Source organism: Xenopus laevis, chromosome 3S (assembly GCF_017654675.1).
Source record: "Xenopus laevis strain J_2021 chromosome 3S, Xenopus_laevis_v10.1, whole genome shotgun sequence".
In the NCBI taxonomy this organism is placed as follows: Eukaryota; Metazoa; Chordata; class Amphibia; order Anura; family Pipidae; genus Xenopus; species Xenopus laevis.
The window spans coordinates 119,693,006-119,955,346 of NC_054376.1; the positions used below are offsets into that span (position 1 = coordinate 119,693,006).

A 262,341-nucleotide genomic window follows, 5' to 3' on the forward strand; every position below is an offset into this window, starting at 1 on the left:
GGGAACTGAAACAAATTGTTATTTGAAATTTTGGAGGTGAATAAAGACCAAAAAAATACAGAACAACAATAACATTTTTTTTTAGTTTTCCAGTGGTTTGGGGAGTGTAAAGAAACTATGGAATTGAACATAATAATTATCCAATAATACATCTGCAGATCCTCGGTAGGTAAAATAATTTTTTTTTTTTAAAGGTAAGTTTTATTTCGTTTTTGAACACAAAACATACTCACAGAACAAACAGTCAAGCAGACCGGTTCATAAAGATTATACATAGGTACAAAAAAATGGCAGAATGTACAAGTCGACTACAAGCACAACAAAATAAGCATCGACATGAGACAATAATGGACTTTTGGGATAAGCGAACACCCGAGGGACCCAAGAGGGGATTCAGGAGGAGCGGAATCACCACTAGTATGACCCAGGCGGTCTGTGCAACTACCGTTCAGTCAGGAAGATTCGGATCTATGTCAGTCCACGAACCCCATGTTGTCAAATTTAGTAGGCGAGCCCCTAGATTCATAGGTAAGTTTGTAAAGGGGTAAGACATTATTAACTAGCTGCACCCACGCTCTAAGAGAGGGTGGTAAGTTGCCCATCCAGTGCATTGCAATGGTTTTTTTTGCGTAGAAAAGGAGGACACGAAAGGCAATTCTGGGGTATTTGGCCGGGACCAGTTCCTCTAAGACCCCCAATAGACAAACGGACGGGGTGACAACCCTCGGGAAGTCAAGGTTATCAGCTAGAAAGTGAACCACTCTCGTCCAAAAGTTGAAAATCAGTCGACATTCCCAGATTAGGTGGAAAAAGTCAGCGCCTGGTTGCTGACACCTCGGACAAATATCAAGGGGGATTCGGCCCATTTGCTTAAGACGTACTGGGGTTATATACACATGGTGTAAAATTTTATACTGAATCAATGATAAAATCATTTTTAGATTAATCTTGGGGGGGTTACTTGCCCTTGAATGTACAACATTATCCAAGTCACGAGGAATTAGATAAACATTTAGGGGCAAATTTATGTAAGGCCGAATATCGAGGGGCAATTAACCCTCAATATTCGACTGCCGAATTGAAATCCTTCGAATATCGAAGTCGAAGGATTTACCGCAATTCGTTTGATCGAATCGTTCGATTCGAAGGATTTTAATCCATCGATTGAACGATTTTTCTTCAAGCTAAAAAAGATAGCAAATCTTATGGGGACCTTCCCCATAGGCTTACATTGACTTCGGTAGCTTTTAGGTGGCGAAATAGGGGTTCGAAGTTTTTTTTAAAGAGACAGTACAGACTTCAAATGAGACAGTACAGACTTCAAATGGTCGAATAGTCGAACGATTTTTAGTTCGAATCGTTTGTTTCAAAGTCGTAGTCGAAGGTCGAAGTAGCCAATTCGATGGTCGAAGTAGCCAAAAAAAATTTGAAATTCTAAGTTTTTTTTCCTTTTTTTACTTCACTCGAGCTAAGTAAATGGGCCCCATAATAATAAAAACCATTTGAAAATGAGCTTAGATTGTAAGCTCCACTGGTACAGGGACTGGTGTGAATAATGTATAATCCTGCAAAGCATTGCAGGCATGTGTCAGCACTGTATAAATAACAGGATATTTGAAAAAGAATGAGTTAGTGTGATTTCTGGTTCAAAAATAAGAGAGTGCCATAAATACTGCAGAGGTGATAGAGTTATTATAATTAAGTTATATAAATAAAGAATAAACACCAACCACTCCAGACCGAAGGAAATAAAAGCAAAGAAAATGCCAACTGGTTCTTATACAGCTATTTTTACTTAAGAGCAATCTGTGGTTTGACAAAGGCCAGGAAGCCTAATTTAGCACTGAGAGTATATTATTATCTGCTCTAAACTGACAATTTAGTGCCTATGTTATTAGACAGTGACGCATCACTGCTGTATATACTTTATATTCTATACTTTTTTCTCAACACCTTTACATTTACAGGTATGGGACCTGTTATCCAGAATGCTCGGGACCTGGGGTTTTCTGGATAACGGATCTTTCCGTAATTTGGGTCTTCATGCCTTAAGTCTACTAGAAATTCATTTAAACATTAAATAAACCCAATAGGCTGGGTTTGCTTCCAATAAGGATTAATTATATCGTAGTTGGGATCAAGTACAGGTTGCTGTTTTATTATTACAGAAAAAAAGGAAATCATTTTTAAAAATTTGGATGAAATGGAGTCTATGGGAGACATTCCGTAATATATATGAAAAAGGTCCCTGTGTGGACCGAAACGTCACGTCTGCTTTACATGTGATTTTTTAATACACTTTTGATTATTCACAAAATACCTCGGTGTTGATGGTCATTTGTCTTCATATATATATATATAGATAGATAGATAGATAGATAGATAGATAGATAGATAGATAGATAGATAGATAGATGATAGATAGATAGATAGATAGATAGATAGATAGATAGATAGATAGATAGATAGATAGATAGATAGATAGATAGATAGATCATTAGATAGATTGATAGATAGATAGATAGATAGATAGATAGATAGATAGATAGATAGATAGATAGATAGATAGTTCATTATTATATTTGACATCTTTATGGTTATGCTGTATATTCTGCAGAAAATGTGGTTCTAAAAGAACTCTGCAGAGCACAGTACAATGTACCTGATAGCTTCAGTGCATTCACCTACTAACTTACCCCTATACAGTATGTAATAAAAGACACAATATTTGCCCAGGTGCAATAACCCATATCAACCAATGAGATGTTTGGGTCTGACTGGGCCAGGTGGACACTGGGAAAAAACTCAAACTGATCCCTGCTGGCACTCCCCCAGGCCGCTGATCTCAGGGGTAGGGCAGGTGGCAGGCAGCCAATGTAGAGGGGTGTGAGGACATTGTGGGGGGCCCTTGGCATGTGTGGGGGGCCTTTGGGACGGCGGCTTGGTGACCCTGCACCCACCAGTCTGACCCTACTTATACTGGTCATTATTTTCCTTTGCAAAGCACTAGAAAGGTCCCATCTAGAATATACTTTGCTGATTTGGTCTCCAGTGCTCAAATAAGCTATTAGTTGATTAGAACGAGTCCAAAGAAAGTATGGAAAGTCTCCATTATGAGGAAAGACCGGGCAAATTGGGGTTGCTAACACTGTAGAGGCAATTAAAGGAGATATGATAAAAATGTATAAGGGGATGCTTTATTTGCCAGTAGGTACTTGCAGCTGACTTGAGGGTATCCATTTGGAATAGAAGAAAGCAGGTTCCATCTTAACGTTTAGAAAATGTTTTTTACAGTGAGAGCTGTGAAGATGTGGAATTGTCTCCCTGAATCAGTGGTACAGGCTGATACATTAGATAGCTTTAAGAAGGGGTTGGATTGCTTTTTAGCAAGTGAGGGAATACAGGGTTACTGAAAATAGTCAGGAACTGAATTATCAAGCACATATAAGAAGAACAGCTCAACTAGGAACTTACAATGCTGATTCGTACAATAGGGCATTGAATTGTTGCCAGTCCATGGCATGGTGGCATCTCTCTCTGGAACATCATTTCAGGCCTGAAGATCAGGACAGCAGGATTGCAGAAGGAAGATACCACAACTATGTGTGTTGTGATATTGGAAACCTCAACCCCATCGAATGTAGCACTGACTAGCTCTCTGATTTCATTGCTTTGCATATATACAGTAGAGGTGATGGAAAGTGTTTTAAACTAATGACAGTTGTGGTAGAGTGACAGAGGAATTGGTTAAAAAGAGGTGTTTTTCCTTTGATTTCTCCCCAGAAGAAGAAATAGGCACCAGGAAGGGTGTTAATAAACAGAGAAGAGTTGCTCTGTTTATAGGCTGGTGGCCAGGTCCTGAAAGCTGGAGTATTGTGGAAAGAACAGGCAAGCCAGGTGCTCCGATTCAGTAGTCCAGCTCATGGCTACACAGCAGCGTGTTTATATAAACTATAGTAGTACTTATCTGTTATCTACTGTGTATCCTGTGCTTGAATGGCTGCCCCCATGGCTACACAGCAGCTTGTTTATATAAACTATAGTAGTACTTATCTGTTATCTACTGTTTATCCTGTGCTTGAATGGCTGCCCCCATGGCTACACAGCAGCTTGTTTATATAAACTATAGTAGTACTTATCTGTTATCTACTGTGTATCCTGTGCTTGAATGGCTGCCCCCATGGCTACACAGCAGCTTGTTTATATAAACTCTAGTAGTACTTATCTGTTATCTACTGTGTATCCTGTGCTTGAATGGCTGCCCCCATGGCTACACAGCGGCTTGTTTATATAAACTATAGTAGTACTTATCTGTTATCTACTGTGTATCCTGTGCTTGAATGGCTGCCCCCATGGCTACACAGCAGCGTGTTTATATAAACTCTAGTAGTACTTATCTGTTATCTACTGTGTATCCTGTGCTTGAATGGCTGCCCCCATGGCTACACAGCAGCTTGTTTATATAAACTATAGTAGTACTTATCTGTTATCTACTGTGTATCCTGTGCTTGAATGGCTGCCCCCATGGCTACACAGCAGCTTGTTTATATAAACTCTAGTAGTACTTATCTGTTATCTACTGTGTATCCTGTGCTTGAATGGCTGCCCCCATGGCTACACAGCGGCTTGTTTATATAAACTATAGTAGTACTTATCTGTTATCTACTGTGTATCCTGTGCTTGAATGGCTGCCCCCATGGCTACACAGCGGCTTGTTTATATAAACTATAGTAGTACTTATCTGTTATCTACTGTGTATCCTGTGCTTGAATGGCTGCCCCCATGGCTACACAGCAGCTTGTTTATATAAACTATAGTTGTCTTTCTAAAGCAAACACACCCGTTTTACCAGTGCAGGCCAACAGTACATTATATTTTCATTACATTAAAACATTTTAAAATTTTAAACATTTTAAAAAGTTAAATTTTTCGGCTTTACTTTTCCTTTAAGCAGTTCCATATTCACTGAATACAGCATTAGTGCTCATTACTTTCATATCAGTTGCACTGTATTCCGCAGTTGAGAACATGCCCTAAAGAGCAGCCAATAACATGAAAGAATGCATTCATTGTTAGAGTTGCCTTTGAACACACAATTAAGAAGATTGGCTGAGTTTGCAGAAGAGAAATAGAGATACGTTTATAATTTAAACACAGGTGAAACCATTCTCCTTTGCCCTGTATTATAAGAGGCTATACTAACAATCTGATTATACATGAACCACAGATTGTCTCTTAGATCTAAAGATAGGAACCTTAAAATAGCAACCGCACAGATCCACACACGCCTCAGGCAACGGAACAGATGTCGCTCTCAGGAAAAAAAAGATAAAATAAAGAAAGTTGAAATTAAATCTGGCTTGAAATAGATGCATAAAAAGGACGCAGATGAAGTTGTTCAGCCAACACCCCCCGCTCATACCTGACCATCTCCTACATGTTTTCCAGTTCTGTTTTTGCTCAAAGTGTATTCCAGGAGAAATGTTCCAAGGAAGGTTAGATGTTAGTTTTTTGCGTTGGCCTCCAACTTTTCATGGATGACCTGGCTGGAAGGAATCTGTATTCCCAGTTGGAACTAAATTTCCCACATTGCTGTGAAAGTAAGAATGTATGTGCAAAAGTACAGCACAAAGCTTTACTGTTAATACATGGCAAATAAATTGCTGGTGGGAATGGTGAGGAGATGGTAATCACATGAGAAACTTCAGATGCACATTGAGGCCAATCAAACTAGAGGGAGGGCACCCTGCAACTCCAGCACTTTCAGTACAACAGAATGCTGATCAATAGATAATGATTTATAGTTAAAGAAGGATAGGCAGCTCAATATAATCCTTGATAATGAGAATGTTTTATATATGGGGTATATTCACTAAAGTTGGCTCAAGTGTGACATAATTACCAAATGCATTTCAACCATTATCTATTTTTAGATATCACATAATTCATTATGCTCTTGTGCTAATATGATATCATTTTTATTATAAAATAATAATCACCACAAATAATAATAAAACATTAGTTATTTTCACCAGGGAGCAGTATCCCTGGTTTGTGCCTTGTATTGTTTCCTAAAACATTATTTCACATCTCTTTGAGCTTCAATATGGGAACCTTATTAAAGGGGTGGTTCACCTTTAAGTTAACTTGGGGAGGCCCATTTATCAATGGTCGAATTTCGAGTGCATGTGAATCTTTTTTACTCTAATACATTCGAATATATTTGAAATTCGAATGGGAGGTTATTTAAGAAAAAAATAACTTGAATGAATATTACCGACTTGAAAATTTAAATTGCATTCAATTCAAATTTGACTAAACTCGAATTGAGTTTTTTCTCCAAAAAAAATCGAATGTCAGGAAGGCTATTAACATCTTCAAATGCATTGACTTATACATGAACTCGGCAGGTGTTAGGTAGGTGGTGAATAGTCGAATTCGAATTGTTCAAAGGGTCAATATTTGATAAATCTCGACTTTCGAATTCAAATTTGAATCGAGTTTGGATTATTCTCAATTAGAATTTCACAGTTTTGACCAAAAATACAATTTCTAATTTACTATTCAATCCTTAATAAATTTGCTCTTAGTATATTGTTAAATGGCTCATTCTAAGCAACTTTTCAATTGGCCTTAATTTTTTTCTTTATTATAGTTTTTGCATTATTTGCCTTCTTCTTCTGACTCTTTCCAGCTTTCAAATAGGGGTCACTGACCCCATATAGGGGTCACTGACTGGGCCGCCAATACACCGGGAAAAAACCCGGTTGGCCCCGGCTCTTTTAGGCCCTGCCAGCCCAGATCTGCTCCCTGAAGTTCCTCTTCCTGCACTCCCTACCTGAAGTTCCTCTTCCTGCACTCCCTCCCTGAAGTTCCTCTTCCTGCACTCCCTCCCTGAACTTCCTCTTCCTGCACTCCCTCCCTGAACTTCCTCTTCCCGCACTCCTTCCCTGAACTTCCTATTCCGCCACTCCCTCCCTGAACTACCTCTTCCTGCACTCCTTCCCTGAACTTCCTCTTCCTGCACTCCTTCCCTGAACTTCCTCTTCCTGCACTCCCTCTCTGAACTTCCTCTTCCTGCACTCCCTCCCTGAACGTCCTCTTCCTGCAATCCCTCCCTGAACTTCCTCTTCCTGCACTCCCTCCCTGAACTTCCTCTTCCTGCACTCCCTCCCTGAACTTCCTCTTCCTGCACTCCTTCCCTGAACTTCCTCTTCCTGCACTCCCTCCCTGAACTTCCTCTTCCTGCACTCCTTCCCTGAACTTCCTCTTCCTGCACTCCCTCCCTGAACTTCATCTTCCTGCACTCCCTCCCTGAACTTCCTCTTCCTGCAATCCCTCCCTGAACTTCCTCTTCCTGCAATCCCTCCCTGAACTTCCTCTTCCTGCACTCCCTCCCTGAACTTCCTCTTCCTGCAATCCCTCCCTGAACTTCCTCTTCCTGCACTCCTTCCTTGAACACGGTCGCGCTGACGTGGCAAAGAGTTACGAGCGTGCGGGGGGGGGGGGAGTGCAGAGTGAGTCACATTAATAAAGACCTGTTTATAATGAGTTCCCTCAGCGAAGTGCAGATCTGATAGACATGCTTCCTGCCATCTGTCTCACATAATGAAAGCTCTATTGCAAGAACTCTGTGAGATCTGTGGCTTCTCCATGATTGCTAATGATATGATTTTCACTGGAAAATAAAAAAAGGAAATTCTCTTGCTGGCAACTGCTTGTGTTTTATGGAGGCAACGTCAGTAGATACATTCACTCAGTTGCTCAGTGCAGCCGCCCAATCCCAGTAACACTCATGTCCTTGCTTCGCCCTTCAGGCCAGATGCAGCATGTGCTGAACATCATGTGACTCAAAAATCACTAATTGCTCATTCTTATGTTATGAGAACTAGGAAATTAATCCATAACCGAGTCAGTAAATTAATCAGTCAATCGGCTTGTCTTGGGTTAGGCCGTGATAATTCTAAAGAGGTCTCTCTGGATTTCCTTCATCTTATTGTGTTGCCTGCACTCTCTGGTTGTTCTTTAACTCACTTCTATTTACTGTATATTTTAGGACACATTTTGGAAACAAAGAGACAATATGGAACAATATGTGTGTTCAGATGATTCAGCAGACAGACACGATTACTGACACGATTACAGACACGATTATTAAGAACAGGTCACAGTGTACTGGGGTTTTTCCTTCAACTTTGCCTGTAATATTATCACAGTTATTCACATAATATGTTTTTTTTTTTAATTTGACATATAATTAGTTCTCTACTTCTACTAATAGCATTAAATCATTTAAACATTTTAATACATAATTCAATGACATCGAAAGAACCAATTGACTGCTTTGCTTGCCCTCCCTAATTATCCAACGCAACTCTAGCTGCACTGTATATTCCCTTTACATGATCACCTTCCATGTTTTATGCACTTGCTACTTTATTGTACCCACCACCATTAAGTCTATTAGATTTTATTTGGTGCCCTTTGGTTTTTTTTAATAATTTCAGTCTCCTTAAATTACTTTAATATTTTGGTTAGTTTCATTATTTGTCTGTTGCAGTTCTGCTGAAAGTTACATCTGTATATGTATATCTAATATCACGTAACCCCCTTTATTTCTTAGTGTATAGCCTTCCTTCCTTCCAGAACATGTTTCTCTTTTGATAAATCATAACATCCCAAAGTATCCCCATTTTCATCCCTCAGTATAACATCTAATAATACCATGACTACAGCAGGATACCATGAAAATGTCAACCACTTGCTATATATGCAGGTATGTTATCCAGAATCCAGAATGGTATCCAGGGCTGGATTCCTCGGGCTGGCAACCCTAGGCCTCGCGGTCATATCACTCGCCCGCAACCCCCGCCGCTAGCACATGCAGGTCCTAGCGCCTGCACTACTCCCCTCTGCAGCGCACATGCATGTAAGCGCCAATGAACAGCGCAGTTGAACGGGAACGAACAGGTCCCCATATTGCGGCTGGGCGGCATGCCGCCCCTAATTTTTTGCCGCCCTAGGCCCGGGCCTTTGATGGTATCATGTTATCCAGAATGCTCAGGACTGGAGTTTTCCAGATTTTTCTGTAATGTGGCTCCACATACCTTAAGTCTACTAGAAAATCATGTAAACATTAAATAATCCCAATAGACTTTTTACTTCCAAAAAAAATTAATTATAGCTTAGATTGGATCAAGTACAAGGGACTGTTTTATTATTATTGTTTCATAAAAATTTGTATTATTTAGATAAAATGAAGTCTGTGGGAGATGGCCTTTCCATGATTTCCATGTTTTCTGGCATTTTATAGTGATATAGACAGATATTCATCATATTATAACCTGTATTTTATGGCCATTTATCAGAAAGGCTTTCTGTGCAAACCTACCAGGCATTCCTTTTATTGTTTCAAGATGGCTGACATGCAGGGAAGACCTCTAAGATTTATATATGGATACTGAAGGCTGGAAAACCTCAATACATGATGATAACCATACTAAATCTAGTTCTCAGAGAGCAGGAACATCCTCTAGGGGGAGTGCCAAGCCAACAAATCAACTGCTTTTATTTGTCATCTATGACGCACACTCTATCATGCTGCTGGTAAAGGATAAATGGAGCTTTGTGGGCGGTAATTGCCTTGAAGTAAATTAAGATGCCCTACTTAGGAAATAATCTTTGTATAAAGACTGTACCATTGACAACAATTACCCAGTTCCTGTCCCCAATAACACATAAGTCACCCAATATAGAGAATGTATCAAGTCTCTTTTTCCCATACCTGTTTCTTTCAAATCTACAATAAATAAATACATAAAAAGCTACTTTCCCAGATGAAGTAGTGATGTTGTAGTAGTCTGTAATGCTGGGCCTGAGGATCACAATATCTTATCTCTCTTTCTGCCTTTAATCATTTTTGTGTCACGTTCCATAGTTTGTGAATAAAGTGCAGACTGACACACACACTTCTTGCAAGAAATACCAGGCTCGCTATGTTAACAAATGGCTCTTTGAAAACAGAGAAGACACTGACATCGTTCATGAAAATGTATCTGCTGCAGCAGATGTCTATGCGTATATATATTTCGGCCATACCAAAAGGCAGCTGCAAGGGTCTGATGTACAGTGAATGTGAGGTCCAACCACAGACTCCCAGACATGCAAGGGCACTGGCAACGTAGTGATGCCAACGCAGTAAATGATGCTCATGGGTAATTAGCAAATTTGCAGGTCATTTACAATATGTATACTGGGCTGTCAGAGGCCAATAATCTGTATTAAGGGACATTTCCCATAAACTCTCCATCGTTATGTTGGCGCTATATAAATACATGTTAATAACCATTTTCTGGGTCAAAAATCCTCCCGTGGAACCTTTCAGGCACTAGTAAATGTCATGTTGCTCAGATACTTCTTTATTACATGTAAACGGGAATGTTCAGCTCATGTTCCTCCAACTAACACCAGTAACATCCCAGAAGTATCCATCATAGTTAACAATTCCACTATCTCCCCCTCTGCCCAGGCCCGGTGCCTTGGGGTTATCCTAGATTCTGCCCTGTCCTTCACTCCTCATATCCAGTAACTTATTAAATCATGTCACTTCCACCTAAGGAACATATCCAAAATACCATCATTTATCACCCAAGATGCTGCCAAAATTCTTATTCACTCTCTCATCATATCACATCTAGACTACTGTAACTCTCTTTTAATTGGCCTTCCGCTCCAGAGACTGTCTGTCAGTCCTCTGGTGCTGATGTCTGCCCTCGCGAGAGGTCGCGTCATTTTCGCGCATCGGCGCGTCCGCGTCGAGTTGGTCGCGCGCGCGCGCGGACGAAGGTTCGCGGGCGCGCGCCCGTTTTTGACGCATGCGCACAGCGCGTAAAAGGACGCCGAGGCCTGCAAATCACTGCGAAGTGATCTTGCCTTGACACTAAGCGTTCCTGAACTTTTGACTGTCTGATCCATTGGTTTCCTGAATATTTTGGCCTGTTTATCGACTCTTCTTTCGGATTCTCCCTCGGTACCGCAGATCCTGTTTCCTGACCTTGCCTGGCTTGACTACGTCCTCGTTTTACCCTATTCGGCTACTTCGACTCGGTTTCTACACAAGTGCTGCTGAACACCTACTACCGGCACCTCTGTTACTCTCTACCTGGACTTATTCCTGTCTCCATTCGGGCTCTGAGTTCCAGTAAGAGGCATAGGGGAGGCTATTAATTCGTCAGACCTACCACAGCGCCTGATAGTATCACTTCGCCAAGTATGGAGTCTGACGGTGATCAAGCCTCTAAGCCATTTGATGCCCTCGTGCAGCAAATCACTTCTCTCACCAAGGCGGTGCGAGACCTCCAAGGGGGTTATCAACAGATCCAGCTGCAGCTACAAGATCTTGCTTCTCCTGACAACCCTCCTCCAGCTCCCGCATCTCAAGCTCTACCTACCGCTTCTGCTCCTGCATTTTCTGAACCCAAGGTGGCGCTACCTGAAAAATTCGCTGGAGATAGAAAACTTTTCCGGGCTTTTTTCCATGGCTGCCGCCTGGTCTTCTCCTTAAAGCCACAGACCTATGCCTCCGAACAAGTCAAGGTGGGAGTGATTATTTCTCTACTGTCTGGGGAACCGCAAGCTTGGGCACATCGTCTCATGGAGAGTCAAAGTCCACTCCTGAATGACTCTAGTACTTTTTTCCAGGCATTGGGTCAAATCTATGATGACCCTAGACGTGACGTGTCTGCTGAAGCAGCTATTCGTTGTCTTCGTCAAGAAAGACGACCCGTGGAAGAGTACATCTCAGACTTCCGGAGGTACGCTGCAGACACGGAATGGAATGATAAAGCTTTAAGACATCAATTCCGTATTGGTCTCTCTGATGCCTTAAGAGACGAATTGTCTCGTGTAGCAATGCCTACTGATCTGGAAGGCCTTATTGATCTGGTGATTCAGATGGATCAACGCCTAAGAGAAAGACGTGCTGAAAGATCTTCTTCCTGGCTCCTTCCCAAGGCTCCTTTGCTCCCTCGTTTTTCTTCTTCTTCATCTGCTGTGGAATCGGGTGAGCCCATGCAAATTGGTCTTTTAAGATCGGCCATTTCACCTGAAGAAAGACTTCGTAGACGCCAATTAAATCTCTGTCTATACTGCGGTTTGTCTGGCCATTTCTTGAAGGATTGTCCCACTCGTCCTTCAGGTAAAACAAGACTGTCTTTTTTGTCCGTTAACACCTCATCTAGGGGAGTTTCACCATTAATTCTTCCCATTTCTCTACAGTGGCTCCAAGGAAGAATTAAAGCTTCTGCCATCATTGACTCTGGGGCTTGTGACTGTTTCCTTGACTCTGAGTTTGTTAAGAATCACGACATTCCCATTCGTCTTAAACAAGATCCCTTTTCTGTAAGAACAGCCGATGGGTCACCACTTTCTTCCGGGCCTGTGACACATGAGACGATTCCCCTGAATGTTTTGATTACTCCCTACTATTCAGAGTCTATTGTATTCAATGTCATTTTTTCTCCTTTGTTCCCCGTTATTTTTGGATTACCCTGGTTGAGACGTCACAATCCTTCAATAAATTGGTGCACTGGTGTTCTGCAATTTAACTCAAAGTTTGGTGTCACTCATTTAGCCACTAAGAGTTGTGAAAATACTTCCCTAGCCCTATATACACCCGGTGATGTTCGTCTAACGACAATACCTTCCTTTTTGCATGAATTCCTAGACGTTTTTGATGAGAAGGGGGCTGACAAGCTTCCCCCTCATCGGGTTTATGATTGCCCGATTGATCTTCTTCCCGGAGCGGCTATTCCCTTCGGACGTATCTACCCTCTTTCAGAACCTGAACTACTGGTATTAAAGAATTATATTGACGAGAATTTAAAGAAAGGATTCATCCGTCCGTCAACTTCGCCAGCTGGGGCTGGCATATTTTCGTAGAGAAGAAGGATCACTCTTTACGTCCATGCATTGACTATAGGCAGTTAAACCATATAACTGTCAAGAATCGTTATCCTCTTCCTCTTGTTCATGAACTATTTCAAAATCTTCGAGGTGCAAAGATATTCTCAAAGCTCGACCTACGAGGGGCCTACAATTTGGTGAGAATTCGGGAGGGCGATGAGTGGAAGACAGCCTTTAGATCTCGCTATGGGCATTTTGAATACCTTGTCATGCCGTTTGGTCTCTGCAATGCCCCCGCGACGTTTCAGCACTTCGTCAATGATATTTTTAGAGACATCCTCGATCAATTTGTTATTGTCTATTTGGATGACATACTTATTTTTTCTGCATCGTTAGAAGAGCATATTCAACATATGAAGAGGGTTTTCAACAGACTCCGGACCCCTGGTCTTTTTGCTAAATTGGAAAAGTGTGAATTTAATAAAACTTCCATCGAATTCTTAGGCTTCATCATCTCTGATCAAGGAATATGTATGGACAAGAAGAAGGTTGCGACGATTCTTGAGTGGCCAACGCCTGACAGTCGCAAAGCAGTTCAAAGATTTGTGGGTTTCGCCAATTTTTACAGAAAGTTTATTAAAGACTTTTCTAGAATCATTGCCCCCATTACAGATTTAACCAGCTCTTCTAGACATTTTTTCTGGACTCCTCAAGCTCAGTCTGCCTTTCAAAGATTGAAAGAATTATTTGTCTCGGCCCAGATTCTTAAACATGCAGATCCTGCTTTGCCTTTTGTCCTTGAAGTAGATGCTTCTGAAGTCGCGGTAGGGGCTATTCTTTCTCAAAGGTTTGGATCCCAAGGTTCTCTTTTTCCTGTAGCTTTTTTTTCCAAGAAACTTTCATCCTCTGAGAAGAATTATGATGTTTCCGATAGGGAACTCCTCGCAATTAAGGCTGCCTTTGAAGAGTGGAGACATTTGTTGGAAGGAGCTGCACATCCTGTTTTAATTTTCTCGGATCACAAGAATTTGGAATATTTGCGTACAGCCAAACGTCTCAAGCCTCGACAGGCGAGGTGGGCCTTATTCTTTTCTCGTTTCAATTTTCACATTACTTACAGACCAGGAGCCAAGAATGGCAAGGCTGATGCCCTTTCCCGTATGTTTTCCGAAGAAGGTGAATGCCCTGAACAGACCCATACCATCCTCTTACCACAAAACTTCCTTTTGTTACAGTCTGAACTTATGTCTAGAGTCAAAGAAGCTTCTTCTGCCTCTGATACCGCCCCGGATCTAGAACCAAAGGATGGTTTTCTCTTCTTCAAGAATAGAATTTTTGTTCCTGAGAAACTTCGTGTGGAGGTTCTTCAATTTGTTCATAATCATCCTTTGTCCGGGCATTTGGGAACAAAGAAAACCATTGACTTAGCTAAAAGACTTTTTTTTTGGCCAGGGATAAATAAGGATTGTAGGTTGTTTGTCCGTTCTTGTGAGACCTGTGCTCGTTTTAAATTCTCTCGTTCACGACCCATGGGACTTCTTCATCCTTTACCAGTCCCTGACAGGTTTTGGGGATCTATTTCAGTGGACTTTATTGTGGAATTACCTCCCTCACAGGGTTTTAATACAATTTTTGTTGTGGTTGACCGTTTATCCAAGATGGCGCACTTTATTCCCCTCACGGGTATTCCTTCTGCTGCCTCTACGGCTGAGGTCTTCATTAAAGAAATCATCAGACTACATGGAGTTCCTGATGAGATCGTGTCCGACAGGGGAGTTCAATTCACATCCAAATTCTGGAGAGCACTTTGTCAGTCCCTGAAGATTAAACTTCTTTTTTCCACAGCTTTTCACCCTGAAACTAACGGGCAAACAGAAAGAACAAATCAAACCCTTGAGCAGTATCTTCGTTGCTTTACTTCCTTCCTACAAGATGATTGGTATCAACTTCTTCCATTTGCTGAATTTTCATACAATAACTCTGTGCACTCTTCTACCAAGGAGACTCCTTTCTTTGCCAATTACGGCTTTCATCCTCAGGTATTACCCAACCTACCCAGAGAAGTAACAGTACCCTTACTACAAGACCGACTTGCCTTTTTGTCAAGTAATCTTCAAAAGATCCAGCAAGCTATGACTTTGTCACAGAGATCGTACAAGTTTTTTGCTGACAGAAAGAGAAGAGGAGGTCCAGAATTTAAGGTAGGGGATCAAGTATGGTTGTCCACTCAGCATGTTAAATTAGACTGCCCTTCCAAGAAGTTAGGACAGAAATTTCTTGGCCCATTTATCATCACTCAACAAATAAATAAAGTGGCTTTCAAGCTGAAGTTACCGGCATCCTTCAAGATCCATCCAGTATTTCATGTGTCTCTTTTCAAGCCAGTTGTCAAGAACACGTTTCCTGGTCGTTCTTCTTCTCCTCCAGTGCCAGTGTCTATCCAAGGGGTCGAGGAATTCGAAGTAGGTGCAATTCTGGATTCCAGGTACCACAGAGGTCAGTTACAATATCTTATACATTGGAAGGGGTATTCTCCTGAAGAGAGGTCTTGGGAACCAACAAACAATGTTCATGCTCCTCAGCTTATTAAGCTGTTTCACAAACGCTATCCTGCTAAGCCTGGGCCCGTCCTGAGGCCGCGCCTTGAGGGGGGGCAATGTCAGTCCTCTGGTGCTGATGTCTGCCCTCGCGAGAGGTCACGTCATTTTCGCGCATCGGCGCGTCCGCGTCGAGTTGGTCGCGCGCGCGCGCGGACGAAGGTTCGCGGGCGCGCGCCCGTTTTTGACGCATGCGCACAGCGCGTAAAAGGACGCCGAGGCCTGCAAATCACTGCGAAGTGATCTTGCCTTGACACTAAGCGTTCCTGAACTTTTGACTGTCTGATCCATTGGTTTCCTGAATATTTTGGCCTGTTTATCGACTCTTCTTTCGGATTCTCCCTCGGTACCGCAGATCCTGTTTCCTGACCTTGCCTGGCTTGACTACGTCCTCGTTTTACCCTATTCGGCTACTTCGACTCGGTTTCTACACAAGTGCTGCTGAACACCTACTACCGGCACCTCTGTTACTCTCTACCTGGACTTATTCCTGTCTCCATTCGGGCTCTGAGTTCCAGTAAGAGGCATAGGGGAGGCTATTAATTCGTCAGACCTACCACAGCGCCTGATACTGTCACCTCTCGAATCCATAATGAACACTGCTGCGAGGCTCATACACCTCAGCAACTGCTCCTCCTCTGCCTCGCCATTCTGTCAATCCCTGCACTGGCTTCTGTTACCTTTCAGAATCAAATTCAAATTAATGACACTGACATTCAAAGCACTTCATAACTCTGCCCCACCCTACATCTCTGAACTCATCTCTATATACTCACCCAACCGCTTACTATGCTCCTCTACTGACCTGCTACTCAACTCTTCTCTCATTACCTCCTCACATGCCCGCATTCAAGACTCTGGAATTCTTCCCACGGTCTGTCCGACTTTCTCCCAACCTTTCTGCTTTTAAAAAATCTCTTAAAACGCACTTCTTTAAAAAAGCCTACCCTCACTCTGTTTAACTATCAAATGCAACACCACATACAGTACCACATTTCTCACCCACTTAATTCAATCTTGCCCACTCCCACACCTTGTGTATTACTCCCTTCCCTTTAGAGTGTAAGCTCTTTTGTATAGGACCTTCCTCACCTTTTGTATCGTTATTGATTGTGATGTATGTAACTCCATATGTTCTATGTATATAATTCATGTGATTTAGTTGTATAAACACATTTACTTTACAGTGCTACACAATATGTTGGCGCTATATAAATACATGTTAATAATAATAATAATAATAATAATAATAATGTGCATAGGAAAACTGACTGGCAGTGACAATAGCTTAGCAATGATCTACCAGTCTGTGCTTGTTCTGTTCTGCTCATTGGGCTGCCTTCCAACGCCAGGCTGTAAATGGCTGAGATCACGCCTTTTCCAAGAAGCATGGCTACACAGGAACATTAGTTAAAGCAAATGACACAGCAATCCAAATATTCTCCTGGGTTTAGATATTTGCTCTTTTTTGGTCACAATATTGAACAGCTTGTGAGCATACATTTATATCACTTATCAATATCATTCAAGGACTGTTTACAGTTAAGGGGTTGTTCACCTTTGCAGTAACTTTTAGGGGTTATTTACCAAAGTCCATATTTATCTCAACATGTTCTGCCAAAAACTCCGATTACATCTGCACAGTTTTTTTCCGCTTATTTTTTATTAGGTTTTCCCATAAATGTGGTTTGCGGGAAAATTCGAATTTCACATATTTTTTTTCAGATTTTACAACGGATGATTTTGTATGTTTTTTCTCAGAAATCTTCAGGGTAATGTACAAAAGCCAGCGCACATCGAAAAATCATTGGGACTTCTCCCAATGACTTATATGTAACATTGACAAGTCTGAGATGCCGGATTTTCTGATTCAGACTTTTTCCATCCTCGGTATATAATAAATTCTGAAAAATTTGTCGGATTTTATACTAAAATATCACAAATTTTTGCATTCAGAGTTTAGTAAATAACCTCCTTAATATGTTTGTGAAGATTCCCATACATCCAGGTCATGGTATATCTGTAGAAATAAGTCATATCAACTGGACTTTCTGTATTTTTTTTCCTTGAAGAAAATAAAACACACATGCACAAGTTATTCTGAATTGAGAAAGCCTGGTGAGAAAGACTGGTGAAACGTCTTCAAGGAGAAATAAACACAGCAAGTCCAGTTGATATGACTTATTTCTACAGATAACCCCCTTAATACTATATGTAGAAAGTGATATTCTAAGGCAATTTGCCATTGGCCTTCATTTTTTATTATTTGTGTGTGTGTGTTTTTTTCTTTTTTAAATTATTTTGCTTTTTGTTGAGCAGCTGTCCAGTTTAACATTTCATCAGCTGTCTGGTTGCCATGGTCTGATTATCTTAGCAACCAGGCAGTGGTTTGAAAGAAAGACTGGAATATGAATTAAAGAGGACATGAATAAAAAGATACGTCATAAAAAAGTAACAATAAAATTGTAGCCTCACTGAGAAATAGTTTTTTTGTTTGGCTGCTGGGGTCAGTGACCCCCATTTGAAAGCAGAAAAGAGTCAGAAGAAGAAGGCAAATAATACAAAAACTGTTGCAGTTGGGCTCATGGACCTCTCCTATGCCTCAGCCTCTTCATCTATCTGGTTCCCTAATAAAGTGGGATATGACCTTTCAAGATTCTATTGTTTCTCCTGATCTTCATACTCCAGGTATGGGACCTATCATTCAGTATTAAAGCCAATAAGTTTATATTCTACCTTACCTAATGTCTTACAGTTTTATGGACTGTGACTCTATAAAGGGACAACATATACTTATAATCCACAGAAATAGGACATGTAATATTCTGCCTATTATTGTAATGACTAAAATCCATATTTTCTTATTATATAAGTATGACATACAAAAGTAGAAATTTTAAATGAAAAAAAAACAATAGGCAGAAGCATGATCAGTATTTATTGAATTCCTGAAATATATGCTAAATGTGTATAGCCCTTTAAATGCAGTATTTCTGTTGCTTTGGCTTTATTGCATCATGTTATAAGGACCTCAGATGAATCTGCAGCACCTTGTATCTAGAAGAATTTTAATTCTCTCTATTTAGACATTTTTCTATAAATTCCCTTTTTGTATTTGTACTTTAAACAAGTCCCGGCATGGGCATAAAAGCAGTCAAATAATTGTTCTAGCGTCCTGCTTTAACAGATAAAGGTGTTAGATTATCACACATTTGTCCATTCATTAGTCCCTTGCATTAAATTTGTGTAGGATTAGATGTCAGTAAATTCACACTTTACTGGGATATTATGTAATCTGTTAAACCCATGTGTAATACAGCATGTGATGCAGCTATTTATCTAAATATGTAGTATGGGCATGGGATCCGTTATCAGAAAACCTGTCATTCAGAAAGCTTTGAATTACAGAAAGACCATCTCCCATAGACTCATAAGGAAAGGACAAAACCTATTTACTTGGTACTCTTTAAAGAACCAGTAACATCAACATTTCTTTTTAAAAAATTCGTTAGTATACAACGAAAAAAAAACACAAAGACAAATTAAACGTTGAAATCGCTAAGTCTTTATTAAGAAATAACTTACCGAAACTCCGCTTGCGCTCCTCTTCAGAAAAGGCGATCCGGCGATCCATCGTGCGACGTTTGGTTTCTCCTCCCTGCCTTCCTTATAGGAGAAAGCCAGGGGGTCGTCTTTTCTGAAGAGGAGTTTTGGTAAGTTATGTCTTAAAGGGATACTGTCGTGGGAAAAAACATTTTTTTCAAAATGAATCAGTTAACAGTGCTGCTCCAGCAGAATTCTGCACTGAAATCCATTTTTCAAAAGAGCAAACAGATTTTTTTATATTCAATTTTGAAATCTGACATGGGGCTAGACATTTTGTCAATTTCCCAGCTGCCCCAAGTCATGTGACTTGTGCTCTGATAAACTTCAATCACTCTTTACTGCTGTACTGCAAGTTGGAGTGATATCACCCCATCCCTTTCCCCCCCAGCAGCCAAACAAAAGAACAATGGGAAGGTAACCAGATAACAGCTCCCTAACACAAGATAACAGCTGCCTGGTAGATCTAAGAATAACACTCAATAGTAAAAACCCATGTCTCACTGAGACACATTCAGTTACATTGAGAAGGAAAAACAGCAGCCTGCCAAAAAGCATTTCTCTCCTAAAGTGCAGGCACAAGTCACATGACCAGGGGCAGCTGGGAAATTGACAAAATGTCTAGCCCCATGTCAGACTTCAAAATTGAATATAAAAAAATCTGTTTGCTCTTTTGAGAAATGGATTTCAGTGCAGAATTCTGCTGGAGCAGCACTATTAACTGATTCATTTTGAATTATTTTTTTTCCCCCATGACAGTATCCCTTTAATAAAGACTTAGCAATTTCATAGTTTAATTTGTCTTTATGTTTTTTTTTCGTTGTATACTAACGAATTTAAAAAAAAATTGAAAGTTACTGGTCCTTTAAAGGAACACTAAAAAATAAAAAGTATAAAAATAAAAACTGGTTTCCACTGGTTACCAGGAAGTAACCAATCAGTGAGTTGTTAGATTAGTTATGACATGGGTCATAACTGTTGCTTTTGAATCTGAGCTGCATGCTAAGGATAAATTGCAAACTTTCTGCCAATATTTTGCACATTACAAATGTTTACATATTTATTGTGTATTCTAAGTGCCTTTTTGTGATATTCACTAGCAGGAGCCACTTTGTCTCACTATGTATTCGTATACTGCTGAGATGACAATAAAGTTCACTTTGACTTTGATGTCCCCTTCAAGTCGCAGACTAACTCAGAGTTAGAGAACTGAAAAGCAAGAAGTAGTGTTCTGGCTATTATGTTACACATCCAACTATATTAGAAATTTATTTTTATTTTGCAAAGCCTATTTATTTACCCCGTTTTTAGTTTTAGACTGAACTGTTCTATCAAAGCAGGTGCTTCTTTTTTAGTTAATGGTTTGGAGGCAAGTTCTAGTTGCATAAAAACCAGGTGTACTGCCAGAGTCTCATTTAGACTGCCAGTCTACATACGGGCTACCAAATGGGCAATCACAGTCCTTATTTAGCACCCCCTAGAACTTTTTTTGAACTTTATTTTACATTTGAATGGGGCTCACGGGTATAAGTAAGGTTGGGGATCCCTGCTTTAAAGTACTGAAAATATAATGCAGTGTTGCCCTGCACTGGTAAAACTGATCTGTTTGCTTCAGAAACTCTACTATAGTTCATATAAATAAGCTGCTGTGTAGTAATGGCGGAAATTGCAAAAAGTCCACATGGCACAGGTTAAATAGTAGATAACAGATAACACCATTATGTTCTACAGAGCTTATCTGCTGTGTAACCTGAGCCTTTTCTCCTTTGAATGGCTGCCCCCGTGGCTACACAGCAGCTTATTTATATAAACAATAGTAGTGTTTTTGAAGGAAACACAGCAGTTTTACTAGTGCAGGGCAACATTACATTATATTTGTATTACTTTAAAACACTTTTTTTGATGTTACTGTTCCTTTAATTGCTGTGATCCAAACATCAATCAGCATTTACACTCTCATTGAGCACATTTTGCAAACTTGGCAGTAATAGAATCATGTCGCCCATCCAAAGATGTTGCAGTTTCTTAGAAATATTTCCTGTGGGTTTTGCCCAATGCGACTATTGCTTTATTAATCTGGACAATTCAACCTCAAGGTCTCCTTCCCCATGTGAATCCTTTTTTTTTGCAATAGCTAGTATTAATTTTAGGTCTAGTTGCAGGATTGGATTGGCTTCTCAGGGGGGCCATGAATATATTGACCCCAATTTATTACGTGTCTTTATGTAAGGAAGAACAGATTTAGTTTCATGTTACTGAAGGTTGGGTTAGATCTTCTTCTCATCCTGTCTTTTTTGGAAGTTGCACATATTTCTTTCCAGTAGCTTTAGTCATTTTAATCAGGTATAAATATCTCATCAGAGGGAAGGATGAATAAACCAGATTATACAAGAAGCACAATAGCTTTATTAAATCTGATTCAGTGGGAAATAATAATAAATAATTCTTTTGATGCACTTGTTATTTCCCCATGAACCACCGTCTAGAGGTTTTTCACATATCCAGTTGTATGGTCGTTCATTATAAAAATGGCAAAAATGTTTCTGGATTGCTGTGCAAAGGCTCTTGGTTCTTGCAAACAATTGAGCATCCAAGGGAACCTGTGGTACCTCCATATGCCAAACCCAAAGGAGGGGACCTTGTGTCTGTGGTGGGAAGCAACAATGTAGAGGTATGGGATCTGTTATCCAGAAACCTATTATCCAGAAATCTCCGAATTACTCAAAGGCTGTCCCATAGACTCCATTTTATCCAATTAATACTGATTTATAAAAATAATTTAAAATAATTATTATTAAAATAATAACTTTTTCTCTGTAATAATAAAACAGTCGCTTGTACTTGATCCAAACTAAGATATAATTAATCCTTATTGGAAGCAAAACCAGCCTATTGGGTTTGTTTAATGTTTATTTGATTTTGTAATACGTATGAAGATCCAAATTACGGAAAGATCCATTATCTGGAAACCCCCAGGTCTTGGGCATTCTGGATAACAGGTCCCACATCTGTGCTTAACCTGTTGGAGATGCCTAGGCTTCAATTCACTTGCATTCATTTACTTTACCTTTACTTTCTCTAATATTAACTCCTGAATATATTTTATCTACTTGAGGCCACAATTGCTAGTCTTCCCTTCTATACAGATAGGACTGAGCCTTTCTTCTTGTGCAATGAGGATGGTCCTGTGTACATCGGTGAGACTCCTAATGGAGCAAAACATATCTATGGCAGTCTGAATGATGCTGAGTAACCCAAACCTGCGGACAACAGAAACGGAAATCCAAATAAGGAAAATTTTAATAATTACGGCTATGGAAATTTAGACGTCAAAACAGCCATTAAACTATATCAAAAATCTTACTTTTTTTCCAAGGTTTGATCAACAAATTAAAAAAAATTCTGAGAAATTTCTGAGAAAATTAAAGTATTTCATGGAAAAAAATAAAAACAAAGTTGAAAGAATTCAAATAAAATGTGAAAAAGTGTGTTCTGCAGGAAGAACGCATGGACAAAAAAATCTGAGGTTTCTTAAATCTGCCTCTCTGGTGTGGGGGAGGGCATAGAGAAACAGCTGGTTAGGGAGGTCGGAGCCTCATGGCTGAGAGAGGGTTTCCTAAGGGGCAGAGCCCTTGATTGGGGCAGCATGGCTGATCCCAAAGGCAGCCACAAGGTGTCACTGTGCACCAATATAAAAGGAGAATGCCATGTGCTCACAGCCATTACAGTTTTACAGTTTTGCTGTTGTCTTGCTGCTGAACCTTGTTTCAATGTGGAGATAGTGAATCCTATCTGGCAAAATGTAGGCTAAAAGGGAGTTCGATAGGAGTGCCCAGGCTGGGCAGGATCCTCCAGTGCCTGAAAGCTCAACCAAGAAGGTTTGGAGTTTGGATTTCCGGATTTTCATGTTCACACTATGGAGAGTGTTGAGAGCTGCAGTTCAGCAATGGATGTCGGGAGAGCTCATGCTATAGACAGTTTTGGGAGCAAATACCCGAAGGATTCAAACCGTGTTATGTGCTTGACTGGGAGAGTCTGGAGCCTATAAAGAGATCATCGCTGTGGATACCTGTCAGCTCTGTGTGAGACTACCCATCTGTGTGACTCGGTTGGAGTGAGCTCTTACCTGAGGGAAGTGGTAGGAAAGGATGAGGATCCAGCTATCTCCTGTTTGGAGAAACAGGCTCTTTTTGTGACTGCCAAGTGGGAGCAGCACTTTGACCAGTTGGGAAGAGTACTGGGGCAGGTAACGCTACCTAGGACATTGTACTTTTTGGGGAAAGGAAATTAAGACTCTTGTCTGCCGAAGGAGTTACGGGACTTTGCCTGGCAAGGAGGGCCAGGATCTTGGACTGTATATATTTCCCAGGGGATGGGTAATGAGAAATATAAATGTGTTTACTTGACCTTTAATGTTATATAAAGTTATTTGTTACACAGAATAAAGTGTGTAAGTGAATGTTTTTCCTAATGGGCCAACGACAGGTTTATTCCCAGATCCCATTAGGTGGAGGCACTGCCAGAGAGGAGTTTACCAGTACCTTTCACTTAGCAAAGGGGACTCAGGACCTTCAATGGTAAGAACTGGTGTGATGTATAACCTTTGGCACAGGGGGGTCGCCAAAAAGGGGTTACGCAGCTATAAAAATAAAAACATAATTTCTGTGTACTGCAGCCATAGGAAAAAAACTGCATTTCTAAATGAAATGAAAATATGAGATATTTATATTAGATCTTATTGTTTTGTTGCCTCTGGTTCTATTTTTTAAAACTTATTTTTGGCTTAGATTATTTTCCAACGTTTAGAATATGAAACTATTTGATATTTGATCAGTACAGCATATTTATTCACTCTAAGGAGGGCTGAAAATAAAATGAATTAAATGGAAGGGAATGAGAGAATTTTCAGTAGTACTTGTACATAAAGGCTAAATCATGTCACTGGGTCATCCTTATAAATAAGTTTTAGCATGTGTTGGTCCTGGAGGGAGCAGATGGGCTGCCAGATGTAAAATAGATTTCTTCAGTGTCTCCTGGAATGTGGCCACAGACTCAAAAGGAAAGAGAGAGTCTTAAAGAAGAAAAAATCTGCTGCTTTTCTAAAGCAAGGACATACTATACTGGCTGATGGATATATGTGTGTCTTCCTCTGAACAATCCTTACAATGGGACAAAGTACATTCTTCAGTCTTTTCTCATCAGCAGATTAACATTTAGAACTTGATTTTCACTCCCATCAATTCCCTATGGAGCAGGATTTCACTCATCTCTGTAGAAGTGTTGCCCATATAACGTCAAACCTGCAGCTTGCATCGTATAAATATAAGGTTCTCTTAAAAATGACACTTAGATGTGTTCTTTAGCAAAGGAAGAGCAAAGCTTTGCAAGTGAAGAAAACTTCAGCAATGGTCCTATATCTGGTTTCAGCTCATAACAGAACAGACACAGGTTTCTCTTGCTGCACTTTATTATTAATGAGTCCAGATTTATTCCCCTTCTTCCCCCCATGCAGCAGCCTTGGGGGTGTTTCATATCCCTCTGTACATCTCACTTATATTATCTTAAATTAATAAAGTAGACATTCCATGGCACAAATATTTGAAATAAATAACTATAGTGTATTATTCTTGTAACCCTAAAAAAAGTGCCTTTATTCAAACACAGAAAAGATCTTTCACAACTATTAGTTGAGGTCTGACTAAATGTCAGAACAACAAACACAGATATTATAGGCGAAAATCAATTACTAGAGGATTACTAGGAACGCCGACGTACGTTTCTCTGAATAGCTTTGTCAAGGCGAAAATCAATTTTCGCCTTGACAAAGCTATTCAGCGAAACGTACGTCGGCGTTCCTAGTAATCCTCTTGTGCTCAAATTGAATCTTTTTGCAAAATCGATCTACCAATAATAATCTGGCTGGGTTCTTTCAACGGAAGTGGGGGCAAGAAAGCTTTGGGTCAAATCCTCTCTTATCCTATACAACCTCTGTTAATCTTCCTTCTATTCTAAGGGGCCGACGGTTTGTGGCTTTTTAGGGTTATCTAGCCTCTTGTAAACATCTAGGGCAAGCTAAAATACCAAGGCCACAGCCCCGGTTACCCTGTCCTGCCTTATCTTTGTGGTGTCCCAGGCTCTAGAAAAAATCAGGCAGCTAGTTTACGGGACAACTCCACCATCTATTCTTTCCAATTTCTACCATCTAATTCTTTGGATTGTGACTGCATTTTTTAACCCACTACCATGTTTGGTCATTTTTTATAAAATTTTTTTAAACTAAATCAAAATCCTTTTTGGGTCTAATATTCTAAATTATTGCACTGCACTTTACTTAAATAATGAATTTTTCTATCTTTGGATGAATTTATAGCGGCACTGGCACTTTATAATCTTAGTATAATTCTTTAGGAACTATTGTTATTAAATAATTGTGGTACATTATTTTTTAGAATTTTTTTGGACAACTTTAGAATCATAACTATTGGTGGGGTTTCTTTTTCTTTCTCTCAAAATTGAGTGTATTATTCTTATCTTATTGCTATTCTTTAAGCTACACTCAGTGGAATGTCGGGAATTTTGTGTCAGAAGGGAAATGAAAATAAGGCCCAAGGACACTTGGTTCTCTATTCCAAGCACTTTATTATAATTCTGTTCATCTTTAAAGGAACAGTTTTGCTATTATTAAGCTGCTTTTAACACTTCCCAACTCTATCTATCTATCTATCTATCTATCTATTATCTATCTATCTATCTATCTATCTATCTATCTATCTATCTATCTATCTATCTATCTATCTATCTTTCTATTATCTATCTATCTATCTATCTATCTATCTATCTATCTATCTATCTATCTATCTATCTATCTATCTATCTATCTATCTATGCGGTTCTAGGGATGGCACAAGACAAACAACGTTGCCCTAGTGTGGGTCATTATTCATTGGACGCGAGTGCAATCATACCTCTTAAAGGAGAACTAAAGTCTAACTAAACAAGTAGCTAGAAATGTTGTACATTATGTTTTGAGCTTCTGTACCAGCCCAAGGCAACCACAGCCCTTTAGCAGTAAAGATCTGTGTCTCCAAAGATGCCCCAGTAGCTCCCCATCTTCTTTTCTGCTGATTCACTGCACATGCTCTGTGCTGCTGTCACTTACTGAGCTTAGGGACCCACTCACAATATACAGTACACATGGAATATAAATGTGATTAGTAAATAATTTAGATTACTGGCAATCTATATATTAAAAAACACTTTCCTCACAACAAGATGCTGACTGTACTAGTGTTTGCTTCCTTCACTAAAGCTAAAGTTCTCACCCTTGGGGGTTTATCAATATCTGGGCTGAAATATTGTCTCATTTTTACAGGTCACAATTCCTATTTGTAGTTTATTTGTTTTGGACGTGTGAAGTGGATAAGTTCTAGTTCCATATGTTAATCCAACTAGTGGAACGCTTACCTGTATCTCCGGTTTTTTCTTGTCCAATTCCTAATTGTGCACTGTTGTGTTAACCGTACCCTATTCTGTCTTGGTCTAGTTCTGTAACTTTCAAATTTAAACCCTTTTTCAGTGATCTAACACAGGTCATTAACAGTATATATAATGTGCCTTTCCAGCTTTCATTTGCATTTGGCCTGACGAAGGGGCCTGGGTGCTCCGAAATCTTGCAATTATTACTTATTGTAAGGACTCACCCTGGTGGTCTAATGGGCGGCGGGGTGCCCCGACGCATCTCAGCCGGGGACATCCGCCGCATGCTGCCTGCTCCCTTCAGCGCCGGTCTTCCTATGGTGCTTCCAGGTTTATGCGCCAGCGTGATGACATCATCGCGCAATGGCGCAAAATTCAAACTATTGTTTGGTTCAATTAGTTTGTTCCTGGTGCTATTCCTTAGGGATTCCTATTGATCCTCTGGTTATTGACCATTGCCTTGCCTGACTATTCTGAACTCTGTATCCTGACCCTTGCCTGCCTGTTTATTCTGACCTCTCCAAGCTGATCCTTGTCTGTCTGACTATTCTACGCTCTTCAATTCTGATTCCGGCCTGTCTGACTATTCTACCTCTGCTTGTGCTGGCCCGGTCTGCCTGTTCCAGGCTGTGTTGACTGGTCTGTCTTTCAAGTTGTGTTCTTCCATCCAGTATCCTTGGTGAGACGATCATGCCCCTTTGCTTGTCCAGAACCTTTAGCTTTGCTCCTTTCTTAGTAAGACCTGGCGGCATCCAATTAGCTGAGGGCTCCTCCCAAGAGAAAGGCGGCTGTTAAAGGCAGAAGCAAGAGCCGAGACCATGGAGCCTAGCATTGGTTCTGGATATAGGGTGCCGAATGTGACACTTATTCTGTTAGCCAATAAAAGGTATCACCAAACTTAACTTTTTCTGCATTGTCTTCTGGTAAAATTGACCATAGTGTTGTGATAAATGATACGGACCTCAGACTTTAATCTTCACTGGGGCACTTTATCTTCTGAAATCGCTGAGAAATAAAAACGTAATAACCATAGAGTGGGCCCACCTGAGAGAGAAGAGATCATGTAACACGTGCTCTGCAGGGGGTTGCAGCTGACAGAAGTGGATCTGGGTAAGATCAAGTAAGGTACAAGGTGCCAATTTCAAAAACTATAATACCTATAACTGATCCATCATATGGGCTATTCATGAAGATACACAGTAAACTGGATCATCTTTGCTCACCAGAGCAATCTCTTTTATTACGATCAAGGACAGGGGTTATTTTGCCATTTTGGATTACAAATATAAATGTAGGTGAAAGCATCATTTTTTCTGTAAGGAGATTAAATATTAAAGGGCACATTGTATAATCTGTGCTACATATCAATTACAGGGTTTCTTCCTCCAGGGGAAATCCCTTGTTTTAAACATAAACATATGATTATATCAATAAATAAATGTCATATACTGAGCGGTAATTTTTGTGGAAGAAAACGTTTTATTTAATTTTTTTTTGTTCAAAGAAAGGAAAGCAATATAAATATCAGAGTATAAAACTTGCATGTCGTACATTGACATTAGCCTATACGCATATAAGGGTGAAAGCATTTTTTTTCTCTATATATAAGTACAGTTTCAGTATTAGACACATTGAAAGAACAGGTGTATTTACTTTCATGTACATTTATATCACAAACCACACAGAAAAGATACAGGAGGAATTAAATTACCGCTGTCCACAAAATCTCTAAAGGGGGGGGGGTGAAAGTATCACATTACTATGTACAACACCAGCTCAGCTACAATGAATGGTCGTTAGAAATTAAATTGCAAAATGTATTCTACAGCTAAATGGCTTAAATGACATTCTTGGTACTAGCGTTAACAGCCGTGAAAAAGGTTATTAGTGCACTCATGTATTTACCCTTGTTCACCTTGCAGGTTGGGTGGCACAGGAAGCAGAAATGGGTGGTTTTGGGAATACTACCACGAAACAGGTTCATTGATTTGCAAGACATTGGTTTGGTGAATACGTCGCTTTCTTATCAGAGCATTTGAAAAAACCCGAACAAGAGGAATGGAATATTTAAATGTATAGAGTGACTATAGATGATATATTACAGCTCATTTATAATGTATATACATGTAGGGCAAAAAGCAGGCACAAGATAACATTTAATTTGATCACTGTGCACCCAGTGTTGGAATGGGCTGGTGGAACACCGGGAAAAATACCTGGTGGGCCCTGCCGACACAGACATGCTCCCCACTGAAAACTGACGTCCCCCCCTGGACCACCCCAATGGCGGCCACAGTGGTTAAGTATAAGGTACGCATGGGGTGGGGGCAGTTGAGTTGAGTTGCTATATATGCGACTGGGGCAGGGGACCTCTAAGGACAGTTCCAGCCCAATGCTGGGTGCACAAACCTCCTGGCAGATATATCTCTTACTGATGCGCACAATTCTTTGTGTTCCTGGCATACATGCTTGAACTGGCACAAGGGCATAGATCAATAGGCTGTGTGTAGATTATGCTGATGGGTTCAGTTTTTGACACCTGATAAATGAGCCTTAATATATTAGCTATAAAACCCTTCAACAGACCCCCATGATAAATAAATGTAACATGATACAGGTCTATGCAAGAGATGCTTTCAGACTTTCCACACATAAGGAGCACAAGCGCATTCCCAGCCTCCATAGACTTCCACCAAATAATGGCTGATGGTTGTGAGATTTAGGGAGACTGGACATGCACCAACATGCTTTCAGTGCAGCCAAACTGAATATAATATCTGTACAGAGCAGAGCTAATCGCAAATTCTGCAGGAACTTTAAATAACTTGCTTCAACCCCCTCCAAAGGTTGTCTCTGTCCTTGCACCCTGATTATATGTTATGCGGTTGAAAATATAAGACATTCGTCACCAAAATACAAAGAAAATAAACAGTGTTCAGACAAACAATACATATAAAAGGAAAAAAAAGATAGCCGGCATAGGAAGGAAATGTTTAAAGAAATACATTGACTTAAACAGGATTAGTCTAAATATCTATAATGTTTTTCTGTAGTGATAAAAGATTTATGTGTTTTTTTTCCAACAGATTTTCCCATCTTTATTTATTGATACACAGATCATCTATTTCATATTCTGCCAAGGTATGTATCCTTTTATAGTATCCGTGGCCAATCAGCAGCAGCAACATGTTTTGGCCAAACAATCTATTTTAGAAGCCATCATATTCATTTTGTTCTAGGTCTTTGCCCAACATCATGCCATAAGATGCTGTGCCATCCAGATCTCCTAATCTCTGGACATTTGATGACTTTACAACCACAAGCATATCTGACTGTGCCAAGTCGGCACATTTTGAAGAGTGAAAGTATTGTAGCTATTCATATAAAGCTGTGGGTTTCCATCATGACCAAGCACTTACTCAACGGTCAGATGATTCAAGATCAATAGGATGATTCATTTGCTTCTGCTGTGAGGCTAACCGCTCTCTGGAACTCTCAAACCTCCCAACCCACCTCTTCCCTCCCTCCCAGACCCTACTAATTATCTTCCAAGCCCTTTATATTTGACCTGCACTAAACAGGCTCACTCCTCTAACATTCCATACAAAGAATGAACGACCCCATGCTGATTATGCACATGCAGTTTAACTGGCTTCCCCTTCCCCTTCCCCTTTGGAAATAGTGGTGCTGAGTGACCATTACACATGCATGTATATGTGTACAAATAGAAATTATTCTGTTCATTACTCAGAGCAGAGGACAAAAAAAAAATATTACCCCAACAAAAATGTCTGTGCATAGCAGCTTTTGGTTCTATTCTCAGGCTCAGAGAGATATTTCTCCCTTGTGCCACTTTTAGGTAAGATCATAACTTTTTTCAAGTTACCGATTCCAATAAGCACTGAACAGGATTAGTGGCTTTATCTTTTCTACGTGTTTGTGTGAACGCCACTAATACGATGTGTGCCTGTCTCTCATTAAGATGGCAGCATTGCAAGTGCAAGTGTTCCATTTCCATTCAGTGCCCTGTGGTGTCCTAGAGACTTTCTAGAGAAATATTGCAGCATAAAAAAACATCCACAGTGTCTGAAAAAAATAATAATAATCATATGTCTCTATCTAAATATGAGCTCTGGACCTGCAATATTTCAGAAACTCCCTAATGAGCATAAATTATAAATTAACTATTTAGCCATAATTATATACACTGGAAAAGATTGCACAGCTATACACGTGGGAAGTTAAATTTATATAGAATGTAGTAAAAAGAGAATGTATTTAGCTAAGAAATAACTCCGCAAAATATAGATGTGACTGCAAAATATTGGCTACTATCGACAGGGCCCTTTACTCTTATAATTATCGACAGAACCATGAGTTTCTCCCACCGCTTGTTCTGAAAAATGACACATAAATTCCAATTATCATTCTTGTTTTCCAATTTCTCTCCACATTTCTCAAGGATTTAGGCTGGGGAAAGGTTCTCGGGGGGCTTCTGCCCTGTTGGTGTCAGCCAATCCATCTTTACTTCTTTTCCTTTTTGCCCGATTTCTTCTTGTTTCCTCCCGAAGGTGCAGCTGATTTCCCTTTCCCTGCAGCGTTTGTGAGTGTTGCTGTGGTTCCTGGAATGTAGATGTTCTGCCTGTAGTCGGGTAGATGTTGAAGGGTAAATTGGGGTCCATAGCGGGCGCTGAGTCCCATTGTTCCAGTCCCACCTCCAAGGGCTGAACTTCCTTCAGCAGCTTCTGTGAGGAAAACGAATGGAAATATTATTACAATGATGGTATAACAATGCATTGCAATGGTTACTTAATGACAGCCAGAGAGAAATGTATAGGTGCAAATTTTAAAGAAAACATAATATAATATGAAAAGTCATAATGTAACATTCACAAATACTTTTATAGAAGAATCCCACACACTGTAGAATATATTCATAGTGCTCAGTAGGATTTCTAGTTTACTAATAATTATGCAACTTTAACCCTGCAACTTCTGGGGTAATATAGTAAAAGGCTTAAAGTTTGCACTAGCATACCTCCCAACATTTTGGAAGTAAAAAGAGGGACAAAAAAATTTTTCCAGCACGTAGCGCAGCAATTTTTTTGACCACACCCCATCTGTGGCCACACCCCCCAATTACCATGTTCTTTTTACAAAATTTGGCAGGTTATGAAAGTTTGAAAATATTTCTCCTTGTCTAAACTGTGTTTTTGTGTCTCAAAATTGTTACAAAGTATCTTATTTGCACCTGTTAGCTGTTTTGGGCTCTCTGCTAAAAGCCAATTAAGTGAGAAACTTTGTTTCTTTTTCTAGCTGTTCAGTGCAGAGAAAAGAGGGACTTTCCAGTACAAATGAGGGACTGCGGGTTGAGCTGTCAAAAGAGGGACTGTCCCTCCGAAAAAGGGACAGTTGGGAGGTATGGCACTAGGCCTAGTAACTCATAGCAATATATACAGTATTGATGACCTGTTTGAGAACATCTATTGGTTGCTGGTAACTAGCCCAGGTGTGACTCTATTGCACTGTGCTTTAGACAGTGCCGTCCAAGATTTTATTATGCCAAGGACCAATTATCTCTTCCTTTACATGCGTGGGGACTGGATTATGCTTAAACTACTATGTCATACAATAAAGTGTGTTGTGATCTTGGACATAGTGAGGGATAATAAAAATCTCTTTAAAGGAGAAGGAAAGGCTAAAAGTAAGTAAGATTTATCAGAAAGGTCTATATGAATACACCAGTAATCCCTCAAAGTAGTGCTGCTCTGAGTCTTCTGTCAAAATAAACACAGCATTTCTTTCCTTCTATTGTGTACTCATGGGCTTCTGTATCAGACTTCCTGTTTTCATCTTAAACCTCCAGGGCTAGGGCTTGAGCATGCTCAGTTTGCTCCTCTCCCCTCCCTTCTTCCTCCTACCTCCTCCCCTCCCTGCTGTAATCTGAGCTTAGAGCTATGAGAAATTTAGGTAGGAAGTGATGTCACATCAAGCTAATATGGCAGCTGCTATCCTAAACCAACAGAGAGAGCTTCTACAGCTGTTTTCTCAGGTATGGTAAAGCATTGTACAGAATAAATGTAGCATTCTACCTTTCACTATTATGGTTAATCTATTGGCAGTAAACTGCCTCGGTAGCTTTCCTTCTCCTTTAAGAGTCAAATCTGGCACATAGGCCTCCAGTTACACATCCCTGTATTAAAGTGACTTTCAAGGAGTTTTTATTTTAATCCTTTGTGGTTTTTCAATGATTATCCCTTTTTTTGCAGTTCCAAGCTGTTTTCTGAGTGCTCGTTACCCAGTGCTTTGAGTGGCAGCCTCACAAATGAATTGTAGAGACTCTGAACAGAAAGGTAGGTCATAAAAAATGCATGAAATTCAATTGGCCTCTGGACTGATTTGCTTTGTGGTTACTGTGTTGAGTTGTCAAATAAATCAAAAAGAAAAAAAGGATTATAATGCCTTGTGGTATTTCATTCATTTACCCTGCAATCGAGTAACTGTTTTTAAATGCGCATCTTTTATTAATTTCTGTTCCTGTATACCCCAATCTAGATCACTGTAGCCTCCTATAGGAGTAAATGTCTCTGCCCTGTATTCTCAAAACCTCATTTTAGCTTCTGTGCACACAATGTGGCAGCTCCCTAATTTCCAGTTTGTGCATGCCTAGGCCAGGCTGACCTATTCCTTTCTTGTCCAATCAAATGCATGCAGGTGGTGTGCCACTCCAAAAGTGCTGCTGCTCTAGGACCAAGTCTTTGTGGCCTTTACACAAACCTTTTCCAGGCAGCTTTTAATCAAATTAATAAGTGGCTTGAATAATTTTTTTATTTCAGGTGTAAATAAAAAATTATATTGCAAATTATATAAATCCGTATTCTGAACACAAGATCAAAAATATATCTCCATCATGCCTTTTCTCTAACAATGTTTTTGGGGCATGTGAAAGGGGCAAAAACATCATCCTGGAAATCTGATATTCAGTAGCAAGCAGCATTGAAAAGAAGAGGCGCAGCGAGTGCAGTTTACAAGCTTTTACTCAAAACGGCTGATTGATTTTGTGATAAGGTTACAGTGATCTCTTCTTTCAATCCATTTCTTCACAAGGTTAGATTTTTGCACAGGGCAGGTAAATACAATTGCTGTCATTTAATTAAATTGTCAGAATCAACCTCATTATGTATGCACTCCCTCTTCATGTATTACTGTTTCATTCTTAGCTTCTTGGAAAGAAATGAGCTATAGCAAAACTTTAAACTATAGTTGTTTACTATCATAAAATAATTTAGCTACGTGTGAAGGGCTAAGGCTATGGACACAAATACGTTTTTAAAAAAGGCGACTGCTGCGTAAATACGCTAGTGGAAGTGCCACAGCCCTAACTTGAAACCGATACACAGCGGTCAGCTTTTTTAAAAACCGCGGAAAATGTATGTATGTCCATAGCCTACTTCTGTGTCTGTATAACTATGTCCATTGCTAATGTGTCTGTATAACTATATAATACACAAAAGCCATGAATATCCTGTAAATTATATCCTTATAAACGGTGAGATCTGATGTCATCAGTTATAAACGGTGAGTTCTGATGTCATTTCTGTCACATGACTTGCTGAAATGTGTGTATTATAATAAATAAAGTACCCCCAGTTGTAAAATATAAGGATATTAGAAGTAACCTCGGAGTTTCATGACCTGTATAAAAACACTCGGCCTTCTGCCTCGTATTTTTATATGGTCATGAAACTCCTCGGTAACTTATAATATCCTTATATTTTACAAGAAGGGGTACTTTATTCACTATATATTCATCTAATTATGACTGGCCATTACATAATGCCTGCACTCTCTTTGCCATTAGACCGTGCCCTTTCTATATTATTTTAAAGGACTATACCGTAGTAGGAGGTGATAAGGAAGATTATATCCTGCCAACTTGAGACAATGCCAGAATAAATCGGCAGGCACCAGAGGAAGGACCAGATGGGTCCGAAACATGTAGTGCGATAATAAAACTACACACTTGCAAAGACTCTCCAGACTTTCTTGTTATTTCATGTTACTGAGGTGGAGATGGCTACTCCATTGGTCTGTGGAAGAGTCTAACTTACTAAACCAATTGGCGGTTCACTGAGGAATAATTTCCAGTTTACAATGCCAGAATAAAGTAGCAAGCTGGCTCAGTAGCACCCAGCCAGGGGAAAAAAACAAGGCTGATGATTTACATCAGACCAATCAGAAAGGGAAAATAAAAAGTAAGGCTATAGTGGCCCTTGATATACAACATCCTGAGGTTATATATATATATATATAGTACATCAGTGGGACGTCATTACTGGTATTACTGCCCTCATTTTGTTCTGATTGTGCCAATTGCTCCAGATTTCTGTGAATGTTACACCACAAACACTTCACTTAAATAACAGATTTTCTCATTTGGCTTCGTCTTATGAGTGATAGGATAAAAACGGTTTCAGAAAACAACTTGTGCATTTACCATGATGAAAACTGACCATTTGCAGATGCCAAAATCATGGCTTGCAGTCTCTCCGTTTCAAACTGGTTGTTTGGCCACACTCCAGATTCCTCGGCTGGCTGAGCTCTAAAGAGACCAAATGATTTTTAGTAAAGCACAAAGCCAAGTGTCAGCGAAAAAAATGCAAACAGTTCACAAATCTTTGTCCTGAAATGTGAGACCAACAGGAAGGCCAAGAAATCCAAGAGTTATAGAGCCAGTCATGTATTTAAATACAAATTCCTGCTGAACTGTGTGTTTGTTTTCCTGTTACACAATAAGACTAACGTGGATAACTTACTTGGTGAAAAACATTCATTTTCTGCACAATTGCATATTTATATACAGTATACAGCAGATTCATTTCAGCAGACGTGCTAGAGTCAGTTCCACTGTTCCTTTGTTGATTGTGCAGCATATTATATAAGGCATGCAATATAGCAACATCTCCCATAAAAATATAGAGAATGGCTCTTTGCACTCCTGCAAAACTGTTTAATTACATAGTAGTAATTACATAGTTACATAGTTAAATTGGGTTGAAAAAAGACAAAGTCCATCAAGTCCAACCCCTCCAAATAAAAACCCAGCATCCATACACACACCCCTCCATACCCTCACATAAATTCTATATACCCATATCTATACTAACTATAGAGTTTAGTATCACAATAGCCTTTGATATCATGTCTGTCCAAGAAATCATCCAAGCCCCTTTCAAAGGCATTAACAGAATCATATGCCTATGAAGACCCCATCATTGCCTCTCTGCCTCCTCCCTAGGAGGAGGTTATTAACCAGTGTTGAGTCATAAGGCCAAATGGGGATCAATCTCAACCTGTGGAAAAGTGCAGGATGAAAACAGCCCAAGGCTGACATTAGCTTTCTTCTTTGCCTGTACCCGGAACCACTGCATCAGCCCGGGTGCAGACACATCTTGCAGGTTCAATTTCTGGATAACGTGTAAGTTTAGTATTGCAGTTGTTACAGTCAAATTGTATGATAACTTCACCATGAGACAGGGCTGGCGGGACACCGGAAAAAACCCGGTGGGCCCCCGGCTTTTGTGGGCCTCGCTGGCCCAGATCAGCACCCAGTAACTTCTTTGTGCCACAACCTGAGTAATCATTGAAGACGTTTCACTACTCATCCGAGCATCTTCTTCAGTTCAACAGACAAGTATGGGAAATCCTCGGCATATAAATTCTTCCACTCTTCCCATACCAGTCAGTTGAACTAAAGAAGCTGCTCGGATGAGTAGTGAAACGTCTTCAATAATTACTCAGCAAGTCCAGTTGTTTTAGGAAAGAGCCGACAGGCAGTGAAGGAGAAATCGCATTTAAGAACTACATTTATCCAACTGTCGGATAAATGTAGTTCTTACCTGTGATTTCTCCTTCACTTCCTGTATCTTCAGGACATACATATGACACGTCTCGTGCGTTTCATCGATTGGCGACGTGTCGGTTGGAGCTGCACCGTGGAGTTCCTCCCTTAGAATTACTTACATTAGATATACCTTGACCTGGATGAAAATCTTTATAGTTATTTCACCATCAGATGTTTTGCACTCCATCTATAACTTTTTGGCTTTACCACTGCCATCCCCAAGCTCAGTGTCTCTATTATATATTATAAAGAATGCACTCACCCGCTAGGTCCTGGTCTCTGAGCCTGTGAGATTCGCCAGTCTGCGTTAGGTTGCGCCTGCTGAGAAAAAACAGAATTGGGTGTTTGACGACTGTTCTTCACATTTTGGGAAACGTTACATTTATTCATAAAATATTTTCGCACTGCAAATATATTTCCAAAATGTCACGTTTTATCAGTTTATGAAAATATAAATCAGAAAAGGATTTCCATTCACTGTTTAACAGACAATTAGATTTTCATTGCAAATCTGAGGCTTTATGAATTGCTAGTGGCTCTTTAGGCTGAAAGCCCTTACAGTAATCCTTTTAAGCAAGACAATACAAACAGTATTCCATTGCACATTACAGCATATAAACAGCATTCATTACCTCCTCTTTGGCTGTAGCATTCCAACGTAAACCACAGTTAGTTCAGCCTAGTCACAAATACTTACTCTGAGTACCTTGTGTTAATGACCAGTAGCTAATAAAATGCACTGTAGATTCACTCTAGTGTCTTTAAACACTACTCTATTTAAAAAAAAATATATATATATTCCCTGGGCCTCCTTGACAAATATAATTCTATTGTATTTTCTCATCTATATTGGCAGTATAGTTATTGTGGTTTCATAGAAGCACATTGTTTTGTATCAATTCATTCAGTCTTGTGCACAAATTACCTACAACCTTTCCACCAAAAAAAAAGGTTTAATAAGCCACAGGACATTGTTTTTCTACTATACAGGTTTGGGATCCGTTATCCGGAAATCTGTTATCAAAAAGCTCCAGATTATGGAAAGGCCACCTTCCATAGACTCCATTATAATTAAATAATCTGAATTTTTAAAAATGATTTTGTTTTTCTCTGTAATAATAAAACAGTAGCTTGTAGTTGATCTCAACTAAGATATAATTAATCCTTATTGGAGGCAAAACCAGCCTATTGGATTTATTTAATGTTAAAATCATTTTTTAGTAGATTTAGGGGGTTATTTATCAAAGTTCAATTTTATCTCAACATTTTCTGCTACAAACTCTGATCAAATCTGCTCCGCTTTTTTACCCTTATTTATTTTTTCCCGAAAATTTGCTTTGCAGGATCAAAGATTTTTTTCAGATTTTTCCTAAATGCTTTTTTGCCTAAACCCTCTGAAATCTTCAGGGTATCGCACAAAACCCAGAGCACATCAAAAAATCACTGGGACTTCTCCCTTTGACTTATGCAACCTCGACAGGTCTGAGATGCTGGATTTTGCATCCTCTGGGTTTAATAAATTCTGAATTTATTCTTGATTTTTTAAAAGTCCAATTTTATAAAAAAAAATGCAGATTTTTTCAGGATTTTTGCATTCAGAGTTTGGTAAATAACCCCCTTGAAGTATGAAGATCCAAATTACGGGAAGATCCATTATCCGGAAAACCCCAGGTCCCAAGCATTCTGCACAACAGGTCCCGTACCTGTATTAGATAGTTTTATACTTGTTAACAAGTGCTACAATTGACTCCCACAGCAACATGTACTTTAAAGACTTTCCTAAAGCATTTCTATTAGTGAGTTTAGTGCTCTTGCTATTCAGAACAGCTGGCTGGGTCACAGGATCACTTTCCATTCTAAACCAGTTTTCTATTAATATACCAGCTTCAAAGGCCTCCAGTCTAGCCATACCATTCCCTGCACATGTCACACACTGTTGTTGAGAGAGACACACGGCCCAACAGGTTCATACAAATCATACGTCTCACTGTAAGGGAAGTTTTAGTTCTAGTTACAGTTATGTATCTATGTCTTCATCACCTTATATCTACATTATATTAGTGTTTTATTCACTACAACACATGCAGTTTATCATACCTTGCATAACAAATATTTTAACTTGTTCATTTGTTCCATGTGTGGCATTTTACAAAAATGTCTGTTATTTAATCTACCCAGGATTCTCTGTTTTACTGTTATTATTGTTCTCTTTTTTTGCTACAGACAGGCTGTAGTTGCAAAGTTCTCTGACTAGCACTTGCTTTTATATTTCCAGGCTGTTCTTCTACGATTGCTTGAAAATGATTACATGTGACAGCCTGCAGGCTTTTCGGAAATCCCATTAAGGAAAAGCTCTTTCCAGAACCAGCATCTCCTCTAACCCAGGAAAATGATGCACTTTACATTATTAAGAGATTCTCCGAACTGGATTGGTACAAATAACATTAAATTACATTATCAAGCAGGGGGGCATGGAGACAAGTAGGCTGTTTGCTTCTTTTTCTCTTTCAAAATGCAATTATCCAGTGGAATGTACAATGAGATGCAACATTTTAAAAGAAGCAAGAATCGCAGAAATCACAGAAACTAATGAACTCTCTGGAGGTAATGCCATAAAATTCACAATGTCTGCGTCATCCCTATTAACCAATATCAACCAATCAGTAAGTAGTGTTTAATGGTTACCTATTTTATAGCACATTTCTGATTGGCTGCTATGTGTTACTAGGCCTGGAGCAAATTTTCCATTTTATTATAGCAATAAAACATGTAATGCATGCATTTTTTTTTATTCTGTTGCATATTCCCTTATCTAACAGAGATTCATTAAAAGATTAAATTGAAAGCAGAAAAAGGCATGAACAGAATTAGAAATCATTGTAGTGTTGGCATGGAGGAACATAGAAAACCTTCATAATCTGTTGTGGGCCTTGCACCTTTTGTTTGCTAAATGTTTTGAAAAAACATAACCTTTGACTTGGGCAGACCACCCCAGTGTACTCTATATGGAGTAACATCTTATATACTTCTATGTATCTTAATGCTTCCTGTTCTATGCATGATTCACACCGTAATCTAGAATAGGGAAGCACTTCTGCACTGGTGCTTCTCCTTCTACACATTTTATGGCCTTATACATATACAGGATCAATAACATATCAGTCAAAATTACTGCCGGGCTCAAATCACATTAGTAATCATAATTTTATATGCATACTGACCTAGGATGGGGAAAAATGATCACAAATCTTGCCATGTGTGGAAAACGTTCAATAACAATACAGATTGGTGTCATGTGTATTTATTAAAACGGAATTCTAAAAACTGCACCCTTTTAGCACCTGTAAAATATTTGTAAGAGTTCTCGTATGACTCCACATAACCGACTGTCAGGTATTCCAACAACTCAGAGACAGCTACTGGCAACACACAAAGAAGACCAGTCCTATAGACTCGGAGCAGGCCAAGCTACAGGTAAAAGTCTCATTTTTGTGCTAATACAGTCAACATCAAACATTAGCTAAAATGATGTACAGAACCTTGCAGTCATTTCCCATCAGCAAACCAACACTATCATTCGTTTAGCAGTATCAACACCATTCCAAATCATTTAACATGTATCATCCCCTCAAATGCTCCTACCCCTCAAGCTGTATACAAAAAACAGTAATAAAAACACCATACATTGCTGCCTGATCTGTGCCACATGTCTATTCTGCGCCAATGGATAAAGCAAACATTTTACCAATCAAACTAAATTTATGGACGATGTATTTCTATTGATGAAAACATTTACTTTAGGAAGCTTGGTGTAACTATACACCTTTAACTACCAGAGAAAACCTCTAGTAATGCATTTTTTCATTTCAAAGAAGCAGAAGATTCTGCCTTACTTTTTTTTTTTGCCAAAATGCTACCAGTCAAAGTGTTCAATACACAGGAATGCCACTTGTTTAGTCAAAACGGCCTTTCCAGGTTTCAGAGTTCTTAAACCTGGCAAAAACATTGCTTATAAGACAATGACATTAGGCCAATCCCTGTCCGTTACAACATCAGTGGTGTAACTACTGGAGGTATGATCTCACCTAGGCCTGCACCTCCTTGGGGCCCACTGAAGTCACAATACGTGATATCACAGGTGACAGGGCAGAGGGAAATCATTAAGTGAGCTTGCTGACACTTACTTCTGTAGGGGGAAGTCCTATGGGGGCCCAGACTATGCCACTCGGTGTCATCACCACACTACAAAACTTCATCACCCCTGATGTCATGCATCTGTCCCCACCACCTTCCCTGCCCCCTAACCTCACTGAAATGTGGCAACCTTAAAAAAAAATTTTCAGGACCAGGAAATTATACTGCTTGAGAAATCCAGAATGTTTTGTTACCTCACCTGTAAAGTCTCTTTCCACCTATAACCTCCTGGTAAAGTATCCTTATTAACCAAGTCCTTCAGTTGAGGGAAATTCAATGATCTCATTATGTTTAGGGTTCCACTGTCAATATTCGGTGTACTGGCTAATTGGTAACACTGACTTTGTTGCCCTTCAGACGCCATAGATAATTCAAAATACTGTAAGGTTCCATTTTGGTCCAGCTGCATAGTTTTGTGAGTATGGCCCAAGTACTGATTTGACTGTGACTGGTGCAAACAGCAGCAGTCACAGTTAGCAAATGTGCTTCTCCTTCGAATGCATTTTGTGAGCAATATAAGAAAGGTAATAGCGGACACTACACTAACTGCAACTAGAGCGATCACTAAATACAGGGTCAGATCGTGCCTTTGTTTAGTGCTGTCAGTAATGGCTATATCATTGGAGAAAATGCTCTGCTTATTCACATGGTCTTCTAAGGAAATGTGTAATGTAGCTGTGGATGACTTGGGAGGGTTTCCATAGTCTTTAACTAAAATAAAGAGTTTTTGTAAGGTAGGATCTGTATATTGAATGTTTCGGGCTAACTTGATTTCTCCTGTGTGCGGAATTATTTCAAATAGGTTGAGACTAGAGACTTCAGTTAAATTGTAGGTGAGCCAGGCATTATACCCAGAATCCGCATCCACAGCTACGACCTTAGTTACTAAAGAACCAGCTGGCAGAGCTTTCGGGATTGGCTGTGGTGCTTGGAGATTCTGGGATATTTCCGGGAATAATATTATAGGGGAATTATCATTTTCATCCAAGATGTATAAGTGAATAGTAATATTTGAGGAAAGTCTTGGAGATCCAAAATCCTCAGCTGTCACAGTAAACTCCACATGTTGCACCTCTTCGCGATCAAAGGATTGTTGGGTGTAGATTTTTCCATTGTGTTTATCAATGTAAACAAAGGATGAAGTAGGGGAACCATCTACAAGTCTGTTATATATAGAATATTGAACGTGGGCATTTTCTCCTTCATCTTGATCTGAAGCAGAGACTGCATGGAGCAGAGCACCAGGCTTATTGTTTTCCTTTATATAAATACCTTCTGGAAGTTGCTCAAATGTCGGAGGGTTATCATTGGTGTCAGTGATTTTCAGATCAATTGTTGCCTCAGTTTGCAGTTGAGGGAATCCCATATCTCTGGCGGTCAGCTGAACTGTATATTGATCATCAAGCTCTCTGTCCAGTAATTGATTGGTAATTAAGGAATAATGGTTTTGAACAGATAAAATCTCAAATGGAAGACTGGGAGAAATATGTATGTTCACTTCTCCATTTTTACCAGAATCTTGGTCTTTAACACTGAAGAGTAATACCGTTGTTCCAATGGGGGTATCCTCTGGAACAGAACTGACAAAGGATGATAAAATAATTTCAGGAGCATTGTCATTCAAATCCTCAACATCCACTTGAACAATGCAATGTCCTTCCATTTCAGGTACCCCATGATCTCTGGCTATTACTGAAATTTCATAAGACGTTTTCTCTTCATAGTCAACCTTTCCTTGAACACGTATTTCACCTGTTTGTTGATTCAAACTTAATACATTTTCTGTGTTCTGATCTTCATAAAAATAACTGACCTCACCATTTGGACCTTCGTCTTTATCATCTGCGTGTAGCTGTATAACTAGGGTATTAAATGGTAAGTTTTCTTTTAAGCTAATTTTGTAAACGGCGCCATCAAATACAGGAGGATTGTCATTAAAGTCTAGAACAATGATAGATATCATGATAGTTCCAGATTTAGGTGGATTTCCACCATCGAAGGCGGTGAGAACTAACTGGTAGCCATCTTGTTCTTCTCTATCCAATGCTTTGTCTAGCACAAGCACGGGAAAAGGTTTATCATCTTTCCTGTTCTGTACAGCTAAGGAAAAATATTGATTGTCAGGTAATTTATATGCGCTAACTGTATTAGTTCCCACATCTGAGTCTTGAGCTCGTTCCAAGGGGAATCGGGAGCCAACAGCCGCGAGTTCTGTCATTCTTATGATACGCTCAGTGTTATGAAAATGTGGGGCGTTGTCATTGACATCTACAATCTTCACTTCCAGGCGAAACAACTCCAAAGGTTTCTCAATAATAATTTCCACTGGAAGCATGCAACTTGTACTGAATCCACACAGCTTTTCTCTGTCTATTCTGCTTTTCACCACAAGAGTGCCACTCTCCAGATTCAGGGCAAAGTATTCCATGGTTTTCTCTGATGTCAGACGTATTCCTCTTTCAGAAATATCCACCTTGTTTAATCCTAGATCCTGAACAACATTTCCTACAAAAGACCCAGGCTCTGATTCTTCAAGTACAGAATATCTCGGCTGAGCAGAGATGTAGCTCCAATTGAAAACAGCAAATAAAAATAATACTCTCCAACTCGACATGATCTTCGTCTATCAGGTCAAAATCTTGAATTTTGTATTAGAAAGTGGGTTCAGATAACAGTATATTCAGGCTTGTTTTTGTTTCACAGAATGAAACTGCACTCTTCTTACTAGTCTCCTCAATGGATCGGGTTTGCTTAACTGCTGTTATCTCAGGACATTTGCACACACACAGATTCCATTCCAAGATGTACTTAGTTACATGTGAGCATGGAGAGAGATACTGCTGCCATCTACTGACACTTTCAAAATTATCACACTTTACCCCTCTAGTGAAGCATACATTACTCTGGTGCTCACATATCAAGGTCTACATTTTCTATCTAAAAAAATGGAAACCTTATAAAACCTATTACGATTAGGTAACACGCAGTCAACCTAAAAAATAAGTAATTTCTAATTGATAAAATTAGTGAGTTTCAGACATATTAGTGAATACTGGTATTTCTATGTGTTCTAGGCAAAGCCAAAAATACGTGCAAGTTAATTTATGAATATTATAGCATTTAGGTTGTATATAGAGAGTTTGAATTTATGGGAAGTTGAAATATGTCCAGCATGCTTGCCTATTGCTTTTATGTCCTTATACCATCAACATTATAGAAGAGGAGAAAAGTCATTATTTTTTCATGATATATACATTTTCTTGAGCTTCATCTACTCTGGCCAACATGTATATATATTTAAGCATTTATATACATTGAATCTATTTTTTTCATAGCCAACATGTAACATGCTAGAAATTACTTTCACATCATAACATGCAAGGCTACTCAGCACTCAAACTACAAATTATAGATAATATAGATAACAGAGCAACCTACAATAAACTTCCCTACCCTTAAGGAAATAACCTGTACATACTCATAGACTGCAACCTGCTTGGCTGTTTATTAATTCAGGGTAGGGAAGTTAGGGAAGTTTACTGTAGGTTGTTCCGTTATATAAGGCCTTTCAATACAAGTCAATTATTTAGCTTTTTTTTATAAACAATATCAATAACAATTATGGTAAAATTTACTGAAACAATTGCAATGTTTAAAATGTAAAATCTTATTCTCTGTAATAATAAAACAGAAGCTTATACATGATGGTAACTAAGCTGCATAAATCCACATTGGTGCCAAAGCATCCTATTGTTTTATTTAATGTTTAAATCATTGGTGATCCAAATTATGGAGAAAAAAAACATTAGGTCCCAAGCATTCAGGTTCATAAATACTATATCTGTAAATTAGCATTTGGAGAAACCTGTACTTCATTTTCACACTTGCCCATAAAAAATTATTAATTATAAATCAATTTTAAACACCCTTTTCTAGTGTTGAACGCCTCATACAAATTTGAGTTTAGTTCACAGATGACCTTATAAGTAACTGATCCATAAATATGTAACCAGTATGCTCTGGCAATTATATATAAACGCATAGTACACCCATGTTCCTTTGTTTTTGTACAGTATTTTGAAGGAAGTCCTGCAGTTACCAATTATGAGTTTCACATGCAAATAGCTTTAAGAACAAAAATATTTTTTAATGGTTAGTATTTTCTTAAAGCTAATAGTGCAGTGCCTATGAGGAGATACATGTCCAAATATAAGAAGAAGCAAAAAAAAAATGTTCAATTATTTATTGAACATTATTTTTTAATTAATTATTATCACTCCACCAGGGGACACTGTTTCACATTGTTATCTAACTGTCTGTGCTAATGATGAGCAGATAATATAAGTCCTCATCTCTACCTTTACTGAACAATGATAGTGCAATAAAGTGCATTTGAACATTTTATTTCTATAATAATTAACATCAAGAGCCTTTAACAAGTTAAAAATGTTAGCCGAATGACACATCACATCATTATTTGTAAGCCATTTATAAACCAATGGCTAAGAGCAAAATTTACTTTTGGAAGGAAGTTCCACACAATTCAGTTTTGCTCCAGTCTCAATCTTAGTCATAATCTAAAAACTCCAGCAAGTCAGCCTTTGTATTGGATTGATCATCTCTGGTAGGAGACACTGCACACTAATTAATGTTCCACATTGAGACAGGTCTGACTGTCTAGATTGGAACATACATACAAGTGCAATAAAATACTTTTTGTTTGCTGTATTCTGCTTTGCATATGAGGCCTATAAATTACAAACACAAATATAACCTATACAAGAGGTAAAGAGGGCCCTGCTCAAAAAAGCTTACAATCTAAAATCAAGTTTAAGTGAAATGACTCTCAGTAACACATGATGAGACATTTCAGATGATGAAGAATTAATAATTGAATTTTTCCAATTCCTGAATCATCTGTGTCTGTAAGGTTTTCTGTTGAAATGACCTGAACAGGTTTTAAGAATGCAAATTAATTTCCGAATGAGTCAATTGCTCTACACACGTCATCAGAGTATGGAAGTGCCAATGTTCCAATGTTAAAGTTAGCTGGAAACCTTGGTCCTGCTAACACATGAAATGTCTTACAGTAACACCTGTAATTTACCCTTGGAATATAAGTAAACCAGTATTTACAGGAGACACATAGCATGATGATTCCTATAGATTTAACCTCTACTTATTCCTTATAGCCTTGGATACATACATCACTGGTGATGTTACCCCATAGCAAGCATTCAGTAATTAAATTTAAAGTTAGTGGAAAAAAACCAAAGATCTGATTGCTTGCAATGGGCAGCATTATTGGTATGCCTCCACGATAAATAAACATTATATTAGGGATGCACCGAATCCAGGATTCGGTTCGGGATTTGGCCAGGATACAGCCTTTTTCAGCAGGATTCGGATTTGGGCGAATCATACTGCCCGGCCGAACCGAATCTGAATCCTAATTAGCATATGCAAATTAGGGGTGAGGAGGGAAATTGGGTGACTTTTTGTCAGAAAACAAGGAAGTACTAAATGTTTACCCCTTCCCACCCCTAATTTGCATATGCAATTTAGGGTTCGGATTCGGATCGGTATTTGGCCGAATCTTTCGAGAAGGATTCGGTGGTTCGGCCGAATCCAAAAAAGTGGATTCGGTGCATCCCTACATTATATATGATCAAAATACAGTTTGGGCCACAGAAACAAATCTGGACTTTAAAACTGAAGTCCAAGTAAGATGAAAAAAGAAAAAAATAGAGAAATATAGTATATATACTACAATAACCTCACCTGTTTATTTCCATCAGCTGATAAAGAATCAATAATTGAATTATTTCCAATTCCTGAATCATCTGTGTCTATAAGGTTTTCTGTTGGAATGACCTGAACAGGTTTTAGAAATGCAAATTCATTTTCCATTGAGTCAGATGCTACACACACGTCGTTAGAGTATGGAAGTGTCAATGTTCCATTGTTAAATTCAGCTGGAAACCTTGGTCCTGCTTCTAAATATAACCGTGTTGATCCAAATGTTTTAGACTGTGATGATTTTCTGCATTTTGATATGATTGCAAACATAACAGTCAAAGTGAACAGAAATGAAATTAATGCCAAGGCGACTACCAAGTAAATATCTAAATTTGTCTCAGTATCGGAGTTTTGGAATTGATTCTTAATTTTAGGAATATCTTGCTGAAAATGGTCAGCAACAACAAGGTTCAAATTTATAGTAGAAGATCTTGGTGGGTTTCCATTGTCCTTCACCAAGACAATGACTTTGTGTTTAGTTGGCTCTTTCTCTTGGAAAACATACAAAGTCCTAATTTCTCCAGTGTGTCGACCAATGCTAAAGTAAGATGGTTCTGATGGTTGGAGAAATTGATATGATAGCCAGGCATTGTGTCCAGAATCAGCATCCACTGCAACCACTTTAGCTACCAGATCTCCTTTACTTGATGACTGAGGAACTATTTCAAAATGAGCGGAATCATCTACCCCAACAGAAGGGTATAGAATCTTGGGAGAATTATCATTGAGATCTGTAATACATATTTTAACGGTGGCAGTACTGTTTAAAGGTGGAGATCCATTGTCTTTAGCCATCACTTCAACATCAAATTCCCTCATTTGCTCATAGTCAAATGGTTGCTGTGCATAGAGAACTCCTGTCATAGAATTAATGGAAACATATGAAGATAGAGGGAAACCATCACTGTTTTTGTTAACAATAGAAAACATAACTTTAGCATTTTCATTTATATCAGGGTCAGAGGCTTGGACTTGGAATAATGAAGATCCTGTTGGATTATTTTCTGGAACATACACAACATATTTAGTTTGGTCAAATATGGGTGGATTGTCATTCACATCTAGTATCAGAAGCCTAATTGTTTTGGTGGTGGATAGTGGAGGGTATCCTTTGTCTGTAGCTTTAATAGTAATATTGTATTCATGCATTTCTTCTCTGTCCAAGGAAGTTGTAGTCAGCAGTTTGTAATAGTTGCTAGATGAAGATGTTAATTCAAAAGGCAGAGTACCAGTAATGTGGCAATACACATTTGCATTATCTCCAGAGTCTATATCTTGAATTTTTATTAATGCCACCACTGTGCCAGATGCAGAATCTTCAGGAATTGAGTCCAACACTGATGTTAGAATGATCTCAGGTGCATTGTCATTTGCATCTACAATTTGGATAACAACCTTAGCATGTGAAACCAAACCACCACCGTCAGCTGCTTCCACATTCATTGCATAGGCCTTTGTTAGCTCAAAATCAAGTTGTCCCCTGGTCCTAATTTCACCAGTCTGAGAATCAATAGTAAATGTTTGCTCAGCAATTTTAGAGATGTGGCTAAAAGAATAGGTAACCTGTCCATTTACACCTTCATCTTCATCAGTAGCATTCATACGAAAAACAAGAGTGTTCACTGGTGCGTTTTCAGTCAGACTCACTTGGTACAGTTCTTTAGAAAATATTGGGGCATTGTCATTGACATCAGTAACAAGAATTTTAATAATGGCTGTTCCAGTTTTAACAGGATTACCTCCATCTGAAGCTATTAGAATTAGTTCAAGATTTGATTGCCTTTCTCTATCTAAAGGCCTCTCTAATATTAATTCTGGAAATTTTCTGCCATCGCCACTTGTTTTCACGTTCAATTTAAAATATTCATTTTCACTGATTTTGTAAGTTTGGAGTGAATTCATGCCAATATCAGGATCCAGAGCGTTACCCAGATTAAAATGTGTTCCAGAGGGTGTCAATTCTAGGATTTCCAAACTCATAATATTTTTCGAAAAAAATGGGGAATTATCATTTATATCCTGAATCTCAACTTCTACATGAAAAACATTCAAAGGATTTTCAACCACTGCTTCAAGGCTTAGTGAACAGATAGGTGTCATTTCACAGATTGACTCTCTGTCTATTCTGTCTGCTACATACAGGTTACCATTGTCTAAATTCACAGTAAAATGATGCTCAGCAGTAACAGATGAAATGCGGAATTTTCTCTTTGTTATATCCTTTATATTTAATCCCAGATCTTTAGCAATATTTCCTACCAAGTAGCCTTTCTTTTCTTCTTCAGCAATTGAGTAGCGGAGCTGAGCAGTGATTGTCTTGCACAGACAACAGAATAAAAGGAAATACAGTACTTGCCATTTCACTGTCCATTCAGTCCTTTTTTCTTTGATTTTCTGGAAATCCATTACAAAGTCAAATCTTCCTAGATTGGGTGTCAGAATTAAATGATGAAACGCATCCACTGATGTTTGCAGCTTGTGATCATGAAGATCCAGTATGAAAATGAATGTGTTTTCCACAATCTGTATTGCCTGGTTGTTGGAAACTTACATGAATCTCCATCACTAGGTTTTTCCACCTTATTGGCCAATAGCGGCACACTGTGTCTCAACTAAGAACTGCAGGCTAATTGCTTGGATACATTCTGCTATATTAAAATTGTCTCAAAAAAAAAATCAAAACATTTCAAAGGTTATGCTCTTTCAAAAGTTCTAAAACAATTGTGCAAAGTATTCTGAATCCTCTTGGAGAATTGATTTTTTTACCCATCAAATATTATGCTCCTAAATGTAACATTGACCTGTATTTATAAAATATTGTAACCATACTGATTAATTCTCATTGTTGAGAAGAGTCTTTCTAACAAAAGAAGAGGTGCAGCTATCTACATTCTGTTGGAAAAAGGCATTGATAAGACAATTGGAGATTTGCACAATGTTTCAGTTGCACAAACATCTAGTTGTGGAGAGATTAGGTGGAAGTGCCGCCAACACAAGCAGCATACAATCAAAAAAGACATGGGTGGAGAGAAAATGGCATTGTTTAAAAGAAAAACTTTTTTAAATAAAATTCAATACACTGGAGTCAGTACAACTTGTTAGGTCAAACTGCCAATACCCCTCCATATGTTTTGCAAAGACTTCATTTAGCTGTGCATTTTATAGCTCAATGGGCTGTACACTATACCATGGAATATTCAGTAGCATATTTTTGTATAAACAGTCCATAATTTTGTATAGACAGTCAATGTCCACTATGATAACTGTAAGAGCAAACACATTCTATATAATTTCAATTCTGTAAAATAGACATAAACAGTGGATACTAGTAAGAGAAAATTGGACCAGATTCTGCAGTCCCCCAAAAAAACTAAAAGCACCAGATGTCAATCAGCTCAGAGTCTTTATGACTGAGTACTAATAGTTATAGAGAAATATGGTGAGGAAGACATGAACTCCATACAAATGTGATGGAGCAAAGGAGAGGTGCATCTAGTTGCATGCTCACAGAGTATATTTGGCTGCAAAACTGACAAGTCATATCAACAGAGATAGCAGAGAAGGGACATATGTTCACAAAATAATAATGTATAATTTGTTAAGGTGTCATAACCATAGAAATGTAAGATATAGAGTTAGTCAAACTTGATGCATAGTATAACAATTATAGATACATATGCAGACATATAGGAAATAATATATCTTGGAAGATAACATCCAAAAAGCTCAGAATTAAGGAAAAGTTATCTACTATAAAGTCCAATCTTAGCAAATAATCATATTTTTTGTATTGTTTCCTTTTTCCTTTGTAGTAATATAGCAGAACCTTGTACCACTAGCATAAATTCATACTGGTGGAAACACGGTACGGTCGGGTTCAAGTTCTGTTATTGACTTGACAAAATGCTACAAGTTCTAATCAAATAGTTGTATTAGTGTTCCATTACATGACTTACATGTAGAAACAATAATTTCCATTACAGTAACTGATGCAAAATTTAAGCAAATTTAGAAATAGATAAACTGGTAGATAAAGAGTTACTATCTCAAAGTTGCCATAATAAGTAAGATTTTTGCCACCGCCTGCCAACCCCTAGGAAGAACAAAAAAGAAAATTGCTCACCTGGTTATTCAAATCAGATGAATATGAATTGGTCACATACCGTATATACTCGAGTATAAGCCGACCCGAGTATAAGCCGAGGTACCTAATTTTACCTACGAAAACTGGGAAAACTTATTGACTCTAGTATAAGCCTAGACACAACTACAGCCCTGTCTCCCAGCAGCGCACATTCTGCCAAAGCGACCCCCCCAGCGATCAACCGGACTTCTTTGCAAAGTTGATGGTGACAGAGAATTGCCAAACGGATTAATGTGTGCATTGTCCCACTGTCCCACTACCATGTGCAGAGGGTGCTGTGTGATATTGCCATCACTGTTAATCTTTGTATAACCAACAGAGGGCGCTGTGTGATATTGCACTCACTGTTAATCTTTCATATAACCAACAGAGGGTGCTGTGTGATATTGCAGTCACTGTTATTCTTTCATATAACCAACAGATGGCGCTGTGTGATATTGCAGTCACTGTTATTCTTTCATATAACCAACAGAGGGTGCTGTGTGATATTGCAGTCACTGTTATTCTTTCATATAACCAACGGAGGGTGCTGTGTGATATTGCAGTCACTGTTATTCTTTCATATAACCAACAGATGGCGCTGTGTGATATTGCAGTCACTGTTATTCTTTCATATAACCAACAGAGGGTGCACTGTTATTCTTTCATATAACCAACAGAGGGTGCTGTGTGATATTGCAGTCACTGTTAATCTTTCATATAACCAACAGAGTGCGCACTGTTATTCTTTCATATAACCAACAGAGGGTGCTGTGTGATATTGCAGTCACTGTTATTCTTTCATATAACCAACAGATGGCGCTGTGTGATATTGCAGTCACTGTTATTCTTTCAGATAACCAACAGAGGGCGCACTGTTATTCTTTCATATAACCAACAGAGGGCATTGTGGGATATTGCAGTCTCTCCCCAAGTGAACTGTTGGTATAAGAATGATTAAAAGTGACTGCAATCTCAGCTACTCGGGTCGGGTACCGTTGACCCGAGTATAAGCCGAGGTAGACTTTTTCAGCACATTTTGGATGCTGAAAAACTCGGCTTATACTCGGGTATATACGATAATTATTTCCAATGCCTGAATCAAATGTGTCTACTAAGTTTTCTACTGGAACATTCTGAACTGGTTTCAGAAATGCAATTTTTTATTCAGTTGTGTCTACAGCTACACATACATCATAGGGGTATGGAAGAGTCTGTATTGCATTATTAAATTTACCTGGGAACCTTGCTGGTGACTGACAATATAAGCCTGCAGTTAAAGGCCCAGATGTTTGAGCATGGATACATTGTCTGCATTTTGATATGATGATAACCATGTGAATAAAAATGAAATGAAAGCCAATGCTACAAAAAGGTAACTATCTACATTTGAAGTATTGGAATTATGGAAGTCAGTTTTAATATCTTGAATGTCCTACTGAAAATAACAAGATTTAAATTTATAGTAGAAGATCGTGGAGGGTTTCCTTGGTCCTTCACCAAGACAATAACTTTGTGTCTTAGGGTCTCTTTCTCTTGAAAAACACAGAACATTCTGATTTCACCAGTTTGTTGGCCAATGTAAAGATGGTTCTGAACCATTTTAGCAATGAATTTCCCTTTAATTGCAGATCTTGGAACAATTTCAAATTGAGAGGAATCATCTGCCACATGAAAAGGGTACAGAATTTTAGGAGAATTATCATTTAGATCTGTAATGCATATTTTAACTGTGGTAATGCTACTTTAAGGTGGAGATACATTGTCCTTTGCCATTACTTGAAAGGTGAATTCCCTCATTTGTTCATAGTCAAATGGTCAGTCTGCATAAATAATGCCTGTGACTGAATTTAAGGATATAAAAGAAGATACGGGAACATCACTTGAATTTTATGAACAATAGAATATATAATGTTAGCATTGTTATGCAGATCAGGATCGGAGGCTTGTACATGGAATATGTAAGCTCCTGGAGGATTATTTTCTTGGATGTGAAAATCTATTTTCATAGGCCTTTGTTATCTCATAATCTAGTGTTCCCTTTGCCCTTATATCCAGGCTCAGATTTGTGGAGAGGACACAAAAGCCCGGGCCTAGGGTGGCAAGATTTAGGGGGCGACATGCCACCTAGTCGCATCCCTAAGAAGCAATGGGGACTCAAAGCTCCCCAGTGCTTGAGAGCGCTCTTGCGCCAAGCAACTCTAGGGCATACCTATATCTGACAAGGTAACATTACAAAAAATGGAGGCACCACTTACCACCAGTGCTGGTCGAATTTGTCCCTTTGCGGTTCGCAGGAAAATTTGTGAATTTCCTGTGAAATTCGCAGAACAAAGAAAAATTATCGAAACACAAATTTTGACACCTGTGTCAATTCATGTCAATGAATACTGTTGACGCGCGTCTGTTTTGACATGAGCAACTATTCTAGGGATGCACCAAATCCAGGATTTGGTTCGGGATTCGGCCAGGATTCGGCCTTTTTCAGCAGGATTCGGATTCGGTTTTATCCTTCTGCCCAACCGAATCTGAATCCTCATTTGCATATGCAAATTAGGGACGGGGAGAGAGATCGCGTGACTTTTTGTCAGAAAACAAGGAAGTAAAAAAATGTTTTTGATGGAGTTGCACAAATTTATTCGCCGCCGGCGAAACACGGAAATTTGCACCTGACAAATTTATTCACCCATCACTACTTACCACCTATTAAAGTTACCCTTTTAAATACATTTCAGTTCAATTGTTTTCTAATATAGCACCATAAGAAATTACGTTTTTAATTGCTTTGTGTTTTATGACCACTAAGATTAATTATTTTCTCATATTTCTCAGGAGCAGCTCAGTAAAAGGAAATCAAGTAAGGCATTATATTTGCTCTATAATGTCTTACATATAACATGGGCAGCTATGGGGGCTAAAGTGAAAGGCCAAGCAAGGCCAAACATCTTTTTTTAACCCAGGACACAGAAAAATAATGGGGATGATTAGTAAATGAGCACCATTTGCAAACACATCACTCAAGTTAAAGTACCTTACAAAGAATGTATATTCTTCTTGATATCCTGTCACTTAATTAAAAGTGATATATTGTGATCAGTAGCATCAGTACAGCCGTCAAATCAAAGCCAGAAACTATTCTGAAGTTGCAATCTTGTATAAGATGTTTGCACCATTTGGACATATTTTGTCATGAAATTGCTATAAACATAGCACAAACTGATACATTTATGGACAACCTGCACTGGGCATTGCTCCCAGTCTCCTTTACTAAAGAAGCCATTAAGCATGGGGCTAACATTTATTCATTAAGTACCAATATACTAAGCACGGCTCTGCAACAGAAGGTGTATACATCAAATATACTAAGTTAATACAAAAACTGCCATTTTCATGGAATCCACCTGTTGATGCCCAGACAGGGCATGCTTTTATGCACAGGTTTTGCAGATGGTCAGTGGAAGTTTTTTTTGACGAGCGTTCCCTAATAGTTAAAACATAACTTTTATTGAATTTAGTTAAAATGAAGAGACACAACATTGCAAAGATTAAAAAGATTAAAAAGAAGCTGGATGTAAGAACCAAACACATATAACACTATGAGTAAAGCCTATATAGGAACTCTCTAAACCAGGGATCCCCAACCTTTCGAACCCGTGAGCAACATTAAGAAGTAAAAGGAGTTGGGGAGCAATACAAGCATGAAAAATGTTCTTAGGGTGCCAAATAAGTGCTGTGATTGGCCACTTGGTAGTCCCTATGTGGATTGTCTACCTACATTGAGACTCTGTTTGGCAGTACATCTGGTTTTTATACAACTAAAACTTGCCTCCAGGCCTGAAATTCAAAAATAAGCACCTGCTCTGAGACCACTGGGTGCAACATCCAAGGGGCTGGAGAGCAACATGTTGCTCTCGAACTACTGGTTGGTGATCACTGCTCTAAACTAACATCTCACAATACTTAAAGCTTTCTAAGTAAAAAACAAAAGCAGGACACTTAAATACATCTCTGAACATTAATAAAAGCTGTTTTCATTAGTAAAGGAGTTGGGCTGAATTCAGGCAAAAAGATTCACCTTGCCCAAAAAGACCAGACTCCATTCTGCCTCCATGCCTACAACACCAGTTTTACATTGGCAATGACTGATCAGTCCCTAAAACTAAAAATTAAACTGAGAGGACATTTGCTGGAGGTGGTACCAGAAAATATGTTTCCTCTTTCGTTTACACTTATTCTTAACACCTCAACATGATTAGTTTTAATATAGGTATTTAGTTTAATACAGGTATTCAGTTAGTATCTATCTGTCTGTCTGTCTGTCTGTCTGTCTGTCTGTCTATCTGTCTATCTATCTAGGTCTGATGTAAATAGACACTAGTGTTCAAACATAGAACTGTCACACTTTAACATCTCTGTTATCAGAAAGTACAAAAGTACAAATGCTAAATAAAAAGCTTCAGTGAAAACCAGCAAAAAAAGTCCTGCTATGCCTGGAAGTGCTCTAGATAGATAGACAGATCTTTGAATTCAGCACCTGCTGCAGACCTCTGAGAGTGTCCACTGGCATGATCCAAAATCAATGTTTTAGATATGCTTATCCAATAAAGCACATCACAACCCATATTTGTACTGTACTTTACTGCCCACTATTGTTGCAACTTTCATTTAGACCACCTTTGGTTTACTTTGCTACAAGTAGATAGCAGTTCCCCAAACATTTCATCTCCTCCTTATTGATATAGTCAAGGTTTCTACCAATCAAAACTGATTTCACTCTTACCAGTAAATTGGCCTTTGCAAGGCTCATTGTGTTCTCACCTCTGTTTCATTTGATTACTAAAATATAGAACTGTGAAAACCCCACATGTCCTATATCTTGTGTTTAATGTACTGTAACTGCTCTAAATTTAAAGTGCTCTTGGGGAGACTGCTCTATCCAGTTGCTAGTTTTTTGTTGAATTTTCGACATCTTAAAATATTATATATAAGAAAATATTAATATAAGAAGAAAGAATAATATATTTCTCTTATATAATAATTGTTACATAAAACTTTAAATATGTAGGTACAAACACATTAAACACAGCAGATAGATTGTTATATATTGTGTGCACAATTAGGATATACCTCTTTCACAAGATAATTACAATTATTCCAGGTATTACACAAAAAAATCTAAAACTCACCTCCTTATTCATTTCGGCTGAAGAAGAATCAGTAACTGAATAATTTCCAATTCCTGAGTCATCTGTGTCTATGAGGTTTTCAACTGGAACTATCTGATCAGGTTTTACAAAAGCAAATTCTTTTTCTTTTGAGTCTAGTGTTACACATACATCATACGAGTATGGAAGAGTCAATGTTGCATTATAGTTAGTAGGGAATCTGGGTGCTCCTTGTGAGTAGAGACCAGCTGTTGCAGATCCAAATGTTTTTGAATGGTTTGGTTTTCTGCATTTTGATATGACTGCTAGCATTACAGTTAAAGTAAATAGAAAAGAAATAACTGCCAGAGCCACTACTAAGTACATATCTAAATTTAATAGGGAGTCTGAGTTCTGAAATTGGTTATTTATTTGGGGAATATCCTGTTGAACGTTTTCAGTGACAATAATGTTAAAATTTATAGTAGTAGATCGTGGGGGTGTCCCATTGTCCTTCACCAGGACAATGACTTTGTGTTTTCGGACCTCTGTCTCTTGAAAAACACGCAAAGTTCTGATTTCACCAGTATGTTGACTAATGGTAAAAACTGGTGGTTCTGAACCTTGCAGAAACTGGTATGATAGCCAGGCATTGTGTCCAGAATCAGCATCCACTGCAATCACTTTAGTAACTAGGTCTCCTTTATTTGAGGATTGAGGAACTATTTCAAACATAGCAGAATTATCTTCTCCAGTAGAAGGATATAGAATCTTAGGAGAATTATCATTTAAATCTGTAATGTATATTTTAACCTTGGTAGTGCTATTTAAAGATGGAGATCCATTGTCTTTAACCATTACTTGAATATCAATTTCTTTCAGTTGTTCATAATCAAATGAACACTGGGCATAAAGAACCCCAGTCATGGAATTAATGGATACACAGGAATACATAGGAAAATCAGCTGTATTTGTATTTATAATTGAATAAGTAATTTTAGCATTGTCATCCAGATCAGGATCGGAGGCTTGCACTTGGATTATTGAGGATCCTGATGGATTATTTTCTGGAATATACACAACATATCTATTTTGTTCAAAAGCTGGTGAGTTGTCATTCACATCTGATATCAAAAGTGTAAAAGTTTTAGTGGTTGATAGTGGAGGGGATCCTTTATCTGTGGCTTTAATAGTAATATTGTATCTGTCTATTTCCTCTTGGTCCAAGAAACTTGTAGTGAGCAGTCTGAAATAGTTGCTAGAAGATGACGTTATCCGAAAAGGTAGTGGTTGAACAATTTCACAGTAGATTTTGCCATTTTCTCCAAAGTCCATATCTCGAACATTAATCAGCGCAATTACTGTGCCAGGAGAAGAATCCTCTGGAATGGAGTTAGACACTGATGTAATAATGATCTCAGGTGCATTGTCATTTGCATCTACAATTTGGATAACCACCTTAGCATTAGAAAAAAGGCCACCCCCGTCCTGCGCTTCCACAATCATTTCATAGGCCTTTGTTGTCTCAAAATCTAGTTCACCTGTGGTCCTTATTTCACCAGTTTGAGAATCAATGGTAAATTTGTCCTGAGCAGCTTTTGTGATGTGGCTGAGAGAATATGCAATGTGTCCATTTATACCTTCATCTTCATCAGTTGCATCCAAGTCAACCACAAGAGTGTTTACTGGAGCACTTTCAATTAGGTTTACATGGTATAATTCTTTGGAGAAAAATGGGGAATTGTCATTGATATCACTTATAATGATTTGTATTACAGCTGATCCAGTTTTTACAGGGCTACCACCATCTAAAGCTGTTAAAATTATTTCAATGGATGATTGTTTTTCTCTATCTAAAGGTCTTTCCAAGACTAATTCTGGGATTTTCCGTCCATCACTGCTGGTTTTTATATTTAATTTAAAATACTCATTTTCATTAATTGTGTAGGTTTGCAGTGAATTAATACCGATGTCAGGATCCAGAGCATTACCCAGAACAAAGCGGGTTCCAGGTTGCGTCAATTCTGTTATTTCCAAATTCATAAGATTTTTCAAAAAACTTGGATAATTATCATTTATGTCCTTAATCTCAATTTCTACATTAAAAATATTCAGAGGGTTTTCAACCACTGCTTCTAGGCTCAGTGAGCAAATGGGTGTTATATCACAAACTGCCTCTCTGTCTATTCTATCGGATATATACAGGTTTCCATTCTCTAAATTCACATTAAATAAATGCTCTGCTGTAACAGAGGAAATGCGGAATTTTCTCTTTGCTAGATCCTGGATATTTAAGCCCAGATCTTTAGCAATATTTCCTACCAAGTAGCCTTTTTTTTCCTCTTCAGCAATTGAATAGTGAAGCTGAGCAGTAACTGCCATGTACAAACTAGAGAACAGAAGAATATGTACTACTTGCCATTTTACTGTCCATTTAGTCCATTTATCCTTAATTTTCAGGGAAACCATTGTCACCAAGTAGAAATCTTCTAGAGTGAGAGTGAAATGTTTTAAATCCACAAGAAGAGAAAAAATGAATGATGAAATAGGTCCAGTCAGGTTTGTAGCTTGTAACCATGAGGATCCAATATGAAAATGAATGTGTTTTCCACAATCTGTGCCTGGTGGAAACTTACATGAATCTCTATCGCTAGGTTTTTCCACCTTACTGGTCAACAGCGGCACACTGTGTCTCAACTAAGAACTGCAGGTTTCTGATTTTTACAATGTTTATCAAGTTGAGTTTTAAAAGTGACTATATAATTTGTTATTATAAACCCCCCAAGGCTGCACATTACATTTTGGAATTTGTTTTGTAACTGAGCCAAGAACATAGTGTAATTACTATGGGTCAATTGTTTACTTTAATTCATTACATTCCTATGGAAATCTTACTTGAATGTTATATTATCTGTATCAATTAGCATTTTTAAAGTGTGGAAACGGAAACTAGAGTACCCCTTTTAAATTGGGGCACTGACACTGGAAGCCAATAACCTATTGCTATGTGAGGCTTAAATGTTACTCTTTTCAGGCCTTCTCCTATTTATCTTCCATTTTCTCATTCAAACCACTGCCTGCTAAAACACCAAACTGGAGAGCTTCTGATGAAAACGCTAAATATGAAAAAAAAATACACAACCCCCCCCCCCACCCAAAGAACTACAAATTATCTTAGAATATCACAGACTATATAAACATTATTTTAAGGGGACCTTTCCCTTTTAAAGATGATTTTGACAGTGGCGATAAGATGAAAAGGAATGAAGAAAATTTAAAACAATATAAATTACTTTCATTACACACACATATGTACTGTATATTGTCATTTGTGACTTTACAAATATTCATTTGGTTTAGGTGTGGGGTATCAGTGTATAATGATGTTACAGTTAGATTTGGGTATTAGACTGAATCAGAATCATGTAACACATTTAAATGCAATGTCTCCAACTTAATGCCAACAAGGTATTATAAGGGACAAGATAAATTCTCTAATGCTTTATTTACCAGTAGGTCCTTCAAGCTGACTTGAGTATTCCAACATTCAGTTAAGAAGAAAGGAGATTCCATCTGGAAGGGTTTTTTTGCCTTCCTTTGAAACAAATATTGGTCAGGCAGGTTTCAAAACCTTTCAAAAAAGTTTGAAGTTGATGTACTGTGTCTTTTATCTCATCATATATTATGTTAATAAATCTGAGGTAAATGCAATGAATAAGTTTGGTGATTACTGGAATCAGCTACTACCCACAATGGTCTTAAGTGAGAAAGAAGGTGTCTGTCAGCCGACACAGTTAAATTGATTGTTAAGCAGGGGGACCAGGAAAGACCACAGCAATGGAAATGTTTGGTGAAAGGTATGAGCATAGAAACAGAACCAGATCCAATCACTCAGCAATTTTTCGGGTTTTGGAGCTGAGGAAAGTCAGAAGTGCTTTTCTATTAAGCACTCACTGAAAGGACGACAGCATCACATATCGATTAAGAGTCATGGAAATCAAAATGAAGCCAAAGATATGTATAAAAAGCAGGGCCAACTGGAATTCAAACATATCCAAAAGACCAGAGAAATTCAATTAAAAGAATATAATTTTATTTATCCAAAGTTAAAAATCTGCATCTCCATCTACCCTACGCGTTTCACGCCCATCCAGGGTGCCTAGTCATGAACCCATGACTAGTCAGGAACCCATGACTAAGCACCCTGGATGGGTGCAAAATGCGTAGGGTAGATGGAGATGCAGATTTTTAACTTTGTATTAATAAAATTATATTCTTTTAATTTAATTTCTCTGGTCCTGTGGATCCGTTTGAGTCGGCCCTGCTTTTTCTACATATCCTTTGCTGTACCGCTCCCTAAAGCTGGGGGTCTGGGGCTTATGCACCCGGACTACTTTCACTATTTGGTGAGTCATTTACATTTTATTTTGGAGCACCTTGTCTCTTCTTAAAAATTAAGCCAAGGCCATTCACAGAAATGGCAAAAAATTAGTTTCATAAGGTGAATGAAACTGATACTATTCAAGTCTATACATTAAGGGTGTTATTTACTAAACTCCGAATGCCAAAAACTTCAGTATCTCAGTATCTCAGACCTGCCAAGGTTGCATATAAATCAATGGGAGAAGTCCCAAAAATTTTTTGATCTGCGCTGGGTTTCGTGCAATAATCCGAAGTTTTCGGGGTTTTCAGGTGGAAATTCTGAAAGATTCATAAAATTCATATTTTTTTTATTTTATCCTGCAAACAAAATATCAGGAAAGTGTTTTAATAAATAAACCAAAAAAACCTGTGCAGATTTGGTCAGAGTTTTTTTCAGAAAATATTAAGATAAATTCAGACTTTGATAAATAACCCCCTAAATCTTAAACAAACTAGATGGTATTTGGAATTAAAGTATTGGGTAAGAAATGCAACATTTTAATGATCATAAAAATCCTGTGCATATTATGATTTTATAAAAGTAAGATATATTATAGTATGATATAAAACCTAAAAATGTTGCAGGTGGTTCATTGTTTAAGTATAAAATCTGTAAATTTGTAGTGAGGAAGATATAAAATTATGCAGGGCTTCATACACAATAGAAAACTCTCACCTGGTCATTAATATCAAATGATGAATCATTTAGAGACTTATGTCCAATTCCAGAATCATCTATGTCTATAAGGTTTTCAGTTGGGACATTCTGAACAGGTCTTAAAAAAGCAAATTCCTTTTCAGTTGAGTCAAGTGCCACGCACACATCATACCAGTATGGAAGAGTCAATGTTGCATTATGAAAGTTTGTTGGAAACGTGGGTCCTGCTTCAGAATATAATGCAGTGAGTAGAGACCCAAAAGTTTAAAAAATCTGAGAATGGGCTGATTTTCGGCATTTTGATATGATTGCCAGCATCACAGTCAAAGTGAATAGAAATGAAATCAGTTAATTGCAAGAGAAGACACTCTTAATACTAATTTTTTGCTTCAGTCGGTAGAGAGGTCTGATTCAATCAGTGCAATAGTAAATAACGAAAAAAGAAAAGAAAAAACCCCTCTTCTGACTAGTACTTCATTGGTTCACTTCTAATTTTTAAAATTCAAAATTCATCCACTTACTAGATATTTTAAATTGATTCTATGACTGTAGGATCTTAAAAATATAAATAGTGAGTAATTCAATTAGTGACAATTAATACTAATTAATTTCAAGTGCTTCTTCCGTGCTAATTAATTTGCTTATTACAGAAGGCAGGCCAAATCAATTAAATTCTGCCTTTCCCAAGTCACAGACTGTCTCTCTGCTGTCTCCTCCTGGATGTCACAGCGCCACCTGAAACTGAACCTTTCTAAAACAGAACTCATTATATTTCCTCCAAGATCTTCCCCTGTCCCTCAGATATCACTCACCGTAAACAACACCACCTTTCATTCCACCACACAGGCACGCTGCCTAGGAGTCATCTTAGACTCTCATCTGTCTTTTTCACCACACATTCAAACACTTGCAAAATCTTGCCGTATTCAACTGCGCAACATTGCTCGAATACGACCCTATCTCAGCTCAGAATCAACTAAAACACTGATTCAGTCTCTCATCATCTCCCGCCTTGATTACTGCAACTTACTCCTCACAGGTATTCCAACAAGTCACCTTTCACAACTCCAATCTATTCTAAACGCGGCCGCTAGACTCATTCATCTAGCTCGCCGCTCAACATCAGCTGCTCCCATATGTATGTCCCTTCACTGGCTCCCAATCTCTTCTAGAATCAAATTCAAATTACTTACACTCACATTCAAGGCCCTTAATAATGAAACCCCTCCCTATATTTCATCTCTAATCTCCAAATACTCTCCTTCACGAAACCTACGCTCTGCCTCTGATCTTCGCCTCGCTTCTCCTCTCATCACTTCTGCCCATTCTCGTCTACAAGACTTCTCTCGGCCTTCTGCTTTTCTCTGGAACTCTCTGCTACAAGCTGTCAGACTTTCTCCTTCTTTCCAAACTTTCAAGCGCTCCTTAAAGACCCATCTGTTTAAAGAGGCTTATTCGATGTACCTTAATTAATTATTGTATCAAAAATGACAAAATGTTTATATAATCCTAATGTCTCAATTGTACCCTAACCTTTTAGTTTGTAAACTCTAATCTCTAGGTCCTTCTAACCCTATTGTATTCTGTAATCCTTGTTTGTTATCCACCATTTATTCCCTGTTTGCTATAACTGCAGTAAAGCACTGCGTATCTTGACAGCGCTATATAAATAAATGATGATGATGATGATTAAATAACTCCTTTACAATTGATCCACTGCTCAAAGTGCATAAGTGTTATAAAATTATTAAATTAATTAGACTTGGCCGCTGTGCATAAAGCACCCCCATCGTGGAATTAATTGAAATATATGAAGATACAGGAAAACTATCTGTATTTGTATTAACAACTAAATAAGTTATTTTTGCATTATTGTCTAGATCTGGATCAGAGGCTTGCACTTGGAATACAGAAGAACCTGATCGATTGTTTTTTTTGAATATATACAATACAATGGCTTGGTCAAAAACTGGTGGATTGTCATTTACATCTAATAACACAAGTTCAATTGTTTTGGTGGTGGACAGTGGAGGGGATCCTGTATCTGAAGCCTTAATAGTAATATTATATTCATGCATTTCTTCTCTGTCCAAGGAACTTGTATTGAGAAGTTTGAAATAGTTGCTAGATGAGGAAATTATTTCAAAAGGCAAAGGATCTATAAGTTGACAGTAGACATAACTGTTTTCACCAGAGTCTTTATCTTGAATATGAATCAGTGCAATTAATGTGCCAGGTACCGAATCCTCAGGAATGGAGTTAGACACTGATGTCAGAATGATCTCTGGAGCGTTGTCATTTGAATCTACAATCTGAATAACCACTTTAGCATTGGAAAACAGGCCACCCCCATCCTGTGCTTCCACAATCAATTCATAGGCCTTTGTTATCTCAAAATCTAGTGTCCCTTTTGTCCTTATTTCACCTGTTTGAGAATCAATAGTGAATTTTTGCTGAGCAGCTTTTGTGATGCGGCTGAAGTAATATGTGATATGACCATTTACACCTTCATCTGCATCAGTGTCATTTATGTGAATAACAAGTGTGTTCACTGGTGCACTTTCAGGCAAGCGTACTTGGTACAGCTCTTTGGAAAATAATGGGGCATTGTTATTGATATCACTTATAACTATTTTAATCACTGATATACCTGTTCTAGCAAGGATACCACCATCTAAAGCCGTTAAAACAATTTGAAGAGCAGATTGTTTTTCTCTGTCTAAAGGTTTTTCTAAGACTAGTTCTGGGATCTTTCTTCCATCACTGCTGGTTTTCACATTTAATGCAAAATATTCATTTTTACTGATATTGTAAGCTTGCAGAGAATTCATTTCAATATCAGGATCCACCGCATCCAGGATGGGTCAGTTCTGTAATTTCCAAATTAATCTTATCTTTCAAAAATGTTGGAGAATTATCATTTATATCTTGAATTTCAATTTCTACATGAAAAATATTCAAATAGTAATTTCACAAACGGACTCTCTGCCTATTCTCTCTGATACATACAGGTTCCCATTCTTTAAATTCACATTAAAGAAATGCTCTGCAGTAACAGAGGAAATGTGGAAATTTCTCTTTGCTAGATCCTGAATACTTAAACCCAGATCCTTTGCAGTATTGCCTACCAAGAAGCCTTCCTTTGCCTCTTCAAAATTGAATAGTGAAGCTGAGCAGTGATCGCTTTGCACAAACAAGAGAACAGAAGAAAATATCCTACTTGCCATTTCAGTGGCCAATGGTCCTTTTTTAATTGATATTCTGAAAAATCATTGTCACCAGGTAGACTGAATATCTTTTAATCCACAGAAGGAAATCAAATAAAATTATGAAGCAGATCCATTCAGGTTCCCAGCTTGTGATCATGAGAATCCAATATGAAAATGAATATGTTTTACAGTGTCTGTACTGCCTAGCTGTTGAGAACTTGAATCTCCATGACTAGGGTTTACACCTTATTACTGTGTCTCACCTAAGAACTGAAAGTCTCCTAAAATGTTAATATTTCTATTTCTCATGTGAAATTCTAACTTAAATTAGTATTATAAACATGCATAATGCACATCTTTAATGTAACTCTCATTTTAACATTTTAATTTTTATGAATTGCTCAAAGGTTTAAACATTGCAACCAGATTTCCTTGAAAGCATTTTAGGCAAAATATATTTAAGAAACAGTTAAGAGTACTACAGTTTTTCATTTACAGACTGCACCCATGATATTCGGTTCAGTAGTTTACATATTTATTTGTAAGACTGACACACTAGTTTTGAATCACTAGCGATTTTTGATTTTTATTCAAGCAGTTTGTGGGTTGTGTTGAAATTTTGCACCTCACCAAATTCTACAATCCAACCCTTCAAGTCTAGTTTGCTGATCCTTGTTGATATATAGTAGTGGTTAAATGAATGAAAAAGCTAGATCTTTGCAGGTCTAGCTAAACTAAGTAAATACAATAAAGACAGATTTAAGGGAGCACTCATATTTCAGTCTCACCTATGTAATTATTATATTATATTGTATGATTATTTATTTATTAATAATTGCCAACAGCACTAAATGAAAGGATAACGTTATTACCCAGTATGTATTAGGTATTTCTGTAGTGCTAGGAATTACTTTTTTTATAGGTGGAAATATAAGCAGAGATAGCATATCAGCCCTTTCAACACTTATAAAATCACTTATTACAGAATGATCTTACTTAACAACTTTTTCATGTCTTTCCAGAATGCATAAGCCATCTGGTTGTAAGATGTCATTGACCGCTTCAACAAAAACCTCTGTAGAGATCCTCCTGTAAAAAGCCTCAGCTATTCATCTTTCAGTCTGACTTCAAGCAACCACTTGGACCATAGTAACTACAAAACCATTGAAATAAAAAAACAGAGAACTACAGGGCAAGAAACATTTCTACATAAACTTCCACCACTATTATATTGAACTAAAGTCACAAAACATTAGGCTTAGTTTTCAACTGTAATTTTAAAAATATGTATATATACAATATATATGTATTAAGTTATGTTTTAAGTGAAAAGTGAAATAGTATTGTGAAATATTATTGTGCAGCACAGATGCAGTCAAAATACTGTAAGTTCTGTAGATGTCAAGATAATGTTGTCCTGACCTAAGCCAGAAAGTTTTCACTTGAGTGGAGAGTTTTGAGAAAGGTAGAGTATGGTGATGGGCGAATTTATTCGGCAGGCGCGAATTCGCAACGAAGTTGCGCGATTCGCCACCAGCGAATAAATTTGCAAAACGCCCGCAAAAATTCGCCACCTTCAAAAAAAATGTTTTCGCCAAAAACGGGCGCCAGTGTCAAAAAAACTGTGCCGGCGTCAAAAACGGGCGCCGGCGTCAAAAACGGGCGCCGGCGTCAATAACAAGACGCTGGCGCTGTTTCGCAAATTTTTTGCCGTTTCGCGAATTTACCGAATTTTTCGGCTACACAAAACGGCGCAAATTCGCCCATCACTAGTAGAGTAGAGAAATACCACCAAAACACACATATTATGGGGAAAAGCATGGTATTCTGCCCTAAAGTGCCACTGTGGGGTCCAATTTCATTATTATAGAAGCCCCATCGACTCATGTTGCAAAAAATCATTAAAATGACAAAGACATATGATGTTCTGTGTAGGTAGAACAACACTGCACTTTGTTGTGGCTGATTTTTTGCTGGCAAATTTTCTCCGTGAATCCACTCCCATCTCTCTCTTTCTCTCTCTCTCTCTCTCTCTCTCTCTCTCTCTCTCTCTCTCTCTCTCTCTCTCTCTCTCTATGAGAATATTTTACATGTGCACACACAAGTATCTATTAGAAGAAGTTACATTTGTACATATTTTTGAAAGGACACTTACAAATACACACTCCTAAAATGTTAATAGCTTAGACAGTTTTAGGAAGTCGCTCTTAGCTAACCCTTAAATTAACTATTTGTTACAATTTTCTTAATGAAGCCATACAAATTGCAAAAATTATAAGTCATTTTGTACTTCATAATATCATTTATGTAATGTAAAATGTCATTTTTTTACCATTATTCCTGATTTCTTATAGTAGGTAAAATTATCTAAACTTAAATCATATTCCTCACTCCTAATATATGTTTGAGGAAGTACAGCATACTGACCAATATCTTCATGTTTCCTAGATAAAAACTGATATTTTTTTGACCATTATTTGTACTTATAAGAAGTCCAGACCTAATAAGATGGTTGGACTGATATGTCAATACATAGATAAAGCTTTTCTTTCTTTCTCTCTATCTATTTCTCTCTCTATCAATACATCAATAAAAGCAGAAAAATAAAGAAGTAAAGAAAGAAATTCAAAAGCAGAGATTGAAAAACAGTATTGAACCAGCATGTGGTTCTTCAACAATGTTGGCTTGAATTTTGAATTCTTAAATATGCTAAAGCATAGCTTATTAATACGATTCCTTATACATATTCAGTACAGCAATTATGATTTAAACACAAAGCAGGCCTATTGTTCGCAGCTTAATGACTAACACCCTGCATAACTCATGTTTAAAAGTCATCCTTCTGATGACCTTCATAGATATAACATAAGGACATTTAATACTATATGGAGTTTAGTTATGCTTTCTCTTATTATTTGTTGTACAAGCAATTTAATTACAAAATACAAGCCCTCACCTGGTTGCTCATATCAGATGAAAAGGAAGCATCCACGGAATTGTTTCCAACACCTGAATCATCTGTGTCTATGAGGTTTTCAGTTGGAACACTCTGAAATGGTTTCAGAAAAGCAAATTCTTTTTCTGTTGAGTCCAGAGCTACACATACGTCATAAGAGTAAGGCAGAGTCAAAGTTGCATTATTAAAGTTAACGGGAAGCCTGGGTCCTGCTTTAGAATATAATCCAGATCCGAATGATTTTGCATGGGCTGATTTTCTACATTTAGATATGATTACCAGCATTACAGTCAGAATAAACAAAAAAGATATCAAAACCAAAGATACTACTAAGTAAATATCTAAACTAGAATGAGAATCTGATTTTTGCACTTGATTATTTATTTTGGGAATGTCTTGCTGGAAATTTTCAGCAACAATAAGGTTTAAACTGATAGTAGAGGATCGTGGGGGTCTTCCATTATCCTTGACCAGGACAACAACTTTGTGCTTTACGGCCTCTTTATCTTGAAAGACATGCAGAGTTCTAATTTCACCAGTGTGTCGGCCAATCGAAAAGTAGGATGGTTCTGAACCTTGCAGAAACTGGTATGATAGCCAGGCATTATGTCCAGAATCAGCATCTACTGCAATCACCTTAGTAACTATATCCCCTATATTTGAAGATTGAGGAACTATTTCAAAGATAGCAGAATTATCTACTCCTGTTGAAGGGTATAAAATATTCGGAGAATTATCATTCAGATCTGTAATGCATACTGTAACAGTTGTAGTGCTATTTAAAGGTGGTGATCCATTGTCTTTAGCTGCTATTTGAATGTTGAATTCCCTCAACTGTTCATAATCAAATGGCCTTTGCGCATAAAGGACTCCCGTCATGGAATTAATGGAAATATATGAAGATACAGGAAAATTATCTGTATTTGTATTAACAATTGAATAAGTAATTTTTGCATTATCATCTAGATCTGGATCTGAGGCTTGCACTTGAAATACTGAAGAACCTGATGGATTATTTTCTGGAATATAAACAACATAATTGGTTTGGTCAAAAACGGGTGGATTGTCATTCACATCGGTTATAAGAAGCCTTATTGTTTTGCTAGTAGATAGTGGAGGGGACCCACTGTCTGTTGCCTTGATAGTGATTTTGTACTCTTGCATTTCTTCTCTGTCCAAGGTACTTGTAGTGAGCAGTCTGAAATATTTGTTCGATGAGGTAGTTATTTTAAAAGGTAGAGGATCTGTAATCTGACAGTGGATGTTCCCATAGTCTCCAGAGTCTATATCTCGTATGTTAATTAGTGCAATTACTGTGCCAGTTGAAGAATCCTCAGGAATGGAATTCATTATTGATTTCAGAATGATTTCAGGTGCATTGTCATTTGCATCTATAATTCTGATAACTACTTTAGCATGGGAAAAGAGGCCTCCACCATCTTGGGCTTCTACAATCATTTCATAAGCCTTTGTCATCTCAAAGTCTAACTCATCTTGTGTCTTTATTTCACCAGTTTGAGAATCAATACTAAATATTTGCTGTGCGGCTTTTGAGATGTGGCTAAAAGAATACACAATGTGGCTATTTTCACCTTCATCTTCATCAGTAGCCTTCATGCAAATCACAAGGGTGTTCACTGGTGCATTTTCCATCAGACTCACTTCGTACACCTCTTTAGAAAACACCGGTGGATTATCATTGATATCAGTAACAATGATTTTGATTATTGCTCTTCCTGTTTTTACAGGGTTACCTCCATCGAAAGCTGTTAAAATGATTTCAAACGTGGATTGCTTTTCTCGATCTAAAGGCTTTTCCAAGACTAATTCTGGATATTTTCTGCCATCTGTACTAGTTTTTTCACTAAGTATAAAATATTTATTATCACTGATTTTGTACATTTGCAGTGAGTTAATTCCAATGTCAGGATCTACAGCATTACCCAAAACAAAGCGGGTTCCGGTGTGGGTTAATTCTGTTAATTCAAAATTCACTGTATTTTTGGAAAAGTTTGGTGAATTATCATTTATATCCTTAATCTCAATTTCCACATTAAAAATATTTAAAGGATTTTCAACCACTACTTCAAGGCTCAGTGAACAAACTGGTGTCATCTCACAAAGTGACTCTCTGTCTATTCTATCTGATACATACATGTTTCCATTATCTAAATTCACATTAAACAAATTCTCTGCAGTAATAGAGGAAATGCGCAATTTTCTCTTTGCTAGATCCTGGATGTTTAAACCCAAATCCTTAGCAATATTTCCAACCAAGTAGCCTTTATTTTCTTCTTCAGAAATTGAATAGTGAAGCTGAGAGGTAATTGTATTGCACAAACTAGAGAATAAAATGAAATACACTACTTGCCATTTCATTGTCCATTTTGTATTTCCTTCCTTAATTTTCTGAAAAATCATTGCTATCAGTTAGATGTCTTCTAGATTGAGTAAAATCCTTTAAATCCACCAGAAGAGCACACAAAGGATGAAATAAATCCACAAAAGTTTTGCAGCTTGTGATCATGAGGATCCAGCATGAGAATGTTTTTTCCACAATCTGCGCTGTCTCGCTGTTGGGAAATTAAATGAATCTCCTTGGCTGGATTTTCCACCTTATTGGTCAACAGCGACACACTGTGTCTCAACTGAGAACTGCAAATCTATGATTTTACTTTTAATCAACTCAATAACCTATGTGAAAATGTATACAGTATTTACATTTTATATTCTAATGATGAAAATACAAGTTTTATAGGGTCAATTTAAAATCAGTTACAGTGAAAAATTGATACTTTTTTCTTCATTTCAGAATTATGTTTATGCATTCATATTTTTGACATTGACATGAAATAATGCTTAAAAGAGCTAAATATTTATATCACCCAAATGTCAAAGCATTAATGCCAATGCATTGATTGAATTTGGCACCAACAAGTTTTGACCACAAGTACATAACATAATAATGCACTAGATTTTTTTTATACATAACGAAATGGCTTGTTCTATTTGTTCTATTCATGGCTGTAGTTCTCAATACATGAGGTTGAATTTTACTAATTTTGGATTTTAGAATAACTACAAAGCAATATACAATACAGCACCAGTCTCGGAAGGTGGGTGTCACCCACACGGCCCCCATCCCATCTGCATGGACCCCACCATAATATCATCATAGCAAAATATCCTCCCCGTTCATACATAGATATTTACTTGGAGTGCATGGTATTATTGTGGAACCCAACCATTTTTAATTATTAGAAATGGAGCCTGTATAAGTTGTGCATTTAGCTTTGCATGATGTTACATGAAATGCTCAGTTTCCTGTTACAAAATGGTTATGTGATATATAATACACAATTAAAGCCTACTTCTTGCTTCAATTTGGTGATAAACATTAAGGGGACAGAACACATTTAAAAAATAGATTATTATTACTATGAATGCAGCTCAGTCTTTCAGTGAAATAAATAATTTGAAAAATGAGCAGTACCAGTTCTGCATAATAACTGTGAAAGTACACAGTGTGCTATATTATTATATCATATATAAGATCCATTATCCATGAGATCCATTAGCCAGAAACCCACTATCTAGAATTACGGAATGGCCATCTCCCATAGACTCCATTTTAATCAAATAATTAATTTTTTTGTTAAATTATTTCCTAATAAGAAAACAATATCTTGTACTGGATCATGACTAAAATAGATCTTTATATAATAAATCTTTATTGGAGGTAAAACAATACTATAGGGTTTAATTAATGATTTAATTATTTTTTAATAAGTTTAAGGGATGGAAATCCAAATTACAGAAAGATTCCTAATCTGGAAAACCCAGATCCTGAGCATTCTGGATAACAGATCCCATACCTGTTTATACCAGGCATCCTCTTGTCTAATAAATAAGGCTTTCTATGATTAATATATGAATGCCCTTGCTGCAGGCTAGCTATGTTAGATAGGCCATACTGAGTTATTTAGCCATGAAGCTTGGGCCTAAATGAGCAAATACAGTACAACAACCCAAAACATTTGGTGTAAAATGAAAAGCCTACTTATAAAGACACAGCATTAGTACTACAGTATATTCAACATTACCAATGAATATTCCAATATAAAGGCTCAGGGTATGCTGTTGATAAATGTGCAGAATTCATACACATCAATACATACTGTACCTATATGCTAATGGTCAAAACATAAGACTCAAACACTATTTTTACAGTAAATTCGAGACCCTGTAACACATTGAAGTACAAAGAACTGTTTTTATCATTTGTCCTTGAAGCATATGATATTTTTTCAGTGACTTCTAATCATAAATAAGCTTTCCAATGAGTCAGTCATTCTTCACTCAATTCCCTTACTCACATATATTTATTTCAGAACTTGGAAATGACTCACCTGCCCAATTCCAGCAGCAGGTACAGCTTCGTTCCCAGTTTCATTTCCAATTCCTGAATCATCAGCATCAATAAGACTTTCAACTGGGACATTGTGAGGAGGTTTTAGGAAAGCAAAGTCCCTTTCACTTGGATCCAAAGTTACACAAACATCATAAGAGTATGGAAATGGCAAAGTACCAGTATTAAATTTTGGAATAAATGTGTTATCCATTTGGGGGTAGGTGCTCATTGAGCTAAATGGTGTTAGTGACTTTGATTCTCTGCATTTAGATATGATGGCAAACATCACAGTCAACATGAAGAGGAAAGAAATCATGGCAATTGCAATAACCAGATAGATTTGCATGTTGGACTGAGAATCTATTTTCCTTGGCTGGTTACTAATTTCAGGAAGAACCTGTTGAAAATTATCAGAAACAACAAGAGTCAGTGTAACAGTGGCTGAGAGAGAGGGGGTCCCATTGTCTTTTACTATGACCACAACTTTGTGCCTCAAAACATCTCTTTCTTGGAAAACTCTGGATGTTCTAATCTCTCCTGTATATTGATCAATGGTAAAATGTGTTGTTTCCAAGTCTTGCACAAAATGATAAGAGAGCCAAGAATTGTGACCTGAGTCAGCATCTACTGCCACCACTTTAGTCACTAAAGAGCCTTGTTCAGAGGAGAAAGGAACCATCTCATATGCTGCAGGACCACCAACATCTGGTGATGGATAGAGAATTGTTGGTGAATTATCATTTTGATCAACAACACAAATTCTCACAATGGTGCTGCTGTTCAGAGATGGAGAACCGTTATCTTTTGCGATGATTTGGATTTCGAATTCTCTGTCCTGCTCATAATCAAATGGCCGCTGTGCATAAATAACTCCCGTTACAGGGTTAATGGAAATATAGGAGGTTGAAGAAAGCTCCTCTGTATGGCTGGTGATAATAGAATAGAGAACTTTTCCATTTTCTTCAGTGTCCTTATCTATTGCTTGGATACTGTATATTGAGGCCCCTGGTTGGTTATTTTCTGGTACATAGGCAATATATATGAATTTCTCAAATACAGGTGGATTGTCATTTATATCTAAAACATCCAATCTGATGGTTTTCTGTGAAGAAAGGGGAGGAGAACCTTTGTCTGTAGCTTGAACAGTAATATTATAATGTGAGCTTCTTTCCCTGTCCAAATTGCTTGTAGTAACAATTTTGTAAAAGTTTCCAGAGGATGACAATAATTTAAAAGGTACCACACCAATGATTTCACAGTCAACCTCTCCATTTTCTCCAGAGTCTAGATCATGCACCTCAATTAATGCTACCATAGTGCCAGTTGGAGAATCTTCAGAGATTGGGGTAGTTATCGAGGTGACTAATATTTCTGGGGCATTGTCATTTTCATCTATAATTTCTATCAAGACTTTAGTATGGGAAGCTAGGCTACCACCATCCTGAGCTTGTACAGAAATGTCATAATATTTTGATTCCTCAAAATCAACATTTCCCTTTGTTGTAATTTCTCCAGTTTTGGGATTTATAGCAAATATACGCAGCACACTTTTTGCAGAAGTGCCAAAAGAGTATGTGACTTGTGCATTGATCCCTTCATCTTTATCACTTGCATTAACATGAAGGACTGAAGAATGTATTGGGATGTTTTCATGTATATTCACTTTGTATATTTCTTGAGTGAATACAGGAAAGTTGTCATTGAAATCAGTAACAGTAATCTTGATTAGAGTTGTACCTGTTTGCACAGGATTTCCACCATCAGCAGCTGTTAATATCAGCTCATGGTTGCTTTGTGTTTCTCTATCTAAATTTGCCTCCAAAATAAGCTCTGGAAATGTTCTCCCATCAGAACTGGTTTTTAGCCCTAACACAAAATGCTTATTGTCAGTGAGTTTATAGGTCAAATATGAATTTATTCCCACATCCAGATCTTCTGCATTTTGCAAAACAAATCTTGCTCCGGGTGAGGTGTGCTCACTAATTTCTAATTCTACTGTTTCATAAACAAATTTTGGTGGATTATCATTTATATCCTTAATATCAATTCTAACAGGGAAAATACTTAGAGGATTCTCAATCACAGCATCAAATGTTAGAAAACATTCTTCTTTTCCCTCACACAAAGCCTCTCTGTCTATCCTTTCTGCAACATTTAAATTCCCATTTCCAAGATTTACACTGAAATATTTTTCTGAAAAGCGTGAAACAATCCTGAGTTTTCTAACTGCAGTTTCCTTAACATTCAGTCCAAGATCATTTGCTAAATTTCCTATCAACGAAGCTTTCTGCATTTCTTCCAAAATGGAATAATGAAGTTGACCAGAGACTGGGTGACAAAGGCAGGAGAGAAAAAATAAAAGCATTACTTGCCATCTGAATCCTTTGCGTGACTGTGTTTTCAGCATTTTCATCTCACCTATTCTTTATATGAGAAATATCCTCAGTGAAGCTTCTCGCTGTTTTTGTAATCCAAATAGAAATACACAAAAGAGGTAAAATCCACTTCCTATAAATCCATGAACATGTGTATCTCCTGTTTGAGAATCTAAAATGACTGTCCTAGCATATCTGCACAATGTCTTCTGTATGGTAGTACCAAAAGAGCTTCTGGGTTAGTAATATTAGTGAACAGCGGCGCTCTGAGGCACAAATGTGGAACTGCAGAGGGATATATATATATATATATATATATATATATATATATATATATATATATATATATATATATTTATATAGTAGAAATACCTAAACTACATGGTAATCCTGTCTGATATGAAATCAGTACTGCAATGTGTATTTTATTATAAGAGTAACAATAGCATTTGTTTTATTAGCAAATTCTTTGATTTAACACATTCTTTGCTATTTTTTAAACAAAAATGATTTTGTTAAGAACCCTTTAAAAATCCTAGCAATATTTACCAAGTACTAATGCATGGTAGCATTAGCGCCTAGGAAAAAGCAGTAGGCAATAGTGCCAAATATGCAAATGATCAATAAGCAGATGATTATTGCCCATAAAAGATTGACATAAGTAGAAAAATGAGTCTCCTGTTACTGTTGTAAAAGTGGGTACTGAGATGCTCTATTGCCACAAATGATGATGACAATATGTAGAATGCCACGTGCAGGTCACAATAAACAGCTATATCAGTTGTGCACTTGGCACTGAAGTAAAACAACGCCATCTCTACAAAGCAAATATTATATACTGTATGATACCCTTTCACATCATGAACAATTATACCTTTACATTTATTAGTTTGTAAACAGAACAAGGTTTGAATGTAAAACATAGAAAGAAGGATCACTGGCATAGACTGTAATGCAGACTCAGTAACTCTCAAATTTTTAACAGATAGGGGAATTAATAGCAACCAATAACCAGGGAGACTTTACTCATTTGCTAGTTGAAATGCTACATCTGAAAGGTTACTAGACTTGGAATAAACTTTGCATTTGTTGTTACATTACCCCCAACATAGGGGCAAATGTACTAACCTCCAAACATACGGCGGGAAGTTAAAGTTCAATAGACGTATATGTTACAGCTAATACATTACACTACACAAGCCCGGGATACCTTAATAAAATAAAATAAAGTTGTTATATTGACCTACACATGAGCCCTGTGTATAGTTTATGTGCAAGAGGTAACGTTCAGTAAAATCAGCATCTTAATGAATTTGCGTAGTTACATCCATTCGCCAAAGCACAACTTCGCCAGGCGTTAGGGAGCGAAGTCCCGCTAGAGTCTATCTCCTTCGCTAGCGAAGTTACGCGACCATTAGTAAATCGGCGAAGTACCAAAATGACGTCACACTGGCGAATTTTCGCCCGCGTTAGTCACTTTGCCCTTTAGTAAATTTGCCCCCTAGTGCCTTCGAAAACAATGCTTCATTCTAGACATAGACAGTATAAAAAACACAATTTTCCTTCTAAGTATCAGGGACAACAATTTCTGCACTTCATATAGGAGGATCACAATTGCCATTCCAACATGTAAACCTTATAGACTTCAGTTAGATTGTCAGTTATTAAAGGAAGCAGCAGGAATAAATTACACTTCTCAAGTTATTTAGAACCACAGAGAACATCTTGCACTGCAAGGAAGTTGGGACCCAACGTAGGTCTCACCCTAAATCATATAGATCTCACTTTTGTTAATCACACACATACATATATATCTGTACAGTATATCTAAATATATAAGTGTTTGAAGTCTTAGCAATCATATACAGTCCAGAAGGTAGATAAATTCAAAAGGTAGAGTAAAACGTGTTTCAGTTTACCAGGAATGATAAAAACAAGTAGAAAGTTCCATACAGACAATTGTTTCTAATTTTCTTTGTAGCCGTCTCTATAATATGATGATATAAGAAAAAGTAATAATTATGAAATTGCTTTCTATACTACTACATCCTTTTCATTTGCAATTATCTCTGTCTCAAACACATTCTCCCAACCTAGTGTAAAACTCTACTTCACATTTAAAGGAAATACAAGAATTAATATGTCCTTCTGTGATTAGTTATAGACACTAAAGAATATTTGTGGAATACTGCACATTTTCTGTATATCCTGACCATACACTGACCATTAACAATTTACAAAGTTTTGGATTGTTAGTTGACAAATACCTTTTGCAAGTTTCAAATTAGTTTAGTTACTTACCATTCTGCGCATGGAATCCAAACTTGTAGATGGATAAATACTATTTATAACTATAATTGAAAAATATTCCACCAATCTCCCAAACCCAATCCCCTTAATTTATCAATAAATCTCCTTGAAAAAAATCCATGCTGGAAAAAGTCACAACAAAATGTGTGAATCAATTCAATCATGCAATATTTTTAATTGTCTCGCCAAAAACGTGACTTTATCCAACTGTCATCTCGACAACTCTAATTTAACGGATTATCGAATGAAAACCAGTGTCAAACAGCCAGAAAGTATTGAGAATCCTGAAGGTATAAACCATGTTTTAACTGTTAAAGGCACCAAATGCCATTGACTTCTACATGATTTCAACAGGTTTAACCTGGAGTATTTTTGGATTCAGATTTTTAGCAGCTATAGAGCATAATAAATGCTCTCCTCTCAAAATCCCCTCTATAAATATACGTTTTCTCGTTTAAAAACTCAACCAGAAAAATTTGACCAAGAACAATACAAAGGAATTCGCCAAAGAGAATTCCACCTGATCAGTGGAAAACTAGCTCCAGGTTTCCATAACTGGAGCTGGAAGCTTTAATTTTCGAACACTAAAACAACCTAAATGGTAGTATGTCCTCCCCCCACAATTAAAATATCATGAATTTAAATTAACACAATCATCTCTTATTAAAGATAACAAAAAGTTGATGTAAGTAATGCTGGCAACAATTATTCTAAATAATAAATAGTAAATTATTTTACATCTAAAATTAACTTTTTGCTCTGTGGCATTCTAACTGGTGAATTCTTTTGCATCTGTAATACAAATTCGGTCAGCTATGTTTTATTTAAATTTTATTAAGGTTTTACAATCCATTCCCAGCTCTGGATAAATAAATGTCTTTTCAGGTCTGTTTTGATGTGAATTTGCCTGTAAGCTTTAGATTTGATTCAGAATTGAGCCAAAGCTTCTATGGAGGATTCACAATTCAGTCAATAATTATGGATATGACTGATCCAAAAAATACTGCCCAGCTGTTAACAAATAAAGAGATGTAAGATCAATTTATGTTGTTTTAGACAGAATTCAATCCATAAGAAATATGCATTCAGTCCTAGTTACATTATGACATATGTCATCTACTAACCCTTCCCACGTCACTTTATGGTACAGTTGGATAAAATGTTTCACACATCTACAAAACACGTAAAAAAATCAAGTTTAACTGAGTAGTTGATTGGGTGAAACAAGTACTAAATAAGCTCTATTTTTGTTTCTTTGCTTTTAAGAAAATATAAAGCCCTAGGAAAGTTATTAAGACCACAATTATTTAATATTGCAGCTCAAGAAGATTTTTGTAAAATTAAACAAATCCTATAAAACTAAAAACACACTAATGTTTTTCATAAACTGTCATAGAGAAGCAGCAAATTCAAGCCATTTGGGAAAATGTACAAAAAAGTCATAAACTGAAACAGTGACTCACCTCCACAATGTCCACACCATTTACAGCTCCTTGTGCACTCTCATTTCCAATACCTGAATCATTAGCATCAATTAAACAGCCCACTGGAACATTGTTAGGAGGTTTAAGAAAAGCAAAGTCTCTTTCACTTGGATCTAGTGTTACACAGACATCATAGGAGTATTGTAGAGGCAAAGTACCAGTATTAAACTGAGGAATAAATCTGTGATCAATTTGGGGGTATGTGGTCATTGAACTGATTGATGTTGGGGATTTTGATTCTCTGTATTTAGATATGACAGCAGACATTACAGTCAACATGAATAGAAAAGAGATCAATGCTATGGCGACTACTAAGTAAATTTGCATATTAGACTGAGAGTCTGATTTCATAGGCTGGTTACTAATTTCAGGAAGCACATGCTGAAAATTATCAGCAACTACAAGAGTCAGTGTAACAGTGGCTGAGAGAGAGGGTGTCCCATTGTCCTTTACTATCACCACAACTTTGTGCCTCAAAATGTCTCTTTCCTGAAAAACTCGAGATGTTCTGATTTCGCCTTTATATTGATCAATGGTAAAATGTGGTATGTCTGACTCCTGCAAAAAATGATAAGAGAGCCAAGCATTGTGACCTGAGTCACCATCCACTGCCACCACTTTAGTCACTAAAGAACCTTGTTCAGAGGAGAAAGGAACCATCTCATATGCTGCAGAACCTCCAACATCTGGTGATGGATACAGAACTGTCGGTGAATTATCATTTTGATCAACAACACATATTCTAACTGCTGCACTGCTATTCAGAGGGGGAGATCCATTGTCTTTTGCCATAATCTGAATTTCAAATTCTCTGTCCTGTTCATAATCAAATGATCGCTGTGCATAAATAACACCAGTTACTGGGTTAATGGAAATATAAGAGGTCGTCGTTAGCTCTTCTGTATTGCTGGTGATAATAGAATAGAATAGTTTTCCATTTTCTTCAGTGTCTTTATCCATTGCTTGGATACTGTATATTGAAGCTCCTGGTTGATTGTTTTCTGGTACAAAGGCAACATATGTGGATTTTTCAAACACAGGTGGATTGTCATTTATATCCAAAACATCCAACATGATGGTTTTCCTAAAAGAAAGTGGAGGAGAACCTTTGTCTGTAGCTTGAATTGTAATATTGTATTGTGGCCTTCTTTCTCTATCCAAGGTGCTTTTTGTAACAATTTTGTAGAAATTTCCAGATGTTGACAATAGTTTAAAAGGTACCACACCAATGATTTCACAGTCAACCTTCCCATTTTCTCCAGAGTCTAGATCATGGGCTTCAATTAATGCCACCACAGTGCCAGAAGGAGAATTCTCAGAGACTGGTGTATTTATTGAGGTAACAGATATCTCTGGTGAATTGTCATTTTCATCTGTTATTTCTACTAAGACTTTGGCATGGGTGACAAGGCCACCACTGTCTTCAGCTTGTACAGATATATCGTAATATTTTACTTCCTCAAAATCCACATTTCCCTTTGTTTTTATTTCTCCATTATTTGAATTAATAGTGAACATACGAAGCACATTAGCTGCAGTTGTACTAAAAGAATATGTGATTTGCGCATTGATACCTTCATCTTTATCACTTGCATTAACTTTAAGAATAGAAGAATTTATTGGGATGTTTTCATGTATATTTACTTTGTATACTTCCTGTGTGAATACAGGTAAATTGTCATTGAAATCAGTTACAGTGATCTTAATTAGAGTTGTACCTGTTTGCACAGGATTTCCACCATCAGATGCTGTTAATATCAGTTCATGATTACTTTGTGTTTCTCGATCTAAACTTGTCTCCAAAATCAGTTCAGGAAATGTTCTCCCATTCATTTTCTTTTTCTCCCCTAATACAAAATGCTTATTGGCACTGAGTTTATAGGTAACAATAGAATTTATTCCCACGTCCAGATCTTCTGCATTTTGTAAAAGAAATCTTGCTCCTGGTGATGTGTATTCACTAATTTCTAATTCAGTTTTCTCACGCACAAATCTTGGTGGATTATCATTTATGTCCTTAATGTCAACCCTAACATGGAAAATATTTAGAGGATTCTCAATCACAGCATCAAATGTAAGAAAACATTCTTCTGTTGCCTCACACAGAGCCTCTCTGTCTATCCTGTCTGCAACATTCAAATGCCCATTTCCAAGATTTATTCTAAAATATTTTTCTGAAACGCGTGAAACAATTCTGAGTTTTCGAGCTGCAATTTCCTTAACATTTAATTCAAGATCATTTGCTAAATTTCCTATCAATGAGCCTTTTTGCATTTCTTCAAAAACAGAATATTGCAGCTGAGCTGAAACTGAATGACAATGGTAGGTAAAGAGGAAAGAAAAGATTACTTGCCATCTGAATCCTTTGCATTTCTGTTTTTGCTGCATCTTAAGCTCTGCCTTTCTTTATATGAGAAATATGCCCAGTAAAGCTTCTTGCTTTATTTGTAATCCAGTTGGAAAAAAACACTGTAAAATCCACTACCTTATGAGACCAAGAGCAGATATATCCTCTGTATGAGAAGCCAATATGATTGTGATCCCTCCTTGCAAATCTGAACTATGTCTGCTTTCTGGCAGTACCAATGGATCTCCAAGATTTCTTAATATTAGTGAACAGCGGCGCTCTGAGGCACAAATGTGGAATTGCAGATAATATACACATTAGAAATACCTGAAATATAGGGCTAATATATCAAACATCGAATCCAGAAGTATTCATAGCAGATTTTTTTTTGTAACAAAACTGTTCAGACATTCAGGAATGTTTTTGAAGAAGTCACACAAATGACAAATATTTTCTTACCAAGTGATAAACTTCTTTGCTGCGCTAGAAAACATATTGGACAATGGTAAACAGGCCCCTAGATTATTTATCATAATTATGTTAACTACAAGGTACTGCAAATAACTTTTATGAAGCAGATTCATGTATTGGTTTATTAGAAAATGTTCGAGTGCTTTATATGGGTTGTTAGAGCTGAGCAGCAGTGCTGAGCACTAACACTCGACCGTCTCATTAAATCTAAACCTTAACATCAGCATAATGCAAACATTGCCAGAATAAAAGTTGATCGGATCCATATTATATAAATCCTTACCATTGAAAATTAATCTGCAACGAAGCTTTTTTTAAACATCTTATTGTGGAAATAACCTTTTTTTATTAATAAACTCTTTAAGATGCTACATTGTATTCCAACATTTAAGAAAAAAATAGGGATTATGTTGATAAATGCTTTATATAGATGGTACACTATAAGGCACAGGACAAAGGAAAGTTTTGGCTTTCATGAGTAAAGAATTGTAAATGCAATAAGTTGTGCATTTGTTATCACTGCTGCCCTGAAGAATCAGGGTATTGGGCTTAACTATGAACAAGGAAGTAGCTAGTATTTTCTTCTTATATCATGGTAGCTTGCATTCAAGTACAGTAATTTGGTTTCCTCACACATTTTAAAAACCTACAGGTTAAACTGCAGGTTTAATGGCTCCTAATGAAAGTGGCGATAATGTGTGTCAAAGCCATTTCTGCTGTTTTATTTAGGCCTGGGGTGTCCTTGTCCTACCAGGGCTGCCATCTTAGGGCCTTCCTCACCCAGCATAGTAACCGCATAGTAATTTATTTCAAAAACTGTCCCTGAATATTATTCTCAAAAAACACAAAGTAGTGCTACACACACACTCTCACCGCTCTTTGCAGCGTCGGGTGCCGTCTGTGACCCTGTCTGCCCAGGTCTGGTTCACGTACAAGAAAATACTTCAGCAGCACTCCGATTATGGTGAAAAAATTGGAACTTTATTCGTGCCTCAAGCTAAGCGACGTTTCGAGCCCTTCCAGCCCTTTATCAAGCCCTTTATTATTCTCATTTATGCAGAGTAGTCCAGAGGAGCTGCCATCTTAAGGCAGCCATCTGTGGGCCCTCTCCATCTTAGGGCCTTCCTCACCCCAGCAGCAAGATGCTCTGCATGGCAAAACCAATGTTATGCACCCAGTGTCCCGCCAGCCAAAGTCCAACCCTGGCCAGGCAAAACACCATTGTCTGCTGTGGCAAATTATCACAGGCCATAATGGCATAACCATACACATGTCACATCCAGGTAATAAGTAGCTACATGAGAGATGCACCTGACACTAATTCATGGCTGTTGTATTTGTAGCATACATACAAAATATGCTGTTTCTAACACATTGCAAATGGATAATTATATTCTGTCTGGTTTACTGTACATTATAAATACTTTAGGGCTTGCATTCAGTATAGTAAATGAGTGGCCCATGAGATAGAAATTCTACAAAAATTAGATATTTATATACGAGTATGGTAGAAGCAAAGTACCGGTATTAAACTGAGGAATAACCTATGATCAATTTGGGGAGTATATACTCAGTGCACTGATTGATGTTGGAGACAAGTAGTACATTGTAGTCACATTCCAGCCACACATTCCTCAACATATAGTAAAACCAACTAAGAAATTATTTTCTGCCATAGGAAATCAAGTTAAATGTAAGTTAAATATACATATAAACTATAACAGTCACTTTTCATCCAGCTTTAATGCTCTATATACAGGGGCGCTGCTGCCAAGACGTGAATTGAGAGACTCGACAGGTGGTAGCAGCCGCAATAGCAAACCGTAGTGGTAGCAAAATTCTGCTTTTAATTGCAATTACATTTTAAACAACATAACATGTTTAATGAATGTATGCTCAAAAAGGAATTAATATTTCATATTCTTTCATTGGGCAACATTTTATTTACATCCCTTTGAAGACAGTATTCCACTAAATTGCTTAAAGGAAAAGGTATGGTATGCGTACAAAAGCTAGCTTTTACATTTACACCACTGTTCCCAATAAAACCGCTTGTTTTTTCCTAATATATGCAGTCTTACTCTAGCTATTCGTTCCAAAATGCTACCCATTGCAGCCGCCATCTTTCTTCCCTCAGTGATTTTCCCATGTTCAGTTGCTTCATAGTTTGGCACAGTGCAGCTTATGTTGCAATGGAAGCCTTTGGCCTAGTCTCCCATTGGTGAGATTGTTTAGAAAGTGAGGTGGGTCACTGATGATGCACAAAATGGACAGAAGACCAGATGGGAGGGTGGTAAGGATTACCTTGGTATATGCATTTGTCAGCTCGGCAGCATACACTAACTGCTGACATGAAAGGAAGAGCAGCGCTGAAATATAGAACCTATATACGTTTGATGAACAGTCCATTGCAAAATATTTGTGTTTTATACTAAAGCTGATGCACTAACCAAAATAAGCAGAAACAGGGTCTCAGTATTCAAAAAGTATAGATTTTGTTCAACCACCAACAACATAAAATGTACTAGAAAAATCAGCTATTTAAACAATAAAATGAAGGAGATTTAAGATCCAGGGGTGCTGCATCAATGAGGCAGGTTAAAAAAAACTCACAGGCAGCAGCACAGAACAAGGTAACAGGGGTAGCAAAACTGCAGTTTCTGAAATTTTAAGAGCTAAATTTCCAGTTTTTTTAACTTGAAAATTGGCATTTCTAGGGCAAGAGACCGCAATTGGGCTCTCTGCTAGCTATGAGGGCTCAGATGGCTCCTTACAAAGAATGCTGCTATCAAGATCCACATTAAAGAAGGAAATTAACTGGAAACAAATACATATAAACTGCAGTCCCGGTTGCATTATCGCTTAAAGGAGAACTAAACTCCTGAATAAGAAAAGCCCCATTTACTACCCTAGATGGGCCCCCTCCCTGCTTCCTCCCCACATAGTACTTTTATTCCAAAAAGTGTCCCTGAATATTATACTCATTTATGCAGAGTAGTCCAGTGGAGCTCAGGAGCACCATCTCCTGCATCACTGGTCTTTTATTGATATTCTTCCTTCCCAATTTTAGGAACTTTTTGGCACATGTTCAGTTGTATGACTGGTCCAACTGCACATGCATCAACTACCTCCATGTCAGCGTTAACTTACAGAAGAAGACCAAAGATTCAGCTTACCTTCTCTGCATAAATAAGTGAACATGCTATTCAGGGACACTTTTTGGAATACTGTACTATGTGGGGAGGATCAGGGAGGGGTACTATCTACGGTGTAGATCTATGGAGTTTTTCTTAATGGGTGGGATTAGTTCTCCTTTAAGCCATCTGCATCCCTGATGTAACTGTGTAAAACACTTATAATACAAAGCTCCATGATATATGAAAAAGTATGTAAATGTCAAGGTATAGGAAAACTGACCTACAATGAAACATTTCTAATCGGTTGCCTTTAGCGTTGTCTTAAATAGTAAAAGGAGAAAAGTAGAGGAATCAAAAGAAAAAAGACAGAGAGAAACAATATATTTTTTGGTTTCCTTTCTTTAAAAGCGTGCATGGCACTATAGAAAAGGTGAATATTATGACTATTGTTGCAGCTCGAGTATTTTTACAAAATGGATGAAATCCTGAAAAATGCTTGATTTTCATAAACTCTCAAAGAAAGGATTTAAAAGCAAGTCATTTTAGCCAATTTAATAAAAATGTTATTTACTAAAACTAACTCACCTCCTCAATTGCTGCATCAGCTAAAGCTCCTTGTGCACTTTCATTTCCAATACCTGAATCATTGGCATCAATTAAACATCCCACTGGAACATTGTTGGGTGCTTTAAGAAAAGCAAAGTCTCTTTCACTTGGATCTAATGTGACACAGACATCATAGGAGTATGGTAGAGGCAAAGTACCAGTATTAAATTGAGAAAGAAATCTGTGATCAATTTGGGGGTATGTGCTCAGTGAATTGATTGATATTGGGGATTTTGATTCTTTGTATTTAGATATGACAGCAGACAGTACAGTCAACATAAAGAGAAAAGATATCAGTGCTATTGCGATTACTAAGTAAATTTGCATGTTAGACGGAGAATTTGATTTTGTAGATTTGTTGCTAATTTCAGGAAGCACAAGCTGAAAATTGTCACCAACTACAAGAGTCAGTGTAACAGTGGCTGACAGAGAGGGTGTCCCATTGTCCTTTACAATCACTACAACTCTGTGCCTTAAAATGTCTTTTTCTTGGAAAACTCGACATGTTCGGATCTCTCCTGTATATTGATCAATGATAAAATGTGATATTTCAGAATTGTGCAAAAAATTATAAGAGAGCCAAGCATTGTGACCTGAGTCAGCATCCACTGCCACCACTTTAGTCACTAAAGTCCCTTGTTCAGAGGAGAAAGGAACCATCTCATATACTGGAGAACCTCCAACATCTGGTGATGGGTAGAGAACTGTTGGTGAATTGTCATTCTGGTCAACAACACAAATTCTCACTGCTACACTGCTGTTTAGCGATGGAGATCCATTGTCTTTTGCCATAATTTGGATTTCAAATTCTCTGTCCTGCTCAAAATCAAATGATCGCTGTGCATAAATTACACCAGTTACTGGGTTAATGGAAATATAAGAGGTTGTTGGTAGCTCTTCTGAATTGCTGGTGATAATAGAATAGAAAAGTTTTCCATTTTTATCAGTGTCATTATCCTTTGCTTGGATACAGTATATTGAAGCTCCGGGTTGATTGTTTTCTGGTACATAGGCAACATATGTTGATTTTTCAAATTCAGGTGGATTGTCATTAACATCCAGAACTTCCAATCTGATGGTTTTCTGATAAGAAAGGGGAGGAGAACCTTTGTCTGTTGCTTGAATGGTAATATTATAATGTGAGCTTCTTTCTCTATCCAAGGTGCTTGTAGCAACAATTTTGTAGAAGTTTCCAGAGGATGACAATAATTTAAAAGGTACCACACCAATGATTTCACAGTCAACCTCCCCATTTTCTCCAGAGTCAAAATCATGGGCTTCAATTAATGCCACCACAGTGCCAGATGGAGAATCCTCAGAGACTGGGGTATTTATTGAGGTAACAGATATTTCTGGAGCATTGTCATTTTCATCTATAATTTCTATTAAGACTTTGGCATGGGCAGCAAGGCCTCCACTGTCTTCAGCTTGTACAGAAATATCATAATATTTTGCTTCCTCAAAATCCACATGACCTTTAGTTTTAATTTCTCCATTATTTGGATTAATGGTAAACATACGGAGAACATTAGATGCAGTTGTACTAAAAGAATATGTGATTTGTGCATGGATACCTTCATCACTGTCACTCGCATAAACATTAAGAACAGTAGAATTTATTGGGATGTTTTCATGTATATTTACTTTATATACTTCTTGTGTGAATACAGGTAAATTGTCATTGAAATCAGTAACAATAAACTTAATGAGAGTTGTACCTGTTTGCACAGGATTTCCTCCATCAGACGCTGTTAATATCAGCTCATGGGTGCTTTGTGTTTCTCGATCTAAACTTGTCTCCAAAATCAGTTCTGGAAATGTTCTTCCATTAGTGCTCCTTTTCTCCCCTAATACAAAATGCTTATTGGCACTGAGTTTATAGGTAACAATAGAATTTATTCCCACATCCAGATCTTCTGCATTTTGTAAAGGATATCTTGCTCCTGGTGATGTATGCTCGCTTATTTCAAATTCATTTTTTTCACGAACAAATCTTGGTGGATTATCATTTGTGTCCTTAATGTCAACTCTAACATGGAAAATATTTAGAGGATTCTCAATCACAGCATCAAATGTTAGAAAACATTCTTCTCTTGCCTCACACAGAGCCTCTCTGTCTATCCTGTCTGCAACATCTAAATTCCCATTTCCAAGATTTACTCTAAAATATTTTTCTGAAAAGCGTGACACAATTCTGAGTTTTCTAGCTGCAATTTCCTTAACATTTAATCCAAGATCATTTGCTACATTTCCTATCAATGAGCCTTTTTGCATTTCTTCAAAAATGGAATATTGCAGCTGAGCAGAGACTGAATGACAAAGGCATGAAAATAGGAATGAAAAGATTACTTGCCATCTGAATCCTTTGTTTTCCTGTGTTTGCTGCATATTTATCTCTGATATTCTTTATATGATAAATATGGCCAGTGACTCTTCTTGCTGCTTGTAATCCAGTTGGAAAAAAGACATGTAAAATTCACTTCCTTATGAGACCAAGAGCAGATATATCCTCTGTATGAGAAGCCAATATGATTGTGATCCCTCCTTGCAAATCTGAACTATGTCTGCTTTCTGGCAGTACCAATGGATCTCCAAGGTTTCTTAATATTAGTGAACAGCGGCGCTCTGAGGCACAAATGCGGAACTGCAGAAAATATATACTGTAGAAGTACTTAAAATATAGAGTTGATTTATCAAATATCAAAATTGGGTATTTGGAAGGATACTCAACAGGTATATATTTTTCCTTTTTAAGATCACTGCCCTTATAGTGTATATCTTACCAAGAGATAAACATCTATACAGTAAAGAATACTGGGCAATGATAAATAGGCCCCTATATTATTTGTTTTGACTATATGGCACTGTAGTCCTATATGGACTATAAGAAAAGTTTTTACAGAATTGTCACTTATTCAGCTGGCCAATGTGTCAGTTTCTCAGAAAGTGTTCCTCTGCTTTGAGCTATCAAACATTATTGCTACAGCTGAGTATCAGAGCTGATTACTAACACATCACCAAGTCATTAGTCCCTAAAAAATTTATATCAGTTATTGTAAAAACGTTCACAGTGCAAGTTAAGGGGGAAATTAAAGATTCACAAAAGAGAATCAACAACTGAAAACATCTGAAAAAGTACCCATCATTTCCACTGAAAATTACCACTGGTTTAGAATCTGCCACTGTTTCTTCACATTATGGGGCAGATTTATCAAGGGTCGAAGTAAATTCGAGGGAATTTTTGAATTAAAAAAAATTTGAAATTCAACGTAATTTTTTGGATATTTCGACCATGAAATAGGATACTACAACTTCGAATTCAATTTGAACTAAAATCGTTCGAATATTTGACCATTCGATAATCGAAGTACTGTCGAATCAAAGGATTTCAAAGTTTGATCAAACGATTTTAATTTGACTGCAAAACGGTCAAATTCGGTGAAAAAAGCTTTGACTTCGATATTCGAAGTCGAAGTAAAGCCACTCGATGGTAGAATTTTGAAGTATTTATCACAATCTGCCCCTATATGTTCAAGGTAACTTGTGTTTTGATAAATGGTTTATAAAGATGGTGCATTATAAGACAGTACAAAGGAAAGGTGAGTTAAGGACCTATTTCTTGGAACAAATGAGGAGCAATAAAATGGTGCATTTATTAGCATTGCTGCCTTACTTAATTGAGGAATTCGGTTTAACTGTGAGAATGGATATAAGAATAGGAAAAAAGGAAGAATAGAGGGAAGGAGAAAGGCAAGGAGAAGAATACCTAAGGTAGCAAAAAGTAGGAATCACAGCCTTGTAGAGGGTTTAAAAAGGGAGGGGGTTAGGAGTAGGCTTCTCCTAATCTCTCTGCAGAACTGAATGGCTGGCATGGAATGTAGCCTCTTCACACAAGTGGAGTTTTTTGCTGAAAGCATTCTAGGGTTGCCATTGTCATTATTAGTTTAACATTGTTTGTTAAGTAGTAGTGTTTATTAACACCATGAATGTGATGAACTGCTATGAAAAAAAGTTGGCCCGTTTATTTAAGTTTGAATTTTTGTGGAGTTCGAGGTTTTTGAAACCATGGCTAAACTCACAAACACAAACACTACGATTGTCATTGAATTGATTAAAAGATCCAAATAAAAAAAAGTATTAATGAAAAAAGGCAATGAACGTAGTGCTAAAAAAACTAATATCTTCTAGTTTTTTGGACAGTCATAATGAAAAAAATGAGAAAACTTCTAAGATTCTTTTTTGATGAAAAATAGTAGTCCCATTGACTACTATTGCACCTCGACAACTTTTACATGGTGAAGGTTGACATTAAAGGTTTTCATGAAATTTGTGGGGGAAAAAATCATTCCATTTTTACTAAATGGGCCCCTATTGTGTTTATCTTAAGTTTTGGGGCTGAGGTGTAGCAACAGGTAGCAAAAGGTGGTTAGAGACCACCAATGCCTGGACACTGCACTGGTCAAAGAAGTAGCTTGTATTTCCCTCTTGTGTGTACAATACTTTGGCATTCTCGCACACTTCAAAAACATTTAAGTAGGTTATTTGGCTCCTATGGAAATGACCATAATGTGTGTCAAAGCTATTTCTGCTATGACTTCATTATTTATGCAAACAATAAAATATGCACTGTTGCCACAAATGATATGTATATGTACTACACACAGTTAACAAAGATGCACCTGGCACAGTTTTAAGGCAGCAGTATCTGCAGCATACAACCAAAATCTCAAAAATATAGTCTCACTGGTTGCTATACAGTACTTTATAAACAATTTATGGTTTGCATTTATATTATTAAATCAGTGGACTATGCTATAGAATGTGAAATGCATTGCGGAAAATTACTAGAAAATATTTATTTATAATATTATTACACAGTAAGGCATAAACATGGCACCATTCTCTTCATTTAACTATTGTGCTAACAATACAGTAAAACCAAATGAGATGTGATCCCGGTCCATAAAAAATTGAATCTATATATCTAATATATAAGTAAAATATGTGTTTTCAAAACAGGATGTGCACTATGTAGTCTAGAGAATAAAGTGTGCTGAAGAGTGAAAGATAAGTCACTTATTTCACAGACTCAAAAAACCATTACATAATCCCTGTACCCTTCGCTTGGTTTTATAATATTTGCATAAAAAGCTTCACATTTGCGATAACATATTTAAATCATGCACATGCAGGTCATGCTGACCACAAACAATACAATACTGCAACTCTGCCATTCTGACCTTACATTTTGTTTATGGCGTCCAAGTTAGTCTTATTGGTCTTATTGTTACACATCAATTTACTTGAGAAGGATTGGTACACAATACATATATACATAATATGTCTATATATAAACTAATTCCACTCATGTTCTATTCACTTACTTAAGGTATTGGGGTACTATAACCATGCTCTGCAAAAATCTGCACTAGCAGATGCTTGGGTTCATTTAGTAATGTAGGCAATTTTATTACATTTGATTTATTTAGGCTCCTTTCAGCCTGCAGGTGAAAGTGCTCTCAGGTTACTAAGTCACTAACCAAACAACAGCTTGCACAGCTTCATTAAGATTCAGAAACTACAATAGTAAAAAATAACCAATTACATACTATTAGAATTCTGCTATCTAGGGCAAAATAAAGCTCAATTTTAATGGCAACAACCCCTCAAATACTGCTGACTGTGGTCAGTGGAATAAGTTATGTAGTATGGTACACAGTGGTACTCTCTCACACCCAGTAACAACTAGAGTATATGTTAAAGTGATTTCTCTGGATTATGCACCCCTCTGCAGACCATATTGCACACAAATTCTGTTTATCACATTAATCTCAAAAGCGTAACTATACAATTATGACAACTAGCTTCTTTATTAGTCAATATATATATTATATTATCAGCTTTCAAACTGTTATACGTTTTTTAATAGCGTATATACTCGAGTATAAACCGACCCGAGTATAAGCCGAGGTACCTAATTTTACCGAAGGAAACTGGAAAAACATATTGACTTGATTATAAGCCTAGGGTGAGAAATGCTCTGCTAGGGAAGAACTCGCCACTTACTCACTGATCCGAAGAGGCTGCGTTGACATCTCCATGCTGCCCATAATTGCTGTTGTAATCTCCCCCCTAAGCTCGGCTCTTGGTAGCAAGTAGGAGTTTGATTTCTTGCTGGGACTTGATGAAGTAGGCTGGAAGGGCAGGTCATGGGGGGGGGGTTACTGCTGAATAAATCCCGTGTGGGCGTGCATGACAGAGAAACCGATGCATTGCCCTGACCTCAAGAATGTTTGTTTTAGGCTTAGAGAGCGTACTTTATCATGTACGGGTGCAGAATATATCCTTATTCACTCAAAGCAGTTCCATGTTACTGTAAATTCACAGTGGGTACAGCCTGTAATTTCTTTCAGCTGTGTAAACCTGTACCTCATATTGATTTAGTATGTCACCTCCCACAATCCTTGTCCACAGCAATGTGACGTGACTAATGGTGCAAATAAGGAGCCGTCTGTACATTCGCGTTGATCATATATAAATACACAGGTATGTTGTCACTGCTGCTCTCCCATTGCTGCTGCATCAGAGCTAAAGCAACTCCCCTGTGACTCGAGTATAAGCCGAGGTAGACTTTTTCAGCACATTTTGGGTGCTGAAAAACTCGACTTATACTCGAGTATATACGGTAGTTACAATTTGCCAAAATGGATGGAATATGATTTTTGATGCATATCAGTTTTTTCATAAATAAGTTATCATTCCAATTTTCAAGAAATCAAGTTTATTTATGAATTTTATATTCAAAAAAGCTTGAAATCTATTATGGACACTCACTTTTATGGCGTAAACATTGCAAACCTAAAACACTGATTTTGCTTTTGAAATCTTGTGAATTGCAATTTTAACCCAGCTAGAGCTGTAAGGTCCCTCCTGCAAGGCCTTACTCCTTACTGTCTTTTAACATTATGTAAACAAGGATATAGTATTCAACCAAAAAGTATAGATTAGGTTCATGCACTGTCAATGTATGATGCTGTTGACAAGTCAGATATAACTTATTGTTTGAATCTCAAGTATATTTGTATATAGTATATATTCATTTGAATCTCAAGTATATTTTGTACAAAATAACTAAAATCCTGCACAAATGAAAAATACACAGATTTCCATAAATATCACAGAAAACATGGGAAATAAAGTAATTTAATAAAAAATCAATTCACTGAACCAGTGACTCACCTCCACAATGGTTGCATCAGCTAAAGCTCCTTGTGCACTCTCATTTCCAATACCTGAATCATTGGCATCAATTAAACATCCCACTGGAACATTGTTAGGAGGTTTAAGAAAAGCAAAGTCTCTTTCACTTGGATCTAATGTGACACAGACATCATAGGAGTATGGTAGTGGCAAAGTACCAGTATTAAATTGAGAAAGAAATCTGTGATCAATTTGGGGATATGTGGTCAGTGAACTAATTGATGTTGGGGCTTTTGATTCTCTGTATTTATATATGACAGCAGACAGTACAGTCAACATGAAGAGAAAAGAGATCAGTGCTATGGCGACTACTAAGTAAATTTGCATATTTGACTGTGAATCTGATTTCATAGGCTGGTTACTAATTTCGGGAAGCACATGCTGAAAATTATCAGCAATTACAAGAGTCAGTGTAACAGTGGCTGAGAGAGAGGGTGTACCATTATCCTTTACAATGACCACGACTCTGTGCCTCAAAATATCTCTTTCTTGAAAAACTCGAGATGTTCTGATCTCTCCTGTATATTTATCAATGATAAAATGTGATATTTCAGAATTGTGCGAATCCTGCAAAAAATGATAAGAGAGCCAAGCATTGTGGCCTGAGTCAACATCCACTGCCACCACTTTAGTCACTAAAGAACCTTGTTCAGAGGAGAAAGGAACCATCTCATATGCTGCAGGACCACCAACATCTGGTGCTGGATACAGAACTGTCGGTGAATTATCATTTTGATCAACAACACATATTCTAACTGCTGCACTGCTGTTCAGAGGTGGAGATCCATTGTCTTTTGCCATAATCTGAATTTCAAATTCTCTGTCCTGCTCATAATCAAATGATCGCTGTGCATAAATAACTCCAGTTACTGGGTTAATGGAAATATAAGAGGTCGCGGGTAGCTCTTCTGTATTGCTGGTGATAATAGAATAGAATAGTTTTCCATTTTCTTCAGTATCCTTATCCATTGCTTGGATACTGTATATTGAAGCTCCTGGTTGATTGTTTTCTGGTACATAGGCAATATATGTTGATTTTTCAATTACAGGTGAATTGTCATTTATATCCAAAACATCCAATCTGATGGTTTTCTGATAAGAAAGGGCAGGAGAACCTTTGTCTGTTGCTTGAATGGTAATATTGTAATGTGAGCTTCTTTCTCTATCCAAGATGCTTGTAGTTACAATTTTGTAGAAATTTCCAGATGTTAACAATAGTTTAAAAGGTACCACACCAATGATTTCACAGTCAACCTCCCCATTTATTCCAAAATCTAGATCATGTGCTTTAATTAATGCCACCACAGTGCCAGGTGGAGAATCCTCAAAGATGGGGGTATTTATTGAAGTAACTGATATCTCTGGAGAATTGTCATTTTCATCCATAATTTCTATTAAGACTTTGGCATTGCCGACAAGGCCACCACTGTCTTTAGCTTGTACAGAAATGTCATAGTATTTTTCTTCCTCAAAATCCACATTACTTATAGTTTTGATTTCTCCATTATTTGGATTAATAGTGAATATGCGGAGCACATTAGTTGCAGCTGTACTAAAAGAATATGCAATTTGGGCATTGATACCTTCATCTTTATCACTTGCATTAACTTGAAGTACAGTAGAATTAATTGGTATGTTTTCATTTATTTTCACTTTGTATATTTCTTGTGTGAATACAGGAAAATTATCATTGAAATCAGTAACAATAATCTTAATTAGAGTTGTACCTGTTTGCACAGGATTTCCACCATCAGACGCTGTTAATATCAGCTCATGATTACTTTGTGTTTCTCTATCTAAACTTGTCTCCAAAATCAGTTCTGGAAATGTTCTCCCGTTGGTGCTCTTTTTCTCCCCTAGTACAAAATGCTTATTGGTACTGAGTTTATAGGTAACAATAGAATTTATTCCCACATCCAGATCTTCTGCATTTTGTAAAATAAATCTTGCTCCTGCTGAGGTGGATTCACTAATTTCAAATTCAAATTTGTCATGAACAAATCTTGGTGGATTATCATTTATATCCTTAATGTCAACCTTAACATGGAAAATATTAAGAGGATTCTCAATCACAGCATCAAATGTAAGAAAACATTCTTCTCTTGCCCCACACAGAGCCTCTCTGTCTATCCTGTCTGCAACATTTAAATTTCCATTTCCAACATTTACTCTGAAATATTTCTCTGAGAGGTGTGAAACAATTCTGAGTTTGTTAAGATCAATTTCCTTAACATTTAATCCAAGATCATTTGCTAAATTTCCTATTAATGAGCCTTTTTGCATTTCTTCAAAAATGGAATATTGCAGCTGAGCAGAAACTGAATGACAAAGGTATGAAAATAGGAATGAAAAGATTACTTGCCATCTGAATCCTTTGTTTTCCTGTGTTTGCTGCATTTTTTCTCAGTAATTTTTTATATGAGAAATATGCCCAGTGAAGCTTCTTGCTGTGTTTGTAATCCAGTTGGAAAAAGACATATAAAATCCACTACCTTATGAGACCAAGAGCAGATATATCCTCTGTATGAGAAGCCAATATAATTGTGATCCCTTCTTGCAAATCTGAACTATGTCTGCTTTCTGGCAGTACCAATGGATCTCCAAGATTTCTTAATATTAGTGAACAGCGGCGCTCTGAGGTACAAATGTGGAACTGCAGAGAATATACATAGAAATACCAGAAATATAGGGCTGATATATTAAACATTGAAATGGAAAATCCTGAGAGTTCCTAGAAGATCTGTTTCCTCTTTTTTTTATAGTTTAACACTATAACCATCTTTACTGCTTCATAAAAAAATTATTGGCCATTGATAGGTTCACTTCTGTATTAATTTTAACTATTAATTACTGTAATATAAAGATTTGCAAGACATTTTCTATGAGTAAAATCTTAATTACTGTAATATAAAGATTTGTAAGACATTTTCTGTCAGTAAAATCTTTAAAGAATGGGCACTTACAGGTTTATCCAAGAAGATCAATATGTCAGTTCATCAGAAAGTTTTCCACTACTTTGAGTTGTCAAACATTATAAGGGTCTTTAGGTTGTTAGATCTGAGTAGCAGGGCTGAGCATTGAAGCTCCACCAAATCATTAATTCCTAAAACTCTGTATTAGCATAATGTAAAAATTGCCAAAATGCAAGTTTTTTGTGGGATTAATGTTTTTTTTACTGTGCAGTACCCTTACTTAGCTGTCAAATTACAGATGGTCCATATATCTAACACTGAGGGGCACATTTACTTAATTAACCCTCGATATTCGACCGTCAAAGTAAAATCCTTCAACTTCGAATCGAACTATTAAATCCTTCAAATCGAACAATTCAAAGGATTTTAATCCACCGATCGAACGATTTTCCTTCAATCAAAAAAAAGCTAGGAAAGCCTATGGGAACCTTCCCCATAGGCTAACATTGATGCTCATTAGGTTTTAGGTGGCGAAGTAGGTGGTCGAAGTTTCTTTTAAAGAGAAAGTACTTTGACTATCGAATGGTCGAATAGTCGAACAATTTTTAGTTTGAATCATTCGATTAGAAGTCATAGCCGAAGTAGCCAATTCGATGGTCGAAGAAGCCAAAAAAATACTTTGAAATTCGAAGTATTTTTATTCTAATCCTTCACTCGAGCTAAGTAAATGTGCCCCTGAGTCTCTTGATCTTTACATTATATCATCAAAGTATCACATGTTTGATTATTACATTTTTTTTATACTATTCCAACATTTTTTTTTTTTTTTTTTAAATTAGGCAATGCGTTGATAAATGGTCTATAAACATAGAACATTATACGGTACAGTTAAAAAAGAATGGTGAATTAGGGCACTATGTTATTCCTTTAAATAAAATGAAGGGCAATACAGTGGAGCAGTCATTAACTTGCTGCCCTGCAGAATTGGGGTATATTGGGTTTAACTGTGACCAAGGAAGTAACTTGTATTTTCTTCTTCTGTCACAAATCACAAATCATTGCAGGTTATAATGCTGAACCAAGTGCAACATGCAGGTAACACTGATGTAAAGCTGCTGCATCTGTAGAATTTGAGTAAACTCTGCAAAATGATAATTTCACTGGTTTACTCTACATTCAATTTCAGAGTTTGCATTCAGTATTCAGTACTGTATATTAAATGAGTGGTGTGGATATGTGAAAACGTTGTAAAAATTATGGATATGTAGACTACAAATAGTACACAAAAAAATTCCCATTCCAGCAACACAGTAAGGTATCAAAACAATACCCTTCTCTTCTTAAAATACAGTAAAGCATAATAAGAATAAGTTACATATAATTGTTTACAAAATGGATGTGAACTCTGCAGTCTACAGACATAAAGTACCATGAAAAGTCGAATACAACAGTTGCTTTCCATACAGATTTCATACCCTAAATATAATACAAGGCCGCCGTATGCAGTAACGCATGAATACTTCATATTTAAACTATTATATATTTTACTTCATATTTAAACTATTATATATTTAATATCACAGAGCTCAAGAGATTGGTGCAAAATTTCAGGACCCACCACCAGGTTTGTTACTTATTAGCCCAAGAAGCTAGATACTTACAATAGCACAATTTAATCTGACATGTAGGTCAGGGTAACAGTCATTATTGCCAAAAGCAAGAGTACAGTACTGCTGCACTGCAAACTGGAGGTTTTTATTTTATTAATGTTGTCCATGTAAGCCTTGTTGGATCTAAGGAAACAAGCATTACACAGCAAAGTACTTTACACAAAGTAGGGCCCATCTGAAGAATACAGATGTTCACTCATGTTTACTATACACTCACTAAAGGTATTTGTGTACTATAGTTATACTCGAGGATTTTAAGATGTGCAAAGATGTATTCTAGCATGCAACACAGTTAATTTACTAATGTAGGCAAACATTTTATATATTATGGGTCCTTTCAGCTTCCAAAAAAATACTAACCAAATAATAGATTGCTCAGCTCCAATTTTCACAATTGAGGTTCAGCTGAGGTTCAGAAATGACTTCTGTGGATGCCCATTTACCACCCCTGCAGTGGCAAAGGTTTCAGATAACTTTGTGCCTTATACACCCCAATTCATGTTAAATACAAATTCTGTATATACAAAAAAGTCTCAAAATTCAGATATAAAAATCTCCATCAACCAAAACCTGGAGAACTTTTATATGAGTCAATAAGGATATGTATTATACATTTCAAGCTATTTTATTGCTTTTTAAATAATCCACATTTGTCAAAATGACAGGGATAATTTTTAATGCATGAATGAGTCTCAGAAATTCAAATGTAAAAATCTCCATCAACCAAAACCTGGAGAACTTTTACATGAGTCAATATGGATGTGTATTATAAATTTTCAAACTATTTTATTGTTTTTTAAATAATATACATATGTAAAAATGAAGGGAATAATTGTCAATGCATTAATGAGTTTTTTTAATGGGAATGTAAACTCAATAATACAATTGTGTGCCTACCTAAAGTAATTGGAATTCAGAATATCTTTTTTTTTATCACAGATGTTTAGTGGTTCCGAAGTTATTTAAAAATATAACTGCAACTGCAACTGAAAATTTAAAATGTTTAATGAATATATGCTGTAAAATGTCTTAAATGCTCACATTCTTTCATTGTGTAAAATGTTATTGCCATCCCATTTAAAGACATTATTCTACTAAATTGCTTAAATATATTGTTACACATTTAATAAATAGTCCATTGTAAAGTATTTTGGTCTTATACTAAAGTTGATACTCAATACAATGAGATAGAAACAGGGTCTCAGTATTCATCCAAAAAGTATAGATTTGGATCATCCACTAACAAAATACAATGTACTAGTACCAAATATTGTTATTCAGCAACATCAAAAGTAAAGAGATTCAAAATCCACTGTAAAGACATAAATATCAAGGTATCTGAAAACTGGCCAACAGTTTAAAATGTCTCAAAATTTACCTTATGAGTCGCATTAAAAAAAAGAGCGATTATACGATTATGTTTGCAACTCATCACTATTTTTTATAAAATGGCTGAAATCCTATGCATTTTCATAAAGTGTCACAAAAACAATGGGACATTTTTGGTTAACTTAATAAAAAAGTAATTCACTGAAAGAGTGACTCACCTCCACAATGGCCGCATCACCTATGACTCCTTGTGCATTTCCAATACACGAATCATTGGCATCAATTAAACATCCCACTGGAACATTGTTTTGAGGTTTGATAAAGGAAAAGTCTCTTTCACTTGGATCCAATGTCACACAGACATCATAAGAATATGGAAATGGCAGAGTACCAGTATTAAACTGAGGAATAAATCTGTGATCAATTTGGGGGTATGTGTTCAGTGAACTAATTGATGTTGGGGATTTTGATTCTCTGTATTTAGATATGACAGCAAACATTACAGTCAACATGAAGAGAAACGAGATCAATGCTATCGCAACTACTAAGTAAATTTGCATGTTTGACTGAGAACCTGATTTCATGGGTTGGTTATTAATTTCAGGAAGCACATGCTGAAAATTATCAGCAACTACTAGTGTCAATGTAACCGTAGTTGAGAAAGACGGTGTCCCGTTGTCCTTTACTATCACAACAAGTTTGTACCTCAAAACATCTCTTTCTTGGAAAATATGAGATGTTTTGATCTCTCCGGTATATTGATCAATGATAAAATGTGATGTTTCAGAATCCTGCAAAAAATGATAAGAGAGCCAAGCATTGTGGCCTGAGTCAGCATCCACTGCAACTACTTTAGTCACTAAAGAACCTTTTTCAGAGGAGAAAGGAACCATCTCATATGCTGCTGAACCACCATCTTGTGATGGGTAAAGAATAGTTGGTGAATTATCATTCTGGTCAACAACACAAATTCTCACTGCTACACTGCTGTTTAGAGAAGGTGATCCATTGTCTTTTGCCATAATTTGGAGTTCAAATTCTCTGTCCCGCTCATAGTCAAATGATCTTTGTGCATAAAGAACACCTGTTACGGGATTAATGGATATATAGGAAGTTGAAGAAAGCTCTTCAGTTTTGCTGGTGATAATATAATAAAAAAGTTTTCCATTTTCTTCAGTGTCCTTATCTATTGCTTGAATACTGTAAATTGAAGCTCCTGGTTGATTGTTTTCTGATACATAGGCAACATATGTTGATTTTTCAAATACAGGTGGATTGTCATTTACATCCAAAACATCCAATCTGATGGTTGTCTGAACAGAAAGGGGTGGAGAACCTTTGTCTGTTGCTTGAATGGTAATATTGTAATGTGAGCTTCTTTCTCTATCCAAGGTTCTCATAGTAACAATTTTGTAGAAGTTTCCAGATGTTGACAAAAGTTTAAAAGGTACCACACCAATGATTTTTAGTTCAACCTCCCCATTTTTTCCAGAATCTAAATCATTTGCTTCAATTAATGCTACTAAAGTGTCAGACATAGAATCCTCGGAGACTGGGCTAGTTATTGATGTAACTGATATCTCTGGAGCATTGTCATTTTCATCTATAATTTCTATGAACACTTTGGCATTGGTGACAAAGCCACCACCATCTCTAGCTTGTACAGAAAAATCATAATATTTTTCTTCTTCAAAATCCACATTACTTATAGTTTTGATTTCTCCATTATTTGGATTAATAGTGAATATGCGGAGCACATTAGTTGCAGCTGTACTAAAAGAATATGTGATTTGCGCATTGATACCTTTGTCTTTATCACTTGCATTAACTTGAAGTACAGTAGAATTTATTGATATATTTTCCTGTAAATTAACTTTGTATACTTCTTGTGTGAATACAGGAAAATTGTCATTGACATCAGTAACAATAATCTTAATTAGAGTTGTACCTGTTTGCACAGGATTTCCGCCATCAGACGCTGTTAATATCAGCTCATGATTACTTTGTGTTTCACAATCTAAACTTGTCTCCAAAATCAGTTCTGGAAATATTCTCCCATTAGTGCTCTTCTTCTCCCCTAATACAAAATGCTTATTGGCACTCAGTTTATAGGTAACAATAGAATTTATTCCCACATCCAGATCTTCTGCATTTTGTAAAGGAAATCTTACTCCTGCTGAGGTGGATTCACTAATTTCAAATTCAATTTTCTCATTAACAAATCTTGGTGGATTATCATTTATATCCTTAATGTCAATCCTAACATGGAAAATATTTAGAGGATTCTCGATCACAACATCAAATGTTAGAAAACATTCTTCTCTTGCCCCGCAGAGAGCCTCTCTGTCTATCCTGTCTGCAACATTTAAATTTCCATTTCCAACATTTACTCTGAAATATTTGTCTGATAGTCGTGAAACAATTCTGAATTTTCTAACTGCAATTTCTTTAACATTTAATTCAATATCATTTGCTAAATTTCCTATCAATGAGCCTTTTTGCATTTCTTCAAAAATGGAATATTGCAGCTGAGCAGAGACTGAATGACAAAGGCATGAAAATAGGAATGAAAAGATTACTTGCCATCTGAATCCTTTGTTTTTCTGTGTTTGTTGCATCTTTATATCAGCCATTCTTTATATGAGAAATATGCACAGTGACACTTCTTGATGTATTTGTAATCCAGGTGGAAAAAATGGCATGTAAAATCCACTACTTTATGAGACCAACAGCAGATATATCCTCTGTATGAGAAGCTAATATAATTGTGATCCCTCCTTGCAAATCTAAACTATGTCTGCTTTCTGGCAGTACCAATGGATCTCCAGATTTCTTAATATTAGTGAACAGCGGCGCTCTGAGGCACAAATGTGGAACTGCAGAAAATATATTCAGTAGAAATACCTGAAATATAGGACTGATTTATCAGGGAATCCTGAAGCAATAACCATATTTTTTGCTCTATAAAATATATTGGGCATTGATATATCAGGCTCTATATTATTTATGTTGACCACAAAGTATTGCAATAAAAAACACTTTTATCCAAGCAGATCAATGTGTGAGTTCATTGGGAACTGTTCAACTACTTTGAGATCTCAGGCATTATTAAGACTTTTGGGTTGTCTTTTGTCCTTTTGGCTTTTGATGTACTGCAATACATTTCGTAAATATTTAAAATTATGGATTGTCTTAGTGAAAGCTTTATACATATGGTGCACTATATCAAGTAAAGTATAAAGGAATTATGATTTAAATAAATGTGTTTCTAAAGAAAAGAAAGGGTGATATGGTGGTGCAGTGTTTGCAGTTGCTGCTCAGTAGAAGTAAGGCTTTTACTTAGAGTAGAAGATTAACTTGCAATTTATTTTTGTGGCTGTGATTGTTTCCCTCAAGTACAGTACTTTAGCTTCCGCACAAACTTCAAAATCATATGGGCAAGTTATCTGACACTTGAAGGTTTATTTTTTTAAAGGTCAAATTTTAGTGGTATTAGAGCTTTTTAAACCACTATTAAACTCTGTTTCTCTAAAACCATGAATGGCGTGAACCTTATTAAAAGATCCAAATATAAAAAGCACAAAAGAAGAAAAAGAAAACACTGAAACATCTGAAAAGAAATACAAATAACTCAGCGACTTTCTCACAATGTTTGTGTATGTTATAAAATTTCACAATCACAAAGTGGTTTTTGCAACCAATTTTTGTAATGAAACTCCAGGTGCTAATATTTGCTTAGTGAAAATAAGCACTGTAATATCTGCCAGAAAGTGATTTTACATTGTGAGCAGCACACATTCCAAAAAACGCCATTTTAAATAACACTTGGAATTTCTAATTGCATTCCCCCTAAAAGTCTGAGTGGTTCAAAAAAGTCCAATAGTTTCAGCACATCTTCCATTTACTTCTGTAGGTCCTGAAATAGTTTTACTTTGCAAAGTTTTTTATTAGAATTTATTTGTGTTTTTTACACTTAATAAATCTTAATAAATCTTTTTAGGGTTTTAGAGAATTTTAGAAAACAGATTTTTAGAGAATTGGCCCCTTAATAAAAGTGACCATAGTATGTATAAAAGTAATTTTTACTATTGCTCCTTTATATATGCATACAGAGAAGAAAACACTGCTACTGTAAATTATTGAAGACAGTCACGTTCCAGCCACACAGTAATATAGAACGAGCAAAATACTGTAAAAACAAATGAAAAGTTCTCCTGTGCCATAAGAATTCAGGATAAATCCAATGTATTACAAACTGGATGTGCACTGTATGATCTGCAGTCATGAACAGTCAAATATACAATCATTTTCCACACCCATTTTGTACCTTATATATAGTACAAGCCCTGACTGAGAGCCCATCAAAAGTTTAGAATACTCTTCCATTTTACTTTCACAGAACTCTGCTTTCCAACAGACCAGTGCCTAATTCCAGTGTCAGACACCAGTTTAATTTACTAATGGCGAAAGAAGCTTCAAACTAGCTGTTACAACAATTTAGAGGAGAAGGAAAGGCTACAATTAAGTAAGCTTTATCAGAGAGGTTCATATAAATACATCAATAAAACCTCAAAGTAATGCTGCTCTGCTCTGTCAAAACAAACACATAATTTCTTTCCTTCTATTGTGTACACATGGGCTTCTGTATCAGACTTCCTGTTTTCAGCATAAACCTCCAGGGCTTGGGCTTGAGCATGCTCAGTTTGCTCCTCTCCCCCCTCCTTCCCTCCCTACTGTAATCTGAGCTCAGAGCTATGAGTGAGCAGGGAGAGACTCAGGCAAGAAGTGATGTCACACAAAGCTAATATGGCAGCTTCTATCCTAAACAAACATAGAGAGCTTCTACAGTTGTTTACTCAGGTATGGTTTGGCAGAATAAATATAGTGTTATAGCTTGCACTATTGTGGCTAATCTATTGGCAATAAACTGCTTTGGTAGCTTTACTTCTCCTTTAATAATGCAACTGTAGGTCAGAGAAACAGACATAGGGGGAAATTTACAAACCTGCGAAAATTATCGCCAGCGACGGCTTCGCACCTATCGCTACACTTCTCCAGGCAAAAATTAATTCAGACAATGATAATTTAGTAATATGCAAAGTTGTGTCCAGAGAGCCAAACGCTGGTGAATTCAGTAGCGTTACGTTGGAAATCAAAGACAAGCTGCGTTAGTGTTCAATTAAACCTATCGCAACTTCGTTAGAGGTCTTCGCTCAGGCTAATTTGCATACGGCAGTAAATAATAAAGTTTAATGGACGTATATGTAAGTCCAGGGAACCTTCATTAGAGTTCTTATAATGCCCTACACATGAGCCCACTGTATAGTTTGTGTTCCATATGTTAGAAAATGTATGGGGGAACCTGGTTACCCATTTGCCGACTATAACTCTGAAATCAGGAAAAGTTTATAGCAGAAGGAAGAGCTCAACCCGAACCCACTCATGTCCTTTAATCTTGTGTGAAAGTCATCCCAAACCCACCCAATCCAAAGGCAAATTCATGGGTCCCAGGGGTTTCGACCCAGCCTGCTCATCACTACTTAACAAGTAACTATTTAAGAGTTTTCATGAAAAGGTTGCTTAAAAGGTATATTTTTTCATTGATAAAATTTCTATTTTTGTATATATAACCCCTTAATGTCAATATTCCACACATTTTCTTAAATAGTTTTACTACTGCAAAGGATGTGTTTCTTATACTAAAGCTGATCTTCCCTAAATTACAATATGACAAATATCATTATATTATTATCATCAGCCAAAAAGTATGGATTTGTCTCATCCACTGGCAAATACACATAAAATTGAATAAAGCTAAGTAAGAAAATTTAAGATCCATAGTTAGGACTGAATCTGACATGGAAAAAATACATATGGTATAACCTACTACATTGCTTGTATTATCCCCTAAACCAGGTGCCAGCAATGCCTGTATGGCTTAGTCAAGTCAAAACGAATAAAGTCAAGTTATATCAAAACGTATCTACTATCAAACAAAAAGGTGATCCCTTGTTAAATAAATTTATCCTGCGGTAGAAGCGGAGGTCTGACCTTAGTCAGTACAAGTTAATGATTTGAAAGAGAAAAAAGTACCCCACTAGCTTCAAACTCGCTCAGCAGTCTCTAGTAGTTAAAACTACCTAATTGAGGTCTCAGTTGCATGCAATTTTACTAATTACTTTATATAAATCCCAAAAAAAGTGCTTGTGCTAAGATAAGACTAGTTAAAATCCAATGATTATGAATTCATTAAATAATTGTGATACAGTTCATCTAGTTATATATACAGGGGTTAAGAAAATTGGGTACACATATACCCTTAGCTGTAGTTAATTCTTATTCCACAATAGTGTATATCCTTTTACTACAGGATATATAATAGTTAAAAGTAACCCCCACCAATCACTTTGAGTTAAAAAACTTTAAAGTACAAGTGCTTAATAATTAATGAAAAATAATTTCATCCGGACTGACCAAAATTCATAAAATTGAAAGTGCTCAATAGTGCTTAGCAATAAATTAAAGTTGAGAGAATTGATTAAATAGAGACCGCAATAAATAGTATAAATATTAAAAAACACACAATGCTCAGGTTCAGAAAATAAGTCAGAAATGGAAAAGAGGAGGAGGTGAAGTTGTCCCAAATCTACTACCTAATTGTTTCTATCCCTGGGACACCACAAAGTCAAAGAAGGCAGAGTACCCGGGACTGTGGTCTCAAATTTTAATCTAGTCCTAGACTGGAAGAAATCTATATAGGCCTAAAAAACCACAAATCCACGGGCTCTTGTGAGCTTTAGTATCAGATAGATTAAGCAAAGAACCGAGCACTGGTTGAGGTTTGCAACCTCCCCACCCCCTCCACTACTTTGAAAACCCAATTGACTTTAAATAAAGAGTTTAAGGTTAAAAAGGACTCAGAACGCACTTTTTTTGGGATTTATAAAACGTATCTACTGTCATTCAAGTCTAATATGTTGCCTTTTCAATTGCATTAAATAGTTCTCTTGTTTTTCAAAATAAATAGATAAGACTTGAATTTTAAGAGCAAAGTTATTCACTGAAGCAGTGACTCACCTTTTCTATGGTTGCATCAGCTAAAGCTCCTTGTGCACTTTCATTTCCAATACCTGAATCATTGGCATCAATTAAACATCCCACTGGAACATTGTTAGGAGGTTTAAGATAAGCAAAGTCTCTTTCACTTGGATCTAATGTGACACAGACATCATAGGAGTATGGTAGAGGCAAAGTACCAGTATTAAATTGAGGAATAAATCTGTGATCAATTTGGGGATAAGTGCTCAGTGAACTGAATGATGTTGGAGATTTTGATTTTCTGTATTTAGATATGACAGCAAACATTACCGTCAACATGAAGAGAAAAGAGATCAGTGCTATGGCGATTACTAAGTAAATTTGCATATTAGACTGAGAATTTGATTTTGTAGATTTGTTGCTGATTTCAGGAAGCACAAGCTGAAAATTGTCACCGACTACAAGAGTCAGTGTAACAGTGGCTGAGAGAGAGGGTGTCCCATTGTCCTTTACTATCACAACAACTTTGTTCCTCAAAATATCTCTTTCTTGAAAAACTCGTGATGTTCTGATTTCTCCTGTATATTGATCAATGGCAAAATATGATGTTTCTAAGTCCTGCAAAAAATGATAAGAGAGCCAAGCATTGTGGCCTGAGTCAACATCCACTGCCACCACTTTAGTCACTAAAGAACCTTGTTCAGAGGAGAAAGGAACCATCTCATATGCCGTAGAGCCACCAACATCAGCTGATGGGTAGAGAATAGTTGGTGGATTATCATTCTGGTCAACAACACATATTCTCACTGCTGCACTGCTGTTCAGAGATGGAGATCCATTGTCTTTTGCCATAATTTGGATTTCAAATTCTCTGTCTTTTTCATAATCAAATGATCTCTGTGTATAAATAACACCAGTTACTGGGTTAATGGAAATATAAGAGGTCGCCGGTAGCTCTTCTGTATTGCTGGTGATAATAGAATAGAATAGTTTCCCATTTTCTTCAGTATCCTTATCCATTGCTTGAACACTGTATATTGAAGCTCCTGGTTGATTGTTTTCTGGCACATAGGCAACATATGTGGATTTTTCAAATATAGGTGGATTGTCATTTATATCAAAAACATCCAATGTGATGATTTTCCTAAAATAAAGGGGAGGAGAACCTTTGTCTGTTGCTTGAATGGTAATATTATAATGTGAGCTTCTTTCTCTATCCAAGGTGCTTGTAGTAACAATTTTGTAGAAGTTTCCAGATGATGACAAAAGTTTAAAAGGTACCACACCAATGATTTCACAGTCAATCTCTCCATTTTCTCCAGAGTCAAGATCATGCACTTTGATCAATGCTACCACAGTGCCAGATGGAGAATCCTCAGAGACTGGGGTGGTTATCGAGGTGACTGATATCTCTGGAGCATTGTCGTTTTCATCTATAACTTCTATTAAGACTTTGGCATGTGCAACAAGGCCACCATCATCTTCTGCTTGAATAGAAATGTCATAATATTTTGCTTCCTCAAAATCCACAATGCCTTTAGTTTTAATTTCTCCATTATTTGAATTAATAGTGAACATACGGAGAACATTGGCTGCATTTGTACTAAAAGAATATGTGATTTGTGCATTCATACCTACATCTTTATCACTTGCATTAATATGAAGGACTGTAGAATTTATCAGTATGTTTTCATGTATATTCACTCTGTATACTTCTTGTGTGAATACAGGAAAGTTGTCATTGAAATCAATCACAGTAATCTTAATTAGAGTTGTACCTGTTTGCACAGGATTTCCACCATCAGACGCTGTTAATATTAACTCATGGGTGCTTTGTGTTTCTCTATCTAAACTTGTCTCCAAAATCAGTTCCGGAAATGTTCTCCCATTAGTGCTCTTTTTTTCCCCTAGTACAAAATGCTTATTGTCAGTGAGTTTATAGGTAACAATAGAATTCATTCCCACATCCAAATCTTCTGCATTTTGTAAAAGAAATCTTGCTCCTGCTGAGGTGTGCTCACTGATTTCAAATTCAATGCTGTCACGAATGAATCTTGGTGGATTATCATTTGTGTCCTTAATGTCAACCCTAACATGGAAAATATTTAGAGGGTTCTCAATCACAGCATCAAAGGTAAGAAAACATTCTTCTCTTGCCTCACACAGAGTCTCTCTGTCTATCCTGTCTGCAACATTCAAATGCCCATTTCCAAGATTCACTCTAAAATATTTTTCTGAAAGGTGTGAAACAATTCTGAGTTTTCTAACTGCAATTTCCTTAACATTTAATCCAAGATCATTTGCTAAATTTCCTACCAATGAGCCCTTTTGCATTTCTTCAAAAATGGAATATTGCAGCTGAGCAGAGACTGAAAGACAAAGGCATAAACATAGGAATAAAAGCATTACTTGCCATCTGAATCCTTTGCATGTTTGTGTTTCCTGCATTTTCATTTTAGTTGATCTTAATATGTAAAATATTCCAAATGAAGCTTCTTGCTGGGTTTGTAATCCAATTCAAAAGTAAGAGAGCATGTTAAATCCACTACCATGTAAGACCAAGAGCAGACATATTCTCTGTATGAGACTCTAAAATGATTGTGATCCCTCCTTGCAAACCTGCACAATGTCTGCTTTATAATACTACCAATGGATTTCCAAGGTTTCTTAATATTAGTGAACAGCGGCGCTCTGAGGCACAAATGTGGAACTGCAGAAAATACACAGAAATAACTGATTTATCAAATATCAAACTGAGAATTACTGGATTACCAGCTCTAAAATATTTTTTTCTATTTAACAAAACTTTAGGAAATATTTTAACTTAAAATCCCAGTAATATTTTTGTGCCTAAAGGACACTTTTATCCAAACAAATCAATGAAACAATTCATCAAATGGTGTTACACTGCTTTGTGTAGTCAAAGCCTCTCTCTTCTATGTGGTCTTAAAGCTCAGAGGCAGAGCTGAGCTCAAACACCCAAACATATTATTCAACTTAAAAAACAAACCAGCATAATATCACAAACACAGTACAAAGCAAATCATTACCACAAAATTTTACAAATAGTTCACAAATGTGCCACACATTTTTAAAATCAAATTGTGAAAGTAAAACTTGTCTGATTATTTTTAGAATTTTTAGAATTAGTGGTTGTATTTACAAGGACAGTGCACTATAAGGCTTAGTTGAAAACAATGGTGATTTAAGAGGTGATGTTATTGCTTGGTACGGAAAAAGAAGGGCAATTTGGTGGTGAATTTGTTGGCATTGCTGCCCCGAAGAACTGGGTTATTGGATTTATTGGCGAAGGCAATAGCTTGTATGTGTCTATGTGGATTTTCTCCAGGTATTGCATACTCCTTGCACAAACTTATTTAGGAAAGTTGATTCCTCATACTGTGTTTGTTTTGTAGGGACCTGGGAGTGTTCCACTAGGACATGGGGAGTTTGACTGATAAGTAATCTATGTGAAGCACTATATATACCTTTATGATGCTATATAAATTTATAATAAAGAAATTACCTACATATGTAATTTTTAGTAAATATGTAAAGATGTAAAGTACAAATAACAAAGTACAAAACACAAATTGTGATGAGAATTCATTTTATATCCCTTCAATAAGAAATCAATTACTATTAATGCTACCTTTATGCAAGCAGACTCAAAAATATCTTCTGCTACTACTAATTAAGGCTGCATGTTCCATATACACATCACAATGAGGCACTGTACCAGACAGGCTACCGAATGTGTAGCATACATTCAAAACATGCCATTCCCAAACAGGACACATATTCTGACTGGTTTCCTATACATTACAACTGCTTTAGGGATTGTATTCAGAAGATGAAATGAGTAGCCCAGAATATAGGTGTTGAGATGTTAGTGAAAAAGTCTGCACTGAAACGCAGACTTTAGTCTCATTCCAGCTGCATATTTTTTTGTAAAAAGCATAGACTTTATTAAAAAGCAAGGACAACATGATACCTGCCTCTTATTTTGCACATGTGCTTAAAAACAGTAAACCCAATTTAAGAAGTTCCTCTGCCAGAAGATTTCAAGTTAGAATTGGTTACAGACAGGGCCTTTATATACTTTTGCAGACCTGAATGGGGTAATTTTTACCTGAAAGGCAGGGTGCAAAGTGCAAAAAAGGCAAACATGTAACTTCTCCCATAAATACAGCGATACCTGCCTTTGGCAGCACTATATTCATGAGGTACTAGCAGGGGAGGTAAGGGAAGAAGTATTACACAGCAAGATACTTAAGAAGGTTTGACACAAATTAGGTCCCATCTAAATAAATACAAACAAATACTTGTGCCGTAAGCTACTAAAAATGCCTTACCCTTTAAACAAAACAGGTACTGTTTGTCCATATATTGCAATATATTTAAGCTGGCCAACTATGTCAAAGTCATCCCATATCTGGCCTGTCCTACACTAAACTTTCATCTGATTAATCAAGAATTCAGCTGCTACATTTTACAAAGGGACCAAGATTTACACACAACTTACTTGATGCTATCAAAGTAAAACTCCCAAACTTGGTTGCTGTTTTATTGGCCACTAGTGGGATCACCTGACTATATTCCCTTGTTTGTTATAACCCATCCAAATAAATACAGATAACTTTAAAATCAAAGAACAGTAAAATCAAAAAAGTGTTTTAAAGGAATGAATAGATAATATATTGATGCCCTCCACTGTTTGCTTCAAAAGGACTACGATAGTTTATATAAACAAGCTGATGTGTAGCCATGGGGGCAACCATTCAAGCACAGGACACATGGTAGAAAACTGATACGCTTTGTAGAATCCCATTGTATACTTCAAGGCTTATCTATTATCTGCTGTGGATCCTGTGCATTTTCTACTTTTTCAACTTTGAATGGCTGCCCCCATGGCTTCCCAGCAGCCTTTTTATATAAACTATAGTGACGTTTCTGAAGCAAACACAACAGTTTTCCTAGGGCAATAGTACATTATATTATAATTACTTTAAAACAATTAAATTTTTTGGTGTAACTTATTCTTTCATTAGCCAAATATTTTTTTTCTGTTTACATCTGCTTTAATGACAATATTTCACCAAATTGCCTAATATAATTATTAATTAATCTTACGCACAGCGTGGTGCTTAACTACAAAGCAGACCATATGGCTGCAGGGGGCCCAGGAGGTATAAGGGGACGCATGAGGCCCAAATAATGAGCAATTTCAATATATATATTGGTAAAACAGGACAATCTCTGGATATATTGGGGCCCTAAAATGTATTTGCTATGGGGGCCCAGTAACATAAAGTTACTCCATTATACACAGCCACTTGCATAACACTCCTAAGGTATTTCTTGTGGGTCAGTCATCTGAAATTGCACTAAGCTGTATAAAAGTTTGCAGCTCAAGCGTATTTGTTACAAAATGGATGAAATCCTATACTACTGAAAACTAATTGATTTTCTCAAACTATCAGTGAAATCAAGTAATTTTGGGTAATTTAATGAAAATGTAATTTACTGAAGCAGTGACTTACCTCGGCAGTGGTCGCATCACCAAAAGCTCCTTGTGCACTTTCATTTCCAATACCTGAATCATTAGCATCAATTAAACTTCCCACTGGAACATTGTTAGGAGGTTTAAGAAAAGCAAAGTCTCTTTCACTTGGATCTAGCGTCACACAGACATCATAAGAGTATGGCAGTGGCAAAGTATTAAACTGAGAAATAAATCTGTGATCAATTTGGGGGTATGTGGTCATTGAACTGATTGATGTTGGAGATTTTGATTCTCTGTATTTAGATATGACAGCAGACACTACAGTCAACATAAAGAGAAAAGAGATCAATGCTACTGCGATTATTAAGTACATTTGCATATTAGACTGAGAGTCTGATTTCATGGGCTGGTTACTAATTTCAGGAAGCACAAGCTGAAAATTATCAGCAACTACAAGAGTCAGTGTAACAGTGGCTGAGAGAGAGGGTGTCCCATTGTCCTTTACCATTACCACAATTTTGTGCCTGAAAAAATCTCTTTCTTGGAAAACTTTAGATGTTCTGATCTCTCCTGTATATTGATCAATGACAAAATTTGACATTTCTGAGTCTTGCAAAAAATGATAAGTGAGCCAAGCATTGTGACCTGAGTCAGCATCCACTGCCACCACTTTAGTCACTAAAGTCCCTTGTTCTGAAGAAAAAGGAACCATATCATATGCTGCAGAACCTCCAACTTCTGGTGATGGATAGAGAATTCTTGGTGAATTATCATTCTGATCGATAACACAAATTCGCATTATTGCACTGCTGTTCAGAGGAGGAGATCCATTGTCTTTTGCCATAATTTGTATTTCAAATTCTTTGTCTTGCTCATAATCAAATGAACGCTGTGCATAAATAACACCAGTTACTGGGTTAATAGAAATATAAGCAGTAGAAGAAATCTCCTCTTTATTGTTGGTGACAATTGAATAGAAAAGTTTTCTATTGTCTTCAGTGTCCTTATCTATTGCTTGGATACTGTATATTAAGGCCCCAGGTTGATTATTTTCTGGTACATATGCAGTATATGAAGATTTTTCAAATAGAGGTGGATTGTCATTTATATCCAAAACATCCAATCTGACTGTTTTCCTAGAAGAAAGGGGAGGAGAACCTTTGTCTGTAGCTTGAATAGTAATATTGTAATGTGAATTTCTTTCTCTATCCAAGATGCTTGTAGTAACAATTTTGTAGAAGTTTCCAGATGTTGACAATAGTTTAAAAGGTACCACACCAATGATTTCACAGTCAATATCTCCATTTTCCCCTGAGTCTAGATCATGTGCTTTAATCAGTGCCACAACAGTACCAAGTGCAGAATCTTCAGAGACTGGGTTCGTTATTAAAGTAACAGATATTTCTGGAGCATTGTCATTTTCATCTAAAATTTCTATTAGAATTTTAGCTTGAGCAGCAAGGCCACCACCATCTTCAGCTTGTACAGAAATGTCATAAAATTTTGCTTCCTCAAAATCTAAATTTTCTTTACTTTTAATTACTCCATTGTTGGGATTAATAATGAATACACGGAGCACATTGGTTGATGTTGTGCTAAAAGAGTATGTGATTTGTGCATTGATACCTTCATCGTTATCACTTGCATTAACATGAAGAACTGTAGAATTTATTGGGGTATTTTCATGTATTTTTACCTTATATACTTCTTGTGTGAATACAGGCAAATTATCATTCAAATCAGTAACAGTAATCTTAATGAGAGTTGTACCTGTTTGCACAGGATTTCCACCATCAGACACTGTTAATATCAGCTCATGGTTGCTTTGGGTTTCTCGATCTAAGCTTGTCTGCAATATCAGTTCTGGAGATATTCTTCCATTATTATTTTTTCTCTCTTCTAGTATAAAATGCTTATTGGCACTGAGTTTATAGTTTAAGACAGAATTTATACCCAAATCCATATCTTCTGCATTTTGTAAAATAAATTTTGTTCTGGGTAAGGCAGATTCACTGATTTCTATTTCGATAATTTCACGAACAAATCTTGGTGGATTATCATTTATATCCTTAATGTCAACCCTAATATGGAAAATATTTAGAGGATTCTGAATCACTGCATCAACGGTCAAAAAACATTCTTCTTTTGCCTCACACAGAGCTTCTCTGTCTATTCTGTCTGCAACATTTAAATTCCCATTTCTGAGATCCATTCTAAAATACTTCTCTGAAAGATGTGAAACAATTCTGAGTTTTCTACCAGAAATGTCCTCCATGTTTAATCCAAGATCATTTGCTAAATTTCCTATCAATGAGCCTTTTTGCATTTCTTCAAAAATGGAATATTGCAGCTGAGCAGAGACTGAATGACAAAGGCATAAACATAGGAATGAAAACATTACTTGCCATCTGAATCCTATCTGTGTTTGCTGCATGTTCCTTTCAGTTATTCTTTATATGAGAAGTCTCCAACATGAAGCTTCTTGCTGTATTTGTAATCCAATTGTAAATAGAGAAAAAACATGCACAATCCACAGCCATATAAGACCAAGAGCAGAAGAATCCTCCCTATGAAAATCTAAAATGACTATGATTCCTCCTTGCAAATCTGCACAATGTCTGGTTTCTGGCAGTACCAATGGGTCTATAAGGTTTCTTAATATTAGCAAACAGTGGCGCTCTGAGGCACAAATGTGGAACTGCAGATAACATCCATAGCAGAAATGCCTGAACTGTGCTATACATGGTGACTACAATGTACTACAATAAAAAATAGTGGGTTTGATAAGAAATGTACCATGAAGATTGTGCACTAAGGCACAGTATAAAGAAACAGTTACATTATGAATTATTTGATTCTTGTTAATGATATCATCTCTGCCTTGCAGTTAGGGTTGCCACCTTTTTTTAAAAAAAAAATACCGGCCAGTGGTGGGGGCGGATAATAAAGGGGTGGGGCGTGACACAAAGGGGGTGGAGCCATCATTCAACGATTGCTGAAGGAGGCGGAGCCACAGGGTAGTGTCACAAAAGGGGTGTGGCCATATCACAGAAGCCAAAGGAAATGTACATTTTTACTGGAGGCGAAGAGCTTTTGTAAAGGGTATTACAAATTACCGGCAGCTACATTGACGATAAATTTGTAATAAAATACCAGCCGGGTGGCAACCCTTCTTGCAGTACTGATGATTAATTCAGACCTCTGACCAATCTGTAATGAGTATTTCCCATGTATCCATAGGATTCTTCCCATATACCACAACGGGAATAGGCAGGTTAATTGCTCCTAATGAAACTGGCCATTTATACATTTGAGGGGAACTGATGTGAATGATAAATAATCTCTGTAAAATTCTGAGAAAAAAGATAAAGAACAAATATGCTATAGGTAAAATATTTTAGTGTAACCCAAGTAAAATGGCAAATCAGCTATATAGCCTATACATGTTAAAGACATTTCTGCTATTGAGATTCATTGATGCAAAACAATCCATGCACATGTACACTGCTACCAGGTATCAATGCATACATCATACATGTGCTGGATGTAGGTAATAATAACCAGATGTATCATATATGCACCTGGCAATGAGGTAAGGCCCTTGTATTCCCTGAATCATACACCCTGCTCTTATTTTGCACATGTATTTAAGACACAGTAAAACCAAATTAGAAGTAAATCACAACTGTACAATCAGGAGCTGCAGATATTCCACTTGGTCTACAGACATGAAAGTGTCCTGAAGAGGAAAAAAATATAGTCATTTCCCTTGAGACTTCATATCATGTCCTAATTACAGTATGCTATAAGTCCTGTCTGAGGGTTCACCAAGGGTTATGTTTATTTTCTAACTTGAGTACCATTATTTTATCCATTCAATAGTTTAGTGCATTATCACTGTCCACCCCCAACTACATGCAAGTTCCTCACAATTACAATTGCCCTATTTAAGAGAAATTTTTACACAAATAGGGTCCCACCCAGATGCATGCAGATTTTGCTTATGTCCATTTTACACTCACAAATGCAACAATGTGTATCCATATACAAACATTTAGGGGCATATTTATCAAGGGTCGAATTTCAAATGTGAAAAACTTCATAATTTGAAGTCAAAAAGACCAACTGAAATTAAGCTGAGTATTCCCTAGTCAAAGTACACAAAAAATAGCTTGAGATTCAATTTTTTTTTATTCAAAAATTCACCTCGACCTTTGACAAATCTGCCCCTTAAAGTCTGAGCAATAACATGATTTCTTGCAGGCAACAAGATTCATTTATCAATGTAAGAACAAGGGCTAGATGCAAAAGCTTTTATACTTAATGCATGCAGGCCTATAAGTAAATAACAGAGTTGTTAGGTGCAAGTCACATTGGGAAGAGGTGCAAAGGAGCCATGAGTTTCAATCTTCCATTGACCAGGCTCTCTTTTCAATTTACACGCATGTGCATAACTTTATGCCCATGGCCCACACATATGATACCTATTTAGTAAGGGGTGCAAACTGCACAGAAAACAAACAGAGGTGTTGTCATATTTTTAAAGAAACATTCCAGAGCAAAAAATAGTCCGTTTTTCAAAAGTATAAATATTGACTCCCAATAAAGACAATATTGTATTTTACAAAACATTACACATTATTTCAAGGCATATACTCCTTCTATTTTACTAACAATATCCCACCAAAGTAGGATAATTAAATACATAGCATTTTGGGACTCATATAAACGGTAGTGTTAATTAAGTTTCTAAAATATAACTTACAGTACTGATTACATTATCACTTATACTATATAGTGATATTGGGTTAGAAATGTGGTATGCAAAATCTATAGAAACATGGAAAAGAATGTCGCATCCAAGATAAAAGAAATCTGAGCAGGTCAAAAATCTCTAAAAAGTTGCCTTTCAATTGTGATAGATTCTAAATTTAAGTAGTTAAATCAGTAAGAGAAGAACATTACATTAGTCAAGAGCAAGACAAATTGCGGAAAATTTCTGTGTTCTGGTCTATGTAACTGTTACAGTTTTACAATGCACCTAAAAAAGTGTAAAAAAGTATACCACTATTGAGTACTATAGATTTTAATAAACAGTCACTGTAAAAGTAAATTTTCAAACCACATTGAGCAACGTAACAGAAAAGTCATATACTTAAGTAGTGACTCACCTGCACAATCGTACTTTCATTTCCAATACCTGAATCATCAGCATCAATTAAACTTCCCACTGGAACATTGTTAGGAGGTTTAAGAAAAGCAAAGTCTCTTTCACTTGGATCTAGTGTTACACAGACATCATAGGAGTATGGTAGTGGCAAAGTACCAGTATTAAATTGATGAATAAATCTGTGATCAATTTGGGGATATGTGCTCAGTGAACTAATTGATGTTGGCGATTTTGATTCTCTGTATTTTGATATGACAGCAAACATTATAGTCAACATGAAAAGAAAAGAGATCAGTGCTACAGCAATAACCAAGTAGATCTGCATGTTTGATGGAGAATCTGATTTCATGGGCTGGTTACTAATTTCAGGAATCACAAGCTGAAAATTATCAGCAACTACAAGAGTCAGTGTAACAGTGGCTGAGAGAGAGGGTGTCCCATTGTCCTTTACTATCACCACAACTTTGTGCCTCAAAATGTCTCTTTCCTGAAAAACTCGAGATGTTCTGATCTCTCCTGTATATTGATCAATCGCGAAATGCAATACTTCTAAATCATGCCAAAAATGGTAAGAGAGCCAAGCATTGTGACCTGAGTCAGCATCCACTGCCACCACTTTAGTCACTAAAGAGCCTTGTTCAGAGGAAAAAGGAACCATCTCATATGCTGCAGAACCTCCAACATCTGGTGATGGGTAGAGAATAGTTGGTGAATTATCATTCTGATCAACAACACAAATTCTCACTATTGCACTGCTGTTCAGAGATGGCGACCCATTGTCCTTGGCCATGATTTGTATTTGAAATTCTCTGTCCTGCTCATAATCAAATGAACGTTGTGCATAAATTACCCCAGTTAATGGGTTAATGGAAATATAAGCTGTTGAAGGCATCTCTTCTGCATTGCTGGTGATAATGGAATAGAGAATTTTTCCATTTTCTTCAATGTCCTTATCTATTGCTTGGATATTGTAAATTGAGGCTCCTGGTTGATTATTTTCTGATACATATGCAATATATGATAACTTTTCAAATACAGGTGGATTGTCATTTATATCCAAAACATCCAATCTGATGGTTTTCTGAAAAGAAAGGGGAGGTGAACCCTTATCTGTAGCTTGAATAATAATATTGTAATGTGAGTTTTTTTCTCTATCTAAGGTGCTTGTAGTAACAATTTTGTAGAAGTTTCCTGATGATAACAATAGTTTAAAAGGTACCACACCAATGATTTGACAGTCAACCTCCCCATTTTCTCCAGAGTCTAGATCATGTGCTTCAATTAATGCTACCACAGTGCCAGTTGGAGAGTCTTCAGAGATTGGGGTAGTTATTGAGGTAACAGATATATCTGGAGCATTGTCATTTTCATCAGTAATTTCTATTAAGACTTTGGCATGGGAAATTTGGCCACTGCCATCCTGAGCATGTACAGAAACATCATAATATTTTTCTTCCTCAAAATTTACATTTCCTTTTGTTGTAATTTCTCCATTATTTGGATTAATAGTAAATATACGGAGCACGTTATTTGCAGTTGTGCTAAAAGAGTATGTGATTTGTGCATTGATTCCTTCATCTTTATCACTTGCTTTAACATGTAGAACTGTAGAATTTATTGGGATGTTTTCATGTATATTCACTTTGTATACTTCTTGTGTGAATACAGGAAAGTTGTCATTGAAATCAGTAACAGTAATCTTAATGAGAGTTGTACCTGTTTGCACAGGATTTCCACCATCAGACGCTGTCAATATCAGTTCATGGTAGCTTTGGGTTTCCCGATCTAAACTGGTTTCTAAAATCAATTCTGGAAATTTTCTGCCATCAGAGCTTGATTTCTCACCCAATATAAAATAGTTATTGGCACTTATTCTATATGTCAAAAGTGAATTTTTTCCCAAATCTAGATCTTCTGCATTATGCAAAGAAAATATTGTTCCAGGTGATGTGTGCTCACTCATTTCTAATTCAGTTTTCTCACGAGCAAATGTTGGTGCATTATCATTGGTGTCCTTAATGTCTATTCTAACTCGGAAAATATTTAGCGGATTCTCAATCACTGCATCAAAGGTTAGAAAACATTCATCCCTTGCCCCACATAGAGCCTCTCTGTCTATCCTGTCTGCAACATTCAAATCCCCATTTCCAAGATTAACTCTAAAATATTTCTCTGAAAGGCGTGAGACAATTCTGAGTTTTCTAGCTGTGATTTCCTTAACATTTAATCCGAGATCATTTGCTAAATTTCCTATCAATGAGCCTTTTTGCATTTCTTCAAAAATTGAGTAGTGAAGCTGAGCAGAGACTGAATAACATAGGCAAGAAAAAAACAATGAAATTATTACTTGCCATCTTTGTTTGAATCCTTTGCATGTCTGTGTTTGCTGCATTTTCATCCTAGACATCCTTTGTATGAATATCCCAAAAAATTGCTTGCTCTGTTTGTTATCCAGTTGTAAACAGAAAAAAGGTAAAATCCACTCCTTTATAAAGCCAAAAGCAGATATGTCTTCTGAGAAGCTAAAATGGTTGTGATCCTTCTTTGCAAATCTAAACTATGTCTGCTTTACAATAGAACCAATGGAGCTCCAAGATTTCTTAATATTAGTGAACAGCGGCGCTCTGAGGCACAAATGGGGAACTGCAGATAATATATAAAGGAACTAATATATAAAGCAATATTATATATATAATAATCAGACTTGTATATACCTTTGCACATAAAATTGTATTACATTTTATTATGAATGTAAAAATGTTGGCCTTTTTAGAAATGGTAATTTTCTTAAAAATGCTTTATGGAACTACTTGGCACGGTACACACATATATTAATATAAGAAAACATATCATCCCATAGTAAGTAAACAGAAAAATAACATGCAAGTTATTGTGCATTTTAAAGTTGTGTATGCCAAGCTACAAATCTGCTGCATCCACAAAATGTTTGCAATTATAAGAAGTTAACTTACACAGAATTTACATCCACATGCATTTTACATGAGATGCTTGTGGCATTTAATGTAGAGAAAAAAAGTAAACATGTCCCTCAAATTGTTGTAGGTGTCATTTAAAAGTATACAAATCTGTAAATGTTTCATTTATATCACAACGCCTAGCTGTACTCATGTTTTAACTCTAGGTTTAGCAGTAAGAGTAAGTGATACCTACATAAATTAAACCTGCGTTAACACAACGCATGTTGCATTTCGAGCATAATATGCAAAAAAGTCAGGAATATAGAATGTAGATTATTCAATATTTACCTTTCATTCATTCAAGATTTTATACTACAATAAAATTGGTGCCCATGCCTGTGCCCCAGAATCTGACTTGAGGGTAAAAAAGGAGCAAAGTTTGCTCCAGATCTTGTGACCAAAAGAAATGAATCAGATGTAAAATTATGATGCTAATACCTTAAAGCACTCAGAGTAAGCTCTGAATACATATTGCTCTCTGTAACAGTAAACCCTCTAGCCTTTTCATACCATTACACCAAAAAAAGTATTTTCAACATCCTAGTACATAAGTACACATGGTATTTATTGCCATTTAAATCTCATAGATTTTTTAAGTGTAGGTATTCTGCTAGAATCCTTAAAGATTTGAGTAGAATCCAGCACTTTGCAATATAACTTTTTACTACCATTCTTCAGCTTGTATAAGCCCTTGTGTCCTCCAGCATCTGAAAGCTGAGGCAATGGCCCACTGCAAAGTAGCATGTTTAGGGCTGTGCTGTCTATTGACAGCAACAGGAACTTATTGCAGATATCTACTAATGACACATAAGACTCACGAAACTCTGATTAATAAAAGTTGCTATTGAAGAGTGGCTGAGGTGAAGAGGTCACGATAGGTAAAAATACTATGTTTTATTTTATCCCCTTTTTGGAAGTATATAGTCCTAGGAGGAGCATTCATGTAATAGAATCACACAATTGTAAAATTAAATTGTTTATGAGCAATCATAAGTAATACTGGGCATTACTTATTATACAAACATTTAATTGCTAAAAAGAAGACAATGACTCACCGGCACAATGTCAGCGGCAGGAACATTTCCCCTTAAACTTTCATTTCCAATACCCGAATCATCAGCATCAATTAAACTTCCCACTGGAACATTGTTAGGAGTTTTAAGAAAAGCAAAGTCTCTTTCACTTGGATCTAGCGTTACACAGACATCATAGGAGTATTGAAATGGCAGAGTACCAGTATTAAATGTACGTAGAAACCTCTGATCAATCTGAGGGTATGTGTTCAGTGAACTAATTGATGTTGGAGATTTTGATTCCCTGCATTTAGATATGACAGCAAACATCAGAGTCAACATAAAAAGAAAAGAGATCAATGCTATGGCGATCACCAAGTAAATCTGCATGTTTGACTGGGAATCTGATTTTATGGGTTGGTTACTAATTTCAGGAAGCACAAGCTGAAAATTATCAGCAACTACAAGAGTCAGTGTAACAGTGGCTGAAAGAGAGGGTGTCCCATTGTCCTTTACTATCACCGCAAATTTGTGTCTCAAAACATCTCTTTCTTGAAAAACTCGAGATGTTCTGATCTCTCCTGTATATTGATCAATGATAAAATGTGATGTTTCTGAATCCTGCAAAAAATTATAAGAAAGCCAAGCATTGTGACCTGAGTCAGCATCCACTGCCACCACTTTAATCACTAAAGAACCTTGTTCAGAAGAGAAAGGAACCATCTCATATGCTGCAGAACCTCCAACATCTGGTGATGGGTAGAGAATAGTTGGTGAATTGTCATTCTGGTCAACAACACAAATTCTCACTATTGCACTGCTATTTAGAGAAGGATACCCATTGTCCTTTGCCATGATTTGTATTTGAAATTCTCTGTCCTGTTCATAATCAAATGAACGTTGTGCGTAAATAACCCCAGTTACTGGGTTCATGGAAATATAAGCTGTTGAAGGCATCTCCTCTGTATTGCTGGTGATAATAGAATAGAGAACTTTTCCATTTTCTTCAGTGTCCTTATCTACTGCTTGGATACTGTAAATTGAGGCTCCTGGTTGATTATTTTCCGATATATATTCAATATATGATAACTTTTCAAATAGAGGTGGATTGTCATTTATATCTAAAACATCCAATCGAATGGTTTTCGGAAAAGAAAGGGGAGGAGAACCCTTATCTGTAGCTTGAATAGTAATATTGTAATGTGAATGTTTTTCTCTATCTAAGGTGCTTGTAGTAACAATTTTGTAGAAATTTCCAGATGATGACAGAAGTTTAAATGGTACCACACCAATGATTTGACAGTCAACCTCCCCATTTTCTCCAGAGTCTAGATCATGTGTTTCTATTAATGCTACCACAGTGCCAGTTGGAGAGTCTTCAGAGATTGGGGTAATTATTGAGGTAACAGATATATCAGGAGCATTGTCATTTTCATCTATAATTTCTACTAAAACTTTGGCATGGGACATTTGGCCACCACCATCCTGAGCTTGTACAGAAATATCATAATATTTTGCTTCCTCAAAATCCACATTTCCCTTAGTTGTAATTTCTCCATTTTTTTGGTTAATTGCAAACATACGGAGCACATTAGTTGCAGTAGTGCTAAAAGAATATGTGATTTGCGCATTGACACCATCATCTTTATCACTTGCATTAACATGTAGAACTGTAGAATTTATTGGGATGTTTTCATATATATTAACTTTGTATATTTCTTGTGTGAATACAGGAAAGTTGTCATTGAAATCAGTAACAGAAATCTTAATGAGAGTTGTACCTGTTTGCACAGGATTTCCACCATCAGACGCTGTTAATATCAGCTCATGGTTGCTTTGTGTTTCCCGATCTAAACTTGTCTCCAAAATCAATTCTGGAAATTTTCTGCCATCAGAGCTTGATTTCTCACCCAGTGTAAAATAGTTATTGGTACTTAGTCTATAGGTCAAAAGTGATTTTATTCCTAAATCGAGATCTTCTGCATTCTGCAAAGCAAATCTTGTACCTGGTGATGTGTGCTCACTAATTTCTAATTCAGTTTTCTTGTGAGCAAATCTTGGTGCATTATCATTTGTATCCTTAATGTCAATTCTAACATGGAACATATTTAAAGGATTCTCAATCACAGCATCAAAGGTTAGAAAACATTCTTCTGTTGCCCCACACAGAGCCTCTCTGTCTATCCTGTCTGCAACATTCAAATTCCCATCTCCAAGATTTACTTTGAAATATTTCTCTGACAGACGTGAAACAATTCTGAGTTTTCTAGCTGCAATTTCCTTAACATTTAATCCAAGATCATTTGCTAAATTTCCTATCAATGAGCCTTTTTGCATTTCTTCAGAAATCGAGTAGTGAAGCTGAGCAGAGACTGAATGACATAGGCAGGAAAATAGCAATGAAAATATTACTTGCCATCTTTGTCTGAATCCTTTGCATGTCTGTGATTGCTGGATTTTCATCTTAGCCTTCCTTTGTGTGAAAGATATCCCAAATAAACTCTTAAACAAAATAGGAAAAATCCACCTCCTGGGAAACCAAAAACAGATGTATCTTCTGTATGAGAAGCTAAAATGGTTTTGATCCTTCTTTGCAAATCTGAACAATGTCTGCTTTCTGACAGTGCCAATGGATCTTCAAGGTTTCTTAATATTAGTGAACAGCGGCGCTCTGAGGCTCAAATGTGGAACTGCAGATAATATATACAGGAGATATACCTATGCAATATTATATATGGTGATCAGACTTGATATTAGTACAGGTCTTGCATATATGTTTTTTATATATTTTTTAATGAATGTAAAATGTAGAAATAGTAATGTGTTACAAATCCTGTATGAAGAGGGTGAACTATTACACAGCATTATTAATATAAAACACATCACCTCTTAGAGAGCAACAGGAAAAATGCACGCGATATTTTTAAAAAATGTCATATGCCGATATACTGCATTCTAAATTTACAGCCCCAATCTTTTGGAACATTATCTAGAGAAAAAATATTTTCATCAGTTACTGAACTATAACAATTTGTACATACAGCTATTCTGGATGTTTAACGAGTACCACAGTACCAGTAAAAATACGCTATTCCAAAATCATACTGGTTAAATAGTAAACACATGTTACATTTAGAGCTTTAGAAAATGTAGAAAAAATTCAAGAGTAATGAATGCAAAAAGTTTAATTCAACGATTGACATATTCCAGTCCATCTGCTTATTTAAGTTGTTGTTGAAGTTTTTAAACTACAATATAAAAGATTTGGGGGTTAATGAAAAAGAAGGTGCAAAATATGGTCCAGGTTTTGTAACCAACAGAAATCAAACAGATGCTTGCTTTTAAATAGTAGACATGAAAATTAAACTGCTCCTTGCTGAATGGTTGTTTTGGTTTAGAAGAAACAAAGGCTCCTCTTATTACATTAGCCCATCATTTTTCACAGTTCAGATACCATGTATAAAATCTTTAAAATTATAAAGAACCAAGTCCATGTTTAGTAGCTTGCAATCCATCTACTATTCCTGGCTCTGTAGGTATACAAAGGAGAACTTTATAACACCAAGTAGTCACAAGGAGTATAGTACTTGCAATTCTCACACTTAAAATGTGTTGCATTTTGGTTTTGGTTATTCAGACACATCTCAGTGGCTCTGAATGAACATGTGGCACACACTTCAGTACTTCAGGTAAAGTTTTGGCATAAATAAGTTCCCATTCTAAATGATGCAGGTTTCATAGTTATACTTTTTTATACAGTATTGGAAGCTAAGGGTATCAAGGTTGGGTAATAAGAAGACTTCTAGCAGTTATTAGGCCAGATTCGATTCAATGTGAAAAAGGTTTATTACGTGAAAACTCATGGGTCAAGATTCGATGAATTTCAATTCAGAATGGTTTATCACATGAAAACCCAATTGAAGTCTATGGGAAAGAATGGAAACTGAATTTGGAGAACATTTTTTCTTCCTCTAATTAAATCTATCCATGAGTTTTCATGTGATAAGCCTTGAGATAAATTTTTCTCACTGAATTGAATCTGGCTGATTATTTGACTAAGACACAAGGAACATTTTGTGGATTATCAGAAAAATGTCAATCAAATAGCATAAAGCCACAGATCCAGTAAAATTAATTTAGATTTATGTTGGCAAATTATAGAAGGGGGGGGGGAGTTTCAAATATTTTTGTTCTAATAGGTTGAAAGATGTAAAATCAAGATACTAGTGCCTTAAAGAAAACAGTGTAAGCTCTGGATACAAATTGCTCTCTGCAACAGTAAATTCTCTTGCTCTTTTAGTTCTTCTGCATCAAGTATTTTAAAGATCCTGGTAGAGAACATACGTTATTTATTGAAAGGTAAAAGTCAAATTAAAGTCCTCCTACTAAGTGTAGGAGTTCTCCTAAAACCATTTAAGGCAATATAAATGCATTCTTTTATTAAAGCCTGATGGTCTTAAAAGTCCAACTCTGAAAATCCGGCATTTCAAAGCTCTCGAAGTCCTGTATAAGTCAGTGGGGTAGGTCCCAGTGTTTGCGCTGCTGTCTGTACCGTTATCCAATAATTTCAGAGATTTTGGACCAAAAAGTCAGAAAAGTCAGAAAAATTCATAGAATTTGCAGAAAAGTACAAAAAATTCATACTTTTCAAGCAAAGCTCTGAAGTTATCGGATTTTTGCCTGGCCTAATTTTTTTTAAACTTTTTTTAATGTCGGAGTTGATCGAAGTTGGAGTTGAACATGCAAATTATTGCGCTTTTCAAAGTTTTGTATGCCAAGCTACAAATCTGCTGCATTCACAAAATATTTGCAATTATAAGAAGTTAACTTACATTGAATTTACATTCCTGTGCATTTTATATGAGATACTCGTGGCATTTTATGTAGAGAAAAAAAAATATTCCATCTATTATAGATGTACATCTAGAAAAGTAAACATGTCCCTCAAATTATATGTGTCATTTAAACTACATAAATCTGTAAATGTTTCATATACCTGTATGTCACTGTAGCTGTACTCATGGTTTAACTGTAGGTTTAACAGTAAGAATAAGCGATACCTACATAAACTAAACCTGTGTTAACACAACGCATGTTGCATTTAGAGCATAATATGTAAAAAAAAAGTCAGGAATATAGAATGCGAATTATTAAATAATTACCATGTTCTAGCCTTTCATTCATTAAAAATATATAAATACACATGCTATTTATTGCCATTTAAATTTAATAGATTCTTTCAAGTGTAGGTTTTCTGCAAGAATCCTTAAAGATTCTTGTAGAATTTGGCACTTTGCAATATATTTTTTTACTACCATTTATGAGCTTGTATAAGCCCTAGTGTCCTCCAGCATCTGATAGCTGAGGCAATGACCCATTGCAAAGTAGCATGCTTGGGGCTGTGCTCTCTAGTGACAGCAACAGGAACTTATTGCAGATATCTACTAATGACGCATAAGACTGATGAAACCCCGATTTAGTAACCCTGACTAATAAAAGTAGCTATTGAAGCATGGCTGAGCTGAAGAGGTCACAATAGATAAAACGACTATGTTATATTTTTATGCCTTTATGGAAGTATATAGTCCTAGGAGGAGCATTCATGTAATAGTAATTAATTGAATTGTTTATGAGCAATCATATGTAATACTGGGCATTACTTATTATACAAACATTCACTCACTAATAAGAAGACAATGACTCACCGGCACAATGTCAGCAGCAGGAACATTTCCCATTAAGCTTTCATTTACAATACCCGAATCATCAGCATCAATTAAACTTCCCACTGGAACATTGTTAGGAGGTTTAAGAAAAGCAAAGTCTCTTTCACTTGGATCTAGCGTTACACAGACATCATAAGAGTATTGAAATGGCAGAGTACCAGTATTAAATGTAGGTAGAAACCTTTGATCAATCTGAGGGTATGTGTTCAGTGAACTAATTGATGTTGGAGATTTTGATTCCCTGCATTTAGATATGACCGCAAACATCAGAGTCAACATAAAAAGAAAAGAGATCAATGCTATGGCGATCACCAAGTAAATCTGCATTTTTGACTGGGAGTCTGATTTTATGGGTTGGTTACTAATTTCAGGAAGCAAAAGCTGAAAATTATCAGCAACTACAAGAGTCAGTGTAACAGTGGCTGAGAGAGAGGGTGTCCCATTGTCCTTTACTATCACCACAAATTTGTGTCTCAAAACATCTCTTTCTTGAAAAACTCGAGATATTCTGATCTCTCCTGTATATTGATCAATGATAAAATGTGCTGTTTCTGAATCCTGCAAAAATGTATAAGAAAGCCAAGCATTGTGACCTGAGTCAGCATCTACTGCCACCACTTTAGTCACTAAAGAACCTTGTTCAGAGGAGAAAGGAACCATCTCATATGCTGCAGAACCTCCAACATCTGGTGATGGGTAGAGAATAGTTGGTGAATTATCATTCTGGTCAACAACACAAATTCTCACTATTGCACTGCTATTTAGAGAAGGATACCCATTGTCTTTTGCCATGATTTGTATTTGAAATTCTCTGTCCTGTTCATAATCAAATGAACGTTGTGCGTAAATAACCCCAGTTACTGGGTTAATGGAAATATAAGCTGTTGAAGGCATCTCCTCTGTTTTGCTGGTGATAATAGAATAGAGAACTTTTCCATTTTCCTCGATGTCCTTATCTATTGCTTGGATACTGTAAATTGAGGCTCCTGGTTGATTATTTTCGGATACATATGCTATATATGTTAATTTTTCAAATATAGGTGGATTGTCATTTATATCCAAAACATCCAATCTGATGGTTTTCTGAAAAGAAAGGGGAGGTGAACCCTTATCTGTAGCTTTAATAGTAATATTATAATGTGAATGTTTTTCTCTATCTAAGGTGCTTGTAGTAACAATTTTGTAGAAGTTTCCAGATGATAACATTAGTTTAAATGGTACCACACCAATGATTTGACAATCAACCTCCCCATTTTCTCCAGAGTCTAGATCATGTGCTTCTATTAATGCTACCACAGTGCCAGGAGCTGAATCCTCAGAGATTGGGGTAGTTATTGAGGTAACAGATATATCAGGAACATTATCATTTTCATCTATAATTTCTACTAAAACTTTGGCATGGGACATTTGGCCACCGCCATCCTGAGCTTGTACAGAAATATCATAATATTTTGCTTTCTCAAAATCCACATTTCCTTTAGTTGTAATTTGTCCATTTTTTTGATTAATTGCAAACATACGGAGCACATTAGTTGCAGTAGTGCTAAAAGAAAATGTGATTTGCGCGTTGACACCTTCATCTTTATCACTTGCATTAACATGGAGAACTGTAGAATTTACTGGAATGTTTTCATGTATATTCACTTTGTATATTCCTTGTGTGAATACAGGTAAATTGTCATTGATATCAGTCACAGTAATCATAATTAGAGTTGTACCTGTTTGCACAGGATTTCCACCATCAGTCGCTGTTAATATCAGCTCATGGTAGCTTTGTGTTTCCCGATCTAAACTTGTCTCCAAAATCAATTCTGGAAATTTTCTGCCATCAGAGCTTGATTTCTCACCCAGTGTAAAATAGTTATTGGTACTTAGTCTATAGGTCAAAAGTGAATTTATTCCCAAATCGAGATCTTCTGCATTCTGCAAAGCAAATCTTGTACCTGGTGGTGTTTGTTCACTAATTTCTAATTCAGTTTTCTCATGAGCAAATCTTGGTGCATTATCATTTGTATCCTTAATGTCAATTCTAACATGGAACATATTTAAAGGGTTCTCAATCACAGCATCAAAGGTTAGAAAACATTCTTCTGCTGCCCCACACAGAGCCTCTCTGTCTATTCTGTCTGCAGCAATCAAATTTCCATCTCCAAGATTTACTTTAAAATATTTCTCTGACAGACGTGAAACAATTCTGAGTTTTCTAGCTGCAATTTCCTTAACATTTAATCCAAGATCATTTGCTAAATTTCCTATCAATGAGCCTTTTTGCATTTCTTCAGAAATTGAGTAGTGAAGCTGAGCAGAAACTGAATGACATAGGCACAAAAATAACAATGAAATTATTACTTGCCATCCTTGTCTGAATCCTTTGCATATCTGTGATTGCTGGATTTTCATCTTAGCCTTCCTTTGTGTAAAAGATATCCCAAATAAACTCTTGTTATAGTTGTAATCCAGTTGTAAACAGAAAAATAGGAAAATCCACCCCTGGGAAACCAAAAGCAGATGTATCTTCTGTATGAGAAGCTAAAATGGTTGTGATCCTTCTTTGCAAATCTGAACAATGTCTGCTTTCTGGCAGTGCCAATGGTTCTCCAAGGTTTCTTAATATTAGTGAACAGCGGCGCTCTGAGGCACAAATGTGGAACTGCAGATAATATTTACAAGAGATATACCTATGCAATATTATATATGGTGATCAGACTTGATATTAGTACAGGTCTTGCATACATGGTTTTGTTTTTAATATTTTCTAATAAATGTAAAATGAGAAATAGTCATTTGTTAAAAATCCTGTATGAAGAGGGTGAACTATTACACACTATTATTAATATAAAACCATATCACCTCAAAGAGAGGAACAGGAAAAACACATGCAATATTCAAGTTATTGCTATCTTTTAAAAATGTCATATGCCGCATGCTAAATTTACAGCCCCAATCATTTGGAACATTATGTAGGGAAAAAAACATTTTCATCAGTTACTAGCTATACTGGTTAAAAAGTAAACACATGTTGCATTTAGAGTTTTAGAAAATGTAAAAAAAAGTCTAAAGTAATGGATGCAAAAGGTACAATTAAACATTTGCAATAATCCATCCGTTTATTTAAGTTTTTAAGTATAAAAGATTTTGGGGTTAAAGAAAAAGAAGGAGCAAAGTATGGTCCAGGATTTGTAACCAGCAGAAATCAATGAGATGTTTGCTTTTAAATAGCAGACATGAAAAATAAACTGCTCCATGCTGAATGGTTGTTTCTTCTTGTTAGAAGAAATAGAGGCTCCTCTTATTACATTAGCCCATAATGTTTCACAGTTCAGATACCATGTATAACGTCTTTGAAATTATAAAGAACCAAGTCCATATTTAGTAGCTTCCAAACCATCTACTGTTACTGGCTCTGCAGGTACACAAAGCAGCACTTGAACACCAAGAAGGCACAAGGAGTATAGTACTTGCAATTCTCATACTTAAAATTTGTTGCAGTTAAGTTTTGGGTATTCACATCTCAGTGGCGCTGAGGCAACATGTGGCACACACTTCAGTATTTCAGGTACAGTTTTGGCATAAATAAGTTCCCATTCTAAATGATGCAGGTTTCATAGTTATCAAACTTTTGCATACAGTATTGGAAGCTAACGGTATCAAGGTTGGGTAATAAGAAGACTTCTAGCAGTTATTGGGCCAGATTCAATTCAGTGAGAAAAATGTTTCTCACTGAATTGAATCTGACTGATCATTTAACTGAGACACAAGGAACATTTTGTAGATTATCAGAAAAATGTGAATAAAATAGCATAAAGCCACAGACACATTAAAATTAATTTAGATTTATGTTGGCAAATTAAAGAAGGGGGAAAAGTTTACTTTTTTTTGTTCCAATAGGTTGAACGATATAAAATCAAGATACTAGTGCCTTAAAGAACACAGTGTAAGCTCTGAATACAAATTGCTCTCTGCAGCAGTAAATTCTCCAGCCCTTTTAGTTCTGTTGCACCAAGTATTTAAAAGATCCTGATAGAGAACTTAAGTTATTTATTGAAAGGTAAAAGTGGAATTATAGTCCTCCTACTAAGTGTAGGAGTTATCCTAAAATCATTTAAGGCAATATAAATGCATTCTTTAATACCAATGAGCTATGAGCCCTTGTCCAGCATCTGACAGCTGAAGCAATGACCCATTGCAAACTAAAACAGTTAGGGTGTGAGAAATGTGAGCGCTCTTGCCAATCCGAATGTATGCTGGCAAAAATGGAGTAAGAGAACCCCATTATTGGGAGATTCGCTAAAGATCCGATATTACAGTGGACGGACCGGCATGAGAGTTCCAGTTTACAGCCGCTGTGGGAAAAACATTTGCCATAATGTTGTGGTGGTAAAGTATACTCCAGCTATTGATGTTTGCATGTGGATATAAAAACGGATTTAAATTCAAACTCACAATTGTTTAAACCAGGAGGAGCAAGGAGCTGAAGGACAGAAATTGCTGGTTAAAATTGCAAAGCTCCGTAATACACTGTTTCAACTTTATCTTTCAACTAAATAATTTACAACAAAAAATCGGACATGAACTCTAACAACGTAACATTTCACTAACAAGCTATGTAGCTGCCAACAACAGATAAAGCGGACACGTATGGAGCAGAAACATTTACTTGCTCAATTTAGATTTATTGCATAAAGAACTAAAGCTCCAATATCTCCACTAGTCGTAAATTTTTAACATAAAAGACAACGTATTCAAATGCCGTATCAGATAACACAAATTAATTTTTTGGTATGCGATGTGAAATGATGAATTAATTTATCATTAATTGATGTGTGTATATATATATATGAAATTTGATATTTTGATATAATTAATTTTACTATTTTGTAAAACAATTAAAAAACCTCTATTAATATATTCTAATTAATTAATCAATCCATAATAAATTATTATAATTGAAGTAATCTACTGTGAGCGAGAAAAGGGATTCTATTTTTGCTGTTTCACAGTAATATTGCTTACCTGTTTTACAGTAAAAACATTTTACAACATAATAATTTGTTAAAAAAATCAAAGTTATGAAGTTACGCAGGCAACACTGGGTACCTTATATAGCTCTTATGTAAAAGGATTTCTTTTAATTTCATTCTGCCTTTATCCCAGCTAGATATACTTTGCAGATTTTAGTAAGGAAAAAGAAAGTAATATGTAAATCTCATTCATAAAATATTTTACCACTCATGTGAAAACTAAATTTCCTATTACAGTATATATATATATATATATTATTTTTTTACCAGGTATTAAACACTTTCGTATTCCATTGAAATTAAAGTTATTGCACCTTTCAACCAATTTTCATTGGTTCTGATAATATTGGCAAAATTCTAGTTACAATGTTCTGGTTACATTATTACGTATATTAGGCTTTATAATAACAATAGCTCTTAAACACTGTACCAACATACCTCACTACTCTGTATAATGTAGTTGGTTAAAACATTCTAGCCACAAAGAACATCAGAAACATGCAAGTTATGTAAAAATCTAAGTATAGTAAAGATGATCTATGGTCAAAAATATCTTCATAGAGTAGAAACACTGATAGTAACTTGCTTTAGTAAAAATAGCACTTGAGGTAAAGAGGTCACAGAAGGTAAAACTACTATATTGTGCATTATTTTCCATACAGTCCTAGAAAGAGTTTCTAATATTAACTCACTAAAACAGCATATTAAGGCAAAAACTCACCAGCATAATGTCAGCAGCAGGAACATTTCCGTTTATGCTTTCATTTCTAATACCTGAATCATCAGCATCAATTAAACTTTCAACTGGGACATTGTTCTGAGGTTTAAGAAAAGCAAAGTCTCTTTCACTTGGATCTAATGTGACACAGACATCATAGGAGTATGGAAATGGCAAAGTACCAGTATTAAATTTAGGTAAAAACCTGTGATCAATCTGGGGGTATGTGCTCAGTGAACTGATTGATGTTGGAGATTTTGATTCCCTGTATTTAGATATGACAGCAGACAGCACAGTCAACATAAATAGAAAAGAGATCAATGCTATGGCAATCACCAAGTAAATTTGCATGTTTGACCGAGATTCCAATTTCCTGGATTGGTTAGTCATTTCAGGAATCACATGTTGAAAATTATCAGCAACAATAAAAGTCAATGTAACAGTAGCTGAGAGAGACGGTGTCCCATTGTCCTTTACCATAACTACTACTCTGTGCCTCAAAACATCTTTTTCTTGAAAAACTCGAGATGTTCTGATCTCTCCTGTATATTGGTCAACAATAAAATGTGATGTTCCTGAGTCTTGCATGAAGTAATAAGTGAGCCAAGCATTATGGCCTGAGTCAGCATCCACTGCCACCACTTTAGTCACTAAAGAACCTTGTTCAGAGGAGAAAGGAACCATCTCATACACTGAAGAACCACCTACATCTGGTGATGGGTAAAGAATGGTCGGCGAATTATCATTCTTGTCAACAACACAAATTCTTACAAGTGTGCTGCTGTTCAGAGATGGTGAACCACTATCCTTGGCCATTATTTGGATTTGAAATTCTCTGTCTTGTTCATAATCCAATGATCTCTGTGCATAAATAACTCCAGTTTCTGGGTTGATTGAAATATAAGAGAACAAAGGAAGCTCCTCAGTATTGTTGCTTATTATGGAATAGATCATTTTAGAATTTTCTTTACTGTCCTTATCTATTGCTTGAATGCTGTATATTGAAGCTCCGGGTTGATTATTTTCTGGCACATAGGTAATATATGTTGATTTTTCAAATAAAGGTGGATTGTCATTTATATCTGAAACATCCAATCTAGTAGTTTTCTGAAATGAAAGGGCAGGAGAACCTTTGTCTGTAACTTGAATGGTGATATTATAATGTGAGTTTTTTTCTCTGTCCAAGATTTGGTTTGTAACAATTTTGTAAAAGTTTCCAGATGATGATAGCAAGTTAAAAGGTACCATGCCAATAATTTGACAGTTAACCTCCCCATTTTCCCCAGAGTCTAGATCATGTGCTTCTATTAATGCTACCACAGTGCCAGGTGTGGAATCTTCTGGGATTAAGGTAGTTATTGAGGTAAAAAATATCTGAGGGGCATTGTCATTTTCATCTATAATTTGTATTAAGACTTTGGCATGGGCAAGAAGGCCACCACCATCCTCAGCTTGTACAGAAAAATCATATTGTTTTGCCTCCTCAAAATCCACATTTCCTTTAGTTGTAATTGCACCATTTTTTGGATTTATAGCGAAGATGCGGTGCACATTAGTTGCAGTGGTGCTAAAAGAGTATGTGATTTGTGCATTGATACCTTCATCCTTATCATTTGCATCAACATGAAGAACTGTTGAATTGATTGGAATGTTTTCCTGTATGTCTACTTTGTATACTTCTCGTGCGAATACAGGAAAATTGTCATTAAAATCTGTCACAGTAATCTTAATTAGAGTTGTACCTGTTTGCACAGGATTTCCACCATCAGACACTGTTAATATCAGCTCATGTTGGCTTTGCTTTTCACGATCTAAACTTGTCTCCAAAATCAATTCTGGAAATGTTCTTCCATCAGTGCTACTTTTCTCTCCCAGAATGAAATTCTTATTGGCACTGAGTTTATAAGTCAAAAGAGAATTTATTCCCAGATCCAGATCTTCTGCGTTACTTAGAACAAAACGTACCCCAGGTGAGGTGGATTCACTAATTTCTAAATCAACTGTCTCATATATGAATCTTGGTGGATTATCATTTATGTCCTTTATATCAACCCTAATATGAAATGCATTTAGGGGGTTCTCAATTACAGCATCAAAAGTAAGAAAACATTCTTCAGTTGTTCCACACAGATCCTCTCTGTCTATCCTGTCTGCAACAATTAAATTTCCATTTCCAAGATTTACTTTGAAATATTTCTCTGATAGGCGTGAAACAATTCTGAGTTTTCTTATTAGAATTGCCTGAACATTTAACTCAAGATCATTTGCTAGATTTCCTATCAATGAGCCTTTTTGCATTTCTTCAAAAATTGAATATTGAAGCTGCCCAGAAACTAACTGACATAGGCAGGAAAATAGGAATGAAAACATTACTTGCCATCTGAATCCTTTGAATGTCTGTGTTTTCTGGATCTTCATCTCAGTTATTCTTTGTAACAGAAATAATCCCAAATGGATCTTCTTTCTGTGTTTGTAATCCAATTTGAAAAAAAAACAAAAACATGCAAAATCTCCTTTATGAGACCAAATGCAGAGGTATGCTTCGGATGAGAATCTGGACTGATTTGATCTCTCCTTGCAATTCTGCACAATGTCTGCTTCATGGCAGTGCCAATGGTTCTCCAAGGTTTCTGAATATTAGTGAACAGCGGCGCTCTGAGGCGCAAATATGGAACTGCATGTATGTATAAGTATCCTAGAAAAAATAACTAAACTATGTTATACATGTTTGTACTTATTCCTTAGAATAACTAATTACTACTGTTTAAAGCTTGCCAAATATACTCTTTAATTTTATTATATATGTTCTCTATATCATATTTTTAATATCATTTTCACTTTAATGTATATACAACAAATTATTAACTTTTTTGTATTAATAATAATGTAACAATGTCATATATATATATATATATATATATATATATATATATATATATATATATATATATATATATATATATATAGTATTTTTTTAATATTATTCAGCCCTGAATTCAGCAAGTCTCTGCAGTAAATTTAGAGAATAATCATAGCTTCAGCTCAATATATACAATTTGCAAAAATAAGTCTCTCATCAATAATACGTAAAAATGAGGCTACAGTAATCCTGATTTAGATATATCTCTATACCTGTGGTGTCCCAATAAGTTCCATAATTATCTGTGGATGCTAAGAGTTCATCTCCTGCTAAGGTCTTGTTCTCAGTGGAACTGAGGTGCAATATGATGTATACCAAGGAAGTACTGTGACACAAATTAGGTACCAGCATGAATAATACAGAGTATAATGCCAATAGACGTGTAAATATATACAAGATTACTTAATAACAATATATATATAAATATATTAATATGGGGAGAATATAGTATAATATTCAAATCTGAGGTAGCTGAACAATTTGAATGCCATTTTATTACAGTAATACATAAACGTGTAAGTCCTGGATGTAGATTGTTTTACATATAGCTATTATATACTTCTTTCTAATGCATTATCACAAACAGGAGATTTTGTCTGTACTGCACCATTGGCAGAAATATATATTCTAAATGTAGAATATATAATGAAATACTAAGGGGCAGATTTATCAAGGGTCATAATTAAAATTTCTGAATTCGAATTTCAAGCTTATTTTAGTGTAATTCGACTAGGGAATAGTCCAAATTCAATTTGAGTTAAAAAAAAAATCGAAATTTGAATTTCAAAATTTATCATATTCCTTTAAAAATCTGAATTCAAATTCAACTATACGCCACCTAAAACCTGCGGAATTGGTGTTTTAGCCTATGGGGGACCACCTACAATCTATTTGGAGTTGTTTGGTGGACATCTGAAAAAAAAAGTTTTTGTTTTTTGTGTGAAAATACTCGAATCAAATTCGGTTAGAATTCGATTCAAATTCTATTCGATTTTGCAGGTCAATCCTATTCACCCAAATTTAATTTTTATATACATTTTGATTGGTCTTTTTTTTTCAAATTTCGAGTTAATGGGAGTATTTAGAAACTCCCATAAACTCGAAATTTGACCCTAGATAAATCTGCCCCAAAATGTATATACACAATACATACTGCTGTGGCATAGCAGAAACAACATATATTGCCATTGTAAATATTTTGCACCTTAGAAGATGCCTTAGAAGTTTCCTACAAAAACTTCTCTATTTATCTTACTAATCATCTTATAGTGTAATATCTGCCCAAGCATGTTAGAATTGCTGCTATAAAGAAAGTATTGTTTCTACTGGAAAGTTGATCAGATCCAGTGCTGCAGAGAAAGTCTGTCACTTTTAAGGCTGGATTGAGCTTTTGATGCAAGAAATCAGGGTGAAATCAGAAAATTCTTGCTGCCTGGGATTTGTGGAACTACAGTTGGTTGAGTATTTTAACCAAGTTATACATTAAATACAGGCTGTAATAGATGGTGTCTGATCACAAAAAGCATGAACAAGACCTACAGTATGTTAAAAGAATAAGCCACTTGTAAAACATGAGTAGTTTGGGGCAAGTATATGACTGAACTCAAGGATGGCATGTTCTCTTTTGCATATGCATTCTTTTTTGGAATATTATTTTACTTTTATAACAATTTAAAGGAATCATATATGCATGTAGTGAACATGAACTGAATAAACAAGACTTATGTTAGTTTTTGTTTGTTATTGATAATAATATGTAGAATTTTAGATACAAGGTAAAGTGGCTTCAGTTTATACATACTGCCACCATGGTTCTTCAGGGCACGTGTGGGTATTTACATTTCCTATACAATGAAGTCCTGCCTAATCTATCTGAAGCATAGTAGTAATAATTGATACTGGATATAGTACATATTGAATGCCCCAGTTCCATTGAGTGAAAGCCTGGAATTCAAAATAACTTTATTTGTTGGCTGCTGCTTTACATTCTAAAGAATGAAAAAAATGTGCTGGTCAAGGTTCACATCAGTCCTACTGAGTGAACATTATTCTTCTAAAATATTATCCTTAGTGGCACTAATGTCGTACAATCAAGCACATTTTCATTAGGAAGTAACTGTATATTCAAAAGCCCATTTTGATTCTTCTAGTTACTTTTAAAAGAATGGGTGATATGTACAGTATAAATGGTACACTATTTGCTCCAGGTTATGACTGAAAGAAAATGGGTTTCATAGAAAAGACCAGTAAATTATACCTTCCGTTATGAAATGTATATTATACTAGAGCAAACACTTGATACTATGTGACCCTCTAGTTCTTTAAACCAGTATGCCTAATACAACAAACAATTATTTAAAAATGAGTTCAAGGAGGGACATGGGATAAGCCTGAATACAGTTATAAAATTATATGGTGATTGGTGCACATGTCATGTTGACATAACATTAAACACAACCCCAATCAAGATGGTGCATAGGGTTAATACTTAAATTATATATGAAAACATAACTCATAACTCATGGAGACCCACAAAAAAACCTCTGAATCCCACTACAGTCAATTTTTGTCATAGTCATTTATTTTTCCACATTATGCCAGTTCAGCTAACTTAATATAGCATAATATTCCTGTACAGTATATAAACATACTTATGTCCAAACTAAAATCTAAAATTCCTTAAATATAATGCATAGCAATGCATAGCAATGCTAATCAAAAATACAAAATAAAGTTAATTAGTCAAAAACTATATTTCAAAATCAATGTCTGAGCGATAATTTATTTTGTTCATTTGTAAAAAAAATAAATACTGTGTTTATGCTGAAACAATACTTACTATCACTGTTAATGGAGGCACATCTCAGCACTTCACTTGTTCAATAATTAAATCATTGAGTTGTAATGATGTTTACTAATGTAATCAATATAAAGTATATCCTTATAAACAATGTTTATGCCAGTGTAAACTGATATTTTAATTGATGCTACTATTGTCACCTATCACATACGTCATTGAAACTTGTTAATTACAATAAAATACGCTGCCCTTCTATACACGTATGTAAGAAAATTGGCTTGCAGTTAGACAATCTGTATAAAAATATTTACTTTTGTGCCATTATATAGTCATGGAACTTCTTAGACCATTCAAATACTGTATCTTTTCTTTCCAGTATGGGCTACATGACTCCCTATATTATGTATATGTTTATAATATGTATATTATGTATAAGAATGTATAACAATAAGTTTTGTATCGGAATGTCCTGAAGCTTTAAGTTGGGTAAGGGATTCTATATACACAGCCTACAGAACTAATAAAAAGTTATTTAGAAGACTTTTGAGCTAGACGTTTGAGTTTGAAGACTTCCAAGATATTACCATTCGAGTGATTTATTTATTATATAATTCTGAGAAGTTTGCTTAGTTAAAAGAGGTAAAATAAGTACAGGTCACAAAGAAGGACCAACAGGTACAACTATTGTGTTGTGAATAACTGTAGGAAAATATAACACTTGTTATTGTTTTAGATTGGTTCAACCACAGAGATGGTAGATATTCAAACTGTAGACTTGCCTACTAACTTCACACACATAAATACACACAAAAGATAGAACCTAGTAACTCACCTGAAGAATTTCACCAGTAGGAGCAGTGCCTTTAACACTTTCAATTCCAACATCCGCATCATCGGCATCAATTAAATTTTCAACTGGTACATTGTTATGAGAGGGAGAGGGAAAGTTTCTTTCACTTGGATCAAGAGTTACACAGACATCATATGAGTATGGCAGTGGCAAAGTACCAATATTAAATTTAGGAATAAAATTGTGATCTATTTGGGGATAAGTGGCCATTGAGCTTAATGACGTAGCCATTTTTGATTCTCTGTATTTAGATATGACACCCAACATCACAGTCAACATGAAGAGAAAAGAGATCAATGCTATGGCAATTACCAAGTAAATTTGAACATTTGACTGAGAATTCCTGGATTGATTACTAACTTCAGGAATCACATGCTGAAAATTATCAGAAACTACAAGAGTCAGTGTAACAGTGGCTGAGAGAGAGGGTGTCCCATTGTCCTTTACTAGCACCACTACTTTGTGCCTCAAAATGTCTCTTTCTTGAAAAACTCGAGATGTTCTTATCTCTCCTGTATATTGATCAATTGCAAAATGTGATGTTTCTGAGTCATGTAAAAAATGATAAGTGAGCCAAGCATTATGACCTGAGTCAGCATCCACTGCCACCACTTTGGTCACTAAAGAGCCTTGTTCAGAGGAGAAAGGAACCATATCAAAAACTGAAGAACCACCCACATCTAGTGAGGGGTAGAGAATTGTAGGTGAATTATCATTCAGGTCAACAATGCAAATCCTTACAATTGCACTCTTGTTCAGTGATGGTGACCCATTGTCCTTGGCCATGATTTGAATATGAAATTCTCTGTCCTGTTCATAATCAAATGACTGCAAAGCATAAATAACCCCAGTTGCAGGGTTAATAGAAATATAAGAGATTGAAAGAAACTCTTCTGTTTTGTTATTAGTAATGGAATAGACAACTTTACCATTTTCTTCAGTGTCTTTATCTATTGCTTGGATACTGTATATTGAAGCTCCTGGTTGATTGTTTTCTGTTACATAGGCAACATAACTGGATTTTTCAAATTCAGGTGGATTGTCATTGATATCTAATACATCCAGTCTGATAGTTTTCAGAGAAGAAAGTGGTGGAGAGCCTTTGTCTTTAGCCTGAATGGTGATATTATGATGAGGAGTTTTTTCTCTGTCCAGAGAGCTTGTTGTAATGATTTTGTAGAAGTTTCCAAATGAAGACAATAATTTAAAAGGCATAACAACAATTATTTCACAGTCAACCTCCCCATTTTCTCCCGAATCCAAATCGTGTGCTTTAATTAATGCTACTACAGTGCCAGTTGGAGAATCCTCAGAGATAGGGTTGGTTATTGAGGAAACTGATATATGTGGTGCATTGTCATTTTCATCCATAATTTGAATTAAGACTTTAGTATGGGAAACTAGGCCACCACCATCCTGAGCTTGTACAGAAATATCATAATACTTTACCTCCTCAAAATCCACATTTCCTTTTGTTGTAATCTCTCCAGTTTTGGAATTAATAGTGAATTTACGGAGTACATTCGTTGCAGTTGTGCTAAAAGAGTATGTGATTTGTGCATTGACACCTTCATCTTTATCACTTGCGTTAACATGAAGAACTGTAGAATGTATTGGAATATTTTCATGTATATTCACTTTGTATACTTCTTGTGTGAATATAGGCACATTATCATTAAAATCAGTCACAGTAATCATAATTAGAGTTGTACCTGTTTGTACAGGAATTCCACTATCAGACACTGTTAATATCAGCTCATGGTTGCTTTGTGTTTCTCGATCTAAACTTGTCTGCAAAATCAGTTCTGGAAATGTTCTCCCATTAGTGCCCTTTTTCTCCCCTAGTGCAAAATGCTTATTAGCACCGAGTTTGTAGGTCAAGATAGAATGAATCCCCAAATCCATATCTTCTGCATTTTGTAAAATAAATTTTGTTCCTGGTGAGGTGGCTTCACTAATTTCTAGCTCAGTTTTCTCTTGAATAAATCTTGGTGGATTATCATTTATATCCTTAATGTCAATCCTAACATGGAAAATATTAAGAGGATTCTCAATCACAGCATCAAAGGTTAGAAAACATTCCTCTGTTGCCCCACACAGAGCTTCTCTGTCTATCCTGTCTGCAACATTTAAATTCCCATTTTCAGAGTTAACACTGAAATATGTCTTAGATAGGGATGTCGCGGACTGTTCGCCGGCGAACTTGTTCGCGCTCGCCGAATGTTCGCGAACGTCGCGCGACGTTCGCCATTTCGGGTTCGCCTTACCTGGCGCTTTTTTTTGACCTCTCACCCCAGACCAGCAGATACATGGCAGCCAATCAGGAAGCTCTCCCTCCTGGACCACCCCCACACCCCCTGGACCACTCCCCTTCCATATATAAACTGAAGCCCTGCAGCGTTTTTTCATTCTGCCTGTGTGTGTTTGCAAGAGCTAGTGTAGGGAGAGAGCTGTTAGTGATTTGAGGGACAGTTGATAGTAAGTTTGCTGGCTAGTAATCTACTTGATACTGCTCTGTATTGTAGGGACAGAACTCTGCAGGGATTTGAGGGACATTTCAGGTTAGGTAGCTTTGCTGGCTAGTAATCTACCTTCTACTGCAGTGCTCTGTATGTAGCTGCTGTGGGCAGCTGTCTGTCCTGCTGCTGATCTCTCATCTGCATCTGTTCTTCAAACCACTGCCACCTAGCTGTGTGAGTTTTTTCACATTCTGTCTAAATATCAATAATAATACCGTCTCCAGAAACACCACCTGAGTGACGTAGTGTGATTTCTGCCCTTTACAGCACAAAATGCAGCGCTGTGTCAACAATGGATTTTTTAGAAACATATTTGCCCTTGATCCCCCTCTGGCATGCCACTGTCCAGGTCGTTGCACCCTTTAAACAACTTTAAAATCATTTTTCTGGCCAGAAATGTCTTTTCTAGCTTTTAAAATTCGCCTTCCCATTGAAGTCTATGGGGTTCGCAACGTTCGCGAACCGTTCGCATTTTTGTCCGGACGTTCGCGAACATGTTCGCGAACTTTTTTTCCGACGTTCGCTACATCCCTAGTCTTAGAGAGCTGAGAATCAATTCTAAATTTTCTAGCTGCAATTTCCTTAATATTTAATCCAAGATCATTTGCTATATTTCCTATTGTTGCGCCTTTTTGCATTTCTTCAAAAATGGAGTATTGAAGCTGTCCACAAACTGAATGAAAAAGACAGGAAAATAAGAATGAAATCATTACTTGCCTTCTGATCCCTTTAAATCTTTGTGTTTGTTGGACAACCCTCTCAGCCATTCCTTGCATCAGAAATATCCAAACAGAATTTTTTCGCTGTATTTGTAATCCAGTTAAAGGCAAAACAGATAAAACACACTTCTAATAATATCACCACCAGCAGATGAATCCTTTGTATCAGAATCTAAAATGACTATGATCCTTCCTTGCAAATCTGCGCAATGTCTGCTTTCTGGCAGTACCAATGGATATTCAAGGTTTCTTTCTATTAGTGAACAGCAGATATTTTAGAAAACTGTGCACAGTTTGAACTGAATTATTTTAGAGTATGGATGTTGATAAGTAACAAAATATGGCAACAAAGTACAGCCCTTTACTATGTAAAATAATAAAGTTGAATAAGCACTACATAAATCATATTGGTATTTGTTTTGATCCTTTCAATTTGCTAATCCATAATATTTTCTGTGCAAGAACTACGTAGTAAAACGAACCCTTCTCTAGTATTAGGTGTATTATATATAATACATTCTATGTATTAAGCTATACAGTTGAAACAGTGCAGTTACTGCACTAAAAGGCAATATCAAAAGCTTTATTTTATGAATAAAATATGTTTTATTCACAGAAGTCCATAAACTAATAACTATAAGGCATATTTTTCATGATTTTTAGAGGTAAACTTCCCTTTTCTTGTATCTGTAATACCTTTACAGATACAAGAAAACATGAGCAGCCTTTAACCCTTGACACATGATGGCCTGTTGGCAACATAAGTTAAGGGCTATTCAATATAAGAAAAAACATTTATAAGATTTATAAGATATAAGGCCTTTAGGTCAGCCCACCAATTTGGTACCCTATGCTCCATTTAATGAACTGGCCATAAATAGAGGAACTATTATAAGAATAAGAAGAGTGGGACCAGCTTTAATCCCATGTAACTGGAAATCCCCTAACCCTCCCACATTTACAGAATGGTTAATAAAGGTTGAAGACACCCGCAAATTAGAAGAAATAGCATATATCACAAGAAATGACAGTGATCGATACTGGGATATTTGGAGGCCTTGGTTGAGATATGTCCGAAATGATAAAGTTTAAAGGTCACTGGGTTACTTGAACCCTCCATAACACTATTTCTATAGGCGATCGGTGTACTATGCAAACTGTAATCTAAATGATATTTAAGATTTTACGATATATCTCTGTATGTACATTGCTTCCTTCACCATGGTTTTATATAACTTCAAGATGACGTGGATATTGTATTTGTATATTTCCTCTTACCATCCTACTCTTCCCCCTCCTAATACCCTCCCCCCATTTTTATTTCTGTAACCTCACCCTTCCCCCTCCCTGCTTTAAAAATTGAAAATAAAGAATATTAAAAAAAAAAAAAAAAAGAAGGATGGGACCAGTTCATTAATCATGTATTGGCTATAAAATATGGACTGCTATATATATGCTATTAGATTGCTTTCACATCTCATACAAACCATGGTTCAGCTGCAAATGTAGCATACATTCATGTTGCATACTTGAAGGAGGCAAAAAAATATAATAAAGTTTAAAAACCTGAAGCATCTCCTAATTTGTTGTAAATAAATGGATACATTTAAATAAATTGTCAGTATACCATAGACCAAACAATGAGTTATATTCTAGGGGGTCATATTTATAAATATGTAAAATGTAATATAAAATATAATGCAAGGGGAAAAGTTCGATTTTTCTGTTCTACTTATTTTAGGCAAGCTTGACTTTGTTCCCATACACTTCAGTGTCAGGTTTATTGAAATCTTTTATTTTGTTATAAATTCTGGTTGCCAATTTTGGCATACAAACTTATGTAAATATTGCATCCAGAACCTTTATATTTGGAATTCATGGCAAAGAGGAAGCAGTTTCAATACAAAGCTTTATAATAATGATCTTATGTGTTCTTACAGTTGTATACATTGTCCAAACAAGTTACAAGTTCAAAAAGTCCATGCAATTAGTTTTATATGTTTTTAAGTTATAAAAATGTAACAATCTCACACATCTCCAAATAAAGTCAGTTTTAACCAATGTTAAGTGGATAGCAATGTCATGATGACGTTGTTCTCACAAACTGTATATAAATAAGCAATAAGTAGCTTTCTCATCCTTTAATGACCCACATAAAATGAACCCACAATATTAATGACACACAATATTTTTAGATACCTACTCTGTTACCCATTAAATAAATTAAGAGTTATACTAGTTTTGAAAGCAGCATAATGTTATCTAACTTCAAAACATACAGTGTCTTCATTAACAATATATAAAATGTAGAAAGAAATTAAAAAATCATGCTAAAAATGCTAACTCACTTGTCCGATGCTTGCAGTTTCTTTTCCACTTTCATTTCCAATTCCTGAATCGTCAGCATCAATTAAATTTTCAACTGGAACATTGTCATGAGGTTTAAGAAGAGCAAAGTTCCCTTCACTTGGATCCAGAGTTACACAGACATCATAAGAGTATGGCAGTGGCAAAGAACCAGTATTAAACTGAGGAATAAAACTGTGATCTATTTGGGGATATGTGGCCATTGAGCTTAATGATGTAAAAGTTTTTGATTCTCTGTATTTAGATATTACTGCAGACATGACAGTCAACATGAAGAGAAAAGAGATCAATGCTATGGTGATTACTAAGTAAATTTGCATGTTTGACTGAGAATCTGATTTTGTAGATTTGTTGCTGATTTCAGGAAGCACAAGCTGAAAATTGTCACTAACTACAAGAGTCAGTGTAACAGTGACTGAGAGAGAGGGTGTCCCATTGTCCTTTACTATCACCACAACTCTGTGTCTCAAAATATCTCTTTCTTGAAAAACTCGAGATGTTCTAATCTCTCCTGTATATTGATCAATGATAAAATGTGATGTTTCCGAGTCCTGCAAAAAATGATAAGAGAGCCAAGCATTGTGACCTGAGTCAGCATCTACTGCCACCACTTTAGTCACTAAGGACCCTTGTTCAGAGGAGAAAGGAACCATCTCATATGATGCAGAACCACCAACATCTGGTGATGGGTAGAGTATTGTTGGTGAATTATCATTCAAGTCAACAATGCAAACCCTCACCATTGTGCTACTGTTCAGAGATGGTGACCCACTATCTTTGGCCATGATCTGGATTGGAAATTCTCTGTCCTGTTCATAATCGAATGACTGCAATGCGTAAATAACCCCTGTTAGAGAGTTAATAGAAATATAGGAGATTGAAGAAAACTCTTCTGTGTTTTTGTTAATAATTGAATAGAAAACTTTACCATTTTCTTCAGTGTCCTTATCTATTGCTTGGATACTGTATATTGATGCTCCTGGTTGATTATTTTCTGTTACATAAGCAACATTGTTGGATTTTTGGAACTGGGGTGGATTGTCATTAATATCTAATACATCCAGTCTGATAGTTTTCAGATAAGAAAGTGGTGGAGAGCCTTTGTCTGTAGCTTTAATGGTAATATTATAATGCAGAGTTTTCTCTCTGTCCAGTGAGTTTGTTGTAATGATTTTGTAGAAGTTTCCAGATGAAGACAATAATTTAAAAGGCATAACACCTATTATTTCACAATCAACCTCCCCATTTTCTCCAGAATCCAGATCACGTAGTTTAATCAATGCTACCACAGTGCCAGTTGGAGAATCCTCAGAGATTGGGGTAGTTATTGAGGTAACCGATACTTCTGGAGCATTGTCATTTTCATCTAAAATTTGTATTAAGACTTTGGCATGGGAAGCTAAGCTACCTCCATCCTGGGCTTGTACAGAAATATCATAATATTTTGCTTCCTCAAAATCTACATTTCCTTTTGTTGTAATTTCTCCAGTTTTTGGATTAATAGAGAATATACGGAGCACATTATTTGCAGTTGTGCTAAAAGAGTATGTGATTTGTGCATTGACACCTTCATCTTTATCACTTGCGTTAATATTAAGAACTGTAGAATTTATGGGGATGTTTTCATGTATATTCACTTTGTATATTTCTCGTGTGAATATTGGAAAATTGTCATTGATATCAGTCACAGTAATCTTTACTAGAGTTGTACCTGTCTGCACAGGATTTCCACCATCAGATGCTGTTAATATCAGTTCATGGTTGCTTTGTGTTTCTCGATCTAAACTTGTCTCCAAAATCAGCTCTGGAAATGTTCGGCCATCAGTGCTCCTTTTCTCTCCCAAAACAAAATGCTTGTTGGCACTGAGTTTATAGGTCAAAAATGAATTTATGCCCACATCTGGATCTTCTGCATTTCTTATAACAAAATGTATTCCAGGTAAGGTAGATTCACTAATTTCTAAATCAACTGTCTCATAAACGAATCTTGGTGGATTATCATTTGTATCCTTTATTTCAATCTTAACATGAAAAATATTTAGCGGATTCTCAATCACAGCATCAAAGGTTAGAAAACATTCCTCTGTTGCCCCACACAAAGCTTCTCTGTCTATCCTGTCTGCAACATTTAAATCCCCATTTCCAAGATTAACAGTAAAATATGTCTCAGAGAGCTGAGAAACAATTCTGAGCTTTCTAGCTGCAATTCCCTTACTATTTAATCCAAGATCATTTACTATATTCCCTATTGTTGAGCCTTTTTGCATTTCTTCAAAAATGGAATAATGAAGCTGTGCAGAGGCCGAATGAGAAAAACAGGAAAATAGGAATGAAAAAATTACTTGCCACATGAAAGCTTTAAATCTTTGTGTTTGCTGGACAATCCTCTCAGCCATTCTTTGCAAAAGAAATATCAAAACAGAAAATTCCTGCTGTACTTGTAATCCAATTAGAAATAAACAAACCAGGTAAAATCTTCTCCCTAAGAATGTCACCACCAGCAGATGAATCCTTTGTATGAGAATCTAAAATGATTGTGATTCCTCTTTGCAAACTTGCACTGTATGTTTTCTGGCAGTGCCAATGGATCTCCAAGGTTTCTTAATATAAGTGAACAGCGGCGCTCTGAGGCACAAATGTGGAACTGCAGATAATACTTTGCAAAAAATCTAAATTGTAATATTGAGCATAGTTTGGCAATAATAAAGACATCTTAGAAATTTATTACTTTAGAACATTAATGTTGAAAATAAAGCACTGTGATCTATAATATCTACAGTTAAGTAAAAGAATACTTATACTACAGCACTACTAATATGGAACTGTTAATGATAACAAGTATTGACAAGAAATAATAAAAATTAGACTTACAGAACCAAGTAACCTTGACGTTAAGGTTACACGATGTGTCAAGGGTTAAAGGCATAAGGAAAGTTAAACATTTTTCACCAGGTTTTGGCCACAAAAAAGCCGGGCATAGACTCCAATAAGTGAAAAAAGTACTGCACATCAAAAAAATGTGTAACCCATAGCCTTCAATACATTTGCCAAATTATTTGCCATTACGCAAAATTCCAGTAAAGCGGCACAGCCATCCCAAAGAAAATCTCCAGAGGAGCCCAGCACAGCCTACCCACCTGCCCCTTCACCACCCTTCCCTGTAACTTACCCACACCCCTCACACATGCAGATCGTTCACAGCAGGGTGCACAAATTTTAAGGGGCAAGAACGTCAACAGAGGAAGCTGACCCTGCTGCCTGGGCTCCCCTGTGACTGCGGATCTGCTTCCTCGAAACTAGTTATTGTATGCTATTAGACCTTTCTCACCTAATATAAAACATGATTACATTACAGATATGCCAGCAATTTCCCCTCCTCTATGCACACACGGAGGAGGGGAAAATAATACAAAACCTGACACCATTCCCAAGCTGAACCATGGAAATTGAGTCATGTAAATCAATCAGTACTATACATTTATTTATACTATAATACAGGGGATACAAATCCACACTTTTTTTTTACAACCCTTCAGTGTTTAAAAATCAGAGTAGTGGTCACAAAAAGTCAAGTAACTATGATTGTTTATACGTATACTGGACTTTCGGGCCAAACACTTGAATGGACTTTGTCAGGTCTTTTGGCTTATTTTTTTTCATTGTAAATTCTGGTTTCATTTTAGCATATGCAACTTTTTAAATAATACACCCAAAACCTTTTCATATGGAATTTATGGCAAAGTATTTAAATACAGTTTGAATACAGTGAAGGCAGAGAACAATCTGTGGATTATTCATAAATTAATGTGGCAATTCTGAACAAACTTGTATAAATTACCATGCAAGGGCAGAAAGATAAGTGTTGACCAATTAGGCATTGGAAAAACCAATGCTGACTATTCAGAAGCAACTGCATTCTTACAATGCACCACTATCCCAAATGCATATTTGAGGATTCACCAAGGAATATAGTTTATTTGGACAAAATGGATTGAGAAACACACAGATTCTTAACACTTAAATACTATAATCCAGTTACAGAACAACTCCAAAAATGTGATCACTTCAACAATGAAAGATTTTGGATGAGCACAGGAAAAGTATATTTACAGCATCTGTGACATATCTTCTTCAACACCCAGAGTAAAAGTACTACCGAAAAACTTGCTCTACCAATCTCAGACTGTCTGATATTCTGATAGTACTGTATTTCTGGTAGAAAATTGCCACACTTCATATAATAAGTTTTATAAGTTTACCACAAATCTCACAATTCTCTATGTAGAGTTTACTTTTTGCTCTGCAATGTCAGAGGGGTTTGACGTCCTCTAATAGGCTGGCTGTGATCTGTATTTCAGCCCTGACTGGTATATACAGTACATCCTCCTACTGGTTACAGCTCACCACCTGTGTGTCAGGAAAACATCCACCACTGACACCTAACATCTTACTCATAAAAAAAAATATGGGAATGTATCAGATTAGACATTAGTTTAAAAAATAATAATTAAATAATCAAGCTCGGAGGATTTGCTTGCTTTCTTGCTTCAGAAATTCAGTGCTGTCAATAGTTGATGCCAACTGAGGTCAGAAAGTGTCAGTATCAGAACCAGAGTTAACCAAATTTACTGATGGGGCAATGAGGGAATTATCTCACAAACTGTTATGTAAACAGTGTCCAATATAATGGAAAACTCCCAGTGGGCCCAGTATCAGTGGGTCCTCCTTCTACTACTCATTTGGGCTAACTAATAATTTGGGCTATTTTATGGTCATTCCCTATTTTTGTATGGAAACAAAGAGGCAAAGTAGATAGAATTAATTATAGAAGGTAAAGAAAAGAGACTATAGACTAAAGCAGTCGAGTGAGGAGAGATGAAAAATACTGTATTTTGGAGAGTGGGTTCATGGTCTAAGGTTTCCTGGTGGGCCCCTGATATCATAGTTCAACGCTGTATATAAAGACCTTGAAGCTTTCTTATATTTTACTAAAGAATTATACGAGTGATGTTAGTATTGACAGCATCTCAAGGTGTTTTTTTTATTGTTGAGGTTATATTGTATAACTATTAAGCAAATGATAAACAATATAAAATCTATGGCAATTAGAACTATAATAAGGCATTTGAATAAAATCACTTACTAAAATCATAACTCACCTGTCCAACGCCAGCAATTTCTTTTACGCTCTCATTTCCAATCCCTGAATCATCAGCATCAATTAAACTTTCAACCGGGACATTGTTATGAGGTTTCAGAAGAGCAAAGTTATGTTCACTTGGGTCCAGCGATACACAAACATCATACGAGTATGGCAGTGGGAAAGTACCAGTATTAAATTGAGGAATAAAACTGTGGTCTATTTGGGGATATGTGGCAATTGAGCTAAATGGTGTAGATGTTTTTGATTCTCTGTATTTAGATATGACTACAGACATAACAGTCAACATGAAGAGAAAAGAGATCAGTGCTATGGCGATTACCAAGTAAATTTTCATGTTTGACTGAGAATCTGATTTCATAGGCTGGTTACTAATTTCAGGAAGAACGTGCTGAAAATTGTCAGAAACGACAAGAGTCAATGTAACGGTGGCTGAGAGGGAGGGGATTCCATTGTCTTTTACTATTACCACAATTCTGTGCCTTAAAACATCTCTTTCTTGGAAAACACGAGCTGTTCTGATCTCTCCTTTATATTGATCAATGATAAAATGTGATGTTTCAGAGTCCTGCAAAAGATGATAAGAGAGCCAAGAATTGTGGCCTGAGTCAGCATCCACTGCCACCACTTTGGTCACTAAAGAACCTTGTTCAGATGAGAATGGAACCATGTCATACACTGCAGACCCTCCAACATCTGATGATGGATAAAGAATGTTTGGAGAATTATCATTCTGATCAATAATGCAAATTCTTAAAGTTGTACTGCTGTTTAAAGAAGGAGACCCATTATCTTTGGCCATGAGGAGGATTTTAAATTCTCTTTCATGTTCATAATCAAATGACCGTTGTGCATATATAACTCCCGTAACTGGGTTAATAGAAAAATAAGAGCTTGCAGGAACCTCCTCTGTGTTGTTGCTGATAATGGAGTACATAAGCTTAGCATTTTCTCCAGCATCTTTGTCTATTGCTTGGATACTGTATATTGAAGCGCCTGGTTGATTATTTTCTAATATATGTGCAACATACATCAATTTTTCAAATTCAGGTTGATTGTCATTTATGTCTGAAATATCCACTCTGATGATTTTCATAAAAGTTAGTGGTGGAGAACCTTTGTCCTTGGCTTGAACGGTGATATTATAATACAATCTTATTTCTCTGTCCAAGGTTCTTGTTGACACAATTTTGTAAAAGTTTCCAGAAGACAATGATAATTTAAAGGGTACTGAACCTATTATTTGACATTCCACTTCCCCATTTTCTCCAGAATCTAGATCACGGACTTTTATTAATGCTACTACAGTTCCAGGTACAGAATCCTCAGAAACAGGTGTTGTTATTGATGTAACTGATATCTCTGGAGCATTGTCATTTTCATCTAAAATTTGTATCAGTACTTTGGTATGGGAGACTAGACCACCACCATCCCTGGCCTGCACAGATATTTCATAATTTTTGATCTTTTCAAAATCTAAATTTTCTTTAGTTTTGATTTCTCCACTTACAGAATTAATAGAAAATGAACGGCTGAGATGTTTTGAAGTAGCGCTGAAAGAGTATGTTATTTGTGAATTGGTACCTTCATCTTTATCATTTGCACTGACACAAAGAACTGTGGAATTCAATGGGATATTTTCATTTATGTTCACCTTGTAAACCTCTTGTTCAAATAAAGGAAAGTTATCATTCATATCTGTAATAGTAATCCTAATTAATGTTGTCCCGGTTTGCATAGGACTTCCTCCATCATATGCTGTGAGCACTATTTCATGGATGCTTTCTTTTTCCCGATCTAAAGGCATCTCTAATACAAGTTCTGGAATCATATTGCTGTCAGTACTTGTTTTCTCCCCTAGTACAAAATATTTGTTTGCAGTAAGTCTATAGCTTTGCAAAGAATTTACACCCACATCAAGATCTTCTGCATTTTGTAAAGCAAATCTCACTCCTGGTGATGTGGATTCACTAATTTCTAACTCGATTATATCTTGAACAAATCTTGGAGCATTATCATTTATATCCCTAATGTCAACCTTAACATGAAAAACATTTAGTGGATTCTCTATCACTGCATCAAAGGACAGAAAACATTCCTCTGTAGTGCCACACAGAGCCTCTCTGTCTATCCTATCTGCAACATACAGATTTCCATTTTCTAAATTCACTTTGAGATATTTATCTGAAATATCAGAATCAATACGAAGGTTTCTTAATGAAATCTCCTTAATGTTCAATCCAAGATCATTTGCTAAATTTCCTATTGATGATCCTTTTCTCATTTCTTCAAATATGGAGTAGTGAAGCTGACCATAGACTGAATGATAAAGACAGGAAAAGAAGAATGAAAGGATTACTTGCCATCTGAATCCTTTGAATGTCTGTGTTTGCTGAGTTTTCCACATTGCCCTTCTAGAATGAGAACATTCCAAATGAAGCTTCTTGCTGTATTTGTAATCCAGATAGAAACAGACAGAAGATAAAACTACAGTTTCTTTCCCAACAGATATATCCACTGTACTGCACGAGAATCAGAAACAATTTGATCCCTCCTTGTAATTCTGTAGTATGTCTGCTTTATAAAAGTACCCATGGATTTCAAGGGTTTCTTAATATTAGTGAACAGCGGCGCTCAGAGGCACAACTACGGAACTGCAGATATGGTTGGTAAACAGAAATAAATGCACTGCTTTTGACATTATTTCCTTGTTTTAAAATACTTATGAGCTATAAATTAAATATTCCTACATTATATTTTTTAAATTACTTATTTATTATGTGGGTATTACTGTCCAGTCATGAACATCATATATGGTAACAAAAGTAACAAAAGTATGGTTTTGTAATATATTATCACTAAGATTTGCTGCTTATACATAAACAGGAACCCAATATTTAAAGAACATTTAAATCCTTGAACTAACAATTAAAAAAGTATCCTTAATGTGACTTTTATCTTTGTAGTACTTACCAAAAACAATCCACAGTGAATTGCAATTTGCCTCAAAACTGCTATTGCATTAAAGGGGACCCATCACCCAAATAAATTATTCAAAACCCTATTTTATCACATTAGTCAAGCAAAATGAACTTTAATTACACCATATAAATTATTTGGATCTTGTTTCCTTCAGTCTGGGAATTCATAATTATAACAAGCAGGCAGCAGCCATTTTGTGGACACTGTTATTAAGACAAGCCTTGTATCATCTCAGAATCTTGTTTGTGCACCAGAATGGGGTGATGTCCATCCCCATGCCCTGGCTACACAATTAAATCGTGAAGAGAACAGGGGGAATGTGGGGAGAGCAGTGACATCTAGGAAGTGCTGAATGGAAAGTAATTGTCTGGCCCGCCTCTATGCCCGTGGCATAGAGGAGGGGCAGACAATATTTGATTGACAGCTAAGATTTTTAAATGAGTTTACAACAGCTATGAATGCTTTAATAAAAAATAGAAATTGGATTTCATGTTTAATTTGAAAAGGGCTTTTATTATACAGATTTTTGTGTCTGGGTGACAGGTCCACTTTAATAACAAAACACAGCATTGCTCTTCCTATACAATACTACATATATGGTACATATGTAATTATGTCATGGTTATTTTTCCCTGCAAGAAGGTAGATTCAACAAAAAAGGTAACACTTTTAGGTTTAAGGTTAATCTATGGGAAAAACCCAACAAAAGGGTTAGAGCACATACCTTAATAAATATTGCAAATATACCTTTTATTACTAACATCACACTACAGGTATTGATCAGTTATCCAGAATGCTTTGGACCTGTGTTATCCTGGCAAATATTTAAACAACATTTAAACTAATGTCCATAGATTGATGCTCATAGATTTATGCTAGTGTACTTCACTTTGCATATAAGGTACTGTTTTATTATCACACTGATTGTATATTAGTGAAAGGTAGACTACATATAGTTAGTTAAATAGAACGCAAGGTAACTTTGGTAGGACTCCTTATGTAACTTAATGCTTATTTGCAACTGAACCAAAATGAACGGGGCTACATTAAACAATATACCTGACATAAGAAGCTTTAGCTAAACAGACACATTATAAAACCTCTAATATAATAATGTCACAGCGTATTTTAATCATAATTATAATAAAATAACCTTTAATATAATAAAGTCATGGCTTTATAAAACAGGTATATGAATGAACTTAGTGTTGGAATAGGCTGGTTACTGCTTACAGATTGAGCAGTAGCCTATTACAGCACTTAGAGCATAACACCAGGAAAATGCTTCTTGGCACTCACAACATCTCCAAAAGATTCAAAGCTTACATGAAAGGTATATCAAACTTTAATGCTGCATTCCAACAAGTTAAGGGCTGAGAACCCCCAAAACATAGGCTAATGCCTGCCCTGGTGTGCTATCAGGACACACATGTGAAAGTGAAAGGTTGTAAATATACATACAGTACATCATAGAGGTTAAAAAAAAAACAACACATGGCTAAAGACAGCTCAAGTAAATCATACCAAACTTCTGGCTGATTCTTTTCTGATTCCAGGATAGCAAAAAGAGATTTTGTAAATGGTAATGATTACCATTCTTTCTGTTTCTCAATCTCAAGGCATCTTTAAAACAAGTTCTGGAATTGTATTGGCGTCAGTACTGGTCTTCTCCCCAAATCCATAATGCTTGTTTTCACTAAGTCCATAGAAAAGCATTCCTCTGTTGTGCCACACAGAGCCTCTCTGTCTATCCCGTTGGCAACATATAGGTTTCCATTTTCCAAATTTAAACTAAATTATTTCTCTGAAAATTTAGAAACAATATGAAGATTTCTTTGTGAAATGTCTTTAATATTTAATCTAAGATCTTTTGCTAAATTTCCAATCAACATTTCAAATGTTTTCTGATCCGTCTCTGCAATATTACCAATGAATCTCCAAAATTTCTTATATACAGTATTAGTGAACAGCGGATCTCTGAGGCACAGCTGAGGAACTGCAGTCATATGTATTAATGTATTGTAAAAACAAAGTCGGATATTGAAATATTCAAATTTTTCTCTTGAAAATTCAAATTTTTCTTGTGCTGCATAGTTTAAAGATGATGACCTGTAAGCTATGTACAAACTTGAGCATTAAAGTATTTATATCAGTCTTTGTTAAGCAAGAGGATTGGCATATCCTGCATATGTCTGATTTTTTAACATACAGTAGGGGCTACATTGTGCAAGAGCAGTTGCCAACTAGTAATTCGTTTTGAACAGTCTACTGCGTTAGACAATTTATTCAGGCTGCTTCCTTTTTATTCCTTTTTTATTATATTAAAGGACGAGTTTCCTTTATGAAATTAAAGTTTCTTCAGCTTTGTATTATAAGTAACAGTATCAAAAATGTAAATCCAAATAAAAAAAAGGAATGTATCAGATGTTCAGAAGAAGCTCTCATGAGATCTTACAGTTAGCAGGATTAGTGGCACAAAGAGCAAACTTAAGTTTTCCAAAAAAGAGAAAGTTTAACACAATATTGCAGGTGGAGGCCAGAAGAAAAGATGTAAAAAAAATAATAGTACTAGTAGTAATAGTAGTAGTAGTAGTAGTAGTAGTAGTAGTAGTAGTAGTAGTAGTAGTAGTAGTAGTAGTAATCCATTGAGACCAATCTGCTTTCAAATAGTTGCCCTGTAAAGGCTATACTCTGACTGATTGCTATTATTGACTAGACCTAAAGCAAACTTTGCACCTTTACATGTTTTATTATTAAAGATATGCTGTAAGATGGGTGCATTGTACATTCCAACAAAACTCTATTAGGGAGAATTATATTTAACATTTAAATATATCCTCGCCATTTGAAGGTCTCACATCTATAGCAATCTATCTGCCTGTCTACAAATGCAAGGATACAAGGAGTCACATGAGCCATGTTAAATGCATGTTAAAGGGCAAGTTAACCCCCCAAAAAAGTCATAAACACATATATTTATTCAAGTATACTATATGTGACTATATTGGAAACCTGTTTTTGTTGATTGTTGAATATGTTGATTATACTAATCAATTATTACAAACAGTGTAAAAAATTATGGAAACATAATCTATAATGACTTTGTAAACCCCAAATATTCTCTAGAACCAAAGATTGTGCCCCTAAAGCCATATAAATAACTAGCTGTAGCAACATTACCAAAAAAGACACACAATTGGGTACCCTCTCAGCAGTAAGTTAAATTACCAGTTATAAGAAAATGTGCTTACAACAAAAGAATAAAAACCAACCACATCAAACAAAGCCAATACTCATGACTATCTATATAATGGTGCTAAATGTTTATAGTACAATTAGGGGCCGATTCACTAACTTCGAGTGAAGGATTCGAAGTAAAAAAACTTCGAATTTTGAAGTTTTTATTGGGCTACTTCGACCATCGAATGGGCTACTTCGACCTTCGACTATGACTGCGACTTCGAATCGAAGGATTCGTAGTAAAAATCATTCGACTATTCGACCATTCAATAGTCGAAGTACTGTCTCTTTAAAAAAACTTCGACCCCCTAGTTCGCCATCTAAAAGCTACCGAAGTCAATGTTAGCCTATAGGGAAGGTCCCCATAGGCTTGCCTAACTTTTTTTGATCGAAGGATATTCCTTTGATCGTTGAATTAAAATCCTTCGAATCGTTCGATCGAAGGAATTATCCTTCGATCGTTCGATCGAACTATCTGCGCTAAATCCTTCGACTTCAATATTCAAAGTCGAAGGATTTTAATTCCTAGTCGAATATCAAGGGTTAATTAACCCTCGATATTCGACCCTTAGTGAATCGGCCCCTAAGTCTCTACTCCTGAAGTTTATTAATTTAAAATCAACAAAAGAGTAATGTATATGAAAAGTCACTGATGAGTAGGGATGGGCATTTTTCTTCGCCTTGTTTCGCCGAAAAAATGACGCCCATAGACTTGTATGGCGTTGTACAAAAAAATTTTGGCGCCCAAAGACTTTAATGGGTGTAGGCGTCATTTCGCCGGCGGCGAATTTTTGCCGAAATGAAACTGGTGAAATTCGCCCATCCCTACTGATGAGTTCCATGATCATATTAAACTCCAAGTTAACATCTTATATCATTATACATTTAAAGAACTTACATTACTATTAGGCAACATTATTTTTCATTATTTATTCAAAGATGAAATTCAGTATGTGACACAAATTGCCTTTTAGCCTTTTACAATTAGTGGAAGTATTATTTCCTATATAATCTCACAGTTGTTAAAATTGTAAAAAGAGAAAGTACTGTAAAATTATTTACAGGGTCTTTATCTTACAGTTTTTAGTAAATTGATATTTTACAAGGATTACTTTACACAGAAACTCAGTCAAGTTAATAGACCAATAATTCTCCAACTTGGCTTTTTGATCATGTACCCTTACACAATTAGGACTTTTTGACTTAAAAGTCTCTAATATTTACAGCAACATCGGAACATTATCCAACAGTTGTGATGCAACTGCATTTTATTAGCAATAGAGCAATTGATGATAACAAACAAATCATTGGACTGGAAGATGAATGTATCTTATAACCTGGACCCATGTAAAATGATTCTTAAGAATACACTATATGAACATTGTATATATTTATATAAACAAACAATACTCACCGTATCACAAAAGTCATAAAGAAAAACAGCCACTCACCTGAGCAACACCAGCAGCATTTACATTCTCTTTTACACTTTCATTTCCAATTTCTGAATCGTCAGCGTCAATTAAACTTTCAACGGGGACATTGTTATGAGGTTTAAGAAGAGCAAAATTACGTTCACTTGGGTCCAGAGTTACACAAAGATCATACGAGTATGGCAGTGGCAAAGAACCAGTATTAAACTGAGGAAAAAAACTGTGATCTATTTGGGGATATGTGGCCATTGAACTAAACGATGTAGATGTTTTTGATTCTCTGTATTTAGATATGACAGCAGACATAACAGTCAACATAAAGAGAAAAGAGATCAATGCTATGGCGATTACTAAGTAAATTTGCATGTTTGAATGAGAATCTGATTTTATCTTTTGGTTACTAATTTCAGGAAGCACATGCTGAAAATTATCGGTAACTACAAGAGTCAATGTAGCAGTAGCTGAGAGAGAGGGTGTCCCATTGTCCTTTACTAACACCACAACTCTGTGCCTCAAAACATCTCTTTCTTGAAAAACTTGAGATGTTCGCATCTCTCCTGTATGTTGATCAATCATAAAATGGGATATTTCTGAGTCTTGCAAAAAATGATAAGAGAGCCAAGCATTATGACCTGAGTCAGCATCCACTGCCACCACTTTAGTGACTAAATAACCTTTTTCCGAGGAGAAAGGAACCATCTCATATGCTGAAGATCCACCACCAGCAGATGATGGGTAGAGAATTTTTGGTGAGTTGTCATTCTGATCAATGACACAAATTCTCACCATTGCACTGCTGTTTAGAGAAGGATACCCACTGTCTTTTGCCATGATTTGTATTTGAAATTCTCTGTCCTGTTCATAATCAAATGATCTCTGTGCATAAATAGTCCCAGTTACTGGATTAATTGAAATAAAGGAAGTTGGAGAAAGTTCTTCTGTATTGATGCTGGTTATTGAATATGTAACTTTAGCATTTTCTTCACTGTCCTTATCAATTGCTTGGATGTTATATATTGATGCTCCAGGCTGATTATTTTCTTGCACATATGCAATATAGGTTATTTTTTCAAATACAGGTGCATTGTCATTTGTATCTGAAACATTAAATCTAATGTTTTTTCTTAAAGAGAGTGGAGGGGAACCTTTGTCCGTAGCTTGAATAGTAACATAATAATGTGAACTTTTCTCTCTATCCAGGCTGTCTGTTGTAATAATTTTATAAAAGTTTCCAGATGATGACAATAGCTTAAAAGGTACTGCTCCAATTATCTGACAGTCAACCTCAGCATTTTCTCCATAGTCTGGATCATGTGCTCTGATTAAGGCTACAACAGTCCCAGGTGCACAATCTTCAGAAACTGGATTGGTTATTGAGGTAAGTGATACTTCTGGAGGATTGTCATTTTCATCTAAGATCTGTATCAATACTTTTGCATGGGAGACAAGGCCACCACCATCCTTGGCCTGTACAGCGATTTCATACATTTTTGACTTTTCAAAATCTAAATTGTCCTTTGTCATGACTTCTCCACTTTGTGAATTGATAGCAAATGTATTTATAGCTTGTTTTGATGCAGAACTGAAAGAATATGTTAGTTGTGAATTGATTCCTTCATCTTTATCATGGGCTCTGACATACAGAACAGTAGAATTCAATGGCAGATTTTCATATATGCTTACTTTATATACCTCTTGAGAAAACATTGGAAAATTATCATTTGCATCTGTAACAGTGATCCTAATAAGGGCTGTACCTGTCTGCACAGGGTGTCCACCATCATATGCTGTAAGCACTATTTCATAAACGTTTTCTTTTTCTCGATCTAAAGATGTTTCAAGCACAAGCTCTGGAAATATGCTACTTCCAGTGTTTGTCCTTTCTGTTAGAAGGAAATGCTCATTTATGCTGAGTTTGTAGCGTTGTAGTGAATTTACACCAATATCAATATCTTCTGCATTTTCTAGAGCAATTTGTGTTCCAGGTAAAGTGGTTTCGCTAATTTCTAACTCAATTATCTCATGAACAAATCTTGGTGGATTATCATTTATGTCCTTAATTTCAACCCTAACATGAAAAATATTTAGAGGATTCTCAATCACTGCATCAAAGGTTAGAAAACATTCCTCTGTTGCCCCACACAAAGCCTCTCTGTCTATCCTGTCTGCAACATTTAAATTCCCATTTCCAAGATTTACTATGAAATATTTCTCTGAGATCTGAGAAACAATGCGTAGTTTTCTAAATGAAACGTCCTCAATATTTAATCCAAGATCATTTGTTATGTTTCCTACTGATGAGCCTTTCTGCATTTCTTCAGAAATGGAATATTGCAGCTGAGCAGAGACTGTATGAAAAAGACAGGAAAACAGGAATGAAAATATTACTTGCCATCTGAAGCTTTTGCATGTCTGTGTGTGAAGTTTTTTTATCTCTTCCATTCTTTGTTAAGAAATATCCAAGAGAATAGAGGCAAAACAGGTAAAATCCACTTCCTTGGGAGACAAACAGATTAGTCCTTAGTATGAGAAGCTAAAATGGTTGTGATCCTTTGCAAATCTGCACAATGTTTGTTTTCTGGCAGTGCCAATGGATCTCCAAGGTTTCTAAATATTAGTGAACAGCGGCGCTCTGAGGCAGAAATATGGAACTGCAGATATGTATAGCTCAAAAATTAAAATGTATTAAGCAATGTTTGTACTTTTTATTTAAATAATAATACTGTTTTCATGAGTTTCTTCAAATTTATATTGCAGCATACATACCAACAAAACACAAATCCTTTTATACTTAATAGTATAAATAATTACTCTTTATATTACTGAATACTTTTACTGAAGGTACCATGTTCTTCTTAGATGATACAATATGGAAACTAAAATTTTTTTTCTATTCCTACTGTAACAACATGATTAATTCTGCATCCTTGTGCTGCTGTAGGATTTTGGCCATTGCTTGTACATCTGGATCATCCGCCACAATGTGAGACACCCATATCCTCCTTCATATTGTTTAGGCTTATCTTGTGCTTGCCGCACCTGACCATGAATCTCTTCAGTAACTCAAATGAAACACAGAACACTAGCTAATAATTGTCCCACCTACATAATATATAAAACTAAACATCACTATATAAAGATTATTTATTACGCGGATGCAAATTGAAAAATACTTGTGCAAACTGTAGTGTTTTACCCATGATTTGACTATTCTTTCCTAGAATTATTCCCATCATAACACAGTACAAAAATATGGACTTGAAGGATTTGTGGTGGCTAGTGATTGCATGCATCTGAAGTCGAAGTTTTGCCCCATCATGTAAGGACTGGTATAGGCATTCACTTGGATTTCCTTCCTTTGTGCAATATTCAGTAAAAGCAATAGTTATCACCTATAGGAACAGGAACAACATGCAGCAGGATGTCTATTCTAGGAGGTTGTTAAGTACAGGTAGGGTTGCCACCTGTCCGGTTTTGACCCGGACAGCCCGGTATTTTGAGGGGCTGCCTGGGTCTATACTTCCTGCCCGGTTTTCCACGGCGATCGGCCAATCAATGCATCATAGCCCCACCCACTGACACCACGGGTCCGCCCACTGATGACATAGCCCTGCCTACTGACATCACCGGTCCGCCCACTGATGTCACAGACACACCCACTGGCGTCACGGACCCCCCCCCACCCGGTCTCAGCCAGACATAAAGGTGGCAACCCTAAGTACAGAGCTCCCTTGCCCTTAAGCACATTGGACCTTTAGGTGCCTATCGTTTTAATGCATGAAATTGTGTGCCCATTATTGTGACTACCACGGTATCTACCACATATTAAATGAGCCCTTTATGTTGAAATTGTATCACTTATCTAAGATACAGCATTTTGATTGATCATGCTCTAATATCTCAGGAAAGCCCAGCACTAGATACAGAGGCTGCTCTGAGGTTCTTATTATTGGGAAAAGTAAGGGAAAGATATATTAGCAAGTTAATGGCAAATATGTATTTATAACTTTAAATACTTAGGGGCCGATTCACCAAGGGTCGAATATCGAGGGTTAATTAACCCTCAATATTCGACTGGGAATTAAAATCCTTCGACTTCGAATATCGAAGTCGAAGGATTTTAGCGCAAATAGTTCGATTGAACGATCAAAGGAATAATCCTTCAATCGAACGATTAAATCCTTCGAATAGGCTAACATTGAGTTCGGTAGGTTTTAGATGGCGAACTAGGGGGTTGAAGTTTTTTCTTAAAGAGACAGTACTTCGACTATCGAATGGTCGAATAGTCGAACGATTTTTAGTTCGAATCCTTCGATTCGAAGTCGTAGTCGAAGGTCGAAGTAGCCCATTTGATGGTCGAAGTAGCCCAAAAAACACTTCGAAATTCGAAGTTTTTTTACTTTGAATCCTTCACTCAAGCTTGGTGAATTGGCCCCTTATTGTTACCTGTATATACATATATTTATATTGTATGCACTACACAGTGTCCGATTGTTTTACTGGTCTCTGCATTGTGCTAATCTCCTCAAGTGAATGGAAAGCATCTGTCAAAACCAAAATGTATTGCAGCCAATATAATGACATAAACACAAACAAAAATATAAAAGATTGAAGTCAGCCTAGAAAAATATATATCCAAGGCTCTCCCACAGTTACGTCCCAACTATGATGCTACAGATATGGTTAGTGATGTACTATAAATATACAGAATGCATACAACGGACATAATATGAGGTTCAATTTTAATAATACCTAGAAGAAGATGCAATTGCAATCTTATTAATAGGAACTACTGTAACTGGAAACCAGTTTTAGATTAAATGTAATTGTTTTAATCAAAATAAAAAGAAGTCAAATATATGTGGTGCCTAGTTAGGAGAATGTAATTTGTAGCTGAAAATGAGTTGTTACTTTTCCTAAAACATATTTGCTAAGGATGATGCTAATGAACTGATCATGATTAGTCATATGCCACCCCCAACTAAGACACCGATAGACTGAGCAGGATTTAATGGTGCATTTAACCCAACACAAGGGAAATGACACATCTCCTTTTCTTTTGTATTATTCTTCTTTAGCTTGATGCATCATGAAAGCCTGCTTTATTTGTATAAATACACAAAAAGTGATAAATACAAGAGTAATAGTTATCTAAACTGAATTTTACCCATAATCACAAAAACTGAAACAAGGGCTCACCTGCACAATGCCAGCCACAGGTGCAATGTCTTTTTCATTTCCAATTCCTGAATCATCAGCATCAATTAAACTTTCAACGGGGACATTGGAATGAGGTTTAAGAAAAGCAAAGTCCCTTTCACTGGAGTCCAGAGTTACACAAACATCATATGAGTATGGTAGTGGTAGGGTACCATTATTAAACTGTGTGAGAAACCTGTGATCAGTTTGGGGGTATGTGCTCAGTGAACAAAACGATGTTGGAGATTTTGATTCTCTGTATTTAGATATGATTGCAATCACCACACTCAGCATGAAAAGAAAAGAGATCAGTGCTATGGCGATAACCAAGTAGAGTTGCATGTTGGAATGAGAGTCTGATTTCATGGGTTGGTTACTAATTTCAGGAAGCACATGCTGAAAATTATCAGCAACTACAAGAGTCAGTGTAACAGAGGCTGAGAGAGAGGGTGTCCCGTTGTCCTTTACTATTACCACAACTTTGTGCCTCAAAACATCTCTTTCTTGAAAAACTCGAGATGTTCGGATTTCTCCTGTATGTCGGTCAATCATAAAATGTGATATTTCTGAGTCTTGCAAAAAATGATAAGAGAGCCAAGCATTGTGACCTGAATCAGCATCCACTGCCACCACTTTAGTCACTAAAGACCCTTGTTCAGAAGAAAAGGGAACCATCTCATATGATGCAGAGCCACCTACATCCGCTGATGGGTAAAGAACTAATGGTGAGTTGTCATTTTGATCAGTGACACGTATTGTCACTATGGTGCTCCTGTTTAGAGGAGGATACCCATTGTCTTTCGCCATGATTTGGATTTGAAATTCTCTGTCCTGTTCATAATCAAATGATCTCTGTGCATAAATAACCCCAGTTACTGGGTTAATGGAAATATATGATGATATAGATGGCTCCTCTGTATTCATGGTGATAATGGAGTAAATGAGCTTAGCGTTTTCTTCACTGTCATTATCAATTGCTTGGATGCTGTATATTGAGGCTCCTGGTTGATTATTTTCTGATATATAAGCAAGATAGTTTGAATTTTTAAATACAGGTGGATTGTCATTGATATCTGAAACATCCAATCTGATAGTTTTCCTGAAAGTTAGTGGTGGAAAGCCTTTGTCTGTAGCCTCAATAATAATACTATAATGTGGGCTCTTTTCTCTGTCCAAGTTGCTTGTTGTAACAATTTTATAGAAGTTTCCTGATGATGATAACAATTTAAAAGGAACTGAACCTATGATTTGACAGTCCACTTCACCATTTTCTCCTGAGTCTAAATCATGGGCTTCAATTAATGCTATTACAGTGCCAGATGGAGAGTCCTCAGAGACTGGTGTAGTTATTGATGTAACTGATATTTCTGGAGCATTGTCATTTTCATCTAAAATTTGTATCAGTACCTTGGCATGGGAGACTAGACCACCACCATCCCTGGCCTGCACAGATATTTCATATTGTTTTGCCTTTTCAAAATCCAAATTTTCTTTAGTTACAATTGCTCCATTTATAGAATTGATGATAAATGCATTTTTGATTTGTTTTGAGGAACTACTAAAATAGTACGTAATTTGTGAGTTAATTCCCTCATCTTTATCATTTGCACTGACATAAAGAATGGTTGAATTAATTGGGATATTTTCATTTATGCTAACCTTGTATACCTCTTGAGTAAACACTGGTAGATTGTCATTAAAATCTGTAACAATAATCCTAATGAGAGCTGTCCCAGTCTTGCCAGGATTTCCACCATCAAATGCTGTAAGCACTAATTCATGGATGCTTTCTGTTTCTCGATCTAAAGTGGTCTCTAATAAAAGTTTTGGAATGGTACTGCTGTCAGTGCTGGTACTTTCTGATAGTACAAAATATTTATTTTCACTTAATTTATAATCCTTAAGAGAATTTTTTCCAACATCCAGATCTTCAGCCTTTTCTAAAGCAAACAGAGCTCCTGGCAGTGTGTATTCACTCATTTCTAGCTCAATGATTTCATGAGCAAATCTTGGGGGATTATCATTTATATCCTTGATATCAATCCTCACATGAAAAACATTTAGGGGATTCTCTATCACAGCATCAAAGGTTAGAAAGCATTCTTCTGTTGTTCCACATAGAGTCTCTCTGTCTATCCTGTCTGCAACATAAAGGTTGCCATTTTCTAAATTGACACTGAAATACTTTTCTGAAGATCGAGATATAATACGAAGTTTTCTTACAGATATTTCTTTAATATTCAGTCCAAGATCATTTGCTAAATTACCAACTGATGAACTCTTTTGCATCTCTTCAAAATTTGAATACTGAAGCTGCCCACAGACTGAAACACATAGACAGGATAAGAAAATAGCAAATGTTACTTGCCATCTGATTCCCTTGTATGTCTGTGCTTGCTGGATCTTCATTGCAGTCAATCCTTGTATAATATGTGAAATATCCAAAATGAACCTCGCTTTGTAATCACACCATAGACTAGAACCAAATTTAAAACCCTCTGTCTTGTGAGAATGCTCAGACAATATGCATGGTATTTCTAGGTTGTGCCGAGTAAGAGTCCAAAAATTCTCCATTGTTTTCATTAGTGAACAGCGGCGCTGTGAGGAATAAATGGGGAACTGCAGACAAATCCCAGAACCAGGTATTATTTATAAAAATTATAACAAGTTCTACATTTTAGAAAGAATATATTTCCCTGTTTGTTTTCCTTTATCGTTAATGCATTCATTTGTGCTATACAAATGTAATAATATAATACAAATAGACAAAACCAATAATGAGATTGCATTTCTCATGAGTATTTACAGTCTATGAAAGAAATTAGCACTTTCTTGAATACTCTTCAAATTTTAGCCTTATCAAGTCAAAAGTTGCCTACTTTTAGACAGACAGTGTATGTATATTTATTAATCCTTTATCAATATAGAAACATATAAAACACTTAACTGATTGGGAAAATGGCATCAGTAATCTTGTTAAAGGAATATAAAAAGGAAGAGAACAAAGGTTGCCCACAAATGCATTAAAGGGAACATGTGACACATATATGTAAGAGTTTCTATAATTATAGTTTCTATAATTATTAATTAAAGTATTGTCATTCATTATTCTGCACAGAAAGCTATTAGTGGCTGATCAAGTGAGAGTAACTAGGCAATCTCAGATACTCAATGAAACAGTGTTTCAGAAAAGGATTTTGCTATTAGTAAATAAGCCCCATTGTCTTTATAATGCCATATTAAATTACATTTGTTATGATTTTCTATTACATTAATTTCTTTCAAGTTCACTATAATGTACAGGTTGCAACACAATGGAACTACTTTTTGCAAGTAACAGTGACATGACAATTTTTTGGTAATGTCTCATTACCCATTGTCTCAATGTTCCATTAGTAATAGAGATGGAACAGTTGGGTTACAAATATCAAAATAATTGTTACACCATATAAAGTATGACAAGAACCATATTGCCTTCCTCTAGTCAAGTCAATGGCACTACATATGTGCAAAACTGTGGAATTACTGCTGGAGAATATCCATCGCTGAACGTTATTGCACAGCAATCCAATATTTGCATTGCAATAATGCCCCCTTTCCATTTTCAGCTAGAGCAGATATTAGTAATAAATTAAGAATATATGTATAAGTAAAATGGGGGTTATTTATAATGTTTGCACAGCGTATATTTATTTGCAAATGGTTGTATTGCCCCTGTTTTTTAGTTAACGCTAAAATATTGCACTGCTGTACCCATATTTCTGGTTTCGCACACAAATTTTCACAAATGAGACAGGTGTTTGTGCCCACTATGTGAGGTTGATGAGCATGAAAATAGTTGTGACAGTAATTTACATTCACTATATGCAAAACTATTTTGAGAATATTTTCTCCACTACCAAAGTCATGGCGTAATCATGGCGTAATCAAACGCAGAGTGTGCGCATAAATATTCACAAATTTTGCCATATTTAAAAGCTCTTATGGACATTTGCAGTGCAAAAAAAATCACAATTCTGTTTGCACATAATAAAACAATCTTACACAGTTTTATAAATATAACCATGCGCAGGGCAAATATATTCAGTGTGAATCATTCTGCCCTACGTAAAGTTTATAAATGAGTTCCAATATGTTGGAAACAGGCTACCACAAACTCTTAGGTAGGGATGTAGCGAACCGCCGAGTATGTGTTCGCGAACGCCGTTCGCGAACACCGGCAAAAAATGCGGACAGTTCGCGAACAGTTCGCGAACTTCGAACATCCGAAAATCGTTCGATTCGAACGATCAAAGGATTTTAATCGTTCGATCGAACGATTTTCGTTCGAATCGAACGATCGAAGCCATTCGATCGAATGATTTCATTCAATCCAATGGCTTCGATCGTGCGAATCGAACGAAAATCCTTCGATTTTAGCGATCGAATGGTCGAATGGTCGAACGATTTTGACGCGAACGCCTATTGGCGAACGTCGCGTGACGTTCGCGAACTTGCGGCAGACGCGAACAGCCGATGTTCACCGCAGAACAGTTCGCTACATCCCTACTCTTAGGGACAGGTTTATGCAAGTGTCAAATTTTATTTTGGTGAAGTCTAAATTCACACTTTGGTAAATCTGCCCCTAAGACATATATAACAAAAACAAAGAATATAGCAACATTTTAAGCTATTTTAGTGACCCTACAGGAATTGTTTTCTTGACTATAAACTGTTTTAGTGTGATAATGGTCTTAAAGTTTCAGCTTTAGTGGCTCTATGTCCACAAAGCAATCTTGAGATATAGAGGACTAAGGAACAAGAAATATGTGTATGCTATTCACCAAAATGATCATTTAAGGATTTTAAAAGCTAATTTGTATACTATTCACCACTAGTAGCTTCCAGCACAGTCATAAGTGGCCAATTCACAGATTAACAATAAACTCATAAAATAATACAAGTACTGATATCTGGACCCATTAAAGTGTTGAGCTAGAGTAGACAATCACAACCATTTCGTAACATTTGCCATCCAGTTGGCCACATAATGGACCAATTTAGGCTGAAACAATACTTTTTACCTTTTACAATCATTTTACCAATAAGATCACATGGGCAGATATGCAAATCCACAAACACCATGGCCAATTGAGATCTGGGTAAAGGATTGTACTGTAGCCATATAAGGAGGATAGGCTTTAGACTTTGTCAAGATAACAGGCATGAGAGATATTTTAAATTGATGACATACAATTCCCCAATGGTTAGTAGATTACTAACCACAATATCCTTGCACACACACATACATAGATATTGAGCTGCAGTCCCCAGCTAGCTTGGATTGTAATGCAATAAGTAACTCAATACAGTGTATATCTGACTCTATAAGATATACAGAAACACCTAATTTATACATATTATAATTCTATCTGCATTTATTATTTAACTATCAAACATTTTTCCATCATGATGTTGACTTTATATATATATATATATATATATATATATATATATATATATATAATTATTCCATTATACAATATATGTAAAATTTCTCCCTGAAAAAAATCAGTTCCAAATTTTATCTTAGCTTTAAATCATAAGGTCAAGCACAACTCATTAACAGAATAACAGGAACAACAAAAGAGCCTGGATTAAAAAATATGGCCCATACAACCAAAATATACAGCATAAGAGTATAAAAATACAACTTGAACTTCTATCCTTGTAAAGAAATGTGATGAATTTATTTAATTTTATGCATATATTTTTCACTCTACAATATAATACACAAATGATAATACAAAAATGATAAATACTCTTTTACATAAGTATTTATAAATTATTGCATAATGCTACTATATAGCAACCACTACATTCTGCAGTATATATATATAGTAAGTCAAACTGTATTAAGGTGGAACTATGGTAATAATACCATAAAAATAAACATAAAAGAGCACTTCTTGGCTATACTGGGAGTGAACATGGGTTCACTAAAATGCTAGGAACAGCACTGGTGTATACTGACATATAAAAATGCAATACCCTCACAGCTCATGACAGGCCTTCACCCTTGTTCTCCCCCCAACCTCCCCACTCATAACATAACCACCCATCTGAACCCCACCTGGAAACTTGCAATACATTTTTCCCCATGCTCACTATGCTGATGGCATAACAGATGGGCTTGAACAAGGTTTAGGCAGGAAAAATAGGTATGTTCCTATTGCCCCTCATTGTTTTCTCCAGGCACATGCCATTTCTGCCTACTCCTAATTATATTTACATACTGTATATACACATATATAATTATAAAATTGCTAAGAAATCAAATTATTGTAGACATAGTAGTAGCTCGCAAAAAGTCATATTAGTACAACAACTCACCTGCACAATTCCAGCAGCTGGTACTGACAATGTTTCATTTCCCAATACTGAATCCTCTGCGTCAATTAAGCTTTCAACTGGGACATTGTGGTGAGGTTTAAGGAAAGCAAAATCCCTTTCACTTGAATCAAGAGTAACACAGACATCATAAGAGTATGGTAGTGGCAAGGTACCATTATTAAACTGTGAAATAAATCTGTGATCAAGTTGAGGATAGGTGCTCATTGAACTAAATGATGCTGGAGATTTTGATCCTCTGAATCTTGATATGATCACAGACAGTACAGTCAACATAAAAAGAAAAGAGATCAGTGCTATGGCGATGACCAAATAAATTTGCATGTTTGACTGAGAATCTGATTTCATGGGCTGGTTACTAATTTCAGGAAGCACTTGCTGAAAATTATCAGCAACTACAAGTGTCAATGTAACAGTAGCTGAATGAGAAGGTGTCCCATTGTCCTTTACTATTACCACAACTTTGTGCCTCAAAACGTCTCTTTCTTGGAAAACATGAGATGTTCGGATCTCTCCTGTATATTGATCAATCATAAAATGTGATATTTCTGAAACCTGCAAAAAATGATAAGAGAGCCAAGCATTGTGACCTGAGTCAATATCCACTGCAACCACTTTAGTCACTAAAGTCCCTTGTTCAGAGGAGAAAGGAACCATCTCATATGCTGGAGAACCTCCAACATCTCCGGACGGATAGAGAATAGTTGGAGAATTATCATTCTGATCTACAACATAAATTCTCAGATTAGTGCTGCTGTTTAGAGATGGAGAACCATGGTCTTTAGCCATAATGCGGATTTGAAACTCTATTTCCTGCTCATAATCAAATGATTTTTGAGCATAAATAACCCCAGTTACTGGATTAATGGAAATAAAAGAGGCTGAAGAAGGATCTTCTGTACTTCTGCTGATAATAGAATAGACGAGTTTAGCATTTTCTTCAGTGTCTTTATCTATTGCTTGGATATTGAATATTGAAGCTCCTGGATGATTATTTTCTGGTACATAAGCAATATATATCAGTTTTTCAAACAGAGGTTCATTATCATTTATATCTGAAACATCTAACCTGAGGTTTTTCTTAGCTGTTAGTGGTGGGGAACCTCTGTCTCTTGCTTGAATGGTGATGTTGTAATTTGGATTATTCTCTCTATCCAAGGTGCTCATTGTAACAATTTTGTAGAAGTTTCCAGATGATGACAGCAATTTAAATGGTACTGCACCTATAATATCACAGTCAACTTCGCCATTTTCTCCATAATCAAGGTCATGTGCTTTAATTAAGGCTACCACAGTGCCAGGTGCAGAATCCTCAGAGATTGGACTATTTATTGATGTAATTGTTATATCTGGTGCATTGTCATTTTCATCAATAATTTGTATTAGTATCTTGGCATGGGAGACTAGGCCCCCACCGTCTTTTGCCTGTACAGATATTTCATAATGTTGCATTTTCTCAAAATCCAAATTTTCATTAGTTTTGACTTCACCGCTGACATGATTGATGAAAAATGTATTCATGGCCTGTTTAGATGTAGCAGTAAAATAATATGTGATTTGTGAGTTGATTCCTTCATCTTTATCGTTTGCACTGACATGAAGAATAGTAGAATTCACCCGAATATTTTCATTCACACTCACCGTGTATACCTCTTGAGTAAATATAGGTGCATTATCATTAAAATCTGAAACAATAATTTTAATAACTGCAGTACTAGACTGTACAGGATTCCCACCATCAAATGCTGTGAGGACTAATTGATGGATGCTTTCTGTTTCACGATCCAAAGAAGCCTCTAATACAAGTTCTGGAATGGTACTACTGTCAGTACTGGAAGTTTCTCTTAGTGCAAAATATTTATTTGCACTGAGTTTATAACTCTCCAGAGAATTCTTTCCCACATCAAGATCTTCAGCCTTCTCTAAAGCAAACCTTGCTCCTGGTATTGTGTGTTCACTCATTTCTAGCTCAATTATCTCATGAACAAATGTTGGGGGATTATCATTTATGTCCTTGATATAAATCTTCACATGAAAAACATTTAGGGGATTCTCTATCACAGCATCAAAGGTTAAGAAGCATTCCTCTGTTATCCCACACAGAATCTCTCTGTCTATTGTGTCTGTCACATACAGGTTTCCATTTTCTAAATTTACTTTGAGATATTTATCTGAAATATCAGAATCAATACGAAGTTTTCTAAATAAAATGTCCTTAATATTTAAACCAAGATCTTTTGCTAAATTTCCAATAATTGAACCTTTTTGCATTTCCTCAAAAATGGAATACTGAAGCTGCCCACAGACTGAATGACATAGAAATGAAAAGAAAACAGAAAACATTACTTGCCATCTTATTCCATTGTAAGTCTGTGCTGGCTGGATTTTCATTTTATCCTTCCTTTTCATTTCAGATATCCAAAAGAATTGTTTTGCTATATTTGTAATCCAATCAAGAACAAGCAAAAAAAAGGCAAAATTCTCTTCTCTATGAGATCAACTGCAGCCTCACAGACCCTGAATAGGTTTTTCAGTTGCTCTGTGCAAATCTGTCTGGGTTCTGCCTTATGAAGGTGGCCAGTGGATCTTCATTCTAGTTTCTTATTAGTGAACAGTGGCGCTGTGAGGTACAATTGTGGTACTGCAGCTAACACATACATAGATAATGTTATGTTTGTATAGTTTATAATAATTCACAATTTTTTATTTCTAAATCCTGGAAAATTATACTTAAATGGACACTTTTTCAGAAAAGCTTAATATCTGTAGTGAATATGATACATATATTATCTTAAATTGACTATATTTGACTATATTCCTATAAATTACGATGAGTTTAAAATACACTATCACTTATTTATCATTATTGACATATAAGTGGACAATGTGTGCGTGTGTGTGGTGGTACTATGCGATGATGCGTGAATTCACAATTTTCATAAATTTTTCAATATCACAAAATCAACAAGTTATGAATAACATTATACAGTATATTTTTGTCAGTTTCCAGGGAAGCTGCATCAGTTTATAGAAGACAAAAGTCTAAATTAGGCTTCTGAAGCTACAATGTATGTGCTCTCCCAACAGGCAAAAAAAAGCTGGTAAAGTAAAATATCTGATCTCTATTTTACTAGAGATAAATGATAATGCAAAGAAAATCACTCCTCCCATATGCTTAAAATCTACTTAAATTATGCTCTATTTATTTAATATTTAATGAACATGGACTATAAAAAAAACTGCATTGAATTTACAAGTTCTAGAAGCAAAAGTTCAGTAACAGTGGCATATCTGCATAAATCTCAACAAATATCCACATGTATATGAAGTATTGTTCATGCTACTCATACGTAAATTCCAAAATTTAAATTTTAAATGTTATATCAGGTAAACTAATGGAAAAGAGATCTTCAATTGAAAACATGGACTCTTCAATATTTTATAGATGCTAAAAAAAATACATTGGTTTATCTTCATAGTCAGAAAACTGAAATAAAATGCCTTAATAAAAAGACACTGACAAAGTAAATATTCACATGTCCCACTAAGTTTAGTGATTATAACACATTCAAAAACAGATACTGCATTTTCCTCACGTAGCCCTGTGGTTACCTGGTCCACTATTCAATGAGTTCTTATTTGCTATTGTGATTAAATCAAGAGATGGCACATGTATTTCAAAGAAAGAATGTAAACAGTATCCAGAATATCAGTCCTGCAATGTTCAGTTGTCAGTATTATCAAGTCCTCACTCCTCAACTCATAAAAGGTACAGTCTATTGAAATTGAGTTTTTAACACAAATACACTAGCAGAAAATAGTTAAATATTTTCCTGTTTTCTCACTATTAACGATATAAATGTTAATAAGATTTATGTGTAAGAAAAAGAATTGGCATTAACAGGCTTAAACTTAGACAAATAACGTAGCCAGAGGGAGAAACGACTTTACAAGGTGCAATGAAGCAAATATCCTGGCACGGCATATATTACATTAGGAAACAATATACTTACAAATACTTGTATGATTAGTCCTCTATTTTTATTATTGATGGGTTGTTAAACATGCAATTATGTATACACAAGTAGTGCTATATCACTATACACATATGATCTACTAGCAACATAATTACATCTGTACATTTCAGTCAGAAGTGGTAGACCACTAGTCAATCTGACACATCACAAAGGTTCAAATTCAATATTAATATATAATACACAAAAGCTATGAATATCTTGTAAATTATATCCTTATATACGGTGAGTTCTGATGTCATCAGTTATAAACGGTGAGTTCTGATGTCATTTCTGTCACTAGACTCATTGAAATTTGTATTATAATAAATAAAGTACCCCCAGTTGTAAAATATGAGGATATTAGAAGTTACCTCAGAGTTCCTTCGGCCTCGTGTTTTTATATGGTCATGAAACTCCTCGGTAACTTATAATTTCCTTATATTTTACAAAAGGGGGTACTTTATTCACTATATATTTTAGATTATAGCCATCACAGGTGTCTGATATATATAGACCAATATAATATATCTAGTCAGTCAGTTACAAAAATTTATAAAATATATATATATATTTGGAAACTCATTCCAAATTCCAGGTAAGCCAGGATACACTCTATACTCTGAAGAAACATAAAATATAAGAACAAAATAAATGTGTACCCTCAATAATTACTTTTCAGTAGGTAAAACACCATAAGTGCTTACAGTCAAGGCCACAAAGGCTTGGGCCTAGAACAGCAACATTTTAGTGGTGTATCATGTCACCCAGCTGCATCTTAAGGCGCACTGGGGACGTACAGCTTAATGCGCACATGTAGAGAGGAGGGGCTAGGACCATGCGGCCTCAAGCACCACTTGAGGAAATCCGGCCCTGAGTGCTTAGCTAGAATTTTCTGACAAAAGGCAAAGGAAATCCCCAAAAAGGTGTGTATGTATATATATATATATATATATATATATATATATATATATATATATATATATATGCAGACTGATGCTTTATAATTGACTTAATTAATATAATATAATATTAATAATACAAGATTTATTTTAATATAGCAATTGAAGTAAACATTTCTAGATGCTTATGATAATCTGGGAGACTTTTGATCTCCCAACAAATTATAATGTATGCAATGTCCAAACTGCCAATATCAAGTAAAATATAGTAGGTACATCTCCAAATAACAAGCTGTATTGTCTTTTAGCATACTAAAGCGGTGGTTAGCTTTTAAGTTAACTTTTAGTATGTTATGGAATGGCCAGTTCTGAGCAAAATTTCAGTTGGTCATTATTTATTTTTTATAGTTTTTAAATTATTTCTCTCCTTCTTCTGACTCTTTCTAGCTTTCAAATGGGGGCCACTGGCCCCATCTAAAACAAATGATTTGCAGGCTACAAATTAATTGTTAGTGTTACTTTTTATTACTCATCTTTCTATTCAGGCCTCTCCTATTCATGTTCCAGTCTCTTATTCAAATCAATACATGGTTTCTAGGGTAATTTGGACCCTTGCAACCAGATTGCTAAAATTTTAAACTGGAGAGCTGAATACAAAGCTAAATAACTCAAAAACTACAAATAATAAAAAATAAAAATCAACTGTAAATTATCTCAGAATATCACTCCCTACATCATACTAAAAGTTAACTTAAAGGTGAACGATCCCTTAAAAGGATGATGTGGTTATAATGTGGGAAATAAAATGTAAAGAATTAAAGCTTGTTATTAAGAAATATTACAATAACACATAAACCCTTCTAATACGAAAGTACAAAGGAAATACTTTGTATACAGTACCTATATTATTACAGACAGCAATGGCATAGTTTAGTGCAATTGTTTGGGTCCAAAAATAATGTAATAACCTAAAGTAGCTTACCTGTATAAGATCATTACTTGGTACAGGTCCCCGGTTACTTTCATTTCCAATGCCAGACACATCAGCATCAATCAAATTGTCTATCGGGACATTTTGGTTTTGTTTGATAAAAGTAAAATCGCTTTCACTTGAATCCAGAGATACACATACATTGTAGGAATAGGGAAGAGGCAGTGTCCCATTGTTGTACTGAGAAAGTAGTCTTGGATCAATGTGGGAATACAAATTTGTATTTAGAGAATCAAATGCCTGTGATGGTTTTGATTCCTTAAATTTTGAAATAGTGACTAATACAACTGTTAAAATAAAGAGTAACGATATCAGAGCAAGTGCAATTAATAGGTACATTTGTAAACTGGATTGAGCATTTTCTTCACTTAGCTGGTTGTTGAATTTGGGAACAACCTGAAGAACATGATCTGCAACAACAATGCTTAATGTTACTGTTGTTGAGAGAGAAGGGTCTCCATTATCCTTTACCATAACCACCACCTTATGTTTCAAAACATCTTTTTCCTGAAAGACACGGGATGTCCTGATTTCCCCAGTATGTTTGCTAATGGTAAAGGGGTTTGTTTCTGACATTTGTATGAAATTATATGACAGCCAAGAGTTATGTCCTGAGTCTGCATCCACTGCCACCACTTTTGTTATTAATGTACCTTGCTCGGAGCCAAAACGGACCATTTCAAATGCAGTTGAACCACCACTTTCAGTGGGAGGATACAGGATTTTTGGTGTATTATCATTCTGATCTATTATACGGATAATTAAAGTTGTATTGGTACTTAGAGAAGGGGATCCATTGTCTTTTGCAGTTATTTCCATTTTGAACTCCTTGTGCTGTTCATAATCAAATGATCTCTGAGCATAGAGAACTCCAGTCTCAATGTTCATGGAAAGGAAAGAGGATACTGGACTGTCTTCTGTGTTTGTGCTTGAAATTGAATAAATAACTTTAGCATTATCTCCACTATCAATATCGGATGCATGTACTCTGTATATTGAAGCTCCAGGTAAATTGTTCTCAGGCAAATGAGCATAATATATTGATTTCATAAACATTGGTGGATTGTCATTAGCATCTGATATGTCTAAAATTATGGACTTTTTGCTAGAGAGTTGAGGTGATCCTCTGTCATTAGCAAGAATAGTTATATTATAAAATGGGGCTAGCTCCCTGTCCAAGGCGCTTGTAGTAATAATTTGGTAGTATGTACTGGAGGAAATCATTAATTGAAAGGGGACTATACCCATTATTTGACAGTCAACTTCTCCATTTTCTTCAGCATCTTGATCATGGACCTCAATCAGTGCTATAACAGTGCCAGGCTCAGAATCCTCAGGAACAGGAGAAGATAATGAGGCAATGAATATCTCAGGTGGGTTGTCATTTTCATCTATAATCTCTATAAAAACTATGGAATGGGCAACAAACCCACCTCCATCTTTAGCTTGAACAGACATTTCATAACTTCTTGTATCCTCAAAATTCAAATTTCTTTTTGTTTTAATTTCACCATTTGTAGGATTAATGCTAAACATGCTAGTGTGCATACTGTTGTCAGATGTTTTGCTGAAGGAATATATAATTTGCGCATTTGTACCTTCATCTTTATCAACTGCATTTACGACAAGCACCGTTGAGTTAACTGGAGTTTTTTCGCTTATGCTTACTTTATAAATTTCTTGAGAAAATGAAGGTAAATTATCATTGGCATCAGTAACAATAATTTTAAGTAAAGCAGTACCACTTCTTTTTGGATTTCCTCTATCAGATGCTGTTAATATTAATTCATGAAGTTTCTGAGTCTCATGATCCAAAGGTTTTTCAAGTACAAGTTCTGGAAATCTCACTCCATCAGCACGTGTTTTTTCAATCAGTATAAAATACTTATTGTCACTCAATTTATATGTTTGCACGGCATTAATGCCAATATCCGGATCTTCTGCTGTTTGTAAAACCATATGAGTTCCTGGTGGAGTAGATTCAATGATTTCTAGAGAGATGGTGTCATGAAAAAACACTGGGGAATTATCATTAATATCCTGAATTTCAATACTGATGCTAAAAACATTTAAGGGATTTATTACCATTGCATCAAATTTTAAGAAACAGATGGCTGCTGCCCCACACAATGCCTCTCTGTCTATCCTGTCTTTCACATATAAATCTCCATTTCTTTCATCAACAGAAAAATATCTTTCTGAAATTCTTGAAACAATTCGAAGTTTTCTGGTTGACAGATCTTTAACATCTAACTGGAGATCTTTTGCAATATTTGCTATGACAGAGTCTTTTCTCATTTCCTCAGAAATTGAATAATTAAGATGACCAGAGACTGGATGACAAAGCCATGAGATTAAGAATAAAAATGTTACTTGCCATATCATTCTCTTGTATGTCTGTTCTTGTTGGATTTCCATCTCAGCTGTTTTCAAAAATGAAATCTTCTAAAGTTAATTCCTTAAGGATGCACAGAAATGTTAGTCCATTGGAAATGTATTCTGTGTTTGAGTTTTTATTATGAGAGAATCCAGAAAATGTCTGCCTTCTTTCCTGCAGTTCTGCAGTGTGAGTAATTCAATGAATATCACTGGGTTTCCATATCCACATTCTTCCCTTGTTGGTGAACAGCGGCGCTTTGAGGCACAACTTGGGAACTACACCACTGAAAAATCTTGTAACTTTAGCTTGTATTTGCAGTATTGAAGTATTTTAATCAAATATTGCAAATATAAATGTTTCTTGTGGTTTTATAATTCAGTGTAAATTAACTAAACACCATGAATAAAGCAAACAAAATATACGAATATACTAAATTGCATGAGTTAAAGAACCTATAGGAAAGATGCTCTAAAGAATCTTTTGTTATCTATAAATGTATTATCTAATTTATCTCCAGCTCTAGAGTAAATAAACATTTATGAAACTATCATATGTTGTAATATGGTCTATTTTTACATTATGTTGTATAAGAGAGTAACTAAAACACAACATTTTTAGATTTGAAAACGTTGGTAGCATAGGGACTTTTCTGCAACATATTTATGGAGAAAAACTTTTCACAGGATTAATACAGAAGGAATTCGAATGTCTTTAAAAGTTGCTTAACAAATATTCCAGTCAGTATATTTGTGTTGAAAGCACAGAAAAACAGTCCAAAGCAAAACAAACCATCGAGTTCGGCAAGAAAACATATTTGAGGAATTCAAGTTGTCTGAATCAATTAGAAGTTTTATAAGTTACAAAGAAGTCAACAGAGCATGGAACAATCCCTAAATATTTGTTGAATATGTAAATAATAACAATATAAAGCAAGAGGGAGTGGGACTCTGTATTAGAAAGAGTAAATGTCGCTTATCAGAGTAAGTAAAAGAAGATATTTTACATTATTTTTCTTTTGTTTAACATGCTATTAAATGAAGACTTGCTTTTTAATAGTCTTAGTTCTGATGATTTGGTTGACATGTGAACATGTGAGGGTAAACAAAGATGCAGGACTTCGGCACTTAAAGAGCTAAACTCTGTTATTGCCAAACCACTTTACTTAAACTTCCAGGATTCTTTGATGTCTGACATTATTCCGAGAGATCAATGAATTGCTAATTTGATCCCATTTATAAAAATAGGTTATAAGACACTAGGGGGCAGATTTACTAAACTCGAGTGAATGTTCGAATTTCAAAAACTTTGAATTTCGAAGTAAATTTTTTGGTTCTTCGACCATCGAATAGGCTATATTCGACCATTTGAATGATTTGAAGTAAAAATCGTTCGACTATTCGACCATTCGACCATTCGATAATCAAAGTACTGTCTCTTTAAAAAAACCTTCAACTTCATACTTTGCTATATTAAAGCTACTGTAGTGCAATGTTAGCCTATGGTGACCTTCCACAGCACTTTCTAATTTTTTTTGATCGAATAAAAATCCTTCGATCGATTGCTAAAAATCATTCAAATCGTTCAATATTCGAATTCAAAGTTTTTTAAATTCGATGGTCGAATTTAGACGTTTTTTGTACTTCGAAATTCGACCCTTAGTAAATCTGCCCCTAGGATACATTTCAATACACAATACTATGAGTTTATGATTATAAATCTATGTTTTACAAGCAAGAAGCAAATTTAACCTCATTCAGTTAGGAGAAGACCAGATAACTAGACAATGGGTTTGAGGTGGATGTTATCTAATTTTTGACACAGTACCACACAGATGTTTACTGATTAAATTAAGGAATAAAGGCCTTGAACATAATATTTGTACTTGGATAAAGAACTGACTGAAAAATAGATAACAGACTGTGCTACTGTAAACATCTTTGCAGATGAGTGGTAGGCCTCACCTTGAGTATACAGTACAGTTCTGGGTCCCAGTCTTTAAGATATATATTAATGTTCTAGAAAGATGATTACTCTTTGCAAGCACAGTAAAATACAAGATAGATAACAGGAAGATCTTCTTTTCACATAGGAAAGATCAAGAGGCCAACCCTTTAGACTTTAATAACAGCTTTCTCTTGAAGCGATCCAAATGGTTTGTCATAGTAAGGGGATTGATGTTGTGTGATATGACTTCTTGGATACTATCCATGGCTAGAGTAATCTCATGATCTACTGTTTTGTATACATATGTGTGAACGTTTCTGCTTCAATTTTTTTCTGCTTCAAATTTTTTGTGAGCTAGAATTTTGCCATGCATTTTTTTCACCAGAAAACAAATGCGTTTTTTTGCTGTTAAAAAATGGCAACATCATTATTATGCATCACTTGCCTTATGAACCAGTTGGATTTGAGCACTCCTGGGCCCTTCCCCTAGCTGTCTAATGAACAGTCTGAGAACAGTTTTAGATCTGTGTAATGGAGCTACAAGATATGGCTAAGCATACACTATTTTAGAAAGATTAACAATTCAATGTAATTACACTTAACACACACACAGAGTAATGCCATTTGTATCAAAAGTCAACTAACCCACCTGTATATTTTGCATGAAAGCTCCTTGTAGATGTGCCCTGACTGTAACCAAACTCAGACTTTGAGTTTGCTTTGCGCTGTAGTGTAGCAATTATATGCTGACTTGCTAACAAGTGATGTATAATGTTAATACCATATATCAAATACCAACTGGATTTTTCATACTGTACCATGATAATTATGTTATACTAGAGAAATCAATGATACATTTGCTGGATATGCAATGCAAATATCTTAAATGTCCCCAGGTTTTAATAAATAACAACTTGTGCATGCACTAGGTTATAACCCTTGTATGAGTCCAGATCTGTATATTTTAAAGTGTATACTGGGGTGTACTCAGCAAGCCTATAATCTAACATTAACTTAAAGACTATTGGGGGAATGTAATAAAAGTCGCAAAGAGCAAAACAATTTGCACAAATACGAATAAAAATTCTCATTTCCCAATGCAATACTCTTCCTTAAACTGTTATGACATTGCAAATTTTAATTGCGCACTGCCGATTCTTAAGAAGTGCTTGAAGGTGTCTTAATCTTTTGGAGCAAACGTAATAACTTTTTCAGTAAGAAGTTATATTACATTCACTACGCAGTGGCGCAAAATATAAAATTCTCAAACCTTCTTCCACTGTCGGAAATGGCCGCTAAACAGTTTCCGGGTTTGCAAAAGCTATATTAAATTCGCACAAAGGCAAATTTTTTTGTATAGAAGCATAATTTTTCGCATTGCGAATATTTTTCCTGTAACCAACTTTTATTACATTCCCCTATAAATGTCTGGATAAAAGTTCATTATACGGGCCAATGCAGATATATTGTTGACTTTCACAACAAATACCTTCCTCCCAATGGCCTGATTTAGGTGGGACAGTCCCAAATCACAGACACAAAATTGAGATGGCTAAATGTAAAGTAGTCATGATTTTAGGGGTGTATCTGAGAATAACTGGGACTGATATGGGGGAATAGCCTAAAACCTTGGGTATGTGCTATGTGTCTAGTTTCATGGACATGTTTCTATGCTTAAAAATGTGTTTGTGTATTAATAATTCTAATAATAATAATAATGTAATCTAAATGAATGTTGTAAATGCATTTTATCTTCAACTAATATTTAATTGCCAATGTGTAGTTATAAAGCTACAAATTGTAACTCTGTCTAATGTGTACTGTTTTTAAAAAACAAAAAGAAAATACTTCAGAATTAGGCTTCTTATAATGTACAATAGGATATGTTAAAGGAACAGTACAGTGTAAAAATAAAAACTGGATAAACAAATAGAAAATTCTGGGTTTTAACAAAATAACCCTCTAAAGATTTCTATGCTGAAGTTTCTGAGATGGTGCAACAACATTCACCAACCCAAATGTAAACATTAAACATAGAGGAATGTCCAGAATAGCCAACCTAAAAACATTGTAAATTTCACTGAAATTTGGAATGCAATAACAGCAATGGCAGAAATTAATGACTGCCCCACAATGAGCAACCAAATGCACCAATCATAGAGAAGCCCACATCAAGCTGATTTACAGGGGGCATCTAACCCCGAATAAGCTGGCAAATTTATCCAAAGAACTGCTGGAGGGGATGCGGACAACAAGGCACGCTACTACACATGTGGTGGAATTGTCATACAATTTCACATTTTTGGCACGCTACTACACATGTGGTGGAACTGTCATACAATTTCACATTTTTGGCAGCATATTTTTCAAATGCTAACTCAACTACTCAAACAACATCTCCATAGGGACCCAGAGGTAGCCCTTCTACAAATCTATCCAATACGACTAGCCAAATGCACCAAGAAGCATCATATATTCAAATCTGCTACCACTCTCATAGCCAAATACTGGAAATCTGCTACAACACCCACTTTGCAAGAATGCATAGCCAAAATAAAAGTTAGAGGTAGCATGGAAAAAGGGGCAGCAGAGAGAGATAACACACTAGAAATGCATCAGGAAATTTGGGATGAATGGTACACCTTTATGGACGCATATACCCAACCTTAATAGACTATTGAGATTACACTAACATATTGTGCTTTTTCTTTTTTTTACTATTACCGATAGGTGACATATTTATTTGTTTGATGTTGGTTTTATCTGCAAATGTAGACTTAGATTTGTCATGAATGAACTATAAGAGAAGCTATACTATTGAATGGTTGTATCTATCAATGCATGACCATTTCTCTCTTTTAATTATTGCAAATAAAACTGTAGTTTTAAAAATTTGGAATGCAATAGTGAAATAATATTGTTGCCATAGGAACTAACAACACTGAAACCACTGTAATGAGTAGAATATTAGCTGTTTGCATTAGCAGTACTGTATGTATGGTTTACCCTTCAACAAAACCAAAAACTCTTATTAGCAATTTTGAGTAACCTGTGACTTCAGGTTACTTAAATTTACTACAAGTATCTGTACTAGGGACCTGGGGTTTTCGGGATAAAGGATCTTTCCATAATTTGACTCACCTAAAAATCTCAACCTTAAATAAAAACAATAGGATTGTTTTGCCACAAATATGAATTCATGCAGCTTAGTTACCATCAAGTACAATCATTCTGTAAAAAATGTATTTGCTTGTACGTGACTCTATGGACACAGTTAACACATCCCTTTACCAACTTCAATCATGTCCAATCATTTCCAGAAATACAGCAATAGAATATATCCTCTACAAATACCAACACTCCACGAAGGTCATATTAAACTGAATTAACTAAATATAAAAAATAAACAGTTTTTTTTAACAAATTCTGCTATTTCATTGCAATTCTTAAAATAGATTATCCGATACTTCATTATTCTTAGAATATTTCTAAAATGCTATTGTAATTTAATATACATCAGGCACTCAGATATCAAATACCAACCAGGTTTCAGGAATATAAAACAAACTGGCATGTGAGCCACTCAGTACATTATTGTACTAATAAGCCTTACATATGTAAGAACCAATCACATTAATCAGATTATCTGGCCTGTGGGACAGCCAACTGGATCACTAAGAAAGACCTATTTCATCAATGTTGGATTACTGCATACCTTCCAACCTTTGAATTTAAAAACAGCACTATTTATAGCATGATTCACCACATCCTTTTATATTCAGACATGCCCTGATACATTCAATCCCCATACCTTCTAACTATTTACAGGTCTATGATTATAATTAGTGATGGGTGAATTTATTCACCAGGCACAAATTTGTGGCGAATTTGCGTGATTCGCCACCGGCGAATAAATTTGTGAAATGGCCGCAAAAATTCTCTGGCGCAAAAAATTGTCGCCGGCGTCCAAAAACGGACACTGGCGTAAAAAAAAACAGACAGCGGCGTCAAAAACAGACGCCGGTGTCAAAAACGAAATGCTGGCAGAGCAGCGCAAATTTGCCCATCACTAATTGTAATGAATACTGGGACTGGTATAAAGTATGTGATTGATGGCCAATAGTGACCATACGTCAACCTCAGATTCATTTGATCAAGTTGATGACAATAATGACAGAAAAAAACTTTTCAGGGACCACACACATTGACAAGTGGTCATACAATTCAGTAATATAGCTATATATGTAGATATTATGCTCAATTATGAATGTATGATTAATAATAAATAGTTGACAACATGAAACACATGTTCTTATTACTTCCATTTTATACAGTATCATATTAACTCACCTGCATATAATTGCTGGGTGGAATACTATCTTTTCCATTTTCAGACACAAGTCCTGAATCCTCAGTGTCAATAAGATTGTCTATAGGAACATTCTGATTTGACTTCAGAAAAGTAAAGTCACTTTCAGATGAATCCATGGCCACGCAGACATTGTAGGTGTATGGAAGAGGCAAAGTCCCATTATTAAACTTAGACAGTATACTGGGATCCACTTGAGGATATAGGTTTGTGCTTAGCGATCCAAAGGCTGGAGGGTTAGGCTCCTTACATTTTGATACAACCACCAATATAACAGTTAAAATAAACAGCAATGATATTAGAGAGAGTGCAATTATCAAGTACATTTGTAAACTGGATTGAGGGCCTTCATCAGTTATCTGATTACTATGTTTGGGAACCACCTGTTGAAAATTGTCTGCCACAATGAGGCTTAATGTAACTGTTGCTGAGAGATAAGGATTACCAGTGTCCTTCACCATTACAACTAGCTTATGTTTTAAAATATCTTTCTCCTGAAACATATGAGATGTCCTAATCTCTCCTGTGTGATGACTAATGGTGAAGTGAGTTGGTTCTAACCCTTGTATAAAATGATAAGAAAGCCAAGAATTATGTCCTGAATCTGCATCCACGGCCACTACTTTGGTTATTAGAGTACCCTGCTCAGAGGCAAAAGGTACCATCTCAAAAAATGTTGAATCCCCATTTTCTGATGATGGATACAAAATTTTTGGAGCATTATCATTCTGGTCTGTAATATGGATAATTAAGGTTGCATTGCTACTCAGAGGTGGAGATCCATTGTCTTTAGCCAATATTTCCATTTGAAACTCCTTTTGTTGTTCATAGTCAAAGGATCGCTGAGCATAGAGAACTCCAGTTTCTATATTAATGGAAAAATAAGAAGACACTGGAAAATCCTCTGTATTTGAGTTTGAAATTGAATAAATAAGTTTTGCATTGTCTCCTATATCAAGATCTGTTGCATGAACTGTGTATATTGAAGCTCCTGGTAAATTATTTTCAGGCAAATAAGTGCTATAAGTAGATTTTTGAAACACTGGTGTGTTATCATTAATATCTGATATATCCAATTTGATGAATTTCTTGCTGGAGAGCTGAGGTGATCCTCTGTCAGTAGCAGAAATTGTGATGTTATACCAAGGAACCTTCTCTCTGTCCAAGGGTCCTGTTGTAATAATTCTGTAGAATCTGACTGAAGATGATACTAATTGAAAAGGTGCTGTGCCAATTATCTGGCAGTCAACTTCTCCATTTTCCTCTGAGTCTTGGTCAGAAATTTCAATCAGTGCAATAACAGTGCCAGGAACTGAATTCTCAGGGACAGGCGTAGATAATGAAGCAATGGATATCTCAGGTGCATTGTCATTTTCATCAATAACTTCTATTAATACTTTTGAATGGGCCACAAAACCACCACCATCTTTGGCTTGTATTGACAATTCATAGTTTCTTTTCCCCTCAAAATTCAGAATTCCTCTAGTCTTAATTTCTCCATTTGTAGGACTGATGCTAAACATTGAAGTATAAAGTTTGTTTTCTGATGATTTGCTGAAGGAATATGTGATTTGTGCATTAAGACCTTCATCTTTATCTGTTGCATTGACAGTAAGAACTGTGGAGTTGATAGGAGTGTTTTCACTTATAGTTGCTTTATATACAAATTGATTAAAAACAGGTAAATTATCATTGGCATCAGTGACAATTACTCTTATTAAAGCAGTACCAGTTCTTACTGGGTTTCCACCATCCAAGGCTGTTAAAATTAATTCATGGATATTTTGGGTTTCACGATCTAAAGGTTTGTCTAATATGAGTTCTGGGAATTGTATTTCTTCAGTGGTGGTCTTTACATTCAGTGTGAAGTACTGATTGTCACTGAGTCTGTATGTTAGCTCAGCATTGATGCCAATATCTGGATCCTCTGCATTTTGTAAAGCCAATTGTGTTCCTGGTGGAGTTGATTCGTTGATTTCTAAAGTGATGGTGTCATGAAAACATTTTGGAGGATTATCATTTATATCCTGAATTTCAACTTTAACACTAAATACATTTAAAGGATTTTCAACCATAGCATCAAAGGTCAGGATACAGGTAGTTGCTGTCCCACACAATGTCTCCCTGTCTATCCTGTCTTTCACATATAAGTTGCCGTTCCTCAAATCAATAGAAAAATATTTCTCTGAAACACGTGAAACAATATGAAACTTTCTGTCTGTAAGATCTTTAACATCTAACTGGAGATCTTTTGCAATATTTGATATAACAGAGCCTCTGTTCAATTCTTCAACAATAGAATAATAAAGCTGTCCAGAGACTGAACAGTAAAGAATGGAGAATAGGAAACAAAATGTTACTTGCCATTTGATTCCATAGTTGCTCTGCTGAATTTTCCTTTCATCCATTTTCAAAATATAGATAGAGGAATCCTATTAGACATACAGCATTTGTAATCCAGTGGAAAATACAGGTTTCACAACAATTAATAAGTGGGCAAATTAAAATTCTCTGCCACTGTTTATGGTCAAATCCAGAATATGTCTGCCTTCCTTCTTGCAGCTCTGCAGTGTGAGCAAGTAGAATGAATATCACTGTATCTCCAGTTGCACATTTTTCTCTTTATTGGTGAACAGCGGCGCTCTGAGGTGCAAATGGGGAACTGCATCATTGCAAAATAATTCAGTGCAACTTCTATTCAAAGAACTTTTTGTTTTTGAAAATTATTTCCTTTTATTATGTTTAAAAAGGTGTTTAAAAAGGTGTTTTTATTTATTTATTCATTTTATTTGTATATTTTTTATTATTATATGGCATTTATAATATTATATATTACTTTCTGTGTAAGAACAAACTGGTTAGACCGTATTGATATTAAAAAATATACAAATGAACAGAAAAAATATAATTTTATTAGCTCTCTGTCTTGTCAAAAAGTCTAATGCCCCACAAGGCACAGAACTTAACTACAGACATCTACTTTTTTCAAGTGATTGTAGGCATCTGTAAATGTATGTTTGTAGATAGGCCATATGATATAAACAAGAGAATATTTTAATAGCAAAATATCAGCTGCAACAAAAAGAGATAAGCAACACACAACAGTAATAACTCAAATATGGTAAGTCCTACTACCTTAAGTAAAAAGCATAAATAAAACTTTGTAAAAAATGTATTATTTACCACTGCAATAGTCACTACCCTAACGGTGATCATTTGCTTAGAGTACATATGCCCCTACAACCCCACCACAGCGTATATATGTTTTTTTGTTTGAATGTTCACAATTTTGTGTTTTGTTTGCAAATGTTGAAGCAGGTTGTGTTCAGGATTGTATCTCAATTTTATTGGGAATGATGGCGCCATTATCTGGTGAATCTGAGGGTAAATATAGAACCTTTTCCTCTGAGACTTGAAATATGCCTAAACTGATATCACTGAATGTCAAAGGCCTCAATACGCCGCATAAACGATATTTAACCCTAAGAGAGGCCAAACGTCACCAAGCTGACATTGTCTTCTTACAAGAGACTCATTTCTCTCAGTTGAAATCGAATAATATTTCATCAAAACTTTACCCTCAGATCCACTACGCCTCAGGTCACACTAAGAAAGCAGGGGTAGCCATCCTATTTCATAAAAATCTACCCTTTTCCCCAATAGAGACCCTTAAGGATCCACACGGGAGATTTTTGATTTTGAGGGGCGTGATAGAGAACATGGAGATTGTTCTGTAAATGTGTACTGTCCGAACAGCGGTCAAAGTCGATATCTAGAGAAGGTGTTGGCTAAACTAACTTACTCAACGAACACCCCTTTGATTATTGCAGGGGATTTTAATATGGCCTGGTCAGCAATCCGGGATAGGTCTAAATGTACAACCCAAGCAGAGCACATAGCCAAGGCCTTTCGGCAGCAAATTAGAACCCAAAAGGTCTATGACCCCTGGCGCATCCAGCATCCAAAAGAAAGGGCATATACATTTTATTCCCCTCCGCATGACACCCACACCCGCATTGATTATGTCTTCCTGAATCAAGCTGCTATGAGGTTTACGTATTCTACCGAGATACATCATATTATGTGGGCGGATCCCACTGAATTAGTTATTATTAATTAGCTCCCATTGAATTAGTTATTCGGTTTGCGCGACCCAAACCAAAAGCATATTTTTGGAGGTTAAATGACACCCTATTGAGCGATGAGCAAACGAAATCTCAGATTGAGAAAGCGCTAAAGGAATTTTTCGCATTGAACAAAGATTCAGTTACTTCTAAAGCAATAATATGGGAGGCCCATAAAGCAGTAATCCGGGGAGAATTTATAGCAAAAGCCTCCAGACGTAAAAAGGATATGGAATCCACCAGATTAGGATTAACGAAGGCCCTTAGGGAAGCGGAAAAACGGCTCTACGAAAGACCTTCCATAGCCAAACTGACCAAAGTAATTTCTTATAGAAATCAATTGAAAGACCTAGATATTACTCAGATAGAGAAACTAATGACCTGGACCAAGCATACATACTATGAGTATGGGAATAAAGCCCACACCCTACTGGCAAAAAAACTGAGGGACCAAAAACTGGCCAGGGGAATAATGTCTATTAGAAATAAGCAAGGGAAGTTAGAACATACCACTGAGAATATCACTGAGGTCTTCTACCACTATTATAAATCCCTCTATAATCTAGATCCTCATTCGCAAAGGGATGTACCTCAACTTAGGAGGGTACTCAAGACTAAACTGAAAGCCTGGCTACCAAAAGATGCCCTGACTACCCTCCTAGAAGGAGACAAACCACCTCTCAACCAAGATATAAGTGAAGCGGAAATAGCCCAGGTCCTTAAGGATGCCCCAGGGAAAAAAACTCCGGGACCTGATGGTTTCTCCTATGGCTATTACAAGACATTTCAATCCATTCTCACTCCGCATCTATTAGACTTGTACAATGGGTTCTTAAAGGGGAGTACTATACCTCAAACTATGGCCCTCTCTCATATCACCTTAATACACAAAGAAGGGAAAGATCCCCTAGAATGTATTAATTATAGGCCCATATCCCTGATCAATGTGGATCTAAAGATATTTAGTAAGATTCTGGCAAACAGACTGGTCCATATTTTGCCCCGCCTCATAGATAGTGATCAGGTGGGATTTATAATGACCCGACAAGCAGGTGATAATGCTAGAAGGACTATTGACCTAATTGATGTGGTAAATGCCAACCCTCAACCTACGCTACTGTTAAGTCTAGATGCGGAGAAGGCTTTCGATCGTCTAGACTGGAATTATATGATGGCTTTGTTAGAGTTAATGGGTTTTAAGGGGAATTTCCTCCGGACAGTGGGAGCCTTATACAGTCAACCTACAGCGGCTGTCAAAATAAATAATAACCTCTCCACTGAGTTCAGAATCACTAATGGTAATAGACAGGGATGCCCTCTATCGCCCCTTCTCTACGCATTATGCATAGAACCACTGGCAGTAGCCATAAGACATAATCCAGATGTCAAGGGGATCCAATTTCAGCATAAATCCTATAAAATTTCCCTGTTTGCGGACGACGTCCTTCTGACGCTTACTCAACCGTATACATCCCTCCCAAACTTACATAAAACGCTTCAGGAATATGGTTCCTTTTCAGGGTATAAGATTAATGAGCATAAGACTGAGGCCCTTCCGCTACACTTTCCACAACATATGTTGAAGACCCTGCAATTAAACTTCAACTATGCATGGAAATCTGACTCAATCAAATATCTGGGAATCCACATATCTAAGAAATATGAAAATCCCCCTCTTTTACATCAAATTAGAAAGGATCTGGAAAGGTGGAATAGGGGCACTTTGTCTTGGTTTGGGAGAATGGCTTCTATAAAAATGAACGTGTTACCGCGCTTATTGTACCTATTTGAAACGCTCCCCATTGAAGTGCCCACTGTAACTTTGAAAAACATACAATCCATGTTTACTAAATTTATATGGGCTTACCGTAAACCCAGAATTAATAAAGATGTGCTACTCAGGAAGTTGTCGCAGGGCGGTCTCTCAGTCCCGGACATTAAAAAATATTATTGGGCATGTCATCTCAGGCAACTGATTCACTGGACAGTTAGTAGCCATATCAATAAATGGTCCAAACTGGAAGGTTCAGCTGTCTGCCCATTTCATCTGACCAACATGGTATGGGGTTCGAGAGGGATACCGAAAGGGACGACCTACCCTCTACATACTATCGACTTTACCAGAAAAATATGGAAGGCAGCCCAGTCCCAACATACCTTACAATCCCAGTCCTCCCCCTTACGGAGCATATTAGGGAATCCAGAATTTCCCCCGGGTTGTAACCTAGATTTTGGGCAGAACTAGGGCCATCCTACTGTATTCCATATCTGGGATCTATGGGACTTTGTTAAGCGAATGCCCGTGGACTTAGCAACTTTGAAAACAAGATCTGGGAACGTGGATATCCCCCTTTACCAGTACCTGCAAGTCTCACACTATCTTAGACCCCAAATGAAAACGAGTACGAAGCAGGCTTTCTCTTCCTTTGAAAAACTATGTTACACGGGCCCAGGTCAAAAACAGGTTATATCTCATATCTATGATGTATTGATACAGTTGCCCATTGATGACTTCCCGAAACATAAATATATGATATATTGGGAAGATAACTTCCCGGCAGAGATAAGTTATAGAAACTGGGAAGGTATATGGGATAATGCTAAGAAAAGCTCAACTTGTGTCCAATATAAAGAAAATATTTATAAGATTCTGTTGAACTGGTACTATACCCCGGAGAAACTCCATAGAATCTACCCATCAACCCCAGATAGATGTTGGCGGGATTGTGGGCACAGGGGGACACTGCCACATATTTTATGGGACTGCCCCAGGATTATACCCTACTGGGACATGGTGAGAACACTTTTGCAAACAGTGTTACGCACCACTATACAAAGGGAGCCATGGACTCTTCTCTTGGGGAAACCTAATCTTAATCTCACTAAGGCAGCCAGGAAGTTAATGAATCATATCCTATCGGCAGCCAGGAGGCTGATCTGTCAAAAATGGAAGCAAAAAGCCACCCCACAGGAAAGGGAATTGAAGGATAAAATAGAGGAGGTGAAACGGATGGAGTATCTTGCGGCCCTATGTAACAGATCGCTCCCTCAATTTGATGAAATATGGGGAAACTGGATCTTTTCCTTCCCCCCCTGATCACTGAAATTACTGAATAACTAGAACCGATATAATTAGGTGTCCACTTTGTCAAAACTGAACCCTTCTCTGTTTACAATCTGCAATTCCTTGTTTTTCTGTTTTGTTTTTCTTTCTTTCTTTTTATTTTTTGTGAGAATTGTTATTATACGCGAATTTGATCTGTGATGACTGCTTACCGCACGAAATGTATAACTGGTAGATGGAAAGTGATAATGTCATCTATGTCACATGTAATAACTGCATTTTGAAAATTCAAAAAAATAAAGTTTAAAAAAAAAAAAAAATATTATTATATTTATAATAAATAATCTATAATCTATAACCTTATACAATGCACTAATTGCAACACCAAAGTGATATGGATATAAATAGATACATATATAGATAATACAGCTCTCGTAATCACTTGAATAATGTAGAACACATTTATAACTGTTTGTATGGCTTATAAATAATTGGCCAGCTCTTTGTTATTCTTGTTAAATACAGTATAACATGGGTTCTTCCATCTTTGAAGGCACTACAGTAAAAAGTATTCACATTATAATGCACTAAATATGTTTTCATAAACAATGGTGGATTGTCATTGACATCTGATATATCCAGTCTGATGAATTTTCTGCTGGAAAGTTGGGGAGATCCTCTGTCAGTAGCTAGGATTGTGACATTATACCATGAAACTTTCTCTCTGTCCAAGGGATCTGTGATAATAATTTGGTAGAATCTGTTGGAGGATATATACCAGTTGAAAGGGTACTGAACCGAGTATCTGACAGTCAACGTCTCCATTTTCACCTGAGTCCTGATCATGAACTTTGATCAGTGCTGTCACAGTGCCAGGTGTGGTATTCTCAGGAATAGGGGAAAATATTGGTGTAATTGATAACTCAGGAGTATTGTCATTTTCATCTGTTATTTCTATCAATACTTTTGAGTGAGCAACAAAGCCCCCTCCATCTTTGCCTTGTACTGATATGTCATACTCCTTTTTTGCCTCATAATTCAAAATGTTCTTTGTTTTAATTTCACCATTTGAGGAATTAATGCTAAACATATTTGTATGAAGGTTGTTTTTGGATGTTTTGCTGAAGGAATAGGTGATTTGTGCATTTGTACCTTCATCCATATCAGATGCATTTACACGAAGCACTGTAGAGTTTATTGGAGTATTTTCACTTATGCTCACTTTATAAACCTCCTGTGTAAATACAGGCAGGTTATCATTAGCATCAATAACAATTACCCTAATTAGAGCTGTGCCAGTTCTTACTGGGGTTCCCCCATCTGATGCTGTTATGAATAATTCATGAATGTTTTTTGACTCCCTATCTAAAGATTTCTCTAAAACAAGTTCTGGAAACTTGCTACCATCAGAGCTGGCCTTTTCATTCAGAGTAAAATACTGATTGTCACTGAGCTGATATGTTTCTACAGAATTAGTGCCAATATCTGGATCTTCAGCAGTTTGTAATACAAATTGCTTCCCTGGTAAAGTAAGCTCAATCATTTTTAATGTGACAATATCATTGAAAAAAACTGGAGGATTATCATCAATATCCTGAATTTCAATTTTAACAGTGAAGACATTTAAAGGATTTGCAACCACTGCATCGAAGGTTAGGAATCAGGTAGTTTCTATGCTACATAGGGTCTCTCTGTCTATCCTGTCTTTAACATACAAGTTTCCATTTTCTGAATTCACAGAAAAATATTTCTCTGAAACATCTGAAACAATACGAAGTCTTCTGAATGAGAGCTGCTTAATGTCTAAGCCAAGATCGTTTGCAATATTTGCAATAACAGAATCTTTTCTTAATTCTTTGACAATAGAATATTGAAGCTGACCAGAAATTAATTGACAAAGCCATGAGAACAAGAATAAATATGTTACTTGCCATGTGACTCTCTTCAATGTCTGTGCTGGATAGATTTTGATCTCAGCCATTTTCTCTATGCAAGATTTTCAAAAACAAAACATTTGTATTCACAAAGCACACAATCTGTATTCCAGTGAAAATGTTGTTTGTAATCTCTTTTTGTAATAGTATGCAGATATGTTATGTCCAATTCATGAGAGAATCCAGAAAGTGTCTGCCTTCTTCCTTGCAGATCTGCAGTGTGAATGAAGGGCAGGAGTAGCTCTAAATCTCCAGTTCAATCTTTCTCTTATTTGGTAAACAGCGGCGCTCTGAGGCAAAAATTGAGAACTGCAAGGCTGAGAAAACTATTGCTAGTTTTCACTTTCTTTGTAAGAATCCAACCTTTATATATATATATATATATATATATATATATATATATATATATATATATATATATATATATATATATATATATATATATATATATATATATATATATATATATATATATATATATATAAGAAATATATGCACAGATTTAGTAAAACAATAAAATGGAACATGAGCCATATTAAAATGTTTATGTTTATGGTACTGCCTAGACAATTTTTAAAAGTGCATAATACACATTCATTTATTACCACCAAGATGAAATACATTGTTTTACTTATTTAAATAAATTCTAAAGGTATACATGTATAGTATATTAGCCAGATGTAATGAGGTTACTAGTTGTAACAACCTGAGCCCAGTAACAAGGTATGTAACAAGGAATTCACTGGAGATGGAACACATTTCTGTTCCTTACTGCCTCAAACAATTATGTCCTCAGTGCCCAAAAGTTTATTAATCCTACTCTATCTACCCATCCTCATCTATTAACCCCATGGAGGATTGTGAACATTCATAAAACTATTTGATCGCAAACTTGCTCAGTCAATAAGGACACAAACATGGTCGCTAACCTTCGCAAGTGTCTTTGGTAGGGGTTATTTACTAAAACTTGACTTCTTCTCACTTTATTAAAAAAAAAAATCGACCAAACTCCAAAACCCAAATCCCCTTAATTTACAATTAATTATTCTCAAAAAATTGCGCAACTTTTCTGATTTGATGCTCGAATCATACAACTTTTTCGAGTTTGTACAATTTGGAAAAAGGTTCAGTGGTTTACTGATTAAATGTGCTGATAAGTGTTATTTAGCAACAAAATAAATCTCTACATATATTTCAATTATGCACATAATTCATCAATAAAGCAGGTCCATTGGTTGATGCTATTGCTTTGCTACCTTAGATCAGAAATAATCTTTTATTATGATGATCCATGAATAGAAAAGTTCAAGTCAATATGTTTTAGCCAAACATTGTGTTACAATTGGTATCCCAAACCCAGAACAAACCCCAAGGTCGCAGTTGCAGCTCAGTCTTCCTTCTATAACAGCCACCTTTCGGGAGGAACCCTCCACTAATCAGATGCCCCCATGTCTTAGCGTGAGAGGACCAGGGAGAGAGTTCTGGGTGGGCAAGGGAACCACACATCATGCAGGAAGGGGAACAAGAAGCGTAGTTGGAGTCACAGGCCGGGTCAAACCACAAAGTGGGCAGAGCAGTCCAATATCGGAAGACAGGAGAGTAGTCGGGTCACAGGCCAGATGACAACACCAAATGGGCAGAGCAGTAGAATATCAGAAGACAGGAGAGTAATCCAGATTACAGGCTTGGTCGGAATTCTAAATTCACAAAGACGAGACAGCATCCAAAAGAATGGTCAAAGTACAGGCAGAGATCAGGAAATGGCAGAAAACAAGACTTGGTCAGTTTCAGGCAGGGTCAAGAACAACTGAGAAATACAAAGAATCCCACCTAGGAACTATGGAATAGTCATTTACATTGGGCAACAAATAGTAAGCAAAAAGCCCTTTAAATATTCAAACTTCACACCACCCAATGACATCATGTTTGACATTTTCCAGATGAATCAAATAGAGCAGAGTGGCACAAACCCAGAAGTAATGTGCATTCAGGAGGACGGCACCGAAGAGTGCAGACATGGTGGGTGTCCCTGCCGTGGGCGTGATGGGTGTCCCAGTCGCACCCCCGCTAGACCACCAGGGTGAGTTCTCACATTAATAGCACATTAATAAAAATGTAAACTCAAATTACATATACAACATATTGTATTCACATAACAACCAGAGACAAACTACAGATTATGGCCATTGTTAAAAACAATGCAAACAACGTTAGACATAACAATTGTTCCCCACCACAACCAATATTAGATACATTAACTACAATAAATAATAAACATAGTCAACTCAAATTATATTTTTGTAAAAAAAAGTATGATTTGCATTTCAGTAGCCATTAATCACAGCCTGAAATTCATATACAATAATATACACCTATAGTGTATATTAAAGCCATGAAAGAAAGTAGATATCTGTATAAAACACAAAACACACAATTTTATGAGTGGTTAAAATGTAAATATTCAGTTGGGTTAGCGTATTATGAGACATCTGGTATGAACCACTGGCAAAGAATAAAACTAAACAAAAAAACATAATATTTCCACAATTCTATTACTAATGTATTCCAACATATACCTGTATGCAATGTATGATACCAGTGCTGCTGAAAGTTTATTAAATGCAGAGCCTTTAAACCCCTAAAAATGATTAACACAATAAGAAAAGCAGAACTACAGTACTTCCTCCACAGCTGATAATTATAGGAAGCTCTCAGTAAACTATAAGTATACATACATTTAAATTGTTAATATATATAAATTTAAATTTTTGTTCTTTGGTACTCACCTGCCAGGCAGGAGCTGGAGTCAGAGCATCTTTTATGCCCTCATTGCCAAGACCTGAATCATCAGCATCAATCAAATTGTCTACTGGAACATTTTGTTTGGGCTTTATGAAAGTAAAGTCACTCTCAGATTGATCCAAAGACACACACACATTGTAAGAGTAGGGAAGAGGCAAAGTTCCATTATTAATTCTAGAAAGCATTCCAGGATCAACTTGAGAATACAGGTTTGTACTTTGAAGACCAAGAACTGGGGATGGCTTTGAGTCTCTGCATTTTGATATGATCACCAAAATAATTGTTAAAATAAATAGCAACGATATCAGAGCAAGTGCTATCATTAAGTACATTTGCAATTGAAATGGTGTATTATCATCCGAGAGTGTGTTACTTAGCTGGGGAACTACTTGTTGAATGTAATCTGCCACAACAAGGCTTAATGAAGCTGTTGCTGACAGAACAGGGTCTCCATTGTCCTTTACCATAATTAACACTTTATGCTTTAAAACATCTTTCTCCTGAAACACACGTGTTGTTTTAATTTCACCTGTTTGCTGATTAATACTGAAAGGAAATGGTTCTGAAATTTGTATAAAGTGATAAGAAAGCCAAGAATTATGACCAGAGTCTGCATCCACTGCAACCACTTTAGTTATTAAAGAACCTTGCAATGAAGCAAAGGGAACCATCTCGAATATCGATGAGTCACCATTTTCTGTGGAGGGATACAAAATTTTGGGTGCATTGTCATTTTGGTCTAGTATCCGAATAATCAATGTTGCATTGCTACTCAAAGACGGAAATCCATTGTCTTTAGCCTGTACATGCATTACAAACTCCTTGTGCTGCTCATAGTCAAAAGACCTTTGAGCGTAGAGAACACCAGTCTCTATGTTGATGGAAAAATATGAAGACACTGGAAAGGCCTCTGTATTTTTGTTAAAAACTGAATAAATAACTTTAGCATTTTCTCCAGAGTCCATATCAGATGCTTGTATCTTGTATATTGAAGCCCCTGGTAAATTATTCTCAGGCAAATAAGCAACATATGTAGATTTCAAAAACACTGGTGGATTGTCATTAACATCTGCTATATCCAGTATAATGGCCTTTCTGCTGGACAGTTGTGGTGATCCTTTGTCATTAGCAAGAATTGTGATGTTATACCATTGAACTTTCTCTCTGTCCAAAGCACTAGCAGTAATAATTCTGTAGTAACTACTGGACGTTGAAACTAATTGAAAAGGTGCTGAACCCAATAGCTGACACTCCACTTCTCCATTTTCTCCAGAGTCTTTATCGTGGACTTTGATGAGTGCAATAGCAGTACCAGGTTCAGAATCCTCAGGAATAGGAGAAGATATTGAAGTAATAGTTATCTCAGGTGTATTGTCATTTTCATCGATAATTTCCAATAATACTTTGGAATGGTCCACAAAGCCACCTCCATCTGTAGCCTGTACTGATATTTCGTAATTTCTTGTTAACTCAAAATTCTAATTTTGTTGTGTTTTAATTTCACCATTTATTGGATTAATACTAAACATAGGTGCATGAATATCATTTTCTGATGTTTTGATGAAAGAGTAGGTTATTTGTGCATTTGTACCTTCATCTTTGTCAGTTGCATTAACGTAGAGTACTGTAGAGTTAATTGGAGTATTTTCACTTATGCTGACTTTATACACGGATTGCGTGAATATGGGTAAATTATCATTGGCATCGGTAACAATAACCCTTATTATAGCAGTACCAGTTTGTACTGGGTCTCCACCATCAGAAGCTTTTAAGAGTAATTCATAAACCTCTTGTGTCTCACGATCCAGAGGTTTTTCTAGCACAAGTACTGGAAATGTATTCTGATCTGTGCTAGATTTTTTTCTCAGTGTGAAATGGTTATTAGCACTGAGTGAGTATGATTGTACAGAATTTGTGCCAATATCTGGATCTTCTGCATTTTGCAATGCCATAAATGTTCCTGTTGCTGTTGATTCACTGATCTTTAAAGTAATGGTGTCAAGGAAAAATGCTGGAGGATTATCATTTAAATCCAGAATTTCAATTGTGACAGGGAAAACATTCAGAGGATTTTCCAGCACTGCATCAAAGGTAAGAAAGCAAGTTGTTTCTGTTCTGCATAGAATCTCCCTGTCTATCCTGTCTTTCACATATAAATTTCCACTTTCTAAATCTAAGGCAAAATATTTCTCTGAAATCGGTGAAACGATGCTAAGTTTTCTAGGCTGAAGTGCCTTAATGTCTAATTCAAGATCTTTAGCAATATTTGTTATCACAGAGCTTTTTCTCAGTTCTTCAATAATAGTATAATAGAGCTGCCCAGAGACCAAATGACAAAGCCAAAAAAATAACAATGAAAATGTTACTTGCCATCTCATTCCTTGGGACATCTGAAAAGTATGTATTTCTTTTGCAGCCATAGGAAAATCCAATTCCTTATTGATGCACAAAGTTTGCAATTCAGTTGAAAGCCCTGTTTTAAATCCACAGTTTTAGGGATGCAAAATAGGCATGTGTTGTCTAATGTTCCAGAAAATGCCTGTCTTTCTCCTGCAGATCTGCAGTGTGAGGTATACTGAATGTCTCTAGATTTCCAGTTCCACATTTCTCTCTTTCTTGGTCAACAGTGGCGCTCAGAGGTGCTTATGTGGAATTGCAGCAATGAAAAACCAACTCAATGTTATCAAGTTTCTATAAGGTTTTTTTTTTGTCCATAACATACAAGTGTATTTATATTTCAGGACACTTTAATATATAACCTTTCTTATTGCAATTATTATAATGTAAATTAATTAAGCTACTATTTTATTATTACCAATTATTTCACAACTCATTATTTAAATTTGGACCAACATTAAAAGTAGAAAGAACACATGCAATGAATGAAACCAGTACAAATATGGAGAGATATCAGCACATGGGAAAGACAAGTCCCCCAAGCCTCACATTTTTATACAGTCAACACTTTGTCTCTCTCAGAACACACTCTCAAAATTTAACTTAAAGATATACATGTCTGCATACTTTTTTTTATTTTTTTCAAGGGTCTACTCAGAAAAAGTAGTAACAAAGGCCACTCAAATTAAATATTTTATGGTTTTAAATAAATATGGTAACAAAACAAACTGTGCATAGCCAGTAGTCAACTGCCCAATTCTGGAAACATCTCTAGTTCCACAAACAAGACCAATCTAAAATTAATAATCAAGGAATCATGCCAAGTGTAATGCTGTCATACTATTGGGGGTAAATGTAAAAAAGATGCATAAACAAGAAAACACATTTGCAATATAAAATTTTTTATTAGATAATTACGACCATGCTAATGTAAACTGTGCACATTTAACATTTTTTGGAGATTTGCTTAAATGAGGTATATTTTTTGGCAACTTTGTAATTAAAAAAAATGTAATATGACATCCTACCATGTTTTCCAATCTTTAAGTAAAAGGTACAGTATGTAGTTTTTATATTGGACAACAAACACCCATTTTCCTCTCTGATTTAGGCATTTTTCATAGGCTCTATAATCAAAAATACAGTCAAAGTTTAACACACTGATCTGGGAATTGTTGAAAGTGGGCTATGGGAAATAAAGTTAAGTTTTGTGTATTTTCAATATTAAAAATGCATCAAAACAATGCTAGCATATAGCAATCCATTAAAAGTTTCTTAAGGCAACACAAATGTAAATTCCTCCATGTGAAGTACATGAACACAAAGGGAGTAAAAAAATACAACATAAAGGGAGTAAAACATTTGAACAAAGCATTCTCTTTGTCGACCTGGTCAGCAAAAGCATATACTGTATGACACAGCTGTGCAAAATAGAAAATAACAGGTCATTATGCATAAGCCATCTGCTTCCAATTACTGATATTGTACCCTACTGCTGCTGAACCTCCCACTAGTTACACCACTACTTTACAGGGTTAGGTCCTCTGTCATCTTGTGTATCTTTAGCATAAACATTAGAGGGCCTATTTATAAAGCCTCACATTTTTCTAGTTGAGTTTGAAAGGGGAAAAAGTCAAACTTTTTAGAGCAAAAAAAACCTCAATTTTTCCATACAACAGTTGAAATAAATAACAAGGAAATCAAACAGTTAACATAAATAACAAGGAAATTAAAGTGACTGCAATCATCAAGTACATTTGATTGATTTCTGCTTTTCGGAATCACTTGCTTAAAATGATCAGCAACAACAAGGCTTAATATAACTGTTGCTGAGAGAGATGGTTCTCCATTGTCCTTTACTACCCACTACCTTGTGCTGCAAACTATCTTTCTCCTAAAATATGTGCAGTGTCCAAATTTTACCATTGTCCTGAATAATGGTAAAGTGTAGAAGATCTGACACTTGTATGAAATGATAGGAAAGCCAAGAGTTATTTCCAGAGTCTGAATCCACTGCAACCACTTTTGTCATCAAGGAACATTGCTCATAGGCCAAAGCAATGAGTAGCAATGTAACATAAACAATGTTGCACTGCTACTCAGAGATGGGAATCCATTATTTCTATTTGAAACTATTTATGGTGCTCATAATCAAATGATCGCTGAGAATAGAGATCTCCAGTTTCTATATTTATTGAAAAATATGATAAAACTGGAAAACTGGCACAAGTCATGTCTGCTCTACACGGGTCTCTCTGTCTTTTCCGTCTTTCATAAATTTCCAGTTTTTATTTCTACACAAAAATATTTCTCAGCAACATGAGAAACAATTCAAAATCGTCAGGAAGAGAGATCTTTAATATCTAATCCAAGATCATTTGCAAAATTGGCTATAACAGAATCTTTTCTCAGTTCTTCAGCAATAGAATAATGAAACTGACCAGAGTCTACGGGGGTTATTTATCAAAGTCCAAATTTATCTCAATATTTTCTGCTCAGGTTTTTTACTCTTATTTATTATTACATTTTCCTGAAAATTTGCTTTGCGCAAAAAAATCAGATCTTCAAGTTTTTCAGATTTTCAGATTTTTGCCCAAAAACTTCTGGTATTGCATGAAGCCCAGCACACATCAAAAAATTATTGGGACTTCTTTCATTGATTTATATGCAACCTCAACAGGTCTGAGATGCCAGATTTTCAGATTCAGATTTTTCCATCCTCAGGGTTTAATAAACTCCAAAAATTAGTGATTTTTAAAAGTTCAATTTTATTAAAAAAAAATCATGAATTTTTCAAAATGTTTGCATTTGGAGTTTAGTAAATAACCCCTACATGACAAAGCCATGAGAATAAGAATGAATTTGAAAGAATTTGATTCCCTTGTATGTCTGTGCTTGGGGGGATTTTCATCTCAGCCAATTTTAGCACAAGAAATCTTCCAAATTGCCTTTATATACAGATACTTTGTAGTCCAGTAGAAAAAGAAAATGTCTTTCTTCTTTTTTACAGATCTGCATAGTGAGCAAGTACACTGAATGCTGCCGGATTTCCAGTTCCATATTCTTCTCTTTATAAGTTTGGGAACTACAGCACTGAAAACTTTTTTCCATGCGGCTTGTATTTCAATAATCTTTTTAACATTATATTTTAATCTGTCTATATTTAATCTGTTTAAACCCCTTCTCCAAATCCAGATAATTGGTTTTCTCAATAAATCCAGCATACCATGCATTAGGTGCTTTTTATCTGGCTTGAGAACAATACCACAATACATACCACTTTATTCAAAATGTTAATTCTGCATCCACATTTCTTCATTGAATTAATGCATTGGCTAACATTTTTGATTAAAAAAGATTGCTATTTTATTGCATAAGAAAGTGTCATTTTTAAATGTTAGCGCTAAACATACTATAAATACTTATTTCAACCATATAGCTACAAAATCAAAAATCTCCTTATTACAGCAGAGAAAAGAGTTTACTCAAATTTACTGTATTTATCATTTTTGACAATAAAAAAATTACATAATTGGAAGTTCTTTGTAGATAGTATATATATTTTTGTTTTTGTTAAAGCCTTACATGTTTTTCCATGCAAACATTTCCCATCAAATTAAGCATTAACACAGAACATTACACTAAGACTTATGTTCTACTTCCAGTTGTGAATGTACAGTATGCTTTTAAAACAAGCATACTTCTTCTAAGTCATATGAATCGGTGAGTTCTTCTTTGGTAGACTTTTAATAAAAGGTTTATAAACTATGAGTAATATGGTGGGATTTGATAACACAATACACAGTCATTACCTTACTGATCTATTTACATTTTTCTGTCTACAGTATGCTGTCACCCATTCCGATAAGAAGAAAAGGTTCCTCCTAAATATTCGGAAGGGGTTTGTTAAAATGAGAGCTGTGGAGATGTGGAATTCTCTCCTTGAATAAGTTGTACAGGTTGATACATTAGATAGCTTTAAGAAGGGGTTGGATTGTTTTTTAGCAAGTGAGGGAATACAGGGTTATGGAAGATACAGTAGCTCATGGTACAATTTGATCCAGGGACTACTCCGATTGCCATTTTGGGAATTTTTTTTGGCAGTTAGGCAGGTTAAAAAAAAGTTAAAAGGTTGAACTTGATGGACGTGTGTCTTTTTTCAACCTAACTTACTATGTTACTATGTTACTATGTTATGCTCATACAAGCTAAGCATGTATTCCCAAACAATGTAGAAACTGCCCCGGCAGTCGAAACAGTCCAATGATGGAGCTCCAGAGAGACCAGAAAATATTTAAAAAATTAAATTTTATTCTGTCATACTTAAAAATAGAAAAAATACACACTGCATGCCCCTATGGTCCCATGGGCTATAAGCTCCATGGGACCATAGGGGCATGCAGTGTGTATTTTTTCTATTTTTAATTATGACGGAATAAAACTTTATCTTTTAAATATTTTCTCTGGTGCTCCATCATTGGACTGTTTTACTAATCAAGGATGACTGCTGGGATCGCAGCAGATGTGAGGCACATAGAATGATCGTGAGGCGACCGGTAAGTGCTCCCACTACCACTTTTTGTTTAAATTTTCCCGGTAGCTGAAACTAATGTAAGAAACTATACTCCATCATAACATAACATTTTCTTAAAGAAATTACATTACATACTGTACATACAGATGAAGCCAGAAGGAATTGTACATCTGGCGCGCTGTAACGAAGATAAACGCGCTGCTCGCGTTACATGCAGGGAAACACGATGCCCCGACGTTCAGAAAAGATAGGAGCTTAAATTAAAATAGGCCAGCAGGTGGCGCCTGATCTACACTCTATGATTTACAAATTGTCATCTATATAGGTCTCCAGTAGCACTAAGTAGATACATCCATTGGCACATATATAAAAATTATAGGGGAGGGGGAAAGACAGAGGTGGCTGAGGGAAAAAAAATAGGGAGGACAGAGATAGACACTGGGCAGAGGAAATTCTGGGGGAGGGAGAAATACATGGAGGTGGCTGAGGGAAAATGTCTGGGAGGATGATATATAAATCATTTTACTTTTTAAAATAAATTAGTTAAAACGTTACTTATGGCGGGGATTGAACACTGAACCCCTTGGTCAAAAGTAAGCACTTAAACCATTAGGCCACCACTACAATACACTGCATAGTTTGTTGTCATCTCCCTTGATCAACCATTAGCTGCATACGGAACTAATCATATTACTTAGTGCTTGGCGGCCTCTAGTGGCAGAAACTGATATTACATGCGGGTAAATGAGCTAAACACGATGAGGCTTCGTGACACATCGCACTTGCTGCCACTTCAGTAGCGTTACAGCGCGATAAATGTTCAAAAGTAAGTGACTCCATCTGTACATTGTATAGGTAACATTTTTACAAATTCTTTATGTTCTAAACAAATGTTTGATTGAGAATTAGGCAAAGCATTAGGCTGGCCTAGTTTAAGACAACTATAATTCATTTGATATATTTCTTGTTATTAACATAGATAAATATATTTTATCAGAATGACTTACCTGTATAGCACTGCTGGGAGACAAAGTATCTTTTAAACTTTCATTTCCAAGACCTGAATCAACAGCATCAATAAGATTTTCTATGGGAACACTCTGGCTTGGCTTCATAAAAGTAAAGTCATTTTCAGTTGACTCCAAAGCTACACAGACATTGTAGGAGTAGGGAAGAGGCAAAGTCCCATTATTAAAGTTGGAAATGATCCTGGGATCAACTTGAGAATATAGATTTGTACTGAAGTCTAAAGAGGGAGAAGGTTTTGCCATTTTACATTTTGATATGATGGCCAAGGTAACAGTTATAATAAAGAGCAAGGAAATAAGTGCAAGTGCAATTACCAAATAGACTGGTAAATTAGAAGGAGGAAATTCACCGCTGGACTGATTTTTGAGTTTGGGGACCACCTGTTGAAAATGATCTGCCACAATGAGGCTTATTGTTACTGTTGCTGATAGAGATGGGTCTCCATTATCTTTTACCACAACCACCACCTTATGTTTCAACACATCTTTTTCCTGAAATACACGGGATGTCCTTATTTCTCCAGTGTGCTGACTAATGGCAAAGGGGGGTGATTCTGACATCTGCATGAAATGATAAGAAAGCCAAGAATTATGTCCAGAGTCTGCATCCACAGCCACCACTTTTGTGATTAAAGAACCTTGCTCAGAGGAAAAAGGGACCATTTCAAACAAAACCAAACCACTGTTTCCCATTGATGGATATAAAATTATTGGTGCGTTATCATTCTGATCTAGTACATGGATAGTTAATGTTGTATTACTACTCAGAGAAGGGAATCCGTTGTCTTTAGCTGTTATTTGTATTTGAAATTCCTTGAGCTGCTCATAATCAAACGATCGCTGACCATATAAAACCCCAGTCTTTATATTAATTGAAAAATAAGAGGAGACAGGGAAATCCTCATTATCCATGCTGGAAATTGAATAAATAACTTTTGCATTATCTCCCGTATCAAGATCTGATGCTTGTATTCTGTATATTGAAGCTCCAGGTATATTGTTCTCAAGCAAATAAGTAGCATAATTTGATTTAATAAACACTGGTGAATTGTCATTAACATCAGATATATCCAGTCTGATGAATTTCCTACTGGAGAGTTGAGGAGACCCTTTATCTGTTGCCACAATTGTGATATTATACCAGGGTATCTTCTCTCTGTCCAGTGTACTTGTAGTGACAATTCTATAAAACCTGCCAGCTGATGAATCTAATTGGAAAGGCACTGTTCCCACTATTTGACAGTCAACTTCTCCATTTTCCCCTGAGTCTTGATCATGAACTTCAATCAGTGCTATGACAGTGCCAGGAGCGGAATCCTCAGGAACAGGAGAAGATAAGGAGGCAATGGCCATCTCTGGTGCATTGTCATTTTCATCTGTAATTTCTATTAACACTTTTGAGTGGGCAATATAGCCACCTCCATCTTTGGCTTGTACAGACATCTCATAATGTCTTGTCACCTCAAAATTTATATTTCCTGTAGTTGTAATCTCACCATTTGAAGGATTAATATTAAACATACTTGTATGAAAGCTGTTTTCTGATGTTTTACTAAAGGAATATGTGATCTGTGCATTTATACCTTCATCTTTGTCAGTTGCATTTACATAAAGAACTGTAGTATTAACTGGGCTATTTTCACTAATGCTTGCTTTATACACAGCTTGGGTAAATGCAGGCACATTGTCATTGACATCAGTAACTGTCATTTTAATTAAAGCAGTACCAGTTCTTACAGGGTTCCCCCCATCAAAGGCCATTAGGGTTAACTCATGAGTATTTTGCATCTCACGATCTAGAGGATTCTCTAAAACCAGCTCAGGAAAACTACTCTCGGATTTTTGATCCAGTGTATAATATTGATTGTCACTGAGCCTGTATGTTTGTATTGTGTTAATATCAATATCAGGATCCTCTGCATTTTGTAATGCCAAGTGAGTCCCTACTGCAGTACCTTCAGTGATTTCTAAATGAATAATATCAGGAAAAAACTTTGGGGGATTATCATTTATATCCTGAATTTCAATTTTGACAGGGAAAACATTAAGAGGATTTGCTACCATTGCATCAAAGATTAGGACACAGGTAGCTGTTGTCCTACACAGAGTCTCTCTGTCTATCCTATCTTTAACAAATAAATTTCCATTATTTAGATCTACAGAAAAATATTTCTCAGAAACACGGGAAACAATACGAAATCTTCTGGAGGAAAGCTCATTAATATCTAATCCAAGATCTTTTGTAAAATTTGCTATTACAGAACCCTTTCTCAGTTCTTCAGCAATAGAATAATGAAGCTGACCAGAGACTGAATGACAAAGCAACAAGAACAAGAATGAAAATATTACTTGCCGTCTGATTCCCTTGTATGTCTGTGCTTTCTGGATTTGCATCTCAGCCATATTCAGTAAATGAAATCTTCTGGAAGGAATTCTTTTTTTTCCGGTACAAAGGTTCAGTAGCAGTATAAAATATGATTTGAAATCATTTCCTTAAGGCAGCAAAGATATTTATATTGTTTTCTGTGAATGGGAGACTCTAGAAAATGTCTGTCTTCCTTCTGCAGATCTGCAATGTAAGTGAGTGGTATGGATAATTCTGGTTTTTCACTTCTGTATTCTTCTCCTTATTGGTAAACAGCGGCGCTCTGAGGTGCAAATGTGGTACTGCAGTACTGGATAATTCTTTTCAGCAATGCTTGTGTTGAAAGCTTTATTTTTACCCAAACATCTTTACTTTGCATACTTATTTGAGTAATGTAATGCATGTTTATTTATTAAATGAAAGAAACTCCATTTTAAAACACATATGTGATCTTGTTTCCCATTGCTGCAGCAAAATACATCTAGTGCTAATTTAAGAATTAATTTTGTACAACAGATGCCTGGTATAGTTTACTAAACTTTAAACATACCTTTTTAAATATCTGTTTTCCAGATTACCCTTTAATACATTTTTTTGGGGGGCAAAAGTACTTAATTATTGAAATACATATATACTGTATATTGATAACAAAACAATTTTAATACATGAGAAAACATTTTTAACACAATTTATATTTGGCTAAACTGATTCTTATACTTTAGAAACAAGATGACAAAATAATGGCATGCACATTGAGAAGAACGATGAATGGAAAGCCCTTGTACTTGATGGAATGGAAATATCCCATAATAATGTCATTGGAGGTATTGAAACTGTACAGGGAGGAACGCTATGTATGATGCACTATTAAAAGAAACAGAGACAGAAAAGTGGCTATTTGAACATTATCTTTTGTTGTCAGTCACAACACAGGAGAACAGGAGGGAGAACGGAAGGTTCGCCATAGCCATTTACATGTATAAATGAAGAAATAGACCTTCTTTTGGGTGATTGTTTCCTGAAATGTAGCACTCTAAATTTCCAGACAATAACTTCCATGTGATTTGCATCTTCTGTTGGCGATACTTTTGGATTATATTATTAATATCATATTATCAATATGAGTATTAGTTACCCCATCCATCAGTAGAAACACATTTGCAAATGTTAAAGTTTATATCAATGCACCAGTGCACCTATGTAAGAAACCTTACAAAATAAATAATTTTTATATCCAAAAATACAGGAAAAAATACAAGTCTTAAATAAATGTTTACAGATTAGCATGTCACTATAAAATACTACAGTCTTTATATATATATATATATATATATATATATATATATATATATATATATATATATATATATATATATATATATATATATATGTTAAGGTGTTTCATACAGTGGAAAACAATTACAATAGCTCTAAATTTCAAATCTTAGCAATTAGCATTCCTTAGCTAACAAAGAGAAAATGAAATGTGAGAACTGCACAGAGTAACTCTCTAAAGTTTATGGGATAAGATGACCTACCAGAGATGTTCTTGACATCAAATGCTAATGCAGAGTGGTGAAGTTTTTTATTTTAGAAGAAATTAACTTATAAAACTATTAATTCACTTTAATGCATGCATTCGTAAAAATGGATATCACACACACAGGAAGAGGAAACTGTAGGTAAGGAGGCGACGAGAACCAATAAATCTAACATATATCAAAGGAATTCTGGGAACTTTAATGTTTTTTATACGGTATAACACAACTAACATACAATAATAATCTGTGATAAGACTAGTAGCATTTATTGAGTTTACACAGCACAGCACTAAATATTAATTTTTTCACCTAGAAAAATTACCTTTGAGTAACATACAATCAGAACTATGTGTAGGTTTGAAAAGCCTGCCTATTCAGGTTAATAAACTCTACTAAACTATTAGAAGTCATGATTTTTCAGTCATCTTGTACAATGGTTTAACTCAATATACTTCCCAGCATGAGTACCGTCCTGCTTCATAGGTATCAACTACAGTATTGATATACAAATTCATTAAATTACTTTTTACTTTGTGAATCATAAATGATACAACAGCAAACCAACTATTATTCTCTTTATATGTATTCATGAGAAAAAAATAATCTAGGCCTCTGTGAGATAATATAAATGAAGCAGGCTTAATAACAACATTTGAAATACACGACAACACTCTTTTATACCTAAAATAAATGGTGAGTTGAGTTTACTCTGTGATCCACTTGTATTTAGTGCCACACAATCTCACACATACCCTCCCAGTTGCAAACCATATAGTAAAATATTTGTCATAAAGAGACATCTACAGGTGAACTGGTGGCTATGAAATGCACTGGAGAGACATTATCAGCTTAGATGCATCAGTTTTTAGTGAGAAGTAGAGAAAATATATAATGAATATTTTTTTCTATTTTCTTATTTTCTACTCATTGAAAATATTCCAATGGAATGTATAATGTGGTGTGCCTACTGTATGGGCAGGGGAGTGACACAGTGTCCTGACCTGATAGAAAAAATACATTTTAGAAGATGTAGGCTTGACTAAAGCTCTGCCTTTCATATTAATACAAAGCCAAAGATGGTATGGTAGTACAGATTGTTACATCTCTATTCCATACTCTATTCCATACTCTATTCCATACTCTATTCCATAATCCAGTCTCATGTCCCTAATACAAGTCTGCAGCCCAAGTAAAAAAACAATAGTATTAACATGCTTATATTACTGGTGAAAAGTCATGGCACAGTGATCCTGCAATTGTATTGTTTACAGTTTAAATTACTTTTATGACCAGTCATTTTAAAATGGTTATGTCCAAATATTTAAATTATATGTATATTGAATAAATTCAATATTTCACTCACTGATGGGTGATGTCTATTTTTTTTATAAATATTTTTATTTATAAACATACCATCAGTGACGTTCATACATACATATTATGTGATATTCATAATATTATACAAGCTTAAGAACAGTGGTCACAATATCAAGAAAGCAAACTGTTTGCTACATCATACGCTGGAAATAGTGTCACAATAACATCCAGTGTTTAGTTTCCTGTATGCAATTTGAGGTTACATGTAATATAACAATTGAGTAGTTGTTTCTAGACATTATCAAAGTCTTGCATTATTACAAATGACATAACAAGCCTACTGAAATGACCCTGTATTGTACTTGTTTTGGACCGAAAAACATCACTGTGTCGTTCAATAACGCAATTTGTATTACCAATAAACATAAATTTTAACCAAACTAGAGGAGACATTCCAATGTTTGTCCTAGTTTTCTAAGCTGGATAGAGTATAATGAGTGAAGGAGCTCTTTTTGTTAGGTCTACACTGTTGGTGCATCTCCAAATCTGTATCTAACCCATGGTTCCCATATTTTTTGTATTGTTGTCGTCTTATCAAGTGTTAGCCCTGTTAAACGCTCATTTACATAAATCCAATCAATCTTATTTTTGAACATATTGTAGTTTATAGTCGGGGACTTCCAGCATTTGGCTATAGTTTGCCTAGCCGCTAAGAAGATATGATTCAGCAACTTGCATTTTAGTTTCAGAACTCCCTTTGGTGGCAAACTCATCAAGGCCTCGTATGGGTTTTTCGGTAAGTTAATGTCGAGGGGGTAATGTCTATTTTACCTGTAATATTTTTAGCTGCTTTATAGGCCTCTTAATATTCAGCGTGAAAAACAACATTTGATTTGATACAGCATATATTATAAGAACACTACTGAACTAGGTACATAAAGTAATTATTAAATATCAGTGAGATGTGATTACAAATCAGATATATATCCAGTTACTGGACAATCATAAATGAGATAACTCTCTTTTCAGAGACAGTTATCAGTGAGATATATATACAGTATATTTGCTTAACTTGCGTTTCTGCTCTCTTTATCTAATGAATACAAGAAGGCAAAACAAAGTCCTTATTCCCTTCCCTTCTTAGTCGCTTTCATATGCATTCATCGTCACACAAACATTGTAGGAATGTGGAAGTGACAGTGTCCCATTATTATATTTAGAAATGATCCTGGTATCAGCATGAGAATACAGGTTGGTACTTACAGGTCCAAAGGCTGAGTAAGGGGTTGATTCCTTGCATTTTGATATAATCACCAACATTACAGATAAAATAAATATCTAAAAAATCAAAACAAGTGCAACTACCAAGTATAGTTTATGTATAAATTTGATGGAGAATCAGCATCACTAAGTTGATTGCTGAGTTTGGGAACAACCTTCTGAAAATGATCTGCTACAATAAGGCTTAATGTAACTGTTTCTGAGAGAGATGGCGACACTCCATTATCCATAACTATCAGCTTATGCTTCACAATATCTTGAAATATGTGTGAAGTTCTGATTTCACCAGGGTGCTGACTAATACTAAAGAAATATGGTTTGGGTCCTTGTATAACATGATATGACAGCCAGGCATTATGTCCAGGCATTGCATCCAATGCAACAATTTTAGTTATCAAAGTTCCTTGCTCAGAAGCCACAGGAACCAGCTCAAAGAAAGATTCAACACTTTATGAAGTTGGATACAACAATTTTGGAACAGTATCATTTTGAACTATTATATGTATTGTTAAACTTGCATTGCAGCTCAGGGATGGTGATCCATAGTCTTTTGCATAGACTTTCATTTGAAACTCCTTGTGCTGCTCATAATGAAAGGATTTCTGAACAGTTTCTATGTTTATGGAAAAAAAAGAGGACATGGAATAATCATTTGTATTTGTGTTATACATTGAATAAATAACTTTAGCGTTATCTCCAGTATCAATATCTGATGTTTGCATCCCTGATGCATTGTCATTTACATTTGATATATATCCAACTTAATAAGTTTACTATTTGAAAGTCGAGGAGATCTTCTGTCAGTGGTCTGAATAGTGATATTATACGATGGAACTTCCTTCTGTCCAAGGAACCAGTAGTAATTATTTTGTAGTATCTGTTGTATGTAGATGAAATGTTCTTGTTCCCAAAAGATGACAGTCAACTTCTCCATTTTCTCCTGGTCATGAATTTTAATCAGAGCAATAGAAGTACCAGAAGATGAATCCTCAGGAATTATGGATGAAAAAGATATCATGAATATGTCAGGCACATTGTCATTCTCATCTAGAACTTCTATTAATAATTTGTTTTGTCTTAAGTTTTCCACTGGTAGAATTAATACTAAACATACAGTACTTGTATGAAGATTGTTGCCAGATGTTTTGCTGATTTGTGATTTTTTTATTATTACAGAGAAAAAGGAAATCATTTTTAAAAATTTGGACTATTTGGATAAAATGGAGTTTATGGGAGACAGCCATTCCGTAATTCGGAGCTTTCTGGATATCGGGTTTCTGGATAAGGGATCCTAAACCTGTATATATATATATACAATACTTGAAAAAAAGACCGCACTCACAGGACTTTCACAAAAGAATAAGCCCCCATGGGCTGTGACATTTATTCCTCAACGTTTCGGCTAGTACTAGAGTGTACTAGCCGAAACGTTGAGGAATAAATGTCACAGCCCATGGGGGCTTATTCTTTTGCGAAAGTCCTGTGAGTGCGGTCTTTTTTTCAAGTATTGTATACAATTTCGTTACCAGCACCTAGGCGAGTACCCATCTCATTGTGGAGTGCACCATTGCGGATCTGTATATATATATATATATATATATATATATATATATATATATATATATATATATATATACATACATTAATACATTGGTTTTTAGTTAATTCTGGTACAACATATCGGAAATGTAAGAAACATTTCAGGTAACTGGTATATTTTTATCCATTGTAACATATTACTTATGTTTATCAATCATTGTCACACAAATCAAATTCCAACAAGGAAGGAAGTTCCAATAATATCATACAGTACCTCTTGCATTTATGAAACCATGAAAGGCCACCAGGAAGCAGGAAGGTGCTGTCCACTAGATATAATGTCCAATCCAAGATCATTTACAATGTTTTCAATGACAGAATATTTTCTCAGTTCTTCAGCAATAGAATAACGAAGCTGCCCAGAGACTGAATGACAAAGCAATAGTAACAAGAATGAAAATGTTACTTGCCATTTGCATTCCTTGTATGCCTGTGCTTGTTGGGTTTTCATCTTAGTCTTTGTATTTGAAATCTTCTAGTAGTCAATTTTATTTCTTTTTGGAGACAAATACAGTATCCTTTCCAATGAAAAAATCCAGAAAATGTCTTTTTCCTTTCAGTCCTGCAGTGTTTTTAATGTAAGAATCATCCTCCTTATACTGTGTAGGTCAGGCGTGTTCAAAAGGTAGATTGAGATCTACCAGTAGACCTTTAGTTGGTGATCAATAGATCTCAAGACTCTGTCAACAAACAGCTTGACTAAATTACCCATCTGTTTTATTATTTTCATTCAGCTATTTATTCTGTTATTATTACATAAGAAATAGTTGTTTTTTAAAAATAGTAATAAAAATTATCTTCTAAAGCAATATTAAAGTAATATTTTCCATGGAACAGAATGCTAACAGTGATATTATGTAGATCATAATGGAACATCATCACTAAAAGTAGACCCTGCATTAGTAAGTATGGGCACTCCTAGTGTAAGTGGACAGTGATGCTCTGAGGCCAAAATGTGGTACTACAACACTAACCAATAACGCCAATGTAATGTAAATATTGTATTAATTTAGAAATAAAATTTTTATTTTTAAAATTAAGCATATTTCAGCACTGTATTTTAACACATTTTGTAGAATAGTTTAAATCACTTTATGCTCTTTGAATGGTGTTACTTATTCGGTATGATCTCTATGCCAAAAGTAGTATCTGCGACAGATAGCAAATTGTTAAAAAGTTAAACTGATAAAGGCAAACTCAGTAATAAAGGTCAGCTAATAAAAACTAACCCCTTCTCACCAATTTATCATTATTAGTTCTTCCCAATTCAGCATTATTTCCAATACTGAATCGCCCCATCTACATTTGAACACTTATGCTCACAAGAAGATCCCCCCATGAGCACTATACCTGCCTGATAGCCAAACAAAATGTTAGACAGTTAAGCTTTATTTCACACTGGCTCAGAGATTGAGCTGGATATAAATGAAAAACAAGTCAGCACACGATTAATAATCTCCACACTCCCCATCTATGCCCTAACACACCCCTCCCCCCAAATATTTCCAGATGACGAGCTAAGAAATTATTTAATTGTTGGGTAATTTTTTACATAGTTACCATGCCACTATGTTTGCTTTGTTTTATTGCATCGTATATGCTTTCAATAAAAATTTGAATTTAAAAAAATAGTCAAACTATGAAGTAATGAAAAACATTCATTAAAAGTCGATTTTTAAGTTCAGGCTTTTTTTAACAAAAATCCAAAAAAGTTAACCCTTCAGAGGCATTAGGTAAATTAACCCCTTAGCAGCTAAGGTTACTTTAATAAAACAGTACAGTGTACTTGATTCAAATTAGGATATCATTAATCCTAATTGGATTATTTCATGATTTTCTAGTAAAGTTAAGGTTTGAAGATCAAAATTATGGAAAGACCCGTTATCCAGAAAACCCCAAGTCCCGAGTATTTTGGATAACAGGTCCCATGCCTGTATGATTTACAAAACTTTACACAAATTTTAAAAATGTTATTACATACCTCAGTCCTTTTTCATTTTTTCCAGGGTATAAAGTTTATGTTGATGCAAAAAATGGCAGTACACCCCATTTATGCAGTACTTTAAAAAATCATGTTGCTAAAGTGCATTATCAACACCTGTCTTAAATAGCATGGGGGCCCATTATTAGGTCCTGACCAAGATCTTATGAATCTATTGCTTTGCACTAAAAACCCTCTATCCACAGATGAATGTTTAATTTTATTAAAGTTATCTATGATATAACTGTACCCCATGTATCTCTGTTTTCATACACAATAAAAAAAACAAATATATAACATATTGTTGCTTCTCATTTTATACTTGTTTGTAAACTGTAATTGCCTTAAACTAAGGATCCTATCAACATAAACATATACAGTATATAGCTACCAATAAAGAAAAAGTATTTTTAAATCATTTAAATGCAGTGCTCTGTATGAGAATAACTCACCTCCACTGGTGACAAAGTCTCTTTCGAACTCTCATTTCCAAGTCCTGTATCATCAGCATCGATAAGATTGTCTACAGGGACATCTGGATTGGACTTTAGGTAACCAAAGTCACTTTCAGAGGAATCCAAAGCTACGCAAACATTATAGGCATAGGGAAGGCTCAAAGTCCCATTGTTGTAATTTGAAAGCATCCTCGGGTCAAATTGGGAATACAAATTTGTGTTTATAGATGGAAATTCTGGTGGGGAATTTGACTCTTTACATTTTGAGACAATCACCAACATGACAGTTATGATAAATAACAAGGAAATTAAAGCAAGTGCAATGACTAAGTATAAGTTTTGCATGTTTGAGGAAGGCTCTCCATCATTAAACTGGTTATTGAGTTTGGGGATCGCTTGCTGAAAATAATCACCCACAAAAAGGCTTAAGGTAACTGTTGCTGAGAGAGAAGGGTCCCCGTTGTCTTTTACCATAACAACCACCTTATGCTTCAAAATATCCCTCTCCTGAAACCTACGTGATGTATAGATTTCACCTGTTTGCTGACTGATGCTGAATGGGGATGGTTCTGATGTTTGTATAAAATGGTAAGAAAGCCAAGAGTTGTGTCCAGAGTCAGCATCCACCGCAATAACCTTTGTTACTAAAGAACCTTGCTCTGAGGCAAAAGGAACCATCTCAAAAAAAAGAGAACCACCTCCTTCTGTTGATGGATACAATATTTTGGGCATATTATCATTCTGATCTATTATATGGATAATCAAGGTTACATTACTACTCAAAGGCGGAGATCCATTGTCTTTTGCCATTATGTTAATTTGAAACCCCTTGTGCTGCTCATAATCAAATGATCGCTGAGCATAAAGAACTCCAGTCTCTATATTAATTGAGAAATATGGAGACACAGGAAAATCCTCTGTATTCATGTTAGAAATTGAATAAATGATTTTAGCATTATCTCCAGAATCAGGATCTGATGCACGGATGTTAAATATTGATGCTCCTGGAAGATTGTTTTCAGGCAAATAGGCCACAAATGTAGGTTTTACAAATGCTGGGGGATTATCATTAACATCTGATATATCCAGCTTGATGAATTTTATGGTGGAAAGTTGAGGAGATCCTCTGTCTGTAGCAAGTATAGTAATATTATACCATGGTACCTTCTCTCTGTCCAAAAAAAACGTATTTACAAGTTTGTAATATCTACTGGAGGATGTAAGTAACTGAAAGGGTGATGTGCCAATTATCTGACAGTCAACTTTTCCTTTTTCTCCAGAGTCTTGATCATGGACCTCAATCAGCGCTATCAAAGTGCCAGGAGCTGAGTTCTCAGGAATAGGAGTAGATAGTGATCTAATGGATATCTTAGGTGCATTGTCATTTTCATCTAGAATTTCTATTAAGACTTTGGATTGTGCTACCAAGCCACCTCCATCTTTAGCTTGTACTGACATTTCATAATGTTCCATGGCTTCAAAATCCAAATCTCCTTTTGTTGTAATTTCTCCATTTACAGGATTTATATTAAAAATACTAGTATGAATGTTTTCTGATGTTTTGCTGATGGAATATGTGATCTGTGCATTTGTACCATCATCTTTGTCTGTTGCAGTTAAAATAATTACAGTGGAATTAATAGGTGTGCTTTCACTTATGCTGACTTTATATATTTCTTGAGTGAACACAGGTAAGTTGTCATTGGAATCAGTAACAATAATTCTAATTAAAGCAGTTCCAGTCCTTAACGGGTTTCCCCCATCAGATGCTGTTAAGACTAATTCATGATTACTTTGTGTCTCACGATCTAGAGCTTTCTCTAACACAAGCTCTGGAGTTTTACTCAGATCACTGTTTGTCTTTTCATTCAATCTGAAATACTGATTGTCACTGAGTCTATATGACTGAACAGCATTAATGCCAATATCTGGATCTTCTGCATTTTGTAAAACCAAATGAGTTCCCGCTGTTGTTGACTCAATAATTTCTAAGGTGATGATGTCAGGAAAAAAAATTGGAGAATTATCGTTTATATCCTGAATTTCAATTTTGACAATAAAAATATTTAAGGGATTTTCAATGACTGCATCAAAAGTTAGGAAGCAGGTAGGTGCAGTCCGACACAGTCTTTCTCTGTCTATCCTGTCTTTTACATAGAGGTTACCATTTTCTAAATGCACAGAAAAATATTGTTCAGAAGCATGGGAAACAATACTAAATTTCCGAGCTACAACCTCTTTAATATCTAATCCAAGATCATTCACAATATTTGCAATAACATAATCTTTTCCCAGTTCTTCAGCAATAGAATAATGAAGCTGTCCAGAGACTGAATGACACATCCATGAGAATAAGAATGAAAATGTTACTTGCCATTGTGTCTTGTGGGTTTTCATCTCAGCTTTTGAAATTTATGAAATCTTCTAGAAGTGAAATTTAATCCTTTGAGAAGACAAATATAATACTCTTTCTTCATGAGAAAATCCAGAGAATGTTTTTCTTCTTGCAGCTCTGCAGTGGTATTTGGTTCAGGATAATTCTACTTATTGGCGAACAGCGGCGCTCTGAGGTGAAAATGTGGTACTGCAGCACGAAGAAGTACATTCTTTATAAATGTTACTCTATGAAAAGCCTTGTTTTACAAATAAAATTCATATTTTGTTAATTTAAATATCAGTTCAGGATATTAACACATAAGGACAATTTTACTGATTTTCACTACTGAGCAAAATTGTGTTTTTCCCCGTTATTTTATATCTAATAAAAATCTTTAAATTGTGTTACATTACGGTAAAAAATAAGATTGCTGGCAAAAATGCAATTGCAGCAAAAACCCAATTATCCTATATTCTAGAAGATGAATAGCTGTTTATATTTAGTTTTTTAAGATTTTAAATCACAGAGAGAAATTCTGTTGATTAATTTAAGATTGCAATTTGTACAAATCTCAGCAAAAAAGCAACTACAAATAATAATAAATCTGCCTATATTGTGGGCTAACTCAAAGCATATGGTGTTAAAGAATGGTTTATGAATTGCGGTATATGCTATATAAATATGGAATTGTGGCATAATTTCACAGTTCGCCACCAACTAATATTTTCAGAATTTTGCCACAGAATCTTTCACCATGAAAAAACTCCAAGGTATTTTGCACAAAAAAAGTCATGTGAAAAATGTCCATAAACTCCGGTGAATTGTAATCTGGAAAAGTTATAGTGCAAAAATGAGGAAAAGCGGGGGAATCCCAAACTTTATTCCATTGTGCTCACAAGACTTCACAGTGATCAAACGTTTCAGGACCGTATGGTCCTTCCTCAGTGACAATCAACCAGAGAGACTATACAAAATTTATAGGCAAACTACTTGTGACCCCTAGTGGTGGTCATCAAATATACATAGAAAAAGATTATTAACCATTTGTATCCATTGTGTTAAAATTCATAAACATGTATACATCAGTACATAATAATATGTGTAAAAGTGCATCCTATTCCACCTGTAATAAATACAATATAAAACATAATCAGTAAAAATCGTAAATTTTACTAGTAGTTACTGACTAAAAAAACAAGAATAAGTAGGATATAAAGGGTGTTTCCACTTTACTCGAAATATGTGGAGTTCTACTTTGATACTTCAAGAAAAATATTAACAATTAATATATTATTACACTTATAGAAGTACCATCAATTAATATATCGATATATAGTGAAAAAATGCCCAAAGACTCCAAAGTATCTTACATGGAAAAACAATTGCTGTGGAAAAAGCCTCTTGACTTCAGTTTATCTTGTGGGACAGATTTGTTTATCGATATCAGTCAAATGCACATGGTTTTATTACTGCAATATCACATTATTTTTTTTATTGCATCTAAAGTAAAATGATAAATAAAAAACCTTTTAATAAAGTTTTCTGTATAAATAACAAATAACACCACTAAGGAAAGTCTTTCTGCAATTATTAAGGCCTTAAACATTTTAATCTTGAACCTTAGAGACATACTGCAACACAAATAGACATATAAGACTTTGAATCATGTTTCTGATTTAGTTAATGCTAGTGAATATAATGATCCCTGCCTAGTACTGACAAAGTCAATCTTCAAAATAAATAGAATTGTATTATTTTTACACTTCTATGGTCCTATAAAAGTAGCAAATGGTAAATGGTATTTGCCTGAGCAAAGCCTTACAGAATATTATTTTTAATAAAACACCTTTTAAAATAGGTTTAATAAAGATCAGGATCTTATAGAACAATATTAGCAGAAAACATTACCTTAACATGTTTAAGGAACAGTCCTTTGCTTCTATAACAGCTACTTTTCACACAGGGACTTTAAGACAGTAGCCGGTGTTTGTACTTGGCTAGAAATATGTCTCATTGTTTCCTAGAAGGCACACAAGACTATATCCTCAACAATACACTATTATTTTTGTTTATTTATAGAATATACATATATTGCAGCACTTAAGACATACTATACACCATTCACATTACTCCCCAAACATACTGAACTTACTATATAAGGCCCCTATCACATTAACACATAGTATGATCAGATTGTCAAGAACAGGTTAACTTATGTTTTTGGAGTATGTAAGAAAACTCGAGTACCCGGAAAACAAACCCTCACAGACACATCCTTGCAGATGGTGCTTTGACTGAAATCAAACCTAGGAGCTCAGCACTATAGAAGGCTACACATATCAGATACTAATAATACTATTTTCATATGTTACTTGGGGAATTATGGAGACCCACTGTAGAATACCAAGGAGACTATAATTGGATCCTGATCCATAGGTAATATTATATTATGCATTTTTGACCTAGCTACAATCAATTTTGTATTTAATTTAAAGGACACTAAAGATATATACAGTATAATATAATGTCACTCCAGGTGTCAATTATCATACAAAAGAAGACAGGGTAAATGTATTGCAGATATTTTTCCATCTCATTTTAGAATTTAGAAAAACTGCACCTAATCCATCAAAGCATGCAACTTTAGAAGCAGTTTACAATGCAGCACACTACTCCTATGGTAGAATTGGGTCTAGTATTATTCACAAAACATTTTAAATTTCAATAATCCTCCTTAATTTTTAGATGATATTATTTGTAATTTATAATTTCCACAACCCAAAAATCGCACAGAAATCACACACATATATTTATTGGTTAGCAATAAAGAAAATGGTTAATTTAATAGATTCTATATTAGTATAAGTATAACTCACCTCCACTGGTGACAAAGTCTCTTTTGAAGTTTCATTTCCAAGTCCTGAATTGTCAGCATCAATGAGATTGTCTACAGGGACATGCTGACTGGGCTTTAAGAAACTGAAGTCACTTTCAGAGGAATCCAAAGCAACACAAACATTGTAGGAATAGGGAAGATTCAAAGTCCCATTTTTGTACTGGGAAACCATATTTGGTTGGGAATACAGATTTGTATTTAAAGTTGGAAATTCTGGTGGTGGTATTGACTCTTTACATTTTGATACAATCACCAGCATGATGGTTATGATAAATAACAAGGAAATTAGAGCCAGTGCAATTACTAAGTATACATTTTGCATGTTTGAAGAAGGGTCTCCATCATTAAATTTATTGTTGATTTTGGGAACCATTTGCTGAAAATGATCACCCACATAAATGCTTAAGGTAACTGTCACTGAGAAAGAAGGGTCCCCATTGTCTTTTACCATAACAACCACCTTATGCGTTAAAATATCTTTTTCCTGAAACATACGTGATGTCCGAATTTCACCTGTATACTGACTAATGCTGAAGGCAGGTGGTTCTGACATTTGTATGAAATGGTAAGAAAGCCATGAGTTATGTCCAGAGTCTAGATCCGCAGCAATAACCTTTGTTATCAAAGAACCTTGCACTGAGGCAAAAGGGACCATCTCATAAGTAGGAGAACTACCACTTTCTGTTGACGGATACAATATGTGGGGTATATTATCATTCTGATCTATTATGTGGATAATCAAGGTGACATTGTTATTTAAAGGTGGAGATCCATTGTCTTTAGCCATTATGTTAATTTGAAACTCCTTGTGTTGCTCATAATCAAATGATCTCTGAGCATAAAGAACTCCAGTCTCAATGTTAATTGAGAAATAAGAAGACACAGGAAAATCCTCTGTATTAATGTTGGAAATTGAATAAATAATTTTAGCATTCTCTCCAGTATCTGGATCTGATGCATGGATCCTATAAATTGAAGCTCCTGGTAGATTGTTCTCAGGCAAATAGGCAGCACAAGTAGGTTTTTGAAACACTGGGGCATTATCATTAACATCTGATATATCCAGCTTGACATATTTTATAATGGAAAGTTGTGGAGATCCTCTGTCTGTAGCAAGTATCGTGATATTATAATATGGAACCTTCTCTCTGTCCAAGGTGCTTGTAGTTACAATTTTGTAATATCTAATGGAGGATGTAACTAACTGGAAGGGTGAAGCGCCAACTATCTGACATTCAACTTCTCCATTTTCTTCAGAGTCTTGATCATGAACTTCGATCAGTGCTATTAAAGTGCCTGGTAATGAGTCCTCAGGAATCGGGATGGACAATGAGGCAATAGATATCTCAGGAGCATTATCATTTTCATCTATAATTTCTATTAAAACTTTTGACTGTCCTAACAAGCCACCTCCATCTTTGGCTTGTATTGACATCTCATAATGTTTTGTAACTTCAAAATTTAAATGTCCTTTGGTTTTAAGTTCCCCATTATCAGGATTAATGCTAAACATATTTGTATGAAAGGCATTTTCTGCTGTTTTGCTGAAGGAATATGTAATATGTGCATTTGTACCATCATCTTTGTCAGTCGCAGTGACAATAATCACTGTAGAGTTAATCGGTGCACTTTCACTTATGCTGACTTTATACACTTGTTGAGTAAACATTGGTAAATTATCATTGGAATCAGTGATAATAATTTTAATTAAAGCAGTACCAGTTCTTACTGGGTTTCCCCCATCAGAGGCTGCTAAGATTAATTGATAAAAGTTTACAGTCTCTCTATCTAGAGGTTTGTCTAATACAAGCTCCAGGATTGTGCTTCCATCGATGCTGATATTTTCATTTAATGTAAAATACTGATTGTCACTGAGTCTATATGACTGAACAGCATTAATTCCAATGTCTGGATCTTCTGCATTTTGTAAAACCAAATGAGTTCCCGGTGTTGTTGATTCAATAATTTCTAAAGTGATGGTGTCATGAAAAAATATTGGAGAATTATCATTCATATCCTGAATTTCGATTTTGACACTGTAAATATTTAAAGGATTTTCAACAACTGCATCAAAGGTTAGGAAGCAGGTAGGTGCTTTCCGACACAGTGCCTCTCTGTCTATCCTGTCTTTAACATACAGGTTACCATTTCCTAAATTTACAGAAACAAATTTCTCATAAACACGGGAAACAATTCGAAGTCTTCGAGATTTTACCTCTTTAATATTTAATCCAAGATCATTTACAATATTTGCTATAACTGAATCTTGTTTCAGTTCTTCAACAATAGAATAATGAAGCTGACTAGAGACTGAATGACAAAGCCATGAGAATAAGAAGAAAAATTTTACTTGCCAACTGAATCCCTTGCATGTCTGTGGTTGGTGGAGGCTCATCTCTGTCTATTTTAGGATATGAAATCTTTTAGAATATGTGGAATATAAATTGTAATCCTCTTCTTTGAGAAAACAAATACAATCTTCTTGCTTTATGAAAAAATCCAGAAAAATGGCTCTTTGTTTTTGCTGGCCTGCAGTGCGTTTGAGAATTATTCTCCTTATTGGTGAACAGTGGCGCTCAGAGGCATAAATATGGTACTGCAGAACTGAGAAAGTAATTTTACTATCTGGTTATTTGTATTAATTGCATTTTAATTTAAAATGTATTGAGTATTTAATTTATAAATATTTTGGTTTAATTTTATGTTTTAATTTTTAAATTGATTAACATTGTATTATCTCTATGAGTACCCTAATTACGGCAATAGAGAAAATTTGATATAGAATAGCCTGCATTATGATAGTTGTAACTTTATCACTTATTATATTATATTCCATTTGTGATATGACCTTGCCTTAATTCTCAATTAAAAATTACTGCACTAAACCACACATTCACTCAAAACCCATACATGCTGAATTGCTGCTATGCCAAATTTTGGATATGGTAAAACTATGAACTCAACAATCAACTTTATAATGAGTTTTAAACTATCATAAATCAGAATGTTCATAAAAGCATATTTATATACTAAAACACATAGTAAGAATGGCTGACAAACATATAAAGGCATATAAAATATAGTACAGAAGTTGTTAAACCCAGCATATGGGGTATGAAGAAGATCTCTGATGGATACAGAGAAGCATCAAGTCTCACAGTTGTTACAACTACCACTTAGCATTAGGTAAACATTAAATATTTATGGTAATCTGCATTCATTTGTAGTCCACTAAAACATTGCCTTGCATTACATAAAGTGTTGCCTCCACGTGCCCAGTCTGTTATCTTGCAGCAAGTATTTCTTTGTTTTTTATTATTATTATTATTAACATGTATTTATATAACGGCAACATATTGCGTAGTGCTGTAAAGTAAATGTGATTATGCAACTAAATTACATGAATTATATACATAATATACATACATTCTGGGATCAACTTCAGAATACAAATTTGTACTCACAGATCCAAAATTTGAAGGAGGTTAAGAGTCCTTACATTTTGAAATAATCACCAGCATAACATAATAACAATAAAGAGCAAATCAATCAAGTACAATTGCATGCTAGATGAAGGCTTTTCCTCTGTCACTTGATCGCCAAGTTTTGGAATCACTTGTTGAAAAGTGTCTGCTACTACAAGGTGTAATTTAACTGTAGCAGAGAGAGATGGATCTCCATCATCCTTTACCATAATCACCACCTTATGTTTCAAGACATCTTTCTCCTGAAAGACACGGGATATCCTGATTTCCCCTATGTGCTGGCTAATTGTAAAGGGAGATGTTCCTGACACTTGTATAAAATGATAAGAAAGACATGAGTTATGTCCAGAGTCTGTATCCACTGCAACCAATTTTGTTACTAAAGCTCCGTTATCAGAGGTATTAGGTACCATCTCAAATAAGGGTGAAATGTCACTTTTTATTGTTGGATATAAAATCTTTGGTACATTATCATTCTGCATATCTATTATGCAGATAATTAATGTTGCATTGATACTAAGAGATGATGATCTGTTGTCGTTTGCTGTTATCTCCATTTGAAACTCTTTGTGCTGCTTATAATGAAATGGTTGATAAGCATAAATAACTCCAGTTTCTATGTTCACTGAGAAATAAGAGGAAATCGGAAAATCTTCTGTTGTGGTGATAGTAATTGAATATATAACTTTAGCATTTTCTCCCATTTTCACCCATATCAAAGTCTTATGCTTGCATTCTGAATATTGAAATTCTTGGTGGCAAGTTGTTGTCAGGCAAATAAGCAACAAATGTAGATTTCATAAATAAAGGTGGATTATCATTAACATCTAATCTGATGATTTTTTGACTGGAAAGTTGAGGGTGCCCTTTGTCTGGAGCAACTTTTGTAATATTATACCATGATACTTTCTCTCTGTCCAATGAATTAGTAGTAATATTTCTGCAGAATCGACTTGATGATGTAACCAACTGAAATGTTGCTGTTCCTATTTTCACAAGAATCTGGAACACAAACTTTAATCAGTGCTATCACAGTACCAGGAGTTGAATACTCAGCAATATGACTACTAGATATTGAAGCAATAGATATAGCTGGTATCTTGTCATTTCCATCAGTAACTTCTATCAATATTTTGGAATGGGCCACAAAACCTCCTCCATCTTTGGCTTCTACTGACATTTCATAATTTTTATGCATCTCAAAGTTTAATTCCTCTTAGTTTTAATTTCACCGTTTGCAGGATTGATGCTGAAGGAAGTACTACGAAGGCTGTCCGCAGATGTTCTGATAAAACAGTATGTGATTTGTGTGTACACCTTCATCTTTGTCTGCATTAACTTGAAGCACTGTGGTGTTAATTGGAATACTTTCACTAGTGCTCACTTTATACACTTCTTGGGTAAACAAAGGCAAATAATCATTGACATCAGACATCGTAATCCTGATAAAAGCAGTTCCAGTTTTTACTGGATTACATCCATCAAAGACTGTCACCAATAATTCATGAATGCTTAACTTCTCTCGATCTAAAGGTTTCTCTAAGACAAGTTCTGGAATGTTGCTACCATTAGTTCTGATCTTTTGATTCAGTGTAAAATACTCATTGTCACTGAGTTTATATGTTTGCACAGCATTAATGCCAATATCGGGATCTTCTGCAATATGCAAAACCAAATGGGTCCCTGGTACTGTGGTTTCAACAATTTCTAATGTAATTGTTTCATGAAAAAAAAACACAGGTGGATTATCATTTATATTTATTTCCATTTCAACTGAAAAAACATTCAAGGGGTTTTCAACTATTGCATCAAATGTTAGAGAGCATGTAGGTGCTGCACTACACAGCATCTCTTTATCTATCTTGTCCTTAACATACATTTCCATTGTCTAACATACATTTCCATTGTCTAAATTCACAGAAAAATATATTATACTTTAGTATAATGATAAAGATATCAAATTAAGAACTGCTACTTTAATTAGGAAACGATGAGTAATGACATTTCTGCATTTTCCGAGTTTTCTGGATCAAGGTTTATTGATGAAAGAAGTTATTGACATATTTTTTTTATATCTGCTGGTGTTAAATACTTCATTAAACCTAAAAACCAATGAAAACAATTTATGAATGTTAGCCACCACATTGACTCATCAGACAAATTTTTAGTTTTAGCTTTTGTCATAGATCATTTTAAAGTTTTCATCTAAATGAGTTAAAAGCCCCTGCCACTCTCAAGCTACTGTATATTGGTGGTGTATATCAGGTGGGTGTTAGTATCTGAGATAATAAATGAAATTTGTGCAAGTTTTGTGTGTATTTTGAAGAACAATACCCCACACCTCAATATATAATTTTTCAACCTCTTTTACATATACAGATGCAGCCACTTTGGTTTGTCTGTTTGACACAGAATAACTAAACACAGATATCCCATTTATCTCATTTAACACAGAAAACTGCGTCACAACATCCCATCTAATTAAGGCATTCACCATTGTTCACAATGGTGCTTTGGTATGCTAATGGAAAGGTTAAATGCATTAAATGAGTTAAGATGACTTTAGATAACGCAGTTTCTTCAATTAACCATGAGTCATGACGCATTTATCTCACAAATCCAAGTGGCTTCATCTGTATGTTACTACCATGTGAAAACTTGAATGAGTTTTAATTTACATGTTCAATTACTTTATGTAAAGCAAACATATAGGTAACATCAGAGTATAGATTTCATAGTTGAAAAAATATAAAATGTTCAAATACCAAAATAAAGCTGTAATGGAGAAGCTCAATTAAATATTATTTGGACTCTTTCAGAAATCAACATTTTCCCTTTATAACTTTTAGCTCCTTTCTTCTTGGAACAAAGATCTTTATGAACAGCATCACTACTGTTCAATAGAATTATCAGTTAATATATTAAGTAAAACACATGTATATACAGATACAATTCCAGCATCACAGAAGTTGTTTGGGCAGGGCTAAGTTTTGCAGATGTGAGAAACTTTTCTTGCCTCCTGGCTGCCCAGGAACCAGTGTAACAAAATAAATCTATAAAATAATACAGATGAAAGCCTTAGCAGTTGTCTTCTAATTATGTTTCCAAAGTGCCAACCTGAACAGATGGCTACAAATGTGTGTCTACATGGTTTGTAGTTTTCACATTACTCAGTATAAATTCAGTTGTTCTAAAGAAGCGATTACCTCTACACACACCATAATATACAATGTTGTGTAGCCCATAAGAATAACAATTTTTAAGAAAATGTGGACTGACAGCAAATCTGAATTTTATCATAGAAAATGCAAAGGAAACATTCATACACTCAATTAAATTGCTGATGGTGTGTTGTATCTGACTAAAAAGCTGCCTTTATGGTTCTTCACCCTCAAGTTAGCTGTCGAACTACTGACTGTAAAGTTGGTTTTTCACAGACAATAAGTTAATACAAGGGAGTTTACACCCAGTGCAATATGCCCTAAAATTAAGCACACATGCAAATGTTGGTTTATTTACTTCCTAATCATGTGCAATTTTGTCTGCTTTATTTTCTTTCCCTTACTGATTTTCAAACTTACAGTAAATCCATGAAGGCTGCAAACTATTAACAGTAATAATGCCCTGTTCTAATTTTATTGATATACAACGTTTTATGTTTATTTGCTTACTAATATACATAGTAACAGTCTGACAAGGTGCATCTAAAATAATTGATCATTTAAATCATAATTACTTACCTCGTTGTGTATGTCAGAAGATAATATATTTTCTAAGGTTTCTTGTCCAAGGTCTGAGTTATCAGTGTCAATAAGATTCTTGATAGGAGCAGTCTGATTTGGTCTTATAAGAGTAAAGTCATTTTCAGTGGAATCCAAAGTTACACAAAAATTATAGGGGTATGGAAGAGGCAGAGACCCGCTATTAAAATTTGATAGCATTCTGGGATCAACTTGAGAATACAAACTTGTATTTAGAGGTGCAAGAGCAGGTGGAAGTTTTGAATCTTTGCATTTTGATATAATGACTAACAAAGCTGCTATGATAAATAATAATGATATCAATGCAACGGCAATGATCAAGTATACATGTAAATTAGATTGCGATTCTTCATTGGTGAACTGATTACTAAGTTTGGGAACCACTTGCTGAAAATGGTTTGCCACAATAAGGCTTATAGTAACTGTTGCTGAGAGAGATGGATCTCCATTGTCTTTTACCAGAACTACCACCTTATGCTTCAAATCATCTTTCTCTTGAATGATACGAGAAGTTCTGATTTCTCCTGTGTGCTGATTAATGCTAAAAGGAGAGGTGTCCAGAATTTGTATGAAATTATAAGAAAGCCAAGAGTTATGTCCAGAATCTACATCCACTGCAACCACTTTAGTTATCAAAGTCCCTTGCTCAGAGATTAAAGGTACCAGTTCAAATAATGATGAGCCGCCACTTTCATTTGATGGATATAAAATATTAGGTGCATTATCATTCTGATCTATTATATGGATGGTTAAGGTTGTATTGCTACTCAAAGATGGGGATCCATTGTCTCTAGCTGTTATTTCCATTTGAAATTCCTTATCATGTTCATAGTCAAATGATCGCTGAGCATAAAGAACTCCGGTCTCTATGTTAATGGAAAAATAAGAAGATACAGCAATGTTCTTCATATTTGTGCTGGATATTGAATAAATAACCTTAGCATTGTCTCCAGTATCAGAATCATGTGCATGTATTTTGTATATTGAGGTTCCAGGTAAATTGTTCTCAGTCAAATATGCTACATATGTTGATTTTTTAAAGACGGGTGGATTATCATTAATATCTGATATATTCAGCCTAATGTGTTTTGTTGTAAAAAGTTTAGGAGATCCTCTGTCAGTACAAAGAATGGTTAAGTTATATTGGGAAGCATTCTCTCTGTCCAAGGAACTTGTGGTAATAATTTTATAATATGTGCTTGAGGATACAACTAACTGAAAAGGGGCTGTTTCCATTATCTGACAGTCAACTTCTCCATTTTCTCCTGAGTCTTGATCTTGAACTTTAATCAGTGCTATGAGAGTTCCAGGTGGGGAATCCTCAGGAACAGTAGCAGATAATGAGGCAATTGATATCTCGGGAGCATTGTCATTTTCATCTGTAATTTCGACTAACACCTTGGAATGGGCCACAAAGCCACCTCCATCCATTGCTTCTACTGACATTTCAAAATTCTGCACTGTCTCAAAATTTAAACTACTTATGGTTCTAATTTCACCATTGGTAGGATGAATATCAAAGATACCTGTGTAAAGCAGATTGTCCGATGATTTGCTAAAAGAATATGTAATTTGTGCATTTAAACCTTCGTCCTTGTCAGTTGCATTTACACAAATTACTGTAGAGTTAATTGGAGAATTTTCACTTATGCTCACTTTATACACCTCTTTAGTAAATACAGGTATATTATCATTTGCATCACTAATGATAATTCTAACTAGAGCAGATCCAGATCTTACAGGGTTTCCTCCATCAAAAGCCGTTAAGAATAATTTGTGCAAATTTTGTGTCTCCCGATCTAGATATTTCTCTAACACAAGTTCTGGAATTTTGCTTCCATCAACTCTGGTCTTTTCATGCAATGTAAAATATTGACTTTCACTAAGCTTATATGTTTGTACAGAATTAATGCCAATATCTGGATCCTCTGCAGTTTGTAAAGCGAACCGTGTCCCTGGTATAGTGAGTTCAATCATCTCTAATGTGATGGTGTCATAAAAGAATTTTGGGGGATTATCATTTATATCCCGAATTTCTATTTTGACACTAAAAATATTTAAAGGGTTTTCAATCACTGTGTCAAAGGTTAGTAAGCAGGTTGGTGTTGTCCTACAAAGAGTTTCTCTGTCTATCCTGTCTTTAGCATACAAATTCCCATTTTCTAAATGTACAGAAAAATATTTCTGTGAAATAGTTGATTCAATGCGAAATCTTCTTGAGGAGAGATCCTTAATATCTAATCTTAGATCGTTTGCAAGATTTGCAATAAAAGAATCTTTTCTCATTTCTTCAACAATAGAATATTGAATTTGGCCTGAAACTGAATGACAGAGCCATGAGAGTAAGAAAGAAAATGTTACTTGCCATCTAATTTCCTTGCTTTTCTCTGAATGATGGAATTTCATCTCTGCTGTTTCCAGAAAAAATGTCTCCTTCAGATGCTCAGTTTTTAGTCCAGTAGAAAATAAAAGTCTAATCTTCTGTTTAAGTGTATAGAGAGATAGCTATAGCCTTCTGTTCAAGAGAAAATCTAGAAAATGTCTGTCTTTGTTTCAGCAGAACTGCAGTGGATGTGAAAAATATAAATATCACTGGTTATGTTGTTCTACAGTTATCTGCTTTTTTGGTGAACAGTGGCGCTTTGAGGCGTAATTGGGGAACTACAGGATTTTTTAGAAATTGTAATAGTACAAGAAATTGTTTTAACAAATGTAAAATACATATAAATTCCTCAAAAACACTGCTTTGTTTTGTTGCTGAAATAACGCTAAGAAATGTGTCCTTAAATTTTCATGATTTATAAAGCAGGAAATCCATACACTTAATCATACAAATAAAACTGTCTAAAAGTAGACCACCATAATGACAGAATGTAAGGTAATGGAATGCTGATTCTGTATCAAACAAGTGTATTCTAAGAACATATAATATGTATATATTTCATGTGGAAGTTCATGTTCTAATATGGAAGCATATATCTAGAAATATCATGCATAGAGCCTTAATTGAGTAACTTTTATGAAAGCCCTGTCTATTCCTTACTTATTTACATAGCTATTGGCAGATCATTAACAACTGATTAAAAAAATAGTCTACACTGATGTATCCTATTAGTAAAGTTTTTCGTTTGATTTGCTGCATTAAACAAGGTAGGAGATATTTATTATCTTTATTAACTCTGGATTGAAGGCCAGGGAAAACACCGCACAATTAAAGTACATTTGTTTCCTGTGATTGGGAAAGGCTACCTGCAAACTATTTTAAGCTCAATTGTTGTTGCGTTGTCTAGCATTAAGTGTTTTACGGCCTATAAATGTCTATTATTCTAAATTAATACAAGGAGTGTTGGGTTTATTTAAATTACTTCATATAAGTCATTTCTTCTTTTACTGTAGGTAGTTATGATATTGCCTTGCATATAGTCAATTCATTTATTTAACAAAAATAGTAATTATTGTATGCCAACGATGTGCAGAAAATATCATGTTAATTATTTACTAAATACAATAAAAATACAGGCCGTTTGTTTTATCATTTTAATTGCAAAACCTTCAAAAAATGTACAGTAATTAAGGTCTTTTAATAATTACAAGAAAACAAAAAGGCATATTTAACCTAGATAAACTTTTAAAACTCTGCTCTCAATTTAAATCAATTGTTTGCCAGTTATTTGAAAAGGGACCATCATCTCATATAGTACTGAACCACCAGTTTCTGTTGATAGAAACAACATGTTTAGTGTGTTATCAATTTGAATAACTATTCAGATCGTTAGGGGTCTAGGGTCTATTTATTACAAGAGGAAAAACTAGAATGTTTCGGAATTTATTATACTCCAAAGCTGCTAAAAATCTGAATCCGAAAATACTCCAGCTATAGCCTGAAGTCATGCAAAAGTCAAGGGCAGATTTTACAATTCGAAGATGTTTTTAGCCTTCATGATATTCCAAGGTTTTGGGATGTTAGACACTGGTTTTTGTTCAAAAATAAAAAAGTTTTAAGTTTTTGGGCTTGTCACACAAATTAGTAAATTAAGCCATGTAAGCCTGGTCAGTCCACTTGAGGCCAAACAACAAAACCCCCACTGTCCAATATTAGCCGTGTTGTCCTTTTAACACAAGGGTTTGTAGAAAGACTTGCAGCTCACGCACTGCAGGCAGTATCATGCTCTCCCTCTAATTGCACCTGTGCCTCCTCCTTATGCAGAGTATCCCTCTGCTGCAGTAAAAGCCAGCCTGTACCTTCCCTCCCATTCCAGAGTCTGGGCCCTGAAAAACTAAAAAAACACAGCAACTGGTGTTGCTGCTAAAAAATCCCAAGACTCCTTCCCTGACACACACACACACTGCTTAAAGGGTCCACAGCCAAAATAATGGGGAAATATACCTCCCATCAGTGACCCAGCCCTGGTGTCCTCTACAGAGGATATTGTAAAATGTTTACTATCCGTGTATATTATGGAATACATTTTATTGGTATTGTTGTGTGTTTCTGATATGCATCATGCCCCACAAATAACTGCTTGGCAAACTATGCATCTAAATTGATTCCATCCAGAATGTGGCATCCTTGCAGCAGGATCTTGACAAGTGGCAATCTGTGTGGCAGATTGAGAGTCAATGTTGATAAATGTAAAGTCATGCACATGTGGTAAGACTATGCAAACCACTTGTACCCTTAATGGGACTGCACTTGGCAAAAACTACATTGCCGGTAAATTTCTAATACCAGCCCCGCCATTGGCAGGTGTTTTTCTAGCTAGGCCATGGCAACCCCAGTTTCACATTACATTTTGACTGGCAACATGATCCTCAAGTGCAGTTTTTCTCAAGTATGTGATTTAAAAAGAACATAGGCAAATGCCCTTTTTCCGGTGTGCAGGAAACAAGCTGCTAGATCAAGCTATATTACATGTGGACATGAATAAGCATACTTGTCAGCATTCAACTTGAGTCCTGCAAATATAGCCAATATGTTAGCCTTTCTACTCCATTGTGCACTTTTCAGCTCCTGCGATCCTCCAGGTCTGTTGGTTAGGGGAATCACAGTTTTCACTGATATTATCAGCAAGCAGTAAGTGGGATATAAGGCCAGCTTATTCCTGCTCCCTGGATGAAACATTGTAGAAGTCCTCTACACATTTCAGGTCATGTGTTCTCTTGCTTGTTGCTATTTGTATAATAGTTCTCAGAGGAAGCTAATAATTCAAAAAGTATGTTGCCTATGTTTCTATTTTCTTCCGAGTCTTGTTCATGAAAGACAATGAGCCCTACCACAAAGTTAGGAACAGCTCAGGAACAGCAGAAGATAATGTGGCAATGGTTATCTCGGGCATTGTCATTTTCATCAATGATTTCAATTCATATCTTGACCAATGAAGCCACCTCTTTCATTTGCTTGTACAGAAATTATACAATTTCTTGTTGTCTCAAAATCCATTTTCTCTTTAGTTGTTATCTCACCACTTTTGGGATTAACAATAACCATGTCCAATGGTTTTGCTAAATTAATATATTATATGGGAATGTGGCCTTTATCTGTATCAGTTGCACTTACCATTAGCACTGTAGAATGAAATGGATAATTTTCTTTTGTGCACACTTTATACATTTCTTGACTAAACAATCACATTCAGATTAAAACACTGATAAAAAATACTGAAATACTGACTAAATTGATACAGTTGAATGGAATTCATGCCAATATCTGGATCCTCTGCATTTTGAATAAAAACACTTAGGGGCACATTTACTAAGCTCGAGTGAAGGATTCAAAGTAAAAAAACTTAGAATTATTTTTTTGGGTACTTCGACCATCGAATAGGCTACTACGACCTTCGACTACCACTTTGATTCGAACGATTCGAACTGAAATCGTTCGACTATTCGACCATTCGATAGTCGAAGTACTGTCTCTTTAAAAAAAATTTCGACTACATACTTCGGCAGTTTAAACCTACCGAGGTACAATGTTAGCCTATGGGGACCTTCCCCATCAGTTTTCTAAGGTTTTTTTGATCGAAGAAAAATCCTTTGATCGATCGATTAAAATCCTTCGAGTTGTTCGATTCAAAGGATTTCATCGTTCGTTCGACTGTAGGATTTGCGGTAAATCCTTCTAATTCAATATTCGAATTCGTAGGATTTTACTTTGAGGGTCGAATTCGAGGGTTTATTAACCCTCGATATTTGACCCTTACTAAATGTGCCCCTTACTCCAGCTAATGTGAACTCAATAATTTCTAGATTGTTAGTGTTCTTATAAAAGATAGGAACATTATCATTTATATCCTTAATTTCAACTATTACTGTGAAAACCTTTAAGGGATTTGCAAGCACTGCATAAAAGCTTAAAAAGCTCTCCCACACAGTGTTTATCAACTCTGCCTTTAACAGACACATTTCCTAAACTAAACTTACATAAAAATATTTTTCAGAGATTTGGGAAACAATGTGAAGTCTTCTAGGTGAAAGCTCCTTAATAGTTAATCCAATATAATTTATAATATTTGCTATCACAGTCTTTTCTAATTTCTTCAGCAATAGAATAATAAACCTCCCCAGACACAGAATGACAAAGCCATGAGAATAAAAATAAAAACTGTACTTGCCATTTTTTACCATTGAATATCTTGGACTTTTGCCTTTCCATCATCTTAAATCTCCACTATTCCAAAATTAGGTGATGAAAAGTAAATCCATTTGCACAGGGACTTCACATTTTGTATTCTCAAATTGTGATGAGAAAATCTAGAAAATGTCTGCTCTTCTTCTTGCAGGTTTGCAATGTGAAGGGCATGAATATTTCTAAACACAAGTAACAGTTTCTTATTGGTGAACAGTGACGCTTTGAGGCTCATGTGTGAAACTGCAGCACTGAGAAAATCTTGTGTGTATTAATTCAGTATGTTGTATTGTGGGATAAAAAAAAACAACATGATGTGCATTTTAAAATTTAACACTTATGATCCTTTTTTTATATTAGTTCAGTAACAATGGAATAGAGATTTTGAAGTTACTCTTACACAGAAACCAATATACCAAAATAATAAAATTAAGACATTTTATGATATTTAGTTAAATTCCAATAATTAACCTTTATGCGTAAAATGAAGAAAGCAAGTGTTTCAATAAGTTAGTTTAGGGTCACTTTGGGCATTTCACTAATATGGTGCCAATGTGCTCCAAGATAATAACACATTTTGACTGTTTGGCACATCATGTCTGCCTGGTTGTTACAGGTTACAGAACTCATTTAAATATTGTCATTCTCTATTGCAATTGCTTTGTTATTTATGACAGGACATCAGTTTGAAAAGACTTAGGCCTTATTTTACACTGATTCTTGTCTTTGTCAAATTTTAGTAAAGGCAAATCTTGGAGTAGATCAGTATGTTGAAGTGTGCACTAATATATAATTAAAAATGCGTGCATCTTCTGAGTTCTGAACTAAAGTTGATTAGATGAGCTCTCAATTAATTAATAAGATGTCAGGCACAGTTTTAGTTACTGAAAACAAAATATTTTTTTAAACAAATTGTTTTTTAGAAAACAAAACCTCAGGCAAAGCATCAGTTTCCTCAAATGAGTTGGAGGTTCCTGTAGTAAATATATATATATGAATATAAAGGAAGTATATGAAATATATATATATATATATATATATATATATATATATATATATATATATATATATATATATATATACACAAAAAAAGAGAGAGAAAGAAGAGACCCCCACAAGTAAAACTGCACCCCAGCAAAGGTAATTTGAGTATACAAATATACAGTAGGATAGATACATATTAAACACATTAACATATAATTAAAAATGCATGCATATTCTGGTAGAACTGCAACTGATTGCCAAAGCTCTAAATCAATTAATAAGATGCCAGACATAACTTATGTTACTAATACTTACCGGTTACATTTACTGCTCCAACATTCCCATGCATGATGCAGAACAGCTTATAGTGGCTGCTTGAAAATGTAATATTTTTATTATCAATGGTGAGACTTGGCAGGGACGGGAACAAAGGAGAGAGAAATGGGAGAGCGTTTGGGGAGGGCAGGAGTATCTTTTATTTATATGAAAAGGCAGAATAAAATATCTCAGGCATGCTGTGACATGTGAATGGTTGATCATTTTAAGTGACAATTGTCAGAGTAGCCCAGCAAGGCATCCTTTTTCTCAGGTTCTTATGGTAATACAAACTATGTAACAGTCCTCTTAACAGCTTTTATAACTTAATTATATCCTTTATTTATTAAAGGACCAGTAACACAAAAAATATAAAAAAAAAAATTGTTTCTACTTAACAAAAAAAACCCACCAAAGCAGATTTAACTTTCAATTCGCAAAGTCTTTATTAAGAAATTACTTACTGATTCTCTGCTTGTGCTCAACTTCAGAAATGGCGACATGGCAACAATCCATCCTGCGACACTTGATTTCTCCACCTTGCTTATTTCCTATAGAAGGCAGGGAGAAGAAATCGAGCACCATATGATGGATCAACGCCCTGTCACCGTTTCAGAAGAGGAGCGCAAGCAGAGAATTGGTAAGTAATTTCTTAATAAAGACTTTGCGAATTGAAAGTTACAACTGCCTTGGTGGTTTTTTTTCATTAAGTAGAAACAATTTTTTTTTTTTTTTAAAAATGATGTCACTGGTCTTTTAACTGTTATCAATATCAGAGCACCATATGCTAAAAAATGTTTGAGAAATTATTATTTTTTTTTTTTTAAATATTTTTATTTATGAAATTTTGTCATACAGCAAAATATATGCAAAGTGTAAACAAGCATAGAAACGTTACAGTATACATAGCTCAAAAGATATATCTCAGTCGTGAGGTCAATATAATCAACAATTAGAACCATATCCCAAGGCTGGGAGTGTCCCAGTTGTAAAGAGAAAGTAGTTCCACAACGCCAATAGAGCTGTCATACAAACAGGTGCTCTTTGAGAGCCAGGGGTACCCCTTAGCTTGCCAAAGTAAGCGTCAAGGTACAGCAAGAACTAGGGGAGCTAACACCGAGCCCGTACCCTAGGAGACTATAAATGCAAATCTTGTAACAACCAACATATAAGTAGTCCCCAGAACCAAAGTGCCAGATTAGGTATGTTTACATAAACAATAACTCAAAAATCAATAATCAAGTGTTAAACTAAGCAGGGAAATAACAATACAAATAAAAAGAAAATGAAAATAAAAAAAACAAAGAATAAAGAGTGGTCAAACATACGTGAGGTACTGACAGAGGGTGCCACAGCTGGTACTTGACCCAATAAGACATCTCTACCTGGTGAGGGATAGAGGAGGGACCTGAGGAATTATATCTACGGCGGGTTAGGTGGGAGGGACCCACTAAATCTATATAATAGCCATGGTTGCCAAATTTTCAAGGTCTTTTGGGAATTCTCGGAAGCTAGACCAGTTAGCCTTTCATTCATGTAAATCCAATCTATTTTATTCTTGAACTGAGAAAAGTTAATAGCAGGAGATTTCCAGGCTTTGGCAATAGATTGTCTAGCAGCCAAGAATATGTGGTTTAGTAGTTTCAGTTTAATCTTTGGGGTCCCCTTAGGAGGTATTCCGAGCAAGGCCTCCTGAGGGGCCTTTGGCAAGTTCAAGTGTAAAACCGAGAAGATAAGGTGATAGACCCTAACCCAAAACCTGATGACTTTCGGGCAGGTCCACCAGATGTGGGTCATAGTCCCCGGGGATGAACAGCCCCGGAAACATTGGTTGTTAGAGCTATGATGGATTTTAGCTAGTCTAGCAGGGGTCAAGTACCATCTGAAAAGCACCTTGTATCCGGCCTCCTTCGTAATAGTATTAAGGGAACTATGATTCAAATTATCCCAGGCTTTCAGCCAATCATCTTCTGGTATGGTGACACCTAGTTCCGTTTGCCATGCTTTAATATATAACAGGTCAAGCAGATTAACCGGGGACACCATATTCCGGTATAGCAGTGAAATAGTGCGTGGGGTTATGGTATTGTTGGTGCACCAACGCTCAAAATAAGTCTGGCTAGCTGCATCGGGAACTCTCAGGGTGCAAGCCTCCCGAGCCCAGTGTAGTAGTTGGGTTGCCCTAAAATGTTCCCCGTCAGGAAGGTTGTAATGTTCCTTCAGGCTGGAAAGAGTCAGGGGACCCCTAACCGTAAGCAAATTTCCCAATCTTGTCAAGTTGTTGGAGAACCACCAGGCAAAGGAGTGAACGTGGAGGCCTGGAGAGAATGTTGGGTTGCCTGCAATTGGAGCCACTGGAGAATGTGGCGAGGTTAGGCGGTATAATTTGGCGTTTTGGTCCCATAATGAAAGCAAAAAGCCCAGACTAGGGCTCAAGTCCGAGGTCGGAGTATCGGGGCTGACCATATTAACCCTTCAGCGGAATATGGGAGGGAGAGAGTGTTCTCGAGTTCCACCCACAAAGGGGGAGAACTGTGAAGATGTAATAATGGTATCTGAGCTAGCTGGGCAGCTATAAAATATTTTCTCAAATTAGGAAGACCCAGACCCCCATCCTGAGGTCTCCTTTCCAATGTCGCCCTATTAACCCTTGGAGGTTTAGATTGCCAGATAAAAGAGAGGACATGCTTCTCAAAAGCCGTAAGATCTGTCTTCACAATATCAACTGGGAGGACCCTGAACAAGTATAACAGTTTTGGAAGGAGCGTCATTTTCACCGCCGTTATACGGCCTAGCCAGGAGATGTGATACTTGCCCCAGTCTTCCAATAACTTCCTAAGCTTCCCAAACATATAGGGGTAGTTTGCCCTGTAAAGGTGTTGATATAGGATCATAAATCGTACTCCCAAAATAGACATGTGCGATTTACACCAGTGAATGTCAAAATTTATCGTCAAAAGCTTGAGCATCTCGGGGAATAAGTTGATATTTAATGCTTCAGTTTTGGTGGGGTTGATGGCCAAACCCGATAGTTGCCCAAAATTTAGCAGGGTCTCAAATATATGCTGAAGGGATGTTAGTGGTCTGGTAATAAGCAGGGTGATATCATCAGCAAATAGATGTAGGGTATGTTCCTGGGTCCCAACCTTTAAACCATGTATTGCAGAGTGATCTCTGATCATAATAGCCAAGGGTTCCAGAATCATGTCAAATAAAAGGGGGGACAGAGGGCACCCCTGTCTTGTCCCTCTTTGTATTGCGAAAGTTGGAGAGGAATGGGGTCCAATCGTCACCCTGCCGAGGGGATTATGATATAAAGCCTTAATCCAGGACGTGAAATTAGGACCAAAGCCCCATTCAGAGATAGTGTGGTAGAGATAGGGCCATTCTACGGAATCGAATGCCTTTCTGATGTCTAGTTTGAGTAGCATAGAGGGAATTTTTAGTTTGTGAGCCTGATCAGTGAGGATAGAGAGTCTTCTTATTAGGTCAGTGGCCTGACGACCTCTTACAAAGCCCACTTGGTCCCTGTGTATCAGCGAGGGCAAAATCAAGTTTAAGCGCATGGCCAGGACTTTCGCTAAGAGCTTAATATCTATATTGAGGACCGAAATGGGGCGGTAATTTTTACAGTCTGTGGGATCGGTATTGGGCTTGGGGATGGGGGTGACATTAGCCGTTAACGTCTGCTGAGGGAAGTTATCACCTAAGATTATCTGATTAAACAATTTGGTAAGATGAGGGACGAGGATATGGGAGATTTTTTTATAATAAAGTGCCGAAAAGCCGTCTGGGCCAGGGGATTTAGAGGTTTGGAGGTGCCGAATTGCCAGGGTAACTTCTTCGCCCATTATTACCTTTTCCATGGAATCCCTCTGGGGATCTGTCAACGAAGGAAGGGTCAATTTGTGAAAAAATTGAGAGAGCTGAGACTGGGAAACAGTTGCCGAAGTAGCATATAGGTGTCTGTAGAAGTTGGTAAATTCTTGTAAGATTTTTGGTAATGCATTAGAAGTATGCCCTGAGGCAGTTTTAAGCATGGAGATGGGTGTATAATCTAGGCTATGTCTTAATTTGCGAGCAAATAGTCGGCTTGGTTTATTAGAGTGGGCATAAAAGCGTTGCTGAGTCCATTGCAGAGAGTGCTGGGCTTTAGAGGAGAGCAATAAGATAAATTATTGTTTTTTATGCTTGAAGGTTGGAGACAAATAGAATCTTTTTAAAATTGTTTGAATGTCTTCTTTGTATGTGCTAGAAACTCTAGAAGTTCCCCCAGTATATGAATCCAAAACACTAATACTGTATATGGGCACACAGGGAAAAGATCACGACTTAACTAAAACCGTGGTGTATTTTATTTAACACTGAAAATATTTAATTTAATGTTTTTTGAATATCTTTAGAGAACCACTAGCAAAAAAAGTGATGCTATAAAATGAAGACCTTTGTCTTTTCATATTATGTACAGTAATATATTTTGTAATAATTATTATAGATGAGTTTATATTAGTAGTAATTATTATTAGATGAGTTTGTTACAAAAGGTATTTTACTTAATTGACTAATCCATTTTTTCAAAGTCTTGTTCATGAGCCTCAAGCAGTTCTATTAGTTCCAAGTGTAGTGTCTTCAGGAATGCAGGAAGTTATAGAGGCAATGGACTTCTCTAGTCCATTGTCGTTTACATCTAGTTTTTGTTGATATTTTGGAATGTGCAAAAGACCCCCCGCATCTTTGCATATTTCATAATTCAGCATCTTCTTTAAATCAAGGTTGATTAAACTATTTGTCAATGGAAAACCAACCTATAAGAAGAGTTCAACTGAAGATGCTGCTCGGATGAATAGTGAAATGTCTTCAATGATTACTCAGCAAGTCCAGTTTTTTTTTAGAATTACCTATACTAAATAAATCATGACATGGATGAATTAAAATCTTCATAATGATATATGAAGAGATAGTAAATGCATGCATTGGAGCATTTACATTTGTAATATTTGTTAATGGGCAACATTCACACTAGCTTGATACATAAACATTGGGATATTAATGTTGAAATCTATAATTAGAATCTTAATTAGAATGATGCAAGTTCTTGCTAGAATTCTTTTACCAGTAGCTATTACATGTAATTCATAAATAATCTTCAACTCACAAACCAATCGTTTCTCTAATCTAGCACATATTCAGGAGAGGTATCCCTACCTGCACTGTTTTTTCCAGGCAAAACATTGGAAATCACTGCTGCATTACATATTATTTCTCTGCCTATCTGGACTTTAATATATACATTTTAATTTTTTTTTAATCTACAAAAACTTTTTCTTTGAAATAAGTGAAACAATATGAATTTGTCTGTGTGTTCTTCAATAGCTAAACCAAAACATTTTACAGTACATTTTCTACAGTCACCTTTCTCATTTCTTAATCAACAGAATAATGATGCTGACCACATATCAAAAGTAATGACAATCTTAGGGATATTGTCATTTTCATCAGTTATTTCTATCAAACTCCTGGAGCATGCTGCAAAGCTACCTTCTATCTTTATCTCTATCCCACACAGATATTTCAAAACTGTGAATTGCCTCAAAGTTCAGTTTTGTCTTGATAGCAATCTATCTTTTTCATGGACACACTGAAAACAGCCTTGACTAAATGACATTTTCCAACAATTAGTGCAAATGATGGAGGCTTCACAACAAGGTTAAATTGTTATTATTGGTGACTTCAGTTATCCAGACATTGACTGGATCAATGGGGGTTGCGAATAGTGATGAGTGAATTTTTTCACCAGGCTTGGATTCACAGCAAAATTACACAAGACAAGCTAAAATATAGATGGAGAAGTGTAATACAGCAAGGAGTAAAATGAACCCAAAATTATTTTTGTAAATAGTAAATAAAATAAACCAAGAAGGTCTGGAACCCTTATAAGAGGGGGATCTGTTGGTTGATGAGAGCAGGGAAAAAGCAGAAATTCTGAGCTGCACCAGAGGCTGCCTCTTTAGATTAGAGGAACATAACTTTCATTTGAAGCAGCATAGGTGGTTCTTCGTGGTGAGGACAGATAAGGATAATGCTTTACATACTAAAATTTGGCATTCAATCTGGAAATGTTTATCTTGATATAAATGCAATTTTATTTAAATCAAGAAAATTATGTTTATAGTAAACAAAACCAGATCTAGTTTATTTTTTTCATATGAACTTATATTAAATGCTTATTTTTATTATGCAAATTCCTCTTAAACTCTTAAACATTTACTTTATTTAGTATAGAATAGCAAACTCAAAGCAATTTTTCAATTGGGCATCATTTTTTATAGTTTTTGAATTATTTACCTTTTTCCTCTTTCCAGCTTTCAAATGGGGGTCTCTGACCCCATCCAAATAACAAATGATCCGTAAGGCTACAAATGTATTGATACTGCTACTTTTTATTACTCATTTTTCTATTCAGTCCCTCTCCTAACCAACCCCTTTAAAAATAGGTAATTTTATTACCTATTACATATGTTTTCAGTTAACAATTCAGTTACTGTATATTTCTCAATAAACAATTCTCTGCAAAAATGTATTGTAAAAAAATCACACAGAAAAACACATCACTCTTGTAAAGAAATAAGACACAGTATTACCAAAATACTTTTTTTATTTCATATACATGATATATTAAAACAATACAAAATCATTTGCATCAATTAGTTAAAGCACACATTATATAACAATTTTAATAAGTAAAAAATATATTATCTAGAAATTATATATTACAACTGCTATTATGTATAGTGCTGTAATCCATAAATCTATAAATAGCACCTTTCAAATATGATTTTGAAAACAATGATGAATTACCATATTATTATATATTAGCATGATCTCAATTATTACTTGTAAAGGCAATCAAACTATGGACAACACATTCCATAATTCTGGCATTTCGCATGGTAGCGTAGTAAACATAATTATAGTACTGAATTTAGAGATTAAACTATAACTAAATAAATAAATAATTATGTGTTGTCATGGCTCTTGTGTGAAAATGTTACTGCACAAAACCTTACGTACCTGCCCTACTTTGGTTTTCTTTCAAGGTTTTTTTCATAGAAAAACTTAAAAACTTGTGCAAATCGAATGTGCACGTATTTATTAAAACCACAATACTTGAAAACTCGATTGTAAAAAAACATTTTTAATAATGAAAAAGTGGTGTAATCCCATTTTACCAATCATTTTCAAGATGAAGTCTTTAAAACCTGAATTGAAAAATAGCTTGAATTTTGCTAATCCAACTCCCATTGACTATTACATAAAGTCACCAGCTTTTAGATATGGAAGCAAGTAGCACTGAATTCTCCGATTTGACTTTAACATTCAACATCCAATTTCCAAATGTAAATAGAATATATATATATATATATATATATATATATATATATATATATATACACACACACAAACTACTGGATAGGTGCACTCAGAAAACAATGGAAATGCCTAGGTTCTGGGACATATATCAAAATCTATAGAGCAAAGAAATCCGCACTCATAGGTCTTTTGTGAAGAAAAAAACGGGTTTATTCATCAGGAAGGGCAGAGCCTAAAGAGGTGTTTAAAACCACCACTAAACTCACTTTCTCTAAAACCACAAATGTCATGAAATTCATTTAAGATACTAATTTAAAAAGTATGAATGAAAAAATGCTAAGTGATGGTCTAAAATATGTGAATTTGAGCTTTTATGACAATTCCTAGTGAAAAAAAAACTCCAAAAGTCTCTAAAAGTCTGAATTGATTACTTGGCAAAATTTTGTATTTGTGGTCTTTATGGTTTTTACACTTAATACATCTAATTTTTTTTGACTTTTTAAGGAATATAGAAAAAACACAAATTAATTTGTGGAGAAAAATAGAAATGTGATTATTATTATTTAGACTGCTTAGAATCTGATCTCAGATCTTTTGCAGTGTCTTTGTTGTGCTTCTGTGTTGGGTAGTTTTCTGTAGCCATTCTCAGCATCTCATCGACTAATTCAGTATCAGTAAAATGTTAATAAAACATGATTTTCTGTAATTTTCCTGTTCCTGGATACAGATCACTGTGTTTTTATTCTTGTTGAGCGTCATTGTTTCAGATATAGAAGTGATAATAGATCTCTTGTTCAGGCTTCCTCTTCTTATTTGTGGTGCTATGAGACACTGATATCAAGGAATGCAGAATACCAGTCTGTTGATTGATTACACATGTACATCTGGGACACACTCTAGGTAAATCCTACAAGTAAGAGGAGCTAACAGTTATAAACATATATTTTAGAAAGGCATCAACACCTTGTACTAACTACTAGAAAATCGTATCCATGAACTCTTAATTCTCTTGCTTGGCAAAAATAGTTTATTCGTCAAAATTTTCTGTAACACCCATAATCTTTATTTATGTTTAACCTTGATGGTTATATTGGACCTAAGACAGCTGTTTATTAATGTGAAGTTGAATAATGGTTTAAAAAACATGAATTTTCAATATTTATTAATGAATAAAAATGTGAATGGAAAACTTCAGCATTTAAAAGCTTAAAGTCAAAGTAAACTTTATTGTCATCTCAGCAGTATACGAATATACAGGGAGACGAGACGACGTGGCTCCAGCTAGTACAGATCACAAAAAGGCACTTAAAAATACACAATAAATATGTAAACATGAAATGTGCAATATATAGGCAGAAATAGGATATATACATGTGTAAACCTTTAGAATTGTGCAAATAAATCAACAGTTCACAAAGTTAATTTCACAGTTCAGGAATGTAGTGGGAGGGCAGGCAGTGAGTTGAGGAGTCTGATCGCGTGTGGAAAAAAGCTTTCGCACAGCCTGGTTGTTCGGGCTCTAATACTGCGAAAGAGTCTGCCGGATGGGAGCAGCGTGAACAGTCCGTGTGAGGGGTGTGTGGAGTCCAGTGCAATGCAGGAGGCCTTTCTTACACAGCCCTTGTGGAAAATGTCCTGCAGTGTAGGAGTCAGTGGGAGTTGTCCTAGCCAAAATTATAACTATTTATTCAAACTGATTAAATCAATACAAATCATGAATAAAACTTAAATTCAAGGAATTTGTGAGGTTTTTTTGTTGTTGTAATTTTGATTACTTTAAAACACTTTAATTTTTTGGTGTTCCTTTAACAATTATTAACAACTACTGAAAGAAAGAAAGAAAGAAAGAAAGAAAGAAAGAAAGAAAGAAAGAAAGAAAGAAAGAAAAGAAAGAAAGAAAGAAAGAAGAATAAGGTTGTTTCTGATTAGAAATTAATACAAGTCTTTATTAGAATGTAGCAGATGCACTGTGAGTTTTTTTTTTCAGTTGTGACAAATGAGGTTAAGTTTGCGATTTTCCAGTGAAATAAACAAATTCTAGAATAGATCTGAGAACATTTTGCAAATATTTTGCTTTTATCACTTTATCCTTGCACCATTTTCTGAAATATATTTTGTTCCTATATTATGAGCAATGTTTAAAAGTTAACTAATTGTTTGTTTGACAACCCTTTGTCGGTGTTACACTACAGGTGTGGCGCTTACCTGATGGCATGGGACAAACCTGAGCCACTCCGCAGTGGTATTGGGAGAGACTGTGAACCTGGTACTTACTAGCGCAGTGCCTCCACCCAGTGGGATCCGGGAATGCACCTATGGGAGGCCCCACTAGGAATACAGTAAAAACACACAGTATTGGTTAACTTAAATAACTGTTTATCTAAAATAAATGGGCACCTAATACAGGCAGCACTCCTAACTGGTGGCAATAGGGCCTCACTAACTGATTTGCTAGTGCAAACTGTCTAGCTAACTATGGAAAACCAAAGTCCTTTATTAAACAGTCTCTGTATCTTCAGCGCCTCTTTTGGGTACTATCCCTTTGACCAGGATACTCACAAATCCTCTTGTGAGCTCTCTCCCGGCAAATCCAGTACATTCAGGCATACAGTGCGATTACCAGCCCCTTTGGATGCTCAGATAGGAATCTCCTGCTGTTTGTTCCTACAGTCTGGATTCCTTTCACACTCTCTGTCTTTCTAGGCACAGTATGTGGCTACCCTGTGCCAGCCTGATCCAAATGGATACTTTTGGTGCAGCCTCTCAGCTCTCTGGGCCCACCAGCAGCTCTCTTACTTCCATCTCTGTCCACCATGCGGCTCTCTATGCCAGGCTTTCTTCTTTTGCCAGTATCTGTGACTTCCTTTTCCTGCCAGCCACTCCTTAGCTGCTGTGCCACTTCCTGTAGCACTGAAATCACTGACTAGCTGGTTGCTAGGTAACAGCTTACAGCACACAGACACAGACTCTGTGCTTCTTTCATTACAGGGATAAGGGCAATGGTTTTGCACCGATTCCCTACACCTGTTATCCAGTAAGCTCAGAATTATGGATAGGTCCTCTCTCATACATTCCAAAAAAATGATTCCCTTTTTCTCTGTAATAATAAAAGTAAATAAACATTTTATAAATAGTGGCTGCATAGTAATTACCATTTGAATTTAAAGAATCTGTAACAGTTAAGCTGTGTTAGAAGTACTAGTTTAGTAGTTGTTTTTAGCTGTAAAGTCATGTGCTGGACAGTAGATGGAGTGCTATACTCACAATAAGGTATTAGTAGGACAATAAGAATCATATCTACAGTATGTGTTCTGGGAATCACAGAAGGGCAAAAGTATTAAAATTCAAGACAAAATAAGTAAATAAATTACAAATATTTTAGGGCCTTAAATTATATTAAGGGACTTAATATATATCTTTCACCCTTAAACTGCTCCTTCAAGTACAAGTAGCGAGATTTTAACCAGACACACAAGAATGTCAGGTAAAGCCTGACTTCCTTAAACAACTAAAGAAACTGCTATAAGAAAGGATTTGTTAGAAATTGTAGAAGTAAAATTGGTATAGTTTGGAACACAAACTGCTGGTCTCTAAAGTCACCCAGCACAACACTTCTGTCCTGGCTGGTTCCTCACTTCATATTACCTTCTGTTCTGCTATTTGCCTTTTCCATCCAAGCAGAAGCTTGCAGGAAATGTAGGTTTACTATAACTCCCAGCAAACAGTGCTGACTCAAGAAATATCAGTAGTGATGAACGAATCTGTCCCGTTCGTTGAAACATTTGCAAAAGACTAAAAAAATTTTGAAACACATTGAAGTCAATGGACAGCACCATTTTTTTATGCGCAGCAAATTTGTATGCACATGACAATTTTTTCTCATTCCATGCATTAAAGACAATGGGCATTTTTCTTGTGGCGAGTTTTTTATCTCAGCGACTTTGTTGTCTTGGCGACTTTTTTGTCCAAATGCATTAAAGTCAATGGGCATTTTTGCATATGGCGACTTTTTCCTTGGTGTCCAGTCTTGTCTTGGGAAATTTTTTGCCACAATTTGTGAAAAATTTGCAGTTAGTGAAATGCAGAAATTTAAAAATCTATGTTTGGATCAAATCAGGTGAGCAACCCAGCAATGCACTGTCCAGTTATACTAATAACTGTCCCACGAATAATATTCACACAGGCTGTGCAAATGTTAGGGTGCTACATATTTACACAAACTATATATGAATAGAACTACACCAGATGTGGCTTCATTGCTTCAGTGGGTTTGTTCTGTAGGCTACAGGTAGTAAGTATTTATCTTATCACTCCCAAGGCTGAAGTTTTGAAGACAGGAGGGAATTATTTCCTACTTAATACCAACCTATTTGTTACGATTGGTATCCTGAACCAACCCCTAGGCCCCAGTCATGGCTCAGTCTTCTGTCTGTAGCAGCCACCTTTGGCTTCAGGAGGAGCCCTTTGCTACTCGGACGCCGCCAGGTCTTAATATGAGAGGACCCAGGGAAGAGTTCTAGACGAGCAAGGGAACCGCACGTTAAACCGACTGAGAGAACCAGGAATGTAGTCGGGGTCACATGCCGTGTCAATACACCAGATGAGTTGAGCAGAACAATAACAGTAGGCGGTAGCGTAGTCGGGGTCACAAGCCGGGTCAGTTTACCAAACGGGTAGCGCAGTACAAAACAGGAGACAGAAGCATTATCAGGTCACAGGCCAGGTCAAAATAATGGAGGGTTAACAGGATCCAAGAGAATGGTCAGAATTCAGGTAGGGGTCAAAGACAGGCAGCAGACAGGACTTGGTCAAAACAGGCAGGGTCAAACATTAGTATACACACAGAGAATCGCAGCCTGGGATCTAATTCATAGACCCTTACGCTTGGCAAAGAAAACTACACAGAAAGCCCTTAAAATTTTTGAATTTTGCTCCACCGATAACGTCACATCTGGCAATTTCTGGATATATCCGGAAACAGCCAATCGGCGCAAAACCGGTGGTATGTGCATTCAAGGAGCCAGCCCCAACGAAGATGGACGTGGTGGGCGTCCCCGCCGAGAGTGCAATGGGCATCCCCGTCGCACCCCCACTAGCCCACCAGGGTGAGTCCTCACACTATTCAGGCATTACAGACTTCTACTGAAAAAAAGGATCCCCATCAATATATTAATTTCATTTGAGGATTTTTTTTCCTTCATGATTGTAATGAGGATAGTTAGAAAGCCAGCAATTATGGTAATTATAGTATCTATAATAACTGAGCCTTCTAGTCTAGCCTATAGTGGTAAATAAAGTAAACATGGATGCAGTGTTTTTTGCAATTCTACAAAATAAACCAGTACAGTAGGTCCCCGCTTTTATGTAACCAGATTATACATTTTCCTGGATATGATGTTGCTTCTTCTAGATCTGCATAGGTATGTCACATTCACATTCTTTCATGGATTTTATGTTTTCCCAGATTTTATGTAGATTTATTTGGGTATCCACAAAATTGTAAATGCGGGCTTGTACTGTATATTGAAATGAAAGGCATGCTTAAGAGATTACTATCAGATTCATATTCCAACAGGCAACTGTAAGTCAGAGATGCCACATAGTCATGGGTTCATCTGTTGAGTTGCTGGAAGAAAACTACCTGATGCTGATTTCATTTGAAGCAACGTAGGTGGTTCTTCACAGTCAGGACAGTAAGGTTGTGGAATGCACTGCCGGGTGATTTTGTGATGCTTATTCAGTTAATGCCTTTAAGAATGGCTTGAATGATTTCTTGGATGGACATAATATCAAAGGCTAAATCTACAATTACTATATATATATATTGGTATATATAGTTCATGTGAGTGTATGGAGGGGTCAGCGTCTGTATGGATTATGGGTTTCATTAGGAGGTGTTGAACTTGATGGACTTTGGTGTTTTTTCAACCCAACTTAATTATGTAACTATAATGTGCCATGTTCCTGTTTGGTTTCTAGTTTCTAACATCTGTTGGGGTATATGTTTTTCAGTTTGTAAATTCCCTGTAGAAAGATAATAGCTTTTTGCTTGGCAATCAGCATAATAAAGTTATATTTCATATAAATAAATATTGAGCATCTTGTCCAGTGCCCCAGGCAGCTCTTGGATCATTGCTCCTTAAGGGGAGGATTTGTATTACTAATTTTATTTTTCTTTCAAAAAGAGGCACCTGGTTAAATTTGTGTTTCTTCCAACAATGTTTCTTACATGCAGGTGTCATTCAAGTGTAGTGGACAACAGTAACATGAATCAAAAGGATCTATTTTATTAATGTAATTGTTATAGTTAGTTATTTTATAAAATGTCTACATGTAGTTATGTGTGTTGATGTTTAGCCACATCCCAGGAACAGATCGAGTAACCTTTATCCTGAACACAAAATAATGAATTGCACATATACAGGATGCTACATAAAACACAGATCATCAATAAAATGAATACTTGCCTTTCCTTCTCCAGATTGCACTTGGCTAATGTGAATGAACATCCAATGGACTCCAGCAAGGACCCTTGTTATTCAGTTACAGATCCATTTGGTGTTTTAAAATAAAAAATGGTATATTGGTTGTTTTTATCTTTGCAGAATTCAACAACAAAAAAAAAATATTATATTTTTGCTGCAGTGTTGATCAGGCTCAACAGAGGAAAGAAAATCCATCTTCTCTCCACAAAGTGGAAAACAGTGACACCAAGTGACCAAGTCTCAGAATTGCAGCCACCCTTTAATTTGAAGAATACTGTAATTGCTATATATCTATGGGATATTTGCACATGTTCCAATCCTTTCTGTTGCTAATGTTTTAGAAGATACAATTCTTTTTGTTCATGTGATTTTATTAAAAAATGGAGCTGATTTTAAGTCTAGCGTAACTTTTGGAATTTATTTATTGATCATATAATTATTTAGACAGGCTGTATACTGTATGTATAACTACAGATGCATCTCAGTTAGCACAAGACAAATTATCATATTTTTACATTAAAGCAAAGCAATTATTAAAGTTTGGCTACACAAAACTCCTTTAAAGCAGGACATCATTTTTTATCCAGAGTGAATCCAGTCCAGTGAGGTTAAAATGTGCCACAATGCATAATAAGAGTACAGAGGGTGCTGTTTTTAACTATTTATCAATCCCTTGTCTTTCCCTGGTCATTCCCTTCCATTAGCAAGGTTCTTGGATAACTGTGTCAAAGTGTTTTGTTAGGAAGGTATTGATAAAGAAAAAAAAGATGCAACTGCTGGGAATGGGCAAATTATTTTTCCAGGTTTTCCCACAAAAAAAAGAAAGTCAAGCAGTGTGAAAAGAAAGTGAAAAATTTTACTTCGATTTGTTCCGTGAATTTTCCTGCCAAGCGAAACGGGACAGATTTGTCCATAAATACTGGGAATTATTCAGTTCATTATTTGCCTTTTCTAATTATATAATATTGTGCCTGCATGTAGAGTCCCAGATCACCAACATTGAAGCACAGAAGTCCTTGTCTCTCACACACTTTCCTCAGACTCTGTCTATTCCCCAGCTAGCCCCACCTTCCAACAAGTACCTATTGTTCCCAGGTAGGTAGGCTCAGACCTCCTGGAGTCTATGGGTGGCAGATGTTGCTTATCTGACCCCTATTGTCTCCACTGAGGTCTGTGTGGTCTTTTGGGAGAAGTTAGACTCATATCTTAAAGGGCAACTCACCTTCATTAGCAAAACTGTAATAACTAGAAAAAAAAACACAGAAATATGTTCAAACTTTCATAACCTGTCAAATTGTGTAAAATGAACATGGTAATTAGGGGGTGTCGCCCCAAAAATGGGCATGGTCAAAAAACTTTTTTTGTCCCTCTTTTTATTTCCAAAATGTTGGAAGGTACTGATACTGATACTGACACAGTGTCATGTGAAATGATCTTTGTATGCTAATGCAAAAGTGTTCAAGTTTTGTCTTCTTGAAGCAAGAGAAGCATGGTGTCTGTGTTTCTCCTCTGTCTAAAAGAAAGCTGCAGGCTCACGTGCGATTGAGCTACCGGTTATCCAAATCTTTTAAGCAGAATGGCAACACAAAGAAATCAACTAAATGTAATTTTAGTTCATTCAAAATGTTTACTACTTTATAAGATTTGTAAACTAACCCTGACATCTTTTCTCAGCAGTGGAGTAACTAGATATCATTGCGCCCCACAGCAAATTAAGTAAATTTTTGGGGCCCAAAACACTGGTAGGTTGATGTGTTCTACCATGATATATTAAAATCCATTATTTAGGGCCTTACTGTGCCCTCTACACTTCTGGCCTCCACTGCTTCCTCTGTAAATACGCCTGTTTCCTTTTGTTACATTTTTAGCTGAATGAATTATTTTTGTTGAGGATGGAGTTCTATATGTAGGTAGTTGGAAAATCTGCAAATAAAATGCCCTATTTTACCCTTTATTAATATGGCCCTATCAAACATTGATTAAATAAAGGAATAAAAATTAAATATTCCCTATGGAAGTAATCGATTATAGAAGTTATTGATTCCATCCAGACAGCAAATGTATAAACACAGATGTAGTACACATATATAATGAGCTAAACATGCAAAAATAATGTTTGCTGAATGTTATATGCACCTGATGAATGAGGGGAGTCCAGTAAAATATTGTTCTCAGTTCTTCTTTAAATCTTCTTTAGTCGGAAAATAATAAGAACTTTAGGTTTTATATGGAGAGTGTTTTTTATGACCCATACTGTAATTGTAGGGATTGTAGGGAAAAAGCAACTAATGCAAAAAAGCATGAATACGATTAAGATCTTGCTTGTGTTTTCTAATTTTGTATAAGATAAGATCTATAATCATTAAGATATATACCGCTTACCATTTAAAGCAACCAGTAGTGTATAATGTTCACATTTCCTTCTTTTAAACCAGGAGATGCTGAATTTCTGAATACCCAGTCAATGCCATCATTCCATACTTAACAATAAGAAGCAAGAACTTCCACGTAGAGGTATGAGACCTGCCATCCAGAATTCTCTGGACCTTTCCGGATTATGGATTTTTCCTTAATTTGGATCTTCATACCTTAACTCTACTACAAAATCATGTAAACATTACATACTGTAAACCCAATAGGCTGCTTTTGCCTCCAATAAGGATTCATTATATCTTAGTTTGGATCAAGTACAAGGTACTGTTTTATTATTACAGAAAAAAGTAAATAATTTAAAAAAATATATATTATTTGGATAAAATGGCGTCTATGGGAGGCAGCCTTTTCGGAGCTTTCTGCATAACGGATCTCATACCTGTACCACCAATTGCAATAGTGCTTTCCACTGTAAATTTAGCCAGATAATTCTTCATTGGTCAGAATAAAAATATAATCTGAAGTTAAAAAGTGAAGTAACCCAACCCATTTCTCAAAAGAGAACCAATTATCAAAATTATTTCATGTCCTTCCTGATGAGTGGCATATACAGTATCCTTCACAACAAGAGGCTATATCATCCCTGGCAGCGAATAAATCTGTACCTGCATTCTGTCATGGAAAAAAAAACGTGTTTTTTTCAAATACATCAGTCAATAGTGCTGCTCCAGCAGAATTCTGCACTGAAATTCATATTTCAAAAGAGCAAACATATTTTTTTATATTTAATTTTGAAATCTGACATGGTGCTAGACATGTTGTTAGTTTCCCAGGTGCCCTCAGTCATGAAGCTAGCACTCCCTAGTAAAAATTCAAGTCCCACTCTGACTCCTTCAGTTAAATTGAGTAGGAGAAACAGTTCTGAAAGCAGTTCCATCATGAAGTGCTGGCTCTATTTGAAAGCACATGACCAGGCAAAATGACCCGAGATGGCAGCCTAAACACCAATATTACAACTAAAAATTACACTAGTTAGCTCACAAATAAACCTGAAAGTATAATATATATATATATATATATATATATATATATATATATATATATATATATATATATAGTCATATTATTAAACCGGCACTCACCGTCGATTAATCAGTTCCCGGGTGCTTCTTCAAAGGAAAGTATATAGAGTATTTAAGAGCACTCACGGGTATTGTGAAAAAGGCTTTTATTGGAGTATTACAATCTACCCCACATCAACGCGTTTCGGTTCTCTCTGAACGACGGTTCAGAGAGAACCGAAACGCGTTGATGTGGGGTAGATTGTAATACTCCAATAAAAGCCTTTTTTCATAATACCCGTGAGTGCTCTAAAATACTATATATATATATATACTCGTGTATAAGCCGAGTTTTTCAGCACCCAAAATAAGCTGAAAAACGCTGCCTCGGCTTATACGCGGGTCATTTAAAAAATATTACCTATTTGATGCGATACTAGGTGCAGTTGTCCCGCGGCTTGGCGCTGATCGGATCTTCCTTGACTTCCGGGTATTCTCGGCAGTTTCCGGAGCGGCGGAGGGAGCAGGAGGACTTCTTGACTTGACCTCGTTTGTTTCCGTCACGGCGCTCTTACGTCACGGCGTCCGATGCGCCGCATGCCATTGAGATTCTCTGACTGGGAGGGGAGAGCGCGCGTCTGGTGAGTCATCCCAGAGTCTCCATACTTTGCGTCTCAGTTGCTGTTAGGCTGCCCGCTGAGGTAGAAGATTTTTCTGCTGCATTTTGCATGATCATCGGATCAGATCCCAACACAAATCCAATTGTAGTAACTCACTGTAAGGTAGGCCGCTCGGATGATCCCTCAACGAACCCAATTTTAGTAAACTTCCTTTCGGGCTCTGCTGAGTGCTTAGTAGGGGGGTATTCTACTTGGACTACAACTCCCACCATGCCCCTGACAAAAGTAACATTGTCTAGAAAGTAGTAGGTCTCAGGGGAAATGTTAGGGTCAGGCTAAATAAAGTTGTAAATAGTAACTCTTTTACACACCAATGTGTACGCCCCACTTATGGTGACAGGCAGGCTTATTTGCCTCCTTTTCCTCACTCAAACCTGTTGGGCAGGAAGGAACTCATGGAGTTTCCAGGATTCTCCATACTGTGTGACCCCCCCCCCTCACCTTGATGGTCTCACTATTGTGATGCACCTCATTCTGCTCAGGGCAAATACATTCGTTGCAGCATATGGGGGTCGGGGAATGTGACAGCCTGGATTCACTGGGTGCAGTAAGTTATAACCTAGAAAGCCTTTCATTAAAGACGGCATGTTTATTAACCTTTCGTTCTCCTTTAAGGTGGAAAAGCAGCAATGCAGATGGTGATGGACCTGCTTTTGCAAGCTGCTGCATTTCTCACCCTAGGCTTATATGCGAGTCAATACGTTTTCACAGTTTTTGTAGGTAAAATTAGGTACCTCGGCTTATACACGGGTCGGCTTATACACGAGTATATACGGTATGTGTGTGTGTGTGTGAAAAACGTACACACATGGGGGCTGCTGTAACGTAGGGTATCACTAACCCAGAACTAACTTCGGTGTTCCAGTCTAAGCCTGTTCTTCTGCCTGTAACAGCTGCCTTTGGCTTCAGGTGGAGCCCTTAGTGCCGCCAAGTCTTAATATGGGAGAACCAGGGAGAACGTGTACTGATAGGATTGGGGAGCAGTAGCGTAGAAAGGAACAAACCAGATGGGTAACACAGTGTCACGGCAGGTAGCAGTAGCAAGGTTTGGGGTCACAGGCCAAGGTCATACACAGGAACAATCAACACAGTACCAAAATCGGGAAACAGAAGAATGGCCAGAAAACAGGCAATGGTCAGTACAGACAACGAGCTGGCAGAATCAGGGACAGACAAGGGTCAAAACACAAGAATCCAGATCAATAATCACTATTGAATGCACCTAGGAACTATAAAGAACCTTTACACTGGGCAATGTATTTTACTCCCAGGCCCCTTAAAATATTTGAAGTTTGTACCATTGCATGATGACGTCACATGACGCTTCGGGTAAAGCTAAATCCACCCGAGCACCGCATAACCCAGAATAGGCAGAAGAGCCGGCATTCAAATACAAGCAGGCAGCCCGAAGCCCCGCCACCTACTAGGTATTTTTATTACAACTGCTAGGTCCATATGTACTTTTATATTCCACAAATTAACAGATTCCTGTCCTCTTGTAATCTGTCACTGCCTATAAGGACAAATGTGGATGCTAAGGGTTGATTCAATTGTAGTCTGTACTCTTTCTAAAAATTCATGCCATAACAGAATTTAGAACAATTACAAACCAATTTTTAGTGACTAACACACATAAGATTCTTTAAAAAACGTTGTGCTGCTGATGTAAACAGCTCTGCATTTTCAGTGATGTATTTCTGGGATCCTGAAGAATCAGTTAAGTCATTACTATCCAATTTGTCAGAGGAGAAAAGCCAAATGCAACTTTAGATCAATAGTTTGCAGACAGTTACAACTGAAGCACAATCTTATTCAATTTTAAAAACATTTTACCCTACTAATTCTATGGCAGAACTTTATTGAAAGCTTATTTTCAAACATGTTATGCATTCATTGCAATTGCATCATCCAAAATCACACAATTCAGTATCTGAGATGGCACAAAATGGCAGAATATTGTGTTTGCTTTCAAAGAAGTGATTGCAGGTTTCCTAAAGCAAAAATCATTTAGGTTTGAAAATGAATGTAAAGGGATCCATGGAGACTAGATTGCTGAAGTTTACCACACCTAAAAACTAGGGTCTGATATAGATCAGTCTAACTGAGATCGGTTAAAACTGACATTTTGTTTCATAATCAAGATCCTCTAAATATACAAGCTGTTCTGCAAATAACCCATATCAGGAGAGATGAAGCGATGCGGTGACATAGTGATGTAAGATTTTATACAATAGGGAGTGGCAAAGGAAAACTTGAGTGGAATTTTATTTTAAAAGTATAAAGGCATTATTAAGGTACTGTACATTTTAAGTATTGAGGCATCACCTTTTGGTCTACACATGTCCGTTAAACAGATACTCACCTTATTAAAGTGAAAAAAATGACTATATATATGCCATCAGATAATAATTCTTTTTGGGATCTAAGTAAAGGGTGTGGTCTTCTATGTAACGATTAGGTCTGTATAAAAGTAATTTTGGTGTATGACCTAATTTCATGGATATGAAAGAAACAAGTTATTCTTTATAACGTATATAATACACAAAAGCCATGAATATCTTGTAAATTATCAATATCCTTATAAACGGTGAGTTCTGATGTCATCAGTTATAAACGGTGAGTTCTGATGTCATTTCAGTCACATGACTCATTGAAATTTGTGTATTATAATAAATAAAGTACCCCCAGTTGTAAAATATGAGGATATTATAAGTTACCTCGGAGTTCCATGACCTGTATAAAAACACTCGGCCTTCGGCCTCGTGTTTTTATATGGTCATGAAACTCCTCGGTAACTTATAATATCCTTATATTTTACAAGAGGGTGTACTTTATTCACTATATAAAGGTCCCTCGATTACATTTGTCTTGGATTTGCTTAAGTTAACTCTATCTTTGAATTATTTTACATTTGAACATGATTAGTTTTTTTTCTCTTTATTTTTGTGTTTTTTCAACAAATGCATACATTGTACATTCATATACTTCTCTAAGGAGTAAGATCTAGCATTAACTATAAATCTAACAAAAAAATTATAACTCCCAGGGTAGTTACTACTAAAGATAGTCCTGGACAATGTAGGCTTTATGTTTTGGTCTTAGATAGCAAAAGTGTATATGCTTCTTGTATTATTATTTTCTCTCTCAGACCTCTTGGCACTGATTTTCCATATTTTAAATTATTAGGTACTTTTTTTTGTGCTTGGTAAGTATTTGGAACTTCCTTTTTTTTCCAGTTCCCAGCTATCAGGAGTTTACAGGTGTTTGGTACTTGGAAGGTCAGCATTTCCAGGCTCTTATTTGGAAGCTTGTCATGTAGGTGTAACTGCATTGCTTCTGGGGATAATCGAATATTTTGTTGAGTGACCTCTGTAATAAATGATCTTGCGGCTAGCCAGAAACTTTGTATAGTATCACAATCCCACCAGTTGTGCAGCATACTGTATCTCCTATATGTTTGTTGCATCTCCAGCATAGATTTGAAGCTTCGGGATACATTTTTTGCTACATTTTTTTTGGATAAAGCATATAAAAGATGCAAGGGTCAGATTCACATGACAAAAGACATTCAAGTTTGGTTTTTAGTACAGATATAGGACCGGTTATCCAGAATGCTCAGGACCTGGGGCTTTGCGGATAATGGATCTTTCTGTAATTTGGATCTTCATACCATGTCTACTAGAAAATTATGTAAACATTAAACAAACCCAAAATGCTGGGTTTGCTTCCAACAAGTATTAATTATATATTAGTTTGGATCAAATACAAAGTACTGTTTTATTATTAAGGATAAAAAGGTAATCATTTTAAAAAATTTTGAATATTTGGATAAAATGGAGTCTATAGAAGACAGCCTTTCCATAATTCGGAGGACTCTGAATAAAGGCTTTCCGGATAACGGATCCTATGCCTGTGCTAAATATAATGAGTGTACTAGAAGAATGGGTCATTTGTTAAAAATCAGTTGAATAGTATACATGCTGATAAGAATTTAGGTAACATTATCCCTGAACCTCCTAAGATATACTATAAGAGGGGTACCAGTGTGCGTGACCTTTTGGTTAGAAATGATCTAATACAGTATTGTGGGAAAAAATGCATACAGTACATGGTTGTCAGGGGCTAAACCCTGATGTTTTCACTACCCATATTGTACTTCTTGTAGATATATGACATCTGGTCAAACTTTTTTGCATCCACAATCTGGTAAATAGATTATGATTAGATATCATTTCCCTTGTAGTACTAGCCATGTGATTTTTTTAGTTACATGCCCTTGTGGGTTATCCTATGTGGGAAAAACTGATCGGACCCTTAGACTACTGATGGGTGCAAAACGTTCAACTATAAAATGTATTCAAATGTATATGTCACCCGGGTGATTTGTTGACTTATAATGGTGTGCAGAAAACCAATGACTGTTTATAACTGTTTATATGTGTGCATCTATATATATATATATATATATATATATATATATATATATATATATATATATATATATATTATAATATTTACAATTGAAGGATGTTTAAGAGAGTTGTTCCTAGTAGTGGCATCCCATCTTAGTTTTGAAAAAAAATAGTTTTCAATAGGGGCTGTCATGATTTGGTTTTAATAACTGACTTGGCTCAGCAGTTAGTGTTAGTTCTTATCACTTACTACTGAATCTTTATGCACTTACTGAAGACTTTCAATGTCTTCTTTGGACTATAAGACCATTAGTTATATAAAATATTAAAAATGCATGAAGTGTGCACTTCTGAAATATAGATTTGCATCCTGCGATAGACTTAAATGGTTCCAGCTATAATATCATGTGTACAGTTTATCAAATATTAATTTGATTTTCATTTCTCTTCATTTCTCTTTCCAATGTCCATTGTACCAGGGTTTCACAGACGTGTGCTCAAATAGGCTCTTGCATGTCTGCCTCTAGGGGTCAGGAATGATTTTTTTTTTCAACAGGTTAAAGGAACAGTAACACTAAAAAATTAGCACTTTAAAGGAATGAAGCAAAATTGGTTTGTGTGCTTCTGGTACGGTGATCCTCTTTATGGGTAAAAAGGTCCCCTGCTATTTGTCTATAATGTCCTCTAATGTACTTGTAAAGTGTAATCATGTCCCCTCGCAAGCGCCTTTTTTCCAGAGAAACAACCCCAACCTTGACAGTCTACCCTCATAATTTAAGGCTTCCATCCCTCTAACCAGTTTAGTTGCACTTAGTCTCTGCACTCTCTCCAGCTCATTTATATCCCTCTTAAGGACTGGAGTCCAAAACTGAACTGCATACTCCAGATGAGGCCTTACCAGGGACCTATAAAGAGGCAGAATTATGTTTTCATCCCTTGAGTTAATGCCCTTTTTTATGCAAGACAGAACTTTATTTGCTTTAGTAGCCACAGAATGACACTGCCCAGAATTAGACAACTTGTTATCTACAAAATCCCCAGGATCCTTCTCATTTAAGGAAACTCCCAACAAACTGCCATTTACTGTATAACTTGCATTTATATTATTTTTACCAAAGTGCAGAACCTTGCATTTATCAACATTGAACCTCATTTTCAAATTTGCTGCCCAGTTTCCCAACTTAGACAAATCACTCTGCAATGGGGACTACACAGCACAGGATACACTGTAGATAACAGATAAGTTCTGAAGAATTCCATTGTACACTACAGAGATTATCTGTTATCTACAGTGTAACCTGTAACCTGAATGGCTGCCCGCATGGCTACACAGCAGCTTGTTTATATAAACTATAGTAGTGTTTCTGAAGCAAACACACCAGTTGGACCTGTGCAGGGCAACACTTCATTATATTTTCATTAATTTAATTTTTTGGTGTTACTGTTCCTTTATATATGCTACAGCAGACACAAAAATTAGTTTTCTGCAGGTTGAGTAGATTGTGTTTGATGAATTCTGTCACCAAATAGCATGATTGGGAAATACTATGACCCACTAGATGTCTTTGAATGAATACAGTTTTACTTCTAATGCATCAATCATTTGTTCTGTAATATGACTTGCTTTTATGACCAATGCAGTTGTGAGGCTATGGCCTATTTTTTAAACTGTAATAGATGCAAATAATGTTGTCTTTAACTAAGCCACGTACTGAAAGGGCCAAACCATCCATACAATCTATTAATTTTCCACATCCTTTGCCATATTTAGAGATGAATGCATGGGTATGCACAAAGCTTATGCTAAGGGGCCCATGCATTCTCCCATATTCCCTCTATTTCATCTGTGTTGTGTCTCTGCGCATTGACTTATTGGCAAATTATTGGAATAATGTGCCTGACACTCCAAAATGTCTGTCAACGTGGTAGAGATTCATGTAATTCACCATGTAGAACTAGAAATGAATCAAAAGAGTAAAAATGTCATCAAAATAACTTCAATTGCAAGTTACTAATAATTAGTAGATTATCAATAACCTTTTCCTCTAATCTTGCCAAAGGGAAGCCCCTGATTTATCAAAGGTCGAATTTTGAAGTTATGTGAATATTTTTTAACTCTAATAAATTTTAAAGAACTCACAACTCAAATTGGAAATTATTTATAAAAAACTTGAACATCTAATATTCGATCAAATACAAATTCAATCAAATTCTAATCAAATTTGAATCGAGTTTTCTTTCAAAAAAAAATGTTTAATGTCAGGAAGGCAATTAACATATTCAAATGGTTCAACTGACCTCTGCCATTGACTTATAAATGGTTTTAGGTGGCGAATATTCAAATTAGATCTGTTTCCAGGGTCGAGCTGTGATAAATCTCACATTCAAATTCGAGTTGGTGAATTAGAATTAGAATTTTTGACTTACGACCCAAATAATATCAAAAACTAGAATTCGAAACGAATTTATCTTTTGAACCTTATTAAATCTGCCCCAAGTTTTTGATTTCCCAGAGTTATGTATGATCTGTTCAAGGTTATGCGTATTCATCCATAAACATACTGTGACCTTCGTGTAGCTTAGACCATAGCCATGGAACAGTTTCCAGCACAGTAAATGAAGACTGACACCGCCTTTACATTTAAGGGCAGCTTGGCTAGCTTTTATTATACACAATGAGCAGGTTCAGTACACTTGCTTCTGATTAACAATCCCACATTAACACCCTTTAACTGGTGTTCACATACACGCACGTTTTCCAAAACTTCCAGCCATCACTGAACACAAGTCCCAGAATCCTCTCTGGGGCTCACTCAAGACATTCTTTTCTTCTGGGAGGGGTTTCTCTCTTCCTCTCTCAAGTCCTTTTGGAGCTCTCTCCAGCGCTTTAACTCCGAGGGAATCACAATCTCTTTCCCAGCTACTTCCTCGCATGCACCTCCTTCCTGCACAAGGAGGTTTCCACTGGTCCCTCACCCTCCTCCACTCAAGGAGGTCTCTAGGGGGAAGCTCTGATGTGTAGCTCACACCTCCTTTTAACTACAGCTCACCTGTAGTTTAATTCCCTTACTGCCTCTAGCTTGGCAGCTGAAACCCCTTACTGGAGCAAGGATTGGAAGCCCACCCTGCTCTCTTCCATTCACCCCAGGGACCCATTATCCAGCTTTTCCTATGCTGGTACACAACTACAGCCAAGCTTGCTGCAGAACCACACACTTTTCGCTGGAGTTTTCATTTTACCAACCTAATGCTGGTAAAATAAACACAATATTGTGCCCTTTTTGCACACAAATCTTACAATACACATGGCCACCATCTGTGGTCTGGTTGAAGACCTGGTTTCAGTGGGGGATGCCAGCATACACAAAGGTCCAATTTTGAGTCCTGGAATGGGCAGGGCTTACTGGAAGTAAATACAAATATAAGTGGGACATGGTGCAGGTGGTTGCAAACTTTTTTTTTATTTTCTGGACAATTAATTACATTACCCATAAGTTTTAAATGGCTCTAAGATTGCAAAAAGTAGCACCGCACATATGTCATTGCATCAACTTTAAGTGGCATATTTGTTACTTACTGTGCATCAAGTTGGAATAATCAGTGCCACATAACAAAAGTTGGTTTCTTATCTCACATTTTCTGCCATTATTTGTTTTTGTCGTTATATTTTTTCTTATTCTATCAATTTTTTCCAAAAATAAAAAACGTGCCAACTAAAACCTGTCAAGCTGTTTATGTTCGAAAAAAAATTCAATTCGGGAATTAAACAAAAACGATCATAGGTAAAAAAAAAACAATGGCAGAAAATTTGAGTTCGATCATTCAATCTTTATTTCTGGCATTGATTATCCAAAGCCCAATGCTCCCTGTTCTGATATCACTTCAATAACGTGAGTAGTAGTTGGATTGTTCTGAAAACCATACCTGTTTTTCATTAAACTTCAGGATCTGTGGTTAAACTAATCTCCCAATACTCTGCAATCATTCAAGCATCAAACACACATTTATTTTCGAACAATCATGCATAAGAGCTTTTATTCCATCTGTGTGCTAAAATGGACAGTGTTTCATAAAGGATCATCAGAAAACCTCTCATAGTTCAAACGACACTACAATATCTTTGTGAGAAGGTACCCAGACTGTATTTATATTGCATAATAAAATACTGTCTGAATTTGGATTTGAAATAAGACAAAGCGCAACCTGTTTTCCCCCTTTGTTGTTTAAGTTCAAATAAAAAAATTTGTAAAAATAAGTAAAAAATACTTGACAAAGTTTTTTACTGTGTTTTTTTTAAACAAAATGATGATATACAGCAGTGAATTTAAAAAAAACATTACTATTTCACTTCTTCACGAGTGTACAAAAAAAGAAAAAGAGGGGGTCGGGGTTTACATTCAACAGTTAGGGTCAACTATAACTGCATTTGCATTCACATACACAAGCACAGAATAAATATGTTTCATAGAGGCATAGGGCATAGATACTTGATATCATCACATGGATGTTAGTAAGGTCATCAGTTTATGTTCTTCAAGACAGTAAAACCAAATCACATTAGTGATGAAACTGCACATTGTAATAAAAATCAACTTTGTGAGTCACATAGTTGGTGAAAAGGGTAGTATTTCAAGCCTGGACATTTGTTCAGATGTTGGTGTCCTTGACATGAATATGAAGTTAAGTTTTATTTATTTTTTAATTTTTTTTAAATTTTTGTAACAATTTTATTTTTTACACATGCTACAGCCAGCCACAAAGTGATCAAACATAATAAACAAAGCTGTGATTGGAGAGTAATCAATACAATATATAGGATTCAGGCAATTGTTTTCTAATGCACTTTAATAGCAGCAGTTATCCTTCCCAATGACTTGTAGGGGCCGATTCACTAACTTCGAGTGAAGGATTCAAAGGTAAAAAACTTTGAATTTCGAATTTTCTTTTGGGCTACTTCGACCATCGAATGGGCTACTTCGACCTTCAACTACGACTACGACTTTGAATCGAACTATTCGAAGTAAAAATCGTTTGACTATTCGACCATTCGATAGTCGAAGTACTGTCTCTTTAAAAAAAACTTCGACCCCCTAGTTCGCCATCTAAAAGCTACCGAACTCAATGTTAGCCTATGGGGAAGGTCCCCATAGGCTTGGCTAACTTTTTTTGATCGAAGGATATTCCTTCGATCGTTGGATTTAAATCCTTCGAATCGTTCGATTCGAAGGATTTAATCGTTCGATCGAAGGAATAATCCTTCAATCGTATGATCGCACTATTTGCGCTAAATCCTTCGACTTCGATATTCGAAGTCGAAGGATTTCAATTCCCAGTCGAATATCGAGGGTTAATTAACCCTCGATATTCGACCCTTAGTGAATCGGCCCCTTAGTGTTCCGTTGGATGTTCTGAAGAGCATTTGTTTTAAACTTTCCACTCTTCCTAAAACATATGCCAAGTGACTAATGACCATTGTTTATGATCATATCTTTTCCAAAATGGTTGGGTGCTATTTGCAGAAATTGTGCATAACAGAAAGTTTTTAAGAAAAGAAGGTAATGTCTTTTTTTTTTTTGTTCACTTTTTCATTCCTGAGGAATTCGCCTCTATTTAAACTCTGATATTTGCATAAAATAATTTCACGAGGCTGATAAATAGGTTCATAATGTAAAATGTTTAGGTGTTATACAAATTACTGAGTTCAAGGAGCACCGAAATAATCGTAATGATCTTTTATAAAGTATAACAAGCTATCTGCATGGTGCTAGAACCACTATTACAGTGCTCATTCATTATACCACCTACCTGGAACACAGGAAAAAGTATGATAGTTATAAGCACTGATATACTTTGTGTCAAGAGGATTAATCAAAGGGCTGCACTTAAGTTGATGGTATGAATATAAAGCACAATATTAAGCCCTGTAAGTGTCCCTTAGACTCAGCTCTAATCATTTCAGCCTTGAGTAGCACCCCAGTAAGAAACATGACTGGTGGATATTTGTTGTAATATAGTATGATTTCAGAATATATAAAAATAAGAAGACACCTATATATTGATGTATTGATCAAGCTAAAGCTAGAGTAATGTGTAGTCAAATGCTTGGGTGCCAGGTCAGAGATAGAAAGCAGATATTATATAATGTGTCCACATATACATTGAGAGAAATAAGGTGATAAACAGCTGGTAGATTTCTATCAGTCTATCTGTCAAGATATAGGTATAGAAAACAAAATATTGTGGCTAATAAAGCACTGGAACGCCAAGTTTTAAAAACACTTGACTTCATTGTACTGTTGATTATATCACCAACATGCAAATGCTAACATTTTTTAATGAGATTATTCGCAATAAAATGTGCTTCCCAAAAACTTTTTTTGGGAGACAGTTCTTTTTGTTCCCATGACTTGACTTTGGAAAGGCTGGTGTGTCAAATGTAGATGTGCAACTCATTGGCTGAATGTCTGTGTGCTAGTTATAATAACACACCGCTTGTGATGCTTATACACAGATATATACAGTATCAGGTGAACAGCAGATAGAATAATAGATATCGATCAAGCAGTAAAGAGATATATTGAAAGATAAGTAAGTAACAAGTTGGTTGATTGCCTGAGTGCCATTTTGGAACATGTATATATATAAATATATATATAATAAGCGATCATCAGGAAACCGGCATTCCCATGTATGAATTGATAATGGACAACTGGAAAAAGGGTCTGCACTCAAAAGGACTTAGATGAAAAATAATAAAGGTGTTAATTTAGACAAGACAACCACTAATGTTTTGGCCAGCAATGTAGCCTTTATCAGTGAATGCGTGTGTGTGTGTGTGTATATATATATATATATATATAAATATATATATATTTATATATATATATAAATACATACATACACATATATCAGATGGAACTCAGTTAACTCAGTGATGGCTTGTTTATTTAAAAAGTCTGCATTTTATTTAGCAATTGGATTTAGCCACAACAGAAGTTCTAAGTTCACACCCAGAGAATAATGCTTGTAGTACTTCAGTACTTACCGATCAATAATGAGCAAAACATACCAAAATGTAAGAGAAGTCAACTATGGTGCCATTATTGAGACAAATCAGGCATACTACCCCCCCTAAAAAGCATTATATTTTGACTTGCCTTAATAAAGGCAACAATGGTGTTGTCTGTTGTGTTCTGGTCCATTTCGCTTATTCAGTAGTGAAGAATCAGAATCCAATGCCTACGTTTCACCTTTGCCACAAGCCCTTTCAACAACGGCTTATGTATTTTATCTGTGAACTTTATCTACAGCAGGTGGAATCTATAACAAGCATCACACCTTCATGTTTTGACAATTCGGGGCCGATTCACTAACTTCGAGTGAAGGATTCGAAGTAAAAAAACTTTTTTTTGGGCTACTTCGACCATCGAATGGGCTACTACGAC

General features: G+C 35.9%; 3 protein-coding genes and 1 pseudogene across 38 annotated transcripts; all 4 read right to left on the reverse strand.

Moving 5' to 3' along the window:
• Positions 1-28,038: 28,038 nt before the first annotated feature.
• Positions 28,039-231,367, reverse strand: LOC108713304 (protocadherin gamma-A4). 36 transcript variants are annotated; one of them, XM_041588810.1, is made up of 4 exons: positions 231,212-231,367; positions 36,746-36,804; positions 35,093-35,181; positions 28,039-31,324 (listed from the first exon to the last, which is right to left on the reverse strand). In XM_041588810.1, exons 1-4 carry the CDS (start codon positions 231,212-231,214, stop codon positions 31,104-31,106), a joined length of 372 nt encoding a protein of 123 aa, XP_041444744.1. In that variant the 5' UTR covers positions 231,215-231,367; the 3' UTR covers positions 28,039-31,103. The 36 variants fall into 36 exon arrangements, with proteins under 36 accessions (XP_041444744.1, XP_041444745.1, XP_041444743.1 ...); XM_041588811.1 differs by having other exon boundaries at positions 36,746-36,801; positions 231,202-231,367; XM_041588809.1 differs by having other exon boundaries at positions 231,202-231,367.
• LOC121402220 (protocadherin gamma-B7-like) lies at positions 62,447-65,333 on the reverse strand. The gene has a single exon (XM_041588817.1). The coding sequence runs from the start codon at positions 63,652-63,654 to the stop codon at positions 62,560-62,562; it is 1,095 nt and encodes a 364-aa protein (XP_041444751.1). The 5' UTR covers positions 63,655-65,333; the 3' UTR covers positions 62,447-62,559.
• LOC108712425 lies at positions 189,226-190,972 on the reverse strand (annotated as a pseudogene).
• On the reverse strand, positions 201,446-204,099 carry LOC108712426 (protocadherin gamma-B1). Its single transcript, XM_018254640.2, has one exon. The coding sequence runs from the start codon at positions 203,933-203,935 to the stop codon at positions 201,446-201,448; it is 2,490 nt and encodes an 829-aa protein (XP_018110129.2). The 5' UTR covers positions 203,936-204,099.
• Positions 231,368-262,341: the final 30,974 nt, after the last annotated feature.

Excerpts from the sequence above, each read along its gene's own strand:
- LOC121402220 (XM_041588817.1), bottom strand. The coding sequence starts at position 63,654 with ATGAATTCTCTGCAAGCTTACAATATCAGTAAAAATGAATATTTTGCA.
- LOC108713304 (XM_041588778.1), bottom strand. The coding sequence starts at position 163,243 with ATGAAAACAATGGAGAATTTTTGGACTCTTACTCGGCACAACCTAGAA. Across the intron at positions 35,182-36,745 it reads CAGAGACCAGGACCTAGCGG|AGCTCAGCCAGCCGAGGAAT; the intron begins GTGAGTGCATTC and ends TGGTCTCTTTAG. Across the intron at positions 31,325-35,092 it reads GATTTTGGCATCTGCAAATG|AAGCTGCTGAAGGAAGTTCA; the intron begins GTCAGTTTTCAT and ends TTTTCCTCACAG.
- LOC108712426 (XM_018254640.2), bottom strand. The coding sequence starts at position 203,935 with ATGGCTGAGATGCAAATCCAGAAAGCACAGACATACAAGGGAATCAGA.